Here is a 288358-nt window from a genome sequence, read left to right on the forward strand (position 1 = left end):
AGTATAATCAAAGCAAGTAATGATTTAGAACTTTTAGAAACAAAAGTTACCCCTTTTAGAAACAAAAGTTATCACTGATGTGTATAGATTATTATTGGAAACAGTGACTAGTAGGTATGCAAGTGTTTATTTTAAGCATTTAGTATGGAAAAGTCCCAGTGCCAGAAGTCTCTGTCTTCTCCAGATACAGGAGAAAAATTAATAAAGGGGTCTTTGGCTGAGAACTTGGCAAGTACTGGACACATTTGAGTTAAATGGATTAATCATCTGATTTGGGGATTATTGGATATGATGACTAATTTTAGGGTTTAATGTAGGAGAAAACATCCCTGTTCCTTTTCTAAGAACATGCAGGGCTTATTCTTCATTATGAAATACGTCCAGTCTCTTCCCCCAGCTGCTCATTGCCTTTCCAGGCTATAGTCTTCAGCTTAATTAGCATAACTCTTCAGTGAAACTTTGTTTAAAAAAATTAAGACAGAACAGCAACACAATCCTAGATATGTTTATTTGACATTGTCCTCCATGCTCAGTCTTACTCCTAAGGAAGTCTGTTAGGGTTGCAATCCTAAAAATACCAATTGAGTTTAATTCCTGAACTGGATAAGTTCTAATATTAAAATAATAGAATATTTGTTTTTAACTGGCAGAAGATTTCCCTGTACAGTAATTGTACTGGCCTTCCTATTTATCAAATTTTTATCACCGCCCATCTCCCCCCTGAGATTAGACATCTAACCTATCTCAGTTAAAGACAAATCAGTTGCATTTGCTCAGCATGCTAAACTTGACTAGTTTTAATCTTGATTAGGGTTTTTTGTGGTTTAAACTTACTCATCCACTAAGTATCATGGCTAAGCAGATATTTAAATCTGGATCTTTCTAATTTAGGCTTAACTAGTGGGAGTGATGAATTAATAATATTTTTATTGCTACATTCACCTTGGCTCTCATTTAGCAGTTTTATCTTTTTTTAAAAAAAATAGAATTCTGGTGAGCCAGGAACTCTCAAGTGAATATGAAAGTATGTATGGTGACAGTGATGCTCTTTTGGAACGACTGAGATGCAGCTTCTTCTAGGATTGGACCAAAGGTTCATTCATGGCTCAGATCAGGAATGTAAGGTGCTCCTGAGATTTTTATTCAGCCCTGTGTCACCTGTAGGAATTGGAAAGCTGATGAACACTGAATGGGTTGATGGAGAATCTGTGGCCCTATAGCTGTTGTTTTTTTCAAGTTCCTATTGACCAAGTGAGCATGGCCAGAGGGAAGCATACTTTAATATTTGAAATCAAGGATTTTTCACCCCTCAGCTAAACCTATTCATTATGGATGTTTCTCTGACTGGATTCACACATTGCGCTAAGCCACAATATGGTTGGTTTGCTTTGTGTATGGTATGAACCTGCTATGGTCATTATTTTGTGCCTGCTCAAGGATAGATGGATAGTACTAACTCAATAACTGCTATGCTGCCTTACTCTTACATTGGGAGCAAGATGCAGACAAAGTGCAATCAAGGGGGGAAATCGGGGGTGGTAGAGGGCACAGGCAGGGGCCTGTGAATGTGAAAGCAGTAGCTTGGCCTTGCAGCACTGTTAAACTGCTTTTTCCAATTGAAAACTCTATTGAAGAATGAAAGCCGATTTGGCTTCAAAGAGCCAATCCAAGTGGAATATCTGAACAGTCGGTTGTCTCAGTCCTAAATCCGTTGCATCCTGTTTCTGGATTATTTCTTAGCTAAAGCCCCAAAAGGAGTGGCTGAAGGAAGTCATGGCACGCGTTGTCCTGATTTGTTAGTCATAACCCTGCTCGATTTCCGTCCGAGATTCCCGTAAACTCCCTAAGCCCACCCCCAGGAGGCTCCTGTGGCCCAGCTGAAAAAGCCAGCAGGGTCCGGCTCTCTAAAACGAGCTGTGGGAGGGAGAACTGGCAAGTGGGTGTACCGTGTAATCGGACTGCTCCTAGACGCTGAGCTCATGAATAATGCAGCTGCCAAACTTTCTGCGCCGCCCTAACTCTGAGAGTTTTGGGTAAGTTTGTTTAGTATAGTCGATCGCGCAGCCGCCACGGTGGAAGTACTCAGCCCTTCAACGTCTACAGGATGGGTATGTAAAAGAGAAAAGGGACCAACTGCCCTCCGTCCCGCAAGGCTCGCTTCTTTGTCCATCCTTTAAGACAGACATATAATGATAGAAACTCTTTGAGCTTGGCCGCCCTCTGCATGCGCGAGGGGCGAAGAAGACGTCAGGCCTGCAGCAGAGCGCGGCTGAGATTTCAGGAGAGCGCGGCGTTCTAAATCCGAGCGTTCGCCTCTCGGTGTTCCAAGTCGGAACGGCCATCCCGCGGGATCCCCCTTGCTTCGAATCCCAGGCCCTCCTTGGAATTCCTCCCTTCCTTTCGTGACAGCCGCGGGAGAAGATCTCGCTCCTTCGTCCTTTAAAGGAGCTGTTTTCTTAAGGGGGAGTTGTAGCAGATCTCCGAAGTTCTGAGGGGGAGGGGGGAGTTGCATAACTTTCCTTCGGGGCTTGACTTGGATTTGCTTCAACTGCTCTTGGAGATTCTGCGAGATAAAGATACTCTTTGGGGAGGGAGGGGATAACTGCCTTGGATTTTCTGCTTGAGGCCTTTCGAAGACGAGGGGGAGAAAGGTCGAGAGAGCTTTGCTTTGGAAACTTATTTGCCGCAAACCGATTCCAGCTACAGGAACCTGGTCTCGGAGCGAGGGAGGCTGGAAGTCTGCGAGACAACTTTAGAAAGCGAAATCCTGGCCTGCCGGCTCTGATCCATTCCTGCTTCTAGACACCTTCCTCTCTCCCTTTGCGAGGTCTTGCGGTAAACTTTTGTGGCTCAAGGTAGGAGAAATGAATCCTGCTGCCGTCCCTCCCCCGCCGGGGCAGCAAGTGATCCATGTCACCCAGGATCTGGACACTGATCTAGAGGCTCTCTTCAACTCAGTCATGAACCCTAAGCCCAGTTCGTGGAGAAAAAAGATCCTGCCCGAATCTTTTTTTAAGGAGCCCGATTCGGGATCCCACTCCCGCCAATCCAGTACCGACTCGGGCAGTCACCCTCCCCGGCTTAGCAACGCCGCCGTCGGGGTCCACCACGTCCGCTCTCACTCTTCGCCAGCTTCCCTGCAGCTGGGCACCGGGACTGGAGCCACCCCGACTCCGGCTCAACAGCATGCCCACCTCCGCCAGCAGTCCTACGACGTGACGGATGAGCTGCCGCTTCCTCCCGGCTGGGAGATGGCGCTCACGCACACGGGTCAGAGATACTTCCTCAAGTAAGTAAGAGTGTGCCGTGGAGGGGCGGACGGCTGGGTTGCTAACCCGCCGGTTGGTGCATAGCAGAGTTGACTTGAGGGTGATTATTGAGTCTGGGAGGGAAGCTGCTTACAGAGGCCCGGAGGCGACCCCAGGAAGGCCTAATTGGCATGTGAACTTGGAAACCAGAGGTGCCATGCCCTCTCTTTTGAAAGGAGGCCATTTCCTTTAATTGCAGAAACTTTCCTGCTGAAAGTTGGCTAAGTGGCAATATCCAGCCAACTTGCCTGATCTGGAAGAGCTAAGTAGGGTCAGAGCTCATTAGTATTTAGATGGGAGACCACTAGAAAATCTTGTGACTGTAGACTAGACTGGGAAGGTTGGAGAAAGCCATGGTAAACCACTTCCATAGCATTGCTAAGAATAGGCCAGAGGTCTGCCCCTGAAGTTAGCAGAGCTCAACTTTCCTCTTCGATGAAAGTTCTTTGCCAAGGAAATTCAGAGAATCCCCTTGCATTTTGAACTATGTTGGGATGCACCTCTGCCTCTTCTTTGCACAGTGGACAGAATGGTGCTGTCGGGCACCTTTGTTATGTCTAACAAACTACACACACATTTCAAAAAATGTCTTACAAAGGACATTTTGGATTGTATGAAGCGGCTCACTGTAATGAAGGATTTTGCATATGCTCAGAGGAACTTACCTTTTTACTCCATGGTTGGGTTTGCATAACCAGTCTCACAAATTAAAAAAGCTTGAGAAGTTCTAAACTTCGTTAGGATTTTTTTTTTGTTAGGCTTAATGTGTTGTGTGAATTCAGGCTGTTGGATTAGTTAATGATTCAATACATTGAACAAAATTAGGTTAATTCAGTTACCAAGCTAAATGTGTGGCTGAACCCAGCCCCTGTGTATTTTGCCTTTCCTTCAAAGGTTAGTGTACAGAGTCATTCTGCTGTTAAGTATTATTCATTTTTTTAAAAAAATTATTATATTATATCCTGCCTTTTCTCTAAGGCAGGGTTCCTCAACCTTGGCAACTCTAAGCTACCTTTTTGTGAAAAGGTAGTTCATCGAAGTTAAAAATATATATTCCAGAGCATCATATTTAGTTTTCTAAATACAAAAATAAAATGGCTACATTCACACATTTAATATTAAGACTTGGTTTCTTTTGATCATGTTTTGTTAACAAGCCACAGTGGCCTGGGTTCATACATTATTCAAGCCATAAAGTATGTTTACAAACCACAGTGGCATGGTTCTATGGATTTCTCCAAATCAAAATCAAAGTCAATGGCCTGATTCATATGTCATTCTAAGCCATAAACTATCTTTACATTGGAATGGTTTCTATGGATTTTTCTAAGTCAGAACCAAACTCTGTTATGGCTTAGTGTGTGTACAAATCTAAGTGTCTTTAGAGTTTTATGAGAACCAAAAAAGGACAGTTTTGCAAATGCATGCTATTTTCAGTCATGCCAGGAGACCTGGATGGTGTCAGCAGTGACACCATTGGGCCACTGAAATTCCAAGAGCTTCATGAAGATGCCAAGTCTTTATACTGGACCTACAGAAATGACATGCCTACAAGTCATGAATTTTGTTTCGTGCTTTTTCCTGTCCTAGCTACCCCAAATGTCAAAGGTTTGGAACAAGATGTTGCTACATGATGCATGCTTAGAGGCTCTGAATTGTGTCAGGGAAAATTGGTTCTGGAGCTAAAATCTGGTGAGGGTAAGGTGAGGGCTAATTAAGAACTGCCTCCCCAGTACACAGGAATTTAATAATGTTAGCAAAGGTCAGTAAAAGAACTTTTGTGTATGTTTGGATTTAGTTTGTAACTAATTTAGAACTATTTTCCATGGTAGAATTTAGTCATGTCTTCACACAAGGAGTCCAGAAGATGGAAGAAATAATAAATAATAACAATAATAAATGAATGTCTGTGAAGTGACAGAAAGAACTATTCTGAAAATAGAACAGTGGCATTTGTGGATAAGGGTGAATTCTAAAATATGTTTCTCCAAAGAAACTAGAGAAGTGATCAGAGTCAACCTTTGGGGCCCTTACATTAAAGAAACGGAACTTTAGCAAAGACAGGGCGGAGGAAAAACAAATTTTTGATGGACAGTGTTATGTTTTCACAACTTGTAAAAGACCTGTAAGTTGCTTTATGCATTCAGATGTAGATACATCTGAACCCGTTTTACTGAGAGCATCAGTAAGATGCATGTGGTGAAAGGGAACTAGAAGGATTAAAAGGAACTAGATGGGGATGACACTACTCAAAAGAAAATAAGTCATAGAATCCAACCCCTGCTCAATGCAGAAATCAAAATTAAAGCACTCCTGGTAGATGGATGTCTAGTCTCTACCTATGCATATCCAGTGAAGGCACCTTCCTCCTTCTCTTGGTAATATAGTCCAATTTAGAGTGCCAGTGATGGCTGAATAAATGGCTCTAGGATGCAGTGCACATAGTGGGACAGTCTGTCCCTAGAGGTCTTCCAGTATTCCCCTAGAACAGTGTTTTCCCAGCCAGCTGAATTATGGGAATTGAAGTCCACACATCTTACAGTTGCTGATTTTGAGAAACACTGCCCTAGAAATTTCTGCTGGTATAGATTTCTTGCAATCGGAAAATGTGACTGTTGCTCTGCCATGGAATTTTCCTGTCTTTCCCCTTTTCCTGATAAGGTAGAATCACTCTGCTTATGCATTTAAGCACATGAGCTCTGGCCCTAAATAATTTAGCTGAAGTCACAAATGGACTTGTGTGCTGGTATATGCGAAAAGTATCTGTATTCTGCTATATCAGAACTGGCATCCTATTGAGAATTTCAGTTAAAGTTGTTCGGATGGGCCTGCAGTGGCACCATAAGGATATAACATAGAACTAGGATTTTCTATTTTCCATTATATTGGGCAAGGGGGGAGTCTTTTTTTTTTTTTAAAAAGCAGTCACTTGAAGCACATTTTAGGGCATATACCACATTTCCTGTGAGATTTTAAATTCAAAATGGCAGCCAACTGGGATAAAATTTTTTTTGCAGTAGTGCTAGAGAAATTTAGAGGTATAAAAGAAAGTTTAGGCAAAATTGTGTGGTAATGTGGAACTTATTTGGTCTTTTAAAATATGCATATTTCCTCAATTAAAAAATCCCCATTTTCTATTAAATAAATAAAAACAATATTGCCAAACCCTACCAGAGACCTTAGAGTCAGGGTAGATTAGGGATTCCCACCTTTCTGGACCTCTCAGAACATGGAGAAAATGTTATAGGAACTCTTGTGCAATGATTGCAGTGGTGAATGTTCCCACTCTGGAGTTTCCCATTTCCAAGAAGACAGTTGCAAGGGATAAAATCAAAGCAACCTAAATTCAAGGAAACAGATGGCTCTGAATTCAAAAATACAAACTCACGCTCAAACTACAGATCTATTCCAGCATAGGAAAAAAGGCAGAGAGACAAGATACCAAGTACAAAGCAGAAGTGGGATCTGGGCTCCAAATTGTAAATGACCTATTTGCTCCTAGCCAGCTTACCAAAATACCATGTTGGTAGGCTGAGAGAAGGAAGATCAATGCTTTTGAACTGTGGTGTTGGAGGAAAATTCTGAGAGTGCCTTGGATGCAAGAAGATCAAACCAGTCCATCCTCCAGGAAATAAAGCTAGACTGCTCACTTGAGGGAATGATATTAAAGGCAAAACTGAAATACTTTGGCCACATCATGAGAAGACAGGACAGCCTGGAGAAGATGCTGATGCTAGGAAGAGTGGAGGGCAAAAGGAAGAGGGGCCAACCAAGGGCAAGGTGGATGGATGATATTCTAGAGGTGACGGACTCGTCCCTGGGGGAGCTGGGGGTTTTGACGACCGACAGGAAGCTCTGGCGTGGGCTGGTCCATGAAGTCACGAAGAGTCGGAAGCGACTGAACGAATAAACAACAACAGAAAGCAAATTGATGATGCTCTGAAAAATAATTATGCACAGTTACTTTTACTAATAAAAAATAAAGCCTAAGTAAAATACTTTAATTACATTTTTAAATTGCCCATAAACATAGCCCTCCAAAGGGGGTCTCACAGGCACTAAGAAAAATATCCAGAAGAATAGTGCTATCACAGATACCACATTTGGTACCACAGCTTTTCCCTAGAGTGCCATTATTTTCTCCCCAAGTAATAAATATGGTGTACTAATTAGGCACTTAGACTATCACCAGAAAGACTCGGATTCAATTTTTTCCTCAGCCATGAGAGCTAACTGAGAGTGAGTTAGTCTCTCAGCAAAACCTTCTGAAAGGGTGTTTGTTGTAGTGATGAAATGTTAGGATGGTTTACTATGCATGCCATCATAGCTCTTTTTAGAGGCCAGATGGAATATAAATCTAACAAATAAATACTGATTAATATGATATCAGATTTGGACCCATCCCAAGCAACAGTCACATCTAATACTTTCTGGGCTTTGAATGCCTTGGTTTGCATGTCATTTTGAATATATAAACACAATTATCATGTCCTTCTTCTGAGCACAAATAATTAAAATTATAATCAGTTGCATTCTGTCTTGACAGTAAGGTACACTGAATGAAGTAGGCTTATTGCAGAATGAACATGCATCAAATTGAGTTTAGTGTGGTGTCAACAATGTCCTTCAGCACAAGTTTTGAAAGAAATTTACAAGAAAGCAGTTCTATTTCTTTTTCAGAGTCAGGATTTTCCTTTTTTAAATAATTTTTATTAAAGATTTTCACATAAGTACAAGATAAACATGAAATTATTTAGAGTGAAATTAAGAAAGAAAGAAAGAGAGATCAAAGATAAAAGAAGTAGAAAAGACCGCAGGCAGGGGGGGAAAAAAGAAAAGATATATAAAGAAGCAACTTCCGATCTTCTTTACAGCGGTTATTAATTCATTATCTCTCCTCTTTAAAGTTCAAAGTCAGGATTTTCCAAAATTGGTATGGCTGTTAGTAATTACATGGGAGACCCAGGAAATTCCAAAGCTAGACTGGGAATTCAAAAAAAGCACATCAGAATATGAGAATGGCAATTCACTTTGATTTTGCCATCAAGAAAACGGTATAGATGTATCCATGTCACCACCAGGGATTGAGCTCTACTTGAGATTATCTTGGTTAATTTTCTAAATATAAATAACAACAGGAAAAACTTGTGGCACCTTAAAAAATGAATTCATTTATTAATGCAGGGTTCAGCAAACTTTACAGGTAACTAGAAATGGGGAAATTGATATTTTTCAAGATTCGGGACTATTTTTAAATCATATTCCTTGAATATTGTATATGTGGGAGGAGGTTGTGGGTGTCCATGTTGCTGTTAATGCATTTGTGTAGTTCATTCCACTATATGAAAGGTGTTACCCTCTGTAAATAAAACAGTAATGTATACTTAGGTGTAGAAAAAAGATAATGTAAGCTGTGGAGCCAAATGGCATTAAAATCTACAAAGTACAGCTAATGACTACTTGGTTAAAGCTTACCTGTTCACATAATTTAAATATATGCCCCTAAATATTTAAATTCCGGTCAAGTGAGGATAACATTTATTGCATATGATCAGATAGACACTAGTTCATGATTTGTTAGTCATTAAGATGCCATAATGATTTTACTACACTGGACTTAATGCTGCTACCTCCTGAAAGTTTACTCAGTGTATAATGGAGAAATGGAGACTTAATATCCACCATAGAAACAGTGCGAATAACCCAGGGCTGAATTATTGTATTGCCAAAAGTAATGCAGAAGTAAACTAATCTTCGAAAAGGCTGGTGAAAACACACTGTATGGGATCTGGAAGTGCTGTTCCATCTCTTGCATATTTATTCAGAAGATGGCCTCACTGTATTTCATGGAATTTGGTCACTAGTAAGTGTGTTTAGGATTGCAGCCTAAATTAGCTCCATGCCACTGAAATCAATGAGCAGAAGTTATTGATGAGTTAAGTCCCATTAAAATTAGTAGGAACAAAAATATAGGGCATTTCTATAAACGTCTACTAAAAGTAAGTCCCACTGAGTTGAAAGGATTGGTTCTCAGATGTGTGAGCACAAGATTCCAGTAATGTCTGGATCCAACCCACTGGCAAGACATTTAGAAATCAATTCCATTCTACATTGGGACACTTGTTCTCAAAATGGTCTATATTTCCACTTGAAAATAAATGGAAATATTGCTGGAAATCTGTAGCTTTGTTTACCGAGGAGCAGCTGTGAGTTATAGAAATCTTAATTTTGCATGCTAGTTCCTGTTGAAAGTTATTGGTGAGTTATTGGTTCTGTCAGAAACTTAGCCCCAGGATCATCCTTTATTGTAATGGATGTCACATCTTAAAAATGGTGAATAGACTAATAACATGACTGTGCGTGTTTATCAGAAACATGGCTCCATTGGAATTGATTGTTCTGTATTTTATTTTATTAGAAATGTTTATATATTTAAGAAATTGTAAACAGATACTTGTGATTTTAAAATAAAGCTGTTTTAATATTTGGCTTATCTGGTATTAGTCCAAAATTGTTTGGAAGCTGAAACTCTGATATTCCATTTCATATCTTACGACTACCAAACTAGAGGACAGCTGGAGAAAGGAAAAACCTCAAGAACCAGCAATCATTAGGAAATGATGGTTAAAAGCAGCTAATTTTTTCTCAAGGTGCTCATCAGAAAGGAATATCTGACACTGCATATTCTATTTTCTATTGATCCATCCACAGTATATTTTGGTTATCGAATCTGAAAATAGCCTTGCCCAGTTGTTTTTGCTATACTGTGAGTTTAAATGTAAAATAGCTAGGATTTCAAAATGTAATTGAGTTACCCAAATACTGGCACCTCTATGAAGCAAATTGAACAGATTTGTAGGATGTCTTTTCTACATTATTTTTACTGTTTTTAGCATAACTTGTTTTTAATTTTGCTAATATCAGAGAAGGCAGGGTGTGGAATGCTGACTTGCTTCTCATGCACTGAAGATGTATGCAAATACTCTGGCTGCTGAGATTCCAGCAGTCACTGCCAATATGTTTTCATGTTCTTAAAGGCTAGACTTGTTTTGTTCTGAGAGTCTCAGGTGAATTCTCTTCCCAGCACTTTCTATACTATGCACTGCTGCAGAATTGCGAAACAGACAGAAATACAATTTTTTGAAAGGAGGAAGTAGAAACAATAGGAACAGAGGTGTCCATTTGCTGGAAAAATAGTTCTTAAAGCTGGTGCCTAAACTTGGGATCTTCAAGCAGCCACCAGGGCCCAACAATCCCAGCAGGTTTCATCAGGACCAATTTTGACCCCATCCACTTGTACAGTTTCACAGCTGTTGGCATACTTGATAGGAGCAGCTGGAAGACACCCTCTGTTTTCCCACAAGGCCATGTAACATCCAGTGCTACATTAATCCAAGGAACCATGGGACTTTTAAAAGGCAGTTACTTCCAGTTGTACCTAGAACTGAGAAAGTAGGCACCAAAATTCAAGGGTGTATCATGAAAGTATTTGCAAATAGTTGGCATGGATGGTACACTTTCATTCTTGGGGAAGCCTTCTCCTTATATTTTCACCAGCTCAAACAAATGTCCAACCATTTTCACCTAAGTAAGTTTAGTGCAAGATGCTATAGCAGGGTGCCATGGAACTCTAGGGTTCCACGAGAGGTCACTAGGGGTTCCCTGGGAGATCACGATTTATTTAAAAAATTATTTCAAATTCAGGCAACTTCACATGAAAGAGGTAAGTTTCATTCTTTATTTTAGGCTTAAGAACACTGCTAATGCATATATACAGGCCTACCCGTGAAAGGAATATAATCATTCTGTGGCCCATATTTGAGCCTGAATGTGCAAGGGTTCCCCGAGGCCTGAAAAATATTTCAAGGGCTCCTCCAGGGTTAAAAAGTTGAGAAAGGCTGTGCTATATTGTATCAGGGAGTATGTGACAACCTTTACATGAGGTAGAACCCTTGTCGTCGTCCCCCCCCCACACACACCTTTTTTCTTTCTACTTTTCTAGAGGATCTTAATATCATCTTTTTCCTATTCTCTAGTCAGCAACAAGAAAGCATGTTCTGGTAAAATTGTCCTGTATCTTTATTGATTTAAATAATTACATGCCATTTTTTATAATTTTTCCCCCTAAAGTAGATTACATAACAATTTCTGTCTTAAGCTCTATCATTGCATTGCTGCTGCCGCCACAGGAACTGTCCCTCCTTCTGAATTTGCCAGATGGTTTCTCGTGTAAGCCAGCAACCACTGGCAACTTCAACAGTTATACAGTAGTAATGTTAGCGGCTGAGATACAGGGCTTAGCAACTTGTATGCTATGTTGCTCCTGCTACTAAGAATGCAGTCCCAGATTTTCAAAAATGTGTGTTCCAGTGTAAAATCAGGAACTTGCTTGAGATAGACTCAAGAAGTTCAGCTTTTGTAAATTGCAAGAGTTCCAGTAACTTAATATTTCAGTCTGCTCTGCAGATCCTCCAATTGTTTGCAAGAATGGCATGTTTGGAAATGTCTTTAATAGCAAGGTCTAATCTCAGGACTGCAAGTTCCTCATGATATGTATGACTTTTGTAGCAAGGTGAATCAAAGCATATTAAGGAGACCTGAATTCTGAAGTCTGACACATATGCAAACGAAGCAACCATTTTTCGCATTAATTTTATCTGCTTTTGCTGGTCAAGAAAAGAGAGGACAATTTACAGGATTAATCTCAGATTGCAGGAAATTCTATCTGCTTCCTCAGGTTGCTTCCTTGAAATACGTCACAGCTAAATAGACGTGGCTATTATTTCAGAGTTGTAAGAATTGGTAACTTGCTCTTGGAAAAACAAAAATGATTATCTAGATACTGAAATAAAAATTCTGTATGTATGCAGTATTGTAAATAAATTGAGAAATTCTCGCTTATTTGCTCATATGTTAGATGATAGATGGATTACATTAGATAATTTATAGAGTTGACTAAAAAGACAGGAAAGTAGCCTTGTGTGTTCTTGGAAGCAATTCTTATTTACAATCAAGAAACAGATGAATGGCTTTTTACAAGTCTGATACCTAGTATCCATTTCTACTCTTCAAATGCATATTGAAAAAAACAGTGCCCTGCCTTGTGCCATGAGCATGCTGTAAAATTGTAGCATGCTGGTCATTGACCAAATAAATATTATTGATTGTAGCATGCTATATATATTTAAGCATGCACATTCCATTATATTATCAGATATTTGGTGCAATATATTGTCTGTTTCTAAAAAAACCTGTTCATTTACCTACAGTAAAGGTGTTCCTAAGAACTTTTGTAAAGCTTTCCTATATAACTAGAAATATGTTTCTTTATTTATTTATTATTCACATTTCTATTACCGCCCATCTTCCCCCAAAAGGGGGACTTCATTCTTAGTCCCTTCATTCTTTTCACCTAAGACTCTAACTCCATATTGGCTTTCCTGAGAGTAAGAGCAATTAAGCACTGAATTTGGTGGAATGTTGGTTATAAACAAATACATAAAATGTTGCACTGAAATCAGTATAGCTAAGTAACCTACACTTAACATAAAAAGCTAGAATTAAAACATTAACATCCTGATAATTAAAAACTCAAGAGTAAGAAGTAATAGCTCCCATCATATGAAATTCTAACTCAAAAACAAAGCAATAGCACAGGATGTCTGAATAAAAATACTTTTGCCTGCTGGCAGGAGCATAACAGAGGGGATGCTTGCTTAACTTTTATTGGCAAGAATTCTGTTTCATATTGTTTTTATCCTGAGACCAGCCCAGAAACTCTATGCTGTATATTGTAATCTTATATCTACAGATGTGCATGTTGTGATGTGCATGTGAATGTATAAGCAAACATATACACATCAAGACTATTTTTTAAAGAAATACTTCAATCATACTTGATCCCATACTAAAGGGATGTAATTAATCACTTACTATATGGTACAGAGACAAAACATTAAACTTTTATATACACATAGAAATTTCTTAGGTCCTCAGACTCCCGGTAGGTTAAAGAAAAGTGACTTTCTGGTAGATCTAAGCCTTTTCCCCAAAAGCTGATTTTCTGGAAGTTCCGACTACCTCTCCCAATTGTTGTTTAAAGGTCATCTTGATATATCTTGCAAACTAGAAGCGATGCATTGCCTTGGTTGCATTCAGGTCTTGTACAAACATGTAGCTTCAGCAGGAGTGGTCAAGAATAATAGAAGAGAGCAGGCACTAATTCTGCTCTGCCCAGTTTCCTGAAATCAAATTATCCAATGTTTTAACCTGGTCTAATGGTTAAAATGCAGAGAAAAGTATATTTTGTCAGCAAATATATAACTTTGATACTCTGATTTGGTTTTCTTATTCCACTTACAAAGCTCAAGAAAAATCTAGGAGAAAATATGCTGCATCATCCTATCTGTTACTTCTGAGTAAACATCAGATTCACACAAAGCATGACAAGACTTGACAAGACTAAGTAGGTTGCTTTGTTGCAGACAAGAAAATGTTGTAGGCAGAAAATCTGTCTTCTGCAGAACATAATAATCAAGCCATACATACAGAGAAAGAGAAGAAGCAGGCCCCAGGTTTTAAATTTGAAGCCTTTTGCTCCCACCCATTTGAGCCAATATACTTTTAGCTATTTCCCTGGCCTTCAAAATTAGACTCTTCCATGTTTATATAATGGTTCTGTCTGACTTAAGAATCATTGGTTCCTGACTCAGGATGGATTAGATTTTGTTGTTAATTATTAAGAATTATCCTGAAGAAGCCAGGCTTGGTTACCTGTGAAGTAAATTCCTGGCAAATCAAATATGATTATTGTCTTTTTTCCCCCTATGGCTAATGTAAAAAAAAAGTTAATAAATCACTTACCATGCAAAAGAAATAGCATAGCCCAGTGGATCTTGGCTTCTCTAATTACTGCATCTTTTTGAGTTCACTTTCAGCTAAACACTTACAAACCATAAGGCAAAAGTTATATTTGGAGACATGCTGATGTCTGTCCAGATGTGGTTTAGGTCAGCCTTCTAATTTAGCACATAGCTAGACTTTGGAGAAACTAAGGTACAATATATAGGGTGGTACCAATTGGGGAAGGCTGGTCTAAACTAATGCATAAAAAAGGTCCTCTGTGTCTAACAAACTTTCCAAGTAAAAGTACATGAAATTTCAACCAACATCTGAAAATCTTAATCTGTGCGTAAGTGATATCAGACATATAACACTCATTAGATAGCCTTAGGCAATGCATAGTCTCTCAAATTTAACACATAAACTGCAGAATGGAGCAGTGCTAAATAACCAGGTATGCAGAGATTTCCCGATGCAGTCCAGAATCCCAGTTTAGAGTTCTGGAAACAACAGTGATTTGATCCTATCAATTTAAAGCGAATCCAAACTACCTTGATGCCTAGATCTGAGACAGTGATGCCTGGATTTGGAAGAAGATTCAGAAAATGGATCTCCATTCTATCATTGCCTAGCTTGAGAAGAATGTAATGGTTGTAACATTTTTGGTTTTCACCAGATCAATGACTTTTATGATGGGATCAAACAGTAAGGAAGGCAGCAATGAGGAAATGCTACAGAGGACATTAGGAATGAAGTTAGTGACACCATGGAATTACATGTAATAAGATTAATATTTCCCATGGACTTTCACTAAATCCAAGGACTAGTATTTACATATATTGCAGTGAATACTGCAGAAGAACCTTGAAAAATCTGTACTTACAGAAATTTGGATTGAGCAATTATAGTGAGTACCTCACATAATCATGCAATTGTGTTTTGTATTTACTTTTCACTTACCCTTAAATAATCATTGATTATGGGTGATTATTAACTTGTCATGTTTACAAGAGATTGAATGGTGGCATTCATGACGGTGGGTAGGAAAATGATAGATACTTTATATTGTCTTTGGAATTTCCAGATATATAAAAGGCAATGAATTAGCCACGTAGCATATTATGGTTATAACTTTCAATGAAACAGGCAAATTTAAGAAGAGAAAACAAGCACTGAAATATTTTGTGTTACATGAAATTTGTTATGATCTCATTCTTTAATTTGTTCAACTGGCTCACTTTTCTATCTAATCACCTAAATTTAGTTGATTTTTGTGAATGAACTTCAGACTCTCATGTTCCAGTTCCCTTTCATCTTTGAGCAACTCCACAGTTTGCTATGTTGTCCTATTTGGACAAACAGATTGGCTTAATCATAGGTGAAGAGTGAGGAACTGAATCTGGTTTGAGGGCTAGATCCATTTGCTCATCTGCCCTGGTAGGTTGGATGGGATATCACCTGAGATGTCATTAGTTTGTAAGTGAACTGCCAGAGCTGCTCCATAAATAAAGATGTGTTGGAGCTCAGAGACACTCAAGAAAGTAAATGCAGGGAGATTCAAGACTGAAGAAGGGAAGAACTTCTGAACACAATATATGGTTAAATTGTGCTGATAGCCATCCATTTGGATGGTTTTAAAGCAGTCTGAACAAATTAATACAGGATTGGGCTATCAGTGATTGCAGTGGTACATGCCTTGGATATGGGTAGCAACAATGGAAGAGAGGTATTGCCTTCTTGCTCATTCATGAGCTTCTTGAATGCATCTGGTTCACTACTGTGTGAACACAGTGGTGGATCAGATTGATGGTTAGCTTGATTCAGCAAGACCCTTTTTATGTTTTTATATTCCCCTTTTGGGAAGGACATGGGACAACTGAAACATGGAAGATCTTGCAGGAACTCTAAATGAGGAAAGTCATGGAACAGTTGAAGTAGCTTACTGTGTTAGAAGGGTAGTATTTTGCTGGAAATCTCACAGGCTGAAATTCCCCATCACTGCAATGGTCCCCAAGCTAGACAAGGAAGCCTAGTTCAAACCATGTCATATACCCCTTAGAAGTGTCCCTGGATCAAGACATTTTGCTATCCCAAGTGATTATGCCCTGTGATTTGATGTAGATTGAGCAATAATCTACACTGTAAATTGAGTGAATGGGAAAATTGTGTGTAAGCTCTGTCCTTTGCATACTGGAAAATGCAGCTGTAATCCAAGTGTTTCATTTTGTATACATTTTATGACACTCTCCCATGTAAATATCCTTTTAACATGCTTCTAGGCATCTGGTCTTAGGGAGTCAGGTGTCTCATCTTGGAGAACAATTGATAGGACTTTATAGCGGTTACATAATTTCCATTTGCTGCATGTTAAGAGATAACTGGGTTGGATGGGTACTATAGAGGATTAGTATTATCCATACTCCTAAGAGTTGCTTTTCCACTGATTAACTCAGCTTGGATGCAAGCAACAGAATTTCATCTGACCAAAGATGCCTTATTAAAGAATCTGAAGCAGTTCCTAAATATTGGCTATTAATTCTGTCATTACTTTAAAGCTGCGATGCTCTGTCAGGGCTTTTCTACATGGGCTTTTTCTCCTGCTCAAGAATCAGCCTTGGACCTCTTTGTTGTTGTGCCATCGTTTCTCATTTTGGCAGCTGAGCATTTGCATTGGTAAAGTTCCACCGATCTTTGTGAGCCGTCTGTTTTCTCATCAATAGGAATTCTTGCCTTGCTGCACTTTTTGACTCCCAAGCTGTAGCCGGCATAACATTCTCTTCATAGGTCCTCACATGGGAAATATAGCTTGACGGTTTCATTGGATCCCCTTCACAGCAGCTGCTCAAATGTTTTTGCGGATGGCAAGAGAAATCTATACCACCTGCTAATTGCATATTTCAAGAGATCTAGACTGTTTTAATCTTTTGCAGACTCTTGCAACAGTTTCCATGCTTTCAGTAGTCGAGGCAGGGAACCCAGGATAAAATTTGACAAGAGTTCTCTTTTTTTCCTCTTTCACATCAATATGGAACATGGCATGCAAACACCAGGCTGCTTAGTTTTGTTTTGTTTTGAACAATTGCTGCCGCAGTGGGGAAAATGTTGGCATTTTTTTCTTGAGGTGTGTGGAAATTTTTTATGGCTTTAGGATTCATTTATTTTATTCATTTAATTTTTATCCTGCCTTTATTTTATTTTTTATAAATAACTCAAGGCAGTGAACATACCATATCTAGTACCCCTTCCTCCTCCTATTTTCCCCACAACAGCAACCCTGTGAGGTGAGTTGGACTGAGAAAGAGTGACTGGCCAAGGTCACCCAGCTGGCTTTCATGCCTAAGGCAGGACTAGAACTCACAGACTCCTGGTTTCTAGCCCAGCACTTTAACCACTAGACCAAACCAGCTCATGCTAGAAGCTGAAAAGCTCTAAAACTGGGGCCTCAGGTGGCATTCTCATCTATCATTCCAGTGCAAAGAAGAGGACTGGAAAGGGAAAGGAGAGTACTACTAGTTAAATCAGGATATAGATTGTGTAAACAAGAGACATTTGGTTTCTGAGACCATGGTCTGAATTATTTCGTTGATGGACTGCTAGCATGAGGTAAGTTACACCTTACAAGGACTGGTAAAAATGGGTTTGGCCAAAGCATGGAAAGCTTGATAAGGAGTGCTTTAAATTGGATCCTATATAGGATGGAATGAAAATCATGAAGTAAGGACTTCAAATAAAGAGTATGGCACTTAGAAACTGGCTGACATGGAGCTATTAGACCAATCAGAGAAACATGAGGAAGAATAATGGCTCATAATATTCACAGCCTTCATTGTCTGCATATTAATGCTTGAAGACTGAGAAATAAGCAAGAAAACTCTTTTCCTTTTTTGCCCACCAAAAGTTTTGATTGATTCATGGGGTGAATTTCATATACCAATTGATTACATCCACTTAATTCAGTGTCTTGCACTTTTTTTTCCTGCCATATGACTTAGAGTCAGGATTATTGATCAGTGGTTGCTAGTTACCTCTGCAAATGTATATATCCATGCTGTAATCACAAAAAGGATATTGCACCAACAGATGCAGTATGTCTATGGCAGGCAAAAGCTTTTTGTACATGAGATTTTAACACTGGTGGGCAAAAGAACAAGAGCTAACAAGAAGAACGTAAGTTCTTAGTATAGAAAAGTAATATGGTTTAATGGGTGAAACAGAGAACGACTGGGTACAAAGGGTACAACTGCTGAAAATATCTCTTCCTGCTCAGAAATCCAAAAGAATGAACTTGCTAATGCTATAAACAGTGGATAATCAAACAACTTAGGTGGTGTCTATTAACACCTGCCCATCCAAGGAGAAGATGTGGATGACACCATCCCAAAGCAAAGAGTAGATCTTTCAAAGGGACATTGATTCATAGTGGTAGAAGACTTAAATTACTCCAACATTTATTGGGAGATAAGCTATGCCACGTGTGATTCTTCCAGAAAATGTCTGACTTCTCTTGCTGACAACTTTTGGCATCAGAAGCACTGTAATCTTTCCACTTTGTTCTGCTTTGGTCAGATCCCATTTCAGGTACTGCTTCCAGATCATGGTACCAGCATTCAGAGAAACTGGAATAGATTCAGAGGAGGACAATAGGGTGTTCAAGGGATTAGGAACTATTTCCTATGAAGAGAAATCGAAGGAGGTAGATAAGTTGAGCTCTAATAAAAGATGACTGAGGGAGAATATAAGTGGGGAATATGATAGCACTCTTTGGCTTCTGGAAAAGATGTCATATGGGAAAAGGTCAAGACCTGCTCTCTTTCATAAAGTTCAGGAAATACGGATTTGGGATGCCTGTGGGCACCAACAATTGATTTTGCATGGGTTGGGGGTAAAGCAACTTTTTGTTTCTCAAGACCTTCTGTAGCTTGGGATGGGGCAGTAACTGGTTCATGAGGTTTTCTGCCAGTTCTTTGTGCTATGATGCTACAAAAGCATGACTGGCTTCAGAACCATTTGGAGGAATTGGGGAACGGAAATGGTATGGTATGGAAACACCTTGAGTTAAAATGTAATCAGCTCAGAAGCACAGCTGAGGCAGCCAATCAAGAATTCAGCTAAACCTGTTGGGAAACATGGGAGATAGAGTTGAGGAGTACTGGAATATTGTGCACACAGTATACAGAAAAACCCAAAGTGCTGTTCTTTGAAAGGGCAAGCTGTTGTGTAAAGAGGAGCTTTCTGTAATCCTTTAACAATCATTTAAGGATTCTTCAAGGCAGTGAAGCTGTTCCTTAAATGCAGACTTGGCTCCTTATTATCAGGTGTTAAGAATAGGTTTTGCCGGCCCTGCGGTTTTCAAGTACTGTGCTTTGTTTTTCTTCATAGAAAAGCATGGCACAACAAAGTCAGGAATTACTGATCACTCAGAAGCATGTAACTATGTTTAACCAAATGGGGATACATTTTTGTCATTAACATGCATAGGTTGGGAGTGCAGTTGAAATGTATTTTTCCCTCCTGGTGGAAGGGCCTCACGATGGCCTTGAAGGAACAGTGCTGAGTCTTTGAACAGCTCTTTCACAGCTCTGGGAAGTGGATTCAGAGGGAAGATTTGCTCACAAGTGGAGCACTTTGTTAAAAGATGGGTATGGGCCTATTGCACACTATAGTTAACAGTGGACTTTTGTTAAAATCAGGCAAGCAGGTAGATCTAAATTACATCTAGAAGAATGCACACCCAAATGTGATGAGAACAAAAGATCATTTTGAATTATTAATTTCTTCTATTAATCATTGTTGCTTCAACATAAAGCAGTAATTGTATATTAAATATGAAGGGGAAGGGGGTTTAACATTCAGAGTCATTTCATGTTAGAAGCATAATACTTTACTTTCCAACTCATTTTAATTGTAGCCTGACCCAAATTTCCTATTATATTCATTTATATATATGAACATTTTAGTTAAAAAAAGGAGGGGTTGCTGAGTTGGGGAAATTAATATCCACGAATAATCTTCATTTCTCCAAGCCTTAGCTTTAAAAACTCTTATGACTTATACTTTTTCACAGTGTTGTATTTGTGTCCTATCATGAAACAAAATTCAGAATGATGAAAAGGTACTGCATGTATTATTTTGTCACTCTAGGAGGATGGGGCTGTCAGTGAGCCCTGAAAAATACAAATACTTCAAATGAAAGTCACGAGATGAGCTGAACTTGAAGGAGACTATATTTTTATTCCAGCTGAAATAAGCTGAAACTTAAGAAAATGTTTTTAACAATTCTAAGAAGGCCCATTTAAGGTCCCTTTGACATCTTCTTAATTGACAAGCATCTATTTTGAATCTTGGCATGACAGCCCAAAAATAGCAGAAGAGGCCATTTTAAAACATTGCCTTATAAACTGGTTGCCCTGAACTTTTGCAGTTGAGATGATAGATGGTATTTAATGACACTTATTCCCAGTGGACACTTCTTTCCATTGTCTGTTTTGTGTTCATAGCCTGCCAAATGTGAGGCTTAAAGTGTAATTATAATGGTCACTTAAATTGAAAAGTAAAAAAATAACAAAAACCCCACAAAGACAATCCAAAAGCAATGCTTAATTCCATTAAATTATAACATTCCTTAGCAGAAGAAGCTCAGAACAGATAACATGATAGTTTTATTTGCTTGAGTAAAGACAATGGGCCAAGTAGATAATTTAGATTTTTTTAAAAAGAGAGCATGATAATGTCAGAAAATTTTCAGACGCTTCCTTTTAAATTTAAAAAAAAAAAAAAAGTTTCATGTCCTCTAAGTTTAAAATGATAAAACCTACCAAAATAAGAATAGATGGGTACTGGAATTATTTAATGTAATTTTCCAAATTAATTCACAGTTTTCATCTAAATTTCCAGTATGGCCTATCTGTAAATCTGGTATACTTGTAAAAACTTTTCAAGAGTTACGAGATAGGATGGGTTCCATATTGTACAAAATCATGAGATATTTTAATCATACTTCATTGAATAAGCCACAATTGCTGAGTACTTACATTACACTAAGCAACAAATCATGGTTTACAAAGCACAGTAACTGAGACCCCATAGTACCCTGTGCCAAACTTGAACAAAATGATACTGAAGTCCCTGGTGATTCAACAGGCAAATTGGCAGGCATTTCTACAAAGCATTCTTGCTGGTGGCAGTTGTTCTTCAGCTACAGATGTAACAGCTTTAATTGTAACCAAGTCCTTTGGAGAACCTGTGTGCATAGGCTGGTATGACATTGGCAATGTGCCAAAGGAGAACCCACATTTCAGACAGATAAATTACACGCTTTGCATACAGAAGACACGAGTTGAACAGGATGAACAAGCAGCCTGCCCTGAAATGACACGGTCATATGAAAGGATATGAGAATGGTCCACCTCATGATCTTTAATTTTGAAGTGAAGGGCAGGAAGGGTAGTCAAGGAAAAAGTCAAAATAAAATATTATTAATATATAACTAATTGTAGAAGAAGTGTGGTTGAACATATGAACTATTAAATGGCTTTGAACCACAAGATCTACCAGGTGGCTTCTATAAGCCTGTAGCATGTCACTGGTTCAGAAACTCATTAAAAAGATTTCCATCTGAAGGAAGTGCAGGCTTCTTTTTAAGGAACTCCAAACTGCCCTCAGATAGTGATAAAGCTGTATCTAAACACATAAAAGGATCTCTATACTGGTTTACTGTTATATACTGTAGTTTTTTATTTCTCTCTCTATGTCCTGATGGAAGAAGGCAATGGTAACGTTGGACTTGCTCCCTGTTTGAAATGTGAATCATATTTTGTATGTAGTTGGAAACTTGTTTATTTTATCCTGGTTGTCTTGCCCATAATTCCTTCACTTTGATTATTGAGGTTATTATAGGACAAGAACTTCTTTGTAGCAGAGATGGATAGAGCACTCTGGGGCTTAGCGTGACTAGCAGATATAAATTGTATGGAAGCAATTTAAGTGGAAGGAAACATATGGGCAGAATTTAAATGTACAGACTTGTGGCATTGATTAATTTCTTTTCTTTTTTCCTTCTCATTTTTATAGGAAAAGTTAATACCATTTTTTTCCCAGTTAGCTTCTTTTAAAGTTATCCGTATGCCTGTCCTTACGAGTTGCCCAGTAAAATTATTCTTGGCAGGACTTATATTTGTCCCTCAATAAGACTTGAAATGAGTAAGAAGAAGTTACTGGGAAGTAAAACCTGGGCAGGGTACATAGGACTTTGAGAAAAAGAGCAAAGAAGAATTGAAAGTCTTTCGATCTGGCCATGGGCAATTCTCCCAGAAATCTTGTCTAGTTTTACAGCCTGAGTTAGTTCCAGCATTCATCTTTGTTAGAAATGTTATTTTAATATTTGTCTATCATCTGTAAGGTCTGAGCTCTTACTGCAAATTGGGTTTCATATATTACTGTTCCCTGATCTACCATTTAGATGTATTAGACCAACTCCACTGAATAGCTTGTCCTCAGAGAAGGGGGAAAAGCTGGAAACGTCCTTAGAACAGTGTTTCTCCACCTTGGCCATTTTAAGATGTGTGGACTTCAACTCCCACAATTCCCCAGCCAGCATGCTGGCTGAGGAATTCTGGAAGTTGAAGTCCACACATCTTAAAATGGCCAAGGTAGAGAAACACTGCCTAAGAAGCTACTGAAGGCACAGATCCGGGGGCTGGTACAAGGATTAAGAAAAAAAACTGATTTCCACAAATCCAGTACTTTTGACTTCAGTCAAAATTGTTTGGTACTTTCTATGAACCCATAAGAATGGTGTTGAAATCAAACTGAGTATCAAATGAACAAAAGGTGCAGAAGGTCCAGATTGCAAGAAGAGCAACATAGAATTATGGTCTATTTGGGAGTTGCTCCCAAAAAATCTTGCAATCCAATCCAATTTAATCTAATCTTTTTGCCTAGATTATTGTGGTAACTCAGCTGCTAAGCCTTTAATTGACCTGGCTAAATATATTGTGTGAATTCACCCTTCGTTTCAGCAGTAATCTGTTACTACAGCAGAGCTTTTAGTCCTTTATCTTCAGAGCCATCACCTAAACTTTGTAGCAGCTCATCTGGATTTAATTGATCAAAAGGTCCATTCAGAAATAAAAGTTGAGTCCTATTGTTGCCAAGCAGCTTTCGCTTGTGAACAAGACTTTACCCTTCTGCCTTCTGGTTTGGAACTCTGAGCCATTTCCATTGTGCAAAGGCATTGCAGTGCTTCCATTCTTGGTGAGACTCAACTCTTAGGTCTCTTGGTATAACAGAAGATGGCCTAGGCAGTGTCTTCTCAGTAGAAGCTGATTCAGAAGTTCTTTGAAGGTTTCTCTTCATGTGAGGTCTTCTCTAAAATGCCATGATAACTGAGGATCTTGAATTTTGCCACAAAATCCTACTCTAATTGTACCATTATTGTGTTATTTTTTCCAGCCACAGACTTCAGTTCAAACAAAATCCATGCCATAAACAAATCACATACTTAATGCATTGTGTGAACCCAGTCATCTCTAGGAAAAATACCATGGAATCCTACCGAAGATGTAAGAGGGTTACAATCTGATATCAGCTGCTCCAACCTAAGACTGGGTTCATACATCACACTAAGTCATAACGTTCTCTATTTTTGACCTAACATGCTACATGAACCTAGCCACTAAGATTTGAAAACTGTAATTTTTGATTAAGTGGATAAGCAGTTCTGGTTTATACAGGTTATGCTAAGCAAAACATGAATTATACTCTCCTGTCCTACACGACTTGTTCGAATGTAGAAAATCTACCCGATATTACAATGCTCTAAATTAAATGGTACTTGATTTCAAGTAAGTAGGATAAGTAAAATGTCAGGAACAGCTAGGCCTGGAAATAATAAGATCTTTTGTGCAGAACTCCCACACTAGATTCTGGCCCTGATGGCTTGAAAATGTTGACCTTTGAGTATATGCTAAGATAGAGTGCTTTAGAATTGAAACCACGCTGCATTGACACACAGAGCTCAATTTTCATTTTTCAGCTGCTGAGGCCTGCTGTGTCTGCATTTTCCATTAGGAATTTTATATAGGTAATTGGACAAAGCAGTGCACTGGAGAAGGCAGCCCAAGTGGGAAAGCAATATTTTACTTCTGTTTGGATTTAGACCCTTTTAAATGGTAGTCTGAAGCCCTAGAGGAAAGTTACGATTTTTAGGTTCCAATCTCATATCCATTTATATTCTGGATATATATATAGGATTGTACTAAAAACATACAGGATTGTTCTAAAAACACTGGTCTACATGATAGACTTTCAGGCTGTGGTAAAAAGATAAGCACAGCTGCAAGTTTTTTTTTTTAATTGCAAGAACATTTCTTGTTTGAGTTCACACTCCAGTCCCAAATATTTGATGTTAACAATTTTGTTTAGTTCAGTGATGTTTGACTCCCAGTGAATCTACTTGAGTGTCCAAGAGTTTCCCCAGCAAAAGATGATCTCATTTGGGTTCTTGGCATTTTGCAGAAAAAATTAACAATAAACTTTCACCAATACGTTTTCAAAAAGTAGAAAGCAAGGATTCCGTTTATTGTTGGCTCTTTTAAACAGTAAAATTTAAAATCAGAGAGTCTACATTATTTATACTGCTTAGGATTTTATGTTTCTGTTTTTATATTACTTTATTGTATACTTTCCTCCATTCTTACCAGCAGTTTATTTCAGTAAGTTCAGATTTATTTATTTATTTGTTTCTCAAATTTATACTACTACCCATCTCCCCGCCGAAGAGGGACTCTGAGCAGTTATGTCTGAGAATTCCAGTTTAAACAGTATCCTGATCTTTTACACCAAGGTCTTTTTAGAGAATTACACACTCAAGAACCATTGAGGGAATCCAAACCAGAGTCTGTTTTATATTGGAATATTATATACAATAAGATAGTTGCTGTTGTATGCTGTGAAGAGTAATGCCTTATTGTTCCTTGCTTTAAATTGATATCTGCAGTCCAGATGCATGGTACATCTTGAGAGAATTTTTGACCCCATCCCCACTCATTTATTCACCACCAGCATATTTTAATATTTTCCAATATTAAGCATGCCAGCAGGGTGTATTGGCCCAGTTTTAGGACAGACTATGCCAAGTAAATAGACACTTAGAGAACAGTAAGGATCAACAAAATTGCCATAACGCTGTCACAAAGAAAAACAGTATGCTCGGAATCACAATTAAATTATGTTAATATTGCAGGATCTTAATATTGCAGGACTAAATGTAAAGGTTTGGATATTAAGCAATTCTCTTTTTAATACTATAGAGTGAAGAGCTCTATTCAGTATTTTCTTTCTTTGGTGTTTGTTTGGACAAATACAAAATAGTTTAATAGTATACAGCCTTACAAATTAATTGCTTAGACTTTAAAAATTGCTATATCATATTCATAGTCCTGTGACAGTATTGCTCACAGGTATGCTGAAGAACTCCCTGGTAGGAAAAAAAGAAACTTAGTACGAACTGCAAAAGAATTTGGTTGCTTTAAAAAGAGGAACAGAATGTAATACTCTTCTGTTTAGAATTTTCTTTTACCTTTTTTTTTTTAAACATGCAAGTGCTACATTCAAACCTGTTCTTTGGGATGGGAACCTGCAGCTCTCCAGAATGGCCAACTTTAAGGGCTGCTGTTAACATTAATTTTGGAATATATATAGGCAACTGGTTTAGGAGCCCTTTTCTTTCCTGGAAGGTTCTTCTCCATAAATAAATATAGATAATAAATATAGATCCACAAGACATCTAGCCCTATTAAATAAACCTTAGCAAATTAAGTTGTGTTTTTTTTTTGCAACAAACAAACAATAAAGAGCATTGTGACCCTTTCCAGATCCAGCCAAGTTATCAGGTTATAAACTAACTTCCTCCTGTTGGGTGTTCTCCAGATATGTAGGGGTACGACTCCCATCATTCTCAGCCATCTTAGCCAAATATTATGGTGGTTGAGAATTATGTAAAATGTAAATCTGGGAATAGGAAGTAACCTACTTATTTATTTTTATAAGCATAAAAAGAAGGATGAAACGTTTTAAATCAATGTGACAGTGGCCTTTTTGCAGGTGGGAGCCTCCCTTTAAAAGTGACTTATTTCCAGTGACAAAGGTTTTCAGGAAGAAGATGTAATTGTGTCACCAGAGAATATGGGATTAGGGTGGAAATTTTGGTCAGGCAGAGCTTTGGTAGCACTATTCTAGCCACCATCTTGACTTCTTTGACCATATCCTGCATACACCCCTGAGGGGCTGCATGGATGTCCACTTTGCTCTCCTTCAGTCAGCAGTCAGCCGTCCATGCCCACTAAGTACAAACAGTGTGATTGGACTATGTTGGTTTTTAGAAAACTTGTGTGGATTTGCCCCTTAGTTTCTTTTTCTAAATATTTTTGTTCTATGACTGTAAATGCAGTTCCCTAGCACTTGCTGATATCTCCTCTTATTTTTAACAGTGTAATTCTGATTTTATGTAGCAGTTTCTACCCTAATCTTAACACAGCCTTCTGCAAAGTGATGCCCTCCAGGTGGGAAGGGATTACAATTTCTAGGACCCAATAGAAGAGAATATATGTGCTGATGGAACTGATGATGTTACCCAGTCGGGTAATGAAACGTCTGCAGACAAACAACCAAACAGAGAGCACCAAGGATTTCACAATTTCTAGAGTTCCTATCCAGATGCATCTGAAAAGACTAAGATTGTGAATGTTGGCCAATTGTGACCATAAAATAGGAATCCCAATGGTATCTTCCTAACAAATGTCCCGTTGAGGCTTTGGGTCAGCCCCAGTCTAGCTTCTTATTTTGCAAACCCTGTCCCATCACCCAACCCTTCTTGCTTTTACTATTGCCCTTCTTGTTTAGCAAGACCAACTGACGTAGCTTGTAACACTTGACTTTTTCTAGTCAATGCTACCCTTGCTATTTGTTTACTTTAAAAGATACTGATTTTGCATAAGAAAATTATTAATAATTTTACACTGTTCTGTGAATTTCTACATTACTCACAATGCCCCTACCCCCAAGAGAATGGCATTTGTTTTTCTGTGACTACATTCTCAAAAATGTAATTTAAAGCAGATTTGCACAGCCTAATCCACCCACAGCTGGCTGTAGACCCCAAAAGCCTTGGGTGTGGTCTCAAAGAGGAGAAAATTATTAAATGCTTCATTGAAGAATAATCATATTACCTAGATTTAATGTTAATATTCATTGTATGTATTTAAACATTTCCATTGTAATTGTAAATAAGTTACATAAAATGACTTTTCCTACTCCCACCTACCACCTAATAAAGCAAGACCAAAGGCAGCCCTCAGCTCAGAAAAGAAAAATTGCATATCTGGTTTAAAGTTAAGCATCTTTGCTTGTTTGTGGTACATACAAGGAAACCAACTTGCCATGACAATGTTGCAAATCTTGTATATTGGTACGGTGAAAAGCTTGCAGCACCTCCAGTCTGTACGGTTGAATTCTATAGAATGCTGTGTACTGTTTCTCCTCTATAACTTGTTTTAGCAAAAAAACACCAAGCCAGGACCTCTTATTAAGGCACGTGGTATTCCAATTGACCCAGATCTGGAAGTCACAAAGTCTTTCCATAAATGTTAGTTAAAGACTCAGTGCTGTGTAATAAAAAACTGTGCAGGTGAATGAGATGTGGGATTATGTATATAGTTTCTGTTTACCAGGTTCCCTGCAATCATCACAGCATTGTATGGTGGAGAGCAAGATTAAAAATGTGCCAACAGCATGTTGAAACAGAGGTGTAGGAATGTGAAGAGCTTAATGTCAGGCAACTAGCTCATACTGTTTTATAATATAAAGGATAGGGTTGCTTCTAGTTGAATGCCCTGTGGGATGCATATGTTGGAGGTGGGAAAAACAAGATGAGGTCTCCAAAATTCCTCCATTTGACATTCAACTCAAAGGTTTAGGACCAGATAGTAATACAGGTTTAGCGTAAGCAGGTTTAGTGAACCGGTTTAGTGAAACCAGGAGGATGTGAGCTTTCCCCCCACCTTAGGCATGAAGGGCGGCTGGGTGACTTTGGGCAGTCACTCTCTCTCAGCCCAACCCACCTCACAGGAGGGAGCATTAAGGATACATGCCACCTTGATTTGACCAAAAATAAAGGCAGGATAAAAAAAAATCTAATAAATAGGTAAGAGTAAATCCACTAGAAGAGTGACAGGCCAGGTCCTAAAATAAAGTGTTCACATTTTCATAAAATGTTTTTGAACTGGATCTTGATAGACAAGGTGTTTCCCCCACTCTTTTTTAAAGAATCATGAAGTACTTGATAAATTTTATGCTAACCATGTGTAAGCCCAGGGTCTATGATTAGAAGTGTTACATTCTTATAACAATGTAACGTATTTTGTAATGTATTTTATAATTGTATTTTATAAATAATTATGAAAATGCAATTGGGTATATGAGGTCTTGAAGATAAAGTTTTGATGGGTGGACCAAAATTTCCCCAGCAACTTTGCTGTGCACTTGAAGTTGGGATGAACACAGGCCAAATATTAATTCAAGTTTCAGAAGGGTGGGGAAAATTTTATGAATATAGTACAGTAAACAATAACATCTAAGACTCAGCATCATAATACCTATCTCTCTAATAACTCTTCCAATGTTGTCAACACAAAGCTATCACTTTATTAAGCAAAAAGGGTGCTTCCTTATTTTCCTAATATACAGAGCTTGCTAGTTTGTAATAATTTTCATAGTGTTATTAGATTTATATGCTGCCTAGCCTCAAGGGGACATACATAGCATTGCTTTCTCCAATCTTTAACAACAGCCCTGTAGGGTTGATTGGGCTGGAGGCCTCTGGTCCTATGTCTATGTCATTAGACTTGGGCCTGTCTCAGATTATTCGGGACCCAACTCGAGACAGTGGTCTCACCCTGGACTTGGTTTTCTTGTCAGAGCAGTGGCAATGTGATCTGAGGGGAGGGTTACAGCTGTCCCCATTGTCATGGTCAGACCATGCCCTGGTGGCCCTGAGATTCTCCTATGCTGCCCCCCTCCGCAGGGAGGCTGAACTCATTTGATTGGCCCGCCCCTGGCGACTGATGGACCCAGTAGGGTTTCAGAGGGAGCTGGGGGTTATACCTGAGGATCTGCTACACGGTCCAGTGGAGGCCCTGGCTGCTGCTTGGAATAGAGAGGCGGCTGGGGCCTTGGACAGGACTGCGCCTACGCGACCTCTCTTACCCCATCGAACACGAAACTCCCCGTGGTTCACGGAGGAGCTGAGGGTTCTGAAGAGGATTAAGAGAATCTAGAGCGCTGCTGGAGGAAGTCAAAGACCAAATCTGACTGAACACTGGTTAGAGCCACTATTAAGGCCTACCTGGTGGCGATAAAAGCGGCGAAGCATCAATACTTGTCCGCCCTTATCACATCTGCAGAATGCCACCCGACAGCGCTGTTTAAAATCACTCGATCCCTTTTGGGGACTGTGGGCCGGGTAACCCACCTACAGGGCCATGCGGAGGAGCTTTCAGAGCATCTGCAGGATAAAATCACTCGGATCCGCTTAGAGTGTGAGGCATGGTCCATTGAGATACCAAGGGAGTGGACTTACCTAGTTTTTGGGAACAGTTTGATTCTGTTGGACCCAAGGAAGTGGACAGGATCCTCCGGACAGTAAATGCCACCATGTGCCAGCTAGACCCATGTCCCTCCTGGATGGTGAAAGCTGCTCAGGAGGTGACATGTGGATAGGTCCAGGCAATGGTTAATACATCCTTGAGGGAGGGGTTGTTTCCATCTGTCTTTAAAGAGGCGTTGGTACAGTCCCTCCTCAAGAAACCATCGCTGGACCCTACTATATTGGACAATTTTTCAGTCTCCCACCTCCCCTTTTTGGGGAAAGTGTTTGAGAAAGTGGTAGCATTACAGTTCCAGAGGGTTCTGGTTGAAACAGATTATCTAGACCCCTTTCAGTCAGGATTCAGGCCTGGATATGGGACAGAAATGGCATTGGTTGCACTTATGGATGATCTCTGGTGGGAGCGGGATGGTGGCAGTGCATCCATCCTTGCTCTTCTTGATCTCTCAGCGGCTTTTGATACCATCGACCATGGTATCCTTTTGGGGCGGCTCAGGGAGTTTGGGGTGGACGACATGGTTTTGCGCTGGTTCACCTCCTTCCTCCAGGGCCGGTCCCAGTCTGTGGTGATAGGGGGGGAGAGATCCGGCCCTTGACCCCTCCGTTGTGGGGTGCCGCAGGGTTTGGTTCTCTCCCCTCTCCTATTCAACATCTACATGAAACCGCTGGGTGAGATCATCCGTCACCATGGGATGAGGTATCATCAGTATGCTGATGATACCCAACTGTATATCTCCATCCCAGGTGAAGTAAGTGATGCTGTGACTGCCCTCTCCAGGTGCCTGGAGGCTGTGGGGGCCTGGATGGGGAACAACAGGCTTCAGCTGAACCCTGGTAAGACTGTGGGTTAAGGGCTGTTCCGTATCTGGGACTTTGTCATCTTTAGTTCTGGATGGGGTTGCACTGCCCCAAACAGACCCGGTGCGTAACTTGGGGATCCTCTTGGACTCATGGCTCCTGCTCAAAGAGCAGGTGGCAGCCGTGGCCAGGAGGGCCTTTGCGCAGCTTCATGTTGTGCGCCAGTTACTCCCCTTCCTGGATTGGGAGGCCCTTCGAACAGTCACTCATGCCCTTGTTATCTCCCATATTGACTACTACAATGTGCTCTACATGGGGCTACCCTTGAAGAGTATCCGGAAGCTTCAGCTGGTCCAAAAGGCAGCCATGCGGGCTATTTTTGCCGCCCCTAGAAGGGCGCATATAACACCTTTGCTACATGAGCTGCACTGGGTACCAGTTTGCTTCTGGGTCCAATTCAAGGTGTTGGTTATCACCTTTAAAGCTCTACAGGGCATGGGGCCAGGTTACCTGAGGGACTGCCTCTTCCCTGTTACATCTACCTGCCCCACCCGATCTTGCAGAGAGGGCATGCTGAGGACCCTGTTGGTAAGAGAATTCTATCTGGCGGGGTCCAGGAGGCGGAACTTCTCTGCAGTAGCGCCCACCCTTTGGAACATCTTGCCCCCGGAGGTGAGGCTCGCCCCGTCGCTCCTGGCCTTTCAGAGAAACTTGAAGACCTGGCTCTGCCAGCTGGCCTGGGGCGGGAGGAGAGGAGTCATGCCTGGGGTTGGCTACTACCTTGAAGTACCCCTTCCACGAGAAGATTGAATGAGATATAGCCATCTGGACTTTATTTTTATCTATATTATTAATAATATGTAATTTTATAATGTATTTTATATATTTATTGTTTTATTGAGTATTTTGTTGTAAACCGCCCAGAGTCCCTCCGGTGGGAGGAGATGGGTGGTGACAAGTTTGATAGATAGATAGATAGATAGATAGATAGATAGATAGATAGATAGATAGATAGACCGACCGACCGACCGACCGACCGACCGACCGACCGACCACACTGGCTTATGAAACTTAGAGCAAAGCCTTTTCAGCCAATCCTAAACTTTGAATATGCTCATGCAAGGAAATGCTCTCATTCCTAGATACACTCACCAATTAATTAACATGGAGTTTGAAAATGTGAATCTTGGAAACAAGAGTGTATTATCCAGATGAACAGCTCCACATTGTCATCAAATGTGCATTTGCCAGCATATTCCATGCCTGTTTATTCTTTACTAATATTCCTTACAGTTTGTTCTTCCTTATTCTCCTGTTACCAAGTTCTCAGAGCTGGTAACTGATTAGGCAAAATGACTGAGTTAGGTACTCACACGAAAACTGGGAGTGGAAGCATCTGCGTCAGTTGAACTTGCTCCTTTCCATTTCATGTACCTAAAATCCTAACTTTTTCAGTTTACCAAAGGAAACGGTGATTTCATGTGAGTTTGCCACTCTAATCTTAGACAGTTCATGTGGCTGGTCTATATGTACCATTCAGCTATTGCTATAATGACCAAAGCCAGAAAAGGCTGTAATTGCTGGGTTCAACAAAGAGTTTCTTAGATGAAAGTTTAAACAGCATAGAATGCCTACAGCTTTGTCATTTTTTAAACCATTTTAAAATGAGATCAGTGTATTTCTTTTATATAGTGGCAGTTGTCAGAGAGAAAAACTAACCAATTCCAAATGGATGTTTCGCATGGTGCGGATATTGCCTCATACAGATTTCCTCTTTGTATCAGGATGGCTGCTCTCTTTTTATCTGTGAAACACAGATGTCTGATTCATTTTCCTAAGAAAAACAGGATGCTGTAGAGCACCCTGACAATAGCTATTACTGACAGTAATATTTCTAAAGGTACTAAACAATGAGAGAAAAAGTAAGCTAATCATAATACGCAGTGATGAAGTAACCTCTTTTTCCTCTTGCAGGTTTTCCACAAACTCCTTTTTTTCTCCCAATATTTCAGTATATTTATTCAAGTTAAAATTACAAACATAAATCAGGAGCAAGCAGCATGTGATTAAAAATGGTGGTGCCTAAGGTAGCTCCATCTCAGAACATCTTGCTTGGTCAGAAGGCACATAGGATAATCTTCTGGACATTTCTTCCAGTTAACAAGTTGTTGCTCTATCATTTGCTGAGCTGCTATGAGAACATGGTACATGTCTCTGCACTCTGCAGGGATAATATTTGCAAAAATTTTGACAAGACATTTTTCTGTGATGGAAATAAAATTTCTGTACATTCCACAACTAACCAACAGTTTCCCACTTCTCCAATATCCTAGTGCTGAAGAGGTTACCTAGGTGGGTAATGAAACATATGTGAATGAAAAATCAAGCTCAAAGAACCCAAATTTCCGTTGGTTTAGGGCAGAAACTACAGAGCACTGGAGACAGGGGGTCTGGTTTCTAATGACCAGAGAAATAGAGGATTAAGAAACAAGAAAGGACAGGAAGGAGAAATTGTAAGGAAAAGTAACAAAATGGACAATGATCTGAGTTGGGGGGTCTTGCAGTGGGGGATCAAAAATGTCAAGATGGCAGCCACAACCATATTGTCAACCCTTCAAGGTAGTCCAGACAAAAAACCAAACCATGAATACTAACATCACCTTTATTGTTAGGTTACAATAACAGAATCTTGCAAGTCTGAAAGCGTTCCCCCAACCTCCCCTGCCTTTACATTCCAGAGAACTAGGGAGAGTCAATTCTGAGATATTTTCTCCACCCCCACCTCTCCTTTGGAGTCAGATTTCTCTTATCAGACCGTTGTCTAGGCTGCGGCTCTTCTCCTGTCTCCCAAGGTTATTCTCACAGCCCTGTCCATTTTTATGTGTGTGGCATTTTAAAAAACGGTCAGAGTTTTTTAATCACAGTTGTGGCCTCCATCTTGATATTTTTATCCACCTACCCTGAAGATGCCCCTGATGGAAAAAAGAATCTTTAGGGAGACAGAGGAGACCAGGATTGCTGAAAAACTGGTGGCTGGGGAACCCCCCCCCCCCAGAACCCCTTGTCTTTTCCAAAGGCTTTTCACTTGAAGCACGGGCATTCTGATTCATTAATTGAGCCTTAGCCTCTTGCTTCCCCAACTTAATGCCCGCCAGATGTGTGAATAACTTCTATCATACCATAGCTAATGGGGCCACCTGGAGAGTATCAGGCAGGAAATGTTGTTCTAAACTTACACATGTACTTTTGGAGGCAAGTGTCACTGCATTGGGTGGGATAACTTCTGAGTAAATTTATGCACTGGCTAAGATTGCTGCATGGGAAAAAAACATCTAAAATATTGTTGCATTTACCACTTCAAACAAATTGTTGTCTGGGATCCAAAAACCCTCTTATTGTTTTAGTTTTTAAGAGTTTATACATGTCTAGCTAACATTTGCATGAGGGCAAGTTCATGGGGGTAGTCTTACTGGGGAAGCAGCTGCTAATGACATAAATTCAGTTCCCTTTAAGTTAATACTTAGGAAGAATGGCAGCAGAGAAATAGAATCTTTCCAGTTTTAAAAGTTTTGTGGTTTTAGATTTTGTATAGGTAGTCATGATGATACAAAAATTCAGACAACCACTAGATGGTAATAGAAAAGATTAACTCTGTGCTGCCATCTAGCAGTTATTGGCATTTTTGCAGCCCTTACATTGTAGCCCTAGAAGAATACAAAGATTGGTGGAATTCTTGAATTGATAAAAGGTTGTAAATGTTTGCCTATCATGAGTTTTTTGTGCTTAATATACAAAATAGCATTCATTGAGAAACAGCTGAATTTGAAGTCTGTTGAAATGCTTCTGCACCTTTGGACTGTTGAAATGCTTCTGCACCTTCTTGGATTGCAGTGCATGGATGCTGCATTGTTACATAAAGTTTGGATGTTGCACATGTATTTATATATATTGTTAAGCATCCAAATGCACATGTATGGATGTGAAGAAATAATGTCACATTTCACCAATGCAAACCACATGTAATTTGCAAAACAGTTTTTAGATTCTTTTCTTGTGCCAGAATATTTTTAATAGGAAAATGTAATATTTTTTAAAACAAAGATTAAATAGTCATTTTAAAACAAAAATGTAATCCTAGTTGGGTTATACTAGTAAATGCAAATCAGGTTAAAAAATAAAAATTAATGAAATTGCAAAACCACTGCTAATGTCCATTTCATAAAACTTACCTTCATAAATGACATTCAGAATGAAACAGAACCTGATGCCTTTATTCCTGTGGATGCCCTACAGAATGCAGCTACACTTGTTGACTAACTCAGATTATAAAATTTGTTTTTATGCATATTCACCAAATTTTTAGGACTCATACGTGGAACTCACAACTGCCCCCATCCCCAACCTTTGTGTATTCAGTGGAAGATGTCCTCAGAACAGCATTCTGTAGAATTCTACATGCCTTTGCTAAGTTTTCACACACATTTCTTAGAATTTCTGCCAAAAAAGGGGGACACAGCAAATGAAATCTTTTCTGTGTTCAGCCTTTACACTTCTGAAGGTGTGAACAAGAGTTCTGTATTTCTTCTTTGAAATCCTCCTGACTGTGTATAGTGTGGTGGTAGTAAAAATGTGATGTTCAGAGAGAATGCCCTGTCTCTCAATTCCTTTGATTCCCCTATACAAGGGACAAAACTGGGTGACCTCTGTCTTTCGTCAAAGGGCACTGTTGGCATCTGATGGTGTATATGGAGACTAAAATGAAATGCAGTTTTCCCCTTCCCTTATTATCTGCACAGAAACAAAAACCATATGGAGTCTTGATGTGACTTAGTTTGTAAAACTTTTTCTTGCAGGCCTGCATAACTTCTGATCTGGAAAGTCAAAATAAAGCCAACTAATCATCTATCGTGTTCCACCAAGGTCTCAAACTGTAAGCTGTCCCTTCCTAGTGTGGTGAAAACAGAGTTATGTAAAGCTCCTCTTATGCCAAAATGCATGGCTAGTGGTTAGTTGACCTTGACAGGCCACAGGATGGAATTAGTAGACTTGTTGAATCAGATTAGGGAAGATGTCTGGCAGCCTGAAGTTGCAAGTCCTTACAGTTGTGTTAGAACTGAAGTTAGGCTTTGCCAAGCTATGTATTGTATTCATGGAAGATTCAACATATTCCACTGAGGTCTCTGATGATTTTGTTTGCTGATATCAGGAGAGGCAGAAAAGCAAAACCAAAATTAATTTTGGTCTCTGCTTCAGAATCACACGGTCAGAAGCATTCAGCACTGATCTAAGCACGGGCTAAACAACGTGAATTATCTCTACAAGTATTTAATGTACAGCAAACTTGTAATTTTCCTAACAACACTGCCAACATTTGTTGCTCCCACATTTATTTATTTGCTTCTCTGACATATATCCCAACTTTTCACAGGAGTTCAAGGCAGCTACATAATACTTCTCTGATTTTTCTTCTCAACAACAATCCTATGAAGTGGATTGGGCTGAGAGAGAGGGACTGAGCAGAGAATACAAAAAATACAATCCCGGACTGCAATTATTATTACGATTATTAGATTTTTATCCCACATTTATTTATTTATTTGTTTGTTTGTTTGTTTAGATCAACTCAAGGCAGCAAACATACCTAAGTCTCCTGCCTCCCATATCCCCCACAACAACCCCAGGAGGTAGGTTGGGTTAAGAGTGAGTGACTGGCCCAAAGTCACCAAGCCAGCTTTCATTTGGCCTACAAGGACTCCTTTACTAGCCTCCAGAGATTCCCAAGAGTTGGAGGAGCAAAAGTACTTGACTTCAGGTTTTCTGTTTGGGTGGAAAGGCTTTTAAGGTCCTTCAGGCATCCTTTTCACCCCTTAAATCCCCAATTTCACCAAACTAGAATCACTTTATAACCTGACCCTGCCCAATTTTGGAGTATATTCTGCAGCACATTGTACAAAACCTAGTGTGGCTCTTAACCCCTAAGAAATAGTTTGCTACCTGAAATAAAAATTGTAGCATCCCCAAATGTAGAATATGTGTTTTAAGATAGGTGAATTATATTCAGCTGTGTATTCAATTTGTTGTTTCATTGCCAAGAGATGCTAATGCATTTCAGAAAATTTGGCCAGAGATGCAGCAGTAGATCTTTTCTAGCAATTAATTTTATTACATAGATATTTGATATGCTCACTTAAAAATTATTAGAATAGAATGTCAGTTGTTCTATACCCTTGAGGAGGCAACCTAAGAAAACCCCACATAATATAATGCTGCCAGTGTGAAATGTAGTTGTAATTTAAGTGCACTTATGACTTTCTGTCTAGTGTAGGCCACAGCCTTCAGGGCACAGAAATTATGTATATTTCCAAGTCTTGGTAAGCATACAGCTGAAGAAAGATGCTTTCTGTAGTTTTAGGATTACTAACAGAGGGGCACAGTTCTTTAAAAGCTATAGAATTGCTCCTTTGTGTAAAGTCTCCTTTGAGTTGAGTGCGACTCCTGATGATTTCTTGTAGACCTTGGCAACAGTAGAGAAGTGCTATCTATTGCCCTCTTCCAAGATTTTATTTTATTTTTTTACTTCTCTATCTAGCCCACAGTCCTGGGGTTTGCTGGTGGTTTCCCATCCAAGTACTGACAAGATATCCTGCTGAATTTTTTTGTGAAAAATACCTAGAATTTTATCAAGCTTTAGAATGTTTAAAAATGTTCTCTATATTATCTGAATAATCTAAATATCCACCATGAGCATTAATTATGCAGTATTGCAGGCTGTGGGTAGAGATTGAGGCTAATGTCATCTAATGACAAAAATGGCCTAATTAAAAAAGATATGGACAATTTCACACTCTTGGCTACTGTCCTTGCTTATTATTGTTTATAGGTTGAACTTGAAAATAACTGCGGTTTTTTAATAGAAGAAATCAGCAAAACCTGTACTGAAAAAAGCAGTTGTCTTAAGAGTTCCTTGATAAGAATACATGCAACCATGGGGAAAAAAGTTAGCAGACTAATTTTTAAATCTCATTCTACCAACTAATAATTAATATCTTTTTTCCATTTAATGGTTGCTTTTAGTCTGAAAACTGAAAATGATCCATTGAAACTTGTTGACTTTCCTGCTGCTCTTAGCATTGTTCTCTTGTAAGTGAAATGCTTCCTGAAGCAGCTTCCTTCTGACTTTGGCCTGGAATAGGCCACCTGATGTCCTCCAGAAGTTTTGGGCAGAAGCGATGGAGAAGCGATACCCCATCTGGAGTTAAAACTGGAGCCAACAGAGTACCAGATAGTTTCCATCTTGCTTGGTATCAACCTCTTTCATCCCATCCAGTCCCCAGAGCCTCCAGATGCCAAGTTAAGACTTCCATCAGGTTGGAGATACAGGTATCCAAACTGACAGATAACATTTCAGGATTCCTTGATGACTTCTGATGGTCTAAGGATTCTAAGTTTTTTTATTTAAGATAAGGATACCAAGAGGGTGGTGAAAAGTTATAAGGGACCCACCAGCACCCTGTTTATGGCCTCCAGAGCTTCCTTCAGCATAGATGGGACCAGAAACATAGGTTTCTTTTGCATCTGGCAGTTGATGGGAAAAATAGACACATTAAACTTTACAGGTATGTTTGTATCAGTATTTCCCATTAAAAGAAACTCATTTGGCAATATGGGAAAAGGCCTCAGCTTTAGACAGCTTAAATGGTCTGACTGTCTAATTTAGTATTGGGACAGCCTCAGATCTTCCTAAGTCTCATTCTTTTCTACTATCTCCTCCCTGATGTTTGGATTGTCTGTTTGTAATATTCTTCTTTGTTAGAAGATGTAATTTAGAGATGGGTCATAACCACTGCAGCAAAACTGGTATTGTTTCCTTATGTCTTTTGTGTAAGTCTTGCCGGCTCTTAGCTCTTTGATTCGTAAGCTTGAATTAGGTAAGGCTTGGCATTGGCACTGATTTGCCTTCCTTCATCAGTTGTGGTCAGCTAGCAGCCAGCAGACATTCTCTTTATTTTGGAAAGGTTTCACTTGGGCAAAAGCTTAGCCTTTTAACCAGAGCCTGCCTGTCTTCTGTTTTTGATGGCAAAATACCATGTTTCTTAGCCACTTTCAAGCAGTGACTGTCTGGCAGGATTTCCTGGATACACAGTAGTTTTCAGACTGTGAAAGGCTAGCATTCTGCTCTTTACAGATTGGTCTAGTTATTTGCAGTCTCTTTTTTTCTTATAGGAGAAAGCTCATTGCTGGGGAAGAAGGCTGTATAAACCAAAGAAAAGTAATTAGTTCATTTCAAGCCCTTCTCCTTTACGAATTAACCTTATGTTATTCTATGGGGAATTAGCCCACCAACCCTTGTGCCCTTCAGATATGTTGAACTGCAGCTCCCAGAATCCTAAGCCAGCATGGAATTATATGAGAGAGTCATTATGATTCTACTAGTATCTTCACCTCTGTTACTGTTTCTCTCACCTCTGGTTGGAGGGCAAGCGTATGTAGTATAGAGCCTAAGCTACTCCTGTAGGCTATATGCTTTGGAAGCACATTTTCCTAACCATGAGATTCTCCAGTTGTGTGGACTGACTCCAAGGATTCTTAGCAATGGACATATTGGGCAAGAAATTCTTCAAATTGAAATCCATGTGTTGAACCCTTTAAGGCAGTGTTTCTCAACCTTGGCAACTTTAAGATGGGTAGACTTGAACTCGCAGAATTCCCCAGCCAGCCATGCTGGCTGGAGAATTCTGGGAGTTGAAGTCCACCCATCTTAAAGTTGTCAAGGTTGAGAATCACCATTTTAAGGTATGCAATCTCAAAAAGCAAGAGCCACTTGGATATTTAGAAAGAATTTTATTGCTAATCAGGTATTGTAACAGAATCTTGAAAGCTAGTCAAAACCATTCTCCACCTCAACTTATACTTAGCAAAATTAAGGTGGTGTTATTCAGCCTTTTTCTCACTCTTCCTCTCTCCCTTGGGTTGAGGTATCTCTTACATGACAGTCTTGTTTCCTCCCCCATTTTCCCTGGGCTTGCTAGACGTTCCATCACATGTATCAGGAGGATGTCCAGGTTGGGAAAGACGGTCTTATAAAGGCCTATATGAGCAGATGTCTGGGACTGTAATGCATAGAAGTCAACAGTGCCTTTCTTCTAATAATGAAGGGGAGAGAGCTGGTGCATTTTTCTCTGTTCCTCCAGTATTGTTGCTAATACCGTAAGGAATTAATACTTCCAAAGAAAGGGTACTCTTAGCCTGGATTATATATCATGCAAAACTATTTACAAATTGCAATGCCTGGATTTCCACATCACACAAAACTGAAGCACATTAGGGTTAGCATAAAATCAATCCTCCTCTGGTATGTGGGTTGATTGATTGGCTAGGGCTAAACTGCAAGTTGCTTGAGAAATACTGTTAGCAACCGTAACTTGTTTCCTACTTTACTGAAAAGTAAGTGTGAGAATCAGCATCTGGATTAGGACTCTTAACAGGAAAGAGAAGATACATTAACTATTTATCTCCCTCTCTGCTTCCAATTTGAATTTGACTACTGTACCTTCAAATTGCATTGCCATCTAATTCAGTGTGAATTGGAACTACAATAGGAAGCAAACGTTCTCTTATGCTCCTCATTTGAAAAATATTTGCCATGTTTACTTATATTTTTAAATTTAAACTTAATTTGACCCTGGGTCATCTCGAAATCTGGGACTGCATAAGACAAAGTGGCTCAGCAGAGAAGTGGTGTAGCAGGCTTGTAGAAATAAACCACTGCTTGTAATGTTTTTATTCCAAGGAAGTGAAAACATTTGTTAGAGAAGTTAATTCATGAAAGTCCATTGTGCTGACATTTGGAAACTCTGACTAGAATTGGAAGGAAAAAGGATTTTGTCACTGGAAAGTTTGAGCAGTGCTTTGCACACTTGCAGGAATGGCATCATGAAGCCTCCAGAGCCTGTTTGTTGTCTCTCTCTCTCTTGTGACAGTCCTGTTCAGTGATATACCAAGCACAATAAAGCTTACCAGATACATGCCAGAAGAGCTCCGTTTTCCTGTTAGACAGATTTCAAATCCAAGAGGCTCTTCAGCAGTTTATGGCTAGTTTCTTGTTAGAGGGTCCACATAGTAAAGTAGTCTGTGGTAACCTTGTGCCAATGGAATCTCCTTGTGTTTGCTTACTCAGTTGTTGGATTACCTAAGTGGTTATAACTGAGGGCTTAGTTGGGAGCCCACCGTTTTAATTGACTAACAATGCTTAAAATAGGTGGGCAGCCTTCAGGCTGCACACAGCATGCTGGATGTGAATTACATGCAGAGTTTGTGGCCTCCCCAGGACCACAAACTCACACTACTGTACCAGCATTTGGTGGGAAAATCACTACATGTCAGTAGTGAGGGGTGGATATTTAAAACAGAGGGAGAATGAGAGTTGGGGTAGCAGCCAGGAGCTTGCGTATTCCCAAGTGGTATGCAAGCCCCTTCTGATTTTTCTAACAGAAACATAAGGTGTTCTCAGTGTGAAGCTTTAAATTAAGAGGTGTGCATGACTTCTCTTGATATCTTAAGTAATTGTTTAGCAAAAACTGGTAATTCTAAATAAGGTACCCTTGAGGTTTGAATGTGATAGGAATATGGTTATCATTCACAGGGCTGAGTTCACACATTTACTCAGCCAAAATTTATAATTTTCTATACTGTCCTAACCTGTCATGACTCAGGGAGTTTACAAAGAAAACAAACATCAGAGCACATGAAAATTACACAGACCATCCAGGTCTACTTTCTATGCCAAAAGCACATCAGAATTGGATGGATGTTCCAGGTTTGTGAGATGCAAGCAAAATGGAGGCTCCCTTTTCCTCAAGGGAAAAGGTGTTCTAAAGCATGGGGGCGGTCCCCTAAGAACCTAATGTGGGATAGGAACCCAAGACAGCCCCTCTCAGGAAAAACACACAAGATGAGCCCATTCTGATCAGGAGAGACCAGCCTACAAGTACATGGTGTCAAGTCATGCAGGGTTTTTAATGATTAAAACCAGCACCTAGAATTGGGCTGAGAAGGCTATTGGTAACTCATAATACGATATATTGATTTTTGGCCTGGTTTTATGTTGTCATCAGGGAAAAGGACTCTCTCCTGTTTTTACACTCTTTAGGTTAGGGAATGATATAGAACAGTGTTTCTCAACCTTGACAACTTGAAAGACGTGTGGACTGTAACTGCCAGAATTCTGGGATTTGAAGTCCACACATCTTCAGGTTGCCAAGGTTGAGAAATACCGATATAGAAGGGTTGAACTGGGAAATGAAAAACAAATCCACACAGGAAAATGTGATCCCACTTCATGCTCTTTCCTTTCCTTCCCCCAAACTGCTGAAATTCATTAAAAAATATCTTAGAATAAACTTTCCCTCTCCTCCCACACATAGTTGGAATGCCTTTTTAAGGTGATGATTATTAGGACATCTTTGAATAACCAAGACAAAAAAGATAAAAGGCTTTTTCCACCCCACCCAATTATTTTATTCATATTCCAATTTATTATTTTATTTGAAAATGTCCTATGTATTCTACTTTGTTAAAAAGCATTCAGGACAACACGCCAAAATAATACAACTTTTAAATTATAAAAAGAACAATACATAATCAAAAGATCTAAGCCACAAGTAAAGCCAAATAAAAATGACTTTAGACATGCCCAATATGTGGGCAAGTAGAATAAATTTCTTGCAAAATTAAGCAGATTAATCATGGCTTTTATCTAATGGATCAACTCATGGCTTTTAAACAAGTGACAATAATGCTTCTTTTAAATGAATTACGCAAAATTACTTGGCTAAAGAAAGAAAAATAATACACTTCTATGTTATATGCGTTTAACTTTCCCCCACTACAATGCTATATACTGTAATTCAATTCTGTTTTCCTCCCCCAGCTCTCAAAATTTGGGATTTCATCCAAATATTTTAAAATTATCAATAGTACTCTAAGAGTGTTTTGTTTCCATTGTATAACTAGTTTAATGTTTTTAAGTCTCCAGCATATGCGAACAATTAAACAACTAAATCACTAGAAAGTTTAGAAAGACATTCTTTAAAAATCTTATTTTTGCAGTTACAGACACCATAAAACTAATTCAGGGGAAAAAGCAATTATTTAAGAAAAGGAGTAATTTTTGTTAGCAATTTGTATAAAATAATAGATGCAAAAATATGTAAGGTGGTAGATTCAGGATAAGAAAACTACTGAACTGTTTATGACATTGTCGAATAGGAATTATGGCATATACCTAGTTTGTAAATGAATCTAAACCATGGGTTAATGTAAGTATAAATTGCACCATTCTCCCCCCACCTCCACCATCTCCTCAAGCATCAGCCAGAAACATCGATTTTATATTAGCCACAGTTGTTTAATCCAGATTGTGATAACTGAAAATAAACCAGTTTCAGAAATAATGGCTTGTAGTTGGCCATGTAACCAAGCATGATCAAGATTAATTGCAGTTTTTTCTGGGTTTAATATTGCAACAAGATGTGGTTTAGTGTTAAATGTAAGCAAAGCCTTCCGGATTCTTTATAGTGATGCTAAAAGAATATAAGCATGCGAGCCCAAAGTTTACTGTGCTTGCAACATTAAACCAAAGTTTCATCATAGTATCAGCAAATAAGACATTTTTCTTTGTTTTCCTTTAAAGTTAATAAACTATAACAGAGTCTACAAAAAACAAGTGACTTCCTTTGCATTAAGTAAATATGTGCAATGATGTGTGGGGGCTAAAAGGCCATTTTCTTAAAAAGGCCATACAGTATAGAAGCGTATCATTTTCATACTAGCCTATGCTCCTCCAAGCTCACCAGCATGATATAGGTTTCAGTCATTTTCCCTTACAGTGGACTGAAGGGATGTGTGTCAACCGAAGTGGATCCAAAATGAGGTTAGTGAGAAACCAGAGAGAGTAATAATCTGCTTGTTAGACATATAAAATGTCTGGAGAGGGAGTCCTAAAAGAACAAAAACTCTTCCAAAACACCCAAGGGGGATATTCTGCTGGGAGAGAATTTCTACCTAGAACTCTGAACTGGATCAGTCTTCTTAGGGGGGCGGGGATGCATTGCAACACTTGGCTGCAGCTCCTACTTTTGTATAAAAACTGGAAAAGGTGAGTACATCTCTTATGCCCTGCAGGTGAAGAGTTCCAAGAACTAGAATAAGGTGTAGCAGAAGACCTCCTCTGGAGCTAAATGAGTATTTCAGGTTCCAAGATTTTGAAATGCCTCCACCACTTCACTTCTAAGGATGCAAAAAAGCTGATCGCTCAAAGCTATAATTCATCTAGACCAGCATTCTGTTTCCCTCAGAACTAGACAGATGTCTCCAGGAAATCCTAAATTAACTTTTCCCTATCCGTACCTGGTATATTGCTTTGGAATAGGGAAGTTCCATTTTGCCATGACAATTCAGGGCATTTCCCCATAGGACTGACATCACATCTCCATGTTCGCACACCATCTGCATTTACTTCTATCATGGCTGCAGCAGAGCACAAATTGGAACATACTGATTTCCAGATTGAGATGCTGAAGCTTGATGGAGCTTGGCTTTGGACTGTTTTCCCACTGGCAAAACTTCAGGCTTTTGTGCTCTTTGCTTTCAGCATTTAGCACTTTCTTATTCTTTAACATTGGACAGGGCAATGGTGCCATCGTCACTTGTTGGAGGCCCCCCAGTAGAATCATGTGATTACCAAATGCCTGAGGTGGCATTGGTTCAGTTCAGATTTTTGTAGGTGCTTCAGGGTTGGTTGCAGTGAAAGTAGACACAGATCAACTTAAACTATTCTGTGGGCTTAAGCGATGAATCTTCTGAGAATATGAAAGCACCCTAAAAGTTCTCTTCTGTCATCATCCAGACTCATTTTAGTCAGTGATTATTTGCACACACTATGGCAGTGCATTCACAAAATTAGTCATGCCTTGAAGAAGTATGACTTCTTTATTTTACTTGATCTGAAATGCTATTATCTCAGTTTATTATATGTGAAAATGCCTAAAATTAAAAGGTTGAGTGGATGAGGTATGGTATGAAACCGCATAATGCGTGAAAATGCCTTTTCCAGCTTTTATCTCATTGAAGTGGGCATTCACATAGGATACATCAACTTTTGTGTACCTTAGTGAGGATTTAGCACTGGATAAGCTACCTATGAAGCCTGGGAGCAGTTTTTCATAGCAGTTTGTCATACATTATAGTCTCTGTAGTTTAGAAGGAAAAGAAAAATAGCAAATGTTCTGCTTGTTGCTCTTCAAGCAGATTGCTGGCTTAAATAAGGACAGAGGATTGTTTGTTTATTTATTTACACCTGGACAAACCATACCATGGTGGCTAATAATAAATTAAAAAATAAAAGTAAAGTCACAATGATTAAGAAAATATACTAAAATGACAAACCACAATGTAAAAACTTCAGACTTAAAAAATATCCAAATGATGGTCTTAAAAATTACGCTAATAATCTGTAATAAAGCCTTTGAAGGTTATCAGATTATATCCATAATCTGTTGGGGGATACTGCTGTTTCATATAAGACTTTTCTGACAGATTGTGCACCTAATATAATTAAGTTTCTAATCAGGAAAAATAAAGCAAAAGAAGATTCAGATACCCAATAAGACTTTATAATTATGGTAGTGCACCATGTTCACAGCCACCATGGCTATTTTACAGAGAAAATACATTCAAATGAATTTATTACTGTCTTGATCCTTCCAGGATTAACATGATGGCAATAATAATGGACATGCCAACCAGAATCTGTGGATTTGAACAGACAGGTGTGGAATATAAAATGTCTCTGGGGAAGCAGGGGTTATTCTGCTGAATGACAGGATTAATTTGATCTGGTCTGAGAGAGGACTTTGAACTAATGTGGAAACCCCTGCATCCAATTGCCCAGCCTTAGACTGTTTTCAACAGCTGTCAAGAGTGTAATTGGGAATTACACTGCTAGATTCTTTTCCATGATCAGATTAAATGAACTGCAGGTATTCTGTTTATGTTCCCATCTCCTTTTTATTTTTACACTAACCATCCCATTTCACAGCACCATTTTTTAAAAATTGAGATTTCCAAAGATATAGGCATGAAAGACTCTACAGTACTACATTCTGAATCATCATTTTACACCCATTTTAGGGCTGTAATCCTCAGAAATTATAGATCAGTTAGTCTAAGGGTCAGTATTGGACAAGATATTTGAAGAGATTGTTAAGCAAGTAACCATATAACATGATTGAAATACTGTTTATCAGCTTGTTTATATATGCATAGCAGAACTGCTTTTACAAACTATATATAGAAGTTCATCACTTTGTAAACTTGAACTGGTTTTTTCCCTTAAAGGTCTCAAATCAATTTAAAAGAAGTAAAAATGTATCAGTGGGAGTTCACTGATGGAAGTGAAGAAGTACAATCTTTGGTAGTTTGGAATTCTTTTTCATTCTTTCAGTTAAACAATAGTTTATTACATTTTGGTTGTCACAAAGATTAAAAACCCCAAAGTGGAAGATAATGTACAAAAATAAATCTCAGCAACACACACTTATATTATCCCTTCAAAATTCACCACATGGCTTAGTTAATTCCAATAAAAAGTGGTGTCTTTTTTCAAGATCCAAAAATAATTATTTAAAATGAAATAATAAATCTTGAAGCAAAGGCCAGTCAAAGTAAGGTTATTTTTTTCCAACACCTTGATAACCCAGACAAATAATAGCATTATTAATAATAGTATTAGCAGAACTAAATACTAAGAGGGAAGGTTGTTTTGTATAAGAAGACTCATTAGCCAATGGTATTCATATGAACCAACCAACCTTCAGATGTATTTCTGAATTTGATTGTAATGGTGTTCTTGGTAGATTCTTTTATTGTCTCAGAAAAGCCTGTAAGTGTCACACTGACTTTTTACACTTGTGTGAAGTTCATAACTAACCAAGGTCCATTGAGGCAAGTAAACTACTGAATATTTTTGTGTGCTAGCAACATATTTGGAGTGCTGGTTTGTCAAGACTGCTCTAGCCTTCTGATATGGCAACATGTCTTTACTTGTTTGTTGTTCTTTAGAAAGCTTCATCCACAGAAGATGTTCAGTCATTCATACCAAACAAGTCCCTAGCTCTTAAAGTGGAGAAAAGTTTGCTAACAAGTTAATGCTGAGCTCTTTGAGCAAGTGTTTAAATAAGAACTTCTTAGTTGTTAAAGGCATAAAACAGGTATTGCCTGTTCACTTTATCTGTGGCAAGCACCTAACATGTCATTAGGTTTGATAAAGTGAATCGTAATTAGGGTTTTATCAATTCATCTTTTCTGTCTTGGGGTCACAGAACATAATGCTGGGGAGAAAAAGGTGCTTTCCTCACTGCTGTTCCCACAGGTCTCTCTCTCGTGATTTTACATCAGTTTCATTTGTATGTCTATTTTGGGCACAGGCCCAGAGAAATGATCTGAATGCTCTATATGTAGTTCAATCTACATAACTTGTCAGGCTGGATCAGTGGAACCTTAATAAAGAATGACTTGGATAGAAGGCATGCTGATCTCAGTATTGTGGAGGAAAATCCGAACGTAAATTTAGCAGGGTGTTTTTCCTTCATTTTAGAGGTGGGCAACCTGCAGCCACGGAGCTACTAGAATAATTTCTATCCTCCCTCCCCCAAAGCTGTTAAGAGTTCTCTGTTTTTCCTATAGCCAGCTGCTTAGAATGAAGAAAAACGGCTGTCAGAAAGCATGTGGGTGTTCTTAATAACTTTTGGCTTGTAGTTCACCTGAACTCTACCCACAGGGTGACATCCATCCCTGACGGAATGCAGCCCTTGTTGGAGAAAAAGATGTCTATCTTTTACTTTAGAGCATGTGTGCGATTTTCAAAATGGGAAGGGCATTTCCCATGGAATATTTTCCAAAGCAGTATTGTAATTTATAGACATTTTCTAACCTGGTCTTCCCTAACCTAGGAATTCTGGGAATTGTAGTCCCAGAACATCAACTGAATGTTCTTTTCTACATTTTATTTTAGATTTAGAATGGGGAGAAAAGATTCTGCTTTAAAAAAAGATGGAATTAACCTGTTTTATTCAATTAATGAATAAGCAAACCATATTCCTTGAGCCACATGGGTTTTGATTTCAGTTTAAAGGTTAATGCCTTTTTATAGTTTGTTAGTAAAATTATTCATACACTTTCTTTGGATTATAGATGAACATTCCAGTTCATCCAGAGTCATACTAGTTGGCCATGGACAACCCCTTTTTAAGGCTAGTCTGCACTACTACTTTGAATGAACTTAATAATAATTCCTTCTCTCCAATGAACATTATAAGCCATAGTTTTTTCAGGAGATCTTGTAATCATTAATGGAATTTTTATAGAATCTCTCCAGATTACAATTCCCAAAATTCTTTGTGGAAAATTATGACTATCAAATATCTACAGCAGTGACAACTGGTACCAGCATGTTTGGAGATTTGTGGAGGCTGCAGTTTTTAGAAAGGGCCTCTCACTATATTTCTGGATATGCAACCGACCATTGCATTCCCCGTAGTGTCTTGGTAAAGTGTCACACCGAGACACTGTGAAAAATGCAGTTTCTGGATGAGTTTTCTCTAGAGGAATCCCATCCAAGTACCAACCAGGCCTGCCCCTAGTTAATTTCTGAGCCCAAAGAAGTTTGATCAGGTGCCACCACCTGCAGAGACCACTAATAATAATGTTATAAACTAATAATTCTGTACATATGCCTTCAGCCTGATTTCTTCAGGTTGTAATATCCTATAATATATAAATATAAATGGTATGTCTGGTTTGTGATGAGATTGAAATGCAAAAAACAAAAAAAAGAAAGGGATGAGAGAGCACTTCCTTCATTTTTCTAGAAAAGTATTTTAATTCTGGCATAACAGCAAATGACACATTGCTTGTCTGTTCTTGACAATCTAGAGTGGGGAATATTGTATTTTCCTCCTTGGGGTGTATTTTCCTCCTTGAGGAGACAATTCTCTATGCAGATTAATAGACAGAGACTAGCTCCTAAATTGAGTGAGTTTGAATGTCTTTCATAGTCAAGGGAGTGGCCACAAGGCCTGGAGGCTCAAGATCCAGAGCAGGCTAAAGCTTGCCTTGCAAAACTAACACCATAGTGAACCAGGCAATGCCAGTTCCCTTCTTATCTTAGCAATGATAGATAAAGTCTTAGTGAAAAAAAGAAAGGAGCTTGAACTCTGTTGAAGGGGTCAGCACAATGCACCAAATGGAATGGAAGGACTTGGGTTCTGAGGCATGTATAGTTTGTGCATATTTGTTAACTGATTTCAAGGATGCAGCAAAATAGATATTCCAAGAATTATTTTCTAGAAGAAGCCATTCCTCAAGGCCACTCTTCTTTCCCCACAACTTGTTCAGCTCCTATTTACAATTATGCTGCGAATCTCCTCTGTTTATGCATACATCCAGTGCGTGTTGCAAGATTTGTTAGAGATTGTAACATTATAACGTGTTTTATATGGCTTCTGAGATGTTACGTTTTATGGTGTGCAAATTATCATCTGCTTGTCACAGCATATAATTGGATTCTTTTAATACCTGCAAGACAGTATTATTAGTATATTTAGATGCACAGTGTACATCTAAAATCACACATGATACAAAATCAACATGATAAAACTTGTTAAGCTAGCCTTCCAAGGAAAATTTGGTTTTAAATGGCAGCATATGAATTTCTGTTATACACACACACAAATAAACGTACGAAGACAAATACCAATATGATAAAATAGGTTTTAATTTCTTTTTTTTTTAATTCTATCAAGAAATAAAGTAGGAAAAGGGGAGGGAAGGAAAAACTGATGTTTCTTGGGGAGATAGTTTTGAGAGTGGAACAATTATTATTTTATTTAGAAAACAACAGTACATGATTTTCTACTAATAGATATCACAATTTTTAATGGCTCTTTAAAAATGGTACTGGTTGACCGGATATTCAACAGGACAATGTAAGCTGTCACCCTGCAAAGAGCAGTAAATGACTGAGAACATGTAGGTTGCTGAACCTGATGAATCATCAGTTTCTCACATGCACTAAAACTGGCTTTCTTTGATTCAGTTCAGCCATAAAATCCATTCTCCTTTCTGTCCTCAGAACACAAAACTCTGTATTAGAAAAGCTAACATGTACATTTATAATATCCTGCTAAACAAAATACTAGATTTGCAGATCCATGCATTGCTTATGCTTGTTACCGATGTATTTATTTATTTTAATGTTTTATGCAGCTAGCAAGTTTTCATGTCTGAGTGTCCAGATGACACAATAACCTTAAGTCATAAAATAGAAACATGTATGTGGATTAATAATTCTTATCCAACCCAATTTTACTATATAGTGATAGAACCATTATACAATTCAGATGAAATGGCTCCAAAATTTATGGAGAGAAATTATTTTAATGCAAATAGCAGTAGAAAGGAGAAAGAGGTGAAACAGGCAAGATGAAGAGGTTTGAAAAAATTGTTTGCAAAAAAAAAGGTGGGGGTACCTGAAATGGCCTGGGCCAAAGGTAATTGAAGAATGGCTGATGGACTGATAATTAGTGTCAGCAATTGCTAGAGGAGAAAGGCAAGATTTTTCATGTTCCTGTTGGCTGACTGGGAAACAAAGACAGAGTCTATCCCTTTCTTGGCAAGAACGCAGTCGAAGTGAGTAAGTCCCCATTTCAAAATCAATAATTTGTGCTAAAATGCTGGTGAATAAATGTGCTTTTAAAGTGGGAAGCAAATACTGCAAAAGGAAATCTAGCCTCACGCAGGAGTTTAGAGACTGGTCTCAAACTTTCATAACTTTCTAGGCAACTTCTATTGTTCCCCCTAAATATTAGAGAAGTTGACATGCAATGCAGGATAGGGAAGGCTGGTCCAGAAAGATCCTATTTTGATAATTAGTTTTAAATTGTGTTGCCCAAAGTTGAGGTACACGGTGGCTTCTCTTTCCCTCTTCATCAGTGTGTAGCAACAATGCCTGTTACACCTTCTAGGTAGTTGCCACAGTGGCTACTTGGCCAAAGTGCTAAGGAGTCAGATACTGGTGTGTGTGTGTGTGTGTTTTTAAAGAGCATTCTTCAATATAGCTAGCTCTGAAGTATTCAGCCAAGCAACAGTATAGACCAGTTTCTCAACCTTGGTAGCTTTCAGATGTGTGGACTTCAACTCCCAGAATTCCCCAGCTGGCCATTTCTGGCTGAGAAATTCTGGGAGTTGAAGTCCACACATCTGAAAGGTTGAGGCTGCCAAAGGCTGCCAAGGTTGAGAAACACTGGTATAGACTGCTTTCTTAACGATTGCTGGTCTCCCCTTTTTCTCTCTGGGTGTGTTGAATGTAATGGCGATGGCAACATAGAAATTAACACAATATAGTGGACTGTGGAGAGTCCATCATGGCATAAATAGGCTTGCAAGCCTGGAGTATGGGTTAAACTATGGTTAAGGAGGAATGTAGTTTGCATCCATGGGTATAAGTTAGCCTGAATCAGCTGTAGCTCTGTGTGTTATCTCAACAAGGAAGTAAGGAATAAATCTGAGATCTTATCTGTGGTAACTGTCTCTTTTAGCCTCCAGACATAGAACCAAGAAGGAGTAACCCCCCTCAAGAAGTTCATCTAGCCTCTACCAGCTCAATTTGCACCTTCTGGTGTTAAGAGTTGAACTGGGGATATGAGGTGGGGGGTGGGTTTTTTCACTTAATTCCTTCTCTCCCTTGACATTCTGTTTTTCTTTCCCAATTAATAGCCAAAGTTCCCTGACTACTGAGCATACTGTTCTGATTCATTTATTCATTAGATTTATATGGCCGCCTATCTCAAATATATGACTCTGGGTGGCTAACAGTATTAAAAATGATAAAAACATATACACGTGCACCCATAAAACATATAGCAGCCAGGAAAAATTAAAGAAGCAACAATCAGTCATTTAGCATAATCAAGAAACGGGCTCCATCACACACCCAACACACATGCTCAAGCACAGAGCCAAGTCTTCAAAGCCTTATGCAAGGCCAAGAGGGACGTTTTTAAAAATGTATTTTTTAAACCTAAAGCCTCTAGTGGAGGCTTTGGTTCATGCAATAAAAGGGGAGGCTAGAACAGGGTATTTCAAACTGTATTCCACAGAACCCTAAGGTTCCACAAGAACTTGATGGGGTCTGTGAGAAATGAAGGGGGAGAAAAAAAATCACCCAAATGCAGCCAATTTTCCATCACTGGAGCTTTGTCTCTCAATCAGGTGTTCCAGGAATTCTTTTTCTTTAACTATCAGGTTCTGCAGCAGTCAAAGTCTGAAAACCTTTGGGCTAGAGGTATCAGACACAGGTAGTCCTTGTTTAGTGACCACAATTGGGACTGGCAACTCAGTTGTTAAGTGAAATAGTCACTAAGTGAAACCACAACTTTACTTATGGTCTTAACTTCAGCTTTCCTTTGCTTTACAGACCTGCAAAGGTCGTAAATGTGAGGATTGGTTGTAAAGGTACTTTTTCATCATGATTGTAACTACAAATAGTCACTAAACAAGGCAATCGCTAAATGAGGACTACCTGTACAGGTTGTAAAAATCCAGACAATCACTAGATGGCAGCAAAGAATTTAGAGTGTTCTGTATCCCTCTGCTGTCATGTGGACTTCAAAGTGTCCACATGACAGCAAAGGGATACAGTAGAGACACCAATATTGACTAGTAGAGACACCAATATTGACAATTTCCCCCCAGCCCCTTCACTACCTCCCAGGCTGTTCCAAAGGAACAGACTTAATAGGGCTGCAAGAAGGAAGAGATGCTTGCCATCAGTTGCCTTCCTCCTCATCCTACTAATGCAAGCCTTTATGAGATTAAGAAGCCTTCAGTTAATAGAATGATATCATATTTGGATGCAGTTCTGTTGTAATGAACTGAAGGTGATATTCCCTGTTGCAATAATTTGAGGTTATAATAGTAAATGTTGAGTTTAGCCACAGAAGTCTAGTAATGTTTATTTTAAATGTCTGAAAAGATGATACATGGGCAGTAAATAATTGCCTTGAATCAAAATATAGAAATGAAATCTTTCTCTTTTACTGTTTTACTTACAGTATCTTACTGTAGCTTTTTTGGCCAATAAAAATACATTTTTCCTCTTCTCTGAGCATAGCTGAAATAGAAGTGCTAATTTTAAGCCAGTCCTAGTGTTTAAAAATAAGTATGTTTTCCACCTTATGAAGTCAAGTAGTATTTGCTAACTACAGCTTTTCTTTGAATTCCTTGAACCTGAGCACACTAATAAAAATGCCACAATGAAGCCATCCCTCTGCAGAGATTTGCTTGCCATGTTCTTGAATGAAGTTGAAAGGCTTTCCTTTCACCAGAATGGTACTAGATGGACAATCTAAGTTTCTTGCTTAAAGCAAGTTGAGCATCTAATCTTTATACTGAACATTCCTGTCTTTCTCTCCCAAATTTAGCGGTGACATTTGAGATCCTATAAACCCTACATCATTTGAGCAGTTTTGTATATTCACTAGATATGTTTAGAATCACTGTTCCATTTATTTTCCTCTTTTGTAACTCCGAACAATGATGCATTGCTTGTATAGTAGGCACTGCACTGTATATTTCTGAGGGCTGCACAAAATATGGTGTAAATCTGTTGAAAATAAAAACCTTGTTGATGTAAGGGTGGTCATCTATTGGTTAAGTGCAAAGCCAAATGAGGATTTGCATGAACGAAGAGCCACCATAGATCAAAAGCTATAGATAGAGGTTTCATTCACCTGGTAGGGGTTTCCAGTAGAAGCAATTTATGTGCCTAGCAGTGAGTCACTGGGTTGACTAATAGTTTCTGCATGTGAGATACAATATAAGAACCATCACTTACTCGTTTTCAGATTTTTCACTGCAAAACCAGAACTAAAAAAGTTAGTGTTTAATTTAAAAGCAGATCTTAGAAGTCATATAGCTGCACCAATTTCTAAGCAGAGAAAGTTGGAGAGAAACCTGAGAGAGCAATGTTCACATTCTTAGTCAGCCATGAAGATCATTGATGATTTTAATATTTGTCTGTAGTTTGGTAATAGAGCATGCCAAAGGAAAATGCTTTAGCATTTTTAGGACACACCTATCTGAAACTCTGGATAGTGCTGCTGTGATCAGTAGGAATTAGATTTCCATGAACTTGGTCTCTTCCAGATCATCACTTTTAGAAAGGACTAGGTTAGGAAAGTGTGGTGTGGACTATCCTAGAGATGGATTAATGGTCTGATTTGATGTATGGTAGCTTCCTATGTCCAGTATACAGTTCTGTTCAGCTCTGCATAGAACAGCTACGCTGAGTAAAATCAGAGGAAGACTAACAATTGGATGGCATTTAGGTTTGGGATGTGTTTTAGTTAAGTGAGATATTATCAAGTGATCAGTGACGATTTAATGTTGATAATGTTTAAAAAAAACAACTGGCTCTTCTTCCTCTCCTTTTCCTTTTTGCTTTTTAAAATAATTGCTATTTCCTTTATTTCTCTCAAATTTATTAAAGTTATTTTTGAAATTACAACTACAGGGGCTTTATTTAAGCCTAAGGGAATTTACCTTTTAAATGAATTGTTTAGATTTAGAGAAAAATAGCCTACCTTTAAACTAGAATACCAGTTTTGTTTTCCTTTTAAATGTTAATTCTATTGCTATTAATTAATGCTAATTAATACAAATATCAGACTTAATCACCTCTTGTGGGTTCTAATGCAGGTATGCCTGACTTTGCCAATTTTTGACCAGACAATTACCCAGACTGTGTTTTGGGGGAGAGGAAGAGAATCCATTTCCCAGCCTCAGAGCTGCCTCTACATTCTGCTGCTGGACGAGAGAACTGCATGCCCCATGTACCCTGTCCTGTGCTCTTAAGATAGGAAGCAGCAACCTGTGACTCCAAAGTTTCTTTCTTGCAGCCCCCAGAGTTTCCTCCATTATTACTGTAATTGGTCGAGCAATTTTCTGCCCTAGCAAGGGAAGAAAGACATTACAATGGTCACATAATCCCTAAAATAGGATTAACATAATATTAGAAAACAAAGGAATTCCTCAAAACCCTTCATCAACACCCACAAGAAGAAAACAAAAACAACTCCAGTCCCTTCCATTTGCATCACAACCCATCCCTTTTGCCCTGAGCTCTTTCTAAATGTTAAATACTGACCTCAGCCATCAGAAAGTTTCGCCTGTCTACCTTAAGACAACATTTAGGATGGTGGAGAGAGAACTCTAGTGTTAAACAGGCGTACAATATCTGTCAGTCTAAGGAGAGGACAAGGCAGTCTCCAGTCTTCTCAGACAGGATAATGTCTTTGGCTGGACCTGCCCAGCCTTGTTTTGCTTCTGTCTTTGATCTGCATGCAAATCTAGGTGATTCTGTGTACTCCTTCTTTCCAGCTTACCTCTCCTTTCACAAACCAGAAATGCACCTCACATTTTCATGGCATTGTGCTTTCCCTTTCTTCCTGCCCCATCCCTACATGTGAGCTCCACTTTGAGAGAAGGTGCTTTGGGGCCTCCTTATTTTAGAGATAGTTATTATCGAGCTCATAGTTATGGAAGGACAAGAAGCAGATGGCAGGGCTCCCCTTTAGGGCAGGGCATCTCTGATAGCCACGTTTGAAGGGATGGAGAACTGGCTGACAAAACAAAGGGGGGGGAAACCAGGCTCTGCAGTTCCTTTCATTCTAATTTGGTGAGCAAGAAAGCAACTGCTACAGCAGGGAGTGTTGTGACAAATGTGTTTCCCAAAAGGGTAGATAACACTTGGCACTGTGATATTTACAGCATGCCAGTAACAGGAGGGAAAATAGAGCATGGTTAGAAACAATGGGTGCCTATTTCAGTGGCAGACTTATTAAAATAAACAACTTCCTTTGTTGTCACTGTCATTTCTTAGAAGAGCTCATTGCTTTGTTCATACATTAAAGTAAAGTACCAGTTTATCTAGTAAAAGAAGTTTCCATTTACTTTGAGTCAGAAGCCAGACATTTATAGTCACTTATTAGATGCTCAACGTGTAGCTAACAAAATGGGGGTCGTATATGTATTTCACAGCTTTTAAAGTCATTGTACCTATGTTTGGTAATGGATAAAGACATGTTTTCCTCACTTTTTGTACTGCTGGGAAAATAGACCATGTCAGATTATATCCAGTTACGTTAGCTGAATTTAGTTCTCAGTAAAATCAATGTGAAGTTGATTCCAATATTGATTTCAGTATGACATAAATTAAAAAATGGAGCCTCAATGGGCTGGATTCACACGTTGCACTAAACCATAATATGATTTGACTGGTTTTGGATTACCATGGTAGATGAACCCAACCATTGTGATTTGTAAATCGTGATTTACGTTATGGTGTGGCAGGATGTGTGAGCTCAGGCAATTATGGCTTAGACAAACAAACAAAACAGCCATGGCATATAGTAGTGTGGGGTATGAATTAGATTATAAGATGGGTCAATTTCTGATATTTTCTTTATCACAGAGGAAAAAAATACTTTTCCATACTTCTTTTCTCCTTCTTGTATTTTAGTTCTCTAAACTGTAGTATCCTATTACTTATGACACAGGAAATGTATTTTGATGCCAGTTTATGAACTAGCATCAGAAGCCACAGTTATGTGTAACTGCCCCATGTGACACTAGGTTTTTGCACAGTCAAGAAGAATTTACTGTTAAGAATGATTGGGATTTCATATAAAAATTCTACTTTTACTGATAGGTTAGGATTATTAGTTGATCATTACATTGTCTTCCCTTGAGAAGAGAAAACCTTTTTATTGTCCAATTTTAATATCTACTCTTCTGTTTGCATTTCATTTTTTTTCCATTTGAAATTTCCTGAAACAGTATATTTCAACATTTTTAATGGCTTCTGATTTAGTATATTATATTACATATGTGGGTAATGTACTCCGTGTATCAGTTGAGGCTTCTATGGCACATACAGTTTTTGCTGCTTAAAATGCAAACAATATAACTACTGTATGCCCAGAATTGCTGAACTGATAGGTCTGATGTACAAAACTGTTAGGTATACTTGTTATTACCAGGGGTGGGGTGATTTAAAACTCTGTTTGTTTTTAATACTTAAACTAAAATGTGTATACTGTAATGACAAATTGGGGACACGGATCAACTTTAAAGCTTTTTTTCGTTAAGGATGAATGTTCAACATCTTAGAAATATTAACAAAAAAAGGTAAAGGTTTCCCTCGACGTAAAGTCCAGTCGTGTCCGACTCTAGGGGGCGGTGCTCATCTCCGTTTCTAAGCCATGGAGCCGGCGTTGTCATAGACACTTCCGGGTCATGTGGCCAGCATGACGACTCGGAACGCCGTTACCTTCCCGCCTAAGCGGTATCTATTGATCTACTCACATTTGCATGTTTTCGAACTGCTAGGTGAGCAGGAGCTGGGACGAGCAACGGGAGCTCACCCCGCCGCGCGGTTTCGAACCGCCGACCTTCCGATCGGCAGCTCAGTGGTTTAACCCGCAGCGCCACCGCGTCCCTATATCAAAATATCAAATAAAATAAAATTCAAGAACTGAGTGCTTAGGTGTTTGATCAGATACACTGTTTCTTCCTGTGGATAGCTTAACTCTACTATTTCCAGCCTTTTTAATATGACCTACCGAATGCCTCTGGAAAACTAAAGCAGGACATGAGTGCCATTATACCTTCCCGTCTGTGTTTTCCTACAGAGAGTTCTGGTGGTATGGTGCCTGTGAATCGGAAGGTGGTAGGTGGTTACTCTAACTAGGATCAACTTGATTGCTCCAAAAGGAATTGGACAACTGCATGGAGGAAAAGGCTAAGTTAGCAATAATCAAGACATAGTATGACAGTGAATTTCTCATGTGGAAAATCTTACGTTTGCCCTCTGAGAGTCTTGGATAACCTCAGGTTCTAGAGGTGTGAGAGAGCTAAAGGGAGAATTTTCTCTCTATCTATATTCTTTACCCCATGTATGATTTTGTAAATACTGATCATATTCTTCTCATTCTTTTTTTCTCCTTAAGCTAAAATACTTCACACATTGCTCCCTTTCTTCAGAAAGGAATTCGTTGAGATTCCATTCTGTTCCTTTTCAGCAATTTTTCTATCACTACAATATGTGTTAAACTACAGCTCTCACGATTCCTAACCATCTTGAACAAAAGCTGGAATTATGAAGTTGTCATCCAACATATGTAGAGGCATCAGATATGATTGAGGCTAATGGTATACAACAAAAGAGCTTAGATGTTTAGACAGCAGAGAGTTTAAGGAAAAGAAGAGAAAAATTGTTTAAAGAATATAGAAGAGAAACAAGTGCTGGAAAGCAAAACTAGAGAAACCTTGAAGTCAGGAAATGACTCAGTAGTTGAAAGGAAGGGCAAATAATACAGAAAAGCAAAAGTGCTTCTGAGCTGTAGAGCTTGAAAATCTAGGGTAAAGGTGAAGCTAAATTTTCAGTGCTTTTTAGAAGTTACATCAGAATCTGTGCCACTTCATATACTAACACTTTATTATTTAGTACTCATAAGAAATTTTTAAAAGCATCGATTGTAATTTTTTTTAAAAAAAATATCGAGTTTCTGTCTACAAGCTTACAAGTATAAAATGATGAAGAAAAGGAAGAATGAAGAGCAGTACATTGGATTTGTTGTGAAGGTCTTCTTTTCTGCAGTAGAAACAGGGCATCCTGATTTCTCCCTTCATCTTGCTTAGTAGGCAGAGCTAGAAGATTCTGATGGTGCTTCATGCAGGAGGATATAGCTCCATCCCCAGTTTTGGAATGCTAAGCTAGAAGGAGCTCAGTTGAAGCACACTTGAGAAAGGTAAAAATAAAGAATAGGTATATAGGTACTACTGGTTGCTGGAATTGAATAGGGCCCCCATATCATTATTAGGGGGTCACTGCCTGGGTGAGCTGAGTGCCTTGTTTCTGATGTAGAAAAAGGACCTTCCAGTGTTATGTTTTCTGCAGCAAAGACAGAGTTAGGGAATTAAGTAGTGAGGTAATATCTGAGTGGGAACTTATGTCTGGAGAGGGCCTAATCTTTGCTAGGAACTATTTTCTGTAGTACCTTACTGCCAAAGGATGCTTCAGTCAAGTTTCAGGAGTTAAGCTGATTGATTGATTACGTACCATCAAGTTGCTTTCAACTCCTAGTGATTACATAGATGCTTTATAAAAAACATGGAGGACTGTGTGGTAGCCATACAAATGTCCCCCAGGGGTTTTAATGTTGAGGGCAGCCAAGGAGGCTACGCTTGTAGTTGTGTGAGTTAGGTGTCAGCCTTGCAAGGTAGTCCAGAATTAGCACACCCAGATGAGCTAATTCTACTTTATTGTAAGGTTACATTAACAGAATCTTGCAAGTCTCAAAGTATATTTCTTCCCCCGTGACCTGTACAGCCCAAGAAACTAGGGAGGGTCCCTTCTCAGATGTTTGCCATGCCCACATTCCTTCTGCAGGTTAAAGGTAAAGGTAAAGGTTTCCCTTGACGTTAAGTCCAGTCGAGTCCGACTCTAGGGGGCGGTGCTCATCTCCGTTTCTAAGCCTTGGAGCCGGCGTTGTCCGTAAGGACCCGTCCGTGGTCATGTAGCCAGCATGACTCACAGAACGCCGTTACCTGCCCGCCGAAGCGGTACCTATTAATCTACTCACATTTGCATGTTTTCGAACTGCTAGGTGTGCAGGAGCTGGGACTAGCAACGGAAGCTCACCCCGCCGCGCGGATTCGAACCGCCGACCTTTCGATCGGCAAGCTGCCCTGGCTGTGGCTCCTCCCCCTGTCTCCTCTGTTAATGTAACCATACAATAAAGCAGAGCACATTCTTCTGGGTGTGCTTCTTCTCTGAACTACCTTGCAAGACATTGATATTGGTATGGTTTTGTTTCTTCTGACCCATCTATATGAACTCATGTATGAAAGTGGTAGAAGCTCTTTAGGGGGCTAGAATAGAAAGATGGCCTTGCTAAATCTCCAGGGGTGTAATTGTAACTAGCTGTTACAAGTAGCTAACTACATGTACATCCAAGTTGGAAGGCAGGATTATACTTGGAAATGGAATCATCTCTTCCCAGAGGAATTGCCATCAGAATTAAAGAGTGGAGTGCAAAGAGTGCAAATGCATTCTACAGTGGGATACTTCCCTTCCACTCACTCTGGAGTGAATGGAAGGGAAGTATCCCACTGTAGAATGCATTTGCTCTGCTATAGGGAAAATAATGTATAAAAAACAGGTTCAGGGGATATCAAGATATTTGGAGGCAGGATAGTCTAAAGGATTTAGAAAAGAAGAAAATAATAAAAATTGATGAAGAAATTTCAGGCTCTAAGAAGACCAGTAATTAATGCAATAAGGGTTAATGCTTTTAGATAAATAGAAAATTAACTTTTGCAGGATTCAAGAATTCTCACATGTTCCAAGAACTTTGGCCTTGAGATTTCTCCAAAGTTTGCATATTCCTATCTTTGTTTGCAAGACAACGTCCAATAATACGGAGACAGTCAAATGTAACTGAGTAATTTCTATAGACACATTGGTGGCTGCTTTGGAGAATAGCCTTGTAGATATGCTGAATTTGGCATTTTTGTTTATTCCTCTCAAATACAGATATTTAATCAGATCTGTGATGGTAGTAAACTAATATGACAGAAAAGTGGACAAATAGCAATTTTGGATACTTATATGTATTAATATTATGAGGCCAAGAAGAAGTAGGAAGGCAGACTGATAGATGGCGTAAACAAATGAGCAACATGTAATTAAAATTAGGATTGGAATAATCATAATAACCCCCAACTTTATCTTTTGTAGCCATATAGAGAAAATTACAACTTGGCAAGATCCTCGAAAGACTATGACCCAGCCATTGAATCATATGAGCCATCATCCTTCAGCCACTTCCACCCCAGTATCACAGCGATCAATGGCTATGTCGCAACCCAACCTTGGTGAGTAACAGGAAGCTAAAGAGGAACAAGAGTTTCAAATAATTGTGACCTTCTCTTCTAATCTCTTTTATTGACAAACAACACAATTGGTTGACCGTGCATAATGATTTATGATGTGTAAACTCTGTTATATTCTCCTTTGGGGACTAAGTCCAGCAATTAGAGTCGGTCAGAAAGTACAGAAGCTTCTTGATGGATATCCAAGGTCCCTGTGCAAACCTTTTGGGCCTAGCAAGTTCTTGTTTATTTAACTGTATCAAATATTCTATTTGTTAAAGAAATACTAATTTGTGAATGGCTGATTCACTTGCATCTCATCTGGGTGTATCTTGTGGAAAGATTTACAAGTTTTAAAAGAATGATTTGTGCTATGAATAATCTTCAATATATTTAATTATATATATTTTTTAAATTAAGCAAAAGTGAAGCCTTCCCTTTCTTACAGTAATTCTCACTGCTGTAGATACTTAGGACATAAAACAATCACTGGATAGTAGAACATGTACCATGTGAGCTAAATATAAAGAAGAAACCTGAGTAAATTCCAATAGCCACAGAACAATCTATTCATACTAAATGGTAATTATGAGCTTGTTTCTTGTGATATCCTGGAGGATTAGGGTCAATAACATTGTTTGAAACTGAAATTAACTTTCCACCATGATGTGCTTTAATTAGTTATGACACAAAAGCCTATATACAGTATACATTTTATAGCACCTCATAAATGTAGCTAAACTCCTAAGGAAGAGAGAACTATAGTTGGAAAATCAGTCCTTCATCATTCATATACACTTCTCTGAATCTTTGACATGTGTATTTCTTTAAGATATGTGTATATCGCTTTTTTAATATTGATAGTGTGAATGCCATTTTAAATATTAGGATTGGACCTTGAGATTTATGGAATGTAAATTTCTTAATGCAAAGGTTTATGGAATACAAATTTCTTCAAACGTTGGGTTCAAATTTCCTGTACTTGAAGATGAATGCAAGATAGTTTTTGTTTTTTTAGCCAAATGAGCATTTTATGGGCTTTCCTATCACACATGGCTCTCTTTGGGTTCATGTACATTACCATGAGGGAGCTATATACCCTTATGGTCAGTAAGAAAAAACAGTGTTGGTTCAAATGACATACTGAAACTTAAACTAAAAATATAGGCTGAGTTTGTATGATACGATAAGCGAAAATGTGATTGGTTAGTTTGTTACATGGAAATCTAGCTATACTCATTATTAACTGATTGCCAAGTGAATGGAGAACTGACCTTGAATGCTTCCTTCATAAGCAGATTTCCTGTTATTTTGCAGGTTTATTAAATATGCATTTAAGCAAAGGATGTTGTAATTGCATATTTTATATCAGGGGGTTGGACTAGATGACTCCCAACAACAATTTCAACTTTAAGATTCCATTAAAAAAGGCAATTTTGTTACATGAAGACCCTGTCTTGCTGGGTTTACACATCACCATTATAGCATGGTTTTTGTGGTTTTGACTTAGCAAGATGTATGAACCCAACAACTTTGCTTTCTACAAAGTTTTATGGTGTGTTATATGTAATCTAAACACTGATTCATTCAGCAAACCATGGTTAAAAGGCCATTGCTCAGCAACAGCGTGAACACAACCACTTTTATAGGTGAATTTGTTTTTATTTGAAAAGTTAACTTTGTACTCTCTACATTGTATTTAAATGTAACATTTAAATGTAACATTTATTTATTTATTTGTAATATTTCTTTACCACCCATCTCATAATAATGACTGTGGTCTCTACTTAACTCTCTACTTAACTCCAACTAACCCTAACTGCATGCTTACCTGAAGTAACTCCCGTTAATACAACTGGATCTACTTTTGCACAGACATGCATAAAATTGTGCTGCATGGCATTCTTTTAGCATCATAATTCAAAAATATGGTGAACTAAGATCTGAAATAGGTATTTCAATTCCAGCTAAGATGGAACCCAATTAGCTTTAATAGTAATTAACATCTGTAATGGATGCTAATACTAAATTATGATTAAAACTGATAAGGAAAGAGAAGCGGGAAGAAGTACCTAAATATAAAGGCTGACTTTTACTGAGTCGGAGTATTGCTCTATTTATCTCGTATATTTGTAAAGATTGGCAATGACTTTCAAAAAATTCCAACAGTAGTCTTTCCCAGCCATAGCTGGCAATACCAGTGATTTTGCTCTGGAAATGTTGCATGTCCTGAACTAGATATAGATATAGATATATAGTTGAGTCTGTGTATATGTGTGTGTGTGCGTGTATAGAGAGAGAGACAGACAGAGACAGAGAGACTGCGTTCCTAATTGCAAATGATATTTTCCAGAACTTTGATAGCACATGTTAGTCCCAGGCACTTAGCACCTTTTTGTAGCCAAAGGAAAACGGATTTTTTTTGGTTCAAATCCGAAGGTTATAGAGCAGGTTTTTTAGACCAGCCCACGGGCCCTGAAACCAAGCCTGCTGAGCCAACATCCTGCTAGACAACAAATGGAAATTGGATAAGGAGTCAAATCCAATAGTCTGGCAAAAATCTGTTCAAAAGCAAGTTATACCTTTGTCTATTGTCCTAAGATATTTAAGCAAAAAAAAATGTATTGGAAAATTTGCCATGAACAAGTTGGAGACTGAAGTTTTTCTAGGTCTCTGTCCTGGTCTGTACTTACGTGTGTGTTTACTGTTGTGCTGCTTCCTATTAAGAGCTGAAAAAATTGTTTTCCTGTATGACTTACCTACTTTATTTTTCATCTTGGTTTTCAAGAAAGGGTACAACAAACCCTTGTAAATGTTTTATTAGCAAAGATAATCTGATTAAATGAGAGCCAGTTTGGTGTGGTGGTTAAGGCATCAGGCTAGAAACCAGGAGACTGTGAGTTCTAGTCCCACTTTAGGCACAAAGCCAGCTGGGTGACCTTGGACCAGTCACTTTCTCTCAACCCTAGGAAGGAGGCAATGGCAAAGCACTTCTGAAAAACCTTGCCAAGAAAACTACAGGGACTTGTCCAGGCAGTCCCCAAGAACTGGACATGAATTGAAATTCACAGTTTTTAAAGGAAACAGTTCTGGTTCTCACTTTTTTTTGGGGGGGGGGTTACTGTTCTTCGTGGCATACAGCTATGAGTTAAACATCTGCAACACTCCTAGCACAATCATTTGATTTTTTTACTTATATGTGTTACTGATCTAAACTAAAAATGCAGTGTTTCTCACTATAAATTCCCTATCCCTGCTTTATTGGTTACGATGAGAATATCTTCTCTAGCTTGTGCATGCACTATAGAATCCATATCAGTATTGGGGCTGTCCTATGCTAGATCTAGATTGTTTCTTTTTCCTAATATGGTTAGACAGAAGGAATAGATTTCTAAAACACAAGGAGATTTAAGTTTCAGTATTCCAGAGAGAACTTTCCAAATAATAAACAATTTGGTTGTTCTGTTCCTGGTTGTTTAAGTTATGAAAGTGCTTAAAGTTCTACCATTACGTTTTTTATTTATGTCTATAGTGTCCCAGAAGAAGGAGTTTTTCTAAAATATATTGAGATTAATAAATGTTTTCTTGTGCACCTGGAGGCCTCCCTATTGTTTTTCCCCTTCAAGAATAAGAGACAAGCTAGATCAGGGACATGTATGAGATGATTTTCTATTTTGTTTTACTTAATATCCAAAGGTAGCAGGGTATTAATTTTCATTAATCAATTCTGTGCAAGAAAAACATACACCAGCAACAGAATTAGATGCTTGGGCTTGTTTTACAGGTAGATCAGACATTCCCAACATGGCACCTTCTCAATGTCTTGGGAGGTGCATAGGAGTTTGCTACATTGAGAAAATGTTGCTCTGAGTTTGGGGGGCAATGCCGATAGCTATGTGGAAAAGGTAACTTTAATATTTGGATTTTAAGAGAAAAGAGAACGAGTTTATCCTTGACCAAGTGGTGGTTATTTCAAAGTTATTTTTGCTTGTCTTTGTGATAGAGGCACATACCATGTATCTATAACAGTACATTTTCCGTGTACTCTAATACAGGTTTCTCCAAGCAGATGAAAAATGATGTACAACTGGAGGCACAGATTTGGGGAAGGCTAATCTAGAACTAGGCTAGAGGAATTTTTGGCAGCAAGATGTACCCCTTCAGGGCATGCACGTTTGCTTAAAGTAATGGATCCCATGTCTTCCTATTCAGTTCTTCTTGCAAAAGGAGCATTGGGGGGGGGGGAATTCTCTTGGCCAAAACACCAAAGTGAACTAGGGTTCTGCCCTTTTTTCCTATCCTTTTAATTCAAATGTTGTTTCCTTTTGTATTTTTGTGCTTTTCTCAAATAATCCCATTACCTTTACTAGGAGTGAGGAATATTTGTTGCACAGGATTGTTAAGTTGCTTTTTATTGCTTTGAAACTTTCTCCTTTGTTAAACACTGTTAGTATTATTACTACTACTATACTACTTTTAGCAATACAGATCTTTCCAAAATGGCTTGTGTGCAATATCAAAATACATTAATAAAATAAAAATACAGAAACATAAATCAACAAGATTTTCCCCACAGAGCTGTTGATAACAATTGGCCCTGAGGAGCAATGGAAGTTGTTCCAGGTAGAAGATGCTTCAGGTAGAAGATGCTTTGCCTGCCTCCATTTCTTCCTCACTTTTCCATTTGGAGTGATATTAACCTGAGTGGTATAAATTTCATTGTACACCATACATTTCCTCACTGTGTTATTTTCAAAGGCATAAGGTATATTCAAGAGTTAGCAACCTTATTACACAAGGGCTGCAAAATAGCTAGAAAAGGAGAGTTGCTGAAACAATGTGGAGTACTTTGGTTTTAGGGACATCTTTGTAATTAATTTCAAGGTAATGATAGAATCCAGATCTTGGGGAATGTTCCAACCTTTTGGAACAAATGTGCAACCTGCATGCTACCTGCAGCCCCAAATTTGCAGTCCCTAGAGTTTCCCCAAATCACATCACAAAATCTGGGGCAAAATGGCTAGTTTTCATCAAAGAGGCTCCATTACACCTTTGTAAGCTTTCAGCTACCCCCAAAAAGGTTAAGAGAAAGAGATACTGCTCCACCAAAGGGCTGCCTGCCCTTGTTTTAAAATAACTTTCCCAAACCAGGTGCCTCCAGATACATTGTTCTACAACTCCCATCTTCTCCAACAAGCACCGCAGTTATATGCTGAGCAAAGGAAATATAGTCCAACACATCTGGAGAAAGAAATCCTGGAAATGATAGACCTGGTAAAAATTTTACTGCTTTCCAGCTCTAAAAGATCTGGATTTGTAAGCTTCTAGACACAGGAAGACAAAATGTCTGTACTTTTCTTCCAGTTGTACTGCTTGGCTTGGTGTATCTGGCATCAGAAAGTTCCCACTTCTACTACTTTGCCTTTCCTTTTAGCTGGCAATCGGGTAAGAACATTAAGACATGATCACCTTCTTCTGTGCCATTGAAAAGGAATTCCTGTGTCACCCCCTTCTTGGGATCCTCCCTGCTGGTTGACTGGACAAGCTGAAGGCCTCATCAGTCTCTGCTGGGCTGTGATTGACAAGAGGCAAATGGAAAAGCTTGTCTGATATTCAAACTTTATGCCAGGCAAGAAGAATCAAGGAAGAAGAGAACAGACTGCTGAGTTGAAAACTCCGCTTGGGAGTCCAAGCTTAGGCCTAGTTTTCCAATCTTTTGACTTTTCTCTTCATTAAAATATCTTCTCCTCTGCCTTCCGCCCATATAGTCAAAGTGGGGTTTTGGGCCATTATTTCTTGGCAGGAGAAAGAGGAATTTGAGACCTGGCATGCATATGTAAATTGCAGTCAAATGGCTACTTAAAATACAGATACTTGGAGGAAGGTCCTGTTAACCAGCTCCCTTTTAAAAAATGAAAAAAAAATCAGTTTACTTAAGTTTTTGCTTGTTCATGCATGCTGTAGGGGTTGCAGTGGGCCATTTGGGCTTGGCACTTCTGCCTGTTTCTACTTTTTTCCTCCTCCCCTTAAGAAACCCCATAAATAAAACAGGGTAAACAATAAAAGAATCAACTTTTTTCACACTGCTGTATTATTGGGGATATAAGCTGGTGATGTTCAGATTCAGATGTATTTGTCACATTGCAGAGACTGTACTTGCTACAACCTCCGGAGGGGAGATATCGCCCAGCCCAACATCAGCGAATCTGTGCTGCAAAAGCGATCTCTGTTTCAAATTGTGCTCTATTATTCAGTACCCTAAAAGTAGTGGACAGATGCCAGGTGGGATTTAAAATAATAAAGCATTTCTTTCTGGAGAAGCAAATAAAATTGCTAAAAGAGAAGAAGGAAGAGTAAGGCTTATCCAAAAGTGCTTCTGCCTAATTGAGTAGCCATGTGTAAGATTGCTCTGTCAGACCACAATTTATCATAAGCAGGAAGCAGGTGAACTGCAGAAGGATTGCTGACTAAAATAGCTTGGCTCCATTACTCCCAGCCTCTCATCCTCCCTCATCCCCTCCTTCTGTTTCGTGGCCTCCTGACCAACTTTTATATGGTTCCATCCAGCCAAAAGTATTTTGTGAAAGTCCAAGAGGCTGGACTTTCCTTAGCCATTCTCTGTATGTATGAGTGTGTATTTCTCCCAGAATTTAAGCACAAAGGCACAGAAATGTTAAACTTTATTTATCCAAGATCCAGGTAAGAATTAGTTCTTGGTGACTATTAGTTTAAAATTTTTCTTCATCATTATTTTCAAACCTGAGTAGAAGGCTTTCTACTGACTTAGGACAGTGCAGGGTTTTTATTTAATACTTTACAGATTTTTGGACCAGTGTGTGCTCTCAACTGGAAAGCAGTATTTTTGCTGACCTTGTTGGAAGACTAATGCTGTTTCTGGGAAGTAAGTGAAACAGGCAGTTCTTTGTTGGCAGGAGCAAAGAGAAAGAGAAGGGAGAGGCAGACAGCTCCCCCCTTCCCTTTCATAATGCCATGACTAAGTCAGAAGTGTAATGTGGCTGAGTTTTCTTCCTATCTCCGCAAACATATGTTTTTCATCAGACTGCTTTGCATGACACTTGATGCTCTTGAGTTTGCAACAAACTAGACTAGGGATGAAATATATAAATAGGGACTAGTTCACAACTGACTAGAGATCCTAATAAAACCTCCTGGAGTTTTAACAGCCCACTGCTATCCCAATATTGAACTACAGTTTCCAGAGTTTACAGACAGCACTGATAAAGCTGCTCAGTGTTGTAACTTGTAAAATAGGACAAGCATAAAAACAGTTGATCATTGATCAGAGTTTATTCCTTTAATAAGCTATTATAATTTATCTGAGTTTATGCCTCATTATAGCTATCAGTATCTTCACAGAAGCATGTTAGAGAAAATCTGGTGTTGTCATAACCTGTAGACATTATATGAGAATATGAGTGAGAAAAACAAATTACCACAGATAGTGAACGATTTTGTAATAATGACAAATGAAATATGTAGAGGAAAAATACAAATCACTCTTTTCTGAGAGAAGGGACATCAGTCTGGCAATTTCCGGATTTGTTGGACTTTAGCTGGGTGGGAATTATAGGAATTAAAGTCCAACAAATCTGGAGGTCACCAGAATTATATTGGACCCTTCTGTAATGGTTAAAGATATTGCTTTCTATTAGATACAGAATATTTCTCCTTGAATAATAGGGAGTGTACCCTTATATTTTTAGATTTTTTATCCCACTTTAATTATTTTTATAAATAACTCAAGACAGTGAACATACCTAGTATTCCTTCCTCTTCCTATTTTCCCAACAAGAACAACACTGTGAGGTAAGTTAGGCTGAGAGAGAGCAACTGGCCCAAAGTCACCCAGCCGGCTTTCATGCCTAATTCAGTCTCCTGGTTTCTAGCTCTCTAGCCTAGTGTCTTAACCACTAGACCAAACTGGCTCTTTTTCACTGGCAGATTAGTAGTTAAGATTAGATTTTAATGTTAGATCAGTGCAATTTGAGGCCCCAGATACATTGTGATCCCTAGAGTTCCCCTAAGAAGCCATTGTGTGATTTACTGCCATTTTGAAGCAAGATGCATGTGAAAACTAGAGTGTTAAGCCCTAAATAGGTGTGATACAGATTTTGTTTTAAAAGACTCCTTCCCAACTTCCCCCAAAACCATGGGGCAACTCCTCCAGAAAATCCTTTCCCCTCCAATTTTTACATCAGCATCTTTCCCAATATGGTCCTCACTCTCTAAAGATATCTTTGCTTATTTATTTATTTATTTAAAATGTTTCTAGCCTGCCCATCAGGGGCATCCATGGGGAGGTCAAAAAGTCAACATGGTGGCTGGAACCACCCAACTGAAACTCCACTCCTTTTTTTATATGCCATCTTCTTTGAACACGGACAATCTCTTGCCACCATCCTATGTTATCTTACAAGGAATTTGTGGCAACTTCTAGTCACAAAGTTTGTTTACTTTGGATTTCATGGAACATGTGATGGCCTAATTGCTTTGATGTTTATTCTTTATGTTAATGCTTTATTCTTAATATAACCACTTTTATCAGATACGTCTATGAGAAATATGCTGATAGATTTAGAATAAGAGCTGGAAAAGAGATGTTTAAGATATACTAATAGATTGTGTGTGTGTGTGTGTGTGATTTATTGTATCTCAGAAGATATTTAACATTCTCTGCCTCATCAGTTATTTATTTTTTATTTTCTTCTGCATGAGAGTGCTTAAACATAAATGCTTTAGGGAAAGATAACCTTACTGCTACTGAAAACAAATTCCTGGGCTCAACATGCTAAGAGGATACCCATCTTTCTTCATTCTGAGGCAGCCATTCTCAACCTAATGCCCTCTGTGACCTTCCCTTCCCAATTCACAACATTCATCTGTCCTCCTAATGGGCATTACGTGGGAGAGGTGTGGGATACCTAGCTTGTTGCTTGCTTTTTTTTTCATCTACTATGATTAGCTTCATATATTCCTTGCACTAATGTTGCTGCATTGTATTTTCCATCCCATGTTGGGGCTTTCTGTTTACTTCCCCTATGCTTAAAGAGAAAGTTCAAATTAAATTAAACCATTCCAGAGAAAGAGGGAGGGGAAAAAAAAACTACAATTGGTGTAATTAAAACCAATGACGTCAGAAATAAGAACTTTAAAGAAATGCTGACACTTCCAAAAAATAATTGGTATAATATACCAGCAGTTTTTAAAATATATGATTCAGATATTCATATCATTACAGTATTCACAGATGGCCTGATTTCCACTTACTGCAGCACAAAGCCAAAAACACAGTGGCCATTTGTGGAGGAAAAGGCACTCTTTGTTTAAATGGTAAAGACAGATTTCCTAGGAAAAAAGTTTGCAAAAAGCCAGCTGTGGATTTTTCTTCCTTTTGCTGTTAATGAAAGCAGAGTAGATTCAGATTAGGTTTCTTGCTTTGAATTTATTACTGTCTTACTACCATTGATACATGAAATGTAAGAAATAAAAGGTCTACAAAGTTTCCTGTGTTTTTTTCACCAATCATAAACAACCACCTGTGCCCCTTCATGATGTATTGCTATATTTCCATTCCTTTTCTTGTTCTCAAACCTGTTAACCCTTGCATTGAGTTGCTTGTGCGGACATTGTCTAATTTTGCTTTGTGAGGCCTGCTCCCAAAAAGTTCCCTTGGCTTTTGCCTCTGACATCTGCAATAGCCTTCAGCCATAGTGATCTGGAATCAGATTAGGAATCCACAGTCCTTTTTATATCAAGGATCATGCACCAAAAACTGCAAAAACTAGGACATGATCCTTGATATGAAAAGGACTGTGGATTCCTAATCTGATTCCAGGGCAGATTAGGGACCAGGGCAAAAACTAATTTAATTAAATTGTAGGGCAAGTTTAATTTATAATCATTTAATTAATGAAGCTAATATGAAGGTTCCCCATATATTTAATAATTTGTCCCCTGTCTCATAAAAAGTTAACAGTTAGGTACCATTCTGGGGCCTGCCTTAAACTCTGCAGCCAGAGGTTGCTCATCCTTAATAGCAAGATCCCCACTCTGGGAATCACAGATCCTTTAAATGGGGGCTCAGATGATGTGCTTTCCAGAGAGTACAGTGCTTTACCTTACCAGCTCTGCCCATCTGTACAGGAATAGACCCACCAAAGAGCGGGGGGGGGGGACCCTTAAGCCCAAAGTCAGATCTGAAGTCACAGTGGGATATGAGCTCTCTAGGAATAGGCAGCGAGAAGGGGCAGGAATCTGAGAAAATTTAGACTAGCTGCAACAGAATATTACATTCAGTTTGTATGAAATTAAGCTCTTAGTACTGAACTATTTGGGGGCAAGCACACTGACAGATTAGTTCCCCAACTGTGTATTTTTAGTTAACACAGACAGCTATTTGCGTATATAGGGCCATAATGTCCTCCAAACACTTTCAGTAACATTTAAAATGTTCTGTATGGTGCAGTGCAGAAAGTTTGACTTTATGGCTCACAATTTAACTTATTTTCAAAGAGGAATGGAATTCTGAGTTCTATTTCATTTGCAAAGTGGTGGCCAAGGAAGGGTACACAATTCAGAAATTACCATAACCAGTTTAACTCCATGTTATACACAGCTCACCATCTATAAAGTGGCTTCTATCTCATTCTGTGGCCAGGATGAGGGCTTCAAAAGCCATTTGGCTTGTTTTGAAACTGACCGTAGTTGGTATTAAGCCACGGTCTTATTCCGGCAAAATGATAAGCTATTAGTGAGGGCCCATCACATTGCTGACATGGCTGTTGAGATTTCACAGTCTCTGAGGGTAACTGCATGGATTGTTTTCTATTCCCTTACTGTAGATGAGATTGTAGTCCTAAGTGGCATTGCTCAACTAGCAATCTGTGTGAGGAGTCACACCTCAGTTTTAGATAAGAGAAGATTTGCTGTCTCTGCAAGCAGTGCATGACACAACTAGAGTGAAGACATTTTTGTCAAAGTGTTCTCAGCAATTGATGCTGCTGGCCTATCAAAGGACGAACTGGGCTACTGATGGTACGTGTCATGAGTACTCATGGCGAGCAGGAGGGGGCCTCTATCCAGGGGGGAAAACGCATGCGTAGTACTGAGGAATTAAGCAGCCATTCAAAGAGACATAGATCAGACCCGCCTTAACTTTCGGGGTTTATCTGTCTGGGTTTTTCCCATGTTTCTTCAGTTTGTTAGGATTCTGTTTAATGTAGCAGTAATAAACACTAGAGACCTACCCCTCGTCTCAGCGTGATTTCTGACTGTTAGGACAGTATGCTTGCCACAATTTGATTTATGGAGAGATTTCTGGCATCACTGAAGAAAGAAATAGAAATAGAACATCTCAAAATTGATATTTCACAGCCAATAGCATTCCATTACACTTTCATAGACAGGCAGACAGAAACTTTATTTCAGTCATTGACCAATAAAAATACATTCTATAAAACAAAGCAAAATTATCCCCTAACTTAAATAACTGTTGGTGACCATTTGTGGGCAAAGCTTACACATAATGTAGCAGAATTTTGCTGCTTTTAGAGAAATAAATTTATCTTGGTTGTTTAACAGATAATGCAAATAAAAATTATCAGTGCCCTGGAAATTCAAATAAAAGGGGGTAATCAACAGTGGCAAATGTCCCTGTAGAACCAACAATACAAAAGAACATGGGCTGTTGTTTCTATGGCACCCGTGTCACAGGGAAAATATCAGATTTCATATGGGTTTTCCTATATTTCCCTTCCAAAACAGCTGTGGGGAGGGCATTAAATCGGGTTAGAGATAAGGCTGTCCTGAATTTGGGGACTGTAGTATAATATAAATATGAAGCTAGTTTAGGCGCTAAGATTTCACAGATAATAGCGCTCCATTACACCTTGATATACAGTCGCTGTGCTTCAAGGAGGTTATATCTGACAGTAAAAATGGTTAACTTTATAAAAGAAGAGTGCATAACTGCCAGTTATTGAACTTAGTGGAGGAACTGGATAGTCATATGATGATCTGGTATACAGTGCTGCTGTGATGTTTATTGGCTGAGATGAGGTCAGATGTTCCAGAATTTATATGAGCTGAAAGATGAATAGCAGGTTTTCAGGGACAACAAAGTCAAGCTGAAGGCTGAGATAAATCATCCAAAGTGGGTTGACAGCCTGGCACTACGTTATACAGCTCACTAAGCTGGGTTCATATATATACAGTATGTCACTAAATGAAAATGCACCTATGGCAAATTGAGCTACTTCCCAGCACTGTGGGCACATCAAGCATATTCAGCCACTGAGTATACTGAGAAGTGTGAAGAATCTTGAGGAACATTTTCAAGATCTAAGTCCATTCATTATTGTAGTTGACACAAAAGCCCTGTCCAGGCAATACCTGTCACATGAGGAGTGATGTGATTAATTGACATCAACCTGAAAAATTAGCTATGTGTTGCAACAATATCAATCCAACCAGGCACCCCAAAACAAGCACGGACTACACATTAACAGTCATTAAGAGGGTTTGGGTCATTTGATATAAAGTTTCAATAAAATAAGTACAATATAAAGCTACTCTTTCTGCTCAACTTCATTATATTTTTCTCCAATGGCTTTGCCACTTGGAGTCCTGGCCTTTCCATTTTTTGCAGTGTAACCCTCAACAGACTGCTCTTAGGCCAGTAATGCCCTTGAAGTGGCCAAAGTTTGTATCTCTGTCCTAAGGAAAGAACAATGGCCTTGGGAACAATAATTTCTCTTTCTTTCTTTTCCCAAAGGCTGAGGCATGCAATGAACAGGGCAAGGGCATTGTGATGTAAAAGAAGTGGATTGGGCTGGAATTACTGGTTTTGTTTCTTCTCTCTCTTAAACATGGCTCATGTCTTTCCAATGGCCTGCGCACCTGTTCTATTCTGTTTTATTTTGTGCTAAAAATCAGAGGTCACTTGCACCTTGACTTTCTGTGGTTTTCTGAGAAATTCCACTCACAGTATTTGAAGAAAAGCCCTGGAAGAGGTGCATACATTCCATGGGCCATAGGATGCCTACCCTTTTGGTAAGAGAAAAAGAGAAAGCTTCTGAAGTTGTCTTCTGACCCGAGAGAGGAGAGGGGAAGAAAGAATGCAGGGAAACAGGAACTTGTGACTTGCATATTGATTTAGTGACAAGTGACCACAGCTATGGCATAAGATTGTTTTGTTTGTTTGTTTGTTTGTTTATAGGATATATAAGACTGCCCAATCCATAATATATGACTCAAGGTGGCATACTAAAACCAATATAAAAAACCTTACATAGGCAAGGTTGGAAATAACAAACACTCCCTTTCCTAACACATGTACAACTGAACATCATTAGCATACTGATGATACTTGTCTCTGTGCCAATGATGACTTCATCCAGTGGCTTCATGTAGATGTTAAACAAAAGTGGAGAGAGGATAGAGCCCTGAGGCACCCCTCTTTCCTCCTACCAACAATGACTGGAACTAATCCTGGAGATAGGAGAACCACCATACCACCTACTCCTAATCCCCTGAGCTAGTCCAGAAGGTCACAGTCAATGGTGTTGAATGTCACTTAAAAATCAGTGCCAGGAAGGACACTCTGCCCCTATCCTGAGCGCACCACAGGTCACGAAAAGGTGCAACTAATGCTGCATCAGTGCTATATCCCATTCTATAATCTGACTGAAAGGAGTCCAAAAGGGGGAGTGTTCTTAAATAAATTAAATCCATATACTGTTTCCCTAGATATTTTTCCCTAATTAAAAAAGTTTTTTTTATTATAAAGTTGTGATAAATATCAAAGTTCCAATCCCTTTTTATGAATTAGTGAACTCATAAAGGTTAGTCAGGATTGGTCCATGTTTTGCTTTGCTCTGTGCTGACAGTTAAGCTTTGGACTTTAATACTGGATTTTAAGAATTCCACAGCCTAAACAGAGAGAATAGGTACTATTTGTGCTATGTATGCTTCAAAAATAATTCAGAGGAAGTGCTTGGGATCATGCCTTTGTTCAGTCATCCATGCAAGCCTGAAAAAAGATACCACGGAAGTAGATCATAATGCAACTCTTAAAGAAGCCAGAACCTTTTTTCAGGCCTGTGCAGAAACCTAAAAAAGATGAGCTGCTTTAACTAATAGGTGCAGCGCTTCCTTGAGGTACTTCCCTGTAATCATTTTCATAGCATGTGTGTCTCTATCTGTACTGTGCCTTTAGGACTATGAACAGAATGAGATCTCTTGAACAGAATAATGCGTTAGAATGCTATTTATTCATTTGTCAAATTTTATTACCGCCCATATCCCCCCCAAAGGAGGGACTCTGGGCAGTTTACAAAAACAAAATTTAAAATTCAATATAAATATAAATACCATAATAAATATACAATAAAAATAAAACATAGTACTTAATACATAGGTAAAGAGTAAAGGTTTCCCTTGACGTAAAGTCCAGTCGTGTCCGACTCTAGGGGGCGGTGCTCATCTCCGTTTCAAAGCCTTGGAGCCGGCGTTGTCCATAGGACACTTCCGGGTCATGTGGCCAGCATGACTCACGGAACGCCGTTACCTTCCCGCCGAAGCGGTACCAATTAATCTACTCACATTTGCATGTTTTCGAACTGCTTGGTGTGCAGGAGCTGGGACGAGCAACGGGAGCTCACCCCGCCGTGCGGTTTCGAACCGCCGACCTTCCAATCGACAGCTCAGCGGTTTAACCCACAGCGCCATCGCGTCCCTCCGCAACTTAATACATAGTACATAATAAATATACAATAAAAATAAAATATAATAAAATATTGTACTTAATTGTGCAAAATAAATATATTTGCATTTATCTGTTTGCTTACCTATGCCTACTTATGCTCAAGTGATGGGCAGAGGGCTATACTGTTAGGCATGTTGTCAGGAATAGCAGTACATTTGAAGAGATGGCCTTTCCTGTTGACTTCAAGCAGAATAGAAGTGAACCCCATTTAGACTGCTTCAGTGTATTGTGCATGAAACTGCCTTCAAAAACAATCCAGAATGTTCAGCTAGATGAAACATGGTGGCAAAAATGCATATAGGAACACAGTCTTATGTTCAAATGACTGCTGTACCCTATCTTCCTGTTCCACTTCCTAGCCTCCCTTAGATTGTTAACAGAAGTCCTGTTCTGAATGCTTTCATTTCCTGAAATAAGGCAGCTACTCACTTGATAAAAATGGGCATTGCATGGTAGACCCATAATGTTTAGAAAAATGCAGTCTTCAGAAATAGCCAGCTGGCACCTCCAATGATGTTTTTGGTGTTTGTTTATAAAAAACCATACATTGTATTTTATGATGAGTTTTGGTAGGTTTTAAAAACTGAATATTTATTTCTTCCAATTTTATTGCTTATTGTGACTTCTGCTTGTTTTTAACTATGGACGTTTTCTGTTGTTTTTTGATTTATGTATAGAGATGGGGGAGTTATTTGGATAATTATTTTTTCCACATTTCTGAGGACAAATGTTACAGGACAATTGAAACCTTGATTGATTGAATGAATAGACAAATACAGTATAATTGCATTCTCATAATTTCAAAAATGTTCTTGTTCCATAGTAATGAATCACCAGCACCAGCCACAGATGACACCAACTACAACTATAGCTCAGCAGAACCACCCTCCCCCAAACCCTCAAGCAGCCTTATTGAACATGCCGAATGCATTGACTTCTCAGCAACAGCAGCAGCAGAAGCTGAGGCTTCAGAGGATCCAAATGGAGAGAGAGAGAATTCGCATGCGTCAGGAGGAACTCATGCGTCAGGTATTGCAAAAATGTGGGAAGACACCCAAATGAGAGATTCACTGAATAGGGATTCCCTGTTAACTGTGGAAGATTAGCCTCTTTTTACATGGGTTAAATCTTACAGGAGAGCCAGTTTGCTGTAGTGATTAAGGCATCAGGCTAGAAACGGGGAGACTGTGAGTTCTAGTCCCGCCTTAGGCACAAAGCCACTGGGTGACCTTGGGCCAGTCATTCTCTCTCAGCCCTAGGAAGGAGGCAATGGCAAACCACTTCCAAAAAACCTGCCAAGAAAACTACAGGGCTTGTCCAGACAGTCTCTGAGAATCGGACACAACTGAATGGATTAAAAAAAACTTAGTCAGGAGAAATCTTGTCTTGCTGAGAGACCTCATTTCTCCAAGCCTACAAGGAAGCTGCAGAAAAATGCTATGTCAGTCATCTTCAGAGGCTTTGTATTCTCAAATCTGTTTCAGCAGTTCACACTTCCATAGTCTTAGAGTGCATCCTCAAGTCTTTCTTACTGAGGCACAAAGATGCCTTGCTAGCATTTCTACAAGACATCTCAGGATGTCTCCTTTGTCTCATCCCCAGCTATTCCAATTCCTCTTTAGTTGTTCCAGCTCAAATGTAGACTTTCTCTCTCCTCTCAAAACAAGTCTTGCCATGAATCTATGATATTCATCAGTGGTGTTAATGGTGTGGCCTTCAGGGCCACTTCAGCTGGGGGAGGCATGTCCCTTCTTCTCCAGTCATTCAGCATTGTCCTTTATGATTTTTCTGGCTTGGACTGTAGGAAATACCAGACGCCCAGCTGCTCTGGAGGTATCTGCCTGTGCAATACCTGATAGGCACTTTCTTTTTTTTAATTTCTTTATTTAATTTTATTTTTTAATCATCAAAACCCAAGTATACTAGTAGACAACTTAAGCTTTTCAATTTGATTCTTATTATAGTAGACAGAAATGTATAGAATAGTGGTAGGAATGGATTAATTAAATATGTTTTATTTTTTGGAGGGGAGAAAAAAGGTTAAGGTTTATTTAATTTTTTTTCTTTTTATTTTAATATAAGGGAAGGATTAACTGTACTTAGTGATTTTTACTAAGTGTTAAAGTGGATTGATTTATAGAAATAATGTATTTTGGGTTTAATATAGAGTAAGAGATTGATAGTTGAAATTGCTATGATTGAACGATGGGAGAATAGGTAGAACAAAGGTATGAAATTTACTTTGAACTATAATTTGAGAGATTTTTTATAAAATGATGTACCATTGGTATTTAACTCCTGTTAAGCTGTCTAAATGTATAATGGCATATCAAATGTCTGTGGGAAATGTTTACAGGGTGAAGGAACTTTCTATCATTTATGGTGGACCTGTGAAAAAGCTAAGAAATTCTGGAATCAAGTATGTATTGATGTATTATTCAAAAGATTCTCAAAGTGGAATTAAAATTGAAACTGGAGCTGTTTCTCTTGGGTTTGATGGATCAACAGTTTGAGAAGCAACATGGACCTTTGTTCTTATACATGATAACAGCAGCAAGACTCTTATATGCTCGAAGATGGAAGGATGCACAAATTCCCTCAGTGAAGGACTGGATGATTAAGTTAATGGAATTGGCACAAATGGCTAAACTGATCGGCACTTTCTGAAGCCCTTGTTTGCTTTGGAGGCTCCTTACAAATACAGATTACCACTCTTTTGGAAGAATGGTAGATCTATCTTTAAAAAAACAGGATTCATATTCTCCTGGATGTATGCATGCGTGCAAGCATGCATGTGTGTGCTAGCAAAGTGGGGAAATTGACAAGTGCCATAGCATCTAGACAAATGGATGAGAGAAAGCTGTTTCTAGTCAACCTTGCTCTCTTAGTTACTCACTAATTTAGACAGAGAAATTTTCTTCTAAAGTTCGTAATGTAGTCCCACTCCAATTACCTTTGACCCTACTGGGAAAAGGAAGAACCAATATATGTTTAAATGCAGAAAAAGAGTGCACGATATCATGATTTGCATGATATTGTGTTCTCTCACTCTTATCTTTTCCCCTTTTTAAAAGCAGCCTGCGGGTTTTCACTGCTGAAGTTTTCCAGGCAGCCCTTCCCCACCCCACCCCATAATTTTTCCCATTTCATCTTGCAACTCCCCACCCCCACACACACCTATCAACCAGATTTCAGGCAACTTTAAACACAGGTTTAGCACTGTGCAAAACAAGTACTTTTCTGGAATAGTGCTGTTTTAGATATATTCTTGAACAGCACTATATCCCTCAAATATTTTTTTTTTAAAAAAATCAAAAGAGGCATGTGCTTGCATGGAACATACTCCCAGAACACACTTGTGCAAAGCCACAGCAAGGTTTGATAGAAGGCTAAACCTGCTACTCTGGCCTTCTATCAAAACTCACCTCCTTCACAGCCCCAGCCAACTCCATATTCAGAGGAGCAACTGGTAGATGCTTTTCACACCAAATGGTGACATGCAGTAGGAGGACAAGCAAAACCAGAGAATCCACCAATTTTCTTTTAACTTGCCCTATAATAAAACTGAGGGCATCTTCATATCTTGACCTTGCTATTGAGGCAGAATAGGGCTAGCAGTGAGGGCAAAAGAAGGCATGTTGGCACAGTTTTTGGCCCTCTCAAGGACTGGAGGAAAGCCCCTGGAGGCAGCTGCAAAGAAGAACTCTTAGACTTACATCATTAGCAATCATTCTCTGGCTGGAAATCTTTCTCATTGGGTTGTGTATTTTTGCTTAGGCTGTAAGGGTTAGTTTTTATTGTGACTCACATTGTTCAAAACAGATCTGGTGTTTCCTGCACTTGGCTTCAAAGCAAGAACTGCAAACAATTGCAAAGGATGTTTTTCATAGGCTAAAGGAATATTCCACCCTACTGATAGTGTACTTTGGTCAATATATTTATCAGCTTCCTCAGAGAAACAATTAGCCGGTTACCTTATTTCCAGCAATGTGGAAGACAGTTCTTAACCTAGTAATATATTTTTTAATGGAAACTATTCCTTAAAATATTCTGTTTTTTATCAGTGCAATGTCTAATCTTAAAAAGGGCACAATTAAGGTGATTTATATATGTATTCACATGAATGCACACTATTTCCCAATAATGTATCTCCTCTCCATCGCCAGAAGAGATTTTGAAAGCACTGCTATGACTCTCCACTGACTAGAGTGCAGATTGTTTAAAGAATTGCAGCCTGTAAGCAAAATAGTTTCTGTTTTTTTACTTGGGAGTAAGCCCAGCTGAACTGGACAGATATTATTTCAGACTAAACATATTTAAGTTCAGAATGCAAGACTTCTGAAAGAGAGGAGGAGGGGGAAACCTTCAAACCTACTGTGTTATTTTGCCTTTGGGATTTGGGTCTAACCTCCTTCAGCTATTCCAGGATAGCATTTGTTTATACTGTATTTAGTAATACATTCTCACATTTCTTGGCAGCAAAGCAAATTATGTTTTCTATTTGTGTAATGACACCAGTTGGCATATCATTTCTAGAGGTTTATTAATGCTCAGTCAGATGCTCTAGGATGCGACTGAACCCAGCAGGTTATATCAAAGCTTGTGCCTTGAAATCTCCCCCTTTCTATTTTTTGTTTGTTGTTTGATTGTTTGTAATGATCTGAAGAAATGAAAACTTTTCATCTCTCTTAAAAGCCAGTAATAAAACCGAGTAACATAATAGGAATATAAAATAATTTTAGTTAGGTATTATTCAGATGCAGTATGTCGTATCTTTATTCACAGCTGCTTTAAGAACAGGAAGTTTTCCTACCAAAATATTTAAAATTATGCACGTTAGGAGCTCTCATTTAATTGTTACTTTCTATTGCTGAATATATAAAGTTTTCCTTTTACAGCTTTTAATGTTTTTAACGATTACTATATATGATTTTAGGTGATAACTGTTTATATATTTATTGTTTTATACTATATATGATTTTAGGTGATAACTGTTTATATATTTATTGTTTTATCGGATTGTTGTACACCTCCCAGATTCACTTTTGTGAGATGGGTGGCATGATAAATTTAATAAATAAATAAAGGAAGCCTGGATTGGAAGAAGATGAGGACTGTTTTAAAATGGGATGAAGTAACACCAATAATTTGTATTATGCTGATTACTCTACTCTCATAGATGAAAATCCAATGAGCTGGAAGCTTTAGTAATGAAAATCAAGGAGCACAGAGAAAAAGTGGGATTAATGTTAAATATAAAGAAGACCAAACTAGTGACAGTAGGTTTAGCAACTAGCCTTAGAATTGACAGTGGAGATACTGAAATGGTGTCTGTTAGGATCAACAATCAACAGTAAAGGAACCAGCGGTGAAGAAATACACCAAAGACTAGCACTTGATAGAACAGTAAAGAACGTCTTGGAAAAGATACTCAGATGCCCTGAAATTACTTTTATCCACAAAGATCAGAATTGTGCAGGCAATGGTTTTCCCTGTGATACTTTATGGAAGCCAAAGTTGGACTTTGAAGAACAGTATAGAAAGAATACTGACACTTTTGAACTTCAGTGTTGGAGGGGACTCTTGAGAATACCATGAATAGCCAAGAAAACAAACAATTGGATCATAGAACAAATCATCCAGAGTTCTCCTTTGAAGCACAAATGACCAGGCTCGAATTACCATATTTTGGAAATGGTATGTGAAGACCTAGCTGTCTTAAGGTGTATACTGCTGGGAAAGTTGGAAGAAAAGAGAAGAGGATGACCAGTAACAACATGGATGGACTTGAATACAGCAGAGATGGGTGCATATTGGAAGACATGAAGGGCCAGGTTGGGAACAGATCCTGCTGAAGAAGGTCTGTCTATTTGATCAAATAGAGTCAACACTGACTTGTCAGCTTTATGTAATGGTTGCCTTATTCTGACATACTCAGCCTCACAAGCAGGTTCTTAATGAGAACTGATTTATTGAAAGAATAGTGTGCAAATACAAAGAAAGCTGAGAATGACCAAAAGCGCGCCAAATACAAACTAAAAACCCTCGCTTCAAACCCGATCCCGCCCCTTGCCCCACCATAGCAACCACCCCCTCCCAGGTGTTGGTAACCGTTACCCATCGGCCTGGGAAAGTAACCTTGAACACATGCAATAACCCAAACATACATTCCTCAGTAACAGTAAGGAGATTACAGCCCAGCACAGCTGAAATTCTCCTCCCAGCAAATGACAGACACGAATCAGGAAATTGACATGCGAAACGTTACGATGTATCCAGACCATTGGAATGATGAACATGACACATATAATCAATCCAAATCACAACCACAGCTTTTCTCCTCTTTGGGTTCATTTTTATTTTTGTATGATACTATATATTTCAAATAAAATACCAATTTTATTTCTAAATATAAATTCTCTTCGCTGGTCTTCTACAGAATACTGAAAAAAATGGACATTCTGATCTTAGTAATAATGAATATGCAATCAAAAGAGAGAAAAGTAAGGTGCACTTCCAACTTAGCTGCCAGATTTGCCCCCTCCAGGTCCTAAGAAGCATTTATACACCACCCTGTGTGCTCATCATTGCCATTCTCACAACCTCAACATTCCTCATGAGCTGACCAGTGTTTCCACCAGCCAACTGATGAGGGAGAACAAACATTAATATCTACCTAATGCCTTGCTGCCCAGCCTCACCACTGCCCCACTGCTTTGGTTTTTACAGTGAAGGGGAAAAATGAATCACTCAATTTAAAGCATGACAAAATGGTGATGAAGTGCCATGATACCCTTCCTTTAGCAGGTGGGGTGGAAAGCCACAGTACCTTGACTTCAGCAGAGGATGGAGAGATGAGGAACTGGGAGGTAGGAAAAAAGTGAGAATTCCTGCCAGCAGGTAGCACTCCAACCTCATGAGAACACAAAAGGGTGATGCCAATCCCATATTTTTGCAAATGCTGTATGTGAAGGGGTCCTAATAATTCCTACTGTGTGAATACGAAACGTAAGTAAAAGTGCAGAGTATAGCATTTAATATTTAAATATAATTGGATTGACAAGGGAGCATCCCTATCTGTGCCTTCCAATGCACTGATATATTATAATATAGCTCTCTCCAGCATGATATCCTCCAGATATGTTGCTTTCATAATTCCCAGCCCAGTGTCTGAGAATTCTGGGACTTGTAGTTCAAACACATCTGGAAGGCAAGCTGCAGTGATGGATATGTCATTATGAAACTTAAGTTGTACTGTTTTAATATTTTTTTAAATCTTAAGACAGATTGCTATTTGCGTACATCAAATGCCTGAAATACCTCCAGTTTGAATATGAATGGGGATGGGATTTCTGACAACACTAATTCTCCTGATTTTTGTGAAAATGGTTTATATCTTGCTCTTGATACTCCAGAATTGGACAAAATGCTTGGCATCTATATTTAGTAACTCAGCATCAAATTTCTTGCTCTGTGCAGGTCTCTGCACCTGCTCCCTGAAAGATCCCCTTGTACATCATGTAAAACTCCAAAGAATCATTGTGATACACAAGCAGATCAATCTGAAAAGATACCTCCTTTGTACCGCTGAGTCCTATGGCCCTGCAGTTGTGGCTGCTAAATATAGTCAGGATTTTAAAAAAAGAAGCAGTGGTACAATCCTGGCATGCAGCCCTTAATCAGTTAGAATTTTGTGAACTTCCTGTTAGCCCTCTGAACAATACTGAGGCCTGAAAGCATGGAAGAAGGGTATCACTGTTCAAACAATTTCCTAGCTACTCTAATCCTTTCCTACTTCTGCTGTTGATGTTTTTGTTGTTGCTGCTGTTGCTGCAAACTGTTTAAGAAAAAGTTGAGCAAGTGTTTGCACCAGCTGCTAAGCAACTCTAAGTAGGTGAAGAGGGTTTGGGTGAAAAGGAGTGCTGTTTTTCTGGCAGGCCCTTCTCAGGCCTATCTGGTTGACCGCAGCTTGGCTGCTTCTGTAGAGATTTGGGACTTCTTCAGCAGCCCTGTTCAGAGTGACACTTCCAACACTACACAACTGTCTGGAGTTTCTAAGTTATCTTCCTTTTTAGAAGATTGGATAAGTGTTTGGAAAAGGACCTTTTGTTTTCTGGCTGCTAGGAGAACAAAAGAGCTGGCTTAGCTGTATAAATGAAAATATGAATTGTATTTCACACTTGTATTGATCATTTTAATTTCTTCTCTTTTTCTCCTATCAGTCTGGAAATGGTGAGATTTTATGCCTTTTTGCTCTGAAATATAAAGCCCACTTCCTGTAGGAAGATTTTTGCTCTAGTCCACTCTTCCCCCAATCTGATGTTCTCCAAATATTTTGGATCTCAGTTCCTATAATTCCTAATTGGCACTGCAACTCACTGACTTAAGAAAGGTAAGCAGGGTTAGAATAGTTTCCTTAGTTAGGCTTCTAGGCAAATAAGAAAAGTGCTTTACTTTGGTACTGTTCACATATATTTTTGGAACACAAATATTAGAATGCCAATGTTTGTGAATTAACAATTGTGAATTAACAGACAAGCTCCTGCTGTGTTCCTCCCATCAGTAAAAGCAGTTGACTCAGACCTGCCTGCGGTTTATGAGTATAAGAGCCTGTTGCTGTGAGCCCCTTTTTTGCAGCTCCTAGAGGACTGCACTATTGTATTTCAGATGAACTATAAGTAGTCCTCGTTTAGCAACTGCCTTGTTTCATGACTGTTCAGTTATGACGGTGATAAAAAAGTAACTTTACAACCAATCCTTACATTTATGACCTTCGCAGGTCGGTAAAGCAAAGGAAAGCTGGAATAAGATCATAAGCACAGTCATGGTTTCACTTAGTGACCACTTTGCTTAATGACCAAGTTGCCAGTCCCAATTGTGGTTGCTAAACAAGGACTACCTGTAATGCTAAAAATCAATAATGCAATTTCCTACCATTTTGAGGACAGAAATATAAAAGCAGTAGTGCAAATCTTAAAATAGATTTAATACAGTTAAAAAATAAAACTCTGAAAACTTCTGGAAAAAATAAAAAATCTGCACTGCCTATGTGCATCCTGGTTAGGCCCATTGTACATCATTACTCTGCTCATTACAGCCTTACCCTTCTCCTAAACATTTCAAGAAAGAATTCTTGACTACTAAATCTTTTCTGATTTAGTAGGATGTGTGCTCCTCTCTTAATGTTCTTGGCTTCCATTTCCTGGCTCATTTGTGAGCAACAATCAGGGTTCCTGGTTTACATGTACTACTAAACAAATCACAGAATGAACTTCTGCTTACTGGTGGGAAGAGACAAGTGGAAGAAAACGGGCAGTATGGACTGGTGCACTTGCTCATTCATAATACGGTAGAAAATCAAATAATTCCGGTTTAGCATTGCTTACAAATGCAGACATTGTTTTCCTCATAACGTTTTGTACAGTAAAGTAAGCCTTTGGATTAAGTTCATACAGCACCCAGCACCCTGGGTAAGGAATATAGAAAAAATACAGAGGTTAGACTAATGTTTCTCTTGAGAAATCAAGATAACAGGCTTTGCTTTAAAGGCTTTTTAAATGTGTTTGTTATTGCAAATATGACCCAGATAATTTAGATTTTTGGAACTCTTCTGGGCCTGCATAGCTTTGATGTATCGTACAAATTGTTTAGATTGGAAATGAGGCTAGAATTGCCTTACCCAGCCTGGTAACTTCCAAATTGCTTAGACTACACTGCTCATCATTTCCAACCAGTAGAAGTGTGCCAGGCTGGAAAGGCTACTTACTAATTTTCTGTGGATCCATCAAGAGAATTGAAAGCACTGTTGAGAGCATGCCCCATCAGCCACTTCTAGAGCATGTGTCCTTATGTTTCTATCTATATTTCAGGCTTAGCCTAGGGCTGAAGACTGTTTCTTGTGCTTTACTCTGGAAGTAGTGTTTTCCTTCCTATCCTGGCTCAGGTTATTCCATGCAGGCAATGTAAAGCATGCTGAAGCATGTAGGGGAGAAGTGACAAGTTCCGTGTTGCTGCTTCACATTGACACTTATAGATTCTGCTTAAGTGCCATGGTCTAGTCCCTGGCCTCTGGTTGGTGGTGATGAAGTTGCTGATGTCCTATAGGGACAGGATTCCAGCAGAAGGAAGCAGCAGTCATGAATCTTCCCCTACTGTGCAGCACTGCTGAAAGGATAGAAGTGAAAAATGAAATCATATTGTATGAGGTTAGGGCATGCTGTGGGGGTAGCAAGATTTAGGGCAGTGTGGTTTACCATCGGCACTGGAAGGGAGGAAAGCACAAGGACGGTTGTGTGGATTTTAGCCTGAGTTTTGATGTTCATACTGAACTGTGATTTTCATTGTATTTTAATACATATTCCTTGGAAAGGTATTGGGGAGTTTTAAAGGGATTCATTGGGTTCTGTTGTAAGTTGTTGGGTTGTTTTTTTTTTTTTTTTGGATTGTTTGTAACTGTTGGAAGTGCTGTGATTTGGCTGGGATCTAAACTTCGTAATAAATAAGTAAACACTTGGAAGTTGCCACTAAAATAGTTGATTATTGTCTGTCAACATGAAGGTACAATTCTCATTTTATATCTACTGTAGTTTAGTTCTAGTGCTTCTTTCCCCCACCCTTCCCATGTTTTAATGGATTTTTTGCTCTGGCCTTGAAGCTGGGCACCTGTTTCTTGTTGACATAATTGACATTTTTGCCCTAAGAAACTCCCCAGGTATAGCAGCAGCTGGCAGCTATGCCCTACTTCCTCCTCCTTCCCTGCCCCAGAAAAAAATAGGGGCCAGAGGAGCCCAGAACTAAAGGAGGAAACACACACTCATTAGCCTGAATGTTCATCCTGCCCCCTACAAGCCAGTGGCTGCACAGCCACCAGCATGGATGGCAGAGCATGGCAGATTACATACATCTTGAAATTCCCTGGTTGGTTTAAGAGGGAAGATGCTGCTTTAACACTGGTACAGCTAACCATGACTTAAGGCGTGGACTGGGAATAAGAGGAAGGCAACCTCATGGGGATATGCAGAAAAAGATGTCACCAGGAGATGCTTGTATCATGGTAAGATGCAAGTGAGGAAAGGCCCTCAGTCAAGAAATCTTGAAATAGAATTGATGATGAAGGGCAGTGTTTACCTAGTATCAAACTAAACCAAAGAAAGATCAAGGTTAGAGGGGCCTGCAGTATGCTCTGAAGTGGTGTCAGGGGGAATCAAAAGAAGAAAGTTCAAGTTCAGTGGTGTGCTAATAATAAGAATGTGAATACGTGAAGGAGAGGCTGTCCTAGCATGAACATGCTCAGACATTAAGATCTGCAGGGGTGGCAGCTACTGAGTGTCCCATGCCAGGGAGAGGCTTGTTATGTGCGGCAGGGTAGAGGACCTTCTCGGTTGTGGCACCCCAACTTTGGAATGCCCTTCCCTTGCAGGATAGGCTGGTGCCAGCATTACCTACCTTTTGGTATCCAGTAAAAATCTGACTTTTATTGTGACATTTGGAATTAGTGTCCACAACCTAACCATTCTATTCTAACCCTAACCCATTCTATTTACTGCTTGTTTTACTTGGTCTTACTGTATTACCATAATTTGCTTTTTGTGGATTGTAAACAGTAATTATTTAATTATTCTCATGAACATTATTTTGCATGAACAGGATGGGTATTTTAGGAAACTGTCGTATAGGGAGTCAGATCTGTGGTCCATCTGTCTCAACAATACCTACCCTGAACAGTGGATCCTCTCTAGGATTTCAAGTCAAAGGTCTGTCAGAGTTTGAACCTGGGAATTTGTGTGTGCAAAGCAGCTATTTTCCTTCCCAAACTAATTCAAGCATGTGCATCCTCTTAAGGAGTAATAAGGAGTCAACATTGATTGAATCGGTAGATATTTATATATGTAAACTCACACAGAATTAAAATTAGATCAATTCAAGATATCATAACTTGGTTTTTCCATTTAGCTCTCACACCTGAAACTACAAGGGCTTGAAATGTTGTTTTGGTAAAAGGTGGAAGTTTCATGGCTACAGGAGACAGCATCAGGCTTTGGTTATCTTGCATTACCACTCATAAAAGTGAGCAATCTGAGAAACTGAACAATCCAAAGAATACCAAAGGAAGGTCTGGATGTTCAGTTGTTGCTGTGCATCACAGCATCCAAGGAACGGAAGTTTAATAAGGGGCAGTGTGAAACTGGACCCTTCCCGCATTCTGAAGGGGCAATTTAGCAGCTGTGCTTATGCGGCGAGCTATTTCTGCCAGCAAGGTTCCAGGAAATGTGTTGGGAGATTTCTAAAATCATTTGGCATGTCATGTTTTTTAAGGTTTACATCAAGGGCCTGCGTATGTGCGCAGAGACAGTGAATAATTTAGTGTACTTCAGCCATTTGAAGCCTGTATACATTTTGGCAGCTTTCACAGAAACCTCTGAAGGAGAAGGCGTTCTGGAGCTGCTGCCACAGCAGGCATTTCAATGCTGTAGCAATGTCACATAGTTGCCTTGATCCTCCCTTTTGTTTCCACTGGCTGTTCTCCCTTTTCTTTCTGTTTTTTTCGTGGTTGTTTTTATTTTAATTTTTACCAAACATGGTGTTCACAGCAACAGCACGAAAGACAACAGACCACAAAAGCTCCCAAGGTATCGGGGGCTTTAGTTGTAAGGAAATGTCAGTGAGCATGTCATGGTGGGCTGCGGGAGGCCAACCCCTTAGCCAGATGACCTGCTGATCTCAGAAAAGTGATTTGTCTTGTCCTCAGAACTGTCATTTGCCTGGCACTGAAGTTGCAATCTCCAAACATTTCCTATGCAGTCGTCTTTTCTGGCCCACTCAGAAAAATCTGAGAAGTATGAGCTTTTTGAAGCCCTCTGAAGCAGTAGCCAGCGAGCATTTTGGGCTGCAGTGGGCATATTTGGAATTTCCAAGGATTTATTTAAGAATTTATCTGCCACCCAACTCAAACCATGTGACTCATGGTGATGTACAAAAAGAAGAGAAAACCATCATTAATACAAAAATAACATAAATGACTATTAATTAGATTTATATCCTGCCTTTTATTTTATACGACTCAAGGCAGTGTGCGTACTGCTCCCTCCTCCTATTTGCCTCGCAACCACCACCCTATGTGACGGGTTGAGCTGAGAGGGAGGGACTGGCCCACTCACCCAGCTGGCTTCCATGCCTAAGGGAGGACTAGGAGTCATGGTTCCCTGCGGGGTGCAGCTGTAAAATAAGTGACATGGAGAACAGCCAGGAGGGTCATGCCTTATCTCAAAATGGCTGGTGCTTTGCTTTCCAGCAAGGCCATTTCCTATTGATTTATTTCTAATGATAGGTATTTTTTTTTTAGTTTGGTAAGTGCCCAAGGGAGTGTCATGGGGCACATTAGTGATGGTGGTCATCTTTTCAATAGAGCCAGGCATTGACCTAGAGCCAGGGCTCCTTGGGGAAGCCCTGTGAAAGCACAGAGCCCTAAAATATTTCTTTTAAGTGGACTTAAAGAAGGAACCACTGCCCTAGAGTGTGAACTTCACCTACTCAGCAATGCACTCTGTTTATCTATCTAAAAATGTATGGCACCCCTCAAAATAGTTTTCCCTGGATAATTAACAGAAATATTTTTTAATGTTTAAAAAAATACTGCGATTAACATTAAGAGCCAGTTTGGTGTAGTGGTGAAGGCACCAGGCTAGAAACCAGGAGACTGGGAGTTCTAGTCCCACCTTAGGCACAAAGCCAGCTAGGTGACCTTGGGCCAGTCACTTTCTCTCAGCCCTAGGAAGCAGGCAATGGCAAACCACTTCTGAAAAATCTTGCCAAGAAAACTGCAGGGACTGTCCAGGCAGTCTCCAAGAATCAGACACAATTGAACAGATAAAAAAAATTAATAATGGCTATATCATAATGGAAAAAGGCTGAAGGAGGCCTTGTCTAGATTCTTGGACCACCTCATATGCAGAAGGTGATAATGAATGGGACCTTTGTGAGGAGGTCACTTTGTCTTCCAGTTGAGATCTGATGATCCCCAAAACTAAATACCTTTGATAAAAATATAATCTTCTTTAAAAATGCTCAATTCCATGTAGTTTTCTTGGCAAAGTCTATTTCTGCTTTACCATTGCTTCCAAGATGTTTTCTCATTTTACCCATTTAGCCTACAGCCTGGGATTTCCTGGGTGTCTCCCATTTAAGTATTAACCTGTTCTCACCCTGTTTAACTTTTTGAGATCACTGAAGACTGACCTGCTTTACATCCTGGTTGTTTAAGAAGTTCTTTAGTTGGGGGGAAAAAACGATGATTTCATTTAATTACATTAAAGCATTTATAAAAAGTATAAATGATAGGTGCTTTGTATGAAAATGTATTTAGTTACTCAGAAAAACCTGAACATAATATGGAAGGTGTAGTGTAGGAAATATCTACACTTGGGCAGCTAGACGGTTTGATGGGGAGCACCCACACCGTTTTGCCTTCCGGTGAATGGGAATTTTCTCACTAACCATGCTCACTGAGGTGGCCATTTTGTGCCTGAGCAAGCATCTTCCATGATAACTATTTTGTGAGAGTACCCATGCCAAAATATCCATATGCCCCCCAAACCTGCCAAAATGGAGAAATCTTAGGAACAGATGTTATTTTTTTATGAATCAGACAAAATCAAGCAGATGTCTTCTTCTGATATTTTGAAAAACTTGGAGCTGAATAAGAGCACTTTAGGTTCATTGGGGCTTACGTAGTGGATTATAGCCAAGTACGTTGAATGGCTGTATTTTTAAAACTGCAGTATATTTATGCGTTTTTCTTTGAACATTTTGTTTTGGGAAGATGAGTGACAGAAAGGCATTATGTTTGACCTTTTTCCAGCAGAAGTCTCTCAGGTTTTCCTAAGGATTGCACCCTTTCATCATTCTTTTCTCCCACAAGGTGTCACTCTCAGGCTACCTACCAAAAATTCGTGGCATTCTTCACGTGCTTATCATGGAGTTTTCTGTTCCCACTTCATTGTTTGTTGCTACTTATTTTCAGGATAAAATATAGGAAGCAAAAAGCTGCATATTAATTATATATACTAACTATTGCCCATCCACTGTTGCAAGTTGCAAATTTCTGGCTGTGGATTGCAGTCAAGTATGAATGCACTTGGATTCCTCACAGAAACCTTTTGAATCAAGCAGTATATGCAAACATACTTCCTACTTTCTTTTACTGTAGTCCAAATCAGTAGTTCTAAGAAAGTAATAAAGAGACACCTATCATTTAGATTCACGATCAGACCAATAGCATAGGCATTTTGCATTGCTATTTTGGGGGGATCCTTTATTTTATTTATTTATTTATTTATTTAATCATATTTTTATCACCCTCCATCTCTCTCATACGGGGGACTCTGGGCGGTTCACAATAAAACAGTCTAAAATTAATAAAATAATAATAATATCATTAATCTACAAATATCTATATCAATAAATAAATATAAAATGTAATGAGATCCAAGTAATGGGAGATCTAATACCACCCAGAGGGGAGCAAGATCGGCCTTGGCAGGACTAGGGAGCCAACCAACCCCAAGAGTGGCTCTTCCTCTCCCCACTCCAGGCATGGTGACAAAGCCAGGTCTTCAATCGTTTCCTGAAGTCCAAAAGAGAGGAGGCTAGCCTCAGTTCCGGGGGAAGAGTGTTCCAAAGGGCGGGAGCTGCTGAGTCAATTTCAATTTATAATATTGAAATTCTGGAATGCTGTAAATAAATATAGTGATCTGAATCAAAAATCATCTAAAACCTTTTTGTGTGTTCATGGAGGCATTGCCAGTTTTTCCTTCTGATTGGAACTCTCCTTAGCAGATTCTCCAGCAAATGGGGATGAGTGGGGACAATCACAAGGATCTAAAACAAATAGGAGTCTGAAAAGCTTCAGTATTCAATGCTGTAACTTATCTTTTGGATCCAAGCCCTTAATTAAGAGATTTCTAAAAATCAGGCTTTTCACACTTCCTTTTGAGTAGAGCTTCTTACAAATAACAATCCTATAGTGTGTATGCTAATCCTAAGGTATATAGTTTATTTCGAATATGAAAGCAATGTTGGTATCTCCAAACTGACTGCAAAGTTCTGTACTTTTTAATCTTGGATATACTTGTCAGAAACTGATATTAGGTCTTCCATTGACCTAGATTTCTTTACTTTGTATGGTGACAAAGAAAAGGCTTTATTTATAAGACAATTTGTTGGCTTCTCTGGGCATGACCTAATGAGAAATATTTACAGGTCAGGCTCTGTTCTTGCCTGCAAATTTCCCCTTGCATTTTCCAAGCACCTATTTTCCCCAGGTTTGTTAGCTCTGACTCCTTGTTCTCTGCTTTCCTTTCCTTCATGACATAGGCCTCATGTTCTATCTGTCTAACATATCTCTCCAAATTCTCTTTCCATTCTCCTGGAACCAGATGTTCTAATGTTTCACTGATTAAAATAAGCACTTTTATTTGCAGCACATTCTTATATTCCCTCACTTTCCTTGCTGTCTTACTATCTTACTATTCCTTACTATCACTGTTAAAAGCTTATTTTGCATTCCATATCTTGAATTACATTTTTCTGCATTAGCTTTTACTAGTTTCCAAAAGGTGGTGTGTTTCACCAAAAGTTTCCTTTTTTTAAAAAAAAAAGCAGAACATCTAATTAAAAATAATTTCAATTTCACTAGAATTAAGGTGCATTGATTCCTCAGTCTAATAATTAATATCTAGAAGCTGGCAGGAGGATGGTGGAATCTAAAGAATTCTAGATTCCTAGAATTCTAGAGCATGTACATGATGAATTTTGCATCAGAAACAAAATTTGGAATGATAAAAAAAAATAGCGGTGATTAACTCAGGAAATAGCAACTAATAAATAAGGGGAGTAGGAATGTATATAGGACTAATGCCACCTTCAAAACTTCGTGTTTCTGGCTGCCCATGCACCAGCACTGACAATATGTATTCATTTTTTATTTTAGGAAGCTGATTTGTACAGACAACTTCCCATGGAATCTGAGAACCTTGCCCCAGTTCAGACTGCTGTGAGCACACCTAACATGACACAGGACATGAGATCCATTACAAATAATGGGTCAGATCCCTTCCTGAACAGGCAAGTACAGTGTTTGCCCATCAGCCATTTTATGTTCTATAATATAGGCCTCATCTAAAATTTGCTTACCTGTTAAAGCATGTGAGCAGGGCTTTCCACAGTGGCAATTTTGCTTATGAGTTACAAAAGCTTCAATTAAATAGCCATTTTAGATTTTTGATTCTGATCAATTCTGATCTGATTGTTCTTTATTTGCATCTTTAGTGGTGTGTAGGAAATTGGCCAAAAATATGTATTGTATGGGAACGGGCACATCAGGGTATAAGATACCGAATTGGCATTTAGCCTGAGAAGAGCTAGATGCCAATTTTGTACCTTATGTATAATTAGGAAAATTAGGATAATTTCTTAATTATCCTATGTATAATTGGGAAAAAAAATACTTCCATGCTAGATGGCAAATCTTCACATGGGTACTGTTTCTCTGCCCCTGTAAATTTGGATTGACATTGCTATTTGCTTTTAAACAATTGGCATCATTTGACACTTCCTCAGCTGAAATTGGGACTGGGAATCATGTATCCTGCCCAATTATTGTAGCTGGTTCCAAGACCATGTGGGAACAGATATGGATGGAAGATGCAGGTCAACATGCGGTTTTTCCAGCGTTTACTAAGTGTTCTTCAAAGGCTACCAGTGACAGAGGGAGGATGAGAAGTGGAAGGGAGCAGGGTTGGGAGCTGCAGTTAATTGGAACAGTAGAATTGGGGGATAGAAAATTGGAACCTGAGATAAGTCTAGGAAGCCTGGTTTAGTACATTGATACCTCATCACGGATCTTTTTAAAAACATGATTGTAGGGATTGACCTGTGGGCCCTGAATGCAAGACATGTACTCTGTCACTGAGATAGGGTCCCACTCCTTGACCTAGGCCTATCTCCTTTGGACTTTTTTGAGTTTTCATGATACACTGGCTACCAAATTGCCAGGAGTTCTAAAATGATTATATTGTATTGTTTAAAGTTTATTTTAACAAAAGTAAGATTTCTAGTTGCCAAATTCTGTGACAGATAGATGTTTTCAACCTATCACAAGGGAATTCACAAAATATTGGAGTACATTGAGACCTCTTTAGAGTCCAAAGTTTAGCCATTTGGACGCATATTTCATAAGCCATTCTGGGGACAGACATCTGATGAGCACAGTCTTGACCACGGACTCTTCATGTCTCAATTCATAGTGGGCCATACCATTCCAGGGAGCAGAGCACAGACAGTGGCCTAGGCTTAGGATGTTACAGCATACCAACTACACCTGAAGACTTCCTCAGCAATGTAGATGAGATGGACACAGGTATGAACAAGAAGCATATTTTTCTTCTTAACAAAATTATAAACAATATGCTCAGCCAATGACACTTTTATAGTTGCCTGAATTACATATTCAATTGCCCAGCTGTCCTTAAAATATACCTTCTAATTTGTGCAAGAATTGAATCCCAACATGCTAAGGGACTGATTTGCACATGCCTCAGTATGCAATCAAGAAGACCTGATTTTAGCCCTCAAGTTTATCTATACCCCAATTTTCCTCCAATTTTAATCTTAAATTGTTCTGTAACTGTGCTCCCTGAATCTTGTTATCCTTCTAAAAGTGTCTGTGTGAGCGTGGGTGTGCAGCCAAGGGGTTGTTTTAGATTTGTGGACAGAATCCGTTTGCCTTCTCCTCTCCTTCCCCCACTTTAAATACTATTATCATTAAGTACAACAATTCCCTGTTAGGCAGGTGATGGTATTGGTGATCAGAAGTGAGGAACAGATATTTTGCACAGGATCAGAGATTTATTTCTTTTTAGCTGATCAGTCCATGATAGTACTGACCTAAAGGCCTGACTTTTAAATCTATTCTTCATGAAAGGTGCTCGAGAATAATTTAGAAATCCTTTAGACATCAATAGTATCATGAGTTTTTAAGATTATCTGCACTGATAAAGGCATATTTTATTGGCACCTTAGTATAAAAGGCTACTGCTGGAATTTCTGATTGATTATCATAAAATCCTGAGCTTTCTGTGCTGGACTGTGGCCTTTCAGACTATTTCTCAGTACATTTTTCCCTTGCCCCTTTCATATTATTAGAGCCTGAGATATTTGGGATATTCCAGAAGTAATATTTAGGCAGGCAGTATGTGAAAATTATACCATCCCTAATGAAGCATCAGTTAATGAATTAACATCTATGTTCTCCATTACTAGGGATATATTCAACAACTTTACTTCAACCTCCTAGACCGTGGTTAAATTCCTCTTTGTACCTAATGCAGACAAGGATCTGTCACTTGAGTTCTAGTCCCACCTTAGGCATGAAAGCCGGCTGGGTGTCTTTGGGCCAGTCACTCTCTCTCAGCCCAACTCACCTCACAGGGTTGTTATTGTGGAGGAAAACAGGAGGAGGAAGGAATATTTAGGTATGTTCCCCGCCTTGAATTATTTATAAAAATAATAAAGGTGGGATAAAAATTCTAAAAAAAAAAATCCAGTTCTTTAAAAAGAGGCCTTCAATATTACTTAAGAGCCATGAATGAGGCTAAATGAAGTTTTCACCAGGCAATATTCTCCCAAGCTTGGTCCCCACATTTATTGTATTACATTTATTTTAGAATTGTATTATTTTATTATATTTATTTTAGAAATGTATAAGGCTGTTCAACTCCACAATGACTTTGAGCTGTATGTAGCAAAAACTATAATGAAATATATTTAAAAGACACAAAGAAACAACCCCATCCAAATACCATAAGAAAAACAACCATTCTGCCTGATTATACAGATGGGGCAGAAGCCATGGAAGACAGATGTTCCGTTAGATAACCAGGTTCTGTGCCTTGAGGAGATGCTATAAGCATGGCTATAAAGCAATAACCAGTACCTTGAATTGCACCCAGAAGCTTGGGTAACAGATAACTCACAGAGCAAAGGTATTTCATGAGAATACCTCTGAAGAGACACACTCATAATTGCCTGTGCTGCTGCATTCTGGACCAGTTGCAGCTTCTGAATAATTTCAAGGGCAGTACCATGTAGAGTACATTTTAGTAGTCCATGCGTGAGGTGACGAAAGCATGAGTGACTATCAGGTAAGGACACAATTGTCAGACAAGATGGATTTCTGCAAAGGGCTTCTTAGCCACAGCTGCAACTTGTTCCTTGAGCAGGAGCTGTAAGTCCAAGAAGACCCCCAACTTTTGCACCAATATTGAAGGGGAAAGTGTAGTATAGCTTCATTTAGCAATTTGAATCTCCCTCTTCTATGTCTTCTTTCACACAGGCACAGAGGACAGTAGAATAAAATACCAGAAAATGAACACATGGTACTCTTTTAGTTGATCATAACTCTTCATTTGATAGGGAAAAACCTGCAAGGTTGATCATTCCTAGGTCTCTTTCCTTATTACCATGCATTCCTATGGCAAAACAACACAGACAGCATTCTTGGAACTGTGCGTGTGTGTGTGTGTGTGTGTGTGTGTGTGTGTGTAAAATGTTGTTCACATGATCAACAAAGCAGTGTCATTCTTACATTGACCAGAATGAACTTTATTTTTAATAGTAGCTGGGTTTGTACAACATGCTGAGCAAAATATTTTAGCCTAACATGTGAATCCAAGCTGTGTGGTTAGTTAATGGTTTAGTAGGGCATGCAAGCAAAAGGAAGAGGGGCCAACCAAGGGCAAGATGGATGGATGATATTCTAGAGGTGACAGACTCGTCCCTGGGGAGGGGGGGACCAACAGGATGTTCTGGCGTGGGCTGGTCCATGAAGTCACGAAGAGTCGGAAGCGACTAAACGAATAAACAACAACAAGGGCATGAAAATCATGATGAAATAAACAATGGGTAAGCATGTTGTACAGACAGCCATATAGCACCACCACATGTCTGAGACCATCATGTCAAATCAGATGTCAAAATGTAAAACAGCCCTTTACCCCCATCCCTGAAAGTCTGGATTGGGAGATAGGGAACAAAAACATTTAGACATGGCTAACTGAAGTTTGGCCCTTTGGGCCAAGTAACTTCTTATTTGAGAAGCTATTACTTCATTATTTCTTCTCTTTCTTTTGCAGGAGATAATGTAGCACAGACTCCCATGAATATCAACTCCCAACAGACCCGCTTTCCTGACTTCCTTGACTGTCTTCCAGGAACAAATGTTGACCTTGGGACATTAGAGTCCGAAGACCTGATCCCCATTCTTAGTGATGTGGAATCAGTCCTCAACAAAAACGAACCTTTTCTCACCTGGTTGTAACTGATAACCCAACATTTCCTTTCCCTCTAGAATTTAAGGCCAAGCGTCCTCAAGCCCCTCAGGTAACCAGCCTAATCCTTTGCTGACTTTTCCAGCCCCTTTGTATGTCAGTGAATCTTGATTGGGATTTCATTGACTATAACTTACGTTTGAAATATATATGAACTCAATATACACACATACACCTATTTTTAAGGAGTAGAATTACTTATAGATATAAATGTAAGTTTTCATAGATGTGTTTTGAGGACACAAAGGGGGTTTTTTTGTACCACGTCTGAACTTAACAGTCATCAGTAACACACAGTTAAGTGTGTAATTAAGGAAAAGAAAGAGTGGTGACTGTAAGAAGCTATAGACTGAAGAAATTAGCTTGGTTCTGAAAACCTAGCACACAGTCAGATACAGCTCTATGATAATATTTAATGGTCATTGCACCAAATGCTTGTTATTTACATGAGTTTTAAAAATCATTATTTTAAATAAATTGACATTGTAGGGAAAACAGCATTTTTCTTTTTAATTCCAAGTCAGCCACAGAGCAACTTTTTAAAAACTTGCAAAGCACAAACAGTACTATTGGGACTTTTTCAGTTGCTCTATGGTTTCTAGTAAGCAGTACTTTCAATAAAAGTGAAATGTTTTAGCTATTGTTTTTTACGCTACCACTGCATTATAAAATCAACCAGGTTGGTACTAATTGCTGCCATTTTAAAACTATATAGAAAACAACAAATGCAATTATACATGTTACATTTTTTTTAAAATTTCATTTTAAAGAAGTACACTTTATATGTAGCTGTTTAAAAGACTATGTTACAGTGAATCATAGAAACAATAAACTTTGTTGTGTCACATACAAACTGAACAAATAACTAGCAAAACACAATTTCAGAATTCTGGACAAAAGTGTCACATTATTGAATGCAGTAACAATTTTGTAGAACCTCATATTTTTTCTTTTTAATAATAATGCATTTTGTTGATCAAACTTTACAAGCTAGAAATAAAAGCTTCACTTTATTATCAGTTAGGTGAAAGCCAACATCTCTTTGTCAGTGTGGCAAAGGTGCTTAACTTCTTAGCCACTTGCTTCTTACTTCTGGCATATGGGACAAAGCCTATAGTTGGTGTACTCCTAGCTATATTCATATAAAGATTATTAAATAGCTGATATTTGGGACTGAGAATGCATCAAGGACTTCAAGTGCTCACTTTCCCTGAAATGCAAATGACGTCCTGAGATTCTTAAGTATTTTAAATTGTTTTTATTTATAATCTATGAACATTAAGCTTTTTTTATTGAAAGAATCATCTTTTTATGGAAGGCATTATAATTAATATAAGCCTCTTAATCAGTGATATGCAGAGCAAACAAAGAGGTGAAGCACACTGCTATGCTTCAGGCATAATGATAAACGCTAATTACCATATTACAGAACTGGGCAGTAGACTGGGTTATATGCCCCTTATTTTCCAACTTGGCGAAGAAAAGGCAGGTGAAATGGAAGTTAGATTGAAGTCAGTAAGTTAGGTTGAAGAATGGCTATGGAGAGAATGCAGATAGCAGTGCTGGAGTATTACAAAGTCAATTCTGGGGATTACCCCAGTGGATCAATTAAATGTCAGTGAACACTATTTTGTGGGAGAATTGTTTGCTTGAAGGTGTTTGTTCTGAATGCACCAGGCTAGTTTTCTTTTTACAGCTCTTTAATCATGAGTGATAGAAAAAAGCAAAGTTCAATATTTGTGAATTTCAATATTTGACCCAGAAAATATTTTGTCTTTGTTTTATAAGGGAAGGGGTGGGTGGGTAGGCAGACATAAGTAAGTAGATTAGTTTGTTCTAGCAGATTCTTGCACCTACTAGAAAATAATTTCCATCAATGGGCATTCTTTCCCTTTTATTTTAAAGGACTTTTTTTTTCCTTTTGCTTGCTCACTTAACATATAGGATTAATCATTAAGAGAGCAAGATATTTGTCTTTAAGCAATGTTATTGCATGTTTCCACTATTTAGAGATTATCAGCCTTAATATGAAAACCAGACACTCCTAAGATGTTTACTATTTTAGCTATGTGAACAAGTTTCTTCTTTCTTGATTTTTTTCTTACCTGCTTAGAAAAACAGGAAGTTATTAAAGGCAGATCCAAATCTCACTTTGTTGCATGGTCAGTGTTTTTGTGTTCACTGGCAAGCTGCAGAAACACTGCCATAAATCACTCAGCATCAGACCACTTGACAATTTCTGGACTTCTGTAGATTTACAGATTTATGACATTCATAGTAATATTTGCTGTGACAGACTGGGCTCCTAGCTGGAGTAAATTGGCAATAGATAGCTTTCTTATTCCAGGTGGAATAAATCTAGCAAGACAGCTCACTTAGTCTAAAGAAGGATCAGATCAAATACATTTATATTTGAATTACCAGTTCCAACATGTTTGTGGCCAAGATTGTCTTCCAGTTTATACAACCAAAAATGTCCACCAAAAGAATTCTTCCAAGTTGTGTACGTGATATAATTTCCCCCCTTCTAAATGTTTTTCAGGAGGTAGTCTGCATGAATTGGAATTACTTCCATTTAAAGTAGAAGTGGTTTAGAGAAGGAACCAAACTTCACCCAAGGCCCCAACTGAGTCTAGGAGAGAGTTTGGAGCAGAAAGGAGAATATTGTCTTAGTCCAATATGATACCAAAGATTGGCAGGGAAGCAAAATTCAACCCTTAGACCAGGGATTTCAGACATTTTCTGGCTCCAGAACCTGTTAATTAAAAAAAAATCCCAGAACCCCTAATCAAGAGACACTAGTAATAGATTATTTGAGAGTTTCTGAGGGTGGGGTGGGATTTGCCCATAGTATCTTATGGAACTCTGTCATACCTTCATGGAACGCTAGGGTTCCACAAAACACAGTTTGAAAAACCCTCTGCCAAGAAAATGTTGCGAAAGCAGTGTCCCCCCAAAGGGTTAGACATGACTCGGTGCTTGCACAGGGGACTTTTCACCTTTCACCACTCCAGAGAACTGCAGCAAACCTCATTTAGAACCAGCAGATGGGAAAATGTATTTTTCCATTCACTGAAGCTTGCAATAGCTGGCCTGCAAAAATCCAAATGATCATTAAATGACAGCAAGGAGATACAGAAAACACTATTTTTTGCTGCCATTTAGTGATCTAGAGTTAGATTTTTGCAGTCTAAATCTAATAATGCTATACTTTTTATAAGTAGAAGAGGCAATTCTGTGTATACTTTCTCCTTTGAAGAGATCACTAGGGATGCTGATTATTGGCATCCCTGTGGTAACTCTGGAATTGAAGTACATAAATAAGAAGTGAATGTGGAAGACTTGTGAGAAAATGATATTGTTGTTCTTTTTTTTTCTATTCCTCACCATGCTGAAGGTAAATGGTGCAAACATAGGGCTACCAGAACAATGCTTGAAAAAATTGGATGACCACTAGATGCCAGCAAAAGAACTACCATTTTCTGTATCTTTTGTATCTAGTGGATTTTTGGAGCCCAGATCTGCTAAATAAAAATAATGCTTAACCATTCTATGGTGAAAAAAAGCTGCATTGTTACTAGCAATATGCTTGATCTAAGTTTGCAGCCCTCAGTGCAATTACCTAGTTCTAAGACCTGCTCAGTGGGAATACCTTCCAAATAGGTGTGCATAAGTATTTTGACTGGCAAGTTCAGAGCCCTGCAAGTCTTTTGGGATTATGACTCCCAGAATTCAGTCCCATGTGACCAGTGAAATTCTGGGAGTGGCAGATCTAGGCCATATAGAAGGCAGTAGGTGAGGGTAAGGCTGGTTTAGAACTATAGTGTAATAAAGATAAATTGAATAGGTTAACCTATGAAGGTTTCATACAACTGATGAAAAAAAGTCAGCATTAGAACAAAAGGAGCTAATATTGTTTTGTTTTGTTTTAACTGCCAGAACTGTTATTTTTAAGGAGTGAAGCATCTAGTAGTAGAGATTGGGGGCGGGGTGGGGGGAGGTCCCAATAGTCGCAAAAATGGAGAAGACTGAATGAGACAGAACTTTGATTGTTTTGCAAAGCCCTCTTTTTGTTATTTTAGGGTTGCTTTGCAAACAGTTATTACTGATCTAATAGTTATTCACAAAATTTCAGTGCAAGACTATGATTTGTGGCATTTAGTTACTTCATTTTTTACATTAAGTGACTTCTGTCAACCATGAAAAATGTAGTAGTAGAGCAGTCATACTGCCGATCAAGGATTTTGAGCTTGGGAAAGGCACACTTAAATCCCTATTATATACAAGTTATGGGATATTGGTAGCAACTCGTTATCTTGAGTCAGGGGAATATTTGAGGTCATTGTTTTTCAAACGGAGTTCTTGGGAATTCTGAAGTTTCTTAGAACTATATTAAAAATCCCAATCTAACTACAAATTAACTTTCATTAAAGTGAACTTGCCTCCTAATGTGCAGTGAGAAAAGCTGGCATGGTGTCTAGTGACTATTACTGAACTAAGATTCAGTAGACTCAGATCCAGGTTCTTGTTTTGTTACCTGTCCTACGTCACACGTTTGTTATGAGAGTAAAGGAAAGTGCCATATATGCTACCATGAAGTCCATGGCAAAAAGATGGGATTAAAAATGTAATAGAATAAGGAAACCTTTCGTGCTGCAACAGATATTGTAGTATTGGTTGAATTACAGAGTTCGTTTTAAGCTCATGAAAGGGAAAAGTGAGATCCAACAGGCCTGGCCAAAGCCTTGTGTTAACAGTGTGTGCACTTGAAAATTATTCCTCTAAACCACTGGAAGGAGTTAATATGCCAAGTGCAAAAGGATTCCCTGAAGGCAGATGTTTGAAAACTGCTGTATTGGAAGTGAAACTGATTGAAAATAAAGCATTGGAAAAGCAAAGGCTTTTTTTTTTAAAGAGTTGGAGAATTTACATACCTGTTTTCAGGAATGGAAATGGATGGTAAAACAAATATTTCTGTTTTCCTAATACACTACATTCATTTATGTGCTAATACTTTAATACTTTTTTTATTTACATCAATTTGTTATGCTATATGCCATCTTGTGTGAGCATTTGTTTTCAGTGTAGAATAATTTGCATACATATGTGTATGCTTGAAAATCAGTCAGAACAAACAGTTATATCCAGAGTTTGTTTCTTTTTTAAAAAACAAAGTATTTCTTTATTATTGTACAAGAAAAATAAATAAATAGAAATTGATTTAAATTTCCTGTCCAATGTGTTGATTTATAAAATGTTGTTCACTTGTTCCTTGGAGAGAGAAAATAGGAGTCGTATCACTGAGTAGCGGCGGAGTGTTGTCACTAAATAGACAATGGCTTTGTTCAATGTAACACACTCCGGTAAAAGCTTCAGGGAAGACCCACGCTTTCAGCTTTAAGAATCATCTTAAATCTTACCAAGTTGATAGTCTTCAGTGCTTCCTACTAATCTAGTACAAGCCTCAGGTCTGATTGGCTACAGCATCTGGCCTGCCCCTTTCCCTCCAGGGGCTGGTCACTATCCTGTGCAGCCATTTTGTCCTGGGATGTCCAGCTTCTACGTTCTCTGGTGGTCAGGAGCTACCTTTTCAAAAATCAGATTGCAGTTAATCCAAGAATGGCCTGTTCAAGTCAAAGAACTTTCTTTGCCCATTTTGTCTTGCCTCCTGAAGAAGCTTATCACTTATCACATGCTACAAAGTTTTCATGGACCTACAGTGAAGCATAGAACCAAAAAAACACCTATTCCCTTTGCTTTACAGGTAGTCCTCACTTAACAACTGCAGTTGGGCCCAGAATTTCAGTTGCTAAGTGATGCAGTCATTAAGCGAGGCATCACATGACCAGACTGGATTTTATGACCATTTTTACCACAGCTGTTAAGCGAATTAATGGTTCCTTATTGATACGGCTTGTCAGAAGCTGGCTGGGAAGGTTGTAAATTGTGATCATATGACCGCAGGATGCTGCAACCAGTTGTAAATGCAAGCCAGTTGCCAAGTGCCTGACTTGCAATCATGTGACCATGGGGATGGTGCAATGTCATAACTTTGAGGACAGGTCATAAGTAACTTTTTAGCTCCATCGTATCTCCAAACTGTCATTAAACAAATAGTCATTAAGCGAGGACTACCTGTAATCATAACAGCACTGAAGCAATGATGGTACAACAAAAGGGGAAAAGGGGTTGTGCTAATGTTGAAGGAGTGATCCTGGGAAGAGAGTATGGAGGCATCCATGTGTGCAAACATCTGGGAAAACAAAGGAAAGAAATAAGGACTAGAGAACAATCCCTCAAAGGAAAAAGCAGGCATTAGGAGACCTGTCCACACAGAGCACAATGTTTTCCTTGCGCTGGTGGGAATGGCAGGAACCAGGGGACAAACACTCAGGACTTGTGGTGGGTGTAGCACCAACTCAGCTCCTTTGTCAAACTTCTATAATCCAGATTAAAATGGTTAAAGTCAGTTTCAAGAACAGCCAAGAGCAGTAGGGACAGAAGAAGCTTAGGCTATGGTGCAGAATTGCCTTCAATGCATTGGAGAGGATGCCCCCTTTTTTACGCCATGTATAGCTCTTTAATTAAGACGCTATTTCATTTGAATCCCAAAATGTCTGCCATCTTGGACTTCTGTAAATTGGTGCAAATTAGAGCAATCCAGAATGGCAGCTATTTTGGATTTCTGAACCATACACTAAACCTGGAACCTCATTAAAGAACTTTGCATGGTGGGAGTAATGGTGCTATATTTATTTTTTATTATATGCTCATGAACCAAGCTTTCTAGCTGGGTGGGGTATGCAAACACACAGCCAAGTCCATATAAGAACATGCTATTTTGGTTCAAGCACCTTGCTGTTCACTTGCTGATCTGATGCTAACCTATGTTTGAATCCTATGTGCATCAGCTGAAATCAGAAGCTGTTGTTTCCCTTTTAAACTAAGCACAGTTTAGGCTTACATTTGAAACAAACTGTGGTTAGTCTGAATGATGACAAATTGGAACAAGCCAATTTCAAAACATTAGGACGTAATACTGGACTGTGGTTATAAAATATGAACAAAAGCTTTGTAATTCCTCCCAGTTCCACCAAAAGAAAAGAAGGGAGGGAAAGTGAATGAGTCCATATCAGTAGTTTATGGGCATGTCCAAACAAAAATAAGCAGCTGACTTTTTTTTCCTGGAATGAAGATGTAGAAGAGGAAAAATAAGGTGAGGGGAAAAATGACCTTCACTTCTCTGTATTAAATGCCATCAAAGAAAAACAAGGCCTGCAAAAACAAACTTAGCTATTTTATATGTACAGAAAGAACTTGCTTAAGAAGCCTATTCTAGTATTTTATCCCACCTGCCCTTCTCTCTCAGGAGAAAGCATAATGGTAAAGGTGTTGGATTCAGGACAGTGAGTCCCAGATTCAAGATCCCACTTGACCATGGAGGTCGCTGAATGATTGGCTGGGCAGTTGTTCTCTCTCAGCCTAATTTTTATCTCACAAGATTGTTGCTGTGAGGATAAAATGAAGGTAATCCCCCAAGCCACACTGAGGTTTCAAAGAAAAGGAGGGATAGAAATCAAAATATGTAATGGATACAGATAGCCAGTATTATAATAAACTACTAATGTTGATTAAATGGTTAGCAATATGATTTGGAATCATTATGGCAGATAATTCTGTTGGTAGAAGCAAGAATATCTAAAAGTATATCCACAGCCCTTCTGGATGTACGCTGCTGGGGCAAAGATAGGAAAGGAACAACATAATCCCTTTTTTCCCCCCTATTCCAATTACTTAATATTTCCCTTTCCTGTTGGAACCAATGAAAGGAAAATGTAAGTGTGTTTGCAGACTGGGTGAGCTTCCAAAACGTTCTCCAGGCTTCCTTTTTTATGTTTTTTTTTTTAATGGGTGCATTCAAGTCATTATTGACTCCTGGTGACTGCCTGGACAAGTCCCTGAAGTTTTCTTGGCAACATTTTTGGAAGTGATTTGCCATTCTTTCTTCCCAGGGCTGAGAGAGGGACTGGCCCAACATCACCCAACTGGCTTTGTGCCTAAGGCAGGATTAGAACTCACAGCTTTTAGCCTCATGCCTTAACCACTACACCAAACTAGCTCTTTTTTTTCTTATTCCTCTACAGTATCAAAGCTCTGGCATTGGAGAGGTGAGGGCCATTGAAGCTTTCAAAGAGGCTTCAATCTCTAATTGCTGTGTGCTGAGACCAGTATAAATCTTTGAAGAAGACCAAATTAGATCCAAAAGACCAACTGCCATAACATGGTGAATTGTTATCTCACCTCCCAGAGATAATGGGAGATGTAGTCCAGCAACATCTGGAGGACCACTGATCCCTCATCACTAGGGTAAATGAAAATGAAATGGCATTCCTGCCAGAGCTATATAAATACAAGGAAAGAAAGAACACTGGGTAACATCCTGACAGCTGGTTTCTGCTAGTACCCACTGAAATAACTGTGAGTATTTATAGCTTACTTCTCACTAATTACAATGGGAACTAAGTAGAATTGACTTTATCTGGCTCCAACCCACTTGTGTGCTCCCTAGAGGATACTGCATATTGTTGCAGTTTACAATTATCCTTCGCCACTGGTGGTGGGTCACCAAACTGCCTTCCATTTTTTTCCATTTGTTTTTATAAAACTGAAATAGATGCTTCTAGATAGGCTGACCATACGTCCCATTTTGAACGGGACAGTCCCGTTTTTTTAACATTTCCAGACCATCCCGTCATTTTAATATAAATGTCCATTTTGTCCCATTTTCTTAAAAACCTTACTTAAAAATTTGAAAGTTCCCGCAAACCTTTCAGAATGCAGTCTGACTTTGAGTGGAAGGAGGGGGAGCTCAGCAGAAACAGGGGGGAAAAGGCTGCAGAGCTCAACCCCGGGGCGGGGAGAACCTAAAAAGAAAAAAACAGGATCAGCTGATAAGCGGTGATCAAAGGGTGATCCAATTGGCTCCTGCCTTGAAATGGTGGGAAGAAAAGAACGTAAAAGCACAGCCAGAGGAGTAATGGCTTGTCAGGGACAACCGTTCACTAGACTCTCCAGCCCAGCCTTGCCTCTTGCAAATGAAGGAATCCAAAGATTCCCAGCCCGAGAAAACTGGAGAAGTTCCTGCCTGCCAATCCAGCCCGTCACCCAGGCCTACCCCATTTTGCCATCCCAATGTCCCATTTTTGTCTCAAGTAAATATGGTCAGCCTACTTCTAGAAGTTGTTAGGTGGGAAAAGGTGTTTTGCTCTTCCAGTTCCTTAGTTTCTACAACGGACCCTCTGCACATACTGAAAGCAGACTGAAGCAACGGAGCTTGCTCTCACCACTCAGTTCTCTGTCCAAAAATGGAACAGCCTATAAACTCCATATCCCAGAATTTTAATCTGTGCAGGCTGCAAATAAACACAGCAATAAACATTCAAGCACACTAAGTGTTAGCCTTACCAGGTAGACCAGGCAGGAAACAAGGCCAGATAAGCTAATTCTACTTTATTGTAAAGTGAACAGAATCTTCCAAGTCTGAAAGTATGATTCTCACACCATTTCCTTTACAGCCCCAAAAACTAAGGAGGGTCCTTTCTGAGCCTCTTGCCCTGCCCATTTTGCAGCTGTGGGCTATGCTGTCTCTTATCTGACTGTTCCTAGGCAGCATCTCTTCCCCTCCCCCCATCTCCCAAGGTCATTCCCACATACCATTACATCAAGCAATAAAATACTTCTTAATATTTCTATGTACTTCAACCCAGTGAATGGTTTGTATCAGGATACGACACTACAAGAGTGTAGATTCTCCATCAGATCAGATCCATTTGAAATGGCAAGAACTGAGCTGTCACAAGTCCTTTCATGGGTTTTCCTCTCTCAAGAAACCAAAAAAAAAGCATCCCATTATTTGATTTATATGGCCACCCATCTCACATACATGACTCTGGGGGCGCACAACTTTTAAATAAACAAACAAACAAACAAACAAACAAATAAATAAAATTGCTAAAATAAACCCAAAATAAAAGACACAGCTGCCAGAGAATAGTAAAAAAAGCTCTCAACACAGCCAGGACTGTGAACCAAGTCACAAGAGGGCAGTAAATGTCTTCCTCTGCAACACTTTCAACCAAAACTACTAGATAGGATGGCATGTCTGATATTGCTAATGCTCAGACTGCATTTTATAGCATTTTGGTGCTTTCCATTTACTATTCGCATCACGAACAGTTGTGTTTGGGTGACATCAGATCTAGTCAGCCACTAGATCCAGAGGGAATTATTTATGCCTTTGTGTCAGCAGAGCACAGTCTCAGATGCACAGATCAGATATGGAGCAAAGACCTCCAATCAGACACACAGGGAAGTGGGAGATGGTCACTACTTTACTTCTTGAAAAATGTGCACTTGTTTTAACAATGTGTGAGGACTCTATAAAGGTTTACAATGCAGGCAAGTTCCTGGAGCGGCCCGTTTTTGCAAGCTGCTGTAAGGCTTTATCTTTGTGCCAATAACAGAGGATTTACTGTTTTACTCTCTTGTTCCAGTTCACATGACATAGCTAACAGAGGTAGGTTAGTTAACCACAACTAACCTCTGAGCTGTTTTGAAGTAAAACCAACCCTTTCTAACCTGAATGCTGACTAGGTTTGGGAGTTTGCATATCATGCTAGCTCTTTCCTGGCTCTCAAACTGGTTAAGCAGGTTGTCTGAACACAGCCAGTTAGTCTTTCTGGTTAACTATCCAGTTCAAAGCTTGACAGCGTTTTTTTCTGAGGAAAAGCATTCATAAACTCAGAAATTGCACAGCTTTTATCTTTGCAAATGAAATTTGAGCATCCTGAGGGAACTTGCTTTGAAAGAAACTGGATTTTACTTTGCACTTCTTAGTTTATTTGCATGTTTTGGTTGCTCTATTAGTACTAGAATCATTCTCAAAGTATGTGCAGCCCTAATGTCTAAGTAGTCACTAAGAGTTGAGTTCAACTCAAGATAGTACCTTTTTAGGATGCAATTAATAACTAGGACCCATGGACTTCTTTGTGTCTTTATTGCCTACAAGATTCCCTCGCCCATGTGACATTAAGCAAAGTGAAGCCACATCTTTACTTCCCAGAATGCTCCCTAGAAAATTAAAATGTTGTTGGTTGATCTAGCATGTTGTTTTAAAACTGTGCCTATATGCCAAGAAAATAACAAAGATAAGCTTAGCTTGCAGGAAGTTTCCAGGTCAAGGATGCAGATAGGACTAGTTGGAGTGACTATTTTATCACTCCTACAATAGACTTTATGAAGGTGAGACACCCTTCAAAACTCAGTACAGGTAGTCCTCGCTTAATGACAATAATTGAGACCGGAGCTCTGTCACTAAGCGATGCGGTCATAAAGCATGATATCACGTGACCACGTTGACTTATGACGGCAGTTCTGGCAGTTCCAGTTGCAGTTTTTAAGTGAATCGTGCGTGGTCATTAAGTGCAATGTCATGTGATTGTCATTTTTGCAACCTCCTGCTGGCTTCCCCATTGACTTTGCCTGTCGGAAGCCGGCTGTGAAGATCATAAATGGCGATCACATGACTGCGAGACACTGACCATTGTAATTGTGAGCTAATTGCCAAGTACCCAAATCACAATCATGTGACTGCAGGGATGCTGCAATGGCCGCAACTACGAGGATGTAAGTCCCCTTGTTCAGTGCTGACGTAACTTTGAACAGTCGCTGAATGAATGGCTGTTAAACAAGGACTCCCCGTAGCCTGGTATGCTAGAGAGGCTAAGAAACCAGGTAGGCCAAGAGATTTTGTTCTCTGAAGTAGAAAATCAGTCCAGAGTTCTCACTCAGGGCACAAATGACCAGGCTCAAATTATCATCCTATTTCGGACACATTATGCAAACACCTAACTCTCTGGAAAAGACTCTAATGCTGGGATAGGTGAAAGGAAAGACAAGTAGGTGGATGGACCCAGTTGCAGTGGCAATGGGTGCGCCATTTTAAGAGCTGAAGGTAGTCATGGAGAATATCTATCTATGTGGTTGCTAGGAGTTGAAAATGACTTGATGGCACATAATCAATCCTTTAATATAAAAATGTAAATTGGATTTATGGTTGAATTTTTGCCAAAAAGGGCACAGGGCAGGCTGCATGGCACACAGCTCTTTTGTCACACCCCGTGGCTATCTTCGACCATCTGCTTCACTTTGCCTAACAATATGACTGGTCCTGGACTTCCTCCATCTACTACTGTAGTTGGTTACAGTGTTGTCTGAAGGAGGAGACTCTTATCAAGAAGGGATCTGCTAATAGCAAAGTCTGCAACTCTTCAGAGGTTATTGTTATACTGGGAAGGTGGAGACTCTTACAAAGAAAGATCTGTTAGATGCTTAACACCTTATTTTGGCTTTTTATACACAGCATTAAATCCATGCAAAATGGATCTGTGAAACAGCCACTTGTAAGTGCTCATACAGACATTATCTATACGAGTGAAGGCTGGCAGAGTGTGTGTTTGCTTTGAGCTGAAAATCCCATTTCAAAAGTACACAGCAAACATTATTGTCCAGGACAATCTTAATAGTTCACTGCCATTCTAGGGTAACATTTGTCCTTTAGTTTATCACTGAAAAATAACTTAAAAAGGGTCTGTGAGAGCCACATCAATCTTTCCAACATGAGACACTCATATCTCTATCCATTTACATTTTATTTTATATATATACATATATAAAATGTATATGGATAGAGATATGAGTGTCTCATGTTGGAAAGGTTGATGAGGCTCTCACAGGAACGGTTATCAATTTTACTATTCTTTATATATTTGGATAACATTTGATAAAATACGAAGACAGAAAAAAATGTTGCTTCAGCTGTAACAGTTTGCCAATTATCCATATTGTAAAAAGAAAAGAAAGCCTGTCACCATAGCATTGCTGTTTGGAAGCACTCAGCATACGGCTCAAAGGTAACATTTAGGACTTATAACACTCTGCAATTTGATCTACCAGTTGGCTGAACATCTGTTTGATTAAACTCTCCCTGTTGTTCTTTTCTTTTCCCCACTTTGACCGAATCTGAAATCTAAGGAAATCTAATTGTCAGGGGTTGAAATAGTGTAACTGTCAAATGTTGTAATGGTGAAATAGCACTACTGTACAGTGAAATGGTGTAACAGGCTGAAATAGTAGAACACTAAAATGATGGGACCAACACTCCCCCACCACCACCACACACACACTTTGCCTCCTAAACAAAGCATGGAAGAAAGTGGAAGTTGGCATTTTTTTTAATCAGTTGCTTTCCATATCATATGGTACATGCCCAAAATCAGGAGACCACCTATCAGTAGTGAGCCAGGACAGAGGCAGCAAATGGAATCGGTAATGGAGTAGCAAATGTCATGCTCATGTAGTTTTCTGCTTGGTCAAGAATTAATAGATAGTGCTTTATTGGAGAAGGGCCTTTAATTGCCATGAGAACTACTTGTTGGAACAATGGGGGTGGGAGGGAAGAACTGTTGGACAATCAGGCTTTATCTTCCTTCTTCTTTTGAGCTAGAATGATGACATCAAGCTGACTATGCATAAAAGCATAGACTGTGGTTGGAGAAAGGCTGAGGACAAACACTGAGTTGAGTTCTGGGACCTGTAATTAACATTTTTGGGTGCCTCTCTCAAGAGGGGATATGGGATCACTGGACTTTTTGTAATATATTGGCATGATGGAAATATGCCTGTACTGATGCTCAACCAATATATTCACAAAAAAACAACATGTATTTACTGTATATATATTCATAAAAATTAACTGATATTTTTCATTGTTAAAATCAAGTAATAAGCTCTCAGTTATATTCTTATAAAATAAATCAACTAGAAGTGCTATACACTTGAAGCTTCTCAAGATAAAAAGATATGTGGTATATGTTTTACTAAGGTTTAAGTTACATTTAGCCTTTAGCCACACTAACCACTCTGGGAATTGTGGTCCAAATATATATGGAAGAGCCAAGATTGCTAAGAGCTGCCCTAACATGAAGGGCAGTAATAATGAAAGATTTATAGACAGGATATTAGAAGCCTCTAAGAGAGAATTTTAAGGATCCTTAGCAAACTAGTTTCCCAGATTCTTTACTGAAATATTGAAATCTAAACAGTTGTACAACCAATACAAAATTTATACTGTGATATGTTCTTAGAAGTTTAAGAAATTTATGAAATATTAACATGGTAACTCTGTCTACTGATGCCACTGAACTTCTGGTTATCCACATGTTTAGGAATGTTTGCTAGAGCAAGGACTTTGAAACACATGTTTGCATAAAAACGATAGTGGTTAAGTAATATTCTCTAGGTGGTGAAACTCGAATCAAGCACAGCTAGCTAAGCTGGTCAAAGAAATGGAGCAGGATAAAAGACTAGATAAATTGTGTGTGGCAGAGATGCAAAACTGGCATTTTTTTTGTTTGTTTCAAAATACTGGCCTTATTGAGGAAGGTAGGTTTTAGTAACAGATACAGGGCCAAGTTAGAACAGTATTCACAACACACTAAAATGAATTTTCCTCCATCATATGTACCTTTAACCAAGCACATACTTTGTATACAAATGCAAACTGTATATCTTGCAAAAATGATCCAATTCTTAAATGCATGACAGCAAGCAAGGGTTATGTTCCTATGATGGATAGGGAGATTAAAGTCATAATGTCATTTGAAATGCAATTGGAAATATGGCCCATTTAAATTAATGGAACATATTTAAAATAAACTACTTTGGACTAAAATGCAATGGCCTTTGACAAGCATTCAAACTAAAGAAGCAGGGTTTGTTTTTTGGTAAATCTGAATCACAAGGCATAATTATCACATCTAGCAAATTTACACAAAACAAGAAAACCACTTTAATAATTTGCAGAAGTTTCTTTCAGCACAACATTCTTAATTTGAGTCTATACACCGAAATCTTAGGATATAAAACACAAGCTTGGAGATTGATAATTCTATCAACGTCAGAACAATACTGAAATCAAAACAGCAATAAAATAGTAGCTGAAGCTGTAGTGGTGTATACCCAAAATGCTTCACCAGGATTGCCAGCATATCTGCCCTTGCTCCCATGTCTTGAAAGTCACCACAAGGCAAAGAAATTAAGCAGCTGAAAGTTCTCAGCTGAGAGAAGAGCCAGACATAAGTCAGGTTTTCTTATAAGCCAAAAGTGATTCAAACCACCTGTGCCTTTAAGAGAAAATTGGTAGAGTTGGATCAGTGTCCATGGTTTCTCATCTGACCGGTGAGGCCACCTCGGCCAAATTCTCTTCATGTGTGGCAGTCCAAAACACTAATGCTTCCTTGAGGCTAGTAGACTATAGGCCACGGCTCTATTTGCAAATGGGGCAAACCAACTTATCTAGTGGGCTATGCCAAGTGCAGGCAGGAAGCCCACAAATTCTGGAATAGCACTCACTGTCCCTTTACCATCTGGCAAGGCAAAATAGGTCACATTTACAGTGTGGAACTCAGCGTGCTATTTACACATTAAAAGTAAATGATCATTACTGAAGGAAGGGAAAGGAGGCTGATACTTGAAAATTGTCCCCATTTTAAATGCTAAAACCTCTGCTCTGTGAGATGTGCCACACAAGACAGAAAGCAGAAGTACATTTTTTTTCTGGGAAAAAAGTGGGAGGGGGAAAGCAAAGCTACACCTTTTGACTTGTGCCTTGTGTTCATACATGGCAACTCTAGTTAGCCAACTGCAGTAAGGCCTACCTTACCTCTGAACAGTGGTGATTATAGCAGCCTTGAAAGAACAAATTAACAGGCAGAGTGGTTGACAGAAAAAGAGTGACTATTTTCTGGAAACTGACATAACAAACGTTTGTTAAGCTAAAAGGCTTAATGAATTTAAGCTAAAAGGCTTGGTGAATTTGCAACTGCTGAATCCTCCCTTTCAAGCAACATGGCTAGCAAACCACCCATTCATAGTCTGAGTTAAACAAGCCACCTGAGTCCCTTTTAACACTAGCAAGGTTTTCACTCCCCAGATCATCAGAAGCATTGGAAGAGGTGGGGATTAAAAAGAGTCAAAGACGAAGGGGGAAGATTAAGATGACAAGCCTTCTTCCTTTTTTCATTTTTCTTTTTCTTATTTTCTACATATTTTTTCTCAATCTTAATTTTTTTTCTTAATCTTCTTTTAATTGTGTACACTTTTATTGTACTGAAAAATTCTAATTAAAAAAAAGGAGACGCAATGGAAGAGGATCACAGATTTAGCTTCCCTTCAGCTGACTTGAAATGCCAGAAACAAGGAGTGAAAATCATTGCTTGGATCTGCAGTAAGAAAGATCCCTCATCCTGACTTCATTCAAAAAGAAGGAAGGAAGGAAGGAAGGAAGGAAGGAAGGAGGAAGGAAGGAAGGAAGGAAGGAAGGAAGGAAGGAAGGAAGGAAGGAAGGAAGGAAGGAAGGATTCTGTGTTCCCAAAGAGAAGCACGAAATTGCCTAAGCTCTCATGGCTGCTCCTTTAGCAGAAGCTTCAACCCCTCAAAGCTAGCATTTACTTTACCAGACTCAGTGATCAGCTCAGGAATAGGGGGAGGGCAAGATTTCCCAATAATGGAGAAATCATTTTACATTGATTTCAATTATACCACAGCTGAGACAGAAATAAATCAGCTGTCTAACGCTGCTGACATTGTAGAAACACAATTATTTGGAGCTGTTTCCAGTCTGACCCAGAATTTATATCTGAAAGAGCGCTGAATGCAGGACACAAGCTTCCTCTTAAATCAAGCCTAAAACAAACCATGACTCTATTTTCTGATTTATTCTAGGCAGATGCAGTCCATATTATGCATTCATACTACTGCAAAGTTATAATTCCATTATGGTTTATTATTTTCATATGATCTGTTTTAAAGTAAGCGTTCAGTTGGAAAACTGAAATATTTCTATATATTAACACAGTAACATGTAAATACAGCTACGAAGGAGCATACCATTTGACTTCTAGCAACACAAAATAACATGCAACTATTATAAACAGTAACTGAGAAACAATAGGGAATAGTGGAGAGTAAAAAAAACCCTATACAGAGTCTGTAAACATTCCAAATGTGAATCTTTATCTCACACTCCTGTAAATTGTTGTTGTTGTTATTATTATTATTATTAGCAACTTATTTCCAGCATGGACAATCTTTAAACAAACCATAGACAAGTGGTTTAATAATTTTGCCTCTTGAAGGGAAGGAGCCAAAAGTTGCAACTGGTCTTATCACAAAGAGTTTGTCTTGGAAAAGAATTTATTATAAAAATAAATACGCTCTAGCCCAACAGGAGAAATAAGCTCAGGAAGGGAAAAGTGGTTCTCCTATATCATGAGAAAAGACCCCTCATTCTGGACCTGTTTCATGTAAAGGCACTCGGCCCATCATATCAAGAGGAAAGTCTAGGAAGGGATTTTCTGCGTTATCACAGCTGATATATTGCAATCATCTTCTTTAAACTGTTCCATCTCCCTAAAGAACAAAGAAAAATAAATGTTGGCTAATGTTAGTAATAGTTTAACATTTATACAGCATTTGACTGCAGTAAGAAATCCAGGTAAAAATTACCCTGTAAGCCCTAATCTAGTAGCCCTCTTTGATACCTAAAAGGTGAGTCTGAAGGACAAATTCCAATATGGAAATAGTCCCAAGGGCCACATTGGCCAAATAGTCCCAAGGGCCACATGGCCAAACAAACTAAATTATGACAAACTAAATTATGACACAAGTAATATATAAGCATATGGACATGCTTTACAATATCTATTGATTTTGGCTTTTCTCATGTGTATAAATTTGAAATACTTTTTAAAAAAAGAGTCTGATAAATAGCATGTAGCAATTCTATTGCACAGTTCTGGAAGCAAATCGCTTTTTTCTTAGACCATTTCTACACAACCTAGCATATTACAAGCCATAGGACAGGCAAAGGGGATTGTGTTGTTCAGCTCTGGCTGATGTATCCTGTCTGAACATAAAATTATAGATTTAGAAGTTTCATTTAGGCCACTGAATCTCATCCCCTGCTCTGGGCATGAAGCAAAATTAAAACATTACTAAGAGATGGCTGTCCAGCCTCTGGTTGACATACCCAGTGAAGGAGAAGATTTCAGTTCCCTAGGTTCCACTGTCAACCTGAATTTACTGCGAGAAAGTCTTTCCTGACATTCAGAGAGAAACTGCCTTCTTGTAAATTTGTTGTAAGTACTTAAGAAAACAAAATAAGCTAACAATAAGCAAATCAATACAGAAAATGAGAAGCAGGCATACTGGAATATGGAAGCATTCTTACCCCACAGCACCCACAACATTTACACAGATAGTTCCAAAGAGACCATTGATTGCCTGAATGGCACACAAGACCAGTTGAAGTCCACTCATTATCAGCAGCAGAGAGAAGAGGGTCAGATTCCAGGGCACAATGGATTCTGGTGACCGGCAATAGTTCCATAAATTATGATCCCCAAGGTAATCCCTGTGGGGGGGAAAATAATATTTTTTGCCATTGTTTACATGTTATGTTTACTTTGCTAGCTCATATGTGCCATAATCTAGGTGGATCTATGCACATCATAAAATAGTATTGATCTAATGGTATGCACTGGGTTCTGTGGGGAATACAATTGTTACCCATTTGAGAAAGGACTAAACTGTATCTTGCTGGATACGATGCATTGCCAGAAGCATGTGGGTAGTGAAATACCTTCCTCCCTCTCAACGATTTTTTTTTAGAAATGTTCCCATACAGTCAGCATGGTACAGTTTTTATAAAACTCCCTTGGCTACACTTTTGACAACTTTAAATTATAAAAGAAGTAGTCCAACAAATCTGGAAGAAAAATACCTAGTCAGGGAATGAGTAGTGGAATAGAACACAACAGAAATTGAGAGTAGGTTCCTTTATACTGTAGTCATAGTGTGACGTCCCACTGTCTCTTGGATTCATCAGAATTATTTTCTTAATTCATTTATTAATAAGAATTAAATAGTTCAGTAAAGTTTCTAAGGGAGCTAATGAGGACAAATTAATTGGCTAAAACAAATAAATCTGTAGCTAGAGCTAATTATATTCACACAGGTTGCTAGATACAATGACAGGGGACTTGAAGCTATTATCAGTCAGAGATAAGAGTCCCCCGTTGGGGGAGATGGGCGGTGATACAAATTTAAATAAATAAATAAGAATACTTGGTCTTTAAAAATGATTATATCCCAATGTTTCTGACACATTTTGAGGGCTGAAAGTAATCCTGTGGTCCACAATACTTGCATAGTACTTCTGTGAGTTCATATGGCAATAAGCATTTCTTCTAAAATTACCTTGTCAGATTAACAGAACTCAGATAATGGTAAGTTTCTACTAAATGGCCCTTATTTATATCTTTTGGAATGACAAACTTCAGGAGAGGTGCTAGCCATCCACATTTTTTTGGTGTTATACTTTAGCTTATACTTTTGCCATTCTATATTTTTGTTATGGCTTCTTTTCTATATTTAAGGAACCAATCAATCCAGAGTTATCACTCAAAGCACAGACAGACTCAGATTATCATATTTTGGACACATTATGCAAAGACAGGTCTCTTGAGAAGTCTGTAGTGCTGGGAAAGGTGGGAGGAAAGAGAAGAAGAGGATGACCAGCAAGAAGGCAGATGGATTCAATTACAGCAGGGATAGATGTACTTTGGAAGACCTGAAGGGCCAGGTTAGGGACAAATCATCCTGGAAATAGTCCATCTGTGTGGTCACTAAAAATCAGCACTGACATGGCACATAATCATCTTTTCTATACATTCTTATGCATTTTTATTTTTATTTTTTTAAGTGAGATCACAGCATGCCTTGCCACAGCTACCCCCAAAAAGATACCCTCATGTTAGGTGGATACAATTCCCACCTCTCATGAGGAAGCTGTAGCCCCACATAATTGACAAGCATTGACTAAAAAGACTGTCTTTCAGTAACATCACACAATGTCAATCATGTTGCTACATAATGACATAATAATAATAATAGTAATAATAGTAATAGTAATAATAGTAATAGTAATAATAGTAATAATGTTAGAATATCTTACCCATCTTTAAATGGATAGGCCCAGATGGTACTATTGCTAGCAGTGTTACACTTGGGCCCTTTGTTCAAAGCGACAATTGACACAATAAAACTGTATCCAGCTCCCACAATCCCAACTGCTGAAAATATTATAGAAGTAAACATCTGCCAACAAGAGAAAAGAAGAGATCAAACCAATGCCTAAAGTTGGCATGTTTACATAATTAGCTGGTTTATTACACCCACAAATGGCGTATGAAAAAGTATGAAATCACTATCTATAAATCTACTGAAATTTTCTCAGTGTAAGGACCATATGGTAGTTCATGGCAGATGGCATGAACTCCAAATCTTTAGAAATTAAATTCATTTCCATCAGTATTATCACTGTGTTTTGTTTTGTTTCTTTTTCTTGTTATTAATTAAAAAGCAACAAAAATAAATAAATAGAAATTATTAAGTATACAGGGAAAAACCACACAAAATCTAATTAATGAATTAACTCATTACAATCTACATTCAATTTAACTAAATCAAGTTTTGTCCTGGCACCAGCCCTTTTAGGGCAATAGCACCAGGGAAGAGGGCCAAAAACGAGATAGGCTGTGTCTTTGGAATCTAGCTAGTTTAGGAAAAAAGGCAGCATAATGATCAAGGGGTAGAACGGTGACACAGGATAACAAAATTATGAATAAGATGGGGGAAATGGATAGACAAAAGGCTTTTAAAAACCGTTTCCTATAATAATACAACTGAGAATCATCCAACAACTTATTAGCAGGAGGTGTGGACTCTTCCCCCTTCACAGCATTGCTTTATGGAATTTGCTGCCAGCCTAGAGCCCCCCAAATACAAAGGGAGCATAGAAATGCAGCTCAGAAATCTAAGATTATGTGTTGCTGTCACCAAATAAAGCCAGACAAAACCATTGCATGCAAAGAAATTAAAGTTTTGCAAAAAAACAAAAAAAAATTCTGAGGGGGAGTTAGTGATTTTGTTAGGATGAAATCTGGAAAATCGGTATGAGTCTATTTTCAAAAGTAAAATCTAAAATGCTTTTTTCTTAAGTATTTCTTTGGGTGGGGTGGGCTCAAATGGAGCCTAGCTAGTACATTGGTCCTGAACATGGTAGCGTTTTTGTGGTGATGAATGGAATATATATTTCCATCTTAATAATTACTTGGAGATTCTTATTGCTTCTATACTTACAGCAAATCTTTTTCCACAGCTTTCATTTCCACAGCATCCACAACAATCATTATTCTTAAGACCCAAAAAGATCAAAGCAGGAAACACCACCTGGAGAAAAATAGAAAATCACAATAAGGCATAATCATTCTGCATTTAGTTGCATCAAATCTGGATCCTGCAATGCCATTTCTTCTTTTCTGAAATGTCATCATTGCAACCAGCAGGTTTACCACTGTGTGAGCAACAGGATCATTCTAGTTCAATGATGCTGTCCATCTAAACCCACTGAATTGGTAAAAGCCACTGAATGCAGTGGGAATGACTTCCAAGTTTAATGATTAGCATTTGACTTGAAATGTCCCAGCACGCGCACACACGCACACACACACACACACACACACACACACACACAAAGAAGTAAAGTCAACCAGTAATATATTTTACAGAAATGTGTTAATACTCATTTCTAATCTGCATTGGCTACTGCTCTAACAAAATAATGCTAGACTAATAAAGTGTTGGTCTGATCCAACAAAACACTGCTTATCTGTTTATTCACCAAAGACATCTAGATATATATGTCGTTTTTACCGCATCATCAGATAAGCATCTCTTTTCTTAATCACAGATTTAATTCATATTCAATTTATATTTTAATTTCAAACCTGCTTATTCAGCAGATTATAATTTAATTCCAGTTATAGGTTGTAATGAACTTTTGTATATTGGCAGATGAGCTTCTATAAAGACTGTAAACTCTAGATGATAAAAAGAAAAAAACTGAGTATTTGACATACTCACCAGTATACCAGAACCCAAAATTCCTCCAAAGTACCAAACTTCATCTGAAATATGGTCGCTGGTTTCAATTGTTCCCCCAGGAAAAAATAACAAAATATTGGCAAGAATACATAGTATAACTAGAGGAATGAGAGTAACTCCAACACACTTGGCACACCCTGAACAACACATATTTCCAAAATTGTACTGCAAACTCCACTAGAGAAGGTAAACTTTTCCTTGGATCTTGATATTATTTTTAACAAGAGCTTCTTACAGTTTGCCTCAATCCACTTGTGTTTTGGATCCCACTTTCTTTCACTGAGTTCAGTCTGCCAGCAACCCAAAGCTCTGACAATTTATAAGCCTAACATTGTCATGATCTCATATTTCTGCATCTATCCCGCCCCAATGAGATTATGTTCGGAACAACCTCTGAATTTGTCATGACAACCAGAGGCTCTGTTAATATTCTACCAGCCTCCCCAAGACAGTCAGTAGTTGGAAGAAGATTATTGTAACCCCCCTTCCTGTTGATGGTAGAATATTTGGGACAGTAAACTTTCTCATTAGATTGAAAAAAAAAAAGGAAAGGTTTTCAGATTCTTATCCACAGTACAAATAAAAATGAATAATTAGCTTGTGTACCATTAAACTACTCACTAATTTCACAGAAACCCCCCATAAAACCCAGTACTGGTGGCATACTAATAATCTATTTGATCTTCCTAGGAAGAAGATAAAAGCTGTAAAAGCAAAGAATGATAGGCAAATGACACATGGAAACTGACTAAGCAGATCAAAGGTTTGTTAGCCATTTTTCTCTACATGGTTCAATAGAATTTTTATATTGAAACAGAAGGCTGAAAATATGCATACATATTTTAAACTCTATTTCGAAACATTAGGACTATAACCCTGTGGAAACTTAATCCTAAGTAAATACAACTTGGACAGTTTGGCTTATGATTTAGGGTCATGTATCAAATGTGTGTCTTATGTGTGATTTACTCAACAAACCATATTTAAGCCAACCATGAGTTAACACAATGTACATATTTGTTGTTGGAAAACAATCTTTCTTCAACTTCATCAGTTTCTCAACCTTCCATGGTCAGCTCTGTAGAAAGAATGGAACATTACCACGGAGAGAACATTTCTCATTTTTTTAGATGACAATACAGCTTGGAAGAAGTAGGGCTGAACTTTATTTTGCTTTAAATATAAAATGTGATTAGTGGATGATAGCAACATTTGAGCTTGTATTTTGACTTAATCATATTTACAGTAGATGATGCCGTTATCCAACTACTTCTTCATTGGTCTAATGTTAAATAACATATCAAAACAAAATGAGTCCTAATTTGCTGATAGCAGCAATGTAGTAGGTAGTATCCTAGCTATCTTTGAGGTGGTTGGCCAACTGCTACTCACTGCTTTTCTCCTTCTTCCCCCATGTAAAATTTATGTATTGGCCCATTCAGCATCTGGGGGGTGCAGTTTGCTGTCCCTGTTATGCCCATTCTCTTAATATCTATGAAAATGTTTGGGGGGGAAATGGGGACAGAGAACTTCTCTGGTCTCCTGACATTGTGTCCAGAGATCAGAAGGAAGAGCTAATTTCAGCTTAATCCTCCCTCCTGGAAGCTGAAGTGAGTAAACTTATGATGAATCATGCATGAAACTGTGATGGAGGTACATCTTAAGCACAATGGGACCCATTGTGTGGGTTTGTATGCCACACTAGTTTAGTTTAATAGCCCATCCAAGAATGTTAAACGAATTAAGCCATTGACATCAATGAGACTTAATTTTCACTGATTTCATCAGAACTGTTTTAAGAATGGTTAAATTTTGATAGTCTTAAAATTTTTTCTAGCTTTTATATTATGCATTTTGGTGAATTAATTCCTCTGGGCACATTACAGGTGAATAATATATACTTGAAAACCAAAAACATTATCTCTGACAGAAATAACAGCTAAATGACCAAAGAGAAGTAATATTTTTAAAAAATATTGAGTTATTCTTAATATTCTTAGTATGTCCAATAATTTTGTGCTATCAAGTTTTGGTTCTACTTGCATTTTGTTTGTCTATATGATTATTTCATTTGTGCAAAGCTAAATCCGAAATAATTCCATATACACTTGTATTCTGTATCTGGAGTATATTAGTACACTGTATGTATCTCCTTATTGGTGGGTTGAATACAACAGTATACTGACTTGCAAATTAGTCTCTAGGTTAAAGATCCTACTGTCAGGCTTCATCCAATCAGTACTGAAACTAGAAGCTTTGCAAATAGAGATTCAAGGACAAATAATAAACTCTATTGGAACTGCCAGTTAAGCCATTTAAAAATAAATCTAACAATTGCTAAGAATAAAATACAATCTATATTTACAGAAAGAGCCAGTATGGTGTAGTGGTTAAGGCATCAGAATAGAAACCAGGAGACCATGAGTTCTAGCTCCACCTTAGGCACAAAGCCAGCTGGGTAACCTTGGGCCAGTCACTTTCTCTCAGCCCTAGGAAGGAGGCAATGGCAAACCACTTCTGAAAAACCTTGCCAAGAAAACTGCAGGGACTTGTCCAGGCAGTCTCCGAGAATCAGACACGATTGAACAGAAAAACATATTTATAGGAAAAGCAAGGTTCATTCTTGCCCGTCTTTCTTCCATCAATGTTATGATCCAAGCTAAGAGGCTCTTCCTTTGGGGCTAGATAAGCAGTTGACCTATCACCTATCACTTATTAAGTGAGAGACCATTCTGGTTTCCAGATGCTTGGTTCAGACCTTGCCAGACCTTATCCTCAGACTAACCTTGCATAAAATGTCATGAGCAGACTTGGGATAAACTGAATGTTGCTTGCACTTATGACATATTGGCCAAAATATGCCAGAAATTATTGGTATTGTCCTTACCCTTACCAGGGAATGCTGCATGGGCCATGGATATGACTGAGGCTGGTAACCTAGGCAATTGCTCGCTAAGAGTGTTACATGCTAGGTGCTATGGGAGGCATCTAAGTGCATGTTGGTGCCCAAGGACACTATCTTTGCTATCTATGTCTACTGGGCAACCCCAAAAAAGGCTGGGCTTTTAAAAATAAGTCAATTGAAGGAAGCTATAACCAGCCAGCCAACCTCTCCATTCCTCCCTCTCATCCTGACCAGGTGAAATTGACAAGACTTTTGTCCATTTTTCTTCTAGTCCCAATGACAGGAAGAAAGAAAAACAGTGCTTTCCTCTCCTCTTTTTAAGTAGTCCACTGGCAGATGCATCAGATAGGAAGATGCCAAGTACTAGGAGCAGTTGAAGAAGGGGAGCTTATACAAAAAGTCTATCAGTAAAAACCACATATCAGAGACCCAAACATGGAAAGGAAACCTATTGGTGTTTGCTTTCTTGGCCAAGCCAGAGGATAAAGCATTAGGGAACTTCATCAGTCAGGGCCACGGAAAGTCTGGTTTGGACAAAACACAAGGCCATCCCTGTGGCCAAAGTGGAAGAAGGGATTGAAATGCAATAAGGACTTCTTACGCTGGCTTCATTTCCATTGTTTTAGGCATAGAGTAAAGAAGCTTAAGGATGTAGTATGGAAAAGCCTAGTAAAGTACAGTTCAAGCTTGATTTCTGGTGACTACATGGCCATGGTCATACAGTTATCTTGGCAACAATGTAGAAGTAGTTTGCCATTGCTTTTCTTCAGTGTTGCTTTTAACTTCCTTTTTTTTCAGATTAGATCACACCAGTGTATCTTCTGAATATGAACAAGTACATACTGATCTGGGAGGATGTATGTGTGCGTGTGCTGCAAGGTATATCACAACCTAACAGAACATTTTTACTTTCTCTTATACTGGTTTTCCATTAAATCCCAAGTACAGAACATATTACTTTGGAGAGATTAGTAATTATGTTTATTTTGACACAGGTAGGAATTTGTGGGTGACCACTGAAAGTTACACACCAGTAACCTGTATTAATAAATTAATGATTCATAAATGAGATCATGCTCCCTTCCCAAGGGAACAGATACAATCATTTTATCTGCTGCTGTGATTTTTTTTTGTAAAAGATATCTGCAATCCACATTACAGATGATTGTTGCTTCAAATGAATACAGCAAGTTTCCTAAGGTCAATACACACATTCATAGCTGCAACTAACACACATGCATTAATCCCTGTTATTACACAATAACATATTTGAATGTATTTATATACTTATTGCCCTTAGATCCCCTCTTTTCTCTAAAGGTACATAAGGGAAGGATATTCTCTCATTGTATCATCCCAACAATACAGGAACCCTAGGAGGTAGATTGGGAGTAAGAATTACTAGTGGTCTGCATGATTTAGTGAGGATCTGAGCCTGGGTCTCGCTGCTCTGCCACTGCAGTATACCCCACATCTGAAGCTGACCACAACTTCAGTTTATCATGAAGTCTGTTGAATCAGAACTGGCTATGCAAAGTATTCCTCCTTTAAAAAATAAAAAGCACATGTACATTAGCAACACAGTAAACCTTCTTACATTGAATATTTATTTTATTCCATTTTGATAGCTGCCCATCTTGCAAAGTGACCCTGGGAGCAAACATGATTTTTAAAATGTCCATATAAATAACAAGTAAGAAAACCAACCAACAACTTATAAAAAAAAGAAAGCAAAAAATGGCAACTTGGATAAACCCATCAACTATAGTTAAGGAAACCTCACAGGTTCAACTAACATTCTGACTGCCATGCCTGGAAGATATCAGACCACTGTCTGGCTAGCTCACAACGTTCCTCAACCTGATGCCTTCTGATGATCTGGAGATCATTTCCCATAGCATCTCACCAGGGCCTGACCAGGAACAAGGTCAGAGGAGGACTGGTCTCCCTCCTTGGCAGCAAGCCTCTGGAACTGTGCTGGACACATTCTGCATGCAAAACATGTGCTATCTCACAGAGCAGTGTGAAGAACCATGGTCAATCATGTCCAGTTAACCAGACAATTGATTCTAGTCTGCTTAAGGGATCTGTGCAACTTATTGTCTTTACTGAAATAGCTCTGAAGAAGGCATTACTGTGACTGAAACCCAAAAGGCTTGTCATTAATTTTACAAAATACATTTTTTACATGTTTCTCTGTCTGCCTTGAATAAGAGCAGTAAGAATCCTGGTGCAATGTTTGTTCACTGTTGGTTAAGTCCCACATTCCAGCTGGTTAGTTATTTTCTTGTAGCACATATTGGCAAGCCCGTACTGTAGTGTCTTAAAGATTAACATATTCTCTTACTGTGGCCTAAACTTTTGTGCTTATCTCACCGGATGCATGAAGTGCATTCACTGCAGATACATGTTGAAACACATGTATGAGTGGAAGGGGAAGAAAGGAAAGGCTAAGGTAAACAAAAGCAACAGAATGCAACATTAGTAGCATTTCTATGCAAATGTCCTTTACAGCAGTGTTTCTCAACCTCAGCAACTTCAAGATGTGTAGACTTCAACTACCAGGATTCCCTAGCCAGCATAGCTGCCTGGGGAATTTTAGGAGTTGAAGTCCACACATCTTAAAGATGCTAAGGTTGAGAAACACTGCTTTACAATAATTGATAAGATAGAGCACTGTGTTGTCCAATGTAAGAGCATTTTGAATGAGGAGGTGCTGGACAAAAATTGCCCCGGGTCCACACATGAAAGGGGAGGTCATCCAAAGTATGATTCCATATCGGAAATAGTCCAGAGAGATCAATCTTTTCCCTTCAAGGCAGTAACATAAATCAGTGAAATTATAATTCTCTTACTTCAATTTTTGGGGTTTTCCTGCACACCCCTGCTTACCCGGGCCACTGGCTACAATGAGCAAAAAAATGGTGCAAAAATGTATTGATGTAAGGTACAATTAGAAGCAGAGTGATGCAAAATTGTTTTGAAATGGAAATACATGGAGCTGAATTGCAGATCTCTATCAACCTTCCGACTGTTGCAGGATCGGAATGCTAAAAAAAAAAAACCCAGCTACAAGTGCTGTCTGGATGTCATGCATGTAAAGCACATCGAAGTATTCTGCCGAAGTACTGATAGCATAATGAATGACTCAAATCTGCCTTCCTTACAGAGGTAAAAGGCTGAGGCAAAAACCCAATTTGGGATTAACATTTCCCCGGTCAAATACCTCGCAAACACAAACTCGATGGGCTAACGACCACACCTCATTAAACACACTGCCAGCAAAGACAAAGAGACCGAGGCGCGCTTCCAGACATTCCTGGTCGAAGCGCCAACCTTCGCTCTCTGCTCTGCAGCATCCTGGACTCCCAGCGCCAGAAGACACGACTGAGCAGAGTCGTCACGTGTTCTGCAGTCACGTGAGTACAGCCCGAGGCCTTGTGTGTGTGTGCCAGTGCCAAGTGCTGCTGTTGCGTCGTGAAGTGGGGGCGTCGCAGCGCGAAGGTAGGACGAGGTGGACTCTCGTCCCGCTTGATGAAATGGGGATTTTGCTCAGTTTACGTTTGCCTCCTGTCGACGGAGGAGCAAGAGTTGCGTTAAGTCAGGTGGAGCTGTCGAGTCTCGTCTCGTCTCGACCTGCCTGCGTTAGGAGAGGGCCACCCTTTGCACGTCGGGAAGGGCGAGATTCTCGTGGGTGGCTTAATCTGCGGAGATATAGCGCCTTCCTCCAGACGAGTCGGACTCACGGTCTGTTAGCCACGCGTGGTCGTGACGCTAATCTGGAGGACCCCAAGCGGAAGAAAGGCGCCTTCGATCATTTCCCAGGGCCCGTCCCCAAGTTCTCACTTGCGCTCACTTAGAAAGGTGCTTTTTCTGTTGGCTAAAGTCGCTGGCGCGTCTCTCCAAAAAACAAGTCTCTGCCCGGGGAGCCCGGACTTCCTTATTTTGACCCCTCCCTGCATTTTAAAAAGGAAGGGCGCCCTTTGAGAAATATTAGTCCTAGAACAGGGTTCTCCAAAGTGGTCAGTATTGACCCACAAAGTTGATGGGACTATCCAAGAGGTTGTCGTCTTTATCTGTAATACTATTGGTTAAAGTAATTATTAAATTATTTTCATATAATTTATAAATAATTCATAAGTTATTTTTCATATGATAAGTGTTTGTTGGGTTGATGAACAATCTGAAACTTCATGAATGGGTCAGTGAGTATGTGCCCCTGCCCTAGAGATACATGCACATAACTCAGGGGTAGAGTTAGTTGAAATACACTGGTTGGCTTGTGGGGTTCTCTGAGCTTGTTTCTCATTTATAGGTGTTTTCTGCAAGGTGTGAAAAGCAATGTTCAGAGAACATCTGCAACCCAACCAGTGTGAGTTTGCACGGCTTTGTGTATTTATTTTTGGTGCACAACAGCAACTGGCTAAGGTGGTAAAGAGCTGTCTGTCTAGTTGCATGAAAAATAAAAGTCTTCCTCTACCATGTTTCAGTATCCACCAAGTATATTGAAACTTCGAATGGAGGAGACCACAGAAACAGAAAGCTTCCAACAAAACCCAAGAACAGGTTGAAACAGTTAACAAATACAGGTTCAAATATATATGATCAAAATTCCCTAGCAGCAAGGTAGACTTCATTCAATAGCTATGGTTGCTGTCATTGATATCTTCCTAGTCCAGGCAGGAACAATTTTTCTCTTAATGGAGTCCTGGATTCCCAAACCCTATAGGGTCTCCTTACTGCATTTCAGAGTTATGTAATTTATACCTTGGTGGCAGCACCCTATCGCACCTTGGCTTATCTCAACAAGCTGGTTAGATTTGGATCTGGTCAATAGTTGATTAGCAGACAACCAGCAAATTTCAGGATTATGGACTAGACTAGAAGATGTAATGGCAAACCACTTCTGTATTGTTGGACTTATCCATAAAGTCACCAGGAGTTCCATTACCATTGATCTAAGCACATTATTTCTCACATAGGCCCCATGGAAGATGATGGAAATGAACTCCTAATAGCTTGGCCTTCCGTTCAATTTCCCTCCCCCTTTACTGGATCCCTGTGGTTCCTTGAACTTTTTTTTTTTTAATCTGAAAAAAATGAATATGTTTGTATGTTGCACTGAACCACAAACAAAATTGTATTGGGCAATTTTGACCACAGCATGGGCAAGGGCTTAATATGATGTATGAATCCAGCTGAATGGCTGAGTAAACAAATCTGGCTTAGCATGGAGTGTGAAGCCAGTGTTTCAACTTGCTCCAACATCAAGCTATTCCAATGAATGTTCATTCAGTTAATTCAATAAAACCTCACTGTGTTCAAAACCTTCAGTCTGAATTCCATTGGTGCTGGTGTCATTTCAGTCCTGGCACCTCCTTCAGTGTCCTCCTGCTTTGGTATTTTAAACTAGCCATCAACACAAGAATTTCAGAAAACAGTTGGTTATCACTTACAAAGCTCTTCAGGGTATCAGGCCTGGTTATTTGAGGTTACCTGCCTTCGATACCTTCTGCCACTTCTATACGATGGGACGGAATTGGCATGCTTCAGGACCCATCAATTAGACAGTGTCACCTGATGGGACTTCTCAGTCACAACACCTGCTGTCAGGAATTAGGTTCCCCTGCCCTGAGAGTCATAGGGCCTCCATCCTGACCCTATTGAGATGAGCCCTTAAAACAAGGCTCTTCCCAAGACGTTGGGTTAGGGTGGTTGTAGACCCCCGTGGGATGTTTGTTTTGGTAGTGTGCATGTTCTTTTTCCAAATGGTTGTTTTGCATGATCTCTGTATTATTTTATTTTTAATGTTTTCATGTTGTACGCCACCCAGAATTGGCATGGAGTCAGGGGGACTATTAAATTAAAAAATGGAAAATATATATGTGGCTTCATATGCCTCTTACTATTTTAACATTCTGTATTGACTCTGGCTACTATATTCCTTCCTTTTGTATGCAGATTTCATATGATCCCCGCTTCCAGAAAGATGTCCCAGCTTAAGTTCTGTTCTCGACGATCCCCAGTGGTTTGCTGCAATGGCTGTGTGGCATCAAGCCAGTCTCTTGCCACAAATATTGGCCTTGGTATTTGTTTAATTATTCTTTAATGGTTGGAATCTTTAAGTTTTGGGAGTATAATCTAGCATTTCGTGCATTGGTTCCACTGCTGCCATATTCTTAATGAAATTCCTTGTTGCAGATATTTTAAAGATGGGTGGCAATGCTGCGGATGCTGCTGTGGCTGTAGCTGCTGCTTTAAATGTTACCGAACCATTCAGTACAGGCCTAGGTGGAGACTGTTTCTGCCTGTACTACGATGCCAGCACAAAGCAGGTGTGGGGTCTCAATGGAAGGTAAGTTCCAAAAAGGCATATGAGAACAAATGCTAACAGGCTGGGCTCCTGTTACCAAGTTCAAGAACAGAAATAAAACACACAAGGAGGCCTAATAAAACTAAAGCAAAATAAAGCATGGTGGTAGAAGTAAAGCCTCCAAAAGAATAGATAATATTTTAATAGGTTTGGAAATCTTCACCATTCACAAGGGATATTAGCCCAATACCATTTCCAGTGTGCCTGAAATCTTGCAATGTAAAGGCTTCTCTGCAACACATTCATTCATTCATTCAAGAAACTTTTAGGCCACCTCAGTTGCAGTTGAAAATTAGGGTTAAAACAAAAAAAAAAAAAAAGGAAAGGCAAATGAAATAGATAATAATATTGCTAAAACCCATGTTGAGGAAAAAGAACACCTGTTATACATCACATAAATATAAATGAAAAGGAGGGTAACAAATCACCCTGCCCCAAGGCCTGCTTAAATGCCCAGTTTTCATAGCCTTTCTGAAAAGGGAACAAGGTTGAGGCTTCAGGAGAATGTTATTCCAGCCATGGAGAAATTCCTTTGTGGTAGAAATATGAAAGGAAGGGAAAGGTGAAAGTTGTCTAAATGGGTTGTGGAAAATACAGCTGGGCAACTGAGGCTCCGAATAGGCTCTTTGTGCAGAGCCAGTGAATCAAAAGCAGAGAAAAGACTTGAACCCAGGTCTCATTGAGCCTTATTGGCTATACAGTGTTGGGAGAGAATGTCTGGCTGTTGCTTGAAGTGTGGAAAAATTGGTGACAGAGAAACAATGCAGATAAATAGTGATTTAAGTGAGCAGGCAAAGAAGAATCCAGGTTATTACGACTAACGCTTCCTCAAGAAAATAAACAGGACCACCTTTTCTGAAAGAAGATGCAGATTTTCTGGACTAAATTTCTCAGTACATTACAATTTAATGATAGAGACGGGGGTTTCTACAGTTCTCACAAACCTTGTGTATGTTTATTTTATACTTTATTTTATTTATTTATTTATCAAAATTTATTACTGCCCATCTCCCTCCCAAGGAGGGACTCTGGGTGGTTTACAAGTGGTTATACTTGCTCAGTTTTTGGATTTGTACCTCCAGGCTTGTGTGCGTGATGTCACTTTAACTTATTTTTAAACTCTCTCTGATGATGATATACAATATTTTGTGTATACACAATATTACAATGGACAGAAATTTTGGTTTCATTTGGGAAAGGTTTTTTTTAATTTAATTAGAAGGTTTGTATCCAGCTTTGTACCTCATTTCCTTTTCTTTTAGTTCTGATTTTCCTATGTCTGATTTAACTTTTTGGTACTGCAAAGGAATGGCTGTCCTTCTGCTGTTGGGCTTCACTGAATGTGAATAGGATGGTGCTATAAAAGTCTAGCATCAGGTGGTTTTCATTTTTTAAATTTTTTTCTGTGTAGTCAAAGGGCAAAGAGCAGGATGTGCTGTCACTCATATATCTGATTTCCAAACATACGCACCTCCTGGAACATATCACAAAGAAACAGGAAACCATTTCAAATACAAATGACTTTTTTTCGCAGATGCTACACAATGCACACCTGACCATGCGCCATGATGAAAGTATAATTAAAGGAACTTTTCCTATGGAAACTATTTTCTATGATTCAGTGCAATAGTTTGCTACAAAAGGATATTAGGTATATTAAGATAATAGCATAACAGACTAATCAAAAGTCAAACCTAGGGTTTGATTAAAAAAAAATGCAAGACAAATGCATGAAAAATTCCAGAGACCCAGGTTATATTCATGTATAGCTGGGAAAAAGGATGCTGATACTTCTAAACCAGGAGTCTTGAAGAATCTGTTTTTGTAAAAAGGAAAATAGCAACTGCCAGGGAATCAAAATAAAGCTACAGTGGTAGAGAATGTCTGCATTGCCTACAGTACCTGTAATGATACATAACAAAATGAGATGCAACATTTTCTGGCAAAATTTCTACTGTTACCAGTTCCACAGGTAGTAGACACGTAGAACTATTAATTATTTAAAGTATCACCAGAACAACCAGGGAACTCTGATTCTATCCCTCTTTCACATGATACTCCTCTTTGTCTGGTTCTGAGGCCATGATTTAAGAACCTGTGTTTCATTTCTGTACCACAAAATATCCAGAGCAACACACACAAGAGATTGAAGAGAGAGAGGATGACACAAACATTATCTCAACAGTTGTTTTTTTCTCTTGCCACAGTACAGATTGGATTCTGCTAAAGTTCACTAGTGAGGAAACTTTCTCAGTGGATGCATCTTCTTTCCTATCATTGCATATGCTTGACAGGAAAACTTCATGTGTTATACTTACTAAAGACAAGGAAGCCTGCCAATTAAAAGAAAGTATGTATATCTCTGCAAGGTCTAAGTGAAAGGACATCGGAAGTATCTAGACTTTCACATAATTTTATATCTAAAAATTATAAATTCCTATGTAGCTCTCAGATGTTAAATCTTAATATAGATATTCTTACTATTATACTAACTCAGATGCTGTGTTTGGACAACTCATATACATAATAATTCAAAATAATGTATATTGCTAAATATTTACTTGAATGGTATCAAAATTCCAGATGTATTTTGCATCACTGATGGAAAAAAGAAATGGAGACCCCATTCTGTCAACTGACATCCCTGGTCATTGGCTAAAAAGGAATTTTTATTCAACAGCCATGGTGATCATATTCAAAGTATAGTAATGAATATAGCAGTGAGGTAAAATAGGGTTGCTACTTCTAATGGTAAAGATCCTCACTGAGGCTGTTTCAGAAGAATAAGGATACAGAATATGCCCTCTCTTCTCCATATAAAACAGTGGAAGTCTTTTAGTTTCAGAGTACTATTAACATGGAATACATCTCTTCCATCCCAAATAAAATAGTGCAGCTTTGCCCTGCCTTACCATGCCGGAAGTCTGGACAAAAGTTAGGGAAGGGGAAGGGGGGAGGTTATGGGTATGAAGGGAACTTCAGAAACGAAGTGCTAATGGAGAAAGCAAAGCCTGGGAGAGAAAGGGCTACAGCAGATGCTGGCTTGTGACCAGAGGGAAGAGGTATCCATGGCTCCTAACATGTTCAAAACATCTCCAATCATATCCTTAAGTCCCTGATCTCACCTTCAAGGAGCTGCCTTTGAAGACCATTTGGAAACTCTTTGGTGTAAACTGCAGCAGCCTGCTTGTGAGTTGTTGCTTGTTGCAATGGGCATATTATCTTGTGCTGCGGGCTCTGCACTGGCTTCAAAAAGGTTTCCAAGTGTGATTTAAAGTGCTGAAGCCCTACAGTATATAGTTAGATGCCTAGGTCACATAAGGGCTGTTTTCTCCAGCCAGAATTAACTCACCCAGTTTCTTCTTCCAGGGAAGAAACTGCTCGTAGTTCCTCCCTTTCATGAGGTGATGGGATCTCAGGCAGGGTTGTTTTCCAGTAACAACATCTGGCCTCTGGAAATAGCCTCCCGTAGAAATTAGATTAGCTGCCTCTTCCTTGCTTTTTGAAAATGGAGTTCTTCTGAAGAGCGGAGGAAGATGTTTCTTGTTTTGAATGTTGCTGTTGCTGCATTATAAATTTTTCTTTCACTTAATTAAATAGTTTTGTTTACCACGGACAGTTTAATTATATTGTATGCTTTTTAAAATTGTTGTTAACCATGGGAGTCCCTGTAGATTTGTAGCTGTATTTACAGATTTATTGAATAAATAAACATGTAGCAAAGAGTGACAGATTTGATCCATCTTGAAGCTGTGGTGGGATAATGCCAGCTGCTGGAGGAAAGTATGATCTTTATACTGGGACACCTAATGACATTTTTGGCTTCTTTATTCATGGGTTGGGAATATGATGATCATATTCATGCAGGCAAAGGAGAAGACGTTTGATGAGATGGGCAAACAGCAAGTGGGGATTATTGAGAGGTTATTTTCCAAGTAAGGCCTTGATTATACAATTATGTATGAATTTCACATGATCCAGGCTATTGTATCTTCCATTTGTAACCATCCTCTCCTTTTCCCCTCCTTATCTCAGAACATCTGTTAAGGAGGGAAAGACAGAATAGGTTCAGATGGACTTTTGAATGGTAACACTAGGAGCTGCTGGGAAGCATCCTAAAATGTTGAGAGCAGTGTAATGAAATTAATTGTAGAACAAGAATTGGTTGAAATAACAAGAGTTTCCAGGAACATGGGCTGTAATTTTATAGCCTGTTTAAATGGCCTGGAAGTCACTTGCATTATTTTGAGTGGTTGTTGATGATGGCTCTGCTAAGCTGACTAATGCATCAGTCCTTTTTCTTTTAAAATTGATTAGCAGTTGGTTTTTATATGCTTTACATGTGAACGTCTGATTGCTTTGCAGTGGACGGTCTCCACAATCCCTTACTCTTGAGCTGCTAAAAGAGCATGGCTTTGACGCAGCGAATCCTCTGCCTTTACGACATGCATGTAACATCACAGTCCCTGGTGCTGCTGCTGGATGGTGTGATGCTGTCACATTGTACGGAAGCAAAAAGGTGAAACGCTAGTGAATGTGCTTGCTCAAAACATCAGTTAGTGTTGGGTTTTTTTTAGTTTTTCACAAATACTTTTGCATTTTTTTTAAAAAAGCTAAATTTGCTCTTTCTCTATTTGCACCCAATTTCTTCTGCTTGTTTTAAGATAAGGGGAAGGGCTATTGACTTCTCTCCTTCCAGTTTTAAAAATATCATTCAGCTTCTTGCTGAGTCTGCTAAGATTTTACTAATTTCCTATATGTTTTCAAACTAAGATTATGCTCTGCCCATTATTGGATTAGATTTCATATATATGAAACCAAATCTTAGATTTTGTATACGTGATGCCATAGGAAGGAATGAAGTAATGCCCTTTGAAATAGATCTTGATAATGTTTATTGCCATGAAATATCATATTAGTTTGAGATTCAGAAGAGGATGATTTGGAGGATCTCTCCAGAAACCTAAACTTTATCAGTTTTAATATTTTATTCCGCTGTATTAATTTTCCATCTGTTTGAGAAAGCTGTAAGCCCAGTTATCCTATATGCTGATAACTCACAACTCCTCCCAACCCTTACACCTTTCATTGTAATACATGTAACACACTTAACCAGGTCAGCTAAAGACTAGGTGACTGCATGCACATAGCATGCTAAGCTTGATTAGTTTTAATCTTGGCTTATAGGATTCAGTGTATTGTGCAAATCTTTATAACTGGTTCATTTAATGATTTGTTGATGGATAACAATGCAACATTTCTTGATTCAGCTTTCCATGGGGCAGATTTTGCAACCAGCAATAGAAATGGCTGACAAGGGCTTTCCAGTGTCTGAGATTACTTCCTACCAGTGGAAGCAAGATGCTCATGTTCTTCAGTCACCTGTAAACCAACATGGGAAGGACCTGTTGATCAATGGTGAAGCACCAGAGCATGGCCAAGTCTTCCAAAATCCTCTTTTGGCAAACACTTTTAAGGTAAAGAGAGCTGCTCTTCAGAGCCTCTGAAGGTTCGGAGCCAGTTATGTATAAAATTAGTAGAATCCTGTGATTGTAACATCACACCTTTTGAGTTGTACTGTTGGATCAGTTGTGTCACATATCATCATGGCATCCATGGAGATTATTGAAATACATTTACTTAGATCATACAGAACACTAAGCAATATTGTGATTGGTTTGGCCTAGCATACTGTGTGAAATCACCTATTAAGGTATCTCATTATGTATGAACTAGGCCATTATGGCCTGTTCAATAAATCATGGTTAAAAATATGTTGTAGCATTATGTATACATGCAGTCAATATGAATATGTCTATTTAAAATCTAAGCCGTATGTTGGTTCTGATACCATGTTCTACCCCTTACTCTTATAGAAATAGTTGAAGAATAATTATCCAATATTTGGGGTATTTTTTTCTTGGGTGACATGAAGCATTTTCTGGAGAATATATGAGGCAATTGCTTGGCATTCTTCTATGAAAGCTGTCAGAGCGGGGTAAGTGCTTCTTGAATAGCACATAACTGATACAGACTGTTAGTAAAAAAGCACAGCTAATACAGTTACATTTTTTACTTCAAATCTTTATTAAAGTTTTAATAATCTTCCAGTTGTTCAATAGTTTCTTATTAAGAGAAAGTTGTCTACTTTCCTAATATTCAAAAGATCCTTAAAGTGGACTTAGGAAAAAAAACCAGAACTGTTTCTCTTGGGTGAGATGGAGAAGCAGCTCGAGACACAACATGAGGCTTTGCTTTAATATATGATTACAGCAACAAGAATGTTAAATACACGAAGATGGAAAGATCCACAAATACCTACAGCGAAGGACTGGATTATCAACCTGATGGAGCTGGCCCAAATGGCCAAGTTAACAGCGCTGATAAGAGAAAATACTGTTTCTGGATTTGTTTCTACTTGGCAACCACTTTTAGACTACTTGCTTGTGTCAGAAAAAAATGAAGTTTTGATTTGGGTTTCAATGATTAAATGGTTTGATTTGATAGAAATAATGTTACTGAGGTTTAACTAATGGTAAGAGATTATATTTGTAAATGTATTTATATCTGTATTGGAGAATGTCGGAAGTGACTTTCTGTTTCTGTTTGCTCTCTGTTCCATACTTTTATAGTTTTTCTTTAGTTCTGTAGTCTATCTGTTCTATATTCTATATTTCGTTTTTTAATTATATTCTGAAAGCTAATAAAGTTCTTTTTAAAAAAGAGAATGTTGTCTACTTTCCATATACAGAACGGTAGACAATGTAGACTGATTCTGGGTTGGAAACTGAGGGATACACGTGCATATAGTTGCCATTCACATACACCACACATTTTATATGTACTCACTCACCCACCCACCAGTGTGTTTATCACTGGAAATCAGAGAACTTGAGCAGAGTTGCTGGGACAGAGCTCACCACCTCAATCCCTGCAATTATTGCAGATGTTTAGTTTCCCACTGCTATCAATACTAGCCTAATTTTTCGTTGCCTGGAAAAGCTGATGGAGTTCTGGGTGGTTCTGCAGGTGGTATTTTTTGCAACCAACCTATGGGTCATCCACATCTAATATATACTGAAGTTGGTTGAAGGGTTTTATTTCTGGGATACATGGATTTCAATGAACATTCTGAAGATGTTGCCCAGTCGAGCAATGGAATGTCTGCAGGACAGCAACCAAGCTCAGAGAGTGCTAAGGACTCCACAGTTCAACCCTGAGCTACAATATTCTCTTCAATTGCTACCACGTATGGGCATCAAACGGTTCAGAAAGCATGCAAATGGGAGAAATTTTCAGGTAGGCAAACCTCCACCAAAGAACGTCTGTTCTTTCTGCATGACTGCCTAGGACAGCATGCCCTGCTCTCCAGTGTCAGATACAAACCTCCAATAAACTGCAAAAGCTGGATGGAAAATGGCGCAACAAAATGGGTGAAAAATGATACAGCTAATGATCATGAACGCTCACGTCAGATTAAACAAATACCAATGCACCATAAATGACCTCAAGGAGCAACTAAAACAGACTATAACCCGAGAACACACAAAAATGCTGACAACCACGATCAAGATACATTGCTGAGACAAGCTGAGAAAAGGAAAACAAAACTCCAGACCAAGCTGCTCAAGATAAACCCCAGAAGCAAAGGGGTACCTGAACCTGAATGGGTTGTCAACAGGGCCAGCCATCCATTGCCCACCGCAGAACACAAGATCCTGCACTATAACACAGAGGATGCTAGTAAGAATTGTTTTGCAGCTTTAGAAGCAGCATTTAAAACCACAGGACTTACCACAGAAACCCAAGAGAAGATAAAGCAGGCAATCATACCACAAACCAGAAGAACACAGAATCAGAACCAACTCAAAGCAGAGGACAGAGCAGCCCTCAAAACACCTAAAGATGGACCAAACGATTAGAGAAGACACATGAAACCATCAACAACATCTCCAAAGGAATAAAATTCACAAGGGAAGAAGAAATCAACAGCACGCTATCCTTCTTGGGCATCCTCATCAGTAGAGGAAATGATGGCAAATTAGAAACACAAGTCTACCAGAAAACAACCCACATTAACCAAATGCTCCATTAACAAAGGAACAACCCAACCTCCCACAAGAGGAACCATGTAAGAATATTATTCAGACGAGCACAAAGGCACTGCAGCAACCCAGAACACTAGAAAAAGGAAACTGTCATGCGCTGCCTGCCTCTGAATAATACTCAGACACTGGTTCGTGGATCAGGCTCTGATTTATTCTCAGCGCAGTTACAGCGTTGGAAGAAAAAAGCTGAGAGTGACAGGAGCGCGCCGGTGCGGGGTTTAAATACCCCGCGCCGGTCAGCGCCCCTTCACTCGCGGTCACGTCACCCCCCATTGTCCAATACGTTGCCCTGCCGGTGGGTGAGGGATCGCCCATCATCAGGTTTTCTATTCCTCTGCTGATTGCTGTCAGCTGGGCGATCTCTGTTGTATTGGTGCTGATGGCTTGGGTGTGCTCCGTGATCCGTTTAGTTATTGTTTGTTGGCCGTTAGTCGTTGTGGGTTGATGGCTACTTATCTTGCCCCCTTCACCTATTTCCTTGCTATTGTCATGTGTGCCATTGCGCTGATGACTTCAGCTCAATGGCACTCATGACATACTGCCCCCTTTCCGAATAGTGTTCCCCCCCGGTTTTCTGGGTTTTTTTTTTTTTTTTTTTTTTCCCGGTGGAGCTGTCAAAACGGCACTTTTTTTTTTTTTTTTTTTTTCAAAATTCCCGCCGGAGTAGTTGTCGCCCCTCCCTTTGCTCCTCCCTCTACCACGTGCCTTCCCAGGGTGTGTCCATGGTGCGCATGCTCGGGTCCTGTCCTGGCGTGCGCATGCTCCAGCCACACCCTGTTTGTTTGGCTCAGTTCGGCGAGGAGAGAGGCGTGGCTGGTTGGGTGCTTATCAGCTCCAGGTAGGGCCCTTCTTTTTTCTCATTTAAAGTGCGTCGCCTTTGTTGTATCTCCTGGGCGTTGCCCCCAGGTTGCCCTGTTGACTTGCTTGCCACTCCCCCGCGGCCGGGGGGGCGGGGGGAGGGTGCTGGCGAACGCTTGTTACCACCCCGTGGGCCCGGGGCGGGGGGAGTGGGTCCCGGGGGGGGGAGGTCCACCCAAGTCGCGGGCTTGGGGGGGCCCTTTCCCTTGGGGCACGGGAGGCGGGGGGGCCTGCGGGGGGGGGGTTTGGCTTGCTGACCTTGGTTGTGGTTTGTCGGGGTATGCCCGGTGAAATGCTCTGGTCAGATCAGGCGCGTTAACGTTGTGCACCGCCACCCATTCCGGGTGGGGGAAGTGTTTCCACCTGACCAGATAGTGTAGAGTTCCTCGTTGCTTGCGGGAGTCGAGAATGTCCGTTATCTCGAAGTGGTGTTGCCCGTCGATCATCACCGGTGCGGGCTGTGGCGTGCTTGGGTGCCATCGGGAGGTGGTCGCCGGTTTCAGGAGGCTGGTGTGGAACACCGGGTGGAGTCTCCGTAGGTTGTGTGGCAGATCCAAGCGTATTGCTACCGGGTTCACTATTTGCGTGACTCGGAACGGCCCGATGTACTTAGGCCCCAGTTTTTTCGAGGGTTGGGTTGACTTTAGGAACTTGGTGGATAGGTAGGCCATATCCCCCGCTTGGAACGTCGGTTGTTGGCGCCGGTGCTTGTCGGCCTGCTCTTTGTAGGCTGCCTGTGCATCCTTCAGCGCCGCCGTGATTACTGGCCATGCTTCCGCGATCTTCCGTCCCCAGTCGCTAGCGTCCACCTGGGGTTCCAGGGGTTGAGGTAGCTCCGGTATGGGGACGAAGTCGCGCCCCGAGACTACTTCAAACGGAGTTTTCCCCGTGCTCGTGTGGATGGCGTTGTTGTATGCGACTTCGGCGAACGGGAGCAGTTCAGCCCAGTCGTCTTGGTGGTAGTTAGTATATGATCGAATGAATTGCTCTAAGGTGGCATTAAGAACCTCTGTGGCTCCGTCCGTCTGGGGGTGCCAAGCCGTAGATAGGGCCTGTTGGGTCCCCGTCAGCTTTAGGAAGGCCCGCCAGAATTTGGAGGTGAACTGTGTGCCCCTGTCGGTCACCACACGTGCGGGACATCCGTGTAGCCTGTACACGTGGATGAGGAAGAGTTTGGCTAGCTGTTGTGAGGATGGGACCGACGTGCAGGGGATGAAGTGGGCCTGCTTTGAGAAGTAGTCCTTCACCACCCAAATGGCCGTTTTCTTCTGGCTGGGTGGGAGGTCCACTATAAAATCCATAGAGATTTCCTCCCATGGGCGGGAGGGTTCTGCCACCCGTTGTAATAGCCCCGCGGGTTTGCCTGGTGCCCGTTTGGCCCTAGCGCACGTTGGGCAGGATGCTACGTAGGTTTTTACGTCTCGCCTGAGCGCGGGCCACCAGAATTGACGCCGTGTTAGGTGTAGGGTCTTGAGGAACCCAAAGTGTCCCGCTTGTTTGGCGTCGTGTGACCTATGCAAGATCGCCTGGCGTTGCGAGTCCGGGACGTAGATTCTGCCTTCCCCCCATGCCAGGTCCTGTGCCATCGTTACCTTGTCGGGGTTTGCCAGGAACCAGGGGTCGGTTTTGAGGGCGGCGGCGAGGTCCGTGCGCATTCCCCCTGGTAGTTGCGGTTGGCTTCTTCCGGTCGCCGGTTGTCCCGCCGTCGGCTGCGCCGTAGAGTCGAGCTGCCTCCGCGCGCCGCTTCGGGTGGTCACGGCCATCCCCAGTTGCGAGGCGGATAGGACCGTCCCAATGGTGTCTGGGGCGGGCTCTTCGTCTTGGGGCAGTCGGGAGAGGGCGTCGGCCAGGAAGTTCTTTTTGCCCGGCATGAACTTCAGCTGGAAATTAAAGCGGCTGAAGAATTGGGCCATCGGACCTGTTTTGGGCTAAGGCGTCTAGGCGTTCGTAGGGCCTCGAGGTTCCGGTGGTTAGTCCAGACCTCGAATGGTTGGGTGGCTCCCTCGAGTAGGTGTCGCCATGTCTCTAGCGCTGATTTCACCGCGAAGGCTTCTTTCTCCCAGACGTGCCATCGCCTTTCTGTCTCGGAGAACTTCCTTGACAGGTAGGCGCATGGTTTCAGGAGTCCCGTGGGGTCTTTCTGTAGCAGGATGGCTCCCAGGGAGAAGTCTGAGGCGTCGGCTTGGACCACGAACGGCCGTTCTGGGTCCGGGTGCGCGAGGATTGGCTCCGTAGTGAACAGCGCTTTCAGCTTGTTGAATGCGGTCTGGCACGCGGGAGTCCAATTCAGCACTGTGCCCGGGTTCTTGGCGCGTCGGGTGTCCCCCACCCCTTTGGTTTTGAGGAGGTCCGTTAGGGGGAGGGCTATCTCCGCGAACCCCCGGGCGAATGACCTGTAAAAATTGGAGTTGGCGTCTGTTGCGGGGGCGCTCCCAGTTTAGCACCGCTTCGACTTTTGCGGGGTCCATTTCGATGCCGTCCCCGGAGATTTGGTACCCCAGATAGTCTAGGCGCTCTTTGTGAAACTCGCACTTTGTAGGCTTGGCATAGAGCTGCGCCCTTCTGAGCTTGTCGAGGACTTGCCTGACTAGGGTCACATGTTCCTCGTGCGTTTTTGTGTAAATAAGGACGTCGTCGATGTAGACCAGGACCCCTTTGAACAGATGTTCATGCAGTACCTCATTGATGAGCTGCATGAACACTCCAGGGGCCCCCGCGAGTCCGAAGGGCAGTACTTTGTACTGGAAGGCGCCTAGGGGGCAGTTGAACGCCGTCTTCCATTCGTCCCCCTCCCTAATTCGGATGCGATAGTACGCCTCGCGAAGGTCCAGTTTGGAAAAGACTTTGCCCGTGGACAGGTGGGCGAGCATGTCCTTCACCAGGGGTAAGGGGTATTTGTTGGACAGGGAAGCCGCGTTTAGGCCCCGGTAGTCGGTGCAGAGCCGTAGGGTCCCGTCTTTCTTCTCCCGGAATAAGACGGGGGCTCCGACCGGTGAGCATGCTGGCTCTATGAATCCCCTGTCTAGGTTTTTATCGATGAACTCCCGGAGGGTTGCCATCTCCTTCGGGGTCATCGAATAGATCTTTGGTCTAGGTAAGGGGACGTCGGGCAGGAGGTCGATCCGGCAATCCGTCTTGCGGTGGGGGGGTAGTTGGTCAGCTTCTGCCTCTCCGAAGACCTCGGAGAAGTCGGCGTATTGTTCTGGTAGGTCTGCTGTGGTAGCGGCGTTGTCTTGTGTGGTCGCCTCCGCTCGTCCTACCGTGGGGTTGGTTCTGCCCGCTGGAACTGGTGCTCGATACTCGCCGTCGCCGAATGTGAAGGTGCGGGTCTCCCAGTTGATCCGCGGGTTGTTTGTCGCGAGCCATGGCATCCCCAGGACTGCAATGGGCCGTCCGATGTGCGTGACGACGAACGATGTGCGCTCGGTGTGAGTGCCCATTTGCAGGGTGACCGGCTCGGTTTGTAGCGTGGCTGGTTTCCCTCCCGCTGTAGAGCCGTCCAGCTGGTGGAATGCCAGCGGCGTGGGGAGGGGGAAGCAGCGGAGGTCGAGTTTGGCGACTAGGTCGGGGTGGATGAGGTTTTTTGAGCACCCCGAGTCCACTAGTGCCGCGGCCGTGGTGGCTCCGTTGCCGGCAGAGAGTTTGATTGCTGCCATTATTACGGGGCTTTCGTTGTTCCGTCGAGGTGGTCCGCGCTGCTGTCCCACCGCCTGCCTCGCCACGCGTTTCAGGGCAGGCGGGGAGCTTTTCCCGCCGGCTGGTCGGGGTCTGCGTTATCCTCTTCCCCCCAGTAAGCGTCCCAGCCTTCCTCTGGTGTCGCTGTGGCCACGGTCATTCGGCGGTGAGGGGGCGGCCCCAGGTTGGGTGGTTTGGGGCTAGTTTTCGGGGTGGGTTTGGGCGCGCTGGTCGGCGGTCGGTTGGCGAAGCAATCCACCGTCTTGTGCCCTAATTTGCCACACCTCCCGCAGGGCTCCCGGTTGAATTTCTTTTTTGGGTATATGGGGCCGGCCATCCCCACGTGTGGTGCGGGTACCTTTTTCCCGGCATAGTTTGTGTCCTCCGTGGTTGTCATGAGGAAGGTGCGGTGCGCGTGTTCGGCTTTCCCCGCGAGGTGGATCCACCCTAGTAGCGTTTCTGGGTCGTCGCGGTAGAGGGCCCATTGGAGAACGTCGCGGTTGAGCCCCCTTTTGAACATTTCCAGCAGGGTGGTCTCGGACTAGTCGCTGACCTTCCCCGCGAGGGCTTTGAACTCCAGGGCGTAGTCAGGGACCGTGCGTGTGCCCTGTTTAAGTCTTTGGAGTGCGCTTTTCGCCCTTACTTTGGCTAGGGGGTCTTCGAAGTAGTTTTTCATCTCATTGATGAAAGCAGGGAAGGTGGCGAGGGCGGGGGAGCTGGACTCGTACAGTTGGACGTACCAGTCCGCCGCCCTGTCTTGGAGTTTGATCGCCACGGCGGCGATCTTGTCGGCCTCGGAGTCGTAGGAGTGTCCGTGCCTCCCCATGAACTCCCTAGCGTTCGTAACGAAAAACGAGAGTTTTGTGGGGGTCCCATTGAAGAAGATGGGGAAGTCCTTTGGGGCCCGGGCGTTTTGCGCGGCCCCGCCTCTCGCTTCCCGGTGTGTGGTGTCGTCCGCCTGTGCCGTCTGCTGACCCTCCGCTGGCCCGTGGGGGTTCGGTGCTTCGCTCGGGGTGTGGGCCTGGGCGGGGACGTCGTTGGGTGGCGCGGGGGGCATAAGCGACTGGAACATGGTCCGGAGTTCCGTCATTTGAGCCCGCATGGCCGCGAGTTCAGCTCGTGCCTCCTCGTCCACAGCCCGCGCCGCCGCTGGGGCCGGTTCCGTTGGCGCGTCCTCGGGGGTGGGTTGCCGGCGGGGTTCATCGTCCCTCTGCCGCGGGTCCGCTTCCTCCGCCGTCTGCTGGGTGTCTCCGTCGTCCTCCTCCGTGTTGACCGCCGTTGGGCTGTCGCTCCACGCCCGTTGCTGGGGTGCGATGTGGGGCGCGGGGTCCTCCGCTGGTTTCGGAAGTCGTGCTGCTCCCTCCCGCGGTCGGGTTGCCTCTGTCGCCCTCTCCCCTTGGGGTTGGAGCTGAGGCTCGGGTCGGGTGGGGTGGGCGTCCATGGCTCCGGGAGTCCGCGGTGCCTCTGGCCTTGGTCGGTCCTCCTCTGTCTCTTGCCGCGCGGCTCGCCCTCCTTGCCCGCGCCGCTCCGGCCTCATCTTGCTGGTCTTCTCGCCGTCTACTCCTCCCGCGGCTCGTTGTCGTCCGGTGGGGCTCGGCGAGGCTGAGTTTATGACTCTCAGCTTTATGTCATGCGCTGCCTGCCTCTGAATAATACTCAGACACTGGTTCGTGGATCAGGCTCTGATTTATTCTCAGCGCAGTTACAGCGTTGGAAGAAAAAAGCTGAGAGTGACAGGAGCGCGCCGGTGCAGGGTTTAAATACCCCGCGCCGGTCAGCGCCCCTTCACTCGCGGTCACGTCACCCCCCATTGTCCAATACGTTGCCCTGCCGGTGGGTGAGGGGTTCCGGGATCGCCCATCATCAGGTTTTCTATTCCTCTGCTGATTGCTGTCAGCTGGGCGATCTCCGTTGTATTGGTGCTGATGGCTTGGGTGTGCTCCGTGATCTGTTTAGTTATTGTTTGTTGGCCGTTAGTCGTTGTGGGTTGATGGCTACTTATCTTGCCCCCTTCACCTATTTCCTTGCTATTGTCATGTGTGCCATTGCGCTGATGACTTCAGCTCAATGGCACTCATGACAGAAACAGACCACCTATACAGCATCTTCCAAAAAAATGGATACCCGTGCAACTTTATCAAAAAGTGCCTGACCACTCAACCCACTATAGCACAACCAACACAACCTATGAAATGAGTAACACTGGCATACTTCAGAAGCATCTTGGAAACTACCAGCGGACTGTTACAACCACATGGCATCACTGTAGCACACAAACCAACTAAAGCCCTCCAAAACATCTTAAGTAAACCAAAAGACCCAGTAGCTTGAGAAGAAAAAACTGGAGTCATCCACGACATATAGTGTAAGGACTGCAACAGCCACTATGTAGGACAGACAGGCAGAAGACTAGTAGAGCACATCCATGAACACCAGCTAGCAGTCAGAACACAAAATGAAAACTCCTTAATCTCACAACACATGGACCAGACTCAACCAACTGGGAAACTGTGAGCATCCTGTTTGTTGTTTATTCATTTAGTCGCTTCCGACTCTCCGTGACTTCATGGACCAGCCCACGCCAGAGCTTCCTGTCGGTCGTCAACACCCCCAGCTCCCCCAGGGACGAATCCATCACCTCTAGAATATCATCTATCCATCTTCCCCTTGGTCGGCCCCTCTTCCTTTTGCCTTCCACTCTCCCTAGCATCAGCATCTTCTCCAGGCTGTCCTGTCTTCTCATGATGTGGCCAAAGTATTTCAGTTTTGCCTTTAATATCATTCCCTCAAGTGAGCAGTCTGGCTTTATTTCCTGGAGGATGGACTGGTTTGATCTTGCAGTCCAAGGCACTCTCAGAATTTTCCTCCAACACCACAGTTCCAAAGCATCTATCTTCCTTCTCTCAGCCTTCCTTATGGTCCAGCTCTCGCAGCCATATGTTACTACAGGGAACACCATTGCTTTAACTATGCGGACCTTTGTTGTTAGTGTGATGTCTCTGCTCTTAACTATTTTATCGAGATTTGTCATTGCTCTTCTCCCAAGGATTAAGCGTCTTCTGATTTCCTGACTGCAGTCAGCATCTGCAGTAATCTTTGCACCTAGGAATACAAAGTCTTTCACTGCTTCTACATTTTCTCCCTCTATTTGCCAGTTATCAATCAAGCTGGTTGCCATAATCTTGGTTTTTTTGAGGTTTAGCTGCAAGCCAGCTTTTGCACTTTCTTCTTTCCCCTTCATCATAAGGCTCCTCAGTTCCTCTTCGCTTTCAGCCATCAAAGTGGTATCATCTGCATATCTGAGATTGTGAATGTTTCTTCCAGCGATTTTAACTCCAGCCTTGGATTCCTCAAGCCCAGCATGTTGCATGATGTGTTCTGCGTACAAGTTGAATAGGTAGGATGAGAGTATACAGCCCTGCCATACTCCTTTCCCAATCTTAAACCAGTCCATTGTTCTGTGGTCTGTTCTTACTGTTGCTACTTGGTCGTTATACAGATTCTTCAGGAGGCAGACAAGATGACTTGGTATCCCCATACCGCTAAGAACTTGCCACAATTTGTTATGGTCCACACAGTCAAAGTAGGTGCTGCAGATCTTCATAGAACTGCTCTACTTCAGCTTCTTCAGCATCTGTGGCTGGGGCGTATATTTGGATCACTGTGATGTTAGATGGCTTGCCCTGAATTCAAATTGAGATCATTCTATCGTTTTTTGGATTATATCCAAGCACTGCTTTAGCCACTTGACTATTAATTATGAAGGCTACTCCATTTCTTCTGTGGTCCTCTTGTCCACAGTAGTAGATCTGGTGGTCATTTGATGAGAAGTGGCCCATTCCAGTCCATTTCAGTTCACTGACACCCAAAATGTCTATCTTGAATCTTGACATCTCACCAATAACCACATCCAATTTGCCCTGGCTCATAGATCTTACATTCCAGGTTCCAATGGTGTGTTGATCCTTAGAACATTGGATTCGCCATTCACCACCAGCACTGTCGGCCGCTAGCCGTCCTTTCGGCTTTGAGCTAGCTGCGTCATCATGTCTGGGGCTAGTTGAACTCATCCTCTGTTCCTCCCCAGTAGCATTTTGACCATCTTCCGACCTGGGGGTCTCATCTTCCGATGGTATACCGACATATCTCTGGTTGTACTGATCCATTTAGTTTTCACGGCAAGAATACTGGGGTGGGTTGCCATTACCTTCCCCAGGGATCGCATTTAGTCTGACCTCTCTGTCATGACCTTCCCATCTTGGGTGGCCCTTCACGGTTTAGCTCATGGCATCATTGAGGTGCTCAAGCTCCAGCACCACAACAAGGTAATGATGCTTTGCTGAAGGTGAGCATCCTAGACCAAGCTAAATCCAAAAACGCTAGGAAATTCCTGGAAGCTTAGCACTCAGACAAGTCCACCATCAAGAGGCACATAGAGGTAAACAACATTTACATACCATTCAAAAGAGACGATAAAAAAGCTACAAAGGAAACAAGACTAGAACACCTGCTTGCCAGCAATCAATACCCAGATGCGCAAAGATTAGCACCAGGATTAACACCTGATGAACAAACAAGCACTATACAATACCCTAATCAAGGAACGACCCACTCAGTCAAACAATCAAGCAGTAAGCAGCAGCCTAATCAAGGAACTGCCAAGGAGAGAACAACACCTCCACCAACACTGTCAGGGCAAGCTACTGTATATAAACAGAGAGCAAACCCCACTCCCTTCCAGCACTGAAGATGTTGCCTAGTCAGGCAATGAAATGTCTGCAAGAAAACAAGCTCAGAGAGCGCTAAGGACTCCACATGTCAAGACTGTAACTCATTGTGAAACTCATTCTGCACAAGCCTGCAAAGAGCACAACATCAGATTCTAGTGTTTGGGGTACACAATTTAATGTTGAGTTATCCCTTATCTCTTTCAAACTCTAATTTGAAAAGGAAGTTAAATGTCATTTAAGAAGTGGCCTTTTAATTATATCTTGAACACAGAGAGGAATCAGGACAGTGTTCACATAGAATTTGACCCTCACTGACCCACTTCTGCTGCCTGGCTCCTTCTGGGTCTCTTGGTTGGAACCAAGATCTGTAGTCTTTGAGAAACATTGAAGGCTGATATTTATCAAACGAGGGATATATCATGTGATACAGGGAAATTCATGTAGCATGGCAATAATGTACATCAAATTTAATTTTATTTCCACAGCAATTGAATTTGCTTCCTGGCTAACTTAGTTTTGAAAAACCTAAGAGATTAGGAGGCCATGTCTGGATGCTATTCAGCAGCATCTCCCATTTTCATTTTTTAGCTAATTATAAATCTTAGTATCCCGGTCTGACAGATACTGCTTTTTAACCTCATCCTGAGACTTACGTAATGTTGAAAAAGTGTTCAGAGATAAATGCCATAGAAATCAGTAAATGGCACAGGGAAAAATGTATTGATGGTGTCAGATTGCTTACTTTTTAAACTCTTTTTTGTGGGAGAGAGGCTTATTTGCTTATCCATTTTTCAATGTGCATTCAAGTTATTTTATTAAATGACACATTTATAATTATTTTGTTACTGCCCCCCCCATTTCTGTGCATCTATCTATTCCTTGCATTTAGAGTAGTGTGTAGTGAGTTTTACAAGATGAGAATGTTGTTTAATGTAAGAAACATTAAGTCTATTGGCTGACAGTTGTTAGCAGAAGTATCCATGGATATCAATGTGGGCAGAAGGAACATGTTGTGGTTGTATGTTTTGCTTGGAATTCTTTGAGAAGGTAGGAGGTATGGGTAGAAGAAAGGTCTAAGAGTCCAGCCAGATGAATGACATTAACATGAGTTTCTGCCATTCTTGATTCAACAGAAAACTATGTTGACATGAATTGTGCTTCCCCCACAGCATACCTTTGTTGTAGGTAAGTAAGAAGGCTGGGTGGTGTTTCTGCCTTAACCCAGTTTAATGTGGGGCACTTTCAGGGCAGTAACTGGTGGATTCCCTGGTTTCCTTTCGCTTCTCCCACAAGTCTTCCCTATCGATAGGGAAAACAAACTCTGATTAATGTCCCTAGCATATGGTAGGTAGGGTTAGGATAATCCAGGCACTTTCTCCAGATGGGTAATGAAACATCTACAAGCAAACAACCAAGCTCAAAGAGCACCAAGGACTCCACAGTTCAACCCTGAGCTACGTATATTATCTTCTATCGGAATTATATTTGTTTCTAATGCTATATAATATGTGACTGTTGAGAATCAATGTATTAGGTGAAACTGTTCACCTATTCAGTTTCCTAGTTGCTGATTGCATCTTGTTAATATTTAACAATTTGGTGCCAGGTGGTAATGCACCACATGGTGAATGATATTCCTGTTTGACTGAATATATGGGATGACACATGCCTTTTTTTCTTGGTGGTACCAGGTACCAACAATTTGCCATCCCTTTTGAGTTATTGAGATTGACGTGGCTTTTTCTAAGAATTAGGTCAAAAGGCAGGGCGGTTTTCTTTTGTGTACGTAAGCACCACTTGTGCTGTTTTCCTTTTGAAGCGACATATATATTGCATGCTCTGTAATGTTACAGTGACCCTGATACACAATTATTATATTTTATTGCCGCCCCATGAAAAAAATGCTATGACATTCTTCATCTCAAATGACTGTATAAATCTAGAACAGTTAATATGAATCCAAATTATTTTTTTAGTCTTACCATTTTGTTTATGGATTCTAGTTCTAGCTTGAAGGGAAAGTACCATTGTTTGTCAGTTCAGAAGAAACAGGAAAACATGACTTCCTATAAAATAGGACATTAGGAGGCAGTGGAATCATGGAAAAGAAGTGGCAGGGGACAGAGGGATGTACGCATGTCCAAGTCTCATTAACTTGATACCCAAAGATGATGTTCTATTATATGTGAACCAAGTTATTTTTGTGGTGTAATTCTCACTTGTTACACCGGCTGGCAGCCTTACTCAGGGATGTCTGCATAAGCAAGGAATACTCAGATTAGCTTACTCTCTTGGCTTATTGTGTGCTTCCAGAAAATTATAATATGATTTAACTCTGCAAGTTGGAAACAAATAGTAATAACAACCTACAGAAAAGATGACTGGGCTGTTTAAGGTCCAATTAACTGCTGAATTGTGTTCTAAATAGACTCTACACTTTATAGCTGGGTTCCCATGTTACACCAAGCCATAATGTAGTGTATTTGATTTTGCCTTAACTGTGTGATGTAACCTAAGCCATTGTGACTTGTAAACCATGTTTTATGGCTTGTATGAATCACCTATGGTTAATTTAGTATGACATAGTATAAACCATAGTATACCATACTGTGGTATACAACCATAGTATAAACAGCCTATGGTTTAGCATGTCTTAACCCATCTGTGGCAGTCTCTTAGAAGTAAAAATAAATTTCTGCAAACATTTCTTAGAGACACTGCAACAAACTGACACTTTACTGGCAATGGCTGATGAATAAGAGCTAGTCTTCTCTGAATGACTTTGTGCAACTTCATGCAAAAGCTCTTCATGCTTTTGAAGAGCTTATTACTTGCTAGTTTATTTATTTATTTATTTTCTATCCCGCCTTTATTATTATTTTTATAAATAACTCAAGGTGGGGAATATACTTAATACTCCTTCCTCCTCCTATTTTCCCCACAACAACAACCCTGTGAGGTGGGTTGGGCTGAGAGAGAGTGACCGGCCCAAGGTCACCCAGCCGGCTTTCATGCCTAAGGCGGGACTAGAACTCTCAGTCTCCTGGTTTCTAGCCCATTGCCTTAACCACTAGACCAAACTGGCTCCTAGTTTATTTCAGTATCTGTTGTTATTTCTATAAAGGTAGTCCTCGTTTAATGATTGCCTTGGACAGTGACCATTTGCAGTTATGACAATGATGAAAAAGTAACTTTGTGACCAATGCCCTCATTTACAACTTTTGCAGCAGTTCTGTCTCAGTCATGTGTTCGCCATTACAGTCAGTTAGTACTTGTCATCCTATGCCTGACCTGTTCTTTTTTTCCCTTTTCCCTGGGAATAGAACTCACAGTCTCCCAGTTTCTAGCCTGATGCCTTAATCACTACACCAAGCTGGCTCTCAATTGGACTATAACCGAAGGCAAACAGTGCTTCTATATATGAGTTTTTATTCAGCTCTCTGATATGCACACCTTTAACATACCAGACATCTGCAAGCTAAATGAATCATCCAGTAACGGGGAAAGTGACCCAATATCATTTGGGTCACTGCAGATATACATGAATTAAAATTAAATTGTATAGATTGAAGCACAGCATAGTAATCTCTACTCTCCATGTTTTATTCAACTGAAAGGTGCCAAAGAAGCATTATGAAAAGATGTGTAATGGTTGCCTAATCCCAAATACTCAGTCTCACAAGCCTGGGCTTAAAGATAACTGATTTATTAAAGGAATAGTATGCAAATACAGAGAAAGCTGAGAATGAGCAAAAGCGCGCCAAATACAAACTTAAAAGCCTTACTTCCAACCCAGTCCCGCCCCGAGCGCTCGTTAGCAACCACCCCCTCCCAGGTGCTAGCAACCGTTACATCTGCCTGGGAAAGTAACCTTGAACAGAGTTGCAAACCCAAACATACATTCCAAAGTAGCAAAATAAGGAGCACAGCAATAATGGAAAATACCAGCAAACGTTCAAGCATGTAAAAGGGTTTGACATGTGAAACGTTACGATGTTAACAACACATTGAAATGGTGAACATGACAAGATGCCATTCAGAAATGCCCAAGGACATCACGGTAGTATTCTTTAGATTTTGTAATTTAGAGTCTTCTTATTCCCCAGGAGTTGGCAAAATCTGGCAAAAGAGGGTTCTATGAAGGCCATGTGGCTAAAGCAATTGTGGATGTTATTCAGAGTAACGGTGGAGTAATGGATTTAGGAGACCTGAAAAATCATGTCACCGAAGAAGTTGAACCTATTGTCACAAATTACAAGGTATGCCAGACTTAAAAAACTAATGTGCAGTGCTTTGCAACTTGTGAATCCCTAATCGTAATAGATACAGAGATCTAGTTTAATTATCAAGCTGAGCTGGCTGAGTTGAGTTAGTGCAGCTGTAACCACCGGCTCCTCCTTCTGAGCTCTCGCCTTCTGGTCAACAGCTTGTCTTTTGTCATCTGGATGCAGGTGCAGGCTGCACCTGCCAAGAACTAATTAGAGAAAAGTAACTTGTTTTAGGTTTATGTCTAAATTTTCCGGGTAACATACATAACTCAAATCCACAAATACTGTAGGTGGTTTGCTAACTATGCTTTCCAGGGTATACAAGTTGATACATTTGCACGAATCAGGCCCTATGGTTTAATGTGGTGCTTTAATGTGATAGATAGGGTTTGAGTACTGTAGAACCTAGATAGAAGTTTCAGGGGAATGTAATGATTACTTCAAATCTGAAGTCTCCACTGTATTAGATTTCATTCTGAGCCAGAAAGAGATTCTAGTTACATTCCCTCCACTTCACACCGTGACCCAGATTCCCAACCTCCTCTTTTCCTTTCAACCCCACTGTCACTTTTTGTCACAGTGTGCTAGAATGAAAAGCTGACATGGCCCTAGGAAATACCAGAGCAGTCATCCTCCATTCTTCTTTCAGCCATTATTGTCACCAGCAGAAAGTGAAAGTTCAAGTGATGAGATACAAAGGCAAAGAATGGAAAGGGTGATTGGATGGTATCAAAAGAGCTTCTTTGACCACACAGATGCTTATATGATTCTTCCGTGATGAGTTTTTCTGATGAGGAAGTAATTTGGCTTTACTTCTAAACATGGAGCAAGTTGTTCTTAGTCTATTTGAATACTCTATAGTACAGCCTTTGCCAACATGATGTTACGCTATTCTAAGGAACGAAGGGCCATACAAAATGGCACATGGATACAGTACAGTAGAAGCAAGAATGGCTTGCAAAGCTAGACAGGTATGGAAAGGTACAGTGAAAGATGTTAATGTAAACTAGATTTAGTTGGGTTTTCTTTCCTTTTATCTTCTGCCTTTAACTTTTTAGTTTATTATTTCTGACTCTTTTTCATGCTCTGCCTAATGAATGGATGCTTGTGTACTGTCCAGAAAAAATGAGAGTTGCAACTGGAATGCTGTAGCAGTAAAATATCAGCTATGGAATATTAGTAAGATGACAAATCATTTTCACTTTCAGCACAGAGGCATCTTTTTCATAAAAGAAAAAGATATAACATAAAATACATATTTTTTCTATGCCTGTCTTTCTGTCTGTGTATTCTCCATTACAGTTAGTCCTCATTTAACAACTTTCTTATTTAGTGACCATTCACAGTTACGACAGTGATGAAAAAGTAACTTTGCGATCAGTCCTCACGTTTATGACCTTTGCAGGTCTGTAAAGCAAAGGAAAGCTGAAGTAAGATCATAAAATTGTGATGTTTCACATGGTGGCTGCTTCACTTAATGACCAACTTGCTGGTCCCAACTGTGGTCGCTAAATGAGGACTGCCTGTATTCTTGTTATTAATTGTTAAAGATTAAACTCAAAACTTAGTAAAATCACTTAAGTTAAATGAGACTTAACTTCAGGAACTGTTGAATATAGGCCAAAACCAAAAATGTAAAAATCAGGAGGCTTTTCTGCATGGTAGTTCCCTTTTTGTGTTCTTTCTACCTTAGAAATTTCCATAAACAAGAATACTTGACTCAGTGTGTTTTTCTCTACACTTCAAAGGAGTTATTTCCAGTCATATAGCCAAGACTAGAAAGAAAAGGAATTTTCCTTGCCAGGTCATTCTTGGGATTTCACTCCTGCCTTTGTTCTATAACCTCTTTTTGGTGTTTTTCCCCATAGCACTATCAGTAAATCTTTGGCAAAGATCCATATCCTGAATAAATACAGATCTTGCAAATTAAATGCAGCTTTGACTGTTTCCCGAGCAAATGAGAAATAGACGCTTGGAGATCAAAACTTTCTGTGAAGAGTCTCCTGCAGCTGATGTAAATGGGGTGATATAAAACAAGTGTTCCTCAAAACTAGCTCCAGTACTTATGCACAATTTTATGCCTCTAACTCTTTGAAGTTATAAGCTAAATACATACTGTATTGGCACGGTTGCATTGCTATCTTAAAGGAGACTTGATAAACTAAATTTAAAATTTACATAATGAAGTAATATGTTGTTTTAAATTCTTTATCTAATTTTATTGCTTTAATATATAAGAAAGAAAAAAAGATGAGAGAGAAAAAGGAGAAAAAACATTTTGTCACACGTAGAGAATTAGCCCAATTTTTAAACACACCATATGAATTAATACTCATCAGTCTTTCAATTACATTGATAGAGAGCAAACTCATAAAAGAAAAGTGAACACATCTTCATGATACAAAATTATACATCAGGATCACACTGTCTCCACTTTTGAAAAGTAGTATTTTTTTGCTGACCCTCACCCCAAGTTCAGTAAATCCATAATTCTGTATTTACAGGAGTATTATTTACCATATATACAGTAAATAAAACTACCACCAACTCTATCCAGTCTCTTAGCAGTTTAAAAACATGTAAGATCCATAAAAATATAAAGCATTAACCTATTTTCCCCAAAATAAGTCATACAGATCTTGCATCAGGGTGATTCCTACATTCCTCAAACCTCAAAGGTCTTATAGAAGAGCCCTGTCTTTACTGTCTTCCAAAACATTGAGGGATGGTGTCATTTGGATCTCTGGAAGCAAGATGTTCTATAAGAAAGGGGGCATAGGGTGATACATTTCAAATTGTTGGTATTTAATTCATAAATAAAATTTCGCTGATCTTTGTAATAACCATATTAAGAAACCAAACAAGTAATGGAGCAAGCACGTATCATATAAGATAGATAGACAGACAGACAGACAGAGGATTTATATAGCTGCCCATCTCACCCAAGTGACTCTGGGCAGCTTACAAGGATTAAGAACACAGAACAGCCCACAATATATAATGCCAAGCACCCAAGGATATTGGTAGCTCAGGATTGAACTGTGGAGTTCTTGGTGCTCACTGAGCTTGGTTGTTTGCTTGCAGATATTTCATTACCCAACTAGGTAACATCATCAGTCTGAGCACCAAGAACTCCACCCAAGGATAAACAATAACCTCACTTACAGAAAAAAAGCACATCAAGAACAGCAGAGCTCATCTATAATATTGGGACAAATATATAAAATGTGAATAAATGTTCCCTTAACCATTTTAAACTTCCAGCATAATGGAGTTATTTGTCACTCCTTTTTAAACATTCCTGAAGTTTCCAGTAAACATAAACAGTGTTGAATTAGCTTCACCTTAAAATCATGAGAGACTCTTAGCTTTTGATTTGTTAATATGGAATATTCCAACTGTTTATTCCAGAGTTCTTGCAAATAACTACTCTAATAAATAAATAATATTCTTTTAATTGTTTATATGGACTAAACCAAAACATACTCCAGTGCTGATAGTAATTTGGAAGTTGCAGGTGTTGTTAATGCAGCTGGGCTAAGTATGAAATCAAAATATGCTTTAATTGAATATATTGCTATTTTTCAATTTTAGGCAATTTACTTTTCTCTTGTAATAACTCAAGTGGTTTAAAAGCTTGACTGATAATAGGTTGATTTAAAGTATAAATATCTCTAGTTTCCCATAATCCAGTTTGGTCTCGTGGTTAAGATGCTGGGCTAGAAACCAGGAGACTGTGAATTCTAGTCCCGCCTTAGGCCTGAAAGCCAGCTGGATGACTTTGGGCCAGTCCCTCTCTCTCAGCCCAACTCACTTCACAGGGTGGTTGTTGTGGGGAAGATAGGAGGAGGAAGGAGTAATAGGTATGTTCGCCGCCTTGAGTTATTTATAAAAATAATAAAGGTGGGATATATATATATATATATATATATATATATATATATATATATATATATATAAATAAAATGTTAGCCCCTTCTTTCTAATGTTTTAGTTGTTGTGTTATGAAGAGACACCTAGAACTCAATGACAAACTCATGGCAATATTGAAATTTATAGAGTTTATGTCAATAAAATTTAGTACATGTGGTCTAAAACGTTAATGTAAGAATCAAAAGCTTGGACATTTATATTCTTCAGGCCCAGCCAAAGAAAACATATGAACATAACAATAAAGCAGGGTATAACTATTTCTCTGGTAGCTTCCAAATGGATTTTGTAGCAGGCAATCTTGCGCTTCATAATGACAAATTTCATATAGCCCCCAGATGATGATGTTTGTTATGAAGTTAGCCTTCAGTAAATAAAAGGTGAGAAGAGTGATGGTTTGGGAAACTGAATCAAATAAAAGAGATGTACTCAACGTTTATGAGGCCCCTTTTCAAGTTTCAGAGCTCTTCATATTACAGAAGGAAAGTGATGGCAAAACTCAATGTTTTGGCAGGTGTATGAACCTGTTTATTCAGCTCTTGTTCATGGGTATCAAATAGCCTGCAAGGAGTTCAGAGTGTGACAGCTGTGTTGGCTACCCAGTATACTATGAGAAACCATGACACCATAAAAGACACATAAGAAAAAGAAAGGCTTATATACTTGATCATTAGGAAAAGTGTGCCAGGTTCTTTAGTCATGCCAAAAACAGTATCTTAAAACCCTGGCATAGTATTACACCTAACAGTCATGTTAGGACCACAAAGGTATTGAATAAAAAATCATGTGTTTAAAAGGATCAAACACTTGTAGATTAATGAAAAATGTATTATTAATAGTTGCACCTTGACCCAAACCCTCTGTTTTTTAAAGTCATTACTTGACTGCTTTTTAAATGTATATTCCTAGAAGTTGTCAGAATCTATTAGAAAGATGCATTTCATTGTTATCTGTCCTTGTGTATGCAGTCTCTTCAGAAATGTTTTCAAAAAATATCTGTGAAACTTTATAGGTGTTTATTATAAACAAATATTTAATTGACACAAGCATATAATCTGTTTGGGAATTTAAATACATGCTGTATTGATACATGCATGCATGCATGCATGCATGCATGCATATCTATATCTATATATATATATATATATATATATATATATATGTTGCTTAAAAATTAGCAATGTTTATTTGATGTTATTTGCATTTAAGCAACAATACATATTTGATTATTTATTAAGAATAGGTAACACATGTTATATGTTAACATGTGCTACATATTCTTAGTTGAAAAATAAATAAGGAAAGATTTTCATATAGAATTGCATCAGAGTCTTAGGAAAAGTTTTTCTTTACTTTTTTGATGGTCAATATTAAATAATGTCAATTGTTTTTTAGGGCATGAATATTTGGGAAATTCCTCCAAATGGGCAAGGAATCACAACTTTATTAGCCCTGAATATTTTAGAAAATTTCAGTTTGAAAGGTATGATCAGCTTCTAATTTGTGTGTACCTGTCGTTTCTTGAAAACAATAAGAACATTAAAACGGGAAAGGAAAAAATGCCAGATGTTTCTAATTTAGGAAAAGAAGAGGAAAAAAATCATCTGTCAGATTGACTTTATACTGAATGCAGGACCAATGACAGTGAGACTTATTTATAGGACTATGCAAAAGATTGACAAAATTTGGCTATGTCAGCAAGTTTAATAGCTGTTCGCTTAAAGCAGTAGAAACCACACAGGGTATTATAGACTAAGCTGGGAAATTGGGGGAAAAAAATTGAGAAAAGGCAATGGCAAATTGCTTCTGTGTGGTTGCCAAGGAAACAAGTTTAACATTCCATTTAGTTCCCTGGACTCACTCAAGCATAATTTGAGCGAGACTTTATTTATATAAATCACAATAATGTTCATAGAAACATAGAAATACCCATGCACATCAATTAATACAGGAGGTACAGTAATTAAGCCTTTTTAGAAATAAAAATAAATTTTATATTTTTATATTACAAAAAAATCCCTAATCATGTAACACCCCCCGCAGTAAATTTCAAAAAAACTTGGAAAACTTGGAAGTTTCTGATTTTATTTTATTAAAATAAATAAAATAAAATAAAATATATATCCTGAAGATGCCAAAATGTATTTGGAAGATATGAAGAATTCTATCCCCTCACTTTGGCATAGTAGAATTAAAAACTATATAAGGTGGTTCCCAAGAGAGTTCTTTTCTGTTAGATATGAATTAATTCGGGTTCTATTTTGGACTATGCTGGTGGAATATTGGAGTGGTAGATGTTTTAATTGCCCAATAAATTAATTGCCCAATAAATTACAGTCTCTGTGTACTATACAGATGTAATTTAGTATTTTTAGCTTTATACTAGACAACCCTGTGACATGTTTTCAGTTTTCATATAGGGAACACCTGTGGGATTCCAGGCTCTTTTTACAGCCCTCAGTATCTCTCTCCATGTTTTTGAAGGAGAAATACTCCCCTCTTTCCATTGCAAGACATATATCATCTTTGAGAGGAAGGTAGTGCAGTCTGATGTGACCAGAATGAACATTAAATTTTAGGCTGACCATATTTTTTTTACCCCAGCGCTGGATGGCCCCATGATCATCTAAGAAGAGTGTATATCATAAATAGAAAAATAATTGTAATGTCAAGCAAACTTCAATAATAAGTCAATATTTACTTACCTAAACAGAGAAACAGAAAGATCAAGGGCAGGCAAAAAAGCAGAGAGAGGAGGAGTGACTTCTGACTTCCTGTCGGCTTCCCCATTGACTTTGCTTGTGGGAAGTTGGCAGGGAGAGTTGGAAATCATGTGACTGTGGGAACGCTGCAATGGACACAACTCTGCAAATGAAACTGGTCTGAACATCGTGGAAATTTCAATTCCACAGGAGTAATGGGTCCTGATGTTTTATGCATTCTAAGTTGGCCAATTTTAGGTACCTTGATTCAAAAATTGTTGTGGTATAGTGCACTGTTTGGGCTAACTTGTGGGTATAAACAGACAAACAGATAAACACAATGAGAGTTTTAGTAGAATATAGATGAATATTTATCATGTTGTTTATCACATTTTAATAAACCTTGGAATAGTAATGAATGGAAGTAATTATTTGATCGTAGAACACTTATTATTAATTAAGAATATGGCATGCTGTTAAGTAATAACAGTCTTCAGCCCCACTCCAGGACTCTTATTTGACAAATTAATTCTTATAAGTGCCTCAGTTTTCATACAGGGAACACCTGTGGGATTCCAAGCTTTTTTTACAGCCTTTACTATCTCTCCCCATGTGTGAAGGAGAAATGCTCCTTTCTTTCCATACATCTTTTCTGATGCCCTCTAAAAGGAGCAGATACTTCCTGGTATTTCAAAGCTCTTCCACCATTGCAAAGCTTTTCTTGTAGATCAAATATTGATCATTGTAGTGCTAAAGGCTAGAGACATAGTAGCTATATATGTAAAATTACTTCCATAGGGGGGGGAAAATTATAGTTCTTGATATAGACATGTAGCATAACCTGTCTTGTGCACACCTTCCAGCTCTCCAGGAATGTTCAGGGCACAATTCTAATCTAGCCACCTATTCTGACGATCCAGATGATGACAGAATTAGAATTCTAAAATGCTGCTTGCTGAGAATGTGTTGGTGAGGCCACTGGTGTCTTTTGCTAAGACTACAAAGAATGTGAAATCACAGATTTAGACTTGCTAGCCTGAAGTATTGGCTTTTTGAAGCATATCAGTGGCTTTGGAAAGAGCATTACTGTGGTGAAACATTTTTTAAAAACCTGCCAAATGCCATCTTGAAAACCCTGTCTTTCTTACAATAGAGATTAGCTTTCATGGGTGGAATTTATGATTTGATTAATGTTTTATCTCATATACTGTAAGCCAGCTGGAATCAGAAGAGCAGGTAGCATATACATTTTGGTATATACAGTAAACACATAAATAAACACATGAAGTAGCCACAAAAAAGTGCCAAAAGGCAAAAGACAAGTGGATAGGAATGAGGAGGAAAATCCATGAGAGTCAGGGATAAAAATAATATATTAGGATGTCCATGGAAGGGAATAGAGCAGAGGAAGAATGGTACTTTTCTCCTATGCTGTCCCATACATCTGTTTTGGTTTCTCAGACAAATATTTTTCCAGCCAGAGTCCGGACTTGGCTTTTGAAAAGTATGATGGTAGGGCCAGAAGAAGAAAGGAGTGGACCTGGGACAACAACTAAATTTAATTTATATTTAAATTTAATTAAAATTAAATTAATTTAATTACATACACTTAATATGATTACTTCTCATAAAATCCATATTCTTCCCTTTTGTCAGTTTAAAAACTATAATGACAATCTCTGGAGATGCTCTGTTGCTGGTGGAGTGTCATGAGTGCCGTTGAGCTGAAGTCATCAGCGCAATGGCACACATGACAATAGCAAGGAAACAGGAGAAGGGGCTCAAGATAAGTAGCCATCAACTCACAACGACTAACGGCCGACAAACAATAGCTAAACGGATCACGGAGCACACCCAAGCCATCAGCGCTAATACAACGGAGATCGCCCAGCTGACAGCAATCACCGGATGAATAGAAAACCCGATGATGGGCGATCCCGGAACGCCAGCGGGGCCTCGCAACCCCTCACCCACCGGCAGGGCAACGTATTGGACAAAGGGGGGTGACGTGACCGCGAGTGAGGGGGCGCTGACCGGCGCGGGGTATTTAAACCCCGCACCGGCGCGCTCCTGTCACTCTCAGCTTTTTTCCCGACGCTGTACCTGCGCTGTGAATAAACCAGAGCCTGATCCACCGAACCAGTGTTTGAGCATTATTCAAAGGTAGGCAGCGCATGACATAAAGCTGAGAGTCATAAACTCAGCCTCGCCGAGCCCCACCGGACGACAACGAGCCGCGGGAGGAATAGACGGTGAGAAGACCAGCAAGATGAAGCCGGAGCGACGCGGGCAAGGAGGGCGAGCCGCACGGCAAGAAACAGAGGAGGACCGACTGAGGCCAGAGGCACCGCGGACTCCCGGAGCCATGGACGCCCACCCCACCCGACCCGAGCCGCAGCTCCAACCCCAAGGGGAGATGGCGACGGAGGCAACCCGACCGCGGGAGGGAGCAACACACCTTCCGAAACCAGCGGAGGACCCCGCGCCCCACATCGCACCCCAGCAACGGACGTGGAGCGACAGCCCAACGGCGGTCAGCACGGAGGAGGACGATGGAGACACCCAGCAGACGGCGGAGCAAGCGGACCAATGGCAGAGGGAGGAGGAACCCCGCCGGCAACCCACCCCCGCCGACACACCGACGGAACCGGCCCCAGCGGCGGCGCGGACCGTGGACGAGGAGGCACGAGCTGAACTCGCGGCCATGTGGGCCCAACTGACGGAACTCCGGACCATGCTCCAGTCGCTTATGCCCCCCGCGCCACCCAACGACGTCCCCGCACAGGCCCACACCCCGAGCGAAGCACCGAACCCCCACGGGCCAGCGGAAGGTCAGCAGACGGCCCAGGCGGACGACACCACAGGCCGGGAAGCGAGAGGAAGGGCCGCGCAAAACGCCCGGGCCCCAAAGGACTTCCCCATCTTCTTCGATGGGAACCCCACGAAACTGTCGTTCTTCATAACGAACGCCAGGGAGTTCATGGGGAGGCACGGACACTCCTACGACTCCGAAGCCGACAAGATCGCCGCCGTGGCGATCAAACTACAAGACAGGGCGGCGGACTGGTACGTCCAACTGTACGAGTCCAGCTCCCCCGCCCTCGCCAACTTCCCTGCCTTCATCAATGAGATGAAAAACTACTTCGAAGACCCCCTAGCCAAAGTGAGGGCGAAAAGCGCACTCCAAAGACTTAAACAGGGCACACGCACTGTCCCAGACTACGCCCTGGAGTTCAAAGCCCTCGCGGGGAAGGTCAGCGACTGGTCCGAGACCACCCTGCTGGAAATGTTCAAAAGGGGGCTCAATCGCGACGTTCTCCAATGGGCCCTCTACCGCGACGACCCAGAAACGCTACACGGGTGGATCCACCTCGCGGGGAAAGCCGAACACGCACACCGCACCTTCCTCATGACAACCACGGAAGACACAAACTATGCCTGCAAAAAGGTACCCGCACCACACGTGGGGATGGCCGGCCCCATATACCCAAAAAAGAAATTCAATCGGGAGCCCTGCGGGAAGTGTGGCAAACTGGGGCACAAGACGGTGGATTGCTTCGCCAACCGACCGCCGACCAGTGCGCCTAAACCCACCCCGAAAACTAGCCCCAAACCACCCAACCTGGGGCCGCCCCCTCACCGCCAAATGACCGTGGCCACAGCGACACCAGAGGAAGGCTGGGACGCCTACTGGGGGGAAGAGGATAACGTAGACCCCGACCAGCCGGCGGGAAAAGCTCCCCGCCTGCCCTGAAACGCGTTGCGAGGCAGGCGGTGGGACAGCAGCGCGGACCACCTCGACGGAACGACGAAAGCCCCGTAATAATGGCGGCAATCAAACTCTCTGCCGGCAACGGAGCCACCACGGCCGCGGCACTAGTGGACTCGGGGTGCTCAAAAAGCCTCATCCACCCCGACCTAGTCGCCACATTCGACCTCCACTGCTTCCCCCTCCCCACGCCGTTGGCATTCCACCAGCTGGACGGCTCTACAGCGGGAGGGAAACCAGCCACGCTGCAAACCGAGCCGGTCACCCTGCAAATGGGCACTCACACCGAACGCACATCGTTCGTCACTCACATCGGACGGCCCATTGCAGTCCTGGGGATGCCATGGCTTGCGACAAACAACCCGCGCATCAACTGGGAGACCCGCACATTCACATTCGGCGACGGTGAGTATCGGGCACCAGTTCCAGCGGGCAGAACCAACCCCACGGTAGGACGAGCGGAGGCGACTACACAGGACAACGCCGCTACCATAGCAGACCTACCGGAACAATACGCCGACTTCTCCGAGGTCTTCGGAGAGGCGGAAGCTGACCAACTACCCCCCCACCGCAAGACGGATTGCCGGATCGACCTGCTGCCCGACGTCCCCTTACCTAGACCAAAGATCTACTCGATGACCCCGAAGGAGATGGCAACCCTCCGGGAGTTCATTGATAAAAACCTAGACAGGGGATTCATAGAGCCAGCATGCTCACCGGTCAGAGCCCCCGTCTTATTCCGGGAGAAGAAAGACGGCACCCTACGGCTCTGCACCGACTACCGGGGCCTAAACGCGGCTTCCCTGTCCAACAAATACCCCTTACCCCTGGTGAAGGACATGCTCGCCCACCTGTCCACAGGCAAAATCTTTTCCAAATTGGACCTTCGCGAGGCGTACTATCGCATCCGGATCAGGGAGGGGGACGAATGGAAGACTGCGTTCAACTGCCCCCTAGGCGCCTTCCAGTACAAAGTGCTGCCCTTCGGACTCGCGGGGGCCCCTGGGGTGTTCATGCAGCTCATCAATGAGGTACTGCATGAACATCTGTTCAAAGGGGTCCTGGTCTACATCGACGACGTCCTTATTTACACAAAAACGCACGAGGAACATGTGAACCTAGTCAGGCAAGTCCTCGACAAGCTCAGAAGGGCGCAGCTCTATGCCAAGCCTACAAAGTGCGAGTTTCACAAAGCGCGCCTAGACAACCTGGGGTACCGAATCTCCGGGGACGGCATAGAAATGGACCCCGCAAAAGTCGAGGCGGTGCTAAACTGGGAGCGCCCCCGCAACAGACGCCAACTCCAGAGCTTCCTCGGCTTCGCGAATTTTTACAGGTCATTCGCCCGGGGGTTCGCAGAGATAGCCCTCCCCCTAACGGACCTCCTCAAAACCAAAGGGGTGGGGGACACCCGACGCGCCAAGAACCCGGGCACAGTGTTGAATTGGACTCCCGCGTGCCAGACCGCATTCAACAAGCTGAAAGCGCTGTTCACCACGGAGCCAATCCTCGCGCACCCGGACCCAGAACGGCCGTTCGTGGTCCAAGCCGACGCCTCAGACTTCTCCCTGGGGGCCATCCTACTCCAAAAGGACCCCACGGGACTCCTGAAACCATGCGCCTACCTGTCAAGGAAGTTCTCCGAGACAGAAAGGCGATGGCACGTCTGGGAGAAAGAAGCCTTCGCGGTAAAATCGGCGCTAGAAACATGGCGACACCTACTCGAGGGAGCCACCCAACCATTCGAGGTCTGGACTGACCACCAGAACCTCGAGGCCCTACGAACGCCCAGACGCCTTAGCCCAAAACAGGTCCGATGGGCCCAATTCTTCAGCCGCTTTAATTTCCAGCTGAAGTTCATGCCGGGCAAAAAGAACTTCCTGGCCGACGCCCTCTCCCGACTGCCCCAAGACGAAGAGCCCGCCCCAGACACCATTGGGACGGTCCTATCCGCCTCGCAACTGGGGATGGCCGTGACTACCCGAAGCGGCGCTCGGAGGCAGCTCGACTCTACGGCGCAGCCGACGGCGGGACAACCTGCGACCAGACGAAGCCAACCGCAACTACCAGGGGGAATGCGCACGGACCTCGCCGCCGCCCTCAAAACCGACCCCTGGTTCCTGGCAAACCCCGACAAGGTAACGATGGCACAGGACCTGGCATGGGGGGAAGGCAGAATCTATGTCCCGGACTCGCAACGCCAAGCGATCTTGCATAGGTCACACGACGCCAAACAAGCGGGACACTTTGGGTTCCTCAAGACCCTACACCTAACACGACGTCAATTCTGGTGGCCCGCGCTCAGGCAAGACGTAAAAGCATACGTAGCGTCCTGCCCAACGTGCGCTAGGGCCAAACGGGCACCAGGCAAACCCGCGGGGCTATTACAACGGGTGGCAGAACCCTCCCGCCCATGGGAGGAAATCTCTATGGATTTTATAGTGGACCTCCCACCCAGCCAGAAGAAAACGGCCATTTGGGTGGTGAAGGATTACTTCTCAAAGCAGGCCCACTTCATCCCCTGCACGTCGGTCCCATCCGCACAACAACTAGCCAAACTCTTCCTCATCCACGTGTACAGGCTACACGGATGTCCCGCACGTGTGGTGACCGACAGGGGCACACAGTTCACCTCCAAATTCTGGCGGGCCTTCCTAAAGCTGACGGGGACCCAACAGGCCCTATCCAGTTCCTGGCACCCCCAGACGGACGGAGCCACAGAGGTCCTCAATGCCACCTTAGAGCAATTCATACGCTCATATACTAACTATCACCAAGACGACTGGGCTGAACTGCTCCCGTTCGCCGAAGTCGCATACAACAACGCCGTCCACACGAGCACGGGGAAAACTCCGTTCGAGGTAGTCTCGGGGCGCGACTTCGTCCCCATACCGGAGCTACCTCAACCCCCGGAACCCCAGGTGGACGCTAGCGACTGGGGACGGAAGATCGCGGAATCATGGCCAATAATCACGGCGGCGCTGAAGGATGCACAGGCAGCCTACAAAGAGCAGGCCGACAAGCACCGGCGCCAACAACCGACGTTCCAAGCGGGGGATATGGTCTACCTATCCACCAAATTCCTAAAGTCACCCCAACCCTCGAAAAAACTGGGGCCTAAGTACATCGGGCCGTTCCGAGTCACGCAAATAGTGAACCCGGTAGCAATACGCTTGGACCTGCCACACAACCTACGGAGACTCCACCCGGTGTTCCACACCAGCCTCCTGAAACCGGCAACCACCTCTCGATGGCACCCAAGCACGCCACAGCCCTCACCGGTGATGATCGATGGGCAACATCACTTTGAGATAAGGGACATACTCGACTCCCGCAAGCAACGAGGAACTCTACACTATTTGGTCAGGTGGAAATACTTCCCCCACCCGGAATGGGTGGCGGCGCACAACGTTAACGCGCCTGACCTGACCCGGGCATTTCACCGGGCATACCCCGACAAGCCACAACCAAGGTTAGCAAGCCGTCCCCTGCAAAAAAACCCCCCCGCGGGCCCCCCCCGCCTACCGTGCCCCAAGGGAAAGGGCCCCCCCAAGCCCGCGACTTGGGTGGACCTCCCCCCCCGGGACTCACTCCCCCCGCCCCGGGCCCACGAGGCAGTGACAAGCGTTCGCCAGCACCCTCCCCCCGCCCCGGGCCCACGGGGGAGTGGCAAGCAAGTCAACAGGGCAACCTGGGGGCAACGCCCAGGAGCACAAATAACAAAGGCGACGCACTTTAAATAAAAAAGAAGGGCCCTACCTGGAGCTGATAAGCACCCGACCAGCCACGCCTCTCTCCTCGCCGAACTGAGCCAAACAAACAGGGTGTGGCTGGAGCATGCGCACGCCAGGGCGTGACCCGGGCATGCGCACTAAGGACACACCCTGGGAAGGCACGTGGTAGAGGGAGGAGCAAAGGGAGGGGCGACAACTACTCCGGCGGGAATTTCAAAAAAAAAAAAAAAAAAATTCCGTTTGACAGCTCCACCGAGAAAAAGGAAAAAACCAGAAAACCGGGGGGGAGCACTATTCGGACAGGGGGCAGTATGTCATGAGTGCCGTTGAGCTGAAGTCATCAGTGCAATGGCACACATGACAATAGCAAGGAAACAGGAGAAGGGGCTCAAGATAAGTAGCCATCAACTCACAACGACTAACGGCCGACAAACAATAGCTAAACGGATCACGGAGCACACCCAAGCCATCAGCGCTAATACAACGGAGATCGCCCAGCTGACAGCAATCACCGGATGAATAGAAAACCCGATGATGGGCGATCCCGGAACGCCAGCGGGGCCTCGCAACCCCTCACCCACCGGCAGGGCAACGTATTGGACAAAGGGGGGTGACGTGACCGCGAGTGAGGGGGCGCTGACCGGCGCGGGGTATTTAAACCCCGCACCGGCGCGCTCCTGTCACTCTCAGCTTTTTTCCCGACGCTGTACCTGCGCTGTGAATAAACCAGAGCCTGATCCACCAAACCAGTGTCTGAGCATTATTCAAAGGTAGGCAGCGCATGACATGGAGCTTATTACCAAAGCTCAATCATCATCCTCATCATCATCTTTATATGCCGCCTGACTCCCAGCAACTCTGGGCAGTTTTCAAATTGTTAAAAACATTTAAAAACAAGAAAAAACAAAAAGGAACAAAGATAGCAGAGATAACAAACCTAGATGGGAACAAAGAAAAAGAAGAAAAGGGGCTTCAATCACACTCACCAAAGGCCTGGGTGAAGAGCATCCTCTGGTGTAGAAAATAATATATGAATGAATTCAGTATATTAACTTGTTTATCAGTAGTGAGTATACACAGTTATACTTCTAGGTATGTAAAGGAATTTATGAATTGCAAACAATAATTTTTGTTGGCTTCCTTCTGTAGACCTGGACCATAATTCTACTCAGTACTTGCACATTTTAATTGAAGCTTTCAAGCTGAGCTTTGCTGATAGTTTCTGGTTTTGTGCTGATCCAGAAAAAGGAACAGTACCTACAGCACAGCTCCTTTCTAAATCTTATGCCAGAAACCGTTCAAAGCTAATCGATTTACAGAGGTAAGCTGCTTTTGCTGTTTGCTTTTATGAATAAGTGCCGTTACTTATTAATTACTTATTAAATACCAAGCAGTACCACTGTGTTACTGTTACTGGCTTTCTTTTAAAATAAGTTATGTTAATGGTTACCAGCTATTCCAATTGCTTGGTCATGCCCAGTACTGACGTTTCTCTCCAAACTGCATGCCACTGTGAAGTGTCACAAGCTGCTTTCAAAACACTTTTGTTTCATAACTAATTTTAGATAGACCAGGAGTATCTACAGTTCGGATTCTATGGATACACAGAAGTTGCAAGTTGGAGTGGGGAGCCTCAGGTTAGGGTACACCCTCGGACACTGAAGCTCACTGGGGAACTTTGTGCAGTCTAACCTCACAGAGTTGTTCTGGAGAAAAGTAAGAGGAAGGCATGCTATGGATGCTGCCTTGAGCTCCTGAACAAAAGGTAGGCTATAAATCTAATACATTAATAATACAGGTAGTCCTCACTTAAAGACCACAATTGAGACCAGCAACTTTGTCGCTAAGTGACATGGTCACCTGCGACTTGCAGTTTAACTGCTGGCTTCTCCATTGTCTCTGCTTGGAAGCTGGCTGTGGAGGTCGTGAATGGCGATCACATGACCTCAGGAGGATGCTACGGTCATAAACACATGCCGTTGTAGAGTGCCCAAATCTCGATGACGTGACCACAGGGACACTGTGATGGTCGTAAATGTGAGAGCCAGTCGTAAAATTATTTTTTCAGCGCTGTCATAACTTCAAACAGTCACTAAACAGAACAGTAATTAAACAAGGACTACCTGTATACCGATGATACTTCTACATTGCTTAGTATATCAAATACAGAGTTTTTATCAGACAAATTATTATAGGAACACTAGATGAAATTTATGAGGAAGTGAGTATGTGCATATGGGCTGGGCAGAGGAGGGAAGAGAAAAATGTGAAGCATATAAGTGTGCCTGATTACACATCCAGTTTAAAGAATGACAAGATGCTACAGATGGTCTACTCTCTTAATAAAGGTCTTCTGTTCAGGTTCCAGCCTCCCTCTAAGGAAGGAAGCCCACTACTCCACTCATCCTCAGTTTTTCTTTTCCAGTTGACCTGTGGTGCCTGTAGGGAAGGGTCAAAATAGGCAAGATGGTGGTCACCATGACATAATCAAAGCCCACCCCTTTTTACAGCATTGTGCAACAGAAGAGGTAGGACTTGGATTCATGCTGCTGTAGCCACCAACTTGCCTGTTTTGTCTCCCCCACCCCCACAGACTGCCACAATTGTCATTTTGCAGTCACTGAATGTGTTCTCTTTGGATTTCGTGTGGAGGGATTGCCCCCTTAAGTTGCTGGTTTTCAAAATGCACTTTTTTAACATCTAGATTTTCCTCAAGTTTGAAAATTCCTAATGCTTCTTTGTGAGAGGTCATATTATAGCTATATAAATTATGGCATTCACTGCTTGAGTTTGTTGTTGGGGGAATGTTGCCTAATAATATATACCTGGAGAACACTGTCAAAGTGGGGAAAAAGTAAATGTATATTTCGATAAGGATCATATTTTGTTAAAAAGTGCTCACTGTTGGTAATTTAAATTTAAGGAATTTAGTTAAGTGTTGAATTTCCATTATGCTAGAACATTTTCAAGTGTCAAACTGGCCATGATGCCAGAACACATCTTGAAAATCCCAAGAATCAGTCTGTTAAAAATACCAATATTGTGTACTTTAGATAAAATGTTTGCTTAATCTTGGCAGCACTATGTTTGGGATTAACCTCCCAGTGGAAACACTTCTAAAAAAAAACCCAGTTGTTATCAGTTCACAAGAGGTCATTTGATCATTTCCTATGTTACTTTGTTTCAACTTTCTAAAGTACACATAGCAATAAATAAATTGTTAAATGTTTTCTTAGTATAGCCACTTTAATTTTTTTTAAAAAATGCTCTGTAGCCCTGATCCAGAACACCTCTACATGGTTTGGACTCCCATACTGTTTTCTGCAAAAAAATAAAAAATAAAAATAAAATAGGAGGTGCATTATGCCTCCATTTTTTTTAAATAGCCTCAAAACAGAAAAAAAAGGTTGGGAAGAAAATCCTGGCCCCATCTCCTCTTGCAGTCATAGCAGTTTTATTTATTACTCACTTATTGCTAAGTGAGACTAGAATAAAACAACAATTGAAACAATATATTACAATTATTTGCAAAATGTTTTGTGGGATTTGGGTGCAAGAACTACATAGAAGGGGACCCTTGGCCATAGACCCTGGCCCAATTTAATAAGTGTCTTCCTCAAATAAGCAAATTTCCCATAAATTCTAGGGAGAACAGAAATTGAGAATTAGGCTGCCAACTAGATTTCAGGCCTCATCACTTTGTAAACACTACAAACCATACCAACATTTTAAAGTTTCTGCTTCTTTTCCCCCACCAGAGCAACTGCCAAATATAGTCATGGAAATCCCTTCCCAGTGGGGAATGACACAGTTTATTTTAGTGTGGTGGATGCCGACGGCAATGCCTGTTCTTTCCTTAACAGCCTCTATAAAGGATTTGGTACAGGGCTGGTGCCAGATGGCTGTGGATTTACACTGCAAGTGAGAAAGTATTTTTTAGCATTATGAATATGTGTTTGGTGAGATGATTGTTTTAGTATTAGCATTTCAGTGTGGGGTGTTCCTAATTCACATCAGGATTGTTTTGAAATTGTTCCTTATTCAGGTGTAGCCATTTTAAATTCTTTTTAGTTTTTTTAAAAACAAAAGCTAGTTGGCTACACAGCCAAACTCAAGGCTTTAGCCTCATCTGTATTTACAAGAATTCCTCTGGGACCTTGAAAGGCATTCTTAGGAAATAAAAATGTAAACCAGTGCTTTGCCTGGAAATATATTCATCTGCCAAGAAAACAAACCAAAACAAAAACCAAAGTAAGGTAGTAGGCAAAGGAGTGCTTTATACTTGGCCATATCCAACTTGGCACCCATTAAGCTTCTTCCCCGTGGTTGCCATACTGTGAGTATGCCAATGATATATTCTCAAAATTCTAAATATACCTTTAAGCCCCACGGTGTAGTCTACCCCTGAGACTGCGAAAAATTTATGGTTTTTGTGCCAGTTGAATTCTAGGAAGAGTGTTTCCTACTATTCTGTGGAGGCTGATAGAATAGTTTCAGAAGGCATGTTTTTTTAGGAATTAAAGATATCTCAGTTGCATCCTGGGAATTAAATGCAGCTGACATTGGGTAGCAAGGGAAAACCAACAGTAAAAGCAAAAGTTAAAAGCTCAAGAGAATAGGCCAGTCTGATATAAAATTATGATGGGCCTGCCAAACATAACCCAGTGACTGGTTTCACAGTATGGATATTTTCACAGAAAAAGCCCACATTTTGGTAGCACATTCGCTGAATCTCACGTAACAAGGAAGGGCCTGTGTGTAAGGGCTTTTCTTCATGGATACGTTCACATGTCCTCCAACCCTTCAGTAGGCAGAAAAATGGGATAATTTATGCTGCCCAATGGCCAAGTTCTACCCTGTCTCAGTAACAAGGCTTGAGAGTGGTCCTGTCCCTAGAATTTTACAGCAGGACAATTTAAGGCGAACAGTTGGTAGATTCCTGCAGTTTATATCTCCTCCCACCCAATATCAGCAGATGACAGGAAAAACCACCTTTGATTACCATCCTTAAAAGTGTGATGGGGAAGGCATGGGCAAGAGTGGATGGTATGGAAGCTGTAGACACCTTTTGGGTTGCCCAAGTGAACGGTTACCTATAAGGAAACACTCCGTGCCAGTAACCTGCCACTTGATATCAGCCCTCTTCTACATGAGAGCTATTTGTGAACACAGATTTATTGGTCTTCTGGAAGACTGGTAGACCTGTGTCCAAAAAAATAGCATCTGCTGAAAGGTTGCTACAGTAGAAGGGGGCAGTCCTCTATCCCATCAACCTGTCAGCTGGGCTATTTTTGGACAGAGGTTTACCATTATTCCAGAAATTTGACAGACTGGTGGAATGGTTTAGTGGTCTTCCTGTTACTTGGGCTAGAAAAGAAAACTGATAGAACTCTTGTCAATTTCACCCCCATTAATCAAATATCCTCAATGGATAGGTGATTCAAGGAATGGCAGTGCTGACACCAAGGAGCTACAGTCAGCAGCACCTAGAAATATCCTATTGGATACCCAGATGTCGTTAAAAGTAAGCAAAGTAGCACTGCCTCCCTTCCAAAGGAATAAAAACAGTTGAAAACATGGCCACGTAAAACTGTTTGGCAGCAGAAGTAGCAGAAAACCTTTAATGCACTTAACTGGGGCAGAATCAGAAATACATCTCTTCCAAGTTTAATTGACCAGTAACCCTTTGTCCTTTGACCACTGCAGATGTGTTTAATAACAGTTTAAATATCTTCTGGGAGACCAATGTATCAGTGCCTGTAAGGAGCCCATGTAATGCTGAATGAAGCGTGAGTCAGGCATTATGCAGGCAGATGTTTCCATGGAAAGCAAGTATCTGGTTTCTCCTGCAACCTAAGCCAAAACTTCCATAGAGGGCAGTGATAGTAACCAGAGAGTAGGGGCATAACCTCAGCAGCCTGAACTGCCCAATAGGATGCCATCCCCTCACCATGTCATCACTAAGGACATGATTGAGGCACTGTAGATTGCATGCTAAGATGTCTGTTGGGAAAAGACAAAAATTACTACTTGCAAATCGGAATAGTCAAGGATGAATTTAGGCTGCTTTCATGGTGGACTGGGGATGAGACAAAGACTGCATCATGAGTACATGTCCTTTAACAATGGTTAGTGTGGCATCTCTAAATAACAGTTAATGGGTTATGCAGGACAGCATTAAGAAAACAGGAGAGGTTACAATTTTGTAACATTTGTGATGTGTAAAATGGAAATAATTCCCCATCTCTGCATCTTACTCAACACCTGTTTTGAAGCTGCAAGAAAATTATTTGAAGTAGAGAAATGGCAGATCTGGAAGGCTTCCTTCTCCATTTTAAATTTCTCTTACCCACTGAAATCTTTTTTTAAAATGTGTTGAAATATTATCAGAGATAAGAACGTGTAATGTCCTCGGTCCAATGACTCAGGACAGATAGGGATTTTTTCATCTTCATTTTCATACCATATATTTTATACAAATATTTTTATTATTGCAAGTCAATTGATTACTGCTCTTTTTGTAGTATCTATGACAGTGTATCTCAACCTTGACAACTTTAAGATATGTGGGCTTCAACTCCCAGAATTCTCTAGCCAACATGGCTGGCTAGGGAATTCTGGGAGTTGAAGTCCACACATCTTAAAGTTGTCAAGGTTGAGAAACACTGATCTGTGGTTTTGCTTTGATTTTTTTTTATTACCAGCATTCTTGAATAATGTGATAGGATAATGTAGGATTCAACTCCATGAGTAGCTTTATCTGTCTGTGACTTACTGCACTGATTTATCTCTAGAACAGAGGAGCCAGTTTTTCACTACAGCCTGATCATCCAAACTGCCTGGCCCCTAGGAAGCGCCCCTATCATACAATTATACCAGCTCTGGCCACTGCTGCTGATTCAGGAGAACTTTTGTGCTGCTTTGGAGTGATGGGAGGATTCATGCAACCACAAGGTCAGGTGCAAGTAAGTATCTGTTCTCTCTGGGCGTAATTTATTAGTCCTCAGGAGATCTTTTGCAGTTCAAAGCTTACATGATTGAATATAGTATATGCTTTTGAGCAAATCTGAAATTGGGGGAACATTTCATGGGCATTCTCACAAAATGACTGCTGTGAAAATCAAGATCAGTCACAAAACAACAAAATTGGCGAATAGGTGAGATTGGTCCCCACCGTCCTAACTTTCCCAAGATGGTTTCTTCTACCTCCACTTCCATTTACATCTTACCTTTTTTTCTTGGAAGGTGGGTGTACATCCAAAAAAATGCTGCAGCTGCCTACTATTTTTATTTAAAAATAATGCTTGGAGGGGGTCTATATCAGATCCAGAGGCATTCATGAAATGACTGTATGTGTGTTTATTTATTTAATGTGATGTTTGAGATTCCACCTTGTTACATACTGGCTTTCTGTTTATTCTTTAATTAAAAGAATCTAAAAAATAAAATCAGGTGAGCATGCAGCATATCTTTTACTGGATCTAATGTTTAGGCAGGATCTAGTATGCCTGAAATAAGCATCCAATTACCTTGATGGTGATTTTGTGAACATAGTAAAAATGTATATAGCAACATAGAAATTTTTTTTATTATTTATTTATTTTATTTTCTATCCTGCCTTTATTATTTTTATAAATAACTCAAGGGGACGCACATACCTAATACTCCTTCCTCCTCCTGTTTTCCCCACAATAACAACCCTGTGAGGTGAGTTGGGCTCTGGCCCAAGGTCACCCTGCCGGTTTTCATGCCTCAGGCAGGACTAGAACTCTCAGTCTCCTGGTTTCTAGCCCGTTGCCTTAACCACTAGACTAAACTGGCTCTGGTATTATGCAACAATATTGCCCAGATTGTTGGTATTGTATGAATGGATAACTTCCTCATGATAATCCAGGTTTGCATTTCCCTCTTGTGTATGTTCCTATAGGTACTACTGAATATGTTAGAATTTGGAAAGAATCCACAAGAGGCTTTGGATGCATCTCGTTTTTATATGGAGTATAGCAAAAAAAGTAAGACTCTAAAATGGAGTTTATGTTCCATGTATCTCAATAGGCTGGAAGAAAGCTAAAGTAGTTGTCAGGTGCTCGTTTAAAAAGGAGTGCTGATTATATTGACACAGTGCTACAGATGCAGAGAAAATCTTGTTGATTGAGATTTAATAGCCCAGGTTTGGATAGTAATAAGAATTCTACTGTAATTAAGTTCAGAGATGAATTCAATTCATTCTTTTTCTCCCAGTTAAATCAGCAATGAAATAAGGCCCATACAGTCTGCTGTATGTTAAAATTAGTACAGTTTACATAATGGTATTTCGTACCCTATATTGCATTTGGTTTCTTTTTATTACTTTGTTTTCCCCTTTGGTTTATTTCTTTTGCCTGATTTTGTTTTGCTGTTGTTCTTGGGCAAATGGTTGCAGTAGATGCACCTTACACAAAGGAACAGGCATGCAAAAAGTGGCAAATGGAAAGCTGGAATTTCTGATGTTCCCCCCTCACAAATAGGTTTACATCTGATGATGTATTTTAGTCTCTGTACGGTACTTCCAGAGAGCCAGTTTGGTGTAGTGGTTAAGGCACCAGGCTAGAAACTGGGACACTGAGTTCTAGTCCTGCCTTCAACATGAGGCCAGCTGGGTGACCTTGGGCCAGTCAGTTTCTCTCAGCTCTAGGAAGGAGGCAATGGCAAACCACTTCTGAAATCTTGCCAAGAAAACTGCAGGGACTTGTCCAGGCAGTCACCAGGAGTCAAAAACTGACTGAAGGCGCACACACACAAAAAAGCTACTTCCAACAATGAGCAGAAATTGCTCAAAAGTTCCATTCCCCTATAGATCCCAGTTGTATTAAATATATAAATACAAGGTTGTTTGTTGCAGCAAATCACAGAGTTGGAAGAGTCATTTAGATCATGGAATCCAATCCCCCACTCAGAGGAAAAGTCCAAAATATAGCATTTCAGACACATGGCTGTCTAAGCTCCCCTTGACTGTATCCAGAAAAGGAGAGCCCATCCTGAAGGAAAGGTGGAATATAAATTTCATACACACACATATGTATGTATAGAGGTGTGTGTGTTGCGTGTGTGTGTGTGTGTGTGTACACATGCATAGCAGTGTGCTGATAAATATTTGAGAAACTGCTCCATTGCTGCCACTGTGCTGAATCTCTAGCCACAGAACAGATTTTCGGCACATTAGGCATAGCAGCTCAGCTCTGCTCTTAACCAGCTCACAAATTGTCAGAAAATTTAACAGTCACTTCTCATAAGCCAGTACAAGCTGGCTCCAGCACACATACACACCCCTCACATGTATATGTATATGTTCATTCATATATCTTTCTGTATCTACAATATGCAATATAGGTACATAATTTTAAGATGCCACAGGACCAATGTCTTAGTTGAAAGGTACTCATCTACTTAGACCTATTGCCCTAAGGCAGAGTGAGACACAGGTTTACTTAGCAGCAAGTTTCAGTAGTCCTTGAAACAAGTATTAACAGCTAATTGCACAGGATTGCAGCGTTAAAACAGCCTTCTGTAACCTGGTGGCCTTGGGGATGTTGACTTTCTTGATCCCGCATTGATGCTAGGTTTGTGAAGGCTGCTTGAAAGGATCTCTTTTCATCCAACAACTTCTTCAGAACCAGCCTGGACAAAGATCTCTGTTGCTGAATTGCACTTTTAGTAGGAAGTTCTTAAAACATAACCTCAGCATTTCTCTAGTCTTCCTCATCTGCTAGACTGAAGCAGTGAAAATGAATAGGAAGGAAGGTCATACACATGTGCAGTGTAGCAGTTAAGTGTTGTGCTTGGATCAGGGATATCCCAGTTCAAGTCCCCACCTGGCCCTGAAACTCACTGGGCGATTTTGGACCTGTCACTCTCTCTCAACCCATCCCACCTCACAGGTTTGTTTTTATAGGGGCAAAATTAGCAGAGACAGCCTTTCTTTCTCTAATCCCACCCTGTTCTTACCCTGAACATCTTGGCCATTCTACCAGGATTTAGTATAGTGTATGCAGAAAAATTGCAGGAAAAGCAATAAATAAAATAAAAATCTATTCCTCTTTAATGCTCCAAACATTCAGTGCAAAGGTGTGGCTGGTGTCACAAAAAAAGCTATTTAATAGTAATGGAATGAATGAATGAATGAATGAATGAATACACACACGCATGCACAACTTTGACTCAGTGTTGACTCCTGGTGAGTGCCTGGACAAGTCCCTGCAGTTTTCCTGGCAAAGTCTTTCAGAAGTGGTTTGCCATTGCCTCCTTCCTAGGGCTGAGAGAGAGTGACTGGCCCAAGCTCACCCAGTTGGCTTTGTGCCTGACGCAGGACTAGAACTCATGGCTTCCTGGTTTCTAGCTTGGTGCCTTAACCACTACACCAAACTGGTTCCCAGAATGGAATATATATTCTAGTTTAATTCAATTAATTAAATGCAGTAAGTATTATTTTGGTGTATTTCATCATGTTTTTCTGATGCTGCATTAAACATTACAGTTTAGCAAGGAGCATGCATCCAATATGTTAAAGTGTGTGGTCATGTGTAGCCCTAGGGCCACATATTGTATATAGCAGGGTTCTTCAACCCTGGCAACTCTAAGCTGTGCGGACTTCAATCCCAGAATTCCCCAGCCAGCAAAGCTTAGAGTTGCCAGGGTTGAAGAACCCTGCTATATAGAATTGCAATCATACAGAGAAGCTGTACAGGATGCCCAGCATTGGTACTTTGTTTTCCTCCCCCAGTTCTCAAGAGGATGCAGGGTATGTAGGATGGTTGCTTCTTAGCTGCAGAGTTATAGCTGTCATTCAATAACTTTAAAGGAGTTACTTTAAAAGTGTCCCTATTCAGACTTCCCTCCCTATTCCTGTGAGGATGGGTGAGAATATTTTATCTCTCTTTTGTGGGATCATGCTTAAGTCCTGAAAAGTAGTATTTTGGACTTGGGGTCAGGTGCTATTTATAACATAATTGTACATTTGTTTAGCATTGCAAATCTGCAAATAAAATCTTGAATGCTGTTCTTTTAATCATTAGATGCGTGGCAGGTGTTCTTGGAAGATGGCATTCCTCAAAACGTAACAGATGATTTGAAAGCCATGGGTCATAATGTCATGGAACCTGTACTTGGCTATGCCAGGAGCATGTTTGGACGTGGTCAAATTATCACCAAAGGAGAATGGTGGAGACAAAAAGCCCTCTCTTCTTCTTACAGTGTTCTCTGGGCTGGATCTGATCCTCGAGCTGATGGTTGTGCATTGGGATACTAGTGTGGAGGAAAAGATGGCTAGGTTAAGTGAATAAAATCAAATTCCAAAGTGACACAACATGATGATGTACTAAAAAAAGGAGGGGGGTCAAAATCTGTTTGATCTATTACCATGATTTGATAATAACAGTCCATGCTTTGCATGGAGAAATCCCAAGTTCAATCATTTCATTTATTTGCCTGTGATTTAGGAAAGTGAGACTCATCTGCCACTCAGATGAGGTTAGACAATACACTTGGCTGCTTTTTTCTCGTAATGCTTAATCATGGTTTATTAAACAAGCCAGATATTAGGAGAAAAGTAATCCTGATTTGTTCGACCATTTCTTGGTTTGTTTCCTCCATGTTTTTTCTGCCAATACCAAGAGAAATAAGTGCAACACAAAACCAAAACCAAATGTAAGTCAGGATTCCAAGTTTAAAAGGAAAAGGCCTGGCTTAAAATCAAGACCTGTAAATCAGTAAATCATGTTATCCAATTATAGTTTGTTGCAAAAATCATTTATTTTTTTGTTTTTTGAGATGTGTTTGCATATTATTTGTCATTTTAAAAACATATTATGATTTAGTGTTTTGTATAAACTGAGTAACTGCAAAGCATGTGATTACATACTTATGAACTATTTTTTAGTCACAATAATATAAAATATTTTTGTTGACACTGTGTTTGTCCTTTATGACAAATATATAAATTTTTGAACAACTGCGAGCACAGGTCATTCCTTCCCTAGCCTTTTCGGAAATAATTTGTACAGTGCATGTTATATGTAAGTCTTACCAACTACTGTTACTGCATTTGGAGACAATGTTGGTATTATTTGGATTTTTATGCAACACTTCTTTATAAAATAAATATAAATTATTTAATCAGCAAAAAGAGATATGCACAAAAAGGATTTGTTTCTCAGAATAATATTTCTGAATTCATTTTAATGAATGTTCTAGTATGACGTGTTATGTAAGAAAGACACAAACATTTAAAGAGTTAACAGACAGGAAGCGGTCTTATATTTCACTTTTTGCTTAGTATCTACAGGAATGTGCCTTTTTAAAAAAAAAAGATTTTTCTTTAGCTCTTTTCTGATAAGGAAAATTTATTATTGAAAGTGAGAGAAATGCTAAATTCTCATGGGTATCTGTAAATCTCAAATCCCAGTCTCTGCAATGTTTATTACTGCATATAATATGCATTTCATATTGAATCACATTTATTAGAGTTCTGCTGTCATGCAGGAAGGCTAATTTAAAAAGTTGGCTTTAGTTTTAAGTTCACTTTGGTGAGCAGAGCAGAGTTCATAGAACAGGGCTTTCCTGTCACTCTGCTCTGTTGATCTCCTGGAGGATGGGTGATATTTAGAAACAGTGTGCTAGACTGCAGAAGGGGAGGATGGGGCAGGGGAATTGGCAGAAATCCTATAGTGAATAGAAGTTTTGGATCTATAACAGTCATACTTAACTTATTTTTATAATACTGGGCTTGCTCTGATGCAGTTCTTGCAAATATTGAAGCAAGAAGGTGTTAAATAGGAAAATAAGCTATTATTTTATTTTTATTATATTTATTGAACCAACTTCTATAGCCACCCATCTACCAAAAGAAACTCTAGGAGTGGTGAACGAAATCAAAACACAATACATTAAGAATAACAATTTAAAACAATAAACTGTGTTAACGCCCCAATAAAAAGTTATATCTGTCTGTCAAGCCCCACCCCCCCACCCCCAGTGCCAGCTCTATCAGCATCCTGGCTTCAGTGCCAAGGGAAAAGCCGGGCCTTCACGGCTTTCCTGAAGGCCGACAGGGTTGGGGCCACGTTCATCTCTGGGGGGAGGCTGTTCCATAAAGGATGCTTCCAAGGCCCACCAAACAACACTGCCTCACCAAGGGGACCCAAGACATGCCCACCCTGCCAGATCTAGTAGGAAGGGCAGAAACCATCAGGGGTAAGCAGTCCTGCAAGTAACCTGGCAACTTGCCATCTAGGGCGTTAAAAGTGACAACTAGCATCTTAAATTGCACCCAGAATTGTACTTCCTGGGACCCAGTGCAGCTCACACAGCAGTGTAAGTGTTATGATACAAATAAAATTTAATTCTTACTCATTTCAGTTGCAGAATCATTAACAGTAAACCAGGCAAATGTGGAATTTGCATAAGGTAAAAAAATAAAATACTCATTTACAGATAAAGAACATACACCCAAATTCAGGACAGCTTAGCAAATTTTTATTCTACTGTCCTGTACTGAAAGTTGACCTGTTTGATGAAATGATGGGTGCCAGTACTGGCAAATCTGAAATCTTTGTGGTCAAGTGTTCCATGTCATGATTTTGCCAAACTTTACTCCTTGAAGCAACACTGCACATTTAATTTCACTGTTTCTGAATAAATATTGTAAGACTACTCTTCCTTTTGCTCCATGTCCATGTCCCACTGAAGTGATCTCCTGAAATTTTTTGAAGTGATCTTCATGCCACAGAGAAGAGGGCAGAGTAGGCTACATTTTTTTCAGTAAGGTTAGCCTCCTGTAGTTGGTTTATGAGCCACAAATAAAAAAAGAACAAGAAATGCCCATGACTTGGTTTATACAAACTGACAATCAGTAGTCTGAGATGATATGGCCATTTGCCCTTCAAGTCACCAATGGATATTGCAAGTCCAAGCTTGGATCCAGAAATTTAATTCACATTTTATACCCTAACTTTGTTGTTCTCTAAAGGATAATGTTTCAGTATATGGGTCCAGTAAGGATTTTATAACATTCTACATTCTAAATGAAAATGATTTCATTTCTGTGTACAGGAAGTTAACAATCATTGTAAGAATGTTACTGGGGTATGTGTATGTGGGGTTGATCAGAACAAATGTCTGAGCTCCAGTTAAAAGGCACATGTGAAGTCTTAGATTAGGTTTATTTATGTGGAATTATATTTCACTTTAAGGAGAATATGGCATTATGGGCTTCTGTTCCCATGATGTGCCACTTGTGTGTTTCTTTTGATTGATTGATTGATTGATTATGTGCTATCAAATTGTTTTTGACTCTTAGAGACCACATAGATAGATTTTCTCTTTCAAGTCTCCCAATGGTACACTCATTGCCACTGTAACTGATTCTGTCCATCTTGCTGCTGGTCATCCTCTTCTTCACTTTCCTTCCACCTTTCCCAGCATTAGAGCCTTTTCCAGAGATCTGGGTCTTTGCATAATGTGTCCGAAGTAGGATAATTTGAGCTTAGTCATTTGTGCCTCAAGTGAGAACTCTGGGCACAATTTGTTTAATGATCCATTGGCTTGGTTTGTTTTTATGTGCTAAATTTGTTAGTAATTAGTTGATCTTCCATCTTTGCCATGCCCAAGCCTGGGCATCTTTCTCATCCCCATAGATTTACTGGGTGGATTTTATCTGGCCTTCTCCCCTGCTCTACATTTGATCATATAATGTATCTAACATTTGCTGCAAATCATTCAGGTCATTAACCAACCACCCATCACTGGCATACAACAATATATGAGTATTCACGCCCTCAGCCATCACAATTCTACTGTAACACGGCCATTCCTTATACATTTATCCATAAGTAGCATTCTATATGTTCTCATACATGTTTTATTTACTTACCTACCCTTACTGCACTCAGCAATCAACCTTCAACTCCATATAGAACATTCCCATAATTCAAACCCGGTCATATTATTATACACTTTCTCTAAATCAACTCACACTCAGTAAAAATGCATGTTCATACCAGTGAGGTTATTAATCTGTAAATATGTAAACCTCAAACACTATTACTATCATCACTAATAGGTGCCTTTTCTTGGCTTATGCTCTTATTTGGCAGTGTTGCAGTCACAATCAGAATATTTCAGTTGTAAAACAGGCTGGGTGCCCTCTGTTGTCAGAAAGACAGAGTGAGCTTTACAAAACAGGAAGCTGTTGCTGTGTCTGCAACAATATGCTCAATTTCAGCACAGATCCATGGTTTCAGGAGACAAAAATCTTGGAAGTTCTAGTGAGAATTGTGCATTTCATTTAAAAGTCAAAAGAATCATTTAAGAGTCTGATTTCAGACAGATAGAATTAGTCTGCAATTCTGGGGATGTCACTGCTCGTGTTTACATAATTTTTAGTTTTTAATTGTTCCAAGAGAATGGAGATAAAAAAGCACAATAGCGTAATTCGTATAGTAGCTCCTAAACTCATCAGTAAAATGTGCTGGAGTCTACAACTTCTGTATATCATGCTATTCTGTAAATGAATACAAATTGGATGTATGTATTTTTTTTAAAATTATAATTCCCTGTCAAAAGAGGAGAATCCTTTATTTGCATGTAAAGTGTTGATTGGGTCTCTAGTTCTCCTTTGCTTAGGTGGTATTGAATCATACCTGACCTTCCTTACAGGTTTATTAACTATTTAATCGCATTAGCCTTTATAATTATAATTATAATTTAATTTTCATTTAATTTTATTTAAAATGCTCCATGTGTTCACACATGAAATGCAGAACTAGAAATTCTGGCCCAATGGCTTCTACATGACTCCTTTGTTAAGCAGGAACAGCTAAACTAACATCTCAAGATAGAAAAGCTTTGAATTGTTTCTGATCATGGATTCCAGACTTATCTATATGTTAACAAACCAGTTTGTAGCTGCAGTTTGGTTTATAGATCCTGGCTTCTCAGAAGAGCTATAAGCCAAGAATTGGATTAAAATGAAAGCTAAATCTTTGTTCATATCACAAAATTACTCTAAAATCTACTTTATTTGGTTTTGGGGTTAACATGTTATATGAATCCAACTACTGTTATCCACAAACCATTTGTTTAGGATTTAATTTTGGGGGGCAAATCCAGCCAATTATAGTGAAATTAATAAATTATGTTAAACAGATCATAACTTAGAGCAATGCAGCTTAAGAAGAATGTACCACCCAAGGCAAGATTTTAAGAATTCTGATTTCCTATTTTATTTAATCCCTTTTGGAGAGAATTATTGTTTCAGCTGTAGTTTTAAAACTAAAATATCTAGGACAAGGGAATGGACTACTGGTGCAGGTGAGATGAAAAGCACAAGTTTATTATTATTAAACAGGGCCAAGGATACTTTTGCAGTAGGATGTCCTGGTCAATTGTTCTGATGATAACTAGTTACTTCATGTATGTAACTTTGCTTTATGTAATTAAATAAAACCAGTTCTAAAGTCTAGACATTAGTGTATACTGAAAGAGGATGTTACCGAACAGAGCTAATGAAGGAAGTTCTCACCAGTTCCATATTCAGCTGGATAAGATGCAAACTTCCCCTTCTTTAGAGTAAAAACAGGAATTTTTACTTCTAACTGCATCAAAGCCAAAATGCTATCACTTAAAATCCTGCTTAATCTGATAAGATTGGAAAGGGAAGGATATTGTTGTGTTTTGGAGGAAATTGTGAAGGCCAACATCTACATAACTTGGGAGGAATGTTCCCCCCCTGCCCGGTATTATTGTAGTCTTAGGTGAAAGATCAAGTATTGCTTAGCCTCCTTAAAATCAGTGCCTTCCAAACTAATGCGGTCATTAGTGGACGGAAAGGAGCAGATTCCATTAAATATGTTTACATTTTAGCAAATAAAGGTGTTTTTTCACACAGCGTCCCATGGTTGTTAAGTGAGACATCACATGTCCGCCACTTGCAATTTTACTGCTGGCTTCTCCATTGACCCTGCTTGTCAGAAGCCAGCTGTGAATCACGGAAATGGCAATTAAGTGACCATGGGAACACTGATGGTTGTACATGCCAAATTACTTTTTCAGTGCCCTTATAACTTCAAACTGTTGCTAAACAGGGCAGTCGTTAAGTGAGGACTACCTGTATATATTAGCTCTGGCAGAGGGTCAAGAAAGATTAGCTTTCAGTTTAGTAGAACAACAAGCCAGTTTTTTTCTTTCACAGCTACACAATAACTTGCAGTTGGTTTCTATAAGTACTTTACATCCTTGAGTGGCCATGTTTGCCTCTGTGCCTAGAACCCAAAAATATTGTTAAATGGAATGTGACCCTTTTCCCTAATCTACTTATCTTAAGGGGGTTTGTATTAATTCTTTGCACCATTCAAGCAATAATTGCCTGAACTGGAGGGTGGGCATGGTTAAAAGGTTTTCCAAAATGTGTTCTAGGATTATCTGATCACAACAAAACTGCTTATTATGTTTTATACACTGACTCAGCAAGTAAAGTAGGGCTACCATGTCTGCATCTTTAGAAGCTCGTATTTCAGCAGTGAATACACAAAGATTTCTCATGTAAACGGAGAAATAAAACAAAAAGTATCGTAAGGAATTTGTTTTCCTCTTTATGAAGAATATTACAGCCCTGAACCAGATTTTGTTTTCGTTTGATGAAATCAGTGATAATGACTGGACTGGCATCTAAGTAGGAATAGGAAAGGTCAACAGTGGAAGATGATTCATTATTTTAAATTGATAGTGCCAAAGAAGTTCTCTGTAAAACTTTATTTTCTATATCCTAGATAGGTTTAGGACTAAATTCTATTTGATTCGGTTTAAGTAATAGTCTATGTGATTATCCCCTTGTATTTATTGATTTCCTCCTCCTGTCACCTTTGGCAGCAACTTTCAGAAAAAAATTGGGGGGCCACGCACTCAGCAGATCAATCCAACATTTTTCCAAATTGTACAGAATTGCGTGATATAAATGCTGCCATCAAAGGGAATATATAGGACAGAGAACTGTCTCCATTCATGTACGTGCATCAGCTCTAAAACAAGACATGCTCATTTGAACTGGACTTAGAAATCAGTGGGATCTGAATTGGTCAATTCATTATGTAGAAATTGAAAAGAATATCTGATTCAAGTATATTGCTGTTTTATATTGATCATGTGTGAATGTATTTTTGTTTTTTTTATAAAAGGGCTGTGCTAGAGTGTTGGGACTTGAAAATGTTTAGAGATCAATTCATTAGTCACTGTAACAATGGCTGCATTCCTAAGCTGACTTGTGATTTATTTTATATAGCGAATATTATTTTTAGGATATTTAGGACCACATTGGCTCATATTACAAACATTGTTCCTGTTTAATTGTTTGTTTAAAGTTTAACAGAGATTTTGTTATAAAAGTCTCATACAAGATCTTGTTACATACATGCAGGAATTTATCAATATAGTTAGTAATCTAATATAATATAGCAGTGTTTCATTTAGCACAAATCCTATATCAACTTGAGGAATAATCGTTATGGAAATCAATGAAACTATGAATCAATGTAACTAACTTTTGAATGAATAAGTATAGGATTGCCTTGATACAATTACTATAATTCAGATGTTTATAGCTGGTCTGGTAATTGTCAGTGATACAACTTTCCCTGTTGTCCCAAGGTTTTAGTTACTAAGACTGGATGGCCCACAAGCCCCTTTGTGCATCTCCCTACCCTAATCATGATTGCTAAACACTGATGGCACAGTTTCCCACCATTTTGAGATAAAGGATATATGAAAACTATAGCATAAACCCTAAAATAGATGTAAAAAGAAACAAAACCTCCAAAATATACCCCCAAACACCCAGAAAAGCAGAGGTGTCCACAGGGGATGTCAAAAAAGTCAAGATGGTAGCCACAATCATACAGTCAAAGCCCTGCCTCTTCTAGTGTGCATCATGACACATGTAAGAAAGGGTAAGACTCAGATCTTATGGTTGTGGCCAACTTCTTGACTTTTTCAATCCCTTCTTGGGGGATATGTGTGCAGGAAAATATGGGAAATTCTGGCCCCAGATACACATGTGAAGTGGTGCCCTATACCTGATGCTTTTCTCCCTGCCTGCATCCCCTTCTTCAGTAAGTTGTAGCTCCAGTTCATAATGGGTAGCAGTACTTCTACTGCATACATCAAAGGCCCAGAAATGATACTGGTTCTTCCTGTATAAGAATGATCAAGAAAGAGTGCAGAAGAGAAGGACTGAAGGTGTGAGAGACACATGAAAGGAAATGGGTGGATAAATTATGGGGGTGGCACCCAAATGCAACTACAATTTATTGAAGACCTCCATTTGGTATTCTTTGTTTCTTTGGAAGTCTTTCTCACAAATTCCTTTTCCTTTCAAAACCAAACCACAATTAATGTAACCAGTGTGCAAGGTCCCTCCAACCACATTCATTCTGTAAGTGCTCACTGGTCTCCCACATGCCTTGAAAGGATGTTACAAGTGACTGTCCAAATGAATTAAGATTTTTTTTAAAAAGCAGGAATTTAATTTAGAACATTTCCTCCCTAGTGACTTGTAGCATCTTGTAATACAATCCAGCCATCATGGAGGTAATATAAAACCTCTCCTGATTATTAATATATTGGTTTGGTGATGGCTGCATGTCTCTAAACATCACTGTAAGTCTGTTGCCTAAGTCACAATCATGTGTTTTTAGGATTCTTAATTTATTCAGAGAGCCAGTTTGGTGTAGGCACCAGGTTAGAAACCAGGAGACCTTGGGCCAGTCACTCTCTCTCAGCCCTAGGAAAGAGGCAGTGGCAAATCACTTCCAAAAATCTTGCCAAGAAAACTGCAGGGACTTGTTGAGGCAGTCACCAGGAATCAAGACTGGTGATCAACAAGGCATTCCCCACCAAAAATCTTCAGACTCTTTATACCTATCTAGTTCCATATGCACCAATCATCCTGTTGCCTTTTAGGGTAAGCAATGGTATGTAGAGTACAGAAACATAGCAAGAAATACTAAGTCAAAGAAATTAGGGCCAGAAGATAAATTCTAAGTAAATTTAGTTTGCATCAACACCCTTCCCTGTACATATCTTTGTATTCCTGCAAACTGTCCTTGCTTCTATTACATTCAGACACTGACTCATACACTTTTTTGTTCTTTAGCTTTTATACCTCAGACCTAAACTTTATGGAACCTTCATTTTTATCTATTTATTAAAAGTATTTCTGTTCCTTCTATTTAAGAAAATTCGGAAGATACAATTATTGTGCACTGGCTGGATTCCTTCAGCCTTGACTTAACTTATTGTATTAATCCAACCACTTTGGTCTTTCAAGAAGGGTTTATAGGTGATCACTCTCAAAGAACCTTGCCAATTTTGGTTTATTTAGCAAATTATAATTAAGCAAGCCATGGTTTTTGTCAGATGTGTAAGCCAGCACATATTCTTTATTCCTAGGCTACAATTCCATACCTAATTAGTTAGAAAAAAGCCCCTTTAAACTCAATCAGTTTATTGTTGGTTCATGTTAATTTCACAAATGTTAATTCACAAGTCAACTCTGTCCTATTTCTGTATCTGCAATTTAAAAATAAAATATCTCAGGCAAGCATAATTTTAAGCAAAATACATTTTAAATGTATTTTCTCTTAATGTATCCATTTCATCAATATATGTTATCCTAATGTGCACCTTTTATATATGTTGGACCAAATATATCCAATAAACTACTAATCATGGTATTCTTTGGGTAAGCAATTTAATTTAAACAAGTATAAAACCAGTATATTTCTCCTGTATACCTGCCCTTCGTCTTTCATTGGAGCTTAATATTATCACTAAGATAAGGTATTTGTACTTAGCACCAAGTCTGAAATAGTATTTTCGTTGTGAGAAATTTCTTTTTGATTCCTGCATGAACAGAGTCCTGTTTTTCATTTAATATTAGTATTATTCAGGCTAATTACTTCTAGAATATTTCAAAATAAGAATTTTAATCTGGCAAATGAACTGAAGTTGCTTAAATCTGTTTTAGTTAGCTGAAAGGTTAATCAACCTACTTGGTAAACAAAGTCCTCTGGGAAAGTAGTAGTTTACAGGAATATGCTGAAATCCTTGCAACTTTCAAATACATATATTTGAGTAACTGACATTATTATTTGCTAGATGTCCATCAAATAATCCAGTATTATTCATTTATAATTATCTACCTATCTCCTCAGCGAGAGAAAGATTCCTTGCTTCATCACTCTTGCCATCTTTTATCTTTATCTTTTATCTTTTATTGATTTTATTGTATTTTCTTTGTTTGAATGTTGTGAGGTGCCCAGAGCCACTGACAGTTGGGAGGCATACAAGTTTAATAAATTATTATTATACCAGGAAAGAAGTTTCTCCTCTTTAACATGTACATTCTCTGATCACTTTTACCTATTACATTCCATTTTATGCTGTGAAAAATCAGCATAGAACCTGTGTTGTACTTAGGTACTGGCTTCTTTTACCAGATATATTTAACTGAATATTAAATATTTAACCAGCCTCAACATGTCCAAAAAAATCTGAGACCTAAGGCATTGCAAGACAGGAGGTCATTTACCTTCCTTCCATGTCACCAAGGTTAATTATTGGACATTTTGCTTTCACATAGTCTTGACCTGTTGCTCAGATCTAGGTGGGAAAATTAATCTGAGGTTATCCCTTACTTCTAGTCCCCAAACAGAGGTGCTGCAGTTCTGTGTTTTATGTATATATTTGTTATATATATATATTGCAAGGGGGTGGGAGAAACATTTTTTCTCCCACTTATACCCCAAATATATACTGTGGATTTTTTAAAAAAAACTATAAACATCCATTTTTAATTCTAACTTGCAAACATTCCCTGTTGCAAGATATTATGTACCAATCGAAGCAAATATTTGTAGCTCAGGGCTGAAGCCACAGCATATAAACTGAGAGCAAGGCCCACTCCCTCTTTGCACTGAAGATGTTGCCTAGTCTGGCAATGAAACATCTGCAAGAAAACAACAAGGCTCAGAGAGCACCAAGGACTCCAAAGATATTATGTGCTAGCCAGCTCACAATTAGCAGCTTGGTTAGAAAAGAAAATTTACAAAATTTACAAAAGAAAATTCAGTGCTCCAAATTGTAAGATAGTACCGTACTAGTACAGAATGATTCCACCCAGTATCTTGGAACTGAAATGCACTGAAATCTTAACTAACGCTCTGGAGTAGTGCTGCTCCCACAATGACCCTGACCTCTTGGCTATCTTGTAATTAAATATATGCATACATACCCCATTTCCGTTCACTGAAATGTTCTTCAACTTTGAAATAACTTTTTTTTTTCATAAATTGAATGAGGGAAGGAAATAGGAAGTGCTCTTCTTGATAAGGTGATCTGAGCAGCTTGCTTGTTCACCTAGTCCAATGTTGACAAGCTTGAATTTTAGAATTTTTCCAATTGTAGAATTTTAGAAAATTTCCCATTGCCTGTTATGTGATCCCTTTAACTGGAGATGTCAAGGGTTTTGCCTGAACCAATCTGCAACATTAAGCTTTAATCTGTCTCCATGGAGACCTTTAGAGGGTAAGCATCCTTCCTGGCTTCTCAAACTTCACTTAAATCCCAAGGAAATTATTCAAGAGGAAGCTCTCCCATAGGCCTTTTCCAGATTAAGAAATGTGGCTAGCCATGCAGGCTTCAGACTGGTAAAAATAATTGTATCACAGGAAGCAATCACCAGCAGCAGTACCCCCAGTCTTTAACAAAATAATCTTAAAAAAAAATACCACCAAGAGAAATTCAAAAGAAATTCTCAAACACTTGGAGAAGAAGGCAGAAAAGAGAAATTTATTTTGCAGAGAAGATAATGTCAGAAATTGCACAGCAATTTGGCCCAGCGTTATTCAATGGATTATTCACATTGTGCTATGACATTTTTGATTATATGATGATGGATCAGGTGGCAGGAATCCCAGATGAGGCTTCAGCCTTACTTTGTTCCTTATCAGTCTTTGCTTGTTACAAAACTGAAGTAGGATTTAATTTCAATTTCTAGGTTCCAGTTTCATATTTTGTTTTTGATCCATGATTAAGGTGGACTTGGTTTTTTTGTTTTTGTTTTCACTTTGTTGTCCTGAGCATGGTAGATGATACAGGAGCTTGAAGACATTCTCTATGAGAACAGGCTGAAGAAACTTGAGATGTTTAGTCTGAAGAAAAGAAAATTTAGGAGAGACATGATAGCCATTTTCAGGTACATAAATGGGAGAGCAAGACCATCATAATATTATGTAGATTTAATATACGGTACTGCAGAATGTTAATCCAAAACAGTTAGAGCATGCTTATACATTAAAAGGAGATCCCAGATAAAGAAAGAATCACTTGATAAGCCCAAAGGGAGATGTGGGTATCCTTCATGGTGTGAAAACATTGTAGACACATTCCTTGAAAGGCCACATACAGCTTATGCCAAAGGTCTAATTGTTATTCTAAAAGCTGTTCCTGCACTTTACTGCGGAAGGAAGAGAGATAAGAATATGCCTCAAATCTACCACCTCCTCTTAAGGCATTAATTCTATAATTGATTAATCTCTAGCAAGCACAAACTGGCACAGTAAAGAAAATTTCATTCTTGAAGGTGGTACAAGAGAGATACAACAAAAATACACAACTGTATTAATATATTTGTATATGTAAACATGATTATTTATTCAATCTGAGTTCTTCTTCCAAGTCTCCTCAACTGAGTTCCTCTTCCAACTTTCCACAATATGGAACAAGTTCCTTGGAGCAAGATTTGTATAATGGCGGAATTGTACACATATGACTTGTCCATCTTTAGACTCTTAAAGAAGCTGGACAACTACCTTTCATGGATGGTTTAGTTGATTTTCCTGCACATTGCAGGGGGTGGGATCTGATGATCCTTGTGATGCCTTCCAACTCTACAGTTCTATGAGTCTAGGATTCAGTGGTATAGCAGTATCAATAATGTACATTAAAACATACTGTCTTTTGAGCTGAAGGATGCTTCTAAATGAGACTTTTGTTGTGCAATGAAGAAGATACATTTATTTATAACCCTCATATGGTTTGGTTTGGTTTGGTTTGGTTTGGTTTGGTTTGGTTTGGTTTCCTTCCTTCCTTCCTTCCTTCCTTCCTTCCTTCCTTCCTTCCTTCCTTCCATCCATCCATCCATCCATCCATCCATCACAACGTAAAATGCAAAAACAAATACACAGTGTCTGGTTGACTGTGCACTGTGCACTGTCTGAAAGCTGCCAAAGACAATGCTGGGGCATTTGGAAGAGGCAATCTCATGATCATTGGGGGAAGAATTGGGATGACAAAAAGTATACTTCTGGTGCAAATATGTATAAACTTTAGTCCTCTGGAAACTTGGATATATTTTAATTTTATTTTTATATCACTGCCTCCAGATAAAGAAGTCATGCTCTTCTGCCTCAAGTGCTTTCTTATTATGCTACGGAAGTCACTCTAGCCCTTTTAACCTCTCCTTGCTTGCCTAGCATTAATCACTCCATTCATTTTAATGGCTGTGATTGTCTACAATACAGTCACTTAAATCCTAAAATCTTTTCGTTCATAGCCTAGCCTAGATGCTACCAGATCTAAAGAGATCCCAGAAACTCTGTACAGACCAGTCATCCCAGAATTCCTCCAATGGAAAGTGTGACCACGAAGCATCAGCAGTCTGTGAGAGCAACTAAAACACGACTATTTCTCATCATCGTTCACCATAACCATTATTTGTTTGAGCTGAAAAGATTGTTTGCATTTCTACTATCCCATGAGCTAATCCCCTTCAGTTTGTTCTTAATATCATTGAATCATGGAACTGTAGAGTTGGAAGAGACCACAAGGATTATTTACCTATAATTTATTTATTTACCCACAATTTACAGAAAAGCCAATTAAGCCATCCATCAGAATCTTTTAAAAACCTGTAGAGATGAAGAACCCTCAACCTCCATATGTAGACTGTCCATTGTTATGCCAATCTTATTGCCAGGAAGATTTTCCTTATATTTAAACAAAATCTAGGTAGCTGCAATTTATATCCATTATTTCTGGTCCTGGTTTCTGTGGTCATGGAAAATAGGTCTTGACCATCTTCCCTGTAGCTTCCTTTATATATCTGAACATGGGTAACATGCCTGCCCTGTGTGTTTTTGTCTCCAGACTGAACATCCCAAGTTTCTTCAGCCTATGAAACAATAATCTTATTCTGGGCTATGTGAAACCCTGGAATAGTACCAAGGGAAGCATCCTTTTAAATGAGATTGAAATACATTCTCATGAGCATAGTACATGTTGTGTTTGGGTTCCTTTCTCACCTAGTGCCAGTGTATAAATTTCCAAGTAAGGTTCAAACCCTAAGGTTGGATGGGTACATCTCAATTAAATGCTAACTAGATTACATGCTGCTATGTAGACAAAAAGCAGTTAGTCACTATTTCCTGATTACACACAGAATCCATTCTTACTTTTTCCTTTCAGATGAATGCTGTCTTCCTAAGATTGATTGAGGTGTCTGAGTAGAACCATAAGGAATTCCCTTTAGAAGCAAAGTTCTTCAGAGGAACGCCCACACCACCCCCAACTTCTCAGGATAAGACAAGAATCCAGTCAGTGCTATTTGTCTATTGTTCTACCAACAGCAATACTTTTATTTGCCAGGCACTGGACTTGTCAGACAAGAAACATATCCCAGCAACCGATTCTTGTAAATGCAAAATGACTCCATTCAACCAAGAAAGCAAGAGCTTTTGAACACTTGGGAAAGAATTTATCCACTGCTTTCTCTGCTCTTTTGACATGGGCTTACAAAATTGCAGCGGCTGTTTGAGTTGCCTGTTGATCCCCCTGGCACTGTGGAGTATTGTTGTAAATATTCTTCTATATTTTCCTGATGGGAAATCTTCATACGCCTCCAGCAATAATCTCACCAACTATGTGTGGTATTTTGAAGGAATCTGTTTCTCAGGTATTATGGTAAGTATGGCGTCTCTGGTTTGCTAAAGGCATCTTTCCTTTTCTCCACAGGACGGTTTGATCTTGAGATGGTAGATGGTCCAGGAGGGCATCCAGGAAAGAACAAAATCAAAGTAATAACTTTATTTTAGAAGCAGTAAATTTAGTCTAGAGCCAAACACAACAAGTCAGTAGCTGAGTCTTTTAAAGTTGGTAGAGGTATTTTTTAACGTAACTTGGTTATTTTTTTTCCTCACAGATGGTTTAAGCATCATATTTACTGTAGGTCATTATATAGATTTGTATGATTGATCTAATAATGGTTTGGACTTGGATTAACAATAATTCTTACTAATGTAGACATGCAAAACAAGTGAAATTTAGTTGGGATGGAGTCCTGCTAACATTATTCCTTCACTCATTCTTTTATTTCAAAAAGCTTCTATCCAAATTTCCTATTATGTATATGTTTGTGTTTCACAATAATGATATTCCAAAACTATTGAATTTGGTAAGATGCCTGACTTTTGATTAAAAAAATACAAAAATTGGCTCTGTGTCTAATTGGTTGTAATGGGAGTTTGTGGTAACCAACTTTTGGCTTGCTTTCAAAATTAATATACTAGAATCTGCTATCCACAATTAGTTTCCTTTAAGTCAGCTGCAGGACTGATTGGATACTCAGGACATTCTCAAGAATGTCTGTGCTTGATATCTAAGAAATAAAATTCCCTCACTTCTAATTTTTAGTTGTATGAATGCAGTTGTGAGCCTTAACAAGAAAAAAAAAAGATTGAGGAAGTCTTAGGAAAACATGTGTGCATTATAAATGAAAGAGACCCTGGTTGGCTCTTCCATAAAATCCACGTTTAAGCAAAGCGATTGCACAATAAAGATCTTGCCTAAAAAACCCTTCCTTAGTATTTCTTCACATGGTGCTGAGTCCTGACATTCATGTGGGTTCCACAACTATTTTCTAAGTGAAAATAAGTAATGCACAGAAAAAAGAAATATGAATATTTCTTAAAAAGTGACTCACCTGCCACTGGTAGAGTTCCAAGACAATCTATTAACTTGTAACTAGCACATGGTTAAGATGGTATGTTACATAGCCATTCGCTCCAGTCTAATGCTTCTATATACAGTATGCTTTTGAGCACCCATGAAGATCTTACCATGTGGGCTTCCCAACTTACTTTACTAAAAAAAAACAATGCAAGAGATTACTTTATTTGCTCTTTGGTCTGTCTAAAGTAAGTTATAAAATAATTTTTCTTAGGTGCAGGATGATCCTTTGGGATATGCCAGTTTCTTCTTTGAACATACCATCCTAGAACCTGTGATCTTCCAGGTATCCAGACTACAACTCCCAGCATCCCAGCCAGTACATGAAATGGTGGAGAGAGCTTGGATTTGTAGTTCAGCAACAACTTTACAGCTAGAGATTCCCTATAGATTCTAAACTGATACAGATACATTTAGGATTTTTTTCTTTAAATATAATACAAATGCAAAGTATCTGATAGTTCTGATATCAGGAAGGGTGGTTTATCCTTTTCCTTGGCAAGCATGACTGGAACAAAGACCAAGCTTTTCCTCCACTGTACAGGAAACATAGGGGGAAAAAAAGCCCCATTGGTACCAATTCTATTACATCTAGAGCACCAGTGCAAATTAGAGTATTTCCTGTTGGGAATTATCCATCTTTTTGTGTCTCTGTCTTGCTATTTTTATAGGTGTCTTTCAAAAGCTAATGTTATACGTTCTATATTTTAAAACACTTTTCATCATATGGTAAGGGGAGCACCAGCAAACTATGCCATATTCAAAAGATAAAACTATTGGCAGTGTTCAGCATAAGTTGAATGTTTGTGCATACATTCTACCTGTATAATCATCCATGACTGTGAGGAACACGAAGACAACCATAAGTTGCATATATTTTCCTTCTGTTTATTTCTGAATCATGTATTTCTGACATGCCTTGGTTCTGTGCTTTCAGTCAAATTTGGTGCAAAGTAGCTACTCAACATCATGCATTATCTAATCAGAATTATATCAGTTTCTGGATTTTGTGAGTTTAATGTTATCGGACTTGATATCTTCTGTGCTTTCCCTACTGTCTTCCAGATTCTTATGCTGGCAGCACTTTTGGTAATTCTGGACCGGGATACCTTTTATAAATGCTTCCAAAGTGAAAGTTGCACCAGAACATATAGGGTGAGTATCTGGTTTGCAAATGTAGCATTTTTGCTTAAAAAGACCTTCCTTCCTGCTCTGACTCTTCTGACCCACTGGCTGATGCTTCCTTCCTTATTCTGTGATGTAAATAAGAAATAAAGGGCCTCTCTCCTTTCTTTTTATTTCTGCAGCAAATCTGCAAAGGCAAACAAACAAGAACAGGAAAAATAGCTGGCCACTATTCTGGAATAGATGGACTTCCCCCAGTGTTTTTTATACCACTATCAATAGAGATAGCTTTAGAATTGTTGCCAAAAATTTCTGCCCTAGACTTCCATCTGTTAACTGCTGTTTGCAGCCTTATGTTCTCCAAATCAATTAGACCAATTAGTGTAATTCTTAGTCCAGATTAGTTAAGATTAAAATAGGGTGCACCACAGTCTCAAGCAGGAAGCAACACAAAGACCTCTGTTTGGCCTGTCATCATATTTTAAATGAACAATTAATCTTTTCCTTAATTCCATATTTTCGCTCAGCCTTAGCAGTGCAAGTTCCCTAAAGCTATCCCTACAACAATCACACTGCCTTCCTGCCAAGAAGCATGATTTAATGTTGCCCTTTCTGTCACCTTTGATCACATGAAGAGCTTAGCTCAGTGAGATCTACGTGGTCTTGACAGTTTAGGGATCTGTTTGGGTGTGTTATGAGAGGTCAGCTTTGGCATATCCCATTTAAAAATAAGTCAGCCTACCTCATATGGAGTGACATATTTGCTTAATGACATGCAAAGTAAGCTGGGAGAATAAGATTTTGTAAATATAAGTACATGAACAACAGTTAATTTTTAAAAAGAGAACGGATGCCTTGCAGTGACTAGGAACTTATTCTGAGAGACTGATTCAAAACTGCTACAAACTCACCTACATGGCTATAGGTCATATTTGCCCATATCACTGGGCAACATAGGTGGCAACCAAATGTCATGATTTTCAGTATAATAAACAAGAGCAAATACTGAATGGCTGTGTTTCTTGACTGGTAGCAACAGGGAGAGGTGCTTGTGGAATTTTCTTGCTCATAGCCAAAATAATGTTTGCTAAACTTCCCAATAATTTAGAGGAGAGAAGTATGTTCCATTTGGTTCTGTTTCTCAGGTAGAAAAGTAGTTTGGACTAGCTTACTTTCAGCAGAGAAGATACCATTTGAAGAAGCAAATATTATTGCCTACCAGTCTACACTCACCCTACTCTTTGCTAAGAGTTATAGTAATAAAGTAACCTTACATTAATTCATGACATTTTAGGACTGCATTTGCATATCATCCCAAACACAGCTAGAAAAGAGCTTTGCTTCTAAGTTTGGCCAGGAGTCCAAGCTTTTGGGCCTGAAGGGTACATCTGGCATTTGCAAAATGGTATGATGAGACTCACAAAATGCCACATGGACAGAATCAGTTGCAAAGCACATCCTGTCCTAGTTCTGTTTACTTTTGCCTTCTTTATGTATAGGGTGTATTTCCAAACAAAAAGCTGCAACTGCCCATCATGTTTTTTTTAAACTGTTATTTTTTAAGGCATTCTGCTTTGTAGCATGACAGCTTCTCCTCCTTTAAAAAAATCAAATGGCTTTTTAAAAAAAATATAGAGCCAGTGGTAAAGGGAGACTGGTCAGCACAAGGGAGGCTGCTGGGAGCACATGTACCATTTTGCGGCTCTCAGGCAGGATACTCATGACTTCCAGCCTTGCCTAATCACAAGTCACAATCATAAATCCATCAGCAATGTTCTCTGATTAGATCAGGAGAGATGCAGCATGCATATACCAGCAGTAGCTATACTTCCTTGTATACTTAAGTTGAGAAAAGGATAAGATATATCTACGGAAGTAGATCAGTGTTTCTCAACCTTGGCAACTTTCAGATGTGTGGACTTCCAGAATTCCCCAGCCAGCCATGATAGCTGAGAAATTCTGGGAGTTGAAGTCCACACATCTTAAAGTTGCCAAGGTTGAGAAACACTGGTGTAGATAGTTCGTTCCCTGTAATGATGGAATCCTTTCACTCCCTCTCACTGTGCTTCTTCTTTTTCTTTTAATGCAGCGTTTCATTTCTGTTGTGCTTTCCCTACTAGGGATTGCATTCTCTGGCTACAGTCTGATCATATCTGCTTTGGGCTTAGTGCAAGGCCCGTACTGCAAAACCCCAGCTGGCTGGGAATATGCCTTCAAAGACACTGCAGGCAGGTAAGAAGCAGGCTTATCTGCAGGGCCAACTTTAGATGCATTCATGTCCTAGACCAAATATTAAAATGACACCCTCCCATGGCCAGCTGGTGTGGCCCTCTGACCTTGCAAGGTGCTGGCCTTGGGACTGTGCCTCCTTTCTATTTTCAAAACTGCTTCGTTCAGCCAAGCCCATTTCCAGATTCTTGAGCCCACCCGGCATTCATCTCTGGAATTCTGATGGATGGACAAAGAGTCCTTGGGCTGATAACTGTGTGGTAGGACCACCTGACAGGCCTTTTACCTACATTCATGGTAATAATATGCTTCCATTTTCTTTATGCTACTGTTTCCCCTGATAGCTACCTCACGGATCATACTTCCTGGTCCCAATGCACTGAGCCTGCTTATGTAGTGGAGTGGAACATCATTTTGTTTTCTATTCTGATAGTTCTTAGTGGCCTTCAAATCTTGATCTGCTTTCTGAAAGTAATTGCAGAACTAAAGCAAATCCTGTGTGGAAATTATCCCATCTATGTTGAGGTAAGAGAACAATTTCCACAAACATTTCTTTTTACCTACCATAACTGCTTATGCTATTTTTGCTCCTCCATATAAGGCTGTATCTTCTTCTACATAGGCTCTAATAGAGTCTATAGATAGCTAAGAGGACCAGCATCTTCAGCTTTGCCTCCCTACACTTTGCATTCTAACACAGCCTTCCCAGCCTTGGCATCTTCAGATGTGTGGACTTCAACTCTCAGTATTCCTAGTTAGCATGTATATTGCAGAGAATTCTAGGGCTTGACATCTATACACCTGAGAGGATCCAGTTTATGGAAGATGTCCTACAGAAAATATAGAAGGTAGCATACATAGGATCCTGCCATACATAAAATTCATTCTATTAACTAACAAAAGGCATTAGCTAAGTTCACACAAGTGCCTTTTTTCCCCCACTGAGACTAGCTGAACAAACCATAGTGACTTGGTACACACATACTAATCCATAATGGGTAGAATTATATGCTAAACCAAAAACAAATAAACCAGTTATGGTTTATTATTTTATGTGAGCCAAACCAAAGGTAAGGCAATATGCTTCATAATTGTAGCTTACTGTGAATGAACTGCTTAGTGCTGAGAGCAGGGCTGCAGCTAGGGTCTGTGTCACACGGGGCAAACATGGATTCCGAACCCATTTTGGCGCCCCCCCAGCGCTCATTTTGGTGCCCCCCCCAGTTGCGGCCCTGGCTGAGAGAGAGAGAGAGAGAGAGAGAGAGAGAGAGAGAGAGAGAGAAAAGCTAAAAAAACAAACAAACCCTATGGAATTTCCTTCCATAGTACCTTCATCATGACATACTAGTCTGAATCTCTGGTTTGCCTCTCCTAATTAGCCAGAAGTTAGAAGACCAGAACAATTCATGGTTTCTGACTCAGGTTTGAGTTTCCAGATCACATTACTTGGTAAGCAAAGTACAGAAGGAGCTTTCATGGTCTGTTTACCCATTCCTGCTGGCAAACAGAGCAGGAGTTAGTAAGCACCACTCTTTATAATAAATTAGTATTGCTATATAATACTTCTGGTCTATACTGATGTACACATGCAATTTTTGGACAATTTTAAAAGATGGAAAAGGTACTGGGAAAAAATTGGAAGGATTACAAATGGGAGTTCAATGAAATGCCTGTAAAATTCTGTGAACAAGGCAGGATAATTGTGCAATAAAAGCTTAATCTGGAAGGGTCCATAATCCACATACAGCAGTAATGATCCTCTCACAGATTCAACTGGATCAATGGGAGAGGAGTTAATTTGTTGTAGATACACCCCCCAAAAAAGTCCCTTGCACCTTGTCAACGAATCCCCAGGTGGTAAATTCACTCCCAAACCCAGATTAGCAAAGGGTTAAATCAATTCTACCCAGACAACCAGATTGTGAGAATACTAAAGTCCTTACTGATTACCCCACTTTGCCTCCAAGGCAAAAGGGTAGCCAGAAAGAGCAGCTGAAGAAACAGGAAGCCTCTCCGTTATCAAAACCAAGGCCTGGCCCAAAGACCACCATTTCTGCAGCCTTGCCTGACTGCAGATGCCAAGCCATAATTATTTATTTATTAGATTTATCTTTCCTTTAAGAGAACACAGGGAATCTCCCTTTATTTAACCTCACAGCAGCAACCCAATGGCTGAAAAACAGTTTGTGGCCCAAATGTGCATAGTTAAGAGTGGGCCCAAATGTGCATAACTTGAGCCTGTGTCTCCTCATCCCTTTTCTACTGTCTTAATCACTATTCTGGCTCACACTTAGGACTTTTTGCTGACCAATTAAGAAGAGAGCTAACAGTGGGCTGCAAAGCTCTAAACAGCCTCTAGATGGCAGTAAAGACAGTTTGGGGTATCTTTTGCTGCCCAATTAAAAAAAAAAGGAGTAGTGATGTGATATTACACTGCTATGGGGTGTCAGGCACTTCATGGAGAAAGCAGGTGTGGACTCTGTATTCTCAAAATGATGACTTTTGACCCAGTATTCATATACTGCTACATCCACTGATTTTAAAAAATGTTGATTCAGTCAGTGATCATCTGAGGCTTTTGTGTTGTGGGCCAATCTGAACTCACAGGGAGATCTTGATGTGCCTATTGGAATCAGTTATCGTGACTGCAGTAGTTTGGATATAACTTTGTTTGTTTGTTTGTTTGTTTATTTCAATGTATATGGCATGCCCATATGAACATCATGACTCTGGGCAGCTAACGACAGTTAAAAAACACACAATATTGCAACAATCTCACAATAAATACAAATCAGCAGCAGAGGTAAAAAAAATAACACAGCTGTCAGCACAATCATCCCACAGGCTCTGCAAGACGTCCTAGAACCATGTTCATTAAAATCTTGTATCTTTCTGTTCTTTTCACAGCCTGCACTGATCTAAAGTCTTGGGGGATGACTCCAACATGACTCCATCATATTCCTGAGCATACATTTTGATACTAATTTTTAAAGCAGGTTCCTCTGTTTCTGTGTTACACAAGAAGGAAAGCCAATGTTCTTCCAACATATTATTTATGATGCTCCACACGCTTCAGCTCAAGTGTACAGTTTTTGGAAAGTCCATTTTTCTTGTTGCCCGTTTGCATACCTTTTCCCTCCATTGCATTTGTTATATCTTTAAGTTGTGAGCTCCTTGAAAAATGATGGATCTTTTGTTTTTACATAATGTAAAGCACTTGCATATCATGAATAAATATTTAGTTGATTGAGCAATCACATTATTGTGAAATGGCAACAGGAACATTCTTCGGTGATAAACATATATCTGGACTACACCATTTTGGATCAGAAATGGGATCTTGCATGATTTTATTCACAACTGAATAAAAACTTCCCTCCGCACAGATGCTGGGAGAAATGTCATAGTGTGAGAGGAGATTTGGGGAATGTCTTTTGCATGCAGAAACCCGTAAGAACAGTCTTACCCATTGGGTAAGTTCACCCATTGAGCGAGAAGACTTGAGGGTTTCCTAATTTTCCTTAATGAAATACAGTTATATTTACTTTGGATAATTCCCCACAGGGAGTATCCTTAATTAAAAAACACACTCAGTCCTAACTGAAAATACTTTGCACCTCTTCACATACTTGTGATCTCATACTGTCTTTTATTTTCAACAGCCATTTTATTTCTGGCTCAGTTGCAATGTTTCTGGAATCACTGAAAACATGCCCCTTGCATTTGTTGTACTGAAGCTCTGCAGAACTTACTGAGCAGATCATCTCCCCATTGGTGATAGCTTGCCTTTTTACCTGCTCCAAGGAAATTATTGCTGTTGTGCAATAATTGGGTCAGAAAATAAAAAATTGATAAAGTTGCTCAGGAACCCTTTTACTTCTAATAAAAATCTACATGTATTAACAAGTAATAATTGTGATTGCGCTGAAGTTAATTTTTGGTTTCTGCAAATCATCAGCCTTGTAAATGTCAGCTTTTGAAGAAAATGGCAGAAGAAACTGAACAGGTGTATAATTGGGATTAGTAAAACAAACAAATTAAAACAAATCTTCAAAGTGCATTGTAGAGCTTTTAATATAATGTTGCCAAATTTGTCCCAATTATCAATTAAGTCATGCATCACAAACAACCAAGAATTCAAGCAAAAGTATATTAAACAATAATATTCACAAGTAATGCCAGTCTTGTCTGAATTTTGATAATACTGCACTGATACATGATTAACTGCATAGAATTTTGGACATTGTCCTCCAGTTTAAAGCTGAAATATAACATTCCCCATGTTGTGAAATGCAGGAAATTTCAGCTATATCAAATAGAAGGAGCAGAAGAAGATTGCTGTCCTGTTGGGAAACTCCAAAGCATTTCACCATAGCAGGGACTCTTTCTAATCTTTTAACATTCTTTTGATTAAGAACATTTTCCAAATTCACATATTGAGTTCTCAAACCTGATTTGCCTTTGAACAAGATTAACTGTGATACAAATGTTTTTTTCCTTTTGTTTCAAAAATCCCTGAGCTGCCTAAGAATTATTGCCACCAAATCTGGCAGTCTTTGTTTAGACAAGAATTGTGCAATTTTCCAGGCTGTTGAACTAAGTAAAAGCTTGCAAAGAGGAAATACTGAAGATATATAAAGAAGGTGTTCCTGGGTAAGTCCATTGGACTAAACAGCTTAGAACATGAAGCTGTCTGTGCTATGCCACTTGCTGGCTTATTATTTATTCCAAGTCTCTGCAATAACCAGAGAATACTACATTGGAATTATAGAAGTTGATTGGAATTATGCACCAGGCACAAAGAACATCCTATCTGGGAAGCCCTTTTCAGAAGAAGAGTAAGTCTCACCTTGTATTAATTGGGCTCATATTAAGTTTTCTCTTTGTTAGTATGAACTGTTTACTTCTGTTATTTCTAATAAGCAATATTCTGATATGACTGGATGCAGAGAAGGCTAAGTGCCCAATATTTATGCCAGCCATGCAGAGGAGGACATTTCATCCAGAGAACATAACCTGAACTTGCAGAATAAGTTTCGCCTGCCAAAATGTTACTTCACACAACAATAAGGAATTGGGACCTTGCCTCTCTTTGCGCCTGTTGTTCATGCCACCTTTTTTCTTTGTAGGATGTATATAATTATAAACTGACCTTTACTTTTGTTTGTATTGTATATGATGCAGATTTACTTCTACAAAGCAGAAGATGACCTAGTTATAGATTAATGTTCATGTTTTGGGGTGGGAGGAAGAAGTGCTTTCTGCTAACTGGATCAAAAACTGAAACTAGATCAGCCCAAATATTTCACACAGGAGGTGGCATAAGAGAAAGGAAGTTATCCAATAACAGTGTAAATATGATTGTCCTAATCTATTTAGAGGTATTTCATTTTATTGCTTAGGAGATGAATCAGTAACCTTTTCAGGCATTGCAATGCATTTATTGGAATGTTCTTTTATGAGATATCACTTGAAAACACCAAGATTCAGCCATTTTATTATTATCTTTTTAATTTCATTTTTGGGGTTCTGCAAGTGCTTTCTCCCAAGGTCATGGGTATTCTAGGACCCATGGTCATGGCACTGCCAATCCTTGATTCTAGGGCAGTGTTTCTCAACCTTGGCAACTTTCAGATGTGTGGACTTCAACTCCCAGAACTGGGAATTCTGGGAGTTGAAGTCCACACATCTGAAAGTTGCCAAGGTTGAGAAACATTGTTCTAGGGTTTTCACCTGGAGAGGTTCTAGTGGTAGCAGTTAACAGCTGCGGTGAAACTATTCAACCTTTCATTCCTCAGTGTTCTTAATAAATAGACAGAGTGGTAGGAAAACACAGGAGGAATATGGATGGAAAACATTCAGGCAAATATTTGCAATATTCCAGAGGAAGATGCCCCCCAGGCGTTGTCATGTGGCCTTAATATTGGGCTTGCTTCCCCTGGTGGTTTCTTCTTCCTTAGTACGTTTCCCTTCCTCTTCCCAAAAGGAACTGAGAGGCAGCCTGCAAGCAGGGTCTTTTTAAGACCCCGAGAACCTGGGGACAGTATGTGTATGTGCACACTCCCTGCCCCCTTCCTACATTAATATATGTTTTGTTTTCTCCACTGCCTTTTCTGCATTGAAGTCAATAACCCCATAATGGTGGCTGTGTGGAGAAAGTTGAAGTGCTAAAATAAATCTTGCTATTATATTTTAACTGATTAGCTTTGCTGTTTGAATGAAGAAAAATATACATCTGGTCATTTCAAATAGTTTGGATGGAACCCTTCCATGAGTGAATCCTGGAGTGATTACCTTTATTAATATACCCCCTTCAAAAAGCCCAAGGATATATTTCTTCTGTCTTGGCATAGACAGAAGAGAAGGTAGATGTCATGACTGCAGTGAATGGTCTGTCACCACCTTGTAGGCTCCACCTCTCTGAAACCTGAACCCTTTCCTTTGGTTGTGAGAATCAGAAAAGAGCCAGCATACCACAGCTATTCTTAGGGCGAGCAAGACGTTTCTGATACATTAGAGTGAAGTTACCGAAGTTGTATTGGATATGATGAAATGGAGAGAAAATCGTTGTGTTTGAATTTTCTTAATGCATTTCTTATAGTTCATCTCAGGTTGAATGCATCAATAATAGCAGGTAACAACTCCTTTAAGCATTTCTGAATCAGTCAAACTGATCCTGGCATTCAACCTTTGCGTAACTTGAGGACTGTATTAATCAGCCTTATTTTTTTCTGTAAAAAAAGACAGGCAAGAAGGAAATGGGAATTCAGAGTTCCTTTTACTATCATCTAGTGATTGTCCAGATTTTTATAGCTCAGATCTGTAGTCCTAGCAAGATCAATACTTGTATGAAGAATGCCTGAAAAACATAATGTAACAAAAAGTTAGGCAACAGTGACTGGAATATAAACCAGACTTTTAGTGCTATTGTCTGTGGCCTGTTGTATTCAGTCTCTGAAAAAAGTTAGAACTGCTGGGTCAAATCCCTTGTTGTTGAAAATTCATTGAGGATGGTTAAATTACATGATAAATTACAGGCTTGGCATGCTATGTTTTGTATTTCATGTTTAACCTCTATTTAAATGCTTCAGCCCTCAGGAATCTTAGTAATAATGTAGGTTTATTTTTAAATGAAAGCCATTATCTTTGCAGAGAAAAAGAAGGAAAAGGACACAGTGCCCATGTCAACAGGAAACCATACAATTAAATATCAATTATTCGTACAGTTCTAGAAAGTCCATACATGCATCTTCAATTTAATTTGTGTCCTACAAAGCTTCCTGAAAAACAAACTTGTAAATGATTGTTTGTAACAATATTGGTTTGCCTTTGAAATTGTACAGTTCTCTGAATCCATCAAGACTTCAAAGCAACTCATCGGTTAACTATGAGCAAATCAAGCCTGCCAGGCATTCCCAAGCTTGCTGGGAATCAAACATTGAAATGAAATAAAACCTAAATGCTGTGAGGTGAGGATTTGTTGAACAGAGGGAGAAGTTACTGACTTTGATAGGGCTAAGAAGTCATCTTTGGGAGGCCCTACAGGAAACAAGATGACTCTGAAAGGCAAGTCTAGTGATCAAGATGACTGAATAGTACACTGTTCATTGTTCTCTCAACTCGGGGGACCCTCATCTCTGCCTTGTTGTGTTTTTTGGGTGGCAAGATAACTTCTAAAATGTTGATGCAATGCAGTTAAAAAACAGACCAATGTCTAAGAACAATAATGGAAGTTGTAGGCCAGACAAAGTAATCAGGTCAGATTCTGAAGAAAAAAATCAGGATTCCCAAATGCATGGTTAATCAGTCAGGCATAAACAAAAGCCACTTCAGAAACATTGATCCAGCATTGACCTGCTGCAATTTTTATTCTTCAAACTGTACACTACAGAGGCTATTTAGAATTGGCTGCTAACTTTTGCTGTTAAATAGCCAGAAGTGCTATTTAATTTGAATTTTGTCTTCTCAAAAAGAACTTGAACAATGAATGCTGTCCAATTATTTGCACAACTGTGATCAAAAGGCAAGTGAAAATAACTGTTGTATTGCAATACTTCTGTAACTATTTCCCAGGACCAACCTATTGTGTGCTACATAAGACAGGACCTTCTCCTTCTCCTTCTCCTTCTCCTCCTTCCTCTTCCTCTTCTCCTCCTTCTCCTTCTTCCTCCTCATTCCTCATTCTCTCCCCCATTATTAGCAGTAGTGGTGTAGGCAACTCCTTCTTCAGTGGAACCTATTATAAAAGAATGAGCAATGTTGTGGTGAGCCAGCATCAGAGAGCAATTAGCTCCTGGTTGTTAGAGTAATTTTTCCCCCCATTCAGTTGTGTCCGATTCTCAGAGATTGCCTGGACAAGGCCTTGCAGTTTTCTTGGCAAGATTTCAGAAGTGGTTTGCCATTCTTCCTAGGGCTGAGAGAAAATGACAGGCCCAAGGTCACCCAGTTGGCTTTGTGCCTAAGGCGGGACTAGAACTCCCGGTTTCTAGCCTGATGCCTTAACCACTACACCAAACTGGCTCTCTCATTATAGTTGGTTCGTTCGTTCATTGGCAATCACTCGTAGCCGAGTATGATTGTCTTCCAGGATTAAAACGGTGGATCCGTAAATGGCTGTAAAGGCCAATTCTGGATCTGCACAACTTCCAACACTGAGGGCATAGGTTTCCAGGTGGAAGACAGTCACAATGAGGATTTGCTTGACATGCCTTCCTCTTAGCTTGCTTCTCCCTTTCGCCTTGTACCCGTGCTTCTTCAAAATCCATAGCACCTTTAATAAGGACTGACCTCCAATTTAAATGCTCATGAATTAGGACTTCCCAGTTCTCAGTGCTGATATTAAACTTTTTAAAACTAGCTTTGAGAACATCTTTGAATCTCTTTTGCTGTCCACCAATATTCCGTTTTCCATTCTTAAGTTGGGAGTAAAGTAGCTGCTTTGGAAGACGATGATCAGACATTCGAACAACATGGCCAGTCTAGTGACATTGATGTTGGATGATCATTGTCTCAACACAGGTGGTCTTTGCATCTTCCAATATGTTAACATTAGTCTGCCTATCTTCCCAAGTACTTTGCAGAATTCTACAGAGGCAGTGTTGATGGAATCTTTCAAGAAGTTGGAAGTGGCATTTGTAGAAAGTCCATGTTTCACAGGCATACAATAGAGTCAGTAGTACAATGGCTTTGTAAACAAGCACTTTAGTCTCCCTGTGAATGTCCCAATCCTCAAACACTCTATGCTTCATTCGGGAGTAAGCTACACTCACAGAACTTAGACGATGCTGGGTTTCAGCGTTGATACTGGCTTTTATAGGTAGATGGCTGCCAAGATAAGGAAAGTGGTCGACATTTTCCAGTGACACAGCTTCAAGCTGAATTGATGGCGCTGCGAAGGGATTAATTCGAACTTGCTGGTAAAGTACTTTGTTTTTTTTAAAAATATTATGTGAAAGGTCGAACTTATCCTATGCTTCTGCAAAGATGTTTAGAATAGTTTGAAGTTCTTCCTCTGAGTGTCCGCAAACTACATTATCATCAGCATATTGGAGTTCTATAACAGAGGTTGTAGTTGCCTTATTTTTTGCCTTCAGCCTACTAAGATTAAAAAGCTTTCCATCTGTTTGATATATAATTTCTATACCAGTAGGAAGTTTCCCTTCAACAAGGTGTAGAATCATAGCAATGAAAATAGAGAATAAGGTTGGAACAATAATACTTCCCTGTTTAACGCCGGGTCCCACTTTAAATGGATCGCTTTGGGAGCCATCATTATTCAGGATTGTTGCCATCATATCATCATGGAGTAGCCACAAGATTTTCACAAATTTATCAGGACATCTGATTTTCAAAAGGATGGTCCAGAGAGCAGTACAATTCACAGTATAGTATCAAAAGCCTTAGTCAGATCAATAAACGCCATGTACGGAGGGCAGTTTTGCTCCTTGCACTTTTCTTGGACCTGTTGCACAGTGAAAATCATATGCACTGTCCCCCTGGAAGGGCGGAAGCCATTTTGACTTCAGGGAGGATGTCTTCTGATATAGATAGGAGATGATTTGCAAGAATCCTTGCAAGGATTTTACCTGCCTTAGCTAGAAGGGAGATGCCTCAATCGTTTCTGCAGTCTGTCCTATCACCTTTTTTTAAGAGTGATAATTATGGCATCCTTAAAATCTGCTGGAATCTCCTCCCTCATCCAGATTTTATCGATGAGCTTGTGAAGTTGTTGTGTAAGTTCAAGCCCGCCTTCTTTAAAAACATCAGCAGGAATCCCATCAGGTCTGCTAGCTTTGCTATTTTTCATTTGATTAGTGGCTTTACTAACTTCCTCCAAACTAAGGGGTACTGCAAGCTCGTTTCTTATTTGTTTTTGTGGGATTTGCAAGAAGACTTCATCAGCCACAGTAGAGTGATGATTTAGGAGATTGTAGTAATGCTCTTTCCAGTGCAGTGCGATAGATTGTCCTTAAGAAGTTGGACACCATCTGTTGAACGTAAGGGATTTGTACCATAATTTGTTGGTCCATAGATGGCCTTTGTGGCATTAAAAAAATCCTGTGCATCATGAACATCTGCAAATTGTTGGATTTCTTGGGCTTTTTTTATCTACCATGTGTTCTTAAGTTCTCTAGTTTTTCTTTGGACTTCTGCCTTTGTACTGGCGTAGATTTTTTTCTTAATGGCACAGTTAATATCTTTTTGCCATATCTGGAAGGCTTTTCTTTTCTTGTCAATAATGTATTCAATCTCACTATCATTCTCGTCAAACCAGTCCTTATGTCTCTTAGTTGATATCCTATAGTTTGTTCACAGGCTGAAATAATAGAGGTCTTCAATTGAATCCAGTGTTCCTCAACATTTTCAGGAAGTTCCAAAGGCAGGTGTTCCTTAAGTGTTGATTGAAAGCAAACTCGTTTAGTAGAATCCTGAAGGGCCAGTATGTTCATTTTATGCCTTGGTTTTCTTCCTTGGAGCCTACAATGAGGGACAATCTTTATGGCCATTGTAGATCGAATTAATCAATGGTCTGTCCAACAGTCATCGGCACTCATCATGGCTCTAGTGAGAAGTATATCACAGCCAATCTAGCACGGACAATTATAGTACATAATCTAGAAGATGCCAGTGTTTCGACTGTGGGTGCTTCCATGATGTTTTAAATGTATTGTTCTGGTGAAAAAGTGTGTTAGTAATGACAAGGTTATGCTCTGCACATTTGGTCAAAAGTAAGATTCCATTTGTATTGCTATTGTCAACTCCTTCTTTCCCAATAATTCCCGGCTACAAATCAAAGTCACGCCCAACTCTTGCATTGAAATCACCCAGGAGGATAATTTTATCCTCCTTTGGTATCTCTGATAAGATGGTGTCCAGCTGGGTATAGAATTTTTCCTTGAGATCCTCATCTGCATCTAGTGTTGGTGCATAAGCACTTAGAATAGTTGCCTGTTGGTTTTTGGCGAGTTTTGTTCGGAGAGTTGATAAACGTTCATTAATGCCAATGGGAACTTCTGACAGGAGCTTCATGAGGTTGTTTTTAATAGCAAAGCCTACCCCATAAATTTGTCATTCTTGTTCAGGCAGTCCTTTCCAAAAGAAGGTATAACCTTCTTTTTCTTCCTTCAGCTGTCCCTCTCCTGCTCTTTGGGTTTCTTGAAGTGCTGCTATATCTATATTAAAACGTCTGAGCTCCCTTGCAATAATGGCAGTCCTGTGTTCAGGGCATTCACTATCCATATTGTCCTGCAGTGTCCGTATATTCCACATTCCAAAATTCGTATGTCTTTTACGACTGCTATAAGGTGACCCCATTGGATGTGGTAATCCAATCAGGGAGAAAAATGAGGCAGACTATGTTTAGACCACATTTTCTAGCCCCTTCCCCATATGGGGTGAGCAGAGTGGATCCTAAATAGGACTGCTCAGTCGTGGATATGGCTGCTGAACTACTCAACTGCCTCAGACCTTGAGTCAGGACGACTGAACCCGTAATCCACCACCCATGTGCTGGTCCATGACTAGGGGCTTCCGGATTTCACAGTCCTGTCCCTGTTGCCATTTGCTAATCGCCATGGGACTTTTAATTATGGGTTGGGTTTAGTGTAGTTGGAAGACGCCTATGCGTGACTTTGTTTTATGTGTGGTTGGAAGATGCCTGTGCATGAATTTGTTTTATGTGAGGAGATCAGTGCACAATGATCAGCACACAATCTTCACAGAAAAAGGCGCTAATGCAATGGCATGGATACCATGACGATTGGTGACCTTTTATCTGCTGCAGCCTTCATCCGCCTTCACAGCCATTGTAACAATAAACCTTGCTATCTTCTGCCTGTTCTGCCATTGAGGACTTTCTTGGATCGTTCTTTTTCTGGTTCCTCCCCCTGGACCTTACCACCATGGGTGACCCTAACAGGTGTACATGACTCCTGATGGCTTCGCTCACAGGGTTCATTGAGAACATACAAGCCCACTCACCACAACAAGGTGATGATCCAATGAGTTGGTCTCATTATAGTAATATATATTAAATCCTCAATTTAACAGACACCCCTTCCCCACTTTAACAGATTTCAGATATGACAAAACTTGAGTATGGGCATCATCCCAAAGTAGCAAAATCTTTTATCCAAAATACTTCAGACAATCCACATACAGTAACTTCCTTAGTGTCAACTTATCTCAGAAAAGGTGTACATTGGTGCATATGTTGTACATTTGGATTTATCGAGACATTAAAATATAACAGACATATCCCTTTTGTCAAATAATCCATTAAATTGAGGTTTCACTGTAGCAACATAGTCTAAGAGTTGGTTTTCAGACTTAAAAGAGACTATTATCTAAACAACTACCAGCAGACTTCCCTGTTATCTGTGAACAGAGAGCCTCCTTGTTGATGCATAGGAAGACTGTAAAACAGAGAATCAGAAAATTCCTAAAGTATATGGTAGTCCTATAGTATATGGACATATTGTGATGGAAAATGAGGGTGACCTTGGAAGATGGGGGAAGAGATGCTGCCCAGGGAACGATCAGATAAAGGACAAAGGAGCCTGCAACGGAGTAATGGCCAGAGAAATAAACTTAGGAAGGACCTGCCCTAACGACTCAGGAGGTAAACAGGGAGGGTGGGAGATTTGTACTTTCAGACTTTTAAGATTTGGTTAATGTAGCCTTAAGTAAAGTAGAAGAAGCTTATCTCATCGTGTTTCTTGTCTGGTTTACCTGGGAGGGCTGACAGATATATTCATTCTAGTCTGAAAATAGCTGATTTGCTAATATATTTGCACTCCTATCTTTTCTCATCTTAATAAACTTTACCAAAGAGAACTCTGAGAACCATGCTTGGAAAAAACAACAAAAAAAACCCTATTTTAGTTCAGGCAGTTACTGTATATGGCTGTCATATCTGTTCTGAAAATGGCAGCAAAGAGACACAGAAACCTCTGTTTCCTGCTGCTTGTTTATTTATTTGATTATATAGCTGCCCATCTCACACAAGCGTTTCCAGAGCTTACAAACATTGAAACCCAAAAAACCTACCACACAAAACCCCTGCCCCCCAAGGATAAATAAAAATTCCACCCAGCCAAAAACACAGCAATAACAACAGACCTTGTCGACCCACCTGACTCAAATGCCTGGGGAAACAGCGAGGTCTTCAGTGTCTTGCAAAAGGCTAACAGTCGCTTAGATTTTTGCAGGCTAGATATGATATCCCCAGAGTAAACTTTATACTTACAGTAAAGGTAATCTTTACTGTTCTGATATACAGAGAGCACTATAATCACTTCTTCAAATACTTTAGATGGAGACATTTTTAAGACATGCAAATGCTGGTACGATGTGGGTACTATATAGTCTATTGTGAGAAATGACTCTGTCAAAAGAAGCAAAAATAGCTGTGCACAAGTGTGCAATTCTGGTCACCTTGTGAAGAGTGAGGAGCTGCGTGTTTCAGAAGTACCCAGTAAGAGAGGGAAGAAAGGAAAAAAGGGGTGCTACCAAAATATCCTTTTTGTATTTTTAAAAATCTTTCTAGTTTGTTTTGTTTTTAAAAAAACTTTTTTTCCAAAACCTTTTATCTATGTTGATGCATCTTTTTCCTTTCTCTTTGTTTTTACTTTATTTTTTTTGCCTGTTTTACTTAAGCAATAAATAGAAGAGATGTTAAGAAAACCTCAAAAATATCAATAGATTTTTTAGATGACATCTTTTGCAACAAGAAATAATATTTGAGAAATGATCTCATTCCATTCATATTGTTGGGGATGCAGTGAAATTAATGCTTTATTTAAATATATTGTTCCATTTGTGAAAGAGGTTAGTACATGAATTAACTCAGCTTTGAGATTTAATATTTTCAGATGTTTATATTCTTTTGAAGTTTATCTCTATCACATGGGAGTTGACCTGGACAAAGAACATTTATTTTCTGTACCTTACTTATGACCAAAAAACTTGCTGTTCAGCATTGGAAAGACAAATATACAGCTCCAGCCATTCAGTGGTCTGCAGAATTAATTAATATAAATTAACTATGGATGATTGAATGAATCATGGCTTCCTTTTATTGATGTACTTGTGGATATATGCCCTATAAGTTTTTGTTTCTTTTTAAAGCTTTTTTCCTTCTTTTATAATTTTGTATATTCTTTTTCTTTGTTTTTTGTATTTAGTTAATAAAAAAAGAGAAGTTTATGACATGAAGGAAGAAGAGATAGCCAAATGAGTGAGTTTGGAATGAATGTGGGTATGCAAAAGTGAGTGATCAGTATGGAAGATTATCATCAAGGTGGTTCAGGCATATAGAGAGAATGAATGAGGATCAAGTTGCAAAACACACAAATGAAAGAATCAAGAGAAAGGGGAAGAATGAAAAATACTGGCTGGGGAATTCTGGGAATTGATCTTAAAGTTGCCAAGTTTGAAAAACACTGTTTTAATTCCTTTCTCTTACTATTGCTTACTCTGTATTAGCATATCATTACTTATTCTAAAGGGAACAGTACAATTGGTCTATATGTGTGGGTATGTGTTTATATACAGTGGTTACAGTGGTTGGGAAGAAGTAAAGAATCAGAATAGAGGGAATTATGCAAACCATTTGGGGCCATCTTTCCTGTATTGCCTCTTTCAAGGCATCATGTTGATATTCCAGAGAACCTGCAAAAAAAATTTCTGCTCGAGAAAATTCAGCCAGAGCAAGCAATAGTGATGATTCTTCACAGCTGATGGATGGATTGGAAGCTGCAGCATTCATTGTTGCTCAGTTAGATGAACATGGTGATGCAAGACAATATATGGACAAAGAGCAAATTGGCAGTCATGTTCTGACAACCTCTCCGTCTGTTTGGGTTGCTTTGTAGCCTTTGGGGAAAAAATAGCAAAAGCAACTATTTATGCAACCATACATGATTTAAGACAATAATGTTTGCTCTGTTAGCTTATTCATAGCAATCATTATTATCAATTGCCTAGTACCCCCTCAGAAGATCGCCTGATGTGTTGGATCACAACTCTCAAAATTCCATCCAGCAAGTTGTAGATAACTATTGTAAATAATACACTATTTTAAAAGACTTCTGTTGATATAATTGTTTGTATGTTTCCCTTTCAGGGAAGCTAGTGTCTTTCTACAGCAAGGCCCAGACCGGATAGGAAGCACATATAAAAAAGCTGTGTACATGCAGTACACAGATAACTCATACAGTCATGCTATGGAAAAACCACCTTGGCTGGGCTTCCTGGGGCCGACTATCAAAGGAGAAGTTGGGGACTCCTTTGTCATCCACTTAAAAAATCTTGCTATGAGAGAATTCACTCTCCATCCCCATGGTGTCAAATACACAAAAGAAAACGAAGGTAAGATTTATGCGTTCTTTTAACAAGACTTCAGGCAGCTGAATTCATAATTTCTTTTGAAAAAAATAGCACAAATTATGTGTTGTATCCGGTGAGGAATGTACTTATTTTTAGTCACACTATTCAGCAGACCTCCACATTTACATCAGTTGGATTTATATGACAACTTTGGATGTTCAACTGAATGTATATGGTGGAGTAAGTAAGATTGAGATAGCCAGCTTCACTTCAGCCCTGGGATTTGATCTTAAAATTCTCTCCTTATAACTGTATGAGTGTAGCGCTTTCATTGTAATCCAAAACAGAGTTTTCTTTAGTACATTTTAATATTGTTAATGTTCTAATGTTCATACATAATCCATGAGAGGAATGTGTCAACCCATTCTAATGTTTATTCATAAATAAGTCAGGGGTGGACCTATTCCCATGATCGCATGTCAGTTGTGTACAGTGTAGGTATAAATAATATTTAGTTGTTTATAGGTAATTTTTGCTTTTATGTTTCCATCTATGGCCAACTTGGAAGGAGAGGAGAATCATACCGAATACTTTTACTTGATTTAAATATGTCTTTCTATACCTACAAACATTCATATATAGATATATGAGTGCATATATTTGATGTACATGCAAATGCATATAAAAATTCTTTCTGAGATGTTCCAAGTATTATTTAAAATCACAATTACTGTAGGACAAACTAAGACACAGCACAAAAAAGTGTAATAAAAAGAAATAGCTATATAACATGTATAATATTTCTTATACTTCCTAGGAGCTTTCTACCCTGATAATACCAAACATTCACAAAAGAAAGATGATGCTGTGCAGCCAGGAGAGCAGTATGTTTATAAGTGGGATATAACTGAAGATCATGGTCCAGCAGAAGGAGATAATAACTGTGTGACAAGGATCTATCACTCTCATATAGATGCTCCAAAGGATGTTGCTTCTGGACTTATTGGAGCTTTGGTCACTTGCAGAAAAGGTAAAGGATATGACAATAGAGCCACAGAATCGTAGAGTTGGGCGTTTCAATCCATTCTCCTGTTCGGTGCAAGACTCCAAATTAAATATCCCAGACAGGGGGCTGGCTAGCCTCTGCTTGAACACAGCTAATGATGAGTTGCTCAACTCTCTTGCTAACTGATGAGAGCTATTGCCATTTTGATTGCAACAAATGAGAGGCAAGGCATTCTTTGTTCACCTAGAGTGTGCTGCTTAAAATTGCTTTGAAGTTTCAAATGGAGTTTTTGTAAAATACATAAACTGTAAAGAATAACTATATTCTTTTCATTTTTCATTGTGTGTAATGATTAAAGGTATAAGAATTCAGGAATTCTTTGAACTGCATTAACTTTCTATATCCTACTCACTCATGACCAAGAAATGGAATTCAAAAGGTTGGACGCTTTATAAATGGCAGTCACTGGCCTTTCCCCATATACCTACCTCATCTAGCACAATGATGGACATTTTTTTAAATGTAGCTTTCTGTTACCTTATGCCTTCTAGATATGTCAGGAGTACAACTGACAGTGATGATGCTGGTTGGGGGATTCTAGGAGTTATTTTCAAGATGTGCAGATGGCATCAGGTTGAAGAAAGATGTTGAATTCATAATGTTAGTTGGCAACTAGCCTTTAAAAAGTGTCATTTTCTCTTAAGGCACCCTGCAGAATGGAAAAGATAAAGATGTTGATCGTGAATTTGTCTTGATGTTCTCTGTGATGGATGAAAACTTCAGCTGGTACTTAGATGCGAATATTAAGAAATACTGCTCTGAACCTGACAAAGTTGACAAAGAGAATGAAGACTTCCAAGAAAGCAATAAAATGCACTGTAAGAGCATCTTCCAGAACAAATTTTGTCCTTTTAAGCAGCAGTTCCAACCTTTTTGGCACCAGGGACTGGTTTCGTGGAAGACAATTTTTCCACGGACTGGGGGGTGGGTGGGAAGGTTTTGGGATGATTCAAGTGCTTCCTCTTTTTCCCAACGTTTCATTCTTTTTTCTTCATGCCGTTTGGAGATAGCAGCCAATGGGCTTGCTTTCTCTGACAGGAGGCGGAGCTCAGGTGGTAATGCAAGTGATGGGGAGCGGCTGCAAATACTCAGGCTGTAATTTCACTCACTCACCCACCACTCACATCCTGCTGTGCAGCCGGGTTCCTAACAGGCCATGGCCTGGTACCAGTCTGCAGCCCAGGGGTTGGGGACCCCTGCTTTTAAGAATTTTGTTTGCATGAATATTCACAAAGCTGATGGGTAATAGAGAAATTTGGTCAGGTTTCTGCAGTTTTTCCACAACACCATCCAATTCATGAACATGGAGCCTTACTTTTATGATAGTTAATAATTTTGCATTGCTCCACAAATTTTTGTACAATGTCTCCACTGAGACTTGTAAACAGCCTTCATTTTTGCAGACATTTCTTTTATGATATCTCTTAAAGCTAAGCAGGTATAGCTCTGATTGGTGGGTAAATGGGAGGCTGTTGAAATGCCGCTTTTGTAAGTTATAAAATATAAATACAAGATGCACATTATCATCACCACCATTGATAAAAACAAATTTAAGATATAATTTCTATCCAGTGAAAGCTTTTCAGGCACAAAATTTTGTTTAATTTCACCAACCATGACTGATATTAAAGGTTTGTTAGAGCCAATACCAGTGATCTTTTAAATTTCTCTCATTCTCTCTCTTAAAGCAATCAATGGATATATGTATGGGTATCTTCCCAATATCACGATGTGTGCAGAAGAGAAAGTGAAATGGTATCTTTTTGGCATTGGTAATGAAGCTGATATCCATTCCGTCTATTTTCATGGGCAAATATTGACAGAAAGGAAGCATCGTGTGAACACAGTCAGCCTCTTCCCAGCTACCTTTGTGGATGCTCTTATGGTGCCCAAGAATGATGGTGAATGGTTGCTCAGCTGCCAAGTCAATGATCATATAGAAGGTATAAAATAAATGGCTGCCTTCTGTTTTCCTGGTGGAGACTTCCACACAGCTCTGAGTTAGTTTGAAAGCCGCTTCAGACTTCTGTGATCTCACTGGGTTCAACAGCTGACACATTTATTTCTGGATCCTTTCTGTAGTGTTTCCCTTTTTGCCTCATCTCCTGGTCTTTCAAATTGGAAAGGTGGAGTGCAGTGACAGCTATCATCATCATCATCATCATCATCATCATCATCATCATCATCCCTTCTTTTCTATATTTTGGTCAACTCAAGGCAGTGAACATACCTAATATTCCTGCCTCCTATGTTCCTCACAACAACAACCCTGTGAGGTGGGTTGGGCTGAGACAGATTGACTGGCCCAAAGTCACCCAGCCAGTTTTCATGCCTACAGGAGGTCTAGGACTCACTGTCTCCTGGTTTTCAGCTCCTCTTTGTAGTAGTTGCTAGGATGAATGTAGATTTAATAATGTAAGGGTGAAGATGGTGATGGGATGAAAGCTATTTATTTTATTCTCCTTTTGCATGGAGTACAAGGAGGTTTTTGTTATTGCAGAATCTGAGGCAGCTTCATTGGGGATTTTTGTTACTTGTTCACAGCATTTTCAAGTCAGATTTAAAGATGACTGTAAATCATCTTCAAACTGCTTTTGAGGGATTGGGAAGTGGAAGTGTGCTTGTGGTATGGAAATACCCTATATCCAATAATTATCATAAATTACCAACATAATTAAGTATTTTACTCCAGTTTACCATACATGTTCTTCTGCAAGACCACTATCCATGAAGGCAAGGATATATGGTAGGATGCCACTTTTTAGCCAGTTCATAACAATGAACAAGTTAGTATATGACTGGCATAAACCCCATGGACTTCAGACTCACCAGAGAGCTTAGTCTGAGTCCAACTTTAAAGGTTCTAAATAAATTAGACCTGTTTATGGAGAGGATATATAATCGACAGCAAATATTAGCAGTATGTTTATAAGTGGGATGTAACTGAAGCTCATGGTCCAGCAGAAGGAGATAATAACTGCTTGACAAGGATCTATCATTCTCATATAGATACTCCAAAGGATATTGCTTCTGGACTTATTGGAGCTTTTTCTGTTCCTGATCCAAAGAATCCAGGGACTGAACCACACAGAGATGGATAAATAGATAGAAAAACAGATAAACAGATACACAGATATACACAGATTATATCTGAACTGGTTTTCTGCAGTATAAATAGATGATTCAAACTCATAGATGTCACTTCCTAATCACAATAAGGCCACAATGATGAAACATATGTCATGTCATCACAGTGTAAGTTCCTCCCATTCATACTTGTGTCATGCATCACATGCAAGTAGGTAAGAGGTGGAGCTGTGTTGCAACATTGCCCTCTTATCCCTTCTATGGGTGCCTTTGATCAAAGAACCTTCTGTTAGTGAATTATTTCCTGCCTGAGATGTTCTTCAAACTCTGCCTAAGGGTTTCATTGTCTAGTGTTATGTAGTGAAAATTATTCCTGTTTTATACCTGCTTGGTTTGTGAGTTGCTTGTTGGTATGTATTTTTTGTTGGTTAAGTTTTTTAGTCTATGGACTTCTTGATGGGAGAGAGTTTACACAATCAGTGATCTTTTTCTTCCTTTTCTTCAGGTGGCATGCAGGCCATTTTTAAGGTGAAAAACTGTAATGGCCATTCTCCATCTGTCGAGGACATCATTATCACAAGACATTATTTCATTGCAGCAGAGGAAGAGGAATGGAACTATGCCCCATCTGGAATAAATTATTTCACAGGAAAACCCTTAATTCAAGATGAGTAAGTGCTGATTTTTAAACAAGTGAGCTGGCAGCCAAACCATTTCGTATAAAAGGTGTTGCCAGCACTTAACATCCTGTTGTAGGACTGGATATGAAGAGGTCCAAGCTGGTACAAATTCTTGCTGCAGTGCAGAAGTCCTGGCATCAGCTCCTGGTATACTAGGTAGCAGAGGGAGCCTTGTGCTTGAACTGGCATTATGAGCCTCTTTTTATTTTCCTGTAATGATTGCAGTGATGCTGTCAGACCTTAGTAGAATGTGGCCTTTGCTATGTGGCCATGGGACTGCCAATATATTGAGGATAGGCCTGGCTGTATTAAGTGTTTTGGGGCTGGCTGGTGTTTTGCTGGAATAAACTATGGGACGGTGCTTCATAAATCATGGCCTGTGGATAAGGCAAGTTCAGAATCCTGGAACAGAGATAATACTGGGATTGCCAAGTGGCTTCAGTGATTCTGTAATGGATGAAGACTCCCTGATAGGTTCTCCTGAATTGTGCAAAATTAGAATGGCAGTTCTTAACTACTTTTGGAATGCTGTTACTGCCAGTTCTGCCATGGCTGCAGTGACCACATGTCCTTTATTATAAATGGTAGTCCTTTATTTCAGAAAGCTGTTCTTTGGATTTATTTATTTTTCAGAAACACACTTCTGTCCTTTATTTTGGTCATTTAACTTTTACGGTACAAATGGTACCACTTAATGCACCGTCTTTCACATTCATGTGAAAAATATGGAAACTAAATTGTCTTTTTAAAATAAATTTACATATACCATTTGATTTTAGATATTTTCATTAGAATATGCGTTTTTGTAAAGTTTTTCTTGGCTTTGCTCTTGAATTTTCCTTTGTAAAGCAAAGTTATAAACGTAAACAATACATACATACATACATACATACATACATTCATATAATCCTTACGAACCTCTTTCAGATTTGCCCCTTTTTCGCCGCCCAAAGTCACTGGTTTGAGATGGGCAGTTATACAAATTGAATGAATGAATGAATGAACAAACAAACAAACAAACAAATAAATAATTAAATAAATAGATTTTCAGGTTTGTCCTTTATTTTTTCCAAGAAAATATGGTCACCATAGCTATGGCCCAGGTACCTCAGCAGAGATACCTCAAATATTCAGTTGCTCTTTTTGGAAAGGGAAAGGGGCGGCAGATCTGGAAGGAGAAGGGAAGACCATCTGTGCATTGGTGAATGCATAGGTGTGGTGTGGTGTGGTATGGTGTAGTAAGGTAATGGAATGGAAGCCTTTTTTACCCATTTGAAATAGCAAACATGACAAAAAAGAGAGGAAATGCAATTCTGGTTTGGAGCAAAGGATTAAAGTCCATTCCCCATATATAGTTATTTAATCTAGCTGACAGTATCTTTTTTAATCTTCCCATCCCACAGTCCTCAGCCAAACTGTCATTCTTGGTCATGTAACCCAGAGCAGAGCATATTCAGCCCTTCTCCCTGTGCTTCCTATTGTACACATACTCACAAATACACAAATACACACAGACAAGACAAGGAAGTAGCAGAAACACAGAAAGACAGATGCAAGTGTTACACACAAGAAAATAAAGTTCTTACCTATGGCCACTTTTTACTCAAAGAAAGAATTCTAGAAGCCATGCTATACAGTGTGTTATTCTTTATCAACAGAGGGAGCTAAAACACCTAAAAGGAGGCTCAATGTCCTAGTGCCCTCTACTGATGAAGAAAAAAATCTGTGGCTTATTTGGTGTAGAGATAGAATATTGCTATCATCAACTTCATCCCCCCATTAAAAAAAATTAAAAATGAAGAAATAAAACAATAACAAAATTGAAACCTATTTTAGTTCTGTTTGATATAGCGTTTAATGCTGACAGAAATTGTATATTCCTGGGGAAAAATGGATCATCTCAATTCTAAGGCCGCTGTTTTAAAGTATCTGCAGAATTTAAAAAAATCTACTTGATTTAGCTCACTATGTTTCTTGGTAATATATTCAACTTAAGCATTTATTATAGGGTTCATTTGGTACAAATGCAAATGCTGTTTCTGAAGTTATGTTGTAACAGGACACTTGGGAATTCTTTGTGATTTTTAAGCCAGTATCCCTTCTTTATAGGAAATTGAAGGAAGTTGATGAAATTGATATTAATTATTAATATGACCTTTAGAATAACGAGCTTGATGCCCTGTTATAGTACACAAGTGAAAGGATACATAAAACAATGTCCAGTTAGTTCCCTGTGAGCTTAAATTGAAGTTAATACAACAATAACAACAACAGCAACAACAACATTGTCTCATATAGACTGGATGCCTCAGATAATCTTCAGTAAGTGATGGTTACATCAATTTCCTGTTGGAGGTGCAACATAAGAGTTGGAACATTAATCCACAAAGTTTGGTCTTGTCCTATTGTTGCATTTAGTCTGATATGAATAGGATTGTTAATTTTTCTCTGGCTGCATTTTAAATAGGCTATGTTCTTCTTGGCTGTATTTCCAGTATTTGGCATGTATTAAAATTTCAAGAAGTGTGGATTTTTGGCGTACAGGGCTTAGCTAAAGATTTATTATGTACAACACTCAAAGGAGAAACCTATATCAGAATTGCTGGTGGTGATATATGCTATCATTATCTGGATTAGGGTTGTTTTGTTTTGTTTTGTTTTGTTTGAGAAAGGGGAAAAGAAAAAGAAATAGATGGTAAAAGTTGAGTTGATCTATTTATGACATAATTTCCAGGCCTGTTTTTTCTACTATTGCTATGCATATCAGTTTTATGATAGTATTCACCCTTTCATGCTGTTTTGTATATCTGTACTTTTTTATTAGTTTGAATATTGTGTGAAAGGTGAAAGGTCCCCTGTGCAAGCACTGAGTCATGACTGACCCTTTGAGGGGATGCTGCTTTCGCAACGTTTTCTTGGCAGACTATATCAGGGTGGTTTGCCATTGCTTTCCCCAGTCGACACCTTCCCCAGCAAGCTGGGTGCTCATTTTGCCAACCTTGGAAGGATGGAAGGCTGAGTTGACCTGAGCCGGCTACCCGAGAATCCAGCTTCCACTGGGATCGAATTTGGGTCGCAGGGAGAGTTTTGGTTGCAATACCACCACCTACCACTCTGTGCCACATGAGACTCTTCATATTCAAACACGAGTTTGAATATTAACATTCATAAAAAAAGAAAAAAACTTCTTAAGGAAAAACACAAATAAAGGGGAGGGGGGTTTGCCAAATTATCTATTTACTGACATATGAAATACCTTTCTTTCTTTTGCTATCTGAATGCAAATTTTGAAATGCTTTGTTTTGTTACTTAGGGATTCCAAGGCATTTTTTGAAAAAGGCAAAAACAGAATTGGTGGAACTTATAAAAAAGCTCGGTTTTTTGAGTATACCAGTGATAGCTTTACTACACGCCATTTCAGGTCTCATACTGAAAAGCATCTTGGACTTTGCGGTAAGTCTACCTTATAATTTTGCAATTTGCAATTTACATGAGCTGTATAACAATACTGTGAATTATGACAATATGCATCTGTCAGAAATCTATGAAGTTTATCTTTTGAAAATGATCAAGGATGCAGGGTGGACCTGCACAAATGCTATGAGAGAAGGAGCTGTTAAAATAGTAGGAATTATGTCAATATAGATCATGCTGGAACCAAGACTTCTAAATTCATAACAACATGCAAAGCTGAGCAAAATCTTTATAGGTTATGTTGCACTGGTATTAAGTGCATCATTGCCAATATGCTGGGTGTTTGAAGCACAAGTAGAAAATGGAACATGCTTAATATTCTCACCTAAAGTTAACCTTTTAAAAAAAAATTAGGAAGCCAGCTAGCTAGGTGGCTAGCTTAACAGGTAGATGGATAGACACTGTATATAGTGTCCTTTGGGTTCATCTAGTTTTCTGGTGACTCTACAGATGTGCCATGTAATTTATTTGGCAACAGTCCCAAAGTGTTTTGTCTTATCTTCTTCCAGAATGGTTTTTTTTAAAACTTCAGTTTCGGCTACAGCCCAGAGATTTCTCAGGAGTCTCCCACTGAACTACTACCAGATCCAACCCTGTTTAGCTTTTTGAGATGAGTCATGATCAGCTAGGACCAGTCACAACAACAAGAATGAAGGTTGATTATCTCTCTTTTAATTAGGGCCTGTAATCAGAGCAGAAGTTGGTGACAATATTCGGGTAGTCTTCTTCAACAATGCAAGTCACCCCTTCAGCATTCAACCCCATGGCTTGAGCTATAGCAAGAGCAATGAGGGCTCTTTCTACAACACTCTATCTGGAGGTAAAAGCATGTATGTTAATATATCTCTGTAAGTGTGATGTTAATTAAAAGAAATCAACCAAATGTCTTGGCATATTCAATTTGTGGAGAATTGGTGACTTCTTACCATTTCACTTATGAACATATTGCAGGTACTCCAAGTCCAGCTTCACATGTGAATCCTGGAGAGAAATTCATCTATGAGTGGGCAGTGCCAGAAACTGTGGGCCCTACTCCAGAAGATCCAGATTGCCTAGCTCTGCTGTATTATTCAGCTTCAGATCCAGTTAGGGACACCAGTTCTGGCCTGGTGGGCCCACTCTTGGTGTGCAGGAAAGGCAAAATGCCTGCTCCATGGAAACCGGTAATGACAGAACTAACATCACCAGCCCATTCCAACTATCCTCCTCCCCTTCCTGAAGCATGCGAACAAAAAGGGCACTGGTAAAAGAGTTGTATTTTATAGGACCTATTTACTGTATACATTTATTTATATTGTAAATTGTGCATGCTGTCTTGCTAAACAAATGTTCTTCACCAAGCAACTTACAATCATTTTAAAAGTGTATATTACTGAGGCACTTCTTCATCACTATGACTTCCATCTTCTGGCATGCTTTATCTGGCTAACGTGGGATAATTTGTTGGACAATTTCAGAATAGAGCAGGCATGCATGTCACATAAACATCCAGCTAGTGGCCCAAAAGAATTTTAATCAAACCTCTTGGTTTATATTCCTCTTGAAACTGCAAGAACAAGAGGCTCACCACGCACCCAGCACGATGTTCTCTTTTCTGCACAGTGGGGAAAATGTTACATAGGCTTTGCACTATTTCCATCCCAGGATGACTTTCTGAAGTTGTCCCATGTTGGTGTATTTATTGCACTAATGGAATTTTTGCTGTTCGATCCACATAATTGAATCCCATTGGTAAAATTGACCTTAACCTCTTGTTGAGTTTGCCTAATAAGTTCATTTGTAGAAGTTAATCATCAGTAAAATGTCTGGAATAGTCCAAGTAATTGGTTTGCAGCCACAGGAATGCCATTAAAATCATCCAGTGGATATAGCAAACATTGGGCCAGAAAGAGGCCCTAATAGTAGAACCAGGCAGTGTTATTCTTATGAAATTGCCCTTTGTTGGCCTTCTAAAAAGTTTAAAACTTTTTAGATTAGAAATTATATACTTTAAAATTAGCTTATACATGTGTCAAATTCTCTACTTGACATGTTACTGACAAAGGCAGCATTGTTTTTAATTATTCAAACCAACTTTCTGGTGTCTAGAAGAAAATGGCATATTTCAGAACAATTATAAGTTAATAAAGACCCCAAAATGTGTCTTCAATAAAGTATCTCCAAAAAGGATAAAGCTGGACAATCACTACTTTTCCAACATGCAGGCAAAGGCCTCTTTTCATTAGGAACAGAACACCCAAACAGCTCAAAAACAGAATAAAATAATTATCCATTTTCTTACTGTGTCTCTTCCTGGATAGGAAAACCCATTCAAATCTTGAAATGAACCCTGATTGATTCTTTCACTGTAGCAGTACCCTAATCTGTTTCAAATAAATAATTTGGCTTTCTCCCAACTTTCTCAATATTATTTTTGAAATATACATTTGAAGATTTTCTAACCTACTAAAATAATTCTTGGCTGATTATTTTTAAAGATGCTAAGATCAGCTATAGCAATCCCTACCATAAAACTGTTCTTATTGAAGCTGAGCTGTCCCCATTTATCATATAAATTATACCACATGAGGTTGTTAATCATCCAAGAAACTTCGAAGTATTTATAATTATATGCAAAAATGTCTGATTGGTTAAATAATAAACATAATATTGTTATAACAGATAACCCCATTTTACTGATTCTTGTATTTTCTTCTTTTTCTATTTTCTATTCCCCATAGCTCAATGTAGACAAAGAATTCTTCCTTCTTGCAACAGTATTTGATGAAAATCTGAGCTGGTATTTAGATGATAATATTAATAAATATATAGAACATCCTGAAGAGGTTGATAAAGAAGATGAGGATTTTCAAGAGTCCAATAAGATGCATTGTAAGAGTTTTGTTTTGTCATATTGGTTGAATATAATAAATTAGTTACCTTTGTTTTTAACTGTATTCTCACAATGAGCTGAAAGAATGGAGGAATGCACATACAATGGCATTTATTTCCCTAGAAGACTTCCCACTGGTTTTGCAAGTGGTAAGACTGGAAGGTCTGATAAATGGAGAAGATATATAGATGTATATAAAATATAATGGAAAATATCTAATTAAATCATCTCACTGCCTAGGTAGATCATTTCATGGTTTGCACTGAAAAGATATTCTAAAACAACATAACAAAAATGAGTGCTTGCATAGAAGCCCTAGTTAAGATTTGGTCACAAGATCCTATCCTACACAAAACCCCAACTCCAAAATCATGAAGAAGCTCTATGAGGATTGAATGTTCCTAATGGGCACAAGATGCAGGCTGATTGTTCAAGAAACAGGAAGAAAAAAATGAAATGTGAGCAATGAGTATAGAATTTAATAGCTGGAATTTTGAACAGGAGTATTTTAATTGGTAGCCTTTTACTGCATGGCCAGAGAGCCAGTTTGGTCTAGTGGTTAAGGTTCTGGGCTAGAAACCAGGAGTCTGTGAGTTCTAGTCCTGCCTTAGGCATGAAAGCTGGCTGGGTGACCTTGGGCCAGTCACCTTCTCTCAGCCCCACTTGGTGCAATGTAGACTAGCCCCCTTGTGGTGCACTCCACACAGCGAGACTTGTCACAGCTAAATAGTCTACACATCTGGCTGCTGGACTTCACAAGGATTTCCCAGCAAGAAAATGCAGCATGAACACCGAACTGCTATGCCATACAATAAAAACAAAACAAAACTGTAGGGCCCTGTCTGATACAGCATTTTGGTCTAATGGTTAAGGCAACAGGCTAGAAACCAGGAGACTGGGAGTTCTAGTCCTGCTGTAGGCATGAAAGCCAGCTGAGTGACCTTGGGCCAGTCCCTCTCTCTTAGCCCAACTCACCTCACAGGGTTGTTGTTGTGGGGTAAATAGGAGGAGGAAGGAGAATTAGGTATATTAATCGCCTTGAGTTATTTGTAAAAATAATAAAGGTGGGATAGAAAATAAATAAATAATTATTTTTTTAAAAAAGTAGAAAGAAAGGTTTAACTCTTCTATGGACCAGATTTTAAGTCATTTTTAGTATCACAGCATTATTATGTTATTCTTTAATTGACAGTTTGGACATTTTCCAGGAAACTCAGAGGTTTTGCATATAGTTGGGTGTTATTACATTTTCCTTTCTCAGACAAAGGCCTGAATGTTTCACTGGGGAAAGATTTTGCAGGCTTGTTACAAATAAAACTAAAATCTCCGTATGTGGGCTGTAAAAATCCAGGTGACTATTAGATAGCAGCAATGTGTTAAGGTTTGCTGAATCTCTTTATTGTCAAATAGGGATTCTCCAGATTTTTGAAGCCTAGATATGGTAAGCCCCATAAAATAGTATAGATTCATATCTTGCTTAGCCCCCCACCCCCAACAAAGGGCACCTCATTCTGGGATAAAGTTGCATAAACCTGAGCAACGTATGTTATTAAATGTCCCTGATACATAGATTTAAGAAATGATTTTCTTTTGGATGGCTTCTGTATGTTTCTAAAACAAAACACCAGGTACCCCCAACCTTTTTCGGGTCATTAGATGTATCTGAACATTTGACAGCATGTTATGGGCACTCAGAAGGGTTCCCATGGTGGGCGTGGCCAATCAGAAAACATCCCTATACCAGAAGACAGACAGACAGACAGAAAATACTGACTGCAGCTACCTGCAATTTTATTTCCTACTGGGGACCCTGATGATAGAGCATCATATAGATGTTGTCTGTTTTGTTAGTTGGATAACATGTGTAATCTTTAGTTAATTTGCACGTTTATTTTGCAGCTATAAATGGATATATGTATGGGAATCAGAAAGGCCTTGAGATGTGTCGTGGAGAGATCGTTTCCTGGAATTTGATGGGCTTGGGATCTGAGGTTGACATTCATGGAATACATTTTTCAGGAAATACTTTAGAAATTAAAGGGACTAGGAAGGATACGGCTAATCTTTTCCCACATATCTCTGTCACAGCTGTTATGAAGCCTGACTCAGAAGGTGAACAACAAAATCACATTTACTATTTATAAAAACCTCTCTAGATATTATTGCAGTGGTGGGTCCAAATATACATATTTTACTAGGGTTTTTTTCAAATGTGGAATGTGCTATTTCCAAATCATAAGTTTGATTCTATTATTCTGTCCTCTTCCACTCCTAATCTATAATCCAAGATTGTATTTCCTATTGAAAAGATTATTTTCATGATCTTTTTTCGGAGATCCCCTGGTATATTGCATAGCCACAAGCCCTATGTGCTCTTAAGGGAGTCTACTACATAGCTGAAAAAAATAACATATTTGAGGTTATGCGCAGTGTCTTCTTAAAATATGAATTAATGGGTTGGGGGAGGGGTACCATCCCACTTAAATCTTTTAGAAAATATAACCTCTTTTATTTTGTTGTTAAAGCAGCAGAAGAAATCCAGGAAGTAGTTTGATGCACACTAGGACCCAACTGAGCTGATTTGGAATTGTTTTCTTGAGAAACTTCAAGTGTGTTATGAGGAAATATTATTCTGATTCTTTCTTTGCCAAACATGAGAAAGAGACAGCTATTTTGTTGTGAGTCAAATGGCCTTAGAACTACAGAATGACATTCCACTACCTCACTTATGTCTTGGTACTGCATCAGTCTGCCATCCTCTGGGGGTATGAGAGATGCAAGTTGCAAAATTCTCAGCTAACATAGGTGCTAGATGGTGAAGACCGATCAGTTGTTTAGGAAATGGTATTCGAATGCAGGTTAGCCATTGCACCTTTTAGATGTGCCTAAGATTTCTTTTTTCTTATTTGTTTGTTTCATCTAGTTGCTTTCTGTTTCTTTCTCCAGGTGTTTTTGAAGTGGCCTGCCTCACAACAGATCATTACAAAGGTGGTATGAGACAAACATATCAAGTGAAGAGGTGTGGTTCTTCAGCAAAAGATGAGCAATACCCTCATCAGAAGACCTACTACATTGCAGCCATAGAGCTTGAATGGGACTATTCCCCTAACAGGACATGGGAGCAAGAGAGGCATCAGTTTCATGATGAAAGGTAATGTATGATGTATCCAAACTTCTTTGGGAACAGTGAGTTGTGTCTATTGCCACTGTGTGGTACAATGGCAGCACTTTTAACATTTCTCATCCTTCTGTATGAGGCTTTTACTGTGGAGTGGTAACCCTGCCTCATTCATAAAATTTTGTTGGGCACACAACCCTGTGTGTGGGTATGTGAATCTTGACTTCATTTTTGTCTCTAGTCCAGGAAATCCATTCTTAAACAAGGGAGATAAATTCATTGGGTCAAAATACAAGAAAGTGGCTTATCGGGAATATACTGACCAAACATTCAGCACCCTTAAAGAACGGAATGAAGAGGAAGAACATTTGGCAATACTAGGTATTGGCTTCAAGAGTTCAGTAAAGATCTGGACCTTTACATTTGAATGTATCATATTTTACGGTGCAATCTTCAAAACACCCATTCATGGGAATATCTTGCCCTGACTGAAGCACAGATTTAGGCAGTGATTTCAGGATTGAACCAATGGATCAAGCCAGAAGCTTTGCAATTTCTACATGGAACCTTTTTACTTAACGTATTTGTTTGTGTATCATGGCACCTTCTGTGTTGCATCTCGTAGACTCTGATCAGCTTACAAAGTCAGTAATGCAATGAATGACAGCAGTGTGCTGTTGTCATATCTGCAAAGACTTCTCCATTTGTATCTGTTTGCTTATCTATGCTGATATAATTATGAACAAATATCCTTTTGTGAGCTTTGTGTAAATTCCAAACACATAGATGGCCTCAGCAAGCACTACTAGTATGGATGAAAGTCTTGATTAAATTTCATGTCAACCAAGGCTGTTACTGAAGTGAACAAGGCAGACCCGCTTCACTTGAAGCTGAGCATAGTTCATCTAAGTCCTGCAAAAACAGTTGCTCAGTTTGCATATAATGCTAAACCATAACCAAGTCAGGCTCCGGTGTTCTGAAGAAACCAGGTGCTCTATGTAGTTTCAACTAAGTACAGTTCTTCCTTATGGCCCAAGAACATCCAGTTGCTGGTTAATTTAAATTATGCTGTTTGTGGTGCCTATGGATATTTACCTTCAAACTTGGAAGGCTTCTTGCCACTTTAGATTTCTTTGGTGATTGTTCATGGCAGACATTTTATGTCTCTCCAACAGTGCCCACATGCTCTCAAAATTCCAAAGGTACTCACTAATCCAAAGCAAATTAAGGTCCAAATGACATTTCCAATGGCTGGTTTCAATATGGCACACAGTAGTTTTTAGTAACCATAACTTGTGCTTTGGAATGTAATGTATAACTATGGTTAAATTTAACTAGGAAGGTCAACACAGAATGGGAAGTAAGTGAGCCTCAAACTAATCCAGTTGTTTTGCACTATGAGAAACCAGATTAAGTCTTAGTTTATTGCTATGTTGTGTCTGCATGTGTCTTGCCTGATTGCATGATGTCTTAAATATTTTTATAGCTTTATACTTTCCTTTTACTTTTGTATTACATTGTATTACATGTTTATTTTTACCTCTCTGAAGGTCCTCTGCTTTTTACATATGCTGAAGATACAATTAGAATTGTTTTCAAGAACATGGCCTCTAGGCCTTATTCTATCCATGCACACGGAGTAAAAACTGATTCTCCAGTTGTAACAGAAACAAGTCCAGGTAATTCATTATGTTAGTCCTGAGTTGGTAATAGAAAAGAAGAAATAGATATTGAAAAAGTTAAATCACCTTTAAATTAACCTAGGCTCCTTGTGACTTTGTCCATATGTCCATATTATTTCCTGGACAACAGTATAAAATAGTTTGCCATTGCCTTCTTCCAGAGTGTTTTTTTTAAAACTCCTCACTGTAGCCTATGTTTTTTAATGGTCTGTAATCAAAGAACTAACCAAGTTCAACCCTTGGTTAGTTATAACTGAACTTATATTCAATTGAAAGACTATAATTATATAATTCTGCCAATTCCATTTGAGCATCAGTTGTAATGGTTTATAAAAAGCTTGGATTTGGAGTTTAACAAGTTTCCAGGAAACAGAAATCATACTTTTTTGCATTCTATTTGCATATCAAAATACAAAAAGTATGAGCCAAATGTTAATGATATTCCATGGAGCTTTTCCTTGATGTCTTCTCAAAAGCATGGATCTGATTCTTTTGTCATTGTTGCTATTTGAAAGGGAAAAATAGTATCCACATTCATATCATTTTTTGATGTACCATATCTATATTGCAATACAATTCCATCTATCTGTCTATACAGGAGAAATTGCCACATGAATTCAGTGGGATTTCATCCCAGCTAGGACTGCAGGACCACACACTTATGATAAAAATAAATGAAAAACAGTACACCTTTGATGTACAATTGTCTTAAAATTATTAAATCAAAGGATTTGGCTTGATTTTAAGAAACTTACTTTTGAATAAGTACTTTAAAATTTGTGATAGCAAATAGGACAGCACAGGAAGAGAAAGGGAAACAGTAGCCAGTCCATCCTGTTTTGCATGAGAGAGGATTCTCTCCCTCTCTCTCTCTCTCTCTCTCTCTCTCATAAAACAGAAAGCACCTGCTTCTTTTATTTTGTTTATATTGCAAAGCTTCTTTTTTCCACTAGCATAAGATTGCAAAATCCATCCTAAAAGCCACTTCCTTTAAAAAAAAATTGATTAGAAAGGGGAAAAAATGCTACAAAAACAAACCCATGTCTACAATGTATGTTTCATTCAGGTGCAACACAGGAATATATCTGGAAAATCCCAACGAGATCTGGTCCTAAGGAAGGGGATTCTGCCTGCATTCCCTGGGCGTATTATTCCACTGTGGATAAAGTCAAGGTAAACTCATGTGACTATGGTCAAAGCTGTTCTCTTTTCTGGGCAGATAATATTTCTAAAGTAACTCAAAATATTAGGTATATTAACAAATTGTGATCTTTGTAGTGCCTCAATCCTAATGCCTAAGAACTTTTCCCACACTCCATCAAGTATATGCTAAAAGCTGGTATTAGGATAATATTAGGATAGGTAACAACAAGCCAGTCAAAGCCTTCAATAAACAGTTCATGCCTGAACAGCCTATTCAAATGGTCTTTTCCCCCTCAGCCCCCCTTTGGGCTGCACATCACAGCCTGATATCCCTTCTCTCTCCCTTCCTTCCTTTGAAGATTTACAAGGGTTCTCAAATGGCCTCAATTTGTTTTCCTTTGATAAGATGTCTTCCCAAACAACCAAAGTGTCTTTGGAATGTGGTCTGTTCTTTGCTGGCTGCTTCAGTTTCATGTTTCTTTTCTAAACACTACTCTCTCTACTTCTAGTTCTGCATGTTGGAGTTTTTGCGTTCAGACATCTTTTGTGCCTGAATGCTGAACTCTGACACAAATACAACATTCTGTAATTTTGTAATATCTGGAAGATTGACAAAGGCAGCTGGACTGGCCTTGTATATCTCACTGATTCTGGAATGGACATGTTTTCCTAAAAGGAGAGATAGGGACTCTATCCTGATGACTCTATTCTGATAGCTGAAAATGCAAATGATATGCAACCTCTAGTAATGCAAGCCAAGGAGGACAGTGAAAAAATAGGACTACAGTTAGATATAGAGATCAAACTAGTGACATCAGGTATAGTAACCAACCTTAGAAACAAATAAATCCAGAGTGCTCACCCAAGGTACAATGACTAGGCTCAAATTGTCATATCTAGCTCCCTTGAAAAGTCCTTTATGCTGAGAAAAGTGGAAGGAAAGAGGACAACCAATGGCAAGGTGGATGGACTCAATTATAGTGGTAATAGGTACATCATTAGGACACCTGAAAGGCATGGCTGGGGATAATTGACACCCATTGATGGCACATAATCAGTCAGGGATACTGTGGGTGTGTAGAAATTGTTGGACTGCCTCATTCTTCACCATTAGCCATGGTTGCTGGGACTGATCACAACCAGAGTTTACTGAGTGTCTAGGGAAATACTGGTTCTGTTGTTTGTGAGAAGAAATGTGATTTTGGAATCTACATCTGGAAATGTTGTAACATACTTGAACTCTTCAGAATGAACTGTCACAGAATGAACTGTCACAAGCTATGTTGGCAGAAAGCAACATTCATTTATATTTAAAACAGATTTTACTATAAAAGGTTGGATCCAAAGTCAGTCACATATAGGTTCCATAAAATCAATGAGTATGTACAGGGACGCGGTGGTGCTGCGGGTTAAACCGCTGAGCTGTTGATCGGAAGGTCGGCGGTTCGAAACCACGCGGCGGGGTGAGCTCCCATTGTTAATCCCAGCTCCTGCTCACCTAGCAGTTCGAAAACATGCAAATGTGAGTAGATCAATAGGTACCGCTTCAGCGGGAAGGTAACGGCGTTCCGAGTTGTCATGCTGGCCACATGACCCGGAAGTGTCTATGACAACGCCGGCTCCAAGGCTTAGAAACGGAGATGAGCACCGCCCCCTAGAGTCGGATTCGACTGGACTTTACGTCAAGGGAAACCTTTACCTTTACCTTTTTATGTACAGTGTGTGTGTTTGTGTGTATGATGCAGGCAGGAACAGCATACACTGAATGGCACAACCAAGTAGCTGGCATTGTATACAGGAACATCTGCACAATGTATGGGCTAGACCCTGCCAAGTCCAGATGGGAGATTCTACAGAAGGTTGTGGAGAGTGACAAGTCTAAGATCCTGTGTGACTTCCAGATCCAGATAGACAGGCAGGTACTGGCCCATCAACCAGACATCATGGTAGTAGACAATGACCAGAAGACAGCAGTGGTGATAGATGTAGCAGTACCAAGTGACAGCAACATCAGGAAGAACATCAGGAAGGAGTATGAGAAGCTGGAGAAGTACCAGGGCCTGAAGGAGGAACTAGAGATGACGTGGAAGGTGAAGGCCAAAGTGGTCCCAGTGGTGGTAGGGGCACTTGGGGCTGTGACCCCCAAGCTGGGAGAGTGGCTCCAACAGATCCCAGGAACAACATCAGAGCTCTCTGTCCAGAAGAGTTCAGTGCACTAATAGGAACAGCTAAGATACTGTGCAGAACCTTCAAACTCCCAGGCCTCTGGTAGAGGACCCGAGGTTGAAGAAGACACATACCACCCGTAGGGGTGAGAAGGGATTTTTTTTTTTTATGAATGACTATTTAATCACTGTCCTTTTCTCAGGTACAAAGTTTTATGGTTTGCCTTAGGCACTTCATAAAGGACCAATGCTTCCTCAGATATTAACCACTTCCCTTCATGCATACTGTCCTAGAGATGATACTAGGTGATTATTTTTATTTCTGATTCCAGGACATCTATAGTGGATTAATAGGGACACTTGTTGTCTGTTGCAAGGAAGTTTTTGCTGTAAATCCACATCCCAAAACTCTGCAGTTTGCTCTTCTTTTTATGGTGTTTGATGAGAACGAATCTTGGTACGTGGATGAAAATATCAAATTGTATTCTGCCAATCCAGGAGATGTAAACAAGGAAGATGAGGAATTCATTGAAAGCAATAAAATGCATGGTATGCTTGTATATGGAATTCCAGCATTTTGGAATGACAATGGTTTCACATAAGTTAAAGTGGCACTGCATAATGTATGAATGGGCAGAAATACTTTTTCATGTACTGCTTCACATATATATATATATACCTTTAACAGAAGAAAGCTGCAGTATTTATAAGATTGTGATATAGAACAGATATAGAACAGATAGATCAATCCTGCTGAGCCTGAGGAAGTGGACAGGGTTCTTGTTGCTGTTAATTCAGCCACCTCTGTAATGGATCCATGCCCCTCCTGGCTGGTCATGGCTGCCTGGGAAGGGACATGTGATTGGGTCTGGGTGGTGGCTAATTCTTCCTTGAAGGAGGGGATGGTGTGCCTCCTTTTCAAGGGGTCATCACTCGACCAACCAGTCTGGACAGTTTTCACCCAATTTCCAACCTTCCCTTTTTAGGGAAGGTTGCGGAGATGATGGTTGTGCTGCAGCTTCAAAGGATTCTGGATTAAATGGATTATCTGGACCCCTTTCAGTCAGGAGTCAGGTCAGGGTATGGGATGGAGACAGCATTGATTATATTCTTGGATGATCTCTGGCAGGATGGGGGTAGTGCCTCCATCCTAGCTCTTTTCAACCTCTCAGCGGCTTTCAATACCATTGATCCTGGTATCCTTCTGGACTGGCTCCAGAAGTTGGGGGTGAGCAGCATGGTGCTGTATTTGTTCTCCTCCTCCTCTGGGGCGAGTTCCAGTTGGTGTTAATAGGAGGAGGGAGGTCCAGTCATGGCCCCTACTTTGTGGGGTGCCTCAAGGCTCAGTCCTTTCTCATGTTTCTCCCCTCATCTACATGAGGCTGCTGGGTGAGATTATATGAGGGTTTGGGGTGAGGTATCATCAGTATGCTGATCATACTCAGCTTTATATCTCTACCCCAGGCAGCCGGAGTGATGCTATGGATGTCCTGTCCCTGGTCTGGAGGCTGTGGAAGCCTGGGTGGGATGCAACAGGCTTCAGCTCAACCCAAGCAAGACTTAGTGGCTTTGGTTGTTTGGACCTTCTGGTGCTGGGGAGTTGCATCAGGTGGCACTGCCTCAGACAGACCCAGTGTGCAATCTGGGGGTCCTCCTGGACTCATGGCTCCTTTGAAGAGCAGGTGGCAGCCATGGCTAGGAGGGCCTTTGCACATCTTTGGGTTGTGTGCCTGTTGCACCCGTTCCTTGACTGGGAGACCCTGCTCACTGTCATTCATGCCCTTGTGACCTCCCATCTGGACTACTGCAATGTGCTCTACCTGAGGCTGCCCTTGAAGAGCATTTGGAAGCTTCAACTGGTGCAAAATGCAGCAGCATCAGTAGAAAATGGTGCCAGTTATTTGGTGCATGTAACACCTCTAGTCTTTGAGCTGTGTTTGTTCCCAGTGTGCTTCCAGGTGCAATTCAAGGTGCTGGTTGTCACCTTTAAAGCCCTTCATGGCTTGGGACTGGGTTACTTGAGGAACTGTCTCTCCCCAGTAGTTTCTACCTGTCCAATCTGGTCAGGCAGGATGGGCATACTTTGGGTCCAAATTGCTAAGGAATGCTGGTTGGCAGGGCCTAGAAAATGTCTTTTTTGCCATAGCACCCATGGAACTTTCACCCTCTGGAGGTCAGGACGGTCTGATTCTGCTGGCTTTTCCTAAATTCTTAGAGACCCAGCTCTGTGCCTGGACCTGAGGCCCCAAGTGTGTGACCCATTTTCTTGGTTAATTTAATGATTATGATGTGTGATTTATTCTCAGCTGCTATGTATTTTAATTTTTTTTATTATTGTAATTGTTCTTATTTTTAAATTTTTGTTTGCTGCCCAGTCACTTGGTGAGCTAGGCAGCCATGCAAATTGAATGAATGAATGAATATAAGGTAGTGGTTTCCTTTCTCCTACAAAAAGCAGCTTAACAAACAGGTCCTGCCAACTTTGTTCCATTGGCAACTGAGCTGCAGATAAGCATTTTGGTTCCGACTATACTAAGCTCAACCTATTGGCATCAGAGGCATAATTGTGCAATTTAATACAGTAATGAATGCACATCATGTGGACTGTCCAAGGCCAGTTTCAGGGGCTACCTTAGATTGCTCTGATCTTTAGCTCAATTTGAGTTAATGGACCACCTGTAATTCTCTTGGGCAATTATCTCTGTTAAGTTTCTGTTAAGTTTTGGTGTTTGTACTAAATTTATGAGATATGAAGCTGAATAACTGGACAATAAACAGTACTTTTATAACAAGTATTTCTTTCCTTAGCCATTAACGGAAGAGTGTTTGGAAACTTGAATGGTCTTACAATGCACGTTGGAGATAAAGTAAACTGGTTCTTGTCAGGAATGGGGAATGAAGTTGACATGCACACCGCTCATTTCCATGGCCATAGCTTCAGTTACAAGGTAAAAAAAAATTGTCTTATTTTAAAATATAGAACTAAAAAGAACGTACATATTGTTAATGTTTCCTCCTACAGATTAAGGTTGCTATTGTATCTAATCATTTTGGCCGGGTGCAGAGGTTGAATTCAACTGCCCCCTTTTCGAATGTTAATTATTGCACCTGGGGGGAGAAACCTGCCCGGACTTGTTTCAGTTCCTCTTTTCTTTTTGTGCTGGCATGTAGCAAGCCAGGTAGCTCTCAATGAGAGCCACATCCTTTAAATATGTTTTGCTTTTGGTTTGCTTTCTGTAAATAAATTATTTTTATAGAAATGCCTGGTGTGTGTGACTTTTCTGATCTCTCCTGGGCTAAAGGCTTTCCCAGCAATCTGCCAACACATATTTAGTTAAGAGAAAAAACAGTTTGCAAGTTCAACTGAACACACAAAACTTTGTTAAGTCATATAACTAACTCAATTAGCCTAAGTCTGCCCATTTTGGCTGGCCATAGCTTTAGAGTTTCCAGCTTGGGAACCGACTGGGAATTGAAGCCAGGACTTTATCCCTCAATTATACATTTCCTTCTCTCTATTACCTTAGTGATTTTAGCAGTGGAGCAAAACATAGTCTATTTCATTTGCCTGGAAAGGATGTGTGATTCCAGTAAGTGCCCTAACATTCATAGGTTTACATCCTTGTAAATCTGGAAATTGTTACAGGCCAGGCCTTTGTATACTGATGCAGTTGAAAACAACTTTTGACAAATGGATGAAAAATAGCAACAGTGCCACAGTCCACTCTAATATTCTCCCAACAATCCAACGGCGCATCGGCAGTGCTATTTTTCCCTTGAGCACGGAACAGGTTTCACTTTGGTTCACTTTCTACTGTCTAACATTAATTGGATTTAAGTTGTAATTGAAGGTCCATAATCATAATTGTTTAGTTCAAGTTTGTTTTTAGTTTTCTTAAGTTAGAAAGTACTTATATGTTAAGATATTTAAAATGTTACGATGCTTTCTATTTAATTTATTGCACTCTTCCAGTGAATTAATTAGTATTAGAACTACTCAAATATACGGCTATTGTTTTTTCTCTCCAAAAGTACAATAGAACCTTCCGAGGAGATGTCTATGACCTGTTCCCTGGGACATTTCAAACTGTTGAGATGTTACCAAAATACCCTGGCACCTGGCTACTGCACTGCCACGTGACTGACCACATCCATGCTGGCATGGAAACTACTTACACTGTCCTCCCAAACCAAAGGTAAATATTGATTTGCTTGAAAGGAAGGAGAAAAAACTTTTGACATGCAACATCTTTTCCCACCATGACGCTATTCAGGCTTTGAAATTCATCTCTTAGAGTCTATATGCAGTACAGCCAATGTTGTGCCAGACAGGTATTTTGAGGGTTGGTCTAAGACATCAAGGCGGCTACGAAAAGTTGATTCATAAGATGGCCAGTGAACGGAAGTGTAATTTTATTTATCCCATTTTTCTGGACTCCCTGAATTTTATCCCCCATGCCAAGCTATGGAATCAAATGGGGGCTTTAACTTGGGGGTCTCCAGTCCAAATCCAACACTTTAACCACTGCAACCCTCACCTCTCTAATGAAGGCACAGTGTATGCTTGTTCAAGTAAACCGGTAGTTTTTAGTCTCATAGCGGATATGAGCTGTACCTCTTTAATGTTTGTACTTAATATTCTATCAGAAGAAATTTGGATCCATATAAATATATGCTTTTCTCAATCTACAATCTCTCTCTCTCTCTCACACACACACACACAGCATCCTAAGTTTATTTCCATTGGTATTCTGGAATGGAGTGTAACTGTGAAAATAAGCAATACAAATCTAATATCCCATGTCTTGGAAAAGCAGCCTTGGATGAAACTTGCTTGTTAAATTGGTGCCTGCAAACAAATGTCTTCTCTCTGGACTTATCCACAAAACCAGGTTTCAGAGACTACTCCATATGTATGAAACCTGGTATTCACCAGGAGTTTTGGACTACAGCTCTTATGGTTCTTAGCCATGTCCTCTGGGTTTTGTGGGAGCTGTAGTTAAAATATTTGGAATATACCAGTCTGCTTAGTTTTAGCATAGACAATTGCTTTTAGAGTACTAGTTTCTTAGAATTCTAGCCCTTGCAATATGAAAGAGGAAAAAAAAATATGAACCATACCTGCTTTGTAACTACAGTATATTAAGTATATTAAAGTATGTATTAACTAAAACTGAATGTTCTTTTGAAAGTCCATTAAACTTCACTTTCTATTATTTACAGCAGTGACATCAGACAAACAACAGTATGAGCTTCAGCTGAAATATCAAATTGGAAAAAGGATTCTACTGTGATGAGATGAGCTACGTGATTCCAAGTATTGACAGATTTTTAAAAACCCTACTGACCTATAATAATAAAATAATAAAACTAGTAGAATGCTTTTGTATGCAAGGTCTATCTTAATTATGATTGACAGGGATTTTAATTTCCTAGAAAAGACTATTCTTTTCTATTTCTAATTTCACAACTTTTCTGTTAGCATTTTTAAGTGTCTTCTTTAGAAAAAATTAAACTAGTCTTGAAGATTCTTCAAACGCTAATATGAGTATGACAAAATGAGATCTGAGTTATAACTGCAGAAATGGGAGAAATGAAAGGCAGATAAAGTAACAACCTTTGTAATGATGAATGGTGGGACTTTGTGAAACTTGCTAGGCCAACTTTATAAATTGCCTCCATAACCTGGTTTTAGATCTAATTCAGTTATAAAATTACCCAAAGAAACTCAACTCATTGTTTAAAAGCACAAATAGGTGGTATGGAGCCAACCTGCTGAAACTTCTGGCTCTTGTTATAGTTCTTGTAGAATTGTTCTTGTTTCTCTGCCTCAGCATCATTATTCCTGCTGAATTCTAGTAAGTTAAACATTACACCTACAAATCATGCTTAGAAAAAAAATGTGAATGATAATCACATTAAATATTTACTTGGAAAAAATATCTAGGTCCCATCGCAACTTGATGTGATTTATGTTCAGCTCAAATGCACCACCAGCAGTTTAGAATGGTGAGACTTTTCTAAAACCTATCACAAGCAGCAGGGATAAGAGGATGACCGTTATCAAAGGTGTTATGACAGGGGTGGGCAGGGATGAAAGCTTTGGCCCAGTTATTGCTTGTTTGAGGGGCAAGATTTACTTTTATACAGGCTTAATGCACCTTGTCTTTCACCAAAACAATCTAGAATCATTGCTGCTTTTTTGCGGTGCTGTTTGGGATGTTTCAAAGATAGTAAGGAAGAGGCGGGTGTGTCTGAGCGTGCGTGCGCAGATTACCAATGTTTCCTCTATCTGTTTAGCTGTACTGCTACCACAGATCAGATGACAGCTTTTGGAAAACAATTAAACCCTATTCTTCCCACATACATGGGAATATGCCAGGAATACACAGCATTTAAAGCTTTAAGTTGATAGTTGCATTTTGAGGTTGTGTTCATTTGAGTACTTTGCTCCCACAAGACTAATCCAAGATAGCGGATTCTTCTCCTTAGGCTTAGGTTGCCAATCTTTTGCTGCACTGAAGCAAGTATGGCAAGAAGAATGCTGCGTTCCCATCTTCAGGTAAAACATTAAGGAAGTCTCTCAATTCCAGTGCCGTGGCAATGACAGATAATGTTTCTGGATAAAAAAGATAGAAACACTGTGTTTAAAATTCCTGAGAATCTCCACCAATTCTTAAAACATTGCTCCTTGAAGAGAGTTGCTTTGTGCAAAAAACTGTGTATCTAACAAAAATGTGTGATCTGCACTGAATCCAGTTCTTCAATTAAGTTACTAAAGTGTAAAAACTCTACAACATCCACTTGAGAGCAAAAGGCTATTCTATGTATTGCAAAACCTCTACATTTCTGCTATGCTATAAAAACTCGTTTTCTTACCTTGCAGAGATGACAGAAATACAGGGTAGTTATCACCAACATATCTGGTTCGTTTACAGAGTTCAGGAAGAAGTTTATTCCACCATAAAGCCTAAGCCAGTCAGAAAACAAGATCCAGAGAGAAAATCAAGAGAGTTATGGATGAAGGAATCTAACCCTTCTTCTTCTGCTGCTTATAGTTACTTATAAAAGCAAGGCAGTAGGCATATTAAATAGCAAACCTTTAAATATGCCAGACTTGCTGTTCCCGTTTTCAAGATGTGATTTGTTCAGGAGAAGTTCAAGTTCTATCAACCAATGTAATGGGGTGTGAGCTCCCTCTAGTGCCATTCAAAGGCTGTGCCAAAGACCAAAGGTCAAGGAGAGCTTCATCCAATGGCCTGGGATAACTCCTGCAGATTCAGTTTCTGAATATTATTTATCAACTTGTATCCTGCCCCAGTGGTTGGAGTAATGCTAGGTGGCTTACATATTAAAAACAGCAAAATAGAAATAATAAAGGAGAACAAAAGCCAAAGAAACATGCTACATAAAATGTGAGTTATGCAGGATGTGATAAGCAAGGCAGCATAGTGGTTAAACTAGGATTGTGGAGACACAGATTCAAATCCCTGCTAAGTATGAAACTCACTGTGTGAAATCAGGGTAGTTATTCTGAGGTCCTGAAAAGACAGTGTCTATCTAAACGGACTAAATAAAATTATATTGCCCCACTTTCATTCCAGAGCTAAAAATGTCAGCGAGCATAGCCAAGACTAGCTTTTTCCAATGTGATGGCCTGTTGGTTCTGCTGCTAGAAAACTTAACTATGGACTCAGAACAACTGAGGTTGGACAAGGCTGGACCATACAAGTCTTCCTGCTGATTCTTAAAACACACACACAGGATTAGTAGTCCAATATACTTCCAAGCACATACTTGTACGACCTATCTTCAGCATAACCTACATATGGGGTTACTGTTAAGATATTGTTGCACTACTGATACAGCCAGCAAGTATCAGGATATACATTATATTCCAGGAGAACATGATTATTTTATAGTACAAAATATGATAAGGCAAGCAAATGTCTGGCTGGGGAAACTGCACTGAGAAAACAATAAAAAAATACTTTATTGTCTTCAAGATTTTGCCCCATGTGTTCTGGTAAGTATGCCAATTTTATCTCTGTAACAAAACAGACCTTAAGCACTTCAGATGTTCAATATAATGGGCTAACTTTGCTCAGAGTTTTAAAATCATTGACTAGATATGGTACAGTAAATGAGGAGGTACATATGAGGAACTGATGTACTAAAATTATCCTGTATGAAACCGCAGTGTTTTGGGTTTTAGAATGGAAAAAAAAAAGCGACAGATAGCTATGATTATGAACGCTCACCTGATGTTCATCCTTCAGCTCATGCTGGGCATAAGGTATGACTGCTTCAGGGCACCTGTCCAGAAGTTTGTCAATAGCTGTTTCATACTGTCCTAAACATGTATCACAAAGAATATGTATGCTCAGACCAGAAATAGAATTTTCTGGAATATTTTTCACAAATGGGAGAATGGAAGATATTCTGAAGGATGGACTGCATAGGAGAGACTGAAAGAAAGAACAGGAAGGACAGACATATTAGGTTTGGAATGTGACACCAAAATGGAGAACATTTGAGCCATATATCTTGATATGAATTTTTTGAACCAGCTTAGCATTTAAAAAGTTACAGCTCTCACTGAGGTAGGGTTTTCACTTTTAAGAACTGCATAATTGACCAAAACAGCACAGAATATTGAAGCAATTGCAAATTTGAATTTGACTTATGTTAAGCCTTCATTTGGCTTTGCTATTTGATGCTAGTCTGTAAAAGTACAGCCAGCATTAACTACTTCGTCCACTCTAGAACAATTCTCCTTGTTTAATACTAGGATATTTTCATATTGATCCGAAGTATTACATCCTCCAAGTGATCCCAGTGGGTGGAGGGAGGATGTCACACTTTCAGGACAGAGCGCTTTAAGACAGAAGTTTTTGAAGGGGGCTGTGGTGAAGTGAAAACACCAGCCTCCTTGTGAGTAAGCCATAGCACCAGACTTTGAATGTCTGCAGGTTCAGTGCTACTCTGAAAAAAGGGTAGATGTGGGGGTTGGAGAAGGTTGAGGGAATCAGCAGATGCCAGAGGAGGACAAAGAGAAGCCTGCAGAGAAAGCACCTGCTGGATTGCCCTTACCAGGCCTGTATAAACAACTCCCCCACCCTTCTGGGCTGCCTGGCTGAGAACAGAGCTGGTTCCTTACACTAGGAAGCCTTGCTCAGAGGGAGGGAAGGGGCCAGAGACTACTCAAGTAAGGAGTTGGTTATACGCCCACCACTGAGGCTGGAAGACTTTTCGAGACTGTTGGTGTGACTGCAGGAGAACAAGCCTCAAATCGCTGCTGCCAGATCCATTTATGTCCTTGGTTATTTTATTCTGATTTTTATTTTTATTTCTTGATCTGGACTGCTGAGGCTCCAAAGAGTCTGTTTTTGTTTTCAACCCATCTCTGAATGCTAAAGAGACCGGGGAGAATAAACTTCAGCAAGTTCTCTACAACGCAGAGAGTCCAGTGTTCATTTTCTCTTATTTGCTAGTCAGCTCCTCACCTCTCTGCCTTCAAGAGTCCCTGCCACTCAGGTGTCCTATGGTCAGAAAACTTCTAGAGAGTCCTTGTACTGCAGCTACTGCCCCTAGCTTCATTCATCTCTCTCTTTCTCTCCTTGTCAGAGCTCCAGAAGAAATTTAATTAACTTTCCAAGTGAGTTATTATACAACGACTTGCATATTTGGAACACAGACATTCTTTCAAATAAATTCTATATGACAGACTTATTTTTAAACAATCACAGAAGGAATGACAGCCATATGTGAGAAAGCAGGATAGCTCTCAGTCAGTCAAACATTTCTTTAAAGGCTCATAACAATGGTAGATATTTCAGCATCCCTGTATACCTCTGAAAAGTGGAAACATTGCTATAAACCCAGTCTCTCTGATCAAGTACTGTTTAACATGGATGTGCACAAACCAGAACTAATGCAATTCAAAATAAGCCCTTTGGGTTACAAAGATCTGGGCAACCGCTAGACAGCAGCAAAGGGATAAAAAAAAAAGTTAATTCTCCACTGCCATCTAGGAGTCATTTAGATTTTTGCAGCCCAGACCTGGTAGCCTTAGACTTCTTTCAATTTAGGACAATCATTCGTCCTTGGGATGTAGGCATTTTAATTGCAAGGAATGTGAGGAGAAAGAGGCTGTGGGTTTTATCTCTTGCACAAGACACAACACTTGCAGTCAACCACCTCCTCCAGGGCAGGAGGACACCCTAACAGTCCATTAAGGGAACATTTTTTAAAAGTTTAAAAATAAACTTCTAAATCTAGTATGCCTATACTGAAACTGAACACTTAGACACTCAGGAACATGGATTTCCACCATCCCAATATTTAAAGGTTCACCTACTGCTTTATCCCCTTATTCCCTGACTGGCTGCCTAAAAACAAAGAAAGCAGCTGCCATTTTTTTCCTGGTATAATGAACATCAGTGTAGGAAAGACTAAGGTTCTTCCCAGGGGTCAGCCCCACTCTGGAAAACACACACACAAAAAATCCATCTTTGCCTGATTGCCAGCATTTACATCCTTGGTAGCACCCAGAACAAAAGAGTAATCATGACTTATGCACATTTTTGGTCAGCAAAACAACTCTTATTTTATATTTGAAGTCCTAAAGAGACAGAAGAGCTGCAGCAAACTGGTCAAGCCAGCAAGTTCAGACATGAAGCAAAATGTTTGGTGAACTGCATCAACAAAGTCCAAGAACATGAAAAGAGTGGATACAACCATGAAAAGTGTCTGCCCATCTTGCTAAGCTTAGCAGGCCAACCGGCATGGAGGTCTTTGCATTTTTCAATGCACTCAGAAGTCTCCACAAACATAAGACCCAACGGAGTACAATGATGAATGAAAACAAATACCAAATAATAGGGGAAAAATATCTCCAAAAGAGACAGTCAGACCAATACAAGCCATAAGAACTTTTCAGGGGAAATTTTTTTTGCCGACGATCGCTTGCTGAGTTTCACCTTCAGCCCAGGATTGCTAAAGGCTGTGAGTGTCCGAATGATGTAAATGTAACACCTGTCCCTCTGCTTGTAGGGAGAAGAGTTCCTCCTTTCTCATCCTGACCCACTATGGAGCTAGCTAGTGCACCGTGGCTGCTTCAGGAGGAATGGGCATGGCACTAAAATCAAGTGTTACAGTAGCTCCCTTCCCCTGAAGTGTATGTCTTGGCACTACCCTCCCTCTATCCAGTCTAGCTTTTCTAGCCATGCCTTATTCACTGGGATTTTTATCAGAGCAATTTCTTCCTCTCTGAGTCAAGAACAGGTAAATTCAGAATGGCAACCTCTGTGCCAAGCGCACCATGAACACTTGCTGTTTGGCTCCCAAACTCCACTCAGGTCATCCACGCATCCTGCCTTACCCAGTCTGTACTGGCCAGACACAAAAAAATTCCAAAGATAACCTATTTCAAAAGACAACACATCTTCCAATCATCTGGCTAAAACAGAATCCAACATTTGAAACATGTCTACCCAGAACAACTGTTTTGGTCTGTGTCTGAAGTAGAACACTCCCATTTTGGTTGATGTGTGAAACAAAACATCCAAACACACATTTCAGTTTAGGCAAGGACCATCCAAAACCAGCTGTTTTGTGCACAGAATGCATGAAATGTTTGGCATATCCCTATTTATGAAAGAATAGAGGAAGCTTATTATCACTTAAACATCACTGGTAGCTCCATCCCTCTTCATTCCAGATGAAGAAGTTTGCCTACTATATGAGTGCAATTGGCCTATGCTTGCCCAGACGTTAGAGGGCTTCCAAGACTATTTGCATAATCCCAAGTATCTGACCCTTGGCGATTCCACAAGCCAGCTCTCTCCAAGATCGGAAATCATGGAGAGAGCTGGCTTATGGAATCGCCAAGGGTCGGATACGACTGGATGGATAATTTGATTCGAAGTATCAGAGAGAGAAAGAAAGAGAGAGACTCATACTTGTAATTTTGAAAGGTCATCACATAAATTCTGATCATGAGGAGGTACTAATGACATCATGAATATAATCCAAGAAAAAATAAGTCCATAATCACTGCAGGAATTTATCTGAAAGAACAAAATAAAAGGTATTTTAAAAAACAAAGTCATTTGCATCGCAAGCATGTTTCTTTTCAGTTTTCTAGTCCCATTTAACATTTACTGCAAAGGTAGTCACCTTTACTTAGTTTAAAAATAGTCATAATGACCTACCTTTTGATGCTGCACAGTCAGCCCATTTTCTTAAGAAATGCAAAGCCTTTGCTAATTAGACATTTTTTAATTGTGGATTTAGATAGGTAAATAATAGTTTCACTACAGTTTCAGCTCTCTGGGTATCCTTTATCGCCAGTCAGTGTTTATGGATTTAATATAATTTTTCTCAAATTAAACTGTGCAAAGAGTTACACAATCCAATTTCCCGTTGCTAAATTAGCAAGATACAGAATACTCTCTGTGTTGCCCATGCTACACAGATATCACCAATACTGCTGGGAACAGATGATAGGAAAACAGGAAAATCCAAACCAGCAATTCATGTAACCTCTAGCAGCTTTTTAAAAAAAATTCCTGTCAAAATCTGGTTCCAATCTTCTCTCCAAACTATGCAAAATTAACTTGGTACATAGGTTTTTTTGGAGAAGTGGGTAGTTTATAAGGCCACATGACTACAAACCATGGAAGCAAGACAATTATCATGCAGTGTACCAGAACTCAAGACTGTAGTTTTTATTTTTAAAATATTTTTATTTTTTTTCCATTTCTGTAGGGCACAATAAAAAAATGAATTTGATTTTAATAGGTATAATTTATATAAAGTGTTCTTCACAAATAGGTTTAATTCACTATTAAGAGTTGAAGCACTGTGGACTTTACTGTACAAAACACAAAACTAAGCTTGAAGAAAATGACCATCATTAATAGCAACTGGAATGATCCTTTTGGTATACAGAGGGCTAGTTAAGCACTAACACAAGACATTGATGAAGAGCTCTTTATGTTCTACTTTATACATTTGTGCAAAGTTCACATAGTTCATTAAGTCAGGATTAGTACATCTGGGCTGCAAAAATTTGGACCATCAATAGATAGCAGCAGAGTAATTTTATTATAATTCTCTACTCCCAGCTAGTGGTTATATAGATTTTGCAGGCTAGATCTGGTAACTCTAACCTGGTTTGATTTGGCTTGTAATATGAATTCTACCAACTGTAGCTTATTCCATAATATAATTTCAAGCCTTGGCTTAGCATGATGTATAAATCAAGTCTCTCTCTTCCCTACCCATTTCCCACAGCACTTTACCAAATCTTCAGTGGTTTTTAGAGGCTCAGTATCAGGAAGCTGTTTCCTGGATAGTCTCCAAATATACTGTGTAGCAAGTTTAAAATGCAACTTCTGCACAACTTCTTCCTGAGTACATGCTACAAGCAGAGCTTCCCAGAAGTCTACCAAGAGCTGGGGAACAGCATCTTCATCTTTACCACTCAGCATCTGCATTCCAAAAATATAAAAAGAGGGAATCACTTGCAAAAGAAGATTTAGCTGTTAAAAATTAACAATTTCCCCTTGCTAAATTAGCAAGATCACAGAATACTCTCTGTGTTGAAGCTACCAGTCCTCTGAGGTGTACGTGTTCTCCTTTAAAGGTATCAATGTACCTTTGGTTGTCTGGAAACATGGTGATAGCTCCAGGTCCATGTTTACTAGACACAAGGTAGAGCAAAGCTAAGTGGGCCCTGGAACTATAGTAGTTTATAAAATGTACTTTTCTGTACAAGAAATAAATTTTATGTACCAATTAGATCAATTATGCATCTGAAAAGGATCACCCAGACTGCAGTCATTTTTTCTAACCAGTTAGTCATCATCCATTTTTCCAATGGCTGGGTTTACATATGGAGCTACATTAGCACTGGCAACCTGCAGCACCAGGGTTGCATGTGACAACTAAACCCATTTTCTGTGACTCTGTGGAGCCTTCTCCAACCACACCATTTGGTGCAACTGCTGAAAATCAGAGACACAGTTTCCCACCAGGAGGCATATGAAAAAAATGAAGTGCAAGTTCTTCAAGAGCCTTAAGAGTATTAAAAGAATGAATCTGGGAAGTGATGAAAAATCCCAGCCCTTCTATAAATGTGAAGTGATCATGCACACTTTACACTGTCTACCACTGTGGCTCTTCTCCTTTCAAAAGCTGGTGAACTCACTGGCCATCAAAGGATGCTCACTCCAGCATTCAATCACAGTTTGGTTTAGATATGACTAAGATGCAATTGGTGGGTTCATACATGAATCAAACTATTACATTCAACTATAAACACAAAACTAGGAAAGAACAGATATTGTTTGCCAGAAAAAAAATCCACACTTAGAATTAATATTGCGTCAGCATCTCTGATTCTATGCCATTTTCCCCATAAAAAGCCATGATATAAATTGCTTGAAAGCCATGCTTTTCAGTGACAGCAATTCAGATCAACCTTCGGTTATATTCATTACCTATTAAATGAATTAGGCTATTGCATTCTTTATACTTCTCTTTCAGTTTAGGAGAAAAATAGCTCCAACTTTTATATATTCTTTAATTGTGAAGTCTAGAGACTGGAAACAGAACTATTTTGGTAGAACTTAATTATAAAATGGGCAAAAATGCTGGGCAACAAACCTTGATATAAGAGCCTGCTTCTTCAAGTTCCATTTTATTGTTTTCATGTAAAGCCAATAGTGAAGCTAGGAGAAATCCAGGTCTGGTCTCTCTGAGGTACAAAGCAAGTTCAGTTGGGACCATTTGTCCTTTACTGTGCTGTTTTAGAAGTCTTGGCTCCCCAATAAAACCACATACCAACTTCATCTGCAGACAAAAGACAAGATCTAGTTGGTGGATTCCACTCTATATTTTGAATGGTAGCTAATTCAATTTTTTTAAGTTTTGAAAAAAAAAAACCCAGCAGAAATATATGCCTAGATCTTATTTATTTCTAAAGATCAGGATGCAGATGTTTTTTCTAATGTTAATGGATATTACACACTAAACAAGCTATGGGATTTAATGTTTTGTTGCTCTCCTTCTTTGCAGCACAAGTTTTTCCAACAGATCAAACCAAGATACATTCATTGCTCTGGTTCACACTCACACTCTGTACTAAGTGATGATGTTTTAACCATGGTTTACTGAGTAAGCCACGACTGACTGGACTTACACACAAAGATGAAAGCAGATTAAATGCATTTTGGCTTAAGGTTAACTCAATCACTGGCAATAGCTGTAAATATGGCTATCAAGTTCATCCTCAGTCCAGGACCTGAAAAATTGAAGAATTAAAAACTGATCTGCAAATAATATAATAATTATCTGCAAATATCTCCACTAGGAATAGTTCTTACTGGAAAGGAGGTGAAGAATGACTGTTCTCGGTTCCTGCTCCTCATTACTAGCCATGGTTGAACAGGACCTAGTGTTTTCCCTTAACTCTAGAAATACACGTACCACCTATCTAAGCCTCAGCGCTGTGTGATGAGACAGAAACATGTTCAATCCCACAGACCAGGTTTTGCCAAGAAAATGTAGACAATATTATGCACAGCAGTGCAGCACAAGCTGCCTTGAGAAAGAATGCCAATGAGATTGTAGTAAAAAGATGCTGTTCCACGAGTGGGGTTGTTGCTGTTGTTTATTCGTTTAGTCGCTTCCGACTCTTCGTGACTTCATGGACCAGCCCACGCCAGAGCTTCCTGTCGGTCGTCAACACCCCCAGCTCCCCCAGGGACGAGTCCGTCACCTCTAGAATATCATCCATCCACCTTGCCCTTGGTCGGCCCCTCTTCCTTTTGCCCTCCACTCTCCCTAGCATCAGCATCTTCTCCAGGGTGTCCTGTCTTCTCATTATGTGGCCAAAGTATTTCAGTTTTGCCTTTAATATCATTCCCTCAAGTGAGCAGTCTGGCTTTATTTCCTGGAGGATGGACTGGTTGGATCTTCTTGCAGTCCAAGGCACTCTCAGAATATTCCTCCAACACCACAGTTCAAAAGCATCGATCTTCCTTCGCTCAGCCTTCCTTATGGTCCAGCTCTTGCAGCCATATGTTACTACAGGGAACACCATTGCTTTAACTATGCGGACCTTTGTTGTCAGCGTGATGAGATATGTGGGGAGCACACAATTGCCTTCTGACACTTAAAGCATCCATACACGTCCTGGTACTCTCCTGGGGTGGTGGATCACAACCATAAAGGCAATTCTGGTCTACAGTTATAGGATTTACAGTCCAGGACATCTGGAGGTCATTAGAATGGGGAAAGCTAAAATAAATGCGAGAAATGCAAAACAGGGGAAAGACATTTTGTATTCATCTGAAAGACGCTATAACTAGAGCATAAACTCATCTATCAATTTTTTGGTTCTGCAAGGTAACTACTATCCTTATTCGTTAACAATATGAATTGCAAAAAAGAATAGATCTAAAAGGAATTAAAACAAGATGAGGGGGATGTGTGATGACGAAATTTGAAATATAAATAAATAAAACAGCCATTTACCCTCTCCTCTTGAAAAGAGGCATCATTCATTCAAGCTTAGGACAGAAAGCCAAGAAAATCCTTTCTCTCCCCTTCCTGTTTGTCACAGGCAGGATAATGGAAACCTACCCCATGCTAAGAGAATCTGGCCCACCTAGAATGGTGTGCTCTGACTGGCATCAGTTATACAGGAATTAGCTGCAATAGTGATCTTTTCCTATCATCTGAGATACTGGGGACTAGAACCTCCAGTCTGCAGATGGGAGCTCGGCTCCTGTACCTCTGTTCTTCTCCAAAGCAGTGAACAGACTGAAACGTCTGCAGGGGGGGAAAGCTTCAGGGAAGATCTAGTTGCAACTGGCAAACATTATTTTTTGAAGAATGTTGGCTCACCAATTACCTCTACTGTAAAGCAATGGTATTCCCATCCAGCGAGCAAGCAATGGTATTCCCATCCCATTGCTGTAAAGCAATGGTATTCCCATCCAGCGAGAGCTGGACCATAAGGAAGGCTGAGAGAAGGAAGATCGATGCTTTGGAACTGTGGTGTTGGAGGAAAATTCTGAGAGTGCCTTGGACTGCAAGAAGATCAAACCAGTCAATCCTCCAGGAAATCAAGCCAGACTGCTCACTTGCTGGAATGATATTAAAGGCAAAACTGAAATACTTTGGCCACATAATGAGAAGTCAGGACACCCTGGAGAAGATGCTGATGCTAGGGAGAGTGGAGGGCAAAAGGAAGAGGGGCCGACCAAGGGCAAGGTGGATGGATGATATTCTAGAGGTGACAGACTCGTCCCTGGGGGAGCTGGGGGTGGCGACGACCGACAGGAAGCTCTAGCGTGGGCTGGTTCATGAAGTCACGAAGAGTCGGAAATGACTGAACGAATAAACAACAAAAACTGTAATGATAAGTATCCACCAATGATCTGTACCTCTGCTTGGCTGTCCAGCTCCTTTTTACATCCATCCTGATCCTGCATTTTCAGAGCCACAGAAGCCTTGGCCAATGTCACCAGAAAAGATGGCACCACCTTTTCTATCAATGCTAGATATTCCATTGCCATTTCAGGGCACACATTTTTCATACAAGGACTGCAGAGGATATGGGGTATCTGGTTTGGCTCAGCAAGGTGGAATACCTGAAGCACTTTTGCAGCCAAGTCCTAATAATGAGAAAAGATATATTAAACAACCATGTTCTTATTCATAATACAAGGCATAAATATAATCAGCTGTTATCAAAATCCCTAAAAAGTCATAATAAAGCAACAAAAATGATCTGAAATTGCTCATGAGAGAATTGGATAGTATGTCCCCAAATCATGAAATGCTCATAATTTGCAACAGTTCTTTCAAGATCCAACTTTTCCCATGTACTTACTGGGGCAAAATAGGTAGTCTTTGGGGGAACCTATTAGGAATTTGAGAGCATGTGGTGGTTACAGTCACAAAATAATTGTCAAAGGAGACTTGTGGATTCACAGAATGGCTACCATGCTAGGCTTGGCCAATTACAGCCACTTACCAGACTGTAAACTAGCCTCCTGGGAAATCTACTACTACCCCAGTGGAATCTCTTGCCAGGGTGGGAGGGGTAAATGCTCTCAAAGGCATACCCGACAATTGTCAGCCCTTCGAGGGAAGTCAAGCGATCAGGAAATAGACTGCTCAAGAATAACTGAAACTCTGCTTTATTGATAGAGGGATCTATCCCTCTATCAAGGGATTCTGATAACAGAATCTTGAAAGCTTGACAATGTTTTCCCTCTCTTATACTCAAGAGAATTAAGGCAGAGTCAGTTAAAGTTTTTTTTTCAGGTTTCCTTTTTGTCCTGGGCTTAAATCATGTTTTTGTAACTGCTGTTGCCTAGTTTCTCCAGGGTCATCTCCATGGTTCCTTACAAATAAATGCTAGAGGCTGGAGCTGTACTGTACATAGCATTACAGTTTCCTGCTGAATGTTTTGTACTGAAAGAATATTATAAAAGGTCAGGTGGCGCAGGGGATTAGATGTGCCCCCACAGAGATGGATCAGGGGTACCTTAGTGACTATGGACATTACACTTCCTACCATACATTATTCTTTCAGTGATACAGTAGACAGTGGTGTGCTAAGTCTTCAGACTTTTAGATATTTAATATTTATTCACTTCTTAAGGTTCATATTCATCCACTCCTCAGGGTTTCCTCAATAATCCTCCCAGCTGGCTTATGTGATTTCTGTTTTATATATGGATTATTTATTTATTTTTGGTGCTTTGAAGTCCATCCTGACTCCTGGTGACTGCCTGGACTAGTTCCTGCAGTTTTCTTGGCAAGATTTCGGAAGTGGTTTGCCCTTGCCTCCTTCCTAGGGCTGAGAGTGTATGACTGGCCCAAGGTTGCCAAGCTGGCTTTTGTGCCTAAGCCGGACTAGAACTCAGTGTCTCCCAGTTTCTAGCCCAGTGCCTTAACCATTACACCAAACTGGCTCTCTTGTATATGTGGAACAGGGGAACTAAAACTTCTCAGTTTATAACAGCAAACCTATTCACTGATTAAGGCTGCAATCCTACATCCACTTACCAAATATTAAGTTCAACAGGACTTATTTCTGAGGAAATGTTGCAGTTACAGTTTCCCTGCCAAATTTATTTAACATTCTGGTGGTTGACAGTAACAGAAGCTGGTCCCACTAATTTTCTTACAGTTAGGACCAGAAATATTGGAACAAGGATAACTGTTTCAGCATTTGGCCTCTGTATACCTCCACATTGAAGTTGAAAGGAAACACACCCAGATGGGAGCAAAGTCAGGACTTTCAGCTGTAATTCAAGGGGTTTGACAAAAGTGGGGCACTAACCATTCAGGAAGTACAGCCAGTGGCATACACCACCCCACCTCCATCATTGGTGGCTCATAAGTAATGGAACAAACCAACATCATTACAAACCTAAGGATTGCCTTTAATATCTGGATGAAAATCCTTTGCAGTCAATGACTGTCTGAAGTCTGGAACCCATGGACATGACCAAATGCTAAGTTTCCTCCCTCGAGATACTTTGCCAGGCCTTTACTGCAGCTGCCTTCAGCTGCTGCTTGTTTGTGGGTCTTTCTGCCTTCAGTCTTGTGTTCAGTAAGTGAACAGCATGCTCTATTGGGTTGAGATCAGGTGACTGACTTGGCCATTGAAGAACATACCACTTCTTTGCCTTGAGAAACAATTGGGTAGCTTTTGCTGTATGTTTTGGGTCATTATCCATCTGCAATATGAAGTGGGGTCTTATCAGTTTGGCAGCATTTGGCTGAATCTGAGCAGAAAGTATAGCCCTATACACTTCAGAATTCATCCTGCTGCTTTCATCAGCAGTCAAGTCATCAAGAAACACCAGTGACCCGGTTCCATTGGCAGCCATACATGCCCATGCCATAACACTGCCTCCATGTTTGACAGATGATGTGGTATGCTTTGGATCATGAGCTGTTCCTTTCCTTCTCCATACTTTTCTCTTCCCATCATTCTGGTGCAAGTTAATCTTGGTTTCATCAGTCCAAAGAATCTTATTCCAGAAGTGGGCAGGCTTTTTTAGGTGTTTGCTGGCAAAGTCTAATCTGGCCTTTCTGTTTTTGAATGTTACCAGTGGTTTGCACCTTGTTGTGAAGCCTCTGTATTTACATTCATAAAGCCATCTCTTAACTGTAGATGTTGACAATGACATGCCTACCTCCTCAAGAGTGTTCTTGACCTGGCTGGATGTTGTGAAAGTGTTCCTCTTCACAATGAGCAGAATTCTGCAGTTGTCCACTTTAGCTGTCTTCCGTGGTCTTCCAGGCCTTTTGCTGTTGCTCAGCTTGCCAGTTAATTCCTCCTTTTTCAGGATGTTCCAAACTGTTGTATTGGCCACTCCCAACGTTTCTGCTATCTCTCTGATGGGTTTATTTTCTTTTCTCAGCCTAATGATGGCCTCCTTCACTCACATGGACACGTCTTTGGACCTCATGTTGAGAGTTCCAGTGAACAGCTACCAAATGCAAATGTGACACTCAGAACCACCTCCAGGTGTTTTATCTGCTTGATTGGTCATGGGGTACCCAGGAAACAGGCCATTCCTAGCCATGCAGTTGCTTGTCAGCCATTCATTCCATTACTTATGAGCCACCAATGATGGGTGTGTGTGTATGCCACTGGCTGTACTTCCTGAATGGTTAGTGCCCCACTTTTGTCAAACCCCTTGAATTACAGCTGAAAGTCCTGACTTTGCTCCCATCTGGCTATGTTTCCCTTCAACTTCAGTGTGGTGGTATACAGAGGCCAAATGTCAAAACTGTTATCCTTGTTCCAATATTTCTGGTCCTGGCTGTAGGTGCTTGATTTACAGTTGACTCTGTTTATTGTTGTGAATGCAGGAAAAGGTTCAACACAAGACATCAGCTTTCCTACTGAGAAAGGACAACAAAAGAAATCCATCATCTTACTTCACTTAGTTCTTCATCTATGTCTTCATAAAAGCAATGGTGCAAGTAGAATATAAAGCCTTTTTCATACTTCTGTGTTTTATCTTCAAATATTACTCTCTTCAGAACGTCAGATATGGAAAGGCCAGACATCTTATAGTAAGGCAGTGCAAGATGGAAGTCTTTGGTGTCAAACCTGTAATCATAGAAGTCATCAAAAAAAGAAAGAATTAAAATCCTATTTAATTACACAGTACTTTAGTAAAATAAGCGTCTCTATGCATGGGTATATAAAACTAGAGTTTGTCTTACAGTACTCTTGCGCTGGAACTACAGACACACTGCCAACACAATGCACACTTATTTTGCAAGAAGAGAACACGATCTCTTTCATAAATGTGGCTCTAATTGGAGATGAACTCAAAAAACAGGAAGGGCCATTAATTCCTACAAAAATAATTTCCTGAGGTAATTTAAAAGTTACTTTAGTCTTTTCCAACCTGCTCATCCCCCTCCACAATTGATAAAGTAGCCATGCTAGCTGGAAATTCTGGAAACTAAGTCAGATACCTCTGGAGGATACCAGGTTACAGATAACAGCTTACAAAATATTCAGTTCAACTATTAGACTGGCAAATTTCAGACATCATACTCCTTCTCCCAAAACTCAGCACGTGCCCTTAAGCTAGACAAGATACAGACCAAAGTACAAAATAAGAGAGAGAGAGCCAGGAGAAGAGAACCAGGGAAGGGGATGAAGGCAAGATCCATGCTAGTTTAACTATGAAACTCCGTAAGTTCTGTGTATGTTGTTTTGACATGTTAGAGAAGACTCCTTTGAACAAGGATGTGGGCAGCTGAAAGTAGAAGTCGAAGCAGCTTCTTCCTCATATCCTATATAAAGCAGACCAAAATGTGGAGATAGAAGACTGATTGGAAAGCCCTTTATTTTTCAAGATGTTCTGCGTTCTCCAAATGAATTGACTACAACTCCCATTTTCTGCTATCATTAAGGATTATGGGACTTGCAATCTAAACCAGCTGGAGTCCTCCATATTGATATATATACCATGGATATATTTGTGATAATATGTACATATCCTGGGCTCACCTACTGTCCCTTATTTCTTTTGGCTAAGCTGAAAGCATACAGGGGGTTACTTTATCTTCCTTAATACAAGAGCACAGTAATGCCATCTGATTCAAAACTGGCCTGTAAGGCACGTGCATGGTCTTCACGAAGACATGTCCCCAGTGAAGTTTCCAGCATGATTCCCTCCCTGTGATAAGATCTGAGTAAAGATTCTTCTTGCACAAGAGATCCAAACCTGCTGAAACAGTCTCCAAGAAGAGCACAACTTTCATGAAATGCTGCTAGGAGATCTTCCTTCTCCTCCAAGTCTTTCAGATCAGGATCCATCAAAGCTGTTCTGACTAGTAAGTGAGCCTCACTTAAAAGATGTATACAACTCTCTGTTCTAACATCTTCGTAGGTCTTGCTGTATTCTACCTAAAGCAGAAAAAGGGGTCACTTTCAAGTTTGTCAGGCCACAGTAAACTACCCTATTCCTGTATGTCAATAAAATAAATGCAGAATAGTACAGTACCATTTCTCTGTAGAGTTGGAGAGTTGAAGTTGTGTTCACAATATACAAATTCCATCCAGGTTCAGATTCTGGGGGACCCTTGGGTCTGATGTTATCAACCTTTCGGTAACTAAAAGGATACATATACTCTTGTGAATCTCTAATTTACAACTATAATGTTGCCAGTTTGGTCTTGCGGTTAAGGCAACGGGCTAGAAACCAGGAGACTGTCAGTTCTAGTCCTGCCTTAGACACGAAAGCCAATTGGGTGACCTTGGGCCCAACTTACCTCACAGGGTTGTTGTGGGAAAAGAGGAGAAGGAAGGAGTATCAGGTATGTTCACCGCCTTGAGTTATTTATAAAAATAATAAAGGCGGGATAGAAAACAAACAAACGAACAAATAAATAAATCCCCCACCCCCCCAGCTATTTCAGAATTCTTTCAATAGCAATGGAAAAGCAAGCGCACATGTTCCAGATGATCTGTCACTGAGTGACTTCTCTTTGGCCCAGAAACATCAAAAACTTGCCTCCACCCAAATCTTGAAACCTTTATACTTACAGGAGTCTTCGTGAAAGTGTTTTTTTCTCTAGAATGTCCTCAGAATCTGCTTTTGTCAAAATTATGATATGATGTTTGAAGTGAGAGATGGCTTTCAACCCTATAAAAAGCTGCATCCTCAAGGTACAGACATTGAGAGACACAGGTGGACAAGCCTGTGAAGAGATAGTGTATCCTTACATTATTGTATCTTCAAACTCTCTAGAGCAGACAGTGGATCACTTGGCACCCACCAGCACCCATTTGTGTCCCCAGAGGCCTCCCAAGTTGGCCAGAAGCTTAATCTATCCATCTGATCCTTAAAATTTGCTCCAAGAATCATTGGGAATCAGGTGGTATACTAAATAAATGAATAAAAAATTCTCCCCAAACCAAGTAATAAAATCAGCCTGAGGTTCATTATTTTAAGGTATCCTAAACCTCTGCAGGCTTCTAATAATAGCTTTATCAGGTGTGATGATGGTACAACTCTTATTTACAAAGACACTTTGGTTCATTTCATTTTCCTAATAATTCACAATTTGGAACTTGCATTTTTGAACATTATTCAGGCATCATTAATTAGGAGTACTCCTGAACACTCCCACTAAAATACCATCCAATGTAGCTGGAATGATATCCAGATATCTATGTTCCCAGAGATGCCTACTGGAGAAAACTCCTAATAGGGCTTAAGTTACTTTTCACTGAACTAGCTACTCAAGATAACTTCCTTGATCAGATACTGGCAGCTCAAATTTCTCAAATAAGCTGGTGAAGTTAGAATTTTTCTGCTGAAATGCGTATCAATTTATGTTAGCTTTGCTACTTTTGTGCCCATTTTAGAACTCTTCACAATCTGTTTTCATCTTAACCATGAAATACTTTTATATCATCAGTGCACTAGGCCACCCCACAGCTGGCCAATGCTGCCTCCAAAGCCTCTCTCCTTGGACATCTGGAGCATGCCAACTGGGTTGGGATGGAGGCCTGAGTTCTTCACTGAAACAGCCTAATGACAAAAACATTTTTTTACAGTCTCGCTCTTCCCTTTCACAACTACCTCATCTGGATCTCTGCACCTTGCCCCGATCCTAAACTATACAACCACAACTAACCCTTTGGGCTTAATAGTAGTGTTTTTGCTATTTTCAACTCTGGAGTGTATTTTGACAGTCCTTGCTATATTCCTTCTGCTTGACTGTCCTCTCTGGGTTAATGACCCTGGAACGTGACACTTGTTTTTTTATTGTTTGGCATTTTTTATGTGTATTTAAGTCACCCAGTCTTCTGGAAGTCACACTATCTCCATGTCACTTTTCTCCCTACTGCTCCCTGGCACCCCCCTCCCCCAATAGATATCTGGTCCCCATTCTGCCCATGTTTAAAATAGCCTTGAAAACCTGGCTATTTCCCCAGGCCTTGGGTCAGAGTGGGTGGCAGATCCTGTATGTTTGTTTTTTAATTGTTGTGTTTCTTCTGGCATTTGGGTTTTTTAAAATTGTATTTTATGACTGCTTTTATTGTATGCCACTCAGAGTTTTTTACAGAGCCTTATAGCTTTCTACATAGATAAATAAAACAAACAAATCTGTGCTATGCCACTGAGCAGTGCTCCCTGGCTCTTTCTCCATTCACTCCCCCATCCCCTGTGTTCTTTTGCTCCCCACTGTCTGTGTATCTGCATCAGTGTTTAACTGAGCACATGCATGTATGCAGATATGTGCACGAGCGTTTGTTTCTGTTGAGTGTTTGGGATTTGTTTTTATACATGTGTTGAATGTCTGTGACTAAACATGAATGTGCAATGAACTACCTTGGATGTTCCCATCCACCTTGCTAGGTGACACTGCCCACTCTGGGGCACAGCCCCCTGCACGCCTCCCCAAAACATGTGGGAGTCTCCTGTTTTATATGCTTGTACAAGTATTGCCACACTCAGTTTAGGATTTCCCACTGGCTCGTTTGCCACAACCATCTGCTCTGCAGCACTCCAAATTATGCCAGCCAATGAAAGCTCCAGCTGAACCACACGGGTAAGCCATCTGAGGCCCTATGGCTGCCTGAAACCCTGAACCACTGTTGTTTTAACAGCCCCTAGAGACTCCTCCAATACAATGGCTGAAAATCAGCAGCTCTTTTTCCCATCATAAAACACATAAAACCTGTACCTAAACCAAAAACCTCTTTCCAAGTTCAGTAAACCAGAACCGTCCTGGCTTTGTCCAGAGGTATGGCATAGCTTCTCTTTGGATCCTTGCCCTGATCACCATGGCTCTTGCCCTTCCAAAGAAATGTTAAATGAGTCTGATAGCTCCCAAAAGGTTGTCTACCCCTGCGTCACAGTTAAGGACGTGTGGACTTTGGAAACAAACAAAGCTAATCTCAGAAGTGAATCAGAGCACCTTTAACGCTGTATCAATGTAGGGGTCTTGGTCCCGAGCTGCTGCTGCACTGCATCTTACTGTAAAGCACTGCAGGTTGTTGCTAAGGGGAAAAAATAAAGAGGAATTAGGCTGGCATACATCCATCAGCCCTTCGCCAATGTGTTACCTTCCAGATGTGTTGGAATTACAACTCCTGAAAGACTATGTGAGCAGCAGAATTCTAAGAGCTGAGTTCCAACACTTACAGAGATGTATGGATGATGTACTGTAGCTTCTCTGGATGATGCATTGCAGCTCAACGCACAAAGAAAGCATCAAACTGGAGAAGGAAATTATATGCTAACAACAAGCTTTCTGTAAGAGCCAATTCATCTATAGCAAAAATGGTGCCATCCACACACTGAAGAGAAATACAGAACACTATTACAGTGTTCTGTAAACACTGAAGTTTACAGAAATCAGGTTGAAGAAAACTACACCTCGGTTATTAGTATGTATCGATGTAAAAAAAAAAATACACTGTGAAATATACAGGACTATCATTTGAACCAATCAGCTAGGGAGGGTGCCAGATTCCAGCTAAACTCCTTCAGATATGGCCAGGAGAACCACTTCAACAATCCTATCTTGGATCTGCAAATCGTAAGTGCTCTTGTCAATAAAGAGGAGTTAATTAGGATCTCCAGTGAATAACAATAGTGGCTAAAACATCTGTGTTGCTACAAAACGTTCTATATGGAAGCTATGAAATGTGATGCATAGGCTTGGTTAATTTAAATGTAACCATAAATAATCCTGTTAGTTTTGTCAAACTGCCAATCTGGTTCCTATGGTTTGCAAACAATAGTATATAGCTTAGTGCCATCCAGCCAATGCAGTTTGTTCAACAAATTACAATTAAATAATGGCTTAGCCAGAAATTATACTGTAGTATAATTCTTAAAAAACAAAAGACTTAACCTATTAAACCTTTGCTGCTGGCTATAGAGAGAAGGATTTCCTTTTCAACAGCAAATTCCTGCCCCATCTCATGCTACACTGTGTGAAATTTTGTTCTGTATATCTGGTAGAACCAAAAATAAAGTTTGCTTTGTTATCAATACACCTCCTTAGCCAGCTATGTTCAAACTTTGCAGCTCATTCCTCCACACAGGGTTTGAACCACTGGTGGAATATTTTGGACCTTAATGAAGGACAATGGACAATAAAATGTGATACCTTGTAATGACATGCAGGAACTGGGGTGTAAGAACTGCCTGCTGGCATCTTTCTGAATAGCTGTATGTAGAAATCAGCTCCACTAAGTTATTGATCGTGTAGAGGTATGCCACATGCGGCAGGGAGAAAAAGCAAAACAAACTCAGCAATTCTTGTTTAGCTGTATCTTCTTTCTTGGCTGTGACAGAAGTCTCTAGATGAAAGAAAAGACCATCTAGCACCAGATATTAGGTAAAAGCCCCAACCTTTAAGCCCTTCTCTCAATCTGACACCTTTACAAGTTTTGAATTACATAAACTACAGAAGTCTGGCTGATCTAACTTGGGATGATGATGATGATGATTTATTCAATTTGTATGGCCACCCATCTCATCCAAGCAAGTCTGGATGATGCATTATAGTTCAACACACAAAGAAAGCATCAAACTGGAGAAGGAAGTTATACGCTAACAACAAGCTTTCTGTAAGAGCCAATTCATCTATAGCAAAAATGGTCCCATCCACACACTGAAGAGAAGTATCAGCAGGCTTAAGAAATCTGAAGTTTACAGAAATCCAAAAGCCAAACATACCTTTGGGAAAACCCCAAAGGGAGGGGAAAAAAAACTCCTCTGCATACAACTTAATGAAGATTGAGCATGTTTGGTGGGCACAGAATTCTGACATTCTAATGGGGAGAAAATAAAGGCAAGAGGAAGCATAATAGGAGCATTCTGGAAGAAGAAGTAATGACTGACTGGCCAGCTTCTTCACACACTTCATGGTGCAACCATCTGTTGCAGAGCTTTCTTATATGCTCCAAACTCCAACTGAACTGGAGCAAAATTACAACTAATAACATTAGGACACCTAAAACTAGATTAACATTTGTACCATATGAAGCAGGAGATGTTTTGTGGGCTGAGTACAAGAGCCCTGCAATTTTAATACTTGAAAAAAAAATCATCCAGAAACTGTAAGTACAGTGCAAAACCTCAGCATATCCTGGAAGGCTAATGTGTGCATGGCATATAATGAAGATATTTTTTGAAAAGACCATATTTGAGATCCCATTACAAAATAACAAAGTGTCAGGGCAGAGATTTTCAGCCCAGTTGAAAATCAGTTGATCAAATCCAGCTGATCTTATACTAATGAACTTGGCAGTAAACTCAGAAGTTCAACAGGAACTGGAGTTCTGATCACTAGAATTTGCCTCTAATTAGGATGCAAAGGGTGGACAAAATTGATATCAGCTAGAATATAACACAGACTGTTCCTACAAAGTCTGTTCTCATAATTAATAGATCCTTCTCTCATTCCTTTCCAACTTCTTACATCATGTTACAGCTATAACTCAAAGAACCCAATTTTTAAAAAAAATCATTGAAAAATGTAATTCAAAACAGACCTGTTATTTTTTTTTAAAAAGTACTGTAACCCCTAAAAGCTTTCCACTGAATTTATATAAATCTCTAAATTGCCACAGTATTCCAAAGATCTATGATTCTGAAATTCTCACAAGAACAATTAAAGCTATTTAAAAGTAATATGATTCTGACCCAAATTCTTAGGTCACTGGAATTAAAGTCTGCTATCAATATATGGTTTTAATAAATATATTCAAAACATTTCCCTATTATAAACTCAAGCTTTGTCTTTCACGCAGTAATCTAATATTGGAAACAGGATGTTTTTCTCCACATCTTCCATTATGATATTGTACATTCATAAATGTACCTGCTTCATATATTGGTAGCAGCTGAAGAGAGTGCAGTTTGGCATCTTCAGCAGAGAAAGGAAACGAGGACACATCAAGAGCAAAACGCCTACAAAGAAAAGGGACAAATGAAAAGATGCTAAGCCAGCAACCTGTTCTCTACTTTTATGGCAAGATCTGAGGATGTCAAGTCAGAAGCAGCATCCAATTTAAGCAGGGTGCAGTAGAAGTAGTTAAGATCTCTGTGCACTAGCAAACATGTATGTAAAACTCACCAGTCTTGCAATATGAGCATTCCTCAACAGTTCTAACAATTTGCATTTTTGGGGTAAAATAACCTCCTAAAACTGGCGCATAACACATTGTAAGTCTTCCTGCTGTTTCTTTGTGAATTACTTAACATGGAAACCAAATGAATGGCTTACATAACTTCTACAGGTAAAAAGGTCCAAAATAAATACTAGTAAATAATACTTACTTATTACAGCTTTTTTACCCAATCAGAAAGATACATTAGTTACAATTGACAACTCAGCAAATGCTGCTTTGGGGAACTTTGATGAACTTTTAGCTCTTTGAAGATAGGGGAAGGAAGAAAGGTAATATATTATCCATGGATAATATATTTGTCCAATTATTAAGGTACTAAATTGTTATCTTCACAAAAATGTTAAGTTAAGCTCATGTTTGTGCATTTCTGAAATCAAATGACTTGGTTATGGTGTGCTTCCTTTGTGGCAGGCTTTGACATAACAGAAGCTTCTGTGCCAGTCCTTAAAATGGCTAGCTCTAGGTGCATTCATACCCGTAACTCTGACACTGTAGTTGCATCTGGATTATGCAGAGGATTGCAGAATATGTCTGAATAAATAAAAATTAAAATAAAAATTTATTTTATTAATATAAAATTAAAATAATTTTATGTACATAAGAATGAGCTAGTCATGCAGCTTTTGTTCTAACAATCTATTCAAAAAGTAAATTTAATCTTGACTGCTACTGACTTGACAGACAGAGCCATGCATGTTTCTTGGCAATTGTACGGAAGCTGATTGCCAGCGAAGCCTTCTGGGATGTCTGTTCTATGGAGATTTTGGTGCTCTGAGCTTGGTTGTTTGCTTTTAGACATTTCATTACGCAACTAGATAACATCACCAGTGCTGATGATATTACCTTGCTAGGTAATGCAACATCTGCAAGCAAACAACCAAGCTCAGAGAGCACCAAGAACTCCACAATTCAACCCTGAGCTACATATATTCTCTTCTATTGTTTGTTCTATTCCCCAGTCTAACATACAGCCCTAGTACGCCAGGAGGATCTCCCATTCAAGTACTGACCAGATCTGATCCTGCTAAGCTTCTGAGCCCAGACAACATCAGCCTGGTGCTTCCACCTGCTGAGGCCATAGCCTATACAGTTGTATATATTTTGATTCTTTATAGATGCTGCATACTCAATCCTTTTTCTGCAGTGTCATGAAGTTTCTCCACAGGACCACTCCATAGTTTGATGAGGTGTCTAATCAGCCTAGCCTATAGCCCTGGCATTTCTTCCCCAGTTATGTCCTGGGCAGCGAGGAAAACAGAAGGATTAGAAGGAAAATTCATTTTGTAACACCTTTAATAATCTAATAATGAATCTACTGCTTGTAATTTATGAGAAGTGGAAAAAAAACAGTTGACTTGGATACAATACCCACATTATAATTTAGCATGCTGAACAGAGTGGATCTTAAGTTTCTGCTCTTCAGCAATGAGAAAGTGTTTTAAAATGTTAGCTTTCATTAATTACATCTGTCACAAATAGGTCCCTTCTGTTAAGAAACTGAAAAGTAACTTCTACTCACTGTTGAATAGGCAAACAGGGAAGGGTAGAATACACAAGGCAGCATCTCATATGGGTCATCAATATAGTGCTAAACAACCAATCTATTTCAGAAAATGTTGGGTGCTGCTACGTTATGTAAATTATGAAGCTATTTGCAACAACACAATCAATATAAATAAATAAAAAATCGCTGTATTAGCCAGTATTAGCTGCTGGAGAAAGATACATAAAATGCTACATTTTCAAAGCATGTGTAAAACACAGTAACACTATGTAGCAGAGAGGAAATCATGCCACCAGGATAACCAGTTTGTAGGGAATGCTTGCTGTTTCATCATTACGAGGTGGAAAGCAGTATACACGGTGGATCCTGCTCTAACAGCTGTAGATGTCTGATGGGAGAGACAGGTTAATACAGACAGATGATTCTAACATAGCAAATTTATCCATAGCTTGGTGAAAGGATATTTTGTTTATGTTGTTTTGGATGGCCCCTTCTGGGATTTTAATTGGACCATGGATGTTTTGTTTTATATCTTATGTAGGCTGCTGACAGTAATTTCATTGTAGCAGGTAGAAATTAGAGGCAAATATTCCCGCATGGTAGTAAGGATAGTTTGTTTAGTTTTAGCTTACTGTAAGCTGTCAACTCAGCCACAGTGTTTTGCAGCTGAGCATGTTATGCGAGCCAGGTTGCTACGATTTGCTTGACAAATTATTGTTAAAACAAAGCAGATGTGTGGATCCAGCCACCTGGTAATATCAGATGATGATACTTGTTGCTTTGATCTGGATACTAAGGGCCAAGTGAAAACTTCCATTCCAGAGGGGAACCACTGTTAATATTCTGCACACTGTATGCACAATACACATCTATAAAATCTAATATTGGTTAGTGATAAAGAGTGTATTTTATTACCTGTACAAGACATATTGCACTTGGAAATTTGGATCTTCATCAGCTAAACCAATTGACTCTGGAATAACAGATATCTCACACTTGCTACTTTCTTCCCCAAGAAGTTCCACAGGCTGCTGACAGAAAACAAACCCATCTGACTCGGACTGAGCTTGATCAACTTCCTCTGTTATACCTTTAGTAAGTGGAACAGGATGTCAGTATACAATGCCTTCAACTCTTAAGACAACTAGAACTTAGGAGAAGAAACATTATCAGCTTGAACCTTCTACAGGTAGTCCTCACTTACCAATGGTAATTGGGACTGGGAACTCGGACGCTAAGCGATGCAGTCCAAAAGCGCAACATCACGTGACCATGCCAACTTACAATGGCAGTTCTGGCAGTCCCAGTTGCTGTTGTTAGGCGAATCTCACATGGTCGCAGAGTTCCATGGTCATCGCCATTTGCGTCCTCCCACCAACTTTCCCATTGACTTTGCTTCTTGGAAGCCAGCAGTGAATGCGGGATGCTGTGACATCATAATTGTGAGCCTATTACCAAGCATCTGAATCATGATCATGTGACTATGAGGATGCTGCAATGGGCACAACTATGAGGACTATAAGTCCCCTTCATTCAGTGCTGTTGTAACTTTGAACAGTCACTGAATGAGTGATTGTTGAATGAGGACTAACTGTATGCTGCTTTCCCCAAAACTGATCTTGGGTGCCACAGCCTTGATCTGGGTATTTTAAATTGCATACTGACCTTCATTAATGAATATTTCAGGCTGTACAGATTCACAGGTATGCTGTTTGCTATTATCAGCCAAAGTTACTTTCTCCCCAGTTGGAAGCTTGAAGACAAGGACTTCCAGTTCTGCTGTTACAGCAACATACCCTGTACAAAATGCAACTTCTGTTGGGGTGAACTTCTCCATGTGCAAAATTAAGTAACGTTCAAAGTCCAGCACTTTCACATCCTTACTCACAACTAAATGCTTCAAGTGGAATAATATCAGCTTATTCTTGCAGCCAACCAGTAGGTCTCCTGATAAAGGGCAACAGGAAAAACATGTGGGAGGATCAGAAAGAGGAATTTCTATGATTGACATTTGGTCTTTAGAAGTCTTAGTATAGGAAGCTTCTGGGTTATGACCCTGCATCCGCACACAAACACGTGAGCTGCCAGAGGACATGCATCTCCAGTTTATGTAAACGCGTAAGAAGAGGGTGTTGTTTTTCTCCTCAATAGTGGCCACATAATCTCCTGAAAAGCAAAAGTGGATTCTGAAAAAACAGGGCAAAAAAGCAAATGCCATACTGAAACAAAGGAATGTGTACAATTAAACTATAATTTAATGTGAACAAAGTTTAGCTCTTGAATCAGCTGGAAATTCCATTAGAAGATCACATCAAATAAATAACAGGGCCATAAGACTTGCATTTCGTGTTTATCATAATTAGCAAACTTAATGTTACAATCCCCTGATTTACCACATGGGGATTGTGTGATATCAGACTAGGAAAGACTTGCATTTTATGTGTCTTTTTGCAGTTGCAATTAACATCTATATTTAAATATTTCAAACCAGTATTTAGCTGGTCAAAATTTAAGGAGATTCTTTATTTATTACAGAGACTTAATCTTGCATTAATAGAAAAGTATTCAAAGTCACCCCGGGTTCCTTGAATTCATAATCATCACAGCCTGTCATGATTTCATATAAATAGGAACACATCCGTATACTCTTTCCCAACCAGCTGAGGCTACTGGAATTCAGAGAACTGTAGTCCAGCAGACACAGATTAGGGTTAGAATGCTGAAGAGCTATCACATTTTAAAAAGCCTGTTTAATTATTTTATTGCTACATGGCTCTTTAACTAGATCCTTAGATATACAGTATTGTGTTGTCTAAACCCAGAGCAGCCACCAGTGCACTGATGATACCTTACCCCATGCCTTACGGCCTCACCCAGCGGCCTCAGGTAGATGTTAAACGGGAGAAGAGAGAAAACTGAGCCTTGTGGGACCTCCCTTCCCCTTTCAAAACTGATTGGAACCGGGCCCAGAGAAAGGAAGAAAATCAGCACAATACAGTATGCCCACTCCCAATCCCTAGAGCCAATCCAGAAGGATACCATGATTAAAAGCAGCCGAGAAGTCAGGAAGTGTAAGGATGGATGCACCACCCCCATACCACTCCAGCCAGAGGTCATCGTAATCAATGCCATTTTGGTCCCATAACAGGTCTGAATCCTGATTTAAAAGGGTCCAGATAATCTGTTTCCTCCAAGGTTATCTAGAATTGCTGCATGACCACCATCTCTGCAACCTTTCCCAAAATGGAAAGATGGAAAACTGGATGAAAATTGTCCAGTACTGTATGGTCCAGCAATGGCTTGAGGAGGGGGTGAATCACTGCCTCTTTAACAAGACAGCAGGACAACCCCATCTCTCAAGGAAGAATTAACAACCACCAGGATCCAACCACATATCACCTCCAGGAAGGCCTTGGCCAAATGGGTTTTATGGGAACTAGTAATAGTAATTAAAGGATTTTCAGAGTTTAAATTCTGTTTTCTACAAACTGAAAATGGTGGCTGTTAGATAGTACAGTAAGCCTTAGGGTAAAGGTAAAGGTTTCCCTTGACGTGAAGTCCAGTCGTGTCCGACTCTAGGGGGCGGTGCTCATCTCCGTTTCTAAGCCTTGGAGCCGGCGTTGTCCATAGGACACTTCCGGGTCATGTGGCCAGCATGACGCCGTTACCTTCCCGCCGAAGCGGTACCTATTGATCTACTCACATTTGCATGTTTTCGAACTGCTAGGTGAGCAGGAGCTGGGACTAGCAACGGGAGCTCACCCCGCCGTGCGGTTTCGAACCGCCGACCTTCCGATCGACAGCTCAGCGGTTTAACCCGCAGCGCCACCGCGTCCCACACACAGTAAGCCTTAAACTCTGATTAAAGAACTGCAATGTGGATAAAACAGTGACACACTCTAATCAGGCTTTTTGGTTTAGCTTGTCATGTAAGCACAGCCAGGATCCATTTTGCACACAAATGTTGATATGTTAACATGCAAACATATGGACAATTAAAAGCTATATGATGAAATAGATGTGAATATATTTATAATTCTGATAAAAGGCATCCATTATTGTAAAATACATACATATTCTGCTTACAACTGGCATAAACAATGAGGCTCTTTGCTAAAGAAGGGCAGGGATTCCTGTCCTAATCTACTTGCTGCTTGTGTTCCCTGAAACCTTTTCTGCAACACAATCAACTGACTAAAAATGGAAAAACAAACAATTTGCTGTAAAACCAATGTTCTGACAACCTAACTTAAAATATTCTGTAGGAGGCTCCGAAACATATCTAATCCCTAGGAACTGACCTTAGAACTGCAATGTTCCTAATCTTTTTCTGTTGAAGTGGCCTGCACAGTAATTCTAAAGTATGTTTGATTTAGAAGTCCCACCAACTTCAGTGGACTTAAACACATATGCTACAATACCATAAAAGAGCGTTTGTGAACCGCTAATAAACAAATATTTATACCTCCTAGAAAACCAGAATAAGAAGCCTAGAATTGCAAACCTCTTAAAAACAGTTAATAGGAAAACCTTAGATACCTACAGTTTAATTTCCATGTAGGCAATTTGTGTGGCATTTCAGTGTGCTGATTGATTTTATTTTGTTAACAGGGATTCTGATCAAAGTTTGATGATAGAATAAGAAGGAACAACATTCTTAGAGAGACAAAGAATGCTTCAGCTCAGTTATGAAGCTGACAGAGCTACTGGGAAGATAAACTTGTGATTATCTTACTGTATAATGTTGCCTTCAAACTAAGCACTATTCATTAGGTTTGACGTTGGACAAACCACACCATTGCTTTTTGAAAGCATGATTTTATGGCTTACATTTGGGGTCCTCCATATGCTGTCTGGGGACACCAATGAGCGCATATTTGGTGACCAGCTGGCCTCCTTCCCTCGCTGATACCTTTTTTAATGCACTGGGAATCTGGAATGGGGCAAAGCAAAATGCCAGCCTCTAGCATCATCTTTGTTTCCAGGCCTGCCTCTGAACTCCCAATGAGCCCCAGAAGCTTTGTTTATAAGGGTCTCCACCTTCCCAGAAAAAGTACCAAGGTTAGAGGGGAATAAGAAGGGGGGGGGCAATTAACATACAGGTAGTCCTCACTTAATGACCACCATGAGACTGGAATTTTGGTTGCTAAGTACTCATTAAGTGAATTTGACCCAATTTTTACAGTCATTAAGCAAACTGTGTGGTTGTTAAGTGAATCACATAGTTCTCCATTAATTTTGCTTGCCAGAAGCTGGCCAGGAAGGTTGAAAATGGCAATCACGTGACCACAGGATGCTGTGATGGTCATAAATGCGAACTGGTTGCCAAGTGCCCAAATCATGATCACATGACTGCAGGGACGCTGCAATGGTCGTAGGTGTGAGCACCAGTTGTAAGTTGTTTTTTTCAGCACCGTTGAAAGTTTGAACCATCACTGAATGAATGGTCATTAAGTGAGGACTACCTGTACTGGAAATCAGTATAACAGTGGCACTTTATTCTATAAAGCAGTGTTTCTCAATGTTGGTGACTTGAAGATGTAGGGATTTCAACTCCCAGAATTCCCCTGATAGTACAACTGGCTGGGGAATTCTGGGAGTTGAAGTCCACACATGTCAAGGTTGAGAAACACTGCTAGAAAGGACCAAGGGCCCTGAGCAATCGTTTGATAAGAGTGCCCAACAGGCCAAAACGTTCGCAAAAATGGTCACAAAATTCCGAAGGTGCCCACCAGGACAAAAGCCTGGCTTCGCATTATGTATGAGCCCAATCTTCGTTTCCGAGGGAAATCTCCGTTCTTTCGAAAAGGAGGCATATTCAGTGAACTGCCTTCCTTCTGTCGGACTCAGCTCTGGATCCCCAAGCCCCGTTTGCGCTTACCCACTTGGCCATACGCCATGCACAGCACTCGGCCCAGGGTACCGAACGAGCCGAGCGGCTCGCCGAGTTCCGCAAACACTTCCACTTTGCAGGCGCCAGGGCCGCAGGCCACCAGCAGCACGTCGCGCCCGCAGCAGAAGAGCGCCGGTTCCTGCTTTAGAGGAACAACTTGCTGCGAGCCGAACGGATGCAAGTTGTAGACCTGCACCATGGCCGCAGCTCGCCCTGGCTCCGGATCCAAACTCAAGCGCCTTCTGCGCAATTCCCGCCGCCGTCTCTGCTGCAAAGATTGCCGCTTCCGCAAAGGGCACCGCCCCACGCCGGTCAGCTGGAAGGAGGCATCAGTCGAGCCCCCAATCGCAGCCACAGCTTCCCACAAGGGCAGCGTCTTTGTCGGAGACGGCTGTGGCCCTGCTTGGAATCATTTATAGCGGGTGACGGGGATTAAGGCTGCAGCCTGCAGTGGTTTACCTCCTGCCATGAAGGTAAACCACCGTGATCCACTTCTAAGTAGACTGGGACAGGATTGCGCGCCATCCGCTCTGCAAGACTGAGGAGTTGCCAGCCCAGTCTTGCTGTCTGCCCGGGAAATCATTGTCCCTGTACCTACGGTTATTTTACTTTGGATCGAGACGCCGCTGATTTAACAGTGAAGGGAAAGGCACTTTAGACGTGCAAAGAGGATTCATATTCATGCACTCTGGAGGGATTGTTAAAGTATCTGTGGAACATGTGTTTGCATAGAAGTCACAATTCAGTGGGATCGTTGCATCCCAGTAAGGGGAGCCCACCATCTCTTTGGGTAATTGATTCTACGGTCGTAATTAGGTTTTCATAAATTGCCGTGGAACAATTCAATGTCAGAATAATCATGGTAACACGAATAAGCAGCTTCTTTTTCTAGAATTTGTCTACTTTCCTATTATTATTATTGTTGTCTGCAAACATCAAGATTTAACCGCACATGATGTACCTCCAACTCGTGATAAAATATAGAAAGTCGCTATACACAGCGGTTCCTGCTTCAGGAAATGGGAGTAGATTGCATACAGATATAAAAATGAGAGATTTTTTTTCTCATTTTATAGGGCTAAGAAACCACATCCGTTCGTCCCGAATACAGCTTTTCCAGAGGGCTTTGGGGGCCTGACGCCTTGTGTTGGGCTGTATCGCATCAGAATTTTAGTTGTGTTATATTTACAGTGTTCTTGCTTTTCCTTATTTTGTGAGCCGCTGAGAGGCCGGGATATAAATGTGATAAATACATATCGCCATCTGACAAACGAACAGTCAAGACACGTGCATTTTTATATTTCATTTATTTATTTATCAAATTTGTCACCGCCCATCTCCCCGGAAAAGGGGAGCACTGCGGGCACTTAACGGTTGCACGCCTGCTCTGCTGTATCAGAAATTCGAACTTCTCATTTGTTAATTAACAATAACAACCGCCACGTCCATGAAGCACATTGGCCCCCCGTACATTAATGAGTGTTAAAGCAACCAATAGAAGCGGAGGCATACGGAGTTCAGAGAACCCGCTACGAAGTACCTTATGTAGGTCGAACTGTCGGAACTGTCTCTTCGCTTTTTATTGGTTCCAGCCTCTGGAGAAGATCTCGGGGATTGGAGGCTGCGGCCTGCGTTCGGCCAATGAGGATGCGCCAATGCTCTCTGCAAAGCGAAGGTGGCGGGCGGATTTTGCCGCTCTCTGACTGCAGTCGCGGCGGCTTTAAGGAGACGAGCGGGGCTGCGGCGGCCGGAGCCCGGGGTATCGTGATGGCTTGGAGGTTCCTGAGGTGGGTATGGAGCCTGATATCCGGAGATGGGTTACCAAGCATGTAATTTATCTGGGTTGGCTCTTCCGTGGTGAATGAGTTTCCGGTGAGGCCTAGAACCGAAGTCCGGGAGTAGCGGTGTTCTTGGTCTTGCGCTCTGGTTTTGGGCTATTTCGCTTTGTTCGGATTTGTGAACTCAGCCATTTGTGGTTGATTCAGTAAATCATGACTAAACATGCTATTAACATGGGAAGGTGGGAATGACTGTTGTTGGAGCTTCTCTCTTCAGTTGGGGCTTTGAAGCTGGTTCTGCCCAGCCACAGTCTCCACCTGCCTATGTAGCGGTGTCTGGGAGTCTAGACACCCCTAAGCCATGGACTTGCTGGTCAGGAGGTATGTCATCTTGTCTAGAATTGGCACCAAAGCAGACAGAAGCGGATGGCGTCTGGACAAACAGCAATTCCATTTTGCCTGTGTTCAACTTCTTTCTCCCCATCCAGATGCTTGCAGCTCCCCAAACTGACTGGGAGACAAGTAACAGAGTTGCTAATACGATTTTAGAATGCTGGCTTTTTCGCTGGAATTTTAATGTAGGAACAAGGACTTTTTGCTTTCCCTTTGTTTTGAAAGTGGAGATTGAGCAAATGGTGCACATTCTCCTGCCTAGCTCTTAACAATTTCTGTATTTTTCCCTCTTGCGTTTATAGAAAAGGGCTGAAACTTAATTGTGTCATTAAAGATCTAGCAGTTGTATTAGTGCAGCATGTTAAATTGTCTTAGTTTTAATCTTAATTAGGATTTTTGGGACCTAGTGTACTGTTTTAGCCTGCTTGCTCAGTTTACGATTTAATATGTAGTAAAAACCAAGAAAAAGAATTACCCCAGCAATCAAATTAAGAATGTTATATGAACTCAGCCATGATATATAGGGCTGTCCAGTCTTTTTTAGGACTAAATAAACATGGTGATGACAGATCCATTTATTCAGTGCAGTGTTAGTCCAGTTTTATATAAAATCGATTTCTATGCCTTTAGTTATTATTTCACCTGAAGGCTGCCTTAATCACAGTAGAATCTCTAGATGATTTAAAGTGTAAAGTGTTTTTTAACTTCCTCTTGTCCCCCTTATGGACTTTTCACTGAAAAAAGAAAGAAAAAGTGAACCTGTGGTCCATGGGATTGATGATTAGAAAGAGTAGATTATGGAAAGAAGGAAATTATGTTGTACTGTAACCTTAGTGAGAGAGGATAAAATGTAAATGTACTTGCAACTGCTGTTAAGAAGATCAGAAGCTGCTTCTTTATAACCTTTTCATTATAACTTTTTTCTTTTCTCTCTCTTTCTTTGCACCTTTTTTCACATTATTTTTCTTTAGTTTCTTTACTTTTTTCAAAATTTGTATTGTTTTTATTCTCTTAAAAATTTCTTTAATAATATAATAATAATATTATATATATATACACACACACACTTCCTCTTCTTCCTCTTCTGGAAGTCCAGGTGGTCTCCCATCCAAGCAGTGACGTGGCCTAACTTTGCTTAGCAGCTAAAACCAGGCAAGACCAGCCACCTGATGAGACACTAGAAGAAAGATATGTTATAAATCTAACTACTAATTTAATTAACTAATAACAAGGTTGATTAGTTTCGGGAGGGTTGCTTGGTAATGGACTGCTTGATTAATAAGATAGCACAGTTATTGCATTTGCTTTTAAAACGTTCTCAAATTCAAACACTGAAGATCTGAAATAACTTCCTGCTTAGAAATTATCCTCCCCCTTTTTTTGTTTTTTGTTTTTGTAGAGACTTCTCGTGGGAACTGGATCCTGCTTTGTATGGAGACAGACATTACAATGTTTTTACCCGTGAATTTTATCCCAGCTTAGAAGATCTTATGGGAACTGTTGTTTCTTCAGGGACTGATGATGATATAGATTCAGCTATATTATTTGGAACTTTGCGAGGAAGTGTAGTTGGTTTACGGTATTATACTGGTGTGGTAAGTTCAGGGGATGAGAACTGGTGATACTAAGATCTAGCTTGCTGAGATGTAAATATTGCTATGTTTTAGAAATTCTTAATATCTTGAAACACTGTATCAGTTCATGGACCATACAAAGCTATGGTATAGTTTGTTTGATTTGGGTTTAGTGTTTTGTATGAAGCCAGCAAATATGGCTTGTAATTTATGGCATAGTATGCCATGCAAGTCAATAGATGGTGATTAAGCTATAGGTTAGTGTTATGTGTGAACCAAATTTGTGTGCTTATTATCAGTAATTGTCTGATAAAATGTTGACATAATTCCCATTTTAGCATGCAACATCTGTCACTTCAGATGTTGACAGTAGTCTATAAAGCCTAAGTAAATAAAACATTGCTTCCCTAGTACCATCAGCTCATGAAGTAAGATGAACTTGATCCCACAAATTAGGTTGGCTGACAGAGACTGGCCAAAAATAGGTCCTTTTCAATAGAATCCATTATTTAAAGATAACACAATTTTGCTTAAACTTGTTTAGCAGGCCTTTGTGAATGGTTTAATTGCAAATGTTAATTTTGCAGGTCAATAATAATGAAATGGTGGCTCTCCAGCGAGAACCTAGTAATCCATATGATAAGAATGCTGTAAGAGTAAACAATGTGAATGGTGATCAGGTAGGCCATATAAAAAAAGAACTGGCAGCTTGCTTGGCATATATCATGGACAATAAGTTGGCAATGGTGGAAGGGTAAGTATTTGCTCCAAATACCATTTTCCCCATAAATAAAATAAAGTTCTTGGTCAGCAGTCAAGCAGTTAAACTTGATAAAACAGAAAAGAAGTTTGCTATTGTTTCAGTAATGGAATCCTTATTGCATCTTTAAACTAATTACTGGTTTAAACTTGGATATTTATGGTCAGCAGTGTACTTTCTAAATGAATGATAAAATTTCAGTTTATGCTAGCTGTTGGTTTATAGTATCATTCTGTATATGTTTACTTGGAAGTCTGATTGATTTTGTTGAGCATTGTACTCCTAAGAATGTATATACAGCTTTTCAGCCTTGTGGAGGGTCTCATGATGAAATGTGATCAATCGAAGATAATATATGTAGCTCAGGGTTGAATTGTGGAGCCCCTGGGAATTGTTTACTGCTTGATTGTTTGTCTGGTGTCAGCTGCCAACTATCAAGGAACTATCAACGCAGACAAACTATCAAGTGGTAAACAACAGCCTAATCAAGGGACTACCAAGGAGAGAACAACACCCCACCAACCCAGTCAGGGCAAGCTACTGTATATAAGCAGAAGGAAAACCCTGCTTCCTTCCAGCACTGAAGATGTTGCCTAGTTGGGCAACAAAACATCTGCAAGCAAACCACCAAGCTCAGAGAGCATCAAGGACTCCACAAAATGTGATCATGTGGCATAATAAAATGTGATCACATCAATGAAATTTGTGATTATATATTAAAATACTTTATAAATTCTACCTATTAAACATTGCACAATTAATGTTAGGGATTAAAGACAAGGTATCTTTCCTTTTAATGTTTGTGCTGTCATTTGTTTACTTTTGCATTTCATTGATTTTGTCACTGAATTCTATGCCCTTTTGAAGTATTGTACAGGCATGAGTTGAGTACTTTGAAGTTGTATAGAAACATAATTCTGCATTAATTAAATTGATTTATTAGTTTATATCCTATCTTGTTCAGGAGTTCAAGATGATGTAAATAGCATTCCTTCCTCCATTTTTCCATTTCGCATGGAAGTTTGTTACCTGTAGGCACATCCTACTTTTAAAATTCTCTCAATTTTTAAAATGTCAATTTGCCAGTTAATTCCTTAATTATTTAATAATAATAATAATAATAAAATAGTAGTAATTAATTATTACTAAGGTTTTTTTTACGCTACCCTGGGAATACTTGCTGGAATTGTACAACATTTATTTTTGGGGAATAGCCTTAAATATCAAACTAGAATTGTGTAATCTGGATTCCAATAGCCAGTCAGGAATGAAGCTTGCTGATAACTTTGTGATAGTCCCTGTTTCTTAGCCTATTCCATTATGCTTGAGAAAATAATAGAGGAGCATGAGGAGAAATAACTATGGGTACTAGAGCTGTGCAAATCCTTTGAAAGAAGTCTTTTGGAACATGCAGGCACATGCACAAAGCATCTCTTTTCAAAGTGTTAAAGCAGGCCCAGTTGCTTCTGAATGTTTGTATATGCACAATAAAGTTGTTGTGGAAATCTGGAAAGAAACATGCTGCTTTCATAGTTTGCAAAGTGTTTTGTACATGCTCCCACATACCTGTAGCGTCTCCTCTGAATGATTAGCACAGCCCTAATATGTGTTTTACTGAGCTCTTCCTACAAAGGGAAAAGCATACGTGTAATATAATGCCACTGCTTTGTTTTCCTCTTAGGGTTGTTCCTCATGGAGCAAATAATGCTTTCACTATGCCAGTGCAGTTGAGTTTTTGGGGAAAAGAAGAGAATAAGCAAGTACTTCTAGAAAGACTAAAAATGCATGGACTAAAATTAGCTCCTCCAGGAAAGTGTAAGTTAAAACTTATTTTATCGTTAATCACAGTCTAAAGTACTTTCTCATGAAGATAGAAAGAAGCTGAAGATAATGTCCAAACATTTATTAGTCCTCTTTTTTTTTAAAATGGCATTTAGCTTCTGAGTTTGGTTTTGGGACTGGCTGGACATCTGGCAAAGGTAGAACAAGTTACAGTGCTCCAAGCCATGGTGCTATCCAAATGACAACTGAACAGGTATCACTGCTCGTATTTGTTGTATGAATCTGAGTTGCGGTGTGTGGCTTTGTAGATCTCTGTGTTAGAAGGAGTAAGACAGGGCATATCAAGTCTGCTGGCTGCAACCTCTCTGTCTCATCATCTCCCTTTCTTTCTTTGAGCAATGAAACGCATGGAATGGTCACACCAAATTGCTCTGTGCCTGCCTGTATATGGAGAAAGCAATGTTGGCAGTCAGTCATCAAGTGAATAGAGTTAGGTCCAGGGTGGTGGGGTCTTGCTTGCTCTGATCAGGAACATTGTGACTCCCAGTAATGGTAATTTCTGTCCGTCTTGCCTTTGGCCTGGAAAAATTTTCCCAGTAGATTTTAAATTACAATCTCTAGTATGAGAAAACTGCCCATTTTAATTTATTGTTTTCCTTACCTTGGTCACACTTTAACATGTAAAGTGAAATAGCGCTGTATAATACAAGAATATTAATTTGTAATTTAGATGCTTCTTTTGCCAACTTTAAAATATAAAGATATTGAAGAATGTCTTTGACATGTGCATTCTATTGTGTCAAGTAATAAGATAGATATAATAAATTTATTTGTATATTGTCCTACATTGTAGCTTAAAACTGAATTTGACAAACTTTTTGAAGATCTGAAAGAAGATGATAAGACCTGTGAAACAGAAGCAGCAAAAGTATGTATTTTGAATAAGTCACAGTGGTTCATGTTATATTGAATAAGCCACTTTGGGTTTTTTGGTGCCTTCAGGTCAATCTTGACTCCTAGTGACTGCCTTGACTAGTCCCTGCAGTTCTCTTGGCAAGATTTTTGGAAGTGGTTTGCCACTGCTTTCTTCCTCAGGCTGAGAGAGAGTGACTGTCCCATTACCTTATTGAATGAATGAAACTATTTATTAATAATTAGTTGTAAATACTGTATATAAGTTAAAGTCAGGTGAAAAAGGTAGAAAATAACAGTGAAAAAATGAACAGCTGCAACTTTGCTCTGAAGAAATATTTACATGGAATCTTGATTTTCTAGGCTGTTTTAACTCCATTACTACCACATCAGAAGCAAGCTTTAGCTTGGATGATCTTGAGAGAGAACAATAAGGATCTGCCTCCATTTTGGGAAGAGCGAGATAACTACTTCTACAATACAATTACAAATTTTGCTGAAAAAAATAGGCCAGAGAATGTTCTCGGAGGAATATTGGCAGATGATATGGGACTGGTAACTATTTTGCATGGAAGTGTGGCTAGTAATCTGTTAAGGATACTTTAATCTGGATTCTTCTGCTATGCAGGGGTTGGACTCAGAGGCTTGAACAGTCGCTTCCAACTCTGTGATTCTGTGAAAAAAATGCTAACCAATTGTTTAATGTATTTTAGGGCAAAACACTTACCATGATTGCAGTAATTCTTACCAACTTTCATAACGGGAAACCTCTACCTCTTGAAAAGAGAATTGATCAACTGGAAGAAGTAAGATACTTATTTTTTTATCATTCTGTTAAGAATTTAAGTCAAAATTAATCCAGATATTTAAAGCAAGACAAACAGAACAATCTTCTTACATCAAATGTGTGACATTTTTCATTTTTAGTAACAAGATATTGGCAGTAAGAATTTAACTTATTTGACTTCTGTGAGCTGCTTGGACTTTTTTTTAGGTCTTCCCTTAATGTTTTGGTGGCTGACATTTTAACACACACGGTATGACAGAGTAAAAACAAATAAATCGGTGCAGAAATGTGACCTTGGTTAGCAAAATATTTGGCAGTTTTTTAGTGTGAAGCATTTTCATAGATAGAATCTCTTCTGCCCAAGTTAAGAGAACTTATATCCTGTGAAGATTTTGTGCTATGCGCCACTTCTTTTAAATACATTTCAAATATTTTTAGTAATAACTAATAATTATATGTAGAATTTAAGGTATATTAATTGGTTTTACCTACAATTAATATTTGCTTCTGTTTCATCTTTTAGAAATACATCCCTACTACAAAAAATGACTTCAAAGGTAATTTGGTTAAAATATATACTATACTGATTTGAGAAAATTTATTTCAGATCCACCTCAGTAGACCCATGTGAAATTAACATGTGGATTAAGTCTCATTAAAATCAGTGAGATTAAAGCATGACCTAGTCTGGTTCGAATTCCATAGCAATTAATTAGAGAAATTCTTTTTTACATTAAATACTTTTGTTGTTCTCCAATAGCTCTTTTTCTAAGACAATGTTTTTTTTAAAATTTTCTCAGAAGCACCCAAGTGTGACTTGCAGCTGAATGCTTCTGATTCAAAAGAGGAAAGTGACTCTCTTCCCTCGCAATCTTCCAGGTCCTGTTCAGAAAGGTAGAACTCTTTCCTTTCTATTAAGGAACGTGCATGCTTTGAAAAGTGTTCAAAAGTGCTTTGGATATTGCATAAGCACCCCTCTCTGTTACTCATTAAAGTAGTATTTACTAACCTTGACACCTTCCAGGTGTGTCGACTTCAGCTTCTGGAATTCTCATCAATGGCCATGTTGGCTGTGGAATTCTGGGATTTGAAGTTCACACAATGGAAAATGCCAATGTTGGGAAACTGCACTGAAGGGACCTGATTTTTGCAGGGTTCTGTGAAAGCCTGAAGAAGAGTTGCTGTTCTTTTGAAGAACTAATTCCTTAAAGTCCAGGTGACTCTAAAAGCAGCAGCATGTTTCCCCCCCTCAGGCTTGCCCAGAAGCCTGAAAATTTGGGTTCCTTTAATGAATAGCATAGAGGTCCATACAGAGCCCAGAGCACTTCTTTAGAATAATTTTGAAGAACACGCAGCTATATTTTGTATATAATCCTAATTATTATACTGATATTATACTAATGTGGACAACCTCTACATTTATCCTGAATCACTGAAGTAGGAATATGGTACAAAAAAAGAACTAGTAAATATGAAATAAGTTAAATATCTTTATTTTAGAAGATGCAATGTACTCATGGTGAAACATCCTGGCCAGCTTGTTCAGAGTTAAGGAATCAATAGTTTGCCCTGTGAACCAGCACAATAAGCTCTTACTTATTCAGGCAGGTATTTGGATGTCAATCAACTGAAATGAAAATTTTAGCTTATCTTAAAAATATGGCATCCAGGATTACAATATTTATTTTTTTAAATTAGAATTCTTCCAAGAACATTCTTCTACTTTCATATTTCCCTCTAATTTTTGAACTGAAGACTCTGGTTATACATTTATGTGTTTGTTTATGTATTTAATATATTGGATTTTCAGGCAGCCTGACTCCAAAAAGACTCTGGGCAGCTTACAACGTTTAAAAGAATGCAGAATTTAAAAAGGAAGATGACTGCCTGGACAATACCACATAAATAACATGCAGAAAAAAATTGTCAGGGGCTCCACAAATACTCTAACCCCAGCCTGGGAACAGAGCCAGCTCTTGAGAGACATTTAAAGGGTGGGAACTGTATGTATCTCTAAGCAATGTTTCTCAACCTTGGCAACTTTAAGATGCTGGCTGGGGAATTCTGGGAGTTGAAGTCCACACATCTTAAAGTTGCCAAGGTTGAGAAACACTGCTCTAGAGAAATGCTGTTCCAGAGGGTAGATGCTGCAACAGTGCCAGGAGTCCTCACACTGCTTACGTTTTAAATCTTGAACTAAAACAGTTTTGAAGAATTCCTTAGCACTTGAGTTCTCTTTTCTCTGTGAAAATTACTTGTGAATTATCTCCTTCTCAAACATGCACACAAAAACACTTTGCTGTGTTTCATGGCACACTGAACCAACAATATGTTGTGCAAATCTGTCCTATATGATTAGTTTATGGTTCAGTGTGATATGTTCATTCAGGGAATTGGATTAATGGTGTAACCCATGGTTTAACTTAATCATTAGTAAGTGTATAGTGCAAACATACTCAGTGGATTCATACAAATCCATGGACCATGACTTTACCTCAAATATGTTAGTCTGGGCAACTTGTTGCCTTCTGCGTACTGGTGAATTACAACTCACAGCATCCTTTCCATTGTTTTATACTATTAGAACTACTGGTGTTTAAAGTTCAGCAACATCTGGCAGTCACATACTACAGAGACTTTTTGTTGTAAAATGGGGGGAAATGTCCAATTTTGGGGAGGGTGAGATCCACAACTATCTCGATTCTGAACCCAGAGTGGTTGGCAAGATTGTTGTAGTCAACATTGCTTTATAGATTGAACAAGTAAAATTGCTGGCTTAAATGATTGAATATGAACATGCAGAATATTTCTTTTTCTTTTCTCCCTCCCCCACCCCTCGGTGCTTTAGAGGTATGAGCAAGAAACCAAAGTACACACTAAGCAGTGACATAGAACCTGAGCAGCAAATTGCACACAAAAAAAGTGAGCTACAGTTATTTTTGATTGTATTATTTTCTTAGTATCTTTTAAAATTTGCTTACTGTGATAATGCTTTTTGTTTCCCAGATAAAGGAAAAAAAATGAATCCAGCAGCAAAGAAAAGAAAACTAGGTAATGATATTTAATTCTGTTTCTTCTCTCCCAATTCCTTAGAAAACAACGATCTGGTAATACTATCCTAAGATACTTTTAAAAACTGAACTGATCATTGTGGTGGGATTGTAGTCTTAAATTAGGTAGATATAAGTGACTTTAACATTAGATTAAATAGTACGCATGGCCAGCCTGAAGGTCTTGCTAACTGTGTACTTACAAAGTGATAGGTTTACTCCAGTGGATTTGTTGAATTTAATTCAGTAATCATTTAATCAATTAACAGCTTTACCCGTAATTACTTCAGCTATGATTCTGCATGCTCAGTCAGACAGAGGAGTTAACTACAGATTAATTCCTTCTATCAATTTTCAGACATATATCCATTTGTACCCCAGTATCTGACTGCTCATAGCAAAATTGCATTCTATAGAAGGCGTCCTTTGCTTTCTCCCATCTCATATATAGTGATTTTGGACCTCATTGGCTGGGGAGTAAGGGTCCAGGGAGACAGCTGGAGCATACATCTGGGCTCCCCATAACAGTGACTAATTGATTGTTAGCCTAAATCTTTGATGGATCTGTTGTGGATGTACCTATTCTAACTTATTCATCAAAATATGATAAAAGAAAACCATGGCTTAGTGCAATGTGTGAATCTAGCTACTGTGTGTTATAGCTGTAGCTGTCTATATAAATGACGTATAGATTGGATATAGCTTCTTTAAAACACAGCCCTAATATTTCTGGGTAGACTGATAAGGTATGTGAATTAACTAGCTTATTTAGCCATTGAAACAGGAAGGGTCTTTAGCTAGGCTGAATAAGCTATAAATGATATTTTTTCATGTGTAAATTGCAATGATTAAACTTCTAGTTCTCTTTTATTGTATTTATACCAGTAATGTCCTGAAAAATTTTCAAGTTGTCTTTTGTTTAAACTATTTGTTTGAATTACTAGTTTAAACAAAACTAAAGTTCTCAGAGACACTTTTTCATAAGTGCATGTAAATTTATCTTTCTTCTGATATTGAAGACTAAGCAAAAACATATCCAAATCTGAAAACTACTAAATTATTTTCATAGGGTATAGCTCAGAGTGAATGGCTTCATTTTATATTTCTGTAGAATCCCAATAGGTAGGAAAACAGGTATCAGGTATTTAAACTGGATAGAATTATAGATGATATGCCTGGAGTAGGAATACCTTCTTACTGGCATGTAATTGTTCCTTAGTTGAATAACACTAAATGGACTATATATAAGTACTGTAACATAGTCAAGTTGGTAATTGTGTGTTTTCCTTCTCTCCAAGATGATGCTTCTGTACAACCAAAGAGAAATGAAGTTGATAAGAATGTTAGAGGAACACTGATCATTTGCCCGCTTTCTGTCCTAAGTAACTGGATTGTAGGTTTATAATATACATGCTGTGTACTTCTTAATGTTTGTAAGACTGTAACTCTGAAATGAATAATTTTTTTCTACTTTGAATTAAGTAGAACACTGTTTTTTTTCCCTTTAAATTCTTTTTCATCCAGGATTTTGCTTCGACAAGGTAATATACCCATTACAGCCCCTCATGCTATACCGTAAAGTACACCGGTCCTTGGGACAGCATTTTGGAAGAAATGGAGGGTTGCAGTGGGTAGCAGAAATCAATGAAAACAGAACTTTTAGCTTCATCAGACATTCAGCTTTATACAAAATATAAAGACGTGGCCCAGTAAAATAATGACCAGAGTATACACAGTCATGGTTTCAGCATATTTCTACATCTGACAGTTGGGAAGGAATTTATGCCCTTATAATTTAGGGCATATAATCATTTTCAGCACTCCTGTTAACAGCCTCAACCAATGGAGAAAATACTGGAAAGATGAACAGCTCAGAGCAGAACTCATACACAGAATATCTTGATGTAGAGGTGCAAAATAGTACATGATGAAGCATTAGTGCTGGAATAGATGACTTATAACTCTATCATTGTTTTATTAAGTTCATTTATTAAGGTTTTTTTAGCTAAAAGGGTAAAGATACTATTCAGACAAGCCTGATTCCTGGTACCTACATGGACACCACCAAATAGTTTTCTTAAGTGGTTCAGAAATGGTTTCCCATTTCCTTTTTCTGGGAAGTTTTTAGCTTCCTAGTGCAGCCCATGACTCTGGAATTCCCTGGTGGTCTCTCATTCAAGTAATAAGCCCAACCATGCTTAGTTTCCAAATCCAGACAAGGCTAACCACATGCTACCATGGTGTGAGATTATTTGTGAGTGGGTATTGGTTTACAGGGCCAAGTTAAATGTATTTATTTACCAAATCTATTTACTTGTTTATTTTCTATCCTGCCTTTATACTCTGGTTGTAATGTAGTGAGTCCTTGGTCAACTGCAAAGGACACATTGTAGTTTTTTGAGTTCACGTGCTTTCCAGTTTGGTATAGTGGGTTAAGGTGCTGGCCTAGGAACCAGGAGACTGTGAGTTCTAGGCCTCCCTTAGGCATGAAAGCCATCTGGGTGACTTTGGGCCAGTCACTCTCTCTCAGCCCAACCTACCTCACAGGGTTGTTGTGGGGAAAATAGGAGGCAGGATATTAGGCATGTTCACTGCCTTTAGTTATATGTAAAAAAGGTGGGATAAAATGATGATGCAGTTTTCACTTCTACCAAAGCAACTAAAGTTCTTAATCCCTATACCTGAAAGATGAGGAAAAGGCATTTTTTAAGTCTTTTCTTCAGTACAAGGCCAGAGGGATAATCACAAACTTCACATATCTTAAAACTAATTGCATTTCCTGTGGCATCATAACTGAAGAAACAACTGACAGGAAATAAATCTGTGTTAGGTGAATAGTTACCCTTTTATAACCTATTTTTCTGTACCAGGAAACTTAATGTAGCAAGGATTAGGGCAGAATTTGCATACTGTAAGATTTAGGGCTCAATCAGTTAATTGTACTTTTTGGTCAATTCTCATCATAGGACCAGCTTGAACAACATGTTGATCCAAATATTCAACTGGACAGTTATGTTTACTATGGCTCAGAACGCAGCAAAGATACGACAGTACTTTCCAAGCAGCATATTGTCTTAACAACATACAACGTTTTAGCTACTGACTATGGGGTAAGTATGGTGAAAAATTCTAACAGCTTTTTCTTTAGGAAGAAGAAAGGAATAATGTAAAATTCATACAAATTATGAATGTGTTCATGCTGAATCTAGTTTAGTGCTTTTTTAAACCACTCTGAGAAGTTTCATAGTGCTGCTTTATTCTTTGTATCCTTCATGTGTTTTGTTTGGCATTAAGAAGTAGGTTATAGCCTTCTTTTTAATATGGCTGTTTCATACTTGACTACCAGATTTCATCTAACATTCTCTGTGTTGATCCTACCTCCTTTAAAGGGCTGAAGATAACCTGGAAGAGCTGACAATTATAAAAGAAGTAGTCTTCTTCATATAGAGCTTGATTCCATCTGACTTCATGATGTTTTGGCAGCAGTATTGATTTGCCATTGCCTTCTTTCATGTATTCCCTGGAGTTTGCCCATTCAAGTATTAATCAGGCCTGACCCTATTTACCCTCTGGGCCCAGGCATGGTCAGTCAACAGCTACTGTCTACTGGTATTGACAATTATAGGGATGGCACAGAACTGCTAATCTAAACATGAATCCAGATGCTAACACTCTGCTGTGAGAATGCTTTGTATAGCAGTGAAACGATCTTTAAATATGCCAGGTTCGCCTATTCCGCTTTGTAAAATCATAAACGTTCTTCTGATGAAGTGGTCAAAGGCAAAATAGTTTCTTGTCTGTGCGCATGCGCGTGTTTTTGAACAAAAAGACTCACCCCAAAATGCTTGTTCAACATTTTATTTATTTCAGATACTAAAATGGCTAATACATTTTTTTCAGAGCAGAAGTAATAGTCCTTTGCATAAATTAAAGTGGCTGAGAGTTGTGTTGGATGAAGGACATACAGTACGAAATCCAAATGCTCAACAGACAAAAGCTGTTCTAGATCTAAATGCACAAAGAAGATGGATTTTGACAGGTATTTATGCTGTAAATCCAATATTGCATCACGTACCAAGTTGGGGTCAGTCGCCTTAACAGAATGCTGCATCTTCCTAAACATTGCTCATTGTCCTTCTTTTTGAGGATTTGAAATGTCATCCATATGTACAAATATGAATGACAAGACTCAGTAGTCCTTCAGTTCAGTCTTGTATTTAAATGCTCTTGCTTGTTTGATTTAGGACTGTCATAATAATTAATGAATGGATAAGGACCTTATTAAAATTCACATTAATTTGAAAAGGACAGTACAACTACATGAGCAAATTACTAATGCATTTTAAGTAAAAAAATCTTAAGATTTATTTTTGGTTTAAAATTATTCTACTTTGAATATCCTACACCTGGTTATGGATGTTTAATAAGTGAAGTAAAGAAAATAACAAGATTACTGTATTTCATAGCAGTTGCTGCCTTTAAAAATAAATTTCTAATTGATGAAATAAGATTGCCAGGATCCATTGTCAGACTTTGTTGATGCAACCAATATTGATGTACTACTTTGTAACCATAGGAGCTTCCATTTGCCTGCCAGTCTTTCTCAGCCTTCCGTATGTCTTTAAGTGCTACTATGGCAAACTGTGTCTGTTTTAGATATATACCCACTCCTTGTTTAGCAACTACCTCAGTTAATGACCATTCACAAATACGATGGGAAGAAATGGTAATTAAAAAATCATTTTCTGACTACTGCATGCATTTAGAGCCAAATTTTGTGAGCCTGACAACAACGCACACCGGAGTGAGAGTAACACTGGCGTAGCTGTAAGAAAGAACTTTATCTGAATGTGTCAGCCTTGTGAGGTAGTCCAGACAAGAAGCACACCCAGAAGTACTAGCTCTGCTTTATTGTAAGGTTACATTAACAGATCTTGCAAGTCTGAAAGTCCATTTCTCCCCTGTCGACTTTACAGCCCAAGTAACTAGGGAGGGTCCCTTCTGAGATGTCTCCCACACCCACATTCCTGCTGAGGGCTAAGCTGCCTCTTATCTGGCTGTTGCCCTGGCTGCAGCTCTTCCCCCTGTCTCAAAGTTATTCCCACATACCATTACAGAATGAGATGGAAGCAAACAGTAATCTTTACAGCGTCTCTCTCTCTCTCCCTCTCTCTGTCACATGTTCACTTAGCAACCATTTTGCTTAATGACCTAGTTGTTGGAACATAACTAGGTCACTAAGTGAGGAGTGGCTGTATGAGATACTTTTTTTTTGCCAAACGCGTATTTTACCTAAACTGAGTAAGCGTGATGTACAGTGTATTTTGTTCTATTTTGTACCTGTCCTTGTTTTAGGCACACCTATTCAGAATTCTTTAAAGGACTTGTGGTCTCTCCTTTCCTTCCTGAAGTTGAAGCCTTTTACAGACAGAGCATGGTGGCACAGAACAATCCAGCGGCCTGTCACTATGGGAGATGAAAGAGGGCTTAAGTATAAACTGCATCAAATACGTTCTGGATATTCTATAAAGATCAGTACAGTACATATATAAACTAGTACCTTCATCATTTAAAATATTCTTTAAAAGTCCTTTAAGTATTGAAATCTTCAATATTAGATAACATTTAGAAAATATGCAACTTTATCTTGTGCACAAGAGTTAGCTTTGCAATTATATGTATAATATGTCCAATATTATAGATTGTTTTGTGAATATCTCTGTATTTTTATGTCTGATATTATAGATTGTTTTGTGAATATTTCCATATTTTTCTAGACGTTTACAATCCCTAATTAAGAGCATTACTCTTCGAAGAACTAAAACAAGCAAAGTTAATGGGAATCCAGTTTTGAAGCTCCCAGAACGCAAAGTATTTATTCAGCATATTACACTTACAGACGAAGAAAGTGTTATCTATCAGTCTGTGAAAAATGAGAGTAAAGCTGCTATAAGCAGGTAAATAGTGCCAGCTGTTAAATGGAAAAAAATACATTCCATTAGCTGCATTAAATTCTGATTTATGAAAAAAGTGGATTTTATCAAGAATGACATTTGTATAAGAGGTAATCTATTATGAGAAACAGTGCTAATATGATTAATAAATGATGACCAGATTAAAATAAATTATGGAGAATATAGCAACATCCATTCATTCTAATCTGTTGCATGATTGTAGTTTTAATACAAAGTAGGGTATTCTCAAAATATGACAGTAGGTTTAGCCAGGTAGTTCCTGATAGGATATAATTGTTCATACAGATGTGGTTGAGCGCTAGAGGATTTCAGTTGCATGTGAAATTAGGGTTGTTGGTTTCCAGGAATACAGGCTATCACTCATTCAGGACAATTTCCATTTATTAATACAATTAACAGTATCTTGTTTTAGTTGCAATTATTGGTTAGAATAGAAATATAGTTGCCATTATGCATGCGTGAGAACCAGTATGGTGTAATGGTTAAGGTACTGGACTAGGAGTGGGGAGACCCAGGTTCTAGTCCTCCCTTAGGCATGGAGGCAAGTTGGGTGACTGTGGCCCAGTCAGTTCTTCTCTGCCCAAATCAGCATCCAGCTCCTGTGATAAGCTGGCTGAAAAGCAAACCCCTCATCTCATCATGCACTGATAGCTTTGCTGCGTGAACTAAGTAAGCACACTGCAAAATAAGTGGACCCTGCAATCCAGTGGGACAAACACTAAGAACAATTGTTCAAAACATAAAATAAATTGCACTCAGTATATTTATTGTGCTGTGTTGCAGTTCTGTGTGTGAGTGAATATTGCATACTAATATTTCTATTTTACAATCTTCTCTACTGTCCAAAACTGGCATGCACTTGCCCATGTATTTCTGCTCTTTGCTGGTGCCAAAGCAAAACTGTAACTTCTATTACAATTACATCCATTATGAATGGTAAAGCGAAATGGAATCTAAAAAATGAAGCATAGTTTATATTGAGTGACTTAGATTGATTTGTTCTCAGAGATAAAATCACAAGTTTCTTAATATGAATGTAATGGGAAAGAGCTTGTTTTAAGACATGAGAGCAGGTGGAAGAAATGGAAGAGTGCATGGTTCACTGGATCAAAATTTTTGCATTGGAATTGTGTTAGAATTTGTAGAATTCTATTATAATACTTTTGTTTTAATGTCAAAATTATTCTTTAGGTATTTTACTGAGGGGAGCATCTTGGCCCACTATGCAGATGTTCTTGGTGCTTTGCTCAGATTGAGACAATTGTGTTGTCACCCTTGGCTCTGTCCCAATGTATCTCCATCCAGTTCTGTAGAAAGTGAGTACTTTTTAACAATTCAGTAGATACGTAACCTGGATATTTTTTTATTTAACTATTATATAATAGATTGGTACTTTGTAACACCATATATGTTAGGTCTGTGCATTGCTTCAGTTTCAGTTCAGAAAAGGAAGCTCTGGTTTGGGAATCAGGTTAGACTGCTGAAAAATGACAGTTCCAAAGCACTTTTTTGGAATCAAATCTGAAGCGATGCACAGTCCTATTATATGCACAATTAACAAACCCTATCTGTAGTATTTCTTTTTAATACATAGGTAATTCTGAAGAACTCCGTGACAGATTAATACAAAAGATGAAGTTAGTTCTAAGCTCTGGATCAGATGAAGAATGTGCTATTTGCTTAGATTCACTGGCTTTTCCTGTGATAACACACTGTGCCCATGTGTTTTGTAAGCCATGCATCTGTGAGGTCATCCAAAGAGAGAAGGTCAGTTATCGCCTTCAGTCAACTGTAATGAATTATTTCAGAGTTATGTGCATTAGTACTGGGTGAGTGGACAGTGCTTCATTCTTTTATTTTGTTCTGCTTGCATTAGTGTAAACTTTCCCTGATGTCCTATGGTACTTTCGCACTGAACTTAATGTCTCCGGTAACATTTTGCATATTTATTTTAAAATGAAACAAGTTGAATTAATGAGATATCAGCTGTTTTTAGATTTTATTTAGGTGATTTATTTACAGCTCTGTTAAAGAACTACAGTTCATTCTGTACAGATTATCAATTATATGGGAATTTGGGAAAAAAAAGTATTCACTACTAGAGAAATTACTGAATCTCTGCACAAAGGCGCTGTAAAACAAAGCAACTAAATGTTGCCACTGAGCCAAATTTTCTTAGGAAAAAAAGGTTCTAAAATCTCTATACTTCAGGTTGAAAGTTCATATAATCTCTTGGAATAGTTGCCTACTGGGGCAGCACAATTATATATTGGCTCTGCTCTTTCTAGTTTGATGAATACATATTTTTACATTAAGCTTTTTTGTAGCACGATTTGAACCTCTAGCTATGTAGACATTGTTTTCAGAAAAACACACAAGGAGGGAAAAGGATTGAAGCTGTGCTTGTCAACTCTGTTGCCATCCCTTAGGTACTTTTTCTACCCATGTAATATGGAAGATCAGAATTCTGTATCATGCAGGGAAATCTATGAGTAGAAAAAGTTCCTTGCTGCAAAAATTATCCCTCAACAAGTGGAGGGCAATGAGGAGAGGGGGCAAAGATTTCATGAATGCCCTCAATCTTGTCACCCAGTTAACTACACCTAGAAGGATGTCTTAATGCAACGTACTTGTTCTTACAGAGATTATATGTATAGGCTGTATATGTCCTAAAGTAGGGATCAGCAATTTTTTCAGGCCTAATGTGATTTAAAATTGTCCTAAATCTTTTAAAAGTTTGGCCATTTTTTATTTTTAAAAACATTTCATTTTAGCTCAAATTGGGGAGCATCAAGGATTTTTTGGAGAGCGGTAGGGTGACAAATACCCATGAATGCTGTGTTTTTGACTTTTGTTCTAAGTTTCTGTTTCAGTAGGATAAAACTAGATTCCAGGTAAAATACTTGGTCAACTTGATTATGCATCTTTTGGGACAAACTGCATGTTAAAATATTCACATTTTTAAAAAGTGTATGCAAACAAGCAATTTTTAAATTTAATCATGGCTTCCAAATAAGCAGGTATGCATTTTAAGAAGAAATAAATAATTTTGTTTTTCAGGCAAATGCCAAATGTCCTCTTTGTAGGAAGGAAGTTTCATCAGAACATTTAATAGAATGCCCTTTGGAGGAAACTCATAATGAAAAAAACACTAAACAGGAATGGGTATCTAGTTCAAAGGTAAATTCTACATTTGAATTTTATATATATATATATATTTGCTGCTTCATAAAAACATGTATTAAAATACATCAAAGTGTTGCATTACAAATAGTGCAATATTTGGATAAATTGTTTAGAACTGCACATTTTGAACCCAGTCTGTTAAATGAGCACTTTGAGGTATTTTCTTTTGAGCAATGGTTAAAGAAGCAGCTAGAGAGCGTTTACGACAGGGGGGAAAAAAGCCCTTTCAGTATTGGAAGAAATTTGAATTGTCAGTCTTGTAGATATGCTTTGAAAGAAAAATGCTAAGTAATCAATCTTCATCAGTGACCATAAACAGTTCCCAGATGAATGTAGAAGAACTCTGCTGCATAAGCCAGCTCCTGTTCAATGTGGCACAAAGGTTGTTGGCATCCAGGCAGCCAGTCTTGCCAATTCCCTATCTTTGCCTTGTTGTTACTTTGTCTCCTACGCTGGTATGTGGTTGCAAACTTGTTTTTAGTTGCAGCCACAACTAAACTGACTTTAGAATTTTGATATCTGGATTCTCTTGACTGAATTTTAATTAAAATTCAAAAGAGGCAATCAGTTATCTATCAATTAATGATGTACAAAATGTTCTGTACATGGAACAGGTTGCTTTAGGTAGGTCATACGCAAAATGAAAAGGTGTGTTTAATATGTTTTGGTCTACACTGGGATATAGAACAAAATGTAGCTGTTCCAGGCAAGAGTGGTTCAGGAGATGGGTATAAGAATGGGAAAAAACCATAGACACTGGCAATGGTAGCTCTGGGGAGCCAAAAGAAGCTGTACAAGATCGGAAACTGTGGAGAGAGCTGGTCCATAGCATTGCTGAAAATTGGACATGAACGAACGGATATCATCATCATCATCATCATCATCACCATCATCTATGGTGAGGGAGGGGAGAAAAGGCACTAGGAAGATATGGGATGGGTGGGACAGTGAGAGACGTTGTATTGGGATATTTGGCATGGCAGCACCTGAGAGGAGGGAGGGAAGGAAGCTACTGGGAAGATTAGGATAAGTAGGTAGTATATGCCATATTGGGACATTGGTGGCAATGATGGCTGCAGGAAGGCTGGGATTTTTAGAGTGTTCATTCTTCCTTAACCTCAGTCATGATATAAAAACAGTAGTATTCCTTACAAAAATGATATGAAAACTATAGAAGACCTGCATCAGCAAGTCTGTATGTGTTTCTCTATGTTAAGGGGTAGGATTTGGATTTTTCCATTCGGTAAGATATTAGTCTTAATAGTGTAAATGGCACCTTCCAACTCTATGATTCTATAATAAGGCATATTATTATAACAAGAATAAAAATCAGTATGTTTTCAGAGCTGAAAATTGCCTGATTTGAGTCTATGATTACTACTACTTTTCAAAAACCATTCTATACAGCACTAAATTAGCACTATGAATTAGCTATCTCTCAGGTTTAAGAATCTAGATCTCGGAAATACAACTTTCCATAAAAGAAACTAGCTTTCTCTCCAGTCTTTATAACATTTCACTATTAATTTGAGATAGCTAATTTTCTGTTACTTGCCTAAGTGGAAGGATATTGCATATTGAGGTGCAGAAAATGAAATTATGTTAGTCTGGCACACAAGACTCTGAAAATGTACATGGACCTCCTTGTAATAATGAAAAAGCCAGAAAAAAGCTTTTATTTTTAAAAATTAAAAAGGAATTATTTTGTCTTTCAGGTCAATGCACTGATGCATGCTTTGATTGAACTAAGAAACCAAAATCCAGCTATTAAGAGTTTAATTGTTTCACAGTTCACAAAATTTCTGTCTGTAATAGAAACTCCACTAACGTAAGTAAGAAATACCCTTGAATAAAATAATTCTGAAAAAATAATTTAAAAAAACCCACCCAGAGTCACTGGCAATTAAGCATCATTTTAGTGATGATGATGAGGAGGAGGAGGAGGAGGAGATTTGGAGAAAACTTTAAAATCAAAACTTCATTCCAAAGGTCTGGATATAAATAGATTGACTGTTGTTCAACATGCTGGTCTTGTTTCTCAGGGAATCTGGGTTTGCCTTCGTTCGTTTAGATGGGTCTATGACTCAGAAACAAAGAGTAGAAGCAATTCGGCAGTTCCAAAGCAATGAAACTGGGTCTCCAACTTTAATGCTGTTATCACTGAAAGCCGGTGGAGTTGGTCTGAATCTAACAGCAGCTTCCCGGGTATTTTTAATGGATCCTGTAAGTATAAACTCCCTGCTTAGTCCATCTGGCATTTAGTATTCCATGCAACCTATACTTAAGAATGAATGAGGAATTTCTTTCTAATAGGGGAAAAGCAACTTTTCACCACATTGACTGTGGTAGGATTAAAACCTAAACTATTATCTGGATGATATATGTGTGCTCTTCACGTTAATTCTTTGACTGGTTCAACTTTTTCAAATGGAATGCTTGCCACCAACACACACTGTTAATTACTTGGAACTGAAATG

The 288358-nt window shown here is 39.7% G+C and overlaps 7 protein-coding genes across 14 annotated transcripts in view; 5 read left to right on the forward strand and 2 right to left on the reverse strand.

Moving 5' to 3' along the window:
* The first annotated feature begins 1948 nt into the window (after positions 1 to 1948).
* WWTR1 (WW domain containing transcription regulator 1) lies at positions 1949 to 102054 on the forward strand. Its single transcript, XM_063306595.1, has 6 exons — positions 1949 to 3289; positions 60527 to 60663; positions 76269 to 76474; positions 92433 to 92566; positions 93748 to 93860; positions 96634 to 102054. The coding sequence occupies exons 1-6, from the start codon at positions 2865 to 2867 to the stop codon at positions 96816 to 96818; spliced, it is 1200 nt and encodes a 399-aa protein (XP_063162665.1). The 5' UTR covers positions 1949 to 2864; the 3' UTR covers positions 96819 to 102054.
* An 11656-nt stretch (positions 102055 to 113710) lies between these two features.
* On the reverse strand, positions 113711 to 119330 carry TM4SF4 (transmembrane 4 L six family member 4). Its single transcript, XM_063306597.1, is given in 6 exon segments — positions 113711 to 114357; positions 115178 to 115203; positions 115206 to 115360; positions 116963 to 117105; positions 118150 to 118239; positions 118933 to 119330. Coding segments are annotated over 6 exon segments (603 nt in total). The 5' UTR covers positions 119104 to 119330; the 3' UTR covers positions 113711 to 114339.
* A 5957-nt stretch (positions 119331 to 125287) lies between these two features.
* On the forward strand, positions 125288 to 175949 carry LOC134499773 (glutathione hydrolase-like YwrD proenzyme). 7 transcript variants are annotated; one of them, XM_063306603.1, is made up of 13 exons: positions 125576 to 125880; positions 127820 to 127944; positions 128060 to 128213; positions 132597 to 132750; positions 133502 to 133708; positions 149709 to 149861; positions 155196 to 155283; positions 165155 to 165326; positions 167764 to 167926; positions 170800 to 170970; positions 171933 to 172017; positions 172247 to 172314; positions 175057 to 175121. In XM_063306603.1, exons 2-12 carry the CDS (start codon positions 127827 to 127829, stop codon positions 172264 to 172266), a joined length of 1485 nt encoding a protein of 494 aa, XP_063162673.1. In that variant the 5' UTR covers positions 125576 to 125880; positions 127820 to 127826; the 3' UTR covers positions 172267 to 172314; positions 175057 to 175121. The 7 variants fall into 7 exon arrangements, with proteins under 7 accessions (XP_063162671.1, XP_063162673.1, XP_063162669.1 ...); XM_063306601.1 differs by lacking the exons at positions 125576 to 125880; positions 172247 to 172314 and adding an exon at positions 125288 to 125362 and having other exon boundaries at positions 175057 to 175949; XM_063306599.1 differs by lacking the exon at positions 172247 to 172314 and having other exon boundaries at positions 175057 to 175949.
* Positions 175950 to 189541: 13592 nt separating this feature from the next.
* Positions 189542 to 198311, forward strand: TM4SF18 (transmembrane 4 L six family member 18). The gene is made up of 5 exons (XM_063306608.1): positions 189542 to 190051; positions 192161 to 192250; positions 194310 to 194452; positions 194794 to 194974; positions 197357 to 198311. The coding sequence occupies exons 1-5, from the start codon at positions 189875 to 189877 to the stop codon at positions 197369 to 197371; spliced, it is 606 nt and encodes a 201-aa protein (XP_063162678.1). The 5' UTR covers positions 189542 to 189874; the 3' UTR covers positions 197372 to 198311.
* Positions 198312 to 199110: 799 nt separating this feature from the next.
* CP (ceruloplasmin) lies at positions 199111 to 234962 on the forward strand. Its single transcript, XM_063306616.1, has 19 exons — positions 199111 to 199287; positions 210075 to 210319; positions 211095 to 211307; positions 211988 to 212161; positions 213032 to 213286; positions 214936 to 215101; positions 218424 to 218563; positions 219264 to 219404; positions 219536 to 219747; positions 221305 to 221455; positions 223356 to 223568; positions 224403 to 224607; positions 224816 to 224955; positions 226125 to 226253; positions 227323 to 227429; positions 229897 to 230113; positions 232373 to 232512; positions 233597 to 233760; positions 234788 to 234962. The coding sequence occupies exons 1-19, from the start codon at positions 199133 to 199135 to the stop codon at positions 234813 to 234815; spliced, it is 3195 nt and encodes a 1064-aa protein (XP_063162686.1). The 5' UTR covers positions 199111 to 199132; the 3' UTR covers positions 234816 to 234962.
* On the reverse strand, positions 234170 to 265946 carry HPS3 (HPS3 biogenesis of lysosomal organelles complex 2 subunit 1). The gene is made up of 17 exons (XM_063306617.1): positions 265673 to 265946; positions 261457 to 261957; positions 260707 to 260881; positions 257978 to 258066; positions 256259 to 256451; positions 255059 to 255140; positions 252675 to 252829; positions 252133 to 252241; positions 251854 to 252035; positions 250547 to 250721; positions 247024 to 247254; positions 244238 to 244423; positions 242872 to 243060; positions 241528 to 241635; positions 237826 to 238032; positions 236444 to 236534; positions 234170 to 236183 (listed from the first exon to the last, which is right to left on the reverse strand). Exons 1-17 carry the CDS (start codon positions 265881 to 265883, stop codon positions 236059 to 236061), a joined length of 3009 nt encoding a protein of 1002 aa, XP_063162687.1. The 5' UTR covers positions 265884 to 265946; the 3' UTR covers positions 234170 to 236058.
* A 1404-nt stretch (positions 265947 to 267350) lies between these two features.
* HLTF (helicase like transcription factor) overlaps positions 267351 to 288358 on the forward strand; it is a 24489-nt gene continuing 3481 nt past the window's right edge. Inside the window, exons 1-22 of one of the 2 annotated variants that reach the window (XR_010068178.1) lie at positions 267351 to 267471; positions 269255 to 269450; positions 270017 to 270183; positions 271871 to 272004; positions 272127 to 272224; positions 272825 to 272899; positions 273247 to 273438; positions 273597 to 273689; positions 274194 to 274227; positions 274471 to 274564; positions 276519 to 276592; positions 276677 to 276721; positions 278019 to 278113; positions 279687 to 279830; positions 280621 to 280759; positions 282076 to 282211; positions 282498 to 282677; positions 283887 to 284011; positions 284290 to 284462; positions 285756 to 285875; positions 287597 to 287709; positions 287953 to 288104. Coding sequence is in view for 1 of the 2 variants with exons in the window: in XM_063306609.1 (XP_063162679.1) it covers positions 267452 to 267471; positions 269255 to 269450; positions 270017 to 270183; positions 271871 to 272004; positions 272127 to 272224; positions 272825 to 272899; positions 273247 to 273438; positions 273597 to 273689; positions 274194 to 274227; positions 274471 to 274564; positions 276519 to 276592; positions 276677 to 276721; positions 278019 to 278113; positions 279687 to 279830; positions 280621 to 280759; positions 282076 to 282211; positions 282498 to 282677; positions 283887 to 284011; positions 284290 to 284462; positions 285756 to 285875; positions 287597 to 287709; positions 287924 to 288104 (2628 nt within the window). In the remaining variant the exon portion in view is untranslated. Of the gene's footprint in view, positions 267472 to 269254; positions 269451 to 270016; positions 270184 to 271870; positions 272005 to 272126; positions 272225 to 272824; positions 272900 to 273246; positions 273439 to 273596; positions 273690 to 274193; positions 274228 to 274470; positions 274565 to 276518; positions 276593 to 276676; positions 276722 to 278018; positions 278114 to 279686; positions 279831 to 280620; positions 280760 to 282075; positions 282212 to 282497; positions 282678 to 283886; positions 284012 to 284289; positions 284463 to 285755; positions 285876 to 287596; positions 287710 to 287923; positions 288105 to 288358 lie in introns of both variants that reach the window. The other variant, XM_063306609.1, reaches the window with a different exon arrangement.

This window comes from Candoia aspera, chromosome 6 (genome assembly GCF_035149785.1).
Source record: "Candoia aspera isolate rCanAsp1 chromosome 6, rCanAsp1.hap2, whole genome shotgun sequence".
NCBI lineage: Eukaryota > Metazoa > Chordata > Lepidosauria > Squamata > Boidae > Candoia > Candoia aspera.

Bases quoted from the DNA above. Each gene is read 5' to 3' on its own strand.
- LOC134499773 (XM_063306601.1), top strand. From the start codon at position 127,827: ATGATCCCCGCTTCCAGAAAGATGTCCCAGCTTAAGTTCTGTTCTCGA. The intron at 132,751-133,501 runs GTGAAACGCTAG...TTCTTGATTCAG, and splicing joins CATTGTACGGAAGCAAAAAG to CTTTCCATGGGGCAGATTTT. The intron at 149,862-155,195 runs GTATGCCAGACT...ATTGTTTTTTAG, and splicing joins CTATTGTCACAAATTACAAG to GGCATGAATATTTGGGAAAT.
- HPS3 (XM_063306617.1), bottom strand. From the start codon at position 265,883: ATGGTGCAGGTCTACAACTTGCATCCGTTCGGCTCGCAGCAAGTTGTT. The intron at 252,830-255,058 runs GTGCTCTGATTC...ATCTCTTCACAG, and splicing joins ACATTGATACAGCGTTAAAG to GCTTGTCCACCTGTGTCTCT. The intron at 250,722-251,853 runs GTTTGGATCTCT...CTATGATTACAG, and splicing joins CTTGGAGACTGTTTCAGCAG to GTTTGACACCAAAGACTTCC.
- TM4SF18 (XM_063306608.1), top strand. From the start codon at position 189,875: ATGGGCTTACAAAATTGCAGCGGCTGTTTGAGTTGCCTGTTGATCCCC. The intron at 190,052-192,160 runs GTAAGTATGGCG...ACTGTCTTCCAG, and splicing joins TCTGTTTCTCAGGTATTATG to ATTCTTATGCTGGCAGCACT. The intron at 192,251-194,309 runs GTGAGTATCTGG...CTTTTAATGCAG, and splicing joins GTTGCACCAGAACATATAGG to CGTTTCATTTCTGTTGTGCT.
- WWTR1 (XM_063306595.1), top strand. From the start codon at position 2,865: ATGAATCCTGCTGCCGTCCCTCCCCCGCCGGGGCAGCAAGTGATCCAT. The intron at 3,290-60,526 runs GTAAGTAAGAGT...TATCTTTTGTAG, and splicing joins GGTCAGAGATACTTCCTCAA to CCATATAGAGAAAATTACAA. The intron at 60,664-76,268 runs GTGAGTAACAGG...CTTGTTCCATAG, and splicing joins TATGTCGCAACCCAACCTTG to TAATGAATCACCAGCACCAG.
- CP (XM_063306616.1), top strand. From the start codon at position 199,133: ATGAAGCTGTCTGTGCTATGCCACTTGCTGGCTTATTATTTATTCCAA. The intron at 215,102-218,423 runs GTAAGTGCTGAT...TTTGTTACTTAG, and splicing joins AAACCCTTAATTCAAGATGA to GGATTCCAAGGCATTTTTTG. The intron at 224,956-226,124 runs GTATTGGCTTCA...ACCTCTCTGAAG, and splicing joins AGAACATTTGGCAATACTAG to GTCCTCTGCTTTTTACATAT.